Here is a 265982-nt window from a genome sequence, read left to right on the forward strand (position 1 = left end):
CTTACACAAGCTTCATCAGAATTACGACAGGGAAGAAATAATAAGCATTATTGTTTAATAAACACAATCTACAAGGCATAACCCAAGACAATCTGATTCTTAAGATGATCAATTGACTCCCCATTCTTTTACACATACAACACTAATCTAGGACAACCACGCGACGTTTCTTCAAATTTTCTGTAGTGAGAATCTTGTCCAAAGAAGCTGCCCAGACAAAGAAAGCTGCTTTTGAAGGAGCTTTCGTCTTCCATATGCTCTTCCACGGGAATATCGACAAACCGGAGTTCATGAGCTTATGGTAAAAAGAATTGAAAAAGAAAGTAAATTTCTTAGAATGATTCCAAAGCATCTTGTCTTCGGAATCCCCTGGAATTCTTGCGGAATATAATGCCGCAAAAACCTCTATAAAAGACTCCAATTCCCAATCATGAGCTGCCCTAATGAAATCAAAATTCCATTGAGGGGTGCCATTTGAAAAGACCAAAAGGTCGGCAATCGATGCCTCCTTTACTCTGGCAAGCGCAAAGATGACAGGGAAGGTATCACATAGACAGTGGTTGCCACACCATATATCAAGCCAAAAACGGACACGCAAACAATCGCCTACAACAAAATGTTCATAACCCCGGAAGGTCCCCCAAAGGCTTCTAATATTTTTCCACAAGCCCACTTCATGAGAACCTCGTACCTCATTCGAGCACCAGCCTCCCCAGGCTTCCCCAAATTGAAAATCTATAACGGACTTCCAAAGTGCCTCCCTTTCATTTTGATACCCCCACAACCACTTACACAAGAGAGCTTGATTGAATTTTATCAAGTGGCGAATCCCTAACGCTCCCCCCGAAATTGGGGTACAAATTGTAGACCAATTAATTAGGTGAAATTTGAACTCTTCCCTCAAGCCACTCTATAAGAAATCCCTTTGTATCTTCTTAGTACAGCCTCTTTCAAGCAGCCAATCTACACTCCACCCTTTCGACTTCATCGTTCCAAATCCTTTCAGATTTAAAAGAAGCATCCAACGGTAAGCCAAGATACTTCAAAGGAAGTGAAGATATCTTACAACCCAAGGTAGTAGCTAGAATCTCCACATCGGGGGCAGCCCCCACTGGCACTATTTCCGACTTAGCAAGGTTAATACTCAAACCTGACACAACAGCAAAGCAAAGGAGAAGCGCCCTCAAGTCTTAGACTTGTCCAAGGTGTGCACCACAAAAGATGAGCGTGTCATCAGCAAATAATAAGTGAGAAATGTGGAGATTGTCATTCCCTACCGAGAAACCATGGAGCAACCCACCATCCACCAGGCCCTCAATCATCTTGCTGAGCGCTTCCATGACAAAAAGGAAAAGAAAATGAGAAAGCGGATCTCCCTGTCTCAGGCCACGAGAGGAGTTAAAGAAGCCCACCAGAGAGCCATTAACCAAAATAGCGAAGCAAGCTGAAGAGATACAAAATTCTACCAATTTCTGCCATTTTCCCCCCAAAACCACTTCTTTCAAGTAAATAAAGGAGGAACTTCCAGCTTACATGATCGTAGGCTTTCTCCATGTCTAACATGCATAGCAGCCCAAGTTCTCTAGACTTCAATCGAACATCCAAGACTTCATTTGCGATAAGTACCTCGTCAAGAATTTGTCTACTTTTGACAAACGCATTTTGCGGTTTCGAAATAAATTTTTCCACCACCGAGCTTAGCCTATTTGCTAACACTTTGGATAGAATCTTGTACATCCCATTCACAGGACAAATGGGGCGATATGCTCTCACATCTGTAAACCCCACTTTTTTAGGAATAAGGGATAAAAATGTGGCATTGAGACTCTTTTCAAAACTAGCATTAGAATGAAATTCATGAAAGACTTGCATAATATCCTCATTGACCACCTCCCAACAAACTTGAATGAAACCCAAAGCAAAACCATCCGAACCGGGAGCCTTATCACTTGCCATACCTCTGATAACATTGCCCACTTCCTCTTCTGTAAAAGACCTTTCTAACCACCCTGCGCGCTGTTGGTCTATAGTGGAAAAAGACAAACCATCCACTCTCGGTCTCCAATTATGCTCTTCAGATAAGAGTTGTTGATACTATTGTTCAATGTGGTTGTTGATAACCATCTGATCCGAAGAAACTACCCCATCTACCATCAGTGTATCAATAGCATTGTTCCTCCTATGAAAGTTAGCCATCCTATGGAAGAATTTCGTGCAATTGTCTCATTCCTTAAGCTAGAGTACCCTTGATTTCTATCTCTAAGAAATCTCCTCCATCAAAGTAACCATTTCAAGATCAGCAATTACCTGGCTTTTACGAATTTTCTTAGGTTCAGAAAGGATTCTAGCCACCTCCTCACCTTCCAGACCCTGTAAGTCCTCAATAGGAGAGCGCTTCTACTGAAACACATTGCCAAAAACTTGATCATTCCACTGCTTCAGGTCCTGTTTCAGTGCTTTCAACGTTTTTCCCATAATGAAGCCTGGAGAGCCGTGAAAACTATAGGAAGTCCACCATTGTCTAATCCTATCTACAAAATCGTCAGTTTTAAGCCACATATACTCAAATTTGAAATACCTTCTACCTCTTTAGATGCCTCCACAATCTAAAATGATGGGAAAGTGATCGGAGCATAAACGGGGTAATCTTCGTTGAGCTACATCCAGGAAATGTGACTCCCAATCGGAGGTTAGCAAAAATTTATCGATCCTCGACCAAGAAGGAAAATCACGGTTATTGGACCAGGTAAACGTACCTCCTGATAGTGGAATATCCATGAGCTTCTATTCTGAAATGAAATCAGAAAAATCACTCATAGCAGGAGTGATGTGGGGAGCTCCCGACCTTTAACTTGGAAAGCATGAAGTGTTAAAGTCCCCCCCCCCCCCTCCCATGCAACTTGGGAGCTTCCACTAACTAATGACTCCTGTCAATTCTTCCCACAAAAATCCTCTCTCAGAATCAATATTTGGGCCGTAAACACCAGCGAAAGCCCATTTGAAGCCGTCTTCTAGACTAACAAAGGAGCATGCAACCAAGAAATCACCCACACACTCTTCCACCCTTTCCACCAACCTTGTATCAAACATAATGAGAACTCTCCCGGAAGCTCCTCTTGAAGGTAGATAAGACCACCCAACATGTTGCCCTCTCCACAAGCTTCAAACTACTTGTCTTGCGATAGCTTCCAACTTAGTCTCTTGTAAGCAAATAATGTCCCCTTTCTTTTTGCGAAGTAAATTTCTGACTTAGAGCCGCTTATTAGGATCATGCAGCCCCTCACATTCCATGATATTATTTTTGGTTTCATGGAACAACCGTTTTATCCCTCCCCTTACTACGCTCTCGAGTAGAGCTCTTCTCACCTCCATCCCCTTTCATTGCCCAATCTAGCATTCTGAGTTCTCTTTCCATTTTTTTTGCCGAAACCACAAAATGGTCGGACTTGGATTGGATATTCACAGCCTCTACAGCTGTAAGTAAAGCCATAAATTCAGCTTCAAAATCCCCATAAGAGATTTCTACCATATGCTTAATGTCCATTGCTCTCTGAATAACCCAATTAGACACATTGGCATGAAAAGAGAAGATTGGAGTAGGTTCAACCTCCCCCTCCCTGTTATCAGAAAACAAAATCAAAGTGCTAGCATCTTCTACCATTTCCAATCCCAAAGAAACTACCAACACCGGTAGAGAATTCGCCAATAAAGAGTCATGCGAAGGAACAGAGGGTACTGGCGACATAGTCTGTGCCACCACAAAAGGTGATGGCCCATCCAAGAACTCCTCGAGTTCCAACAAACCTTGCGCATGGCCATTGGCTACCTCGGGAGTTGCCGTCTCTTGGGATAACAAATTTGTGGCTGCTGTCACCACCAGAGTCATTCGAAAGCTCAAGAGGGTACCAACGAGGAAATCTGTGGTGACCCTTCCAAGAGTTCCCCGAGTTCTAACAGAGCTGGCGCAGGGCCATCGGCTACCTCGAGAGATGCCGTCGCTAGAGAAATCGAAACAGAGGCTGTCGTTACATGAGTTGCCGACATCAAGTGAACTGAAGGATTCTGCTTCAAAGCAGATTGCGATGAAGGAATAGCTTTACACATATTCAACGAGGTCACTGCCACCTACGACGACACAAACTCTGTTGCCCCAGAACTCTCCGATGGACCCACCGCCACCACCGGCGAGGTCACCGGCTTCGCCGTCAACCCCTGACCCACCACCAACGGTGGAAGTTGGGATGACGAAGGAGCTTCCCTGTAAGGAACCTTGCGTCTCCATGCTTCTGTTGAGCCCTAGGCCTGAGAGACGGACTGTATATCAACTTTCAATAACAAATATTGAAACATAGATATGTAAAATAATCAAAGCTTGAGAAAAGTATTTCATACATCTAATTTTTACAAAATGTTATATTAGAGAGAATAAGTAGATTTCATGAATAAGATATAGATGTTATATTTAAAAAATAATTACATGTCAACCAGCTCGCAATATGTAAGTGGAAGTTCCACGAAGTTTAAAAAAAATAGATTTCATAAAATTCCATTTTCATTTCACAACAACTATAATAGCAACAGAGATGTACCTTCCTCTTAGCTCCCATATGATGTCCTCAAAATTAGTCACATACCTCTCTTTTGCCACTAAATGTTTTTACTTTAACGGACATATTGGGTGAAGGTTACTGTAACATCCATTAAAGGAGAGGATTTGTCAGATTTGGTAGGGCCGACACAAATAGGATAAAAGAAAGCGTTATTGTCTATAATTAATAGTCATGCATATCTAAACAAAATACATAGTGAAACATTTTTTGAAACCCATTTTAAAAACACAGTGGAGTCTTCCCCATAAAAATTAGAAGTGATCTTCAAGCATAGAGTCAAAATTAGAGAATATTGAGATTACGATCCCACGCTTGCAAGAACGGACAAGTAGAACCTCGCAAACCATCTCATCTAACTAAATATCTAACGCTCTCTCACATCTGTGTATACCAATACATTATAATGACCCCCCACAGACACTCCAAGAAACTTGTTGGATTCAGAATATAGAACAAGAGAATTGGAACAAACAAATATTAAATACCACTCTATTTGCCGACTTCTAATTGGGACAAAGCTGGCGTGAACATAAATCCTAGAGCCATTGGGTCAAATGACTAACATCTAGCATAATATTTTATTTACCCTACCTACTCACATTCTTGATCAAAATTACAATAGAGAAAAAATAATAGACAAATTACTTAAACTAAAATAACCATGAGGCTGGACAGCATATTAACATTCAGTAACAAATATTGAAACATAGAAATATAAAATAAGTACAACTTGAGAAAACCATTTCATACGTAAAATTTTTATAAGATGTTATAATAGAGAGAATAAGTAGATTTCATATATAAGAAATAGATGTTATATTTAAAAAAAAAAATTGCGTGTCAACCACCTCACAAAATGTAAGTGGAAGTTCCACCGAGTTTAAGATAATAGATTCCATAAAATTCCACTTTCATTTCAGCAAGACCACAATTGTAATAGCAATAGAGATGTACCATCTTCTTAACTCCCATATGATGTCTCCAAATCTGTCACATACCTCCCTTTTGCCACTAAATGTTTTTACCTTAACGACATATTGAGTGACAGTTACTGTAACATTCATTAAATGAGAGGATTTGTGAGATTCGGTAAGGACAACACAAATAGGGTAAAAGAAAGCGTTATTCTCTATAACTAACAGTAATGCTTATCTTACCAAAACGCATAGTTAAACGTTTTTTGAAACACATTTTAAAAACAAGGTTGAATCTTCCCCATACAAATTAAAAGTGATATTCAAGCATAGAGTCAAAATTAAGGCATATTGAGATTACAATCCCACACTTGCAAAACGGACAAGTAAAACCGCGCAAATCATCTCACCTAACCAAATATCTAACGCCATCTCACATCTGTCTATGTCAACACATTATTATGACCCCAGCAGACACTCCAAAAAACTTGTTTGATAAAAAAATATAGAACTTGAGAATCGGAACAAACAAATCTTATGTACCAGTACCATATTGGTCGACTTCTAATTAGGATAAAACTGGGCGTGAACATCAATTTTAGAGCCATTGGGTCACATGACTGATATCAAGCATAATATTCTCTTTAGGCTACCTAATCACACATTCTTCATCAGAATTACGATATAAAAGACATAATAGGCATGATTATTTAAACTAAAATATCCATGATGATGGACAACATATTAATATTCAGTATCAAATATTGAAACATAGATATGTAAAATAAGCGAAGCTTGGGAAAACCATTACATACGTAAAATTTTTATATGATGTTATATTAGAGAGAATAAGTAGATTTCATATATAAGAAATAGATGTTATATTTAAAAAATAATTGCATGTCAACCACCTCGCAAAATGCAAGTGGAAGTTCCATAGAGTTTTAAAAAATAGATTTCTTAAAATTCCACTTTCATTTCAACAAGACAACAATTATAATAGTAACAGAGATGCACCCTCCTCTTAGCTCCCATATGATGTCATCAAATTTGTCACATACCTCTCTTTTGCCAATAAATATTCTTACTTTAACGGACATATAGAGTGAAGGTTACTGTAACATCCATTAAAGGAGAGGATTTGAGAGATTTGGTAGGGACAACACAAACAGGGTAAAAGAAAGTGCTATTCTCTATAACTATCACCCATGCTTATCTTACCATAACGCATAGTGAAACATTTTTTGAAACCCATTTTAAAAACACATTTGAAGTCTTCCCCATAAAAATTAAAAGTGATATTCAAGTGTTGAGTCAAAATTAGAGAATATTGAGATTACGATCCCACGCTTGCAAGAACGGACAAGTAAAATTTTTATTTACGCTACCTACTCACATTCTTCATCAGAATTACGATAGAGAAAAAATAATAGGCTTGATTATTTAAATTAACATAGCCATGAGGATAGACTGCATATTAACATTCAATAACAAATATTGAAACATAGAAATATAAAATAAGCGCAGCTTGAGAAAACCATTTCATCCGTAAAATTTTTATAACATGTTATATTAGAGAGAATAAGTAGATTTCATATATAAGAAATAGATGTTATATTAAAAAAATAATTGCATGTCAATCACCTTGCAAAATGTAAGTGGAAGTTCCATAGAGTTTAAAAAAATAGAATACATAAAATTTCACTTTCATTTCAGCAAGACCACAATTGTAATAAAAACAGAGATGAACCCTCCTCTTAACTCCCATATGATGTCTCCAAATCTGTCACATACCTCCCTTTTGCCACCAAATGTTTTTACTTTAACGGACATATTGGGTGAAAGTTACTGTAACATCCATTAAAGGAGAGGAATTGTCAGATTTGGTAGGGATGACACAAATAGGGTAAAAGAATGCGCTATTCTCTATAACTAATAGTCATGCTTATCTTACCAAACTGCATAGCGAAACATTATTTTAAACGCATTTTAAAAACACAGTGGAATCTTCACCAAACAAATTAAAAGTGATATTCAAGCATAGAGTCAAAATTAGGGCATATTGAGATTACGATCCCACGCTTGCAAGAACGGACAAGTAAAACCTCGCAAATCATCTCACCTAACCAAATATCTAACGCCCTCTCACATCTGTCTATGTCAATAGATTATTATGACCCCCACAGACACTCCAAGAAACTTGTTTGATCAAGAATATAGAACTTGAGAATCGGAACAAACAAATCTCATGTACCAATACCCAATTGGCCTACTTCTAATTGGGACAAAGCTGGGCGTGAACATCAATCCTAGAGCCATTGGGTCACATGACTGGCATCAAGCATAATATTCTATTTATGCTACCTAATCACACATTCTTCGTCAGAATTACGTTATAAAAGACAAAATAGGCATGATTATTTAAACTAAAATATCCATGAGGATGGACTGCATATTAACATTCAATACCAAATATTGAAACATAGATATGTGAAATAAGCGAAGCTTGAGAAAACCATTTCATACGTAAAATTTTTATAAGATATTATATTAGAGAGAATAAGTAGATTTCGTATATAAAAAATATATGTTAAATTTAAAAAATAATTACATGTCAACCACCTCGCAAAATGTAAGTGGAAGTTCCACGGATATGAAATTTTAATAAACAAATATATGTATGCATATAATATGGTTACAAAAAATTGAATCCTCTTTAACAAAAGTAAAGGCAATATGGGAACCAGGCCAATTACAAGAAGAAACCTTTATAAAAAGAGCTCAAGTCGCAACACATAAAAAATCCGAACACAAAGTCCTCGGCATAGTATCGTTATGCATCAACTAATCAAATACTGAACTTTCTAATGAGATGCAGGTCCAGCTTACTACAAGCAAAAGTACAAGAGCTTCAAAAATGAACTCATGGATGAAAGACATCTATTATAAATAAACAACAAGAAAAAACACGATATAAAATTAAAACAAAATAATCATGTAGTGAACTTTCTAATGGGATGGCGAATTGGTTCCAGCTTTACTAAAATAAGGGAAAAAAAAAACAAGTGATACTAGAACTTCTAGCAGACAACCAGGCTAAGAGAAAACAAATTAGAAGACAATAAAATCAACTAACTTGTTGAAACATGCGATACAATGGGACAAAGCTATGTGAAAATCAATCCTATAGCCATTGGATCACATGACTGACATCAAGCATAATATTCTATTTACACAACCTAATCACACATTCTTCATCAGAATTACGAAATAGAAGACATAATAGGCATATGATTATTTAAACTAAAATAGACATGAGGATGGACTGCATATATATATATATATATATATATTTTTTTTTTTTTTTTTATAGGTAATCAAATATATTGTATTCATAGAAACAGGCAAGGCCCACTTATACATGAAGTATATATGAAAAAAATGACTAGCTAGAGGTTACAATAGAAAGAAGAAGATCATGCACACGAGAACCGTTACAAACTATAGCCCCCACCCAAAAGAACAATGACTTAAAAAAGCAAGCTTTAAGCTCAACCAAAGTTCTCTCATGATCATCAAAACATCTAGCATTTCTCTCACTCCAAATACATCAACACATGCATATTGGTACCAATCTCCAAATTGCCGCTACTTGAGAATCTCCGTGAAGGCCTCTCCAACTTGCGAGAAAGTCCACCAATCTACAAGGCATAACCCAAAACAATCCGACTCTTAAGATGATCAACTGACTCCCCATTCTTTTACACATACAACACTAATCTAGGGCAACCACCCGACGTTTCCTCAAATTATCTGTAGTGATAATCTTGTCCAAAGAAGCTGCCTAGACAAAGAAAGCTGCTTTTGAAGGAGCTTTCGTCTTCCATTTTAAAAACACAATAGAATCTTCCTCATACAAATTAAAAGTGATATTCGAGCATAGAGTCAAAATTAGAGAATATTAAGATTACGATCTCACAGTTGCAAGAACGAACAAGTAAAACCTCTCAAATCATCTCATCTAACCAAATATCAAACGCCCTCTCACATCTGTCTATGTTGACACATTATTATGACTCACACAGGCGCTCCTAGAAACATGTTGGATCAAGAATATAGAACTTGAGAAAGCCATTTCACACGTAAAAGTTTAATAAGATGTTATAATAAGGTGTAAAAATTATATTAGAGATAATAAGTCATGAAGATAAATCTCACAAAAAATACTAAAAGCATCTTAAGATGCAACATAGAAGAAATCCTATACCAGAAGTAGACATAATTACCTCGACGACTTCTGCATTGCTCTCACACTATTTTGCCTCATAAACCGAGAATAGAGAGGGACAATAATTGTTAATGGCATTTTTCAAGTAAAAACTCCACCAACAAATACAGAGAACATAACTAACATGGACCCATGGATGATGACAACACGGAAATTAAAATTAGTTGACAAGCTAGATGAAGCCACTTTCCACAATTCTCAAAATTTTGTGATCAAAACCTCTAGCATCCCACATCATAACAAACTAATTGCATTTCAACCGCCTCGCAAATTGTACATGGAAGTTTCATGGAGTTTTATAAAATGGATTTCATAAATTTCCACTGTCATTTCAGCAAGACAACCATTGTAATGGTAATAGAGATGTGAGTAGCACCTTATTGGCTAACTTCTAACTGGGACCATTGGGCGAGAACAATCCTAGAGCCATTGCGTCATATGAGTAACATCTAGCATAATAAATTTTTACGCTATCTACTTACACAAGCTTCGTCAGCTTTCTTTTTCTGATCGGTGAATAAGAGACGAGCTTCATCAAAATTACCACAAGAGAAAAAATAATAAGCATTTTTGTTTAAACTAAAATGGGCATGAAGAAAGACTGCATATTAACTTCGAGCAGCAAATACTAATAAAACATAGATTTAAAAAAACACATGAACTTTGAAGAAACCACTACATATGTAAATGTTTAAGGAGAGGGTATATCAGAGATAATAAGTTGTATGAAAATTAATTGCAAAATAAATAAATATATATATACTCAAATAATACCCACAACACAATTTCCATTTTTGGGTTTTCTGTGGCATGCTTTTGATTTAATTATCATCACTACAGAAAACAAGTAATAAAACCTCATGCGTCTCTTAACTTCACAAACAGGACCAAAAAGAATTAATATATTGCAGAACTTTGATGCAAAATAAAACAATGCAATGAAGTTGGTGAACGGTAACTCAATGTTTTCTAAAACAAACTATGATCTTTTTTTTTTTTTTGTAGGAAAACGATTATGGTATATTAATAAGAAAAGGCTTAACCCAAGTACACGGGTATGACATCTTCATAAACATATATGTTTATGCATATAATATGTTTACAAAAAATTGAATCCTCTTTAAACAAAGTAAAGGCAATATGGGAACCAGGCCAATTACAAGAAGAAACCTTTATAACAAGAGCTCAAGTCGCAACACATAAAAAATCCGACCCCAAAGTCCTCGGCTTAGTATCCTTATGCATTAACTAATCAAATACCGAACTTTCTAATGCGATGCGGGTCCAGCTTACTACAAGCAAAAGTACAAGAGCTTCAAAAAAGAACTCACGGATGAAAGACATCTATAATAAATAAACAACTAACAAGAAGAAACGCGAAATAAAAATAAAACAACAAAATAATCATGGAGTGAACTTTCTAATGGGATGGGGAATCGGTTCCAGCCTTACTAAAATAAAAATAAAATATAAAAACGAGTGACACCAGAACTTCTAGCAGACAACCAAGGAAAAAGATAACGAAATAACATGACATTAAAATGAACTTACTAGTTGAAACGTGCGAAACAATTGTAAAAAAAAATCACAGCATAGCAGCACACACAAGCTACGGAAGCTAAATGCATGTAAAAGTTATAATATAATTAATCACAATTAGCACCTGATAATGAGCTTCAGCTAACATTGGATTTTTCAACTCTATCTAATGAAATAAGATCAAATATAAAGATCCTAATTGTTTGAATCAAAATGACTGAAAACCAATGGGATATTTACTTTTGAGTAACAAATATTAGTACTCATATTAGAAAAACAAGTGAACATGCAAAAACCATGAAATACATCAATGTTCGGTAAGGAGATATATTAGAGAGGATAAGTCATGACAATAAATTGTGCAATCAAATAGTCTACATAAACTAAAATGCTAGTGAAAATATCATTTTCATTTTATGCTTTTCCCAGGCATACCTGTGATTTTAATCCCGTCACTTCAGAAAACACCAAATAGAACATCAACTAATGTTTTCAACTTCTTTTTGAAAAAAAGAAGAAGAAGAAGAAGCTGGAATTATGCCACAAGCAGCACATATTTAACTCAAAAATGTCCTCTCCTCCAATGTCGATGTTAAGAGGTTACAATTCTCGCTTCAGGCCACAAAAGTTTATGCACTAGGACATTATGAAGGAGATCCTATGCGATACCCAATTATGATAAGCGATATGAATTACCCACACCTTCATACTTAAGCCACTTCGCTCTTGTCACATTTGCCACAGGCTTCTCACTTGCCACATAATTTCGTTTAATTTTAATCGAAAAATTTTATGAAGTTTACGGTAACTTCATCTTCTATATTGTAAATATGTTGTTGCAAATAATCCAGCCAAAGCAATAGGAATTAGACCTAAGACAATTCCAAATAGCAAAACTTCAATCCTTTCAATTTGTTTGAAAGGAGAAAGGGAGAGATAATATCTATTCATAAATATTATTTTGTATTGCACATGAATCTTCTTTTTTAATCCGTAAATAATAATTTTACTAAAAATCGGCAAAGCCAAGTACACAGTTGCACATGAACCTTAATGTCCAAGAATTTGAAATTGACACGGTAAGAAACAAACGATGGATTCAATAAGTTCTTGTCATCAACCATGTCAACTGAATAGAAACATTAAACTAAAAGCTCATAAAAAACGAGCTCTGGAGACAATCAGTGACAAATATGTCCACACAGCTATAGGGTAAAAGAAATGACTAATCTTTGTAATTCTACCCACACCTATCTTACCAAAATTGATGGTGCACTTTTTGTGAAAACCATTTTAAACGCTCAGTACAATCTTCCACACACAAATTAGAAGTGATAGGCAAATAAATTTTGGCAGAACATGGAAAATAAGTCTTTTCATACCCATCCATGTCAACACACTATGATCATCAACATAAAGACACTACCAGCAGTATGTTGGATCTCAAATATAAAACATGAGAAATCGAAACAAACAAACATGAGTACCACCGTATTGGCAACTTGTAATTGGACAAAGTTTTGGGAGAACAATCCTAGAGCCATTGAGTCGTATGACTAACATCTGACATTAGATTTTCCTACACTCTATAATTACGTAAACTTCATCAGACATTAGAGCCATTCCTACACTATTGTTTAATAAAAAATGGCCACAAAGATTGATTGGGTATCATGTGTGGGGGCGCACGATCAACGCGTAAAAAAAAAGATAGAGAAAAATGGAAAGAAACCCAACCAAAGCTGCACAATGGAGATTCAAGACCGAAAAAAAAAAAAGGATCCCGCGAGCTACCTGCCATGCAAGCACACCTGTTAAGGCAAAGGTCAAAACAGCAAACCAATCAAGGACAAGTCCCCTGAAATTAGGCCTTCCCCGATTACTTAAACAAATCTTCTAAACAACCAGTCACCACGATGAGATTTATGGCGATTACAAGAAAAGGCACTAGGGTCATATTAGCATAGAATGAGTTCAGATCCATACGCTGAATAGAGAACAGACTCGTCCTCCAGCAGAAGGCACAGACCTGAGCCGATCGCGCAAGACTCCTTAAAAGAGGAAGTACGGCTAGCCACCACAAACCAACGTGCATGCCACATCTGGGACCGTTACAAATCCCTGATAATTCATCCACAAGAATTGGGGTCAGCGAAAATCTCCTCAAAACTCAAAAACGAAATGATCGACATAATACGAGGGCTATAAAAAAGGGAAACGGACCTATTGATCGAGAGAGATCTGTGCCGGCAAAACGTGATCGAAGAGGGAGATTTAAAGGAGAGATTGCGAAGAGCCAAGGATGAAGAGAACACTGGACGAGGCAAGGTCACTGAACAGGGCATTGAATACAGGAAAGAGGGAAAAGCTAACTTATAAAGAAGCCGCGTGATTAGGCGCGGCCTACGCTCAATAAATATTTTTTTTATATTAGTTGCGTCATTATCTCGTGGAAAGTTTGACCAATCAGGAGTTTCTTTATTTTTCTTCTTCTTTTTACTTTTTTTTTCACACGTTGGGTGTTTTGTTGTTAAGAAATTCCACTCAACGTCTCCTAAATACGTGCTTTGTGTTTTTTTTTTTTAGTTTATAAAAATTATATTGATTTTTGTATTTAAATAATAATTAAAAGTAATATTCAAGCATAGTGTCAAAATTAGAGAATATTGAGATTACAATCCCACGCGTGCAAGAACGGACAAGTAAAACCTCGCAAATCATCTCATCTAACCAAATATCTAACGCCCTCTCACATCAGTTTATGTCAACACATTATTATGTCCCCCACAGACACTCCAAAAAACTTGTTGGATCAAGAATATAGAACAAGAGAATTGGAACAAACAAATATCAAATACCACCTTATTTGCCGACTTCTAAGTGGGACAAAGCTGGGCGTGAACATCAATCCTAGAGCCATTGGGTCACATGACTGACATCAAACATAATATTTTATTTATATTACCTAAACACACATTCTTCATTAGAATTACGTTAGAGAAAAAATAATAGGCATGATTATTTAAACTAAAATAGCCATGAGAATGGACTGTATATTAACATTCAGTAAGAAACATAGAGGCATAGATATGTAAAATAAGCGTAGCTTGAGAAAACCATTTCATACGTAAAACTTTTATAAGATGTTATATTAGAGAGAATAAGTAGATTTCATATATAAGAAATAGATGTTATATTAAAAAAAATAATTGCATGTCAACCACCTCGCAAAATTGGAAGTTCCACGGTGTTCAAAAAAATAGATTCCATAAAATTCCCTTTCATTTCAGCAAGACCACTAGCAGCACATATTTAACTCAAAAATGTCCTCTCCTCCAATGTCGATGTCAAGAGATTACAATTCTTGCTTCAAGCCTCAAAAGTTTATGCATTAGGACATTATGAAGGAGATCCTATGCGATACCCAATTATGAGAAGTGATATGAATTACCCACACCTTCATACTTACGCCACTTCGCTATCGTCGCATTTGCCACAGGCCTCTCACTTGCCACATAATTTCATTTAATTTTAATCGAAAAATTTTATGAAGTTTATGGTAACTTCATCTTCTATATTGTAAATATGTTGTTCCAAATAATCCAGCCAAAGCAATAGGAATTAGACCTAAGACAATTCCAAATAGCAAAACTTCAATCCTTTCAATTTGTTTGAAAGGAGAAAGGGAGAGATAATATCTATTCATAAATATTATTTTGTATTGCACATGAATCTTTTTTTTTAATCAGTATATAATAATTTTACTAAAATTAGGCGAAGCCAAGTACACAGTTGCACATGAATCTTAATGACCAAGAATTTGAAATTGACACGGTAAGAAACAAACGATGGAGTCAATAAGTTCTTGTCATCAACCATGTCAACTGAATAGAAACATTAAACTAAAAGCTCATACAAAATGAGCTCTGGAGACAATCAGTGACAAATGTGTCCACACAGCTATAGGGTAAAAGAAAAGGCTATTCTTTGTAATTCTACCAACACCTATCTTACCAAAATTGATGGTGCACTTTTTGTGAAAACCATTTTAAACGCTCAGTACAATCTTCCACACACAAATATAAAACATGAGAAATCGAAACAAACAAACATGAATACCACTGTATTGGCAACTTCTATTTGGGACAAAGTTTTGGGAGAACATTCCTAGAGCCATTGAGTCGTATGACTAACATCAGACGTTAGATTTTCCTACACCCTATAGTTACGTAAACTTCATCAGAATTATTATATGAGAAACAATAAAAAACACTATTGTTTAATAAAAAATGGCCACAAAGATTGATTGCATATCATGTGTGGGGGCGCACGATCAACGCGAATATAAAAGGATAGAGAAAAATGGAAAGAAACCCAACCAATGCTGCACAATGGAGATTCAAGACAAAATAAAAGGGATCCCGCGAGCGACCTGCCATGCAAGCACACCTGTTAAGGCAAACGTTAAAACAACAAACCAATCAAGGACAAGTCCCCTGAAATTAGGCCTTCCCCGATTACTTAAACAAATCTTCAAAACAGCCACAATGAGATTTATGGCAATTACAAGAAAAGGCACTAGGGTCATATTAGCATAGAATGAGTTCAGATCCATACGCTGAATAGGGAACAGACTCGTCCTCCAGCAGAAGGTACAGACCTGAGCCGATTGCGCAAGACTCCTTAAAAGAGGAAGGACGGCTAGCCACCACAAACCAACGTGCATTTCACATCTGGGACCGTTACGAATCCCTGATCATTCATCAACAAGAATTGGGGTCAGCGAAAATATCCTCAAAACTCAAAAACAAAACGATCGACATAATACGAGGGCTATAAAAAAGGGAAACGGACCTATTGATCGAGAGAGATCTGTGCCGGCAAAAAGTGATCAAAGAGGGAGATTTAAAGGAGAGATTGCGAAGAGCCAAGGATGAAGAGAACACTGGACGAGGCAAGGACACTGAAAGGGCATTGAATAAAGGATAGAGGGAAAAGCTAACTTTATAAAGAAGCCGCATGATTAGGCGCGGCCTACACACAATAAATATTTTTTTAATATTAGTTGCGTTGTTATCACGTGGAAAGTTTGACCAATCAAGAGTTTCTTTGATTTATTAAAAGACAAAAGAATTTATTGTGAACCATGAGTGCTTTATTTTTCTTTCTTTCTTTTTTCTTTTTTCACACATTGGGTGTTTTGTTGTTAGGAAATTCCACCAAACGTCTCCTAAATACGTGCTTTGTTTTTTTTTTATGTTTATAAAAATTATATTGATTTTTGTGTTTAAATAATAATTAAATAATGATTAAATAAAAATATTGAAATTGTAAAATTAAAAAGTATTTTATATTTAAATGATATTTTGAAATTAAATTAAGACACGATACTATAGAATTGACAGAACTATTAACGATTTTTTGTTATAGGTAACATAACTTTTAACAAATCACGACTAGTTGTCAACTACCCTAAGACATCTATACATGTGTTACACCATAAATATAATCCTTAAAACTTGTCGTAGTATTAACTTTGAATAACAAATATTGAAACATAGATAAGAAAAATAATCCAACCTTTAGAAAACCATGTCAAACGTAAAATTTTCATAACATGTCATATTAGAGAGAACAATTAGTTTCATAAAATAAAAATAAAATAAAATAAAAGGATGTTTTATTAAAAAAAAAATAATTGCATGTCAACCACCTCGCAAAATGTAAGTGGAAATTCCACGGAGTTTAAAAAAATAAATTTCATAAAGGAAAATTATTGGCATCAGCCTACTGTTTGGGATCATCCAAAACACACCATAGTAAAATGACCAAAAACACCCCCAACAAAACTCACTTCCCTCTCATTTCAAATTTCATTTTTACTTTCTCCTCACCACCCGTGTCGTCCAAGGCCTCCCGCCCCTCACTCATCCTAAAGCGTCGACTGTAGAGGTGGCGGCGACTGCCGAGGTGCCGTCGACTGTCGAGATGGCAACCGACGGTGCAGATTTGGCCGTGAGGGAGAGAGGGCATGTGAGGGAGAGAGAAACGGTCAGTGTGAGCTGGGGAAGGAGTGTATGGTCCAGCAGTGGACGTTCGGCGTGCTCATGGGCAGCGACACGCAGTTGTAGGTGGCGGAATGTGAGCCGCGACGTGAGTGCGTGGGGTTGGGCTACAGGCCTCGGGCTAGGGGAGGAGGACGGGCTCGATAGTGGTGGTCAGTGGCTGCGGTGGGAGGCCGAATCGGCGGCGGTGGCCGATCTAGGCTGCGACGGGGACACGGGTGAGAAGAGAGGAACGAGAATGAGATGGGGAAACTGGTGAGAAGAGAGAAACGGGTTTCCAGAGGGAAAAAAAATGGTTGAATCGTGATACGTGAGGTATGCTACAGATCAACCGTGAACAGGGGCTGATCCGTAGCATTACTCAGAGGTAAAATTCCACTGTCATTTCAGCAAGGTGACAATTGTAATAGCAATAGAGATATACCCTCATCTTAACTCCCATACGATGTCTTCAAATCTGTCTGATAACGTCCTCACCCCTCTGTTATGTCAACACATTATTATGACCCACACAAACACTCCAAGAAACTTGTTGGATCAAGAATATAGAACTTGAGATTTGGAACAAACAAATATTAAATACCACCCTATTTGCCGACTTCTAATTGGGCAAAGCTGGGCGTGAACATCAATCCTAGAGCCATTAGGTCACGTGACTAACATCTAGCATAATATTTTTTTACGCTATCTATTCACAGATGCTTCATCAGAATAAATAATAGGCATGATTTTTTAAACTAAGACGGCCATGAAGATGGACTGCATGCTAACTTTAACAAACATCAAAACATTGATAAGAAAAACATGGGAATCTTGAGAAAACAACTTCACACGTAAAAAGTTTCCTAAGATGTTATATGAGAGAGAATAGTCATGAAAATAAATCTCACAAAAAATACAAAATGTATCTTAAGATTTAACATAGAAGAAATTCTATACCAGAAGTAGACATAATTACCTCGACGACTTTCGCATTGCTCTCATAACATTTAGCCTCATAAGCTGTTACAATCCCACATCAATTAAGTTTGGGATTGGTTGATGGTTTATAAGCTCCTGGGTACCCTTCCCTTGTAAGTCGATTTTCAATGGTGAGTTCTACCTAGTAGATTCGTAACAAATGGTATCAGAGTCACCCCATGTATGCAGTCCATGTTGACATGGTTGCAATCGTGCAGCACAGGGGGTGATGTCAGCATGGCAGTGTTCGTCCGGGGCTAGAAAAGACCTAGCGCACAATAAGCCCGTGTTAGCTCCGGAACTGTCGTAGTTGTTACAAACTCACATCAACTAAGTATGAGATTGGTTGGTGGTTTATAAGCTCCTAGGCACATTTCTCTTGTAAGTCGGTTTTCAAGAGTGAATTCTACCTAGTGAGTTCATAACATAAACAAACATGCAACAGAGCGGGACAACAATTGTTCATGGCATTTGCCAAGTAAAAACTGAACCAACAATTACTGTGAACATAAATAGAGGACACATGGATGATGACAGCACGGCGATTAAAATTAGCTTACATAATAGATGAAGCCACTTTCCAAAATTCTCACAATTCTGCGGCCAAAAGCTCTAACAAGAGCACAAGCCTCAATATGGGAACTAGGCCAGTTACAAGAAGAAACCTTTATAAAAAGAGCACAAGTCGCAACACATAAAAAATCAAAAACCAAAGTCCTTGACTCGGGGTCGTTATGTTAAACCATCCGATGGAATCCTATACTGAGCATTGACAAGATGGGAATGCATCAACTGATCAAATACTGAACTTTCAAATGCGATACCGGTCCAACTTATTAAAAGCAAAAGTACAAGAGCTTCAAAAATAAACTCATGAATGAAGAAAGACTGCATATTAACTTCGAGTAACAAGTACTAAATCAGAGATTCAAAAAAAAAGAGTGAACTTTGAAGAAACCACTAAAAATGTAAATGTTTAATAAGAGGGGTATATCAGAGAGAATAAGTTGTTTGAAAGTTAGTTGCAAAATAAATAAATACATACTTAGATGATACCCAAAACACAATTTCCATTTCCATTTCCAGGGGCATGCTTTTTTATTTAATTATCATCACTACATAAAACACGTAAGAAAACCTCATGCATAGCTTAACTTCGCAAACAGGACCATAAAGAAAAAATATATTATATAACTTTAATGTAAAATAAAACAATAAAATGAAGTCGGTGAATGATGTTACTCTGAACTCAATGTTTTCTAAAATAAACTATGAAATTTTAATAAGCATATATATATATGTATGTATGTATGTATCTATGTATGCATGTAATATGTTTACAAAAAATTGAATCCTCTTGAAGTGAAGGCAATATGGGGACCAAACCAATTACAAGAACAAACCTTTATAACAAGAGCTCAAGTTGCAACACATAAAAAATCCAAGCCCAAAGTCCTCGGCTTAGGTCGTTACGCATCAACTGGTCAAATACTAAACTTTTTAATGCACTGTGGGTCCAGCTTACAAGCAGCAAAAGTATAAGAGCTTCAAAAATAACCTCATGGTTGAAAGAAACCTATAATAAATAAACAACTAACAAGAAGAAATGCTAAATAAAATTAACACGGCAAAATAATCGTGGAGTGTTTCCTTGTATCTATTGTCCCTACGTAGTTAGGGCATTCTTTGTACTACACATGGCTTTGCCTATTCTTTTATTAATACACTTTGATTACTTATAAAAAAAATAATCATGGAGTGAACTTTCTAATGGGATGGGGAATTGGTTCTAGCTATATTAAAATAGACAAAGCAACTGATACCAGAACATCTAGCAGACAACCAAGGAAAAAGATAATGAAATCAGATGACAACAAAATGAACTAACAAGTTGAAACGTGCGATACAATTTTGAAAAAATCACAAAATAGCAGCACACATGCTACGAGAGCTAAATGCACGTAAAAATTATAATATAGGTGAAATAATAACATCAATAATCACAATTAGCACCTGGTAAGCAGCCATGAGCTTCACCTAACATTGCATTTTTCAACTCTATCTAAGAACATAAGATTCAAATATAAAAAGCCTAATTGTTTAAACCAAAATGACTGAAAACCAATGGGATATTACCTTTTCAGTAACTAGTGAAAATGCAAAAACCATGAAATACATGAATGTCTAGTAAGGAGATATATTAGAGAAGATAATTCATGAAAATAAATTGTGCAATAAAATACTAAACTAAAATGCTAGTAAAAAGATCATTTTCATTTTATGTTTTTTCGAGGCATACTTGTGAGTCAATTCAGAAAACACCCAAAAAAACTTCACGTAATGTTTTAAGTTTCTTTTGGGAAAAAAAAAGATGCTGGAATTATGCTACTAGCAGCACACATATAACTCAAACATGTCCTCTCCACCAATGTGGTTGTTAAGAGCTGTCAACTTGGAAATTGATTTTCAAAAGAATTTCCATCTACTTACACAAGCTTCATCAGAATTACAACATCTAAGAAATGACAAGCATTACTGTTTAAACTAAAATAGCATGAAGATGGACTGCATATTAACTTTCAGTAACAAATATTGAAACATAGATAAGAAAAATAAGTAGAGAGAATAAGTAGATTTCATAAATAAGAAATAGATGTTATGTTAAAAAAATAATTGCGTGTCAACCACCTTGCAAAATGTACGTGGAAGTTCCACGGAGTTCAAAAAAATAGATTTCATAAAATTCCACTGTCATTTCAGCAAGGCAACAATTGTAATAGCAACAGAGATGTACCCTCCTCTTAGCTCCCATATGATGTCCCCAAATCTATCACATATCTCTCTTTTGCCACTAAATGTTTTTACTTTAACGGACATATTGGGTGAAGGTTATTGTAACATCCATTAAATGAGAGGATTTGTGAGATTTGGTAGGGACCACAGAAATAGGGTAAAAGAAAGGGCTATTCTCTATAACTAATAGTCATGCTTATATTACCAAAACGCATAGTGAAACACTTTTCGAAACCCATTTTAAAAACACAGTGGAATCTTCCCCATAAAAATTAAAAGCGATATTCAAGCAGAGAGTTAAAATTAGAGAATATTGTGATTACTATCCCATGCTTGCAAGAACGGGCAAGTAAAACCTACCAAATATCTAACGCCCTCTCACATCTGTCTATCTCAACACATTATTATCACCCCCAGACACTCCAAGAAACTTGTTGGATCAACAATATAGAACAAGAGAATTGGAACAAACAAATATTAAATACCACCCTATTTGCCGACTTCTAATTGGGACAAAGCTGGGCGTGAACATCAATCTTTCAACCATTGGGTCACATGACTGACATCTAGCATAATACTTTATTTACGCTACCGAATCACACATTCTTCATCAGAATTACGATAGAGAAAAAAAATAGGCAAAAATTAATAGGCATGATTATTTAAACTAAAATAGCCATGAGGATGGACTACCTACTAACTGTCAGTAACAAATATTTAAACATAGATATGTAAAATAAACGAAGCTTGAGAAAACCATTTCATACATAAAATTTTTACAAAAATGTTATATTAGAGAGAATAAGTAGATTTCATAACTAAGAAATAGATGTTATATTTAAAAAATAATCGCATGTCAACCACCTCGCAATATGTAGGTGGAAGTTCCACGGAATTTGAAAAAATAGATTTCATAAAATCTCACTTTCATTTCAGCAAGACAATAATTGTAATAGCAACATAGATGTACCTCCTCTTAGCTCCCATATGATGTCCCCAAATCTGTCACATACCTCTGTTTTGCCACAAAATGTTTTTACTTTAACGGACATATTGGGTGAAGGTTACTGTAACATCCATTAAAGGAGAAGATTTGTCAGGTTTGGTAGGGACGACACAAATAGGGTAAAAGACAGCACTATTCTCTATAACTATCAGTCATGCTTATCTTACCAAAACACATAGTGAAACATTTTTTGAAACCCATTTTAAAAACACAGTGGAGTCTTCCCCATAAAAATTAAAAGTAATATTCAAGCATAGAGTCAAAATTAGAGAATGTTGAGATTACGATCCCACACTTGCAAGAACGAACAAGTAAAACCTCGCAAATCATCTCATCTAACCAAATATCTAACGCCCTCTCACATATGTCTATGTCAACACATTATTATGACCCCCACAGACACTCCAAGAAACTTGTTGGATTAAGAATATAGAACAAAAGAATTGGAATAAACAAATATTAAATACCACCCTATTTGCTGACTTCTAATAGAGACAAAGCTGGCGTGAACATCAATCCTAGAGCCATTGGGTCAAATGACTGACATCTAGCATAATATTTTATTTACACTACCTAATCACACATTCTTCATCAGAATTACGATAGAGAAAAAATAATAGGCGTGATTATTTAAACTAAAATAGCCATGAGGATGGACTGCATATTAACATTCAGTAACAAATATTGAAAAATAGGTAAGTAAAATAAGCACACCTAGAGAAAACCATTTCGTACGTAAAACTTTTATATGTTATATTAGAGAGAATAAGTAGATTTCATATATAAGAAACAGATGTTATATTAAAAAAAAAAATTGCATGTGAACCACCTCGCAAAATGAAGTGGAAGTTCCACGGAGTTCAAAAAAATAGATTCCATAAAATTCCACTTTCATTTCAGCAAGGCCACAATTGTAATAGCAACAGAGATGTACCCTCCTCTTAACTACCATATGATGTCTCCAAGTCTGTCACATACCTCCCTTTTGCCACTAAATGTTTTTACTTTAGCAGACATATTGGGTGAAGGTTACTATAACATCCATTAATGGAGAGGATTTGTGAGATTTGGTAGGGACGACACAAATTGGGGAAAAGAAAACGCTATTCTCTATAACTAATAGTCATGCTTATCTTACAAAACTGCATAGTGAAACATTTTTTGAAACCCATTTTAAAAACACAGTGGAATCTTCCCCATACAAATTAAAAGTGATATTCAAGCATAGAGTCAAAATTAGGGCATATTGAGATTACGATCCCACGCTTGCAAGAACGGACAAGTAAAACCTCGCAAATCATCACATCTAACCAAATATCGAACGCCCTCTCACATCTGCCTATGTCAACACATTATTATGACCCCCACAGACACTCCAAGAAACTTGTTTGATCAAGAATATAGAACTTGAGAATCGGAACAAACAAATATTAAATACCACCCTATTGGCCGACTTCTAATTGGGACAAAGCTAGGCGTGAACATCAATCTTACAACCATTGGGTCACATGACTAACATCAAGCATAATATTCTATTTAAGCTACCTAATCACACATTCTTCATCTGAATTACGATATAGAAGACATAATAGGCATGATTATTTAAACTAAAATAGCCATCAGGATGGATTGCATATTAACATTCAGTAACAAATATTGAAACATAGATATGTAAAACAAGCGAAACTTGAGAAAACCATTTCATACATAATTTTTATAAGATATTATATTAGAGAGAATAAGTAGATTTCATATATAAGAAATAGATGTTATATTTAAAAAATAATTGCATGTCAACACCTCGCAAAATGTAAGTGGAAGTTCCACAGAGTTTAAGAAAATAGATTTCATAAGATTCCACTTTCATTGGTGGCAAGACAACAATTGTAATAGCAACATAGATGTACCCTCCTCTTAGCTCCCAAATGATGTCCTCAAATTTGTCACATACCTCTCTTTTGTCACTAAATGTTTTTACTTTAATGGACATATTGGGCGAAGGTAACTGTAACATCCATTAAAGGAGAGGACTTGTGAGATTTGGTAGGGACAACACAAATAGGGAAAAAGAAAGCATTATTCTCTATAACTATCAGTCATGCTTATCTTACCACAACACAGAGAAACATTTTTTGAAACCCATTTCAAAAACACTATATTGAGATTACGATCCCACGCTTGCAAGAACGGACAAGTAAAACCTCGCAAATCATCTAATCCAACCAAATATCTAACGCCCTCTCACATCTGTCTATGTCAACACATTATTATGACCCACACAGACACTCCAAGAAACTTGTTGGATTAAGAATATAGAACAAGAGAATTGGAACAAACAACTACTAAATACCACCCTATTTGCCTACTTCTAATTGGGACAAAGCTGGCGTGAACATCAATCCTAGAGCCATTGGGTCAAACGACTGACATCTAGAATAATATTTTATTTACGCTACCTAATCACACATTCTTCATTAGAATTACGATAGAGAAAAAATAATAGGCATGATTATTTAAACTAAAATAGCCATGAGGATGGACAGCATATTAAAATTCAGTAAGAAATATAGAAACAAAGATATGTAAAATAATCGCAGCTTGAGAAAACCATTTCATATGTAAAATTTTTATACGATGTTATATTAGAGAGAATAAATAGATTCCATATATAAGAAATACATGTTATATTAAAAAAAAAAATCCATATCAACCACCTCGCAAAATGTAAATGGAAGTTCCACGGAGTTCAAAAAAATAGATTCCATAAAATTCCACTTTCATTTCAGCAAGACCACAATTGTAATAGCAACAGAGATGTACCCTCCTCTTAACTCCCATATGATGTCTCCAAATTTGTCACATACCTCCCTTTTGCCACTAAATGTTTTTACTTTAACAGACATATTGGGTGAAGGTTACTGTAACATCCATTAAAGAAGAGGATTTGTGAGATTTGGTAGGGACAACACAAATAGGGTAAAAGAAAGAGCTATTCTCTATAACTAATAATCATGCTTATCTTACCAAACTGCATAGTGAAACATTTTTTTAAACCCATTCTAAAAACACAGTGGAATCTTCCCCATAGAAATTAAAAGTGATATTCAAACATAGAGTCAAAATTAGGGCATATTGAGATTACTATCTAACCAAATATCTAATGCCCTCTCACATCTGTCTATGTCAACACATTATTATGATCCCCACAAACACTCCAAGAAACTTGTTTGATCAAGAATATAGAACTTGAGAATTGGAACAAACAAATCTTATGTACCAATACCCTATTGGCCGACTTCTAATTGGGACAAAGCTGGGCGTGAACATCAATCCTAGAGCCATTGGGTCACATGACTGACATCAAGCATAATATTCTATTTACGCTACCTAATCACACATTCTTCATCAGAATTACGATATAGAAGACATAATAGGAATGATTATTTAAACTAAAATAGCCATTAGGATGGACTGCATATTAACATTCAGTAACAAATATTGAAACATAGATATGTAAAATAAGCGAAGCATGAGAAAACTATTTCATACGTAAAATTTTTATAAGATGTTATATTAGAGAGAATAAGTAGATTTCATATATAAGAAATAGATGTTATATTTAAAAAATAATTGCATGTCAACCACCTCGAAAAATGTAAGTGGAAGTTCTACGGAGTTTAAAAAAATAGATTTCATAAGATTCCACTTTCATTTCAGCAAGACGACAATTGTAATATTAACAGAGATGTACCCTCCTCTTAGCTCCCATATGATGTCCTCAAATTTGTCACATACCTCTCTTTTGCCACTAAATGTTTTTACTTTAACAGACATATTGGGTGAAGGTAACTGTAACATCCATTAAAGGAGAGGATTTGTGACATTTGGTAGGGACAACACAAATAGGGTAAAAGAAAGTACTATTCTCTATAACTAAAAGTCATGCTTATCTTACTGCAAAGCATAGTGAAACATTTTTTGAAACACATTTTAAAAACACAGCGGAGTCTTCCCCATAAAAATTAAAAGTGATATTCAAGCAGAGTCAAAATTAGAGAATATTGAGATTACGATCCCACGCTTGCAAGAACGGACAAGTAAAACCTCGCAAATCACCTCATCTAACCAAATATCTAATGCCCTCTCACATCTGTCTATATCAACACATTATTATGACCCCCACAGACGCTCCATGAAACTTGTTGGATCAAGAATATAGAACAAGAGAATTGGAACAAACAAATATTAAATACCACCCTATTTGCCGACTTCTAATTGGGACAAAGCTGGGCGTGAACATCAATCCTAGAGTCATTGGGTCACATGACTAACATCTGGTGTAATATTTTATTTATGCTACCTAATCACACATTCTTCATCAGCATTACGATAGAGAAAAAATAATAGGCATGATTATTTAAAGTAAAATAGCCATGAGAATGGACTGCATATTAACATTCAGTAACAAATATTGAAACATAGATATATAAAATAAGCGCAGCTAGAGAAAATCATTTCGTACGTAAAATTTTTATAAGATGTTATATTAGAGAGAATAAGTAGATTTCATATAAAAGAAAGAGATGTTATATTTAAAAAATAATTGCATGCCAACCACCTCGAAAAATGTAAGTTGAAGTTCCACAGAGTTCAAAAAAATAGATTTCGTAAAATTCCACTGTCATTTCAGCTAAACAACAATTGTAATAGCAACAGAGATGTACCCTCCTCTTATCTCCCATAATGTCCTCAAATATGTCACATACCTCTCTTTTGCCACTAAATGTTTTTACTTTGACGGACATATTGGGTGAAGGTAACTGTAACATCCATTAAAGGAGAGGATTTGTGAGATTTGGGAGGGACCACACAAATAGGGTAAAAGAAAGGGCTATTGTCTATAACTAAAAGTCATGCTTACCTTACCAAATCGCATAGTGAAACATTTTTCAAACCCATTTTAAAAATACAATAGAATCTTCCTCATACAAATTAAAAGTGATATTCGAGCATAGAGTCAAAATTAGAGAATATTGAGATTACGATCCCACAGTTGCAAGAACGGACAAGTAAAACCTCGCAAATCATCTCATCTAACCAAATATTAAACGCCCTCTCACATCTGTCTATGTCGACACATTATTATGACTCACACAGACGCTCCAAGAAACATGTTGGATCAAGAATATAGAACTTGAGAAAGCCACTTCACTCGTAATAGTTTAATAAGATGTTATAATAAGATGTAAAAATTATATTAGAGAGAATAAGTCACGAAGATAAATCTCACAAAAAATACTAAATGTATCTTAAGGTGCAACATAGAAGAAATCCTATACCAGAAGCAGACAAAATTACCTTGACGACTTTTGCATTGCTCTCACAAGATTTTGCCTCATAAACAGAGAATAGAGCGAGACAAAAATTGTTAATGGCATTTTTCAAGTAAAAACTCCACCAACAAATACAGTGAACATAACTAACGTGGACCCATGGATGATGACAACACGGAAATTAAAATTACCTGACAAGCTAAATGAAGCCACTTTCCACAATTCTCACAATTTTGTGATCAAAACCTCTAGCATCCCACATCATAACAAACTAATTGCATTTCAACCGCCTCACAAATTGTAAATGGAAGTTCCATGGAGTTTTAAAAAATGGATTTCATAAATTTCTACAATCATTTCAGCAAGACAACCATTGTAATAGTAATAGATATGTGAGTAGCACCTTCTTGGCTGACTTCTAACTGGGACCATTGGGCGAGAACAATCCTAGAGCCATTGCGTCATATGAGTAACATCTAGCATAATAATTTTTTAAGCTATCTAATTACACAAGCTTCGTTAGCTTTCTTTTTCTGATCGGTGAATAAGAGACAAGCTTCATCAAAATTACCACAAGAGAAAAAATAATAAGCATTTTTGTTTAAACTAATATGGGCATGAAGAAAGACTGCATATTAACTTCGAGCAGCAAATACTAATAAAACATAGATTTAAAAAAACACATGAACTCTGAAGAAACCACTACATATGAAAATTTTTAATAAGAGGGTATATCAGAGATAATAAGGTGCATGAAAATTAATTGCAAAATAAATATATATATATATTCAAATAATACCCACAACACAATTTCCATTCTTGGGTTTTTTGTGGCATGCTTTTTATTTAATTATCATCACTACAGAAAACAAGTAATAAAACCTCATGCGTCTCTTATGTTCACAAACAGGACCAAAAAGATTTAATATATTGCAGAACTTTGATGCAAAATAAAACAATGCAATGAAGTTGGCGAACGGTAACTCAATGTTTTCTAAAACAAACTATGATCTCTTTTTTTTTTAGGAAAGCAATTATAGTATATTAATAAGAAAAGGCTTAGCCCAAGTACACGGGTATGAAATTTTCATAAACATATATGTTTATGCATATAATATGTTTACAAAAAATTGAATCCTCTTTAAAAAAAGTAAAGGCAATATGGGAACCAAGCCAATTACAAGAAGAAACCTTTATAACAAGAGCTCAAGCCGCAACACATAAAAAATCTACAACCCCAAAGTCCTCGGCTTAGTATCCTTATGCATTAACTAATCAAATACCGAACTTTCTAATGCTATGCGGGTCCAGCTTACTACAAGCAAAAGTACAAGTGCTTAAAAATGAACTCACAGTTGAAAGACATCTATAATAAATAAACAAGTAACAAGAAGAAACGCGAAATAAAATTAAAACAACAAAATAATCATGAAGTGAACATTCTAATGGGATGGGGAATCGGTTCAAGCCTTACTAAAATAAAAATAAAAAATAAAAACGAGTGATACCAGAACTTCTACCTAGGGGTGAAAACCGACGTTGTCGGCGCGGTTTTTGGGCAAAACCGACGCCGACCTACGTCTGAAAAAACAAATGAGGCACCGACCGTAACCGGTCAATGGGGAGGAGGAAACCGATCGAGGCGGTTCTCGGTCGGCGTCGGTTCTCTGGCAGTTCTACTGAGAGATTAATGAGAGAGAGAGAGAGAGAGAGAGTTGCAGAGATTGGATTCGGGAGAAGAAGGGGCTGGGGAAGAAGACGACTCATCTCGAAACGACGCCATTCCACTTAAGTTTAAATGGAACGGCGTCGTTTCAGACTTATTTTTTTTTTTTACGTCCTTAATAAAACAACGTCGTTTGGTTTAATGCCAAACGGCGTCGTTTCCATTATCTGTTGTAATCCTTATTAACATAAACGACGTCGTTCCACTTAAACTTAAGTGGAACGGCATCGTTTCGATAAGGGTATATTAAAAAAAAAAAGATTTTATTACATTGGTCAGTTCAGCGGTCCGGTCCAGCTTCAAACCGAGACCGAACCGCTGAACGTCGGGTTCTTCAAAAAACCACCACACGCCGACCGGTTCTCCATCGGTTCCGGCCGGTTCCTGACGCGGCCGGTCAGTTCGCAACGGTGGCGGCTGGTGGCGTCGGTTTCTGTACAGCCCTACTTCTACCAGACAACCAAGGTAAAAGATAATGAAATAACATGACAATAAAATGAACTAACTAGTTGAAACGTGCGAAACAATTGTAAAAAAAAATCACAGCATAGCAGCACACACATGCTATGGAAGCTAAATGCATGTAAAAGTTATAATATAATTAATCACAATTAGCACCTGATAATGAGCTTCAGCTAACATTGGATTTTTTAACTCTATCTAACAAAATAAGAACAAATATAAAGATCCAAATTGTTTGAATCAAAATGACTGAAAACCAATGGGATATTTACTTTTGAGTAACAAATATTAGTACTCAGATTAGAAAAACAAGTGAACATGCAAAAACATGAAATACATGAATGTTTGGTAAGGAGATATATTAGAGAGGATAAGTCATGACAATAAATTGTGCAATAAAATAATCTATATAAACTAAAATGCTAGTGAAAATATCATTTTCATTTTATGCTTTTCCCAGGCATACTTGTGATTTTAATCCCGTCACTTCAGAAAACACTGAATAGAACATCAACTAATGTTTTAAGCTTCATTTTGAAAAATAGGCAAAGCCAATTGCACATGAATCTTAATGATCAAGAATTTGAAATTGACACGGTAAGAAACAAACGATTGGTTCAATAAGTTCTTGTTCTTGTCATCAACCATGTCAACTGAATAGAAACATTAAACTAAAAGTTCATACAAAATGAGCTCCAGAGACGATCAGTGACAAATGTGTCCACCCATGTCAACACACTATGATCATCGACATAAAGACACTACCAGCAATATGTTGGATCTCAAATATAAAAAATCGAAACAAACAAACATGAGTACCATCGTATTGGCAACTTCTAATTGGACAAAGTTTTGGGAGAACAATCCTAGAGCCATTGAGTCGTATGACTAGCATCTGACATTAGATTTTCCTACACTCTATAATTACGTAAACTTCATCAGAATTATTATATGAGAAACAATAAAAAACACTATTGTTTAATAAAAAAATGGCCACAAAGATTGATTGGGTATCATGTGTGGGGGCGCACGATCAACGCGTATAAAAAAAAGATTTGAGAAAAATGGAAAGAAACCCAACCAAAGCTGCACAGTGGAGATTCAAGACCAAAAAAAACAGGATCCCGCGAGCTACCTGCCATGCAAGCACACCTGTTAAGGCAAAGGTCAAAACAACAAACCAATCAAGGACAAGTCCCCTGAAATTAGGCCTTCCCCGATTACTTAAACAAATCTTCTAAACAACCAGTCACCACGATGAGATTTATGGCGATTACAAGAAAAGGCACTAGGGTCATATTGGCATAGAATGAGTTCAGATCCATACGCTGAATACTGTGAGTTCAGATCCATACGCTGAATAGTGAGCAGACTCGTCCTACAGCAGAAGGCACAGACCTGAGGCGATCGCGCAAGACTCCTTAAAAGAGGAAGGACGGCTAGCCACCACAAACCAACGTGCATTTCACATCTGGGACCGTTACGAATCCCTGATCATTCATCAACAAGAATTGGGGTCAGCGAAAATCTCCTCAAAACTCAAAAACGAAATGATCGACATAATACGAGGGCTATAAAAAAGGGAAACGGACCTATTGATCGAGAGAGATCTGTGCCGGCAAAACGTGATCGAAGAGGGAGAATTAAAGGAGAGATTGCGAAGAGCCAAGGATGAAGAGAGCACTGGACGAGGCAAGGACACTGAAGAGGGCATTGAATGAAGGAAAGAGGGAAAAGCCAACTTATAAAGGAGCCGCGTGATAAGGCGCGGCCTACGCACAATAAATATTTTTTTAATATTAGTTGCGTTGTTATCACGTGGAGAATTTGACCAGTCAGGAGATTCTTGATTTATTAAAAAACAAGAGAATTTATTGTGAACTGTAGTGCTTTATTTTTCTTCTTCTTTTTACTTTTTTTTTTTTTACACAGGTTGGGTGTTTTGTTGTTAGGAAATTCCACCCAACGTCTCCTAAATACGTGTTCTGTGTTTTTTTTTATGTTTATAAAAATTATATTGATTTTTGTGTTTAAATAATAATTAAATAAAAATATTAAAATTGTAAAATTAAGGAATATTTTATATATAAGTGATGTTTTGAAATTAAATTATAAGAAATTTTGGGAATTCTTATAGTGTCTAAACATTCCCTAAAATTTTGAGTTTCTCGCGCTTCTTTTAATTAATTTATCACATCTTCTCGAAGCAGTAAGTATATGTATTATCATAATTTATATTAGGACACGATACTATTATATATATATATATATATAAGTAAATATTATGACATTATACGAAGGAATTGACATAACTATTAACGATATTTTTTTTATAGGTAACATAACTGTTAACAAATCACAACAAGTTGTCAACTACCCTGAGACATCTATACATGTGTTATATCATAAATATAATCATTAAAACTTGTTGTAGTATTAAATACACGTGTTAGTACATACTATATTCTCTAAGATACAATTATTAACATTTACAAGTGCTCAAATAGTATTGAATATTAGTTATAGACTAATAATAAGACCATACTATATATTTATATGAGCATAATATAAAATAATTGCAAAGATATTATAAGTTTTATTTTTATAAAATAATAATGTCGGAATCAGAGGTTAGAGTCGATCAGGAAAAAAAAAAAAAACTCTACCTCCAACTCCGATGGTACGGAGTTGAAAAGTTGGATTTGTATATAACCCTACCCACTCTTGTAATCATTTTTTTGTATTGATAACAACCATAAGAAGAGAGAAGAATATTAAAAAAGACGGTATATAGCCAAATTATATTCAAACTATAATATTAATGAAATAAACATTAGCTCCTAATAAACAAGAGCTCAGCATTAGTGAAATAAACATTAGCTCCTAATAAATGTTTACGTTCGATCTCAATGATAAAGATTGCTTTCCCAACATTATTGATAGATTTTAAATACCCTCTGGTGGTGGAAAATGAGGCAAAGGAAAATAAATATGATTGATGGCCACATAAAGATTATATTTTAAAATCCCCTAAGGGGCCTCAAGTGATAAGGATTTTGATCTTGGAGGTATGTTACTTCCAAATTTAAGGTTTTAACATTGCAATAATCTATTTTGGAGTTGTTGAAGAAAATCTACATATCTTTTTTTCTCTCCATACTTGATTAGGAAAAAGTGAAATATTGATAGATAGGAACGAATGGTCCATATCAATGACAACTCATCGAAAGAACATTTGTATGCCAACGCATGAGCTTTACGCGTCGACGAATTTGGGGGGGTGGGTGGGGGCATTTAATAAAGATTTCATAAATCAAGAGGTAAGAGTCCAACTGTGCGATTAGGGGTGTGCAAAATTTCAAAAATTCCGATTTCGTCCGACTTCCGCTCCGACTCTGACTCCGACTTCGTCGGAGTCATCGAAATTCGGAGTAGCTCCGAATATCTATTCGGAGTTGGAGTCGGAGCTCCAAGAAGCTCCGATTCCGACTCCGAATTTTTTTTTTTACTGTACACTTGAGCTCGAGCGAGTTGTCAAGTGCAAGTCGAGCACACGTTGTATTGAACATTGGCTCGAGCGACATGTCGAGCGGAAATCGAGCGACATGTCGAGCGGAAGTCGAGCGAACCTCTCTGAAAGAGTTCTGCTCGAGCGACATGTCGAGTGAAAGTCGAGCGAACCTCTCTGAAAGAGTTCCGCTCGAGCGCACGTCGAGCTCCGGCCTTATGTCGGAGTCAGAGTCAGAGCTCCAATTTGGCTCCGACTCTTGTCGGAGTCGGAGGTCGAAAACGAGCGACGGAGTCGGAGCCCAGCCCTATGTGCAATGCGTGTAGTGGATGGAGGTTGAAAAACATGTCAGCATGTGAAAATAGTACACGACTTGGGTGGCAAACCACGCGCCTGTCTTTAGGCGGCTTTTCCACCTAGAGTTGGAAGAGCAGTGGTTGGAAAGAATGAGTAATACTACATACAGTTGTGCAGTACATAAGTGTTGTGTAGTCGCTTTGAAAAAGAGTGAGATTCACTATTAAAAAATTAAATTTTATTCATGTAAATCTCGTATTTATTCACTTTAAATAATTACACGACGCTTAAACACTCATAACTATAACTACGAGAATAGTGGTGAGGCATGCGTGGCGATGCAATGGCCGAAAGCCCAATAGACCAAACATTCACAATCTCGTTGAGATGAGAGGGAAAAAAAAATACAAAAAACAAACAAAAAATGGAAAACTAACTAGAAAAATCTATTGTGTAATAGAGAAGGATGAGAAACCTTGCTCCTCCCTCCTTTCCGGTGGAGAGATTAGGTGGGATTTTATAGAGAGGTTGGAGTGAAGTTTCGCACTAGTTGGAGAGACAAAATAAAAAAAATAAACGAGGAAGAGTCACTTGGTGAATTCCGATAAACGGAATACAAAAAAGAGCGACCCATTAAACTTATAAAGTCTTGCACATACGAAGTTTATGGAATCAACTAATTTTGAGATGAAATAACATTATTTTAGTAAACCTGTGTCACAGACAAGCTCTAGAGATTCAACTTCCTTTGCAATTATGTGTGTAAGCTCAAACACAAGAGGGTGGCATTGGCATACCCATCTGATTTGTGTAAGAGGGGAAGGGCAGCCGAGAAAGTTGGACAGCCGCTCAGACCTTCTCGAATAAGAATAAAATGGGAAAATCTATGGTCAACAATTTGAAGTGCAGCAAGTGAACTCCTAAAAAATCCATCTCATTTGAGTTAATTGATCCTGAATCACCATAAAGAATATCCAATAAATACAAAACACTTCAAAAAGTATGAACGAAATAAATAAAGAATTGGATATAATAGCATTAGGACTTACTATATATGTTTTCCATCATGGAATTGAGCATTTTTCGCTGCCTTGAAAGTTCCCAAAAATTCAGTACCCTTCTGAAACTCACGCTCCTGCCTTGACTTGTCCCACTTGTGCTCGGTAGCCAATATCTCAATTATGCGCGGCAATGCCCGGCCAGCTGCATCAGTGTCAAGGAAAGCAAGTCGGGATCTCCTGGCAATAAAATCAACGGCAGATTCACAATATTCATTCCGAGCACAGTACGCAACCTCAGCCTCAAGAAAAGGATATCCATGGGCCAGCCTCTTCCCCAAATTTTCATTCTAAAGACCAAAAGGAGAAAAATCACTACAAAAGTTAACCACCACAACATACATGAATTAGAGTCAAAGAAACGTCCAGCACATGACTAAACTATCTGTACTATGTTTAATTATATTAGCACAGCTGAAGTTCCTGACTAGGTATAATCTCGTGTATACTTCCTATGTATTTAGGTTATGCCTATTTCAATATAAATAAAAAATCTTCTTACTTATAAAAAAAATTATATTAGCACAGCTGAATTAAAATAACAAGGCACAACCAGTTTGTTTCTCTTCATAAGAGTTACAAGGCAATCGAGTATTCAATTAATTCAAGTACATAATGAGGCTAGTGTCAGAAAATTGATGAGCCCTTTTTCTCTAAGTATCACTTCAGGACTCCTAGAACACCTGCTAAATTTTATTTTAGCATATGCTCTTTTAGTCCCCATTACAATATTTCAATAAATGACCTCTTATTGATTTATGTGGATAACTAAGGTGAAGCCTCCAGAATCCCGATGACACAATGTCTATCACTATATAAAGCGAAGTGCCACAAAAGGCGATATCATGAATCAACCAACTGAAATCATTTGGCACCGTGTCTACATTGATGTCATGACCACACAGTGCCAGATGACACCGTGTCTATAGTGATATCGTGTCTATCACCATAGACAACGATTTAAGTTTCAAACAGGTTATCAATATGCTTCAAAACAAATCACTAAGCAATAGCACAGCTCTAGTGCCAGCATATGAAGAAGTATATGTATCATCATTGAAATAATATAAAACATTTAGATCTCGTTTGGTTATACAAATGAGATGATATGAGAGTTGAAAGTTAAATAAAATAGTGTTAGAATATAGTTTTTTAATATTATTTTTGTTTTGAAATTTGAAAAAGTTGAATTATTTTTTATATTTTATTTGAGAGTTTGATAAAGTTGTAATGATTAGATGATATGAGACAATTTGTGAAAACAAACGGCCTTAAACTTCATTTCAACTTTCCCTTCATTTAGATATATAAAGGTAACCCAAATTTTGTAAAACTACAAAATGTTTTGCTAGTTAACAAAACAGCTACACAATCCGCCAAGATTATTACAAAGTCGGCAAAATCAAATTAAAAAACATGAAAAGAAAGAAAGAATCCTGTTGATACTGCATGTCAATCACATGCTACCATATCACTCATAAACATACGTTTTAAAAATTACAGCACTGCAAATTATGTATGAGACCTAGCATGTCAATAACCATATATATGTAAACTCTAGTCACCAAGCAGTGTCAAACATCATTTGTCTATAAAACAAACAAGCAAGTGATATAGACGAAGGAAAAACCAAGGCGGGAATATTATTCCATTGCTGGGATATTGATGCATCCAGTTGGCCCAAACTTATAGAAAAACTAGGCCATGAAATCTGCAATGGGGTACGTCTGCCAGGTTTGGTAATCAGTCCATGTTTTGGGAACATAAAAATGTAATTAGTGTGGTCAACAAGTCTTATATAACAGAGGCCTCAATACGTTTGTATTTATGGAATACATTAATTTCTGCCTAGAACTTGTAAGGTAATTAAACATAAGTTAGGCTTGTATTCTCGGTAAATTATGAATGAAAATCTAAGAAGGAAGACTTCTTTGACTACAGAATCACATTGCTTTATCTAAATTAAACATAAGGTAATGAAGTCCTTCAATAAAAACTCTTGACAAATTAGTGTGAACAACAAAGTCTTCAGAATCACATTGCTTTATCTAAATTTGAGCAACACTATGCTACAAATCAAACTGAGCCCGAGGGAAAAATTAGCTCTTGAAGGTCATTAAAAGCAGTACTACATCCCATTAAACACTCTTTTCTTTAGTTTTAAATGCACTTGAGCATAAACAGTATACTGCAGGAAGTGCCAGAAGTCAAGCTGCCTGATAGCTAATACAAATTTTAATCCCCTTTGAAACGCTTATAAATTGAGGATAGAAAGAAGAGTAATGATATATACACAACACATTACACAACAATGTTATAAAATGAAGGTATTTTTGTAAAATGATGTTAATTTTATAAGGTGTTTTACAAAAAGCAATAGGATGAAGATTATAGCAGAACAAACTAACCTGAGCTATGGCAGCCACTCGTTCAGCTAAAGCTCCATAAGCATGAGTCAGATGCTTTGCTGCAGCAGTGTCCATTGCACCAGGAACAATTTTGCCACCATGAGTCTTCTTCATGCGTACATACTGTTGTGTAATAACTGTAAATGATGCAGGATCCCATCCATCTCCACCAATAAGCCGCAAGTTGTGAGTTAAACAATTACTGGTCGGGCTCAGCTTTCCAGATTTTATGGCTGCATTAACAGCATCTTCTGCCATGCTGAGAGTAATTATAGTAAGCACGATATGCAAAGAAGGTGGCAGATGACTCACAGGAATTGATTCCAAGGCCTAGATCACTTTGATTCACTTCAAAATTAAGTTCACTATAATAATTTTGAATAAACTAACCATAGCACACTGACAATTACATGCTGCAACCTTAATGTATTTTATAAACAGAGTTGAAAAAACATCCAAGAGGAACCACTTTATATGAGCTCATTCTGGCGAGCCAGAATGACACCCTCCAATAAATTTAAAGAAGAAATTTCAGCTCAGCCATAACAATCTTACCTACGGTAAGTAGTCCACTTCCCACCCGTAATTGTGACCAAACCAGGAAAATCTTCACAAACAACATGATCTCTGGAGATACTCTCAGTGTTCTTCGCAGATGGATCCATTGCCAATGGGCGTATACCACTCCATGCAGAAAGAACATCTTTTCGCCTTACCTGCACTTCCAAAGCATTAGTTTCATCACCACAAGCAAAAAGAAAGGGAAAGACATCCAGATGGATTCACTAATGCCTTCGAACGCTTGTAGATTTCCCGAAACATTGATAGGGATGGGCCTTGCTAGACATAGGAGTACTTACAGAAAAGGAGTAGAACAACAAACTGGCAATAAATCTTCAAATTTTTCATTTAATTATTACAATTTTTATAAATTTTAAAACAAAACACGAAAAAAATTACAAATTTTTTTCAAATTTCAAAACAAAAATAATATTAAAGAATTATATTCAAATAATTTTTTAACTTAATAATATTTTTATTCAATTTTTTCTCTTTCTTTTTTCAAAATCTAATAAAAATCTTAACTCAAATTATTTCATAATTATTTATAAATAATTTCACTATTATTTATAGATATTTTAAGATATTCTAAATATCCAAACGAAGCCTCAATCTCTAAAATTTCAGATATCTATTAACATGTCAAAAATAATAATACAGCTAGTTTGTTAGTATGATAATGTTAGCAAAATACCCAAACCACCATAAGCCCAGTAACTTAACAAAATCCTATTAGGAGCACAACCTAACAGAACAATGCCGACTACGTTACACACAAAATTTTAGTAATATGGATGTAGGCTGTTGAAAAAAAGACGAAATTTACAAGAGAAGAGTAAAAAAAAGAAAAAAAAAAGATTAACAAACTTCTATGCTAAGTGAAAGAAGTTCAGAATATAGACACAAAAAGAAGCTGACGCTGAAAATACAAACATACCTTAACATTAAGGTAATCACTGATTGCATCGAGTATAAATTGAATTTCATCCTCATGTGGTTCGGGCAGCAAAGTAATGGGAGTGTTGGAATCTGTGGTTCCAGCAATTGTTCGTCCCAACCATGGTAACATGAAAATAACACGTCCATCCTTAGTTTTAGGAACAATCAAACCCATTCCTTCAGGTGAATAGTAATCAGGTAGAACGACATGTACACCACTGCTAGGACAGATCATAGGTCGCACATCTTTATTGGCCATTTTCCGCAAGGAATCACAAAATGGCCCGGCCGCATTGACAATTACTTTTGCATATGAATCGAACTCTTTGCCTGGTACACTTTGAAGAGCAGTAAAGATCATGTAATTAACAAAATTTAGTGACCCTCTAGCTACAAGAAACTTAGTATGATCAGTTAAAACCAATGTGTGTGCGTGCGCATGGGTCAAAGCACACGCACTTGCATTTGTCAGTGCGCAGGAAAGAGGAAGATGGGAACACAGTATGAAAAACAATGGCTTCTGGTAGAAGAAAACAATAAAACATAGCAAACGAGAGAAAGTATTATGAACTCAGAGCTTAAATCGTTTTCAGCTTCCCCTCAAAGAAACGCATTTTTTTGTGGGGGTGGGTAGTGGTTAGTGATGTTGCCAAACATATCCAGCTGACACTTGCTTAAAGAAATTTCCTTCTGTACCTGATAAATTGTTTCGAATTCGTGCCCCAATTATCCGATCACCAACTTCATCATTCAAAAATGATATTACTTCTGCATGGTTAAGCACCGCTGCACCAGCTAATGCAGCAGTGCATGCCAATCCAACATTAAGTCGTGAGTCATTCATCTGGCCATCGTAATAAACCACTGTCCCCTTCAGGTTTCTATCTTTGCCCTTCCTTGCAAGTGTGGGGAAGAGCTCACTGGACTCTTGCGCAGAATAATATCTGGACAAATGTAATAGGCGTGGTCCTGCGACCAAATCATACATTTTCAAGCCCATCCAGTAGTATACTACCTCAAACCAGTCAAAGCATGGCGTCATGCATGGCAAAGCATGACATAGGTGTGGTGCATTCTCAATTATCTGTTTACGTTCCTCAAGCGCATGGAATACCAGCATCAGTTGCCCATAGTCGAGATTAAAGACAGCTTTCTCCAAGTAACGAACTCCTAAAATTTAGTAGAAAGGAATACAAATCAACGGTTAGCTCAAAAGATAACATACAACTATATGAGACAAAATTGCAAGCAAAGTACTGCTCAATGACACGATCAACATGCCACAACTGTCTACGATAAAACATTTGTTTCGTTGGCCCCCGTGAAAATAAATTAGTCATTGAAGAAATTAATAAAATTATTTCCCTCGCAAAACCTACCCGTTAAAGCAAACATAACCACCACACTCCACATGAAACGATCAGATTTTTTAATACAACCACACACCAGTGGCATATAAATTAATCGATAACGATAAAGCATGACTCAGAAAATAACAATTAATTTTAAAAGAAGAAGAAGAGCAAAATTTGAATGGCCTGACTTTTGATGACTTTCTAGTTTCTAATACTGTGACGTAGATAATCCTCTTGTATACTTGAATTTTGCCTATTCATTATTAATAATATTATCGTTTACTTTAAAAAGAAAGAGAGAAGAAGAGCAAGTGCAAAAAGAAACCCACTTCTTTCGCGAATAGTAATGCATATGCCGAACTCAAGATGCCAAGACCATTGCAATAAATTCCAACACTAAAAAATAGTTGCAAAGGAAATAATTCTCCAATCACGAAAAGAACTTAAAACAAGGAAATCCATATTTAACGCTGAAAACAGTTCACAAACCGAGCAAAACTTATCACTTCAACTTCTCCAGTTATAAGTACTATCATCGCAAATACCAAAAGGAACCTAGATCCTAAACGGAGAACAAACCAAACACTTCCGAATTAGTAACACATCTATAGATAGATAAGCCGGTACATATACATGGTGACACAAACGTAAATATAAAAAATAAATATACATGCACATACCTCCATGAATGAGCTTTGTGGACCTCGAGGAAGTGCCAGAAGAGAAATCCTCTCGTTCGACGAGTCCCACTCGGAGGCCTCTGGTGACGGCATCAAGAGCTACGCCGCATCCGGTGGCTCCTCCGCCGATCACGAGAACATCGAGTGGGTTGGCCGCGCTGGCGCCAATCAGGGCCGACTCCTGGACCGCTCTGGCCGGAACGAGAGCGTTCGGGTCGGTGATCTTCTGCCGTAGAGCCGCGAGCTGGGAGCCAGCGCCGCTGTCGTTGGCGGATAAAGTAGGCTGATAGAGGAAAAATGCTCCTCCGGATGCGGCGGCGATTGCCGCTGCACCAAGGCGGCAGCTCAATCGAGTGGTGGCGGTCATTTGCTGTGTTTTTGTATAGGGACGACGACGACGACGACGGGGATGGGGTATAGATTCGGTCACAGAGAGATTGCCTTGGGAGTCGGTTTATAGAATTTTCTCGTTCTCTCTGCCAAAATGCCGCTGCGGTGTCAATAGTTGCGGGTTGCGGCAGTATGAAAATGACAAGATCAATCCTGTTTTGTCGGAAGCATTTTATTTTTATTTTAAAAATTATATACGTCACATTACTGATCTGATCCATTTTTATCATCAATATAATAAATGCATCATGTTTTATATAGTAAAATAAAAATAAAATAATAATATGATATATAATTTTTTTCTTTTCTCCACGCCAATATAATAAATGCATCATATCACCCGTTTTTTCTTTTATCTTTTTTTAAATCACGAACTGCTTATTAAAGATGAAAATCGGTTTGGAGAATCCACGTCATGTCTAAAATTATAATTGCAAAAAGAAAAACCAAGCGAGTTTTCAAAGGAGAAATGTTAGCCACAAAATATTTCATCTTATCGTTTTAATTTTTTTAAATTTTTATATAAAATATAAAAAAATAATTTAATTTTTTTAAAATATAAAATAAAAATTATATTTTAATAATATTTTATTTAATTTTTAATAAAATATCTTATCTTATCTAAATTGAGTAGCCAAACAATACCTAAAATAATCATGATCTATAACATTCAATTACATTGACGTCATAAGACGCTAGAGAAGGGACACATGCTCCATAATTTTCATTGCAACTTTAGAAGAGTTGGATTGCTTGACTTTTGGGTAATTTCACTCACTTGCGAAATACAAGTTGAAGTTGTGCATGTGGATCCACCACGCACTTCCCACGACTAAATACTTAGCTGCATGGCTCTGCTCGTGACTCACCGCTCAAATATTTGAATACGATGTTGCCAACGTAACGTTCCTAGCTACTAACTTTATGTCGTGAAATCTGTGAATTAACAAAACAGGTTTAAATATTATATTTTTTATTATTTAAATATACTTATTGCAATGAAATCGCTTAAACTTTCTATTATTTAAATGTTCATAAAAGGAAAAAAGATTGGTCTTTTCAATAAACTTTAAGGGCTTATTTAGTAACATCGATAAATAGTTTTTAATACAATTTCTTAAAAAAATACTTATTTTTAAATATTAGAAATAATAAATAAATAAATAATGACAAAAGAGTTGCTTGAAAATACTCAATGATAATAAATTATAAGGAACTAAACAGATCATTACCCCGGCGTATTTGGGTTGTCGTTGCAGATTCCCAAGCCCACCCATCTGTAGTCAGTGAAAGGCCTAATAACAACCTAGTAATCCCTTTCCAGCATTCCAACCTCAGACCATGTTTTCAAAGCACAAGAAACAGTGTCCAGGCCCATTCTAAGGTTTCAACCTGTCGATCACCTTCCCCTTCCAGGCTCCACGGGCAGAAAAGCGAGATTCTCAGCTCGTACAGGGGGAAATTTCGCTCCAATGGCTCAAGTTCCGAACCTAGACAATGCTCCTCTCAATCTCACGTCCCTCAGGTATACAATACCTATTTTTCTTATTTTATTTTTCTCACCTTTTTTTTTTTTTTTTTAAATGTAGTCATCCGTTGATTTTTTTTTTTTTTTTTTTTTGGGATCATATTCAGGGAACAGTCCCAGAAGGAGCTCATAAATATCCTCAAGAATGTGAGTCGCCTCGCTTTATGATTTCTATGTTTGTTTACGGAGCAAACACATGAAAATAAAATAGCCATGGGAAGCCGTGGCTGCTTTCGGTTCAGTGGAATTTATTATTTATGTATTACCGGTCGTCAACCGTTGATATATATCAGATTTGAAATCTATATTTATTTTGTGTTTTCCTATTTCATTTGGAAAGTTATAGGGTTTGAATTTGGTTAATGATCTTAAATATTGATTTGCAATTATATATTTTCTTTCGCTGAGATTTACAGATTCGAGGGAAAAAGTGCTTGATAATCGATCCAAAGCTTGGAGGCTCTCTCTCATCGATCATCCAGACGTCACTTCTGAAGGCATTCCTCTTCAACCCTACTCAGTCTTTATGTGCTATCAGGCCCTGTTGGATAGAATTTGGATATGAGAAAATCTACGCACTCAGTTACTTCGATTTGTACCTGATCGGCATATTTATTTCTCTCTTCCGTTAATTCGAGACATTCTATTGTTTTGGGAAAAAGGTCCGCAAGAATATCATAGTCCGGCCAAAACAAGCGGAGCTCGCTCAATGAATAAGCTCCCCCCCCCCCCCCCCCCCCCAACCAAAAAAAAAAATAAAAACTAGTTAAAGTGTTGCAATTTGCTGCTATTTTGAGAGATTTCTGCTAATTGAAAACAGGAACATGGGTAGAATTGCGGCATCTTTCAGCGGAGCCAATTCAATCTGACTGCACCAAAGTGGTTTTCCTTGTCCGTTCTAAGATTGATTTGATGAAATTCATATGTTCAAATGTTCATAATGATATATCAAAAGGGCTCCAAAGGGAATACCATGTTTATTTTGTCCCTCGCCGTGCAGTTGTGTGCGAGAAGGTAAACATTTGTTGGTGGTTTATCTGTTTGCACAACCTAACACAACTTTAATGCGATTAATACCCATGCGTTTAGTTTAAGTATCTTTTTTGTTATGCAGGTCCTTGAGGATGAAAAGGTTCATCAGTTGATGACTATAGGAGAGTACCCACTGTACATAGTTCCATTTGATGAGGATGTCTTATCATTTGAGCTCGATCTTGCGTATAAAGTATGGAAAGAACTGCTTTGCATAATATCTGTGGATTAATGTTAATTATTTATCTTTGGGCGTTTGATGTCTTTTTTTTTTTTAATTAAACTTTGTCTCTGAATGTTAGGAAAGCCAAGTTGATGGCGATACAAGCTCGCTTTGGCATATCGCAAAAGCCATTCACAAGCTTGAGGTTGTTTGATTCTACAAATATAATTTAGTTGATTCATGTGAAGGATGAAGCCTTAGGGTAATATTGACCTATAAAGATATAATAGGTGTTTCAAATAAAAAGGACTAATATGATTATATATACTCTTATTTATAATCCTTGTATTTATCTTAAAGTTTTGCATTGATTAGTTTTCTTTCGGAGTGATACCAAATGTGAGGGCCAAAGGCAAAGCATCGGTGCGTGTTGCAGACATCCTAAACCGCATGCAAGCTGAGGAACCGGTTAACTCACCTGATGTAATTATGCATTACTTGAAACTCCTTTGGAAGCAAACTAGCCCTAAAAATCAAAATTTTATAGTTTTTTTTTTTTATAAGTAAAAATCAACATTTTATAGTGATGTGCACTTTGTCTCCTCCACTAATTTTTTTTAAATATATATTTCAGATGGTTGTGCCAGAGATAAATACACTCATCCTTTTAGATAGGGAGGTAATGTTCGGCTTCTCCTCCTCCTCCTCTCTCTCTCTCTCTCTCTCTCTCTCTCTCCCACTCCTCTCTCTCTCTCTCTCTCTCTCTCTCTCTCTCTCTCTCTCTCCCCCACACACACACACGTCAAATGACATCATGGTAGTTGAAAATGATAATGATAATGCATATTAACCTACTGGCCTTGGAGAATTAGCCCAGTATAGTTTGTCCTAAAATAAAGCAAGTGTAACCAGCATAACTGACCCCAAGTGAAAAGTAAGCCAAAAGATGATTAAACTCAACTTTACTTATTTTAGAAAGATAAACTACCTTCCTTGTATCACTAAACCGGCATGCATAGGCAATGCTCTTGTATATGTCCCGTATACTTGGGCCTTTGTCTATTGTTATGATCAATAAGATTTTGTTTACCAATCAAATAGAAGGATAAACTTGATACTAAAAGAAATACTGAGTTACTGTTAAGAATTTTCTCACTTCAGTCAAGCTATTACATTGCTGAATTGTAGATTTATGATGTCTACGTTGTCAGATCCATGTTGTTGTCTAAAGTTAGCTATTCTTTGGCTGCAGGTGGATATGGTCACTCCTATGTGTTCTCAATTGACATACGAGGGGCTGATTGATGAGGTTAGGTGATGCTGGGGTCCCATAGTTATCCAATGTATAATTGTTGTAGGATGATAGATCATGCCAGTGGAATTGAGTGATTGATACAAATGATGCTTTATTGTTCCCCTTGATTTACTTATAAAAAAAATGTTGCTCATGATTTTCCATTGTACATGTTTAGATAGCCTGGTGAAGTCAAAAAAAAGAAAGAAAAAGAAATTGTTTCTAGGGGAATTAGGGTTAATTATACTTATAAAAAAAGGGTTATGATTTTTCTTTACAAATGTGCAATTAGGAATTTAGCTGTGTTCTTAACATTATATCTTATTTCCGAACCTCTAATTTTGTGTGAGCATCAGATACTTTTATTTTTCTTAGTGCCAAAGCTAAATCATCAAAGCTCAATCTTCTGAGAGACATTATCTTTAATACTTTCCTCCGTTGGATTGCAATGAAATAGTTATAGATTTGTTTCTGGTTATATGGATTTTGTTATAAGCTCTCTCTAATAGGTTCACTGCAGTTTCTGCATATAAATAATGGGTCCGTGGAGCTTGATGCATTGATCATGGGTGTCCAACAAGAGGGAAAAAAGATAAAAGTACCACTCAATTCAAGGTAAAAAATATTGTCTCTGCTTGATGTATCTTGCTGCTCTATATTCTTTTTAAATTAGTGAAATAATATTTGCACACCAAGATTGATTTCCGTACAGATGGCAAAACATTAGTGCGGTGCTAACGGACTAATATTTATGTTACTTTTCATATTTTTAGAGTTTTTTTTAATTCCGTATTTTTAGTGTAATTCATGTTGGTGCAGGAATTGCCAGTTTTTTTTTTTTTTTTTAATAAGTAATAAAAGATTTTATTCCCAAGAACTAGGCATAAGCCCAAGTACACAGGACGTATAAAAAGGAAATTCCTTCCAAAAACGAAAGGAAAACTAAAACAGATTCTGGAAATTATTTTCCATTACAAAAGCTTTAGTCCACAAACTCAAAGTACTAAAGAAAAAATCCCTAAGTTCTCCCAATGAACGTTCTTTGTCTTCGAAGCATCTCCTATTCATTTCAAGCCATATGCACCACATGAGACAAGAAGGAATCATCTTCCAAACACAAGCCGCATTCTTGTAACCCGTCTACCCTACCAATAAACCCACCACGTCCTTGGGCAATATCCAAAGTAAACCAGTCCGATTAAAAAGCTCACTCCACAAGAACCTGGCCACTTCACAATGAAGAAAGAGGTGATTAACAGATTCCCCATCCCTCTTGCACATGACACACCAATCAGCAATGTTCATACCTCTCCTTCTAAGATTTTCAGTTGTCAACACTTTGCCCAAGGATACCACCCAAAGAAAAAGCAACCTTGGAAGGAACTTTCACTTTCCATATGTATTTCCAGGGAAATTCACAACTCCTGTGACTGGTTAATATTCTGTAAAAAGAGGACACTGAGAACTTAGAATTTCCTGCAGGAATCCACAGCATGCTGTTCTCCCTACCTAGCATCAACTTTGAACTGTAAAGCTCTTCTAGAAAAGCCTTAACATCATCCACTTCCCAGTCATTAACATCCCCAATAAAGATAATGTTCCACTGAATATTATTATCAATGCAACAGGAAGACTTTCCTACAGCTGCATTTTGATCCCTTGCAATTCTGAAAAGAGAGGGAAAGTCCAGCTTAAGTGAAGAATTCCACACACTACAAGTCATTCCACAGGAATTGCCAGTTGTCTCAAATGATTCATTAAATATATTATTTTCCTTGGTTTTTTTCATTCTCAACTTTACTTCTTCCTTATTGTCCTGTTCATTTACTCTGGGTTGTTTGAATTTTAGTGACAAGCTGTTTAAGGAGATAAGGGATCTCAACTTCGAAGTTGTTGTCCAGGTTGATTTATTTGAACCAGTTTACAATACTTCAGATTATTGCTTATATCTCTATTTCCAAATCCTTTTCTATTGTCAGTTGTCCCTCAATTATGATAGCTATTTTTTCTTGGAATTCTATTTTCTTAGTTGCCATCTGCAGTATGATTGCAGATTCTACGTCAGAAAGCAACATCCATGAAACAGGATTACACAGAGATGACAACAACTGTAAGTGAATGGTTTAACATCTAAACTTAATTAACATTTTCGCCTATGATTGTTGCCAGCTAGAACATTTTCATGAAACTGATGTCATTACTGGAATACATGTCCCCAATATTTTCAACCAAATCTTGACATTATACTGCACGTATATATTTCAATCCTCAAAACACAGATAGTATCTCAACGCTTCCCTTTCAAGCAGTCTAACTGTATTGAAGTGTTTTCTGATGGAATGCTTTGTTATTCACAGACGCAGACGGTTTCTGAATTAAAGGACTTTGTAAAAAAGCTAAACTCATTGCCAGAAATGACTGTAAGTATTTTCCCTTTTTTTTTTCAAAAAAAAATTGATACCTAGTAATGGCATTTCCAATTGATTTGATTTGCTGTAAATTATTGCATTAGAGACACATAAATCTTGCTCAGCATCTGTCGACATTCACATCAAAGCCATCATTTCTTGGGCAACTTGACATGGAACACACAATTGTTGAGGCAGAGAGCTATGACATGTGAGCTGAATTTATACTCTTTATCTCTAACTTTTGACAACCTAACATGTGTGTTGCTTTTATCTTTCACTTATCAAAAAAAGTGTTGGTTTTATCTTTTCATCTATGATATATGTGAATAGACTCGACTGCAAAAGCATGCTTGTTTGCTTTTATAGTTGGAGTGTAAGTGATTTACTCAAATTTCACTACTAAGAGTTTTTGTTCTGCTAATATCATGTTTAACTGATAAAAAAAATGTTCTTCTGATATCATGTTTGGTTTATTTAACAATTACCTTCTTGTTTGCTATCTCAGATAACACCTTTCTGTTCCTGACAGTTGTTTGAATTTCTTTTTTTGATAATTAATAAGAATTTTGTTATCACAAACAGGCATAGCCCAGGTACACAGGAAATATACATAGGAAATACCTACTACACTCTAGAAAACAGGAAAACAAAAACAGAAATAGATTCAGTACATTCTCATAATTCCTTTCAAAGATCTTAGCCCACAAACTCAAAGTAGGAAAGAAAAAGTTTTGAAGATCTTCAAAAGAGTGCTCCTTGTCTTCAAAACATCTCCCATTTCTTTCCAGCCAAAGACACCACATTAAACACAAAGGAATCATTCTCCATCTGGCAGCAACCTCTTTCCTCACCTCACAACCCTGCCAACATGCAAGAAGCTCCACAACTTCCTTAGGCATCACCCGAAATAAACCTATCCAACCAATAACCTCATACCACAAAGAGTTTGCCACCTCACAATGTAAAAACAGATGATTTACAAATTCTTCATCCTTCTTGCACATGAGACACCAATCGGCTATACACAAACCATATTTTTTAAGATTTTCCATAGTCAATACTTTCCCTAGAGCAACCACCCAACTGAAGAACGCCACCTTTGTAGGTACCTTCACGCTCCAAATGCTTTTCCATGGAAATACACAGTCAACATGACAATTAAGCACCTTATAATAAGAACTGATTGAAAACCTGAAATTTCCAGTATCGTCCCACATTAGCCTATCCTTTCTTCCCTGTATCACTTTTGAATTATAAATCCTTCCCAAAAAGTCTGATACAACATTAACTTTCCAATCATTTGGATTTCTAATAAAGTCAATATTCCATAAAATATTATCATTCGTACATTGAAGATAATATGCCACAACAACATTTTGATCCCTTGCCAGCCTGTAGAGAGATGGAAAATCTGATTTAAGAGTTGATTCCCCACACCAAATGCCATGCTAAAAGAAAATCCTCTTCCATTCCCCCACCTTAAATTTAATATGTTTAGAAAACTCCCCCCCAACCTTTCCCAATAAACTTCCATAAACTCACTCCATGCACTCCTCTAACTTCTTTAGAACACCAATCCCCCCACCCATTCTCATATTTTACTGCAACAACATTCTTCCCTAAAGCATCTCTCTCTTCATGATATCTCTAAAGCCATTTTCCAAGGAGTGCTTTATTAAACATTCTCAAATTTCTAACCCCCAATCCTCCACAAAAAACTGGTGGACAAACATTGTTCCAACTAACCAAATGAAACTTTTTTTCCTCTCCTTTTACTCCCCATAAGAAATTACGATAAATATTCTCAATTCTCTTAGCAACCCCAGCCAGCAAAGGGAAAAGTGAAAGAAAATAAGTGGGAAGATTAGATAAAGTATTCTTTATCAAAGTAATTCTTCCCGATTTAGACAAATATATATTTTTCCATCCAACCAACCTTTTCTCAATCTTCTCAATCACCCCATCCCAGATCAAAACAGATTTGTGAGAAGCACCCAATGGAAGACCAAGATACTTCATCGGCAATGAAGCAATCTTACACATCAAAATATTAGCCAAATCTGAAATATTGCCCACAACACCCACATGAACAATTTCATACTTGTTCAAGTTAATCTTTAGGTCCGAGACAACTTCAAAACATAACAACAATGCTCTCAAAGTTCGAATATGTTCTTGGTTGGGCTCGCTGAAAATCAACGTGTCATCGGCAAAAAGAAGATTAGATAATTTAATGCTATTCCTTTCCTTTTTTCCCACCTCAAAACCCGACAAGTGCCTTCCTTCGACCGCTACTTCCAACATTCTACTCAACACATCCATGACAAGGACAAAAAGAAAAGGAGATAGCGGATCTCCTTGTCTCAAACCACGTGAACTATTAAAGAACCCAACTGGAGTACCATTCACCGAAATGGAAAATCTCGACGTCGACATACACCATTTCTCCCCAAAGCCATATCTCCCAATCAAATACAAGAGAAAATCCCAACTAACATGGTCATATGCTTTTTACATGTCCAATTTAATCAAAATACCATATTCATTAGATTTAATTCTACTGTCCACATATTTGTTAGCAACTAAAACCAAGTCGAGGATTTGCCTCCCTCTTACAAAGGCATTTTGCTATTTCGAAATAATTTTTCCCAACACCACACTCATACGATTAGCTACCTTAGAGATTATCTTGTAAATCCCATTCACCAAACTTGTAGGCTGAATATCTTGCATCTCCACAGCTCCTACCTTTTTGGGAATAAGTGCTATAAAAGTAGCATTTAAACTTTTCTCAAATTTCATAAATGTATGAAATTCAAGAAAAACCTTCATAATATCATCCCGCACTATATCCCAACAAGATTGAAAGAAAGCCATAGAAAAACCATTCGGGCCCGGAGCCTTATCCCTTGCCATTCCTCTAACCACATCAAGAACTTCATCCTCATCAAAAGCCCTCTCCAACCCATCTGCACTTGCTTGTTCAATGGAGTAAAAAAGCAGTCCATCAAGCTTTGGCCTCCAAGCATATTCTTCACTGAACAGCTTCTCATAAAATTTGACAATGTGATCCTTAATGACTTCTTGATTTGAAATGATGTTATCGCCATCATGAAGAACCTCGATAACATTATTTTTTCGATGGAAATTCGCCATACGGTGAAAAAATCTCGTGCACTTGTCACCTTCTTTCAGCCAAAGAACCCGAGATTTTAATGCTTTAAGTTTACCAGCTAGTACAAAGCTCGGAGTACCAGAAAATGAGTATGAAGACCACCCTGACCTCACCCTATCCACAAAAACCTCTGCCTCCAACCACATATTTTCCAATTTAAAATACCGTAGCCCACTAAAAGTGCTCCCGCTCTCCAGCATAATAGGATAATGGTCAGAGCACATTCTGGATAACCTTTTCAACCTCAAATAAGGAAAACTAACCTCCCAAGAGGCTGAAACCAGAAATCTGTCCAGCCTAGACCAAGCCCTTCCATTGGACCATGTAAAATCCCCACCAACCATCGGTAAATCGATCAAACCAAGCTTAGAAATCAGATCAGAAAATTCATTCATAGCATGAGAGAAATAATTGTCCCCCACTCGCTCACTAGGGAACCGTATAATGTTGAAATCCCCTCCAAAACACCAAGGAACATCCCAACAATAATAAACACCTGCCATTTCATCCCATAAAAAGCTCCTACTATTATCCACGTTTGGACCATAAATCCCCGCAAAAGCCCATTCAGATCCGTCATCCCCACTTTTGAAATGGCAAGTAACCATAAACAGGCGCTTATGGATATCCCACTAATGGGAAGGCCTTGTGGAAGTTTGTCATTGTTGCACAGGTTGGGGAAGCATGGGGTGATTGGTGCTTGAATGAGGTATGCGGCTCACATGGGGTAGGTTTGTGGAAAAACATTAGGAAGGGTTGGGAGACTTTTAGGAGACATACACATATTGTGGTGGGCGATGGCTCTTCAGATTTTGGCATGACAAATGGTGTGGTGAACGTTGTCTCAAGACACCTTCCTTGCCATATTTGACGAGTAAAGGATGCAGCGATAGTGGACCTTTTGGCTTTTTCTAGTGGTTCCCTCAATGGAATGTGGACTTCATTAGGGCAGGCCAAGATTGGGAGTTGGAGGTTATTTCAGACTTCTATGCGGCACTGTATTCCGTATGTATGATCAAGGGCACTATGGATAGGATGTTTTGGAGCCCTTCCAAGAAAGATAAATTCACGGTCAGATCATTTCACAAAGTTTTATCGAACCCAGGTAGGCTCACATTCCCATGGGAAAGCATCTGGTAGACCAAAGCTCCTTCAAAAACAACTTTTTTTGTTTGGACAGCAGCTTTGGACAAAATCCTCACGACATATAATCTAAGGAGATGTTGATTAATGGTATTGTACTAGTGTTACATGTATAAGAAAGATGGTGAATCAGTTGATCATCTGTTTCTACATTGTGAGGTGGCCAGGACCATTTGAGCTGATTTTTTTACAGGACTTGGTTTATCATGGGTCATGCCCGGCAGATTGGTGGACTAGCATGCTGGAGAGGCCTTCGAGGGAATTCACAAGTTGCAGCAATATGGAAAATGGTCCCCATATGTATGTGTTGGTGTATTTGGCGGGAGCGAAATGATAGAAGCTTCAAAAACCAAGAGAGAACACTGGAGGAGCTGAAAGTCTTTTTCCTTAAAACATTGTTTTCCTTACTTTCTTCTTTCAGTTGTAAATTATAGCTAGGTACTTCTCATGTATACTCCTTGTGTACTTAAGCTTTGCCTATTATTATGAATAAAACTTCTTGATTACTGATAAAAAAAAAAGCAACCATAAACTCCCCCACATAATGATCTACCATCTCCACTAACCTCCTATCCCACATAACTATAATACCACCCGAAGCCTCTTTCGAAACTAATTCAATCCATCCCACACTTTGACAGTTCCATAAGTTGTTCACAATTGATTGATTAACCAGCTTCAACTTGGTTTCTTGGAAACAAATAACATCAGCTCTCCACTTTCGGGTCATATTCTTAACCCGAAGACGTTTTCTATTGTCGTTCAGCCCCCTCACATTCCAAGTGATGATTGTTGGTTTCATGGATGACTATAAACAACCCTCTCCTTGCCTTTATCTCTAAAGGCACTTCCACTCTTTGTATTATAATTAATAGAGGACGATAACCTTTTCAATTCCCTCTCCTTCTTTTGAGAGGATCTAGCCAAATAAGGTTGACCGGCCTCTATGACTATCAAGAGTGCTCTAAATTGTTCTTCATATTTGGCACGAGATTCCCACACAATCCTTGATTTCATCCACTTTCCTCATCACTCAATCGGATGAGGAATTGGGCCAATCAATTCCTGGAAGGATAGAACACAGTGGATTAGGGTCCATTTCATCTTCAGACTCCCTCTGCTCACCTGACTCACTTGCCTCTACCTCCTTCTCCCCTTCAAGAACCATCAACATCTCAGAATTAGACCTATGGGTGCAAGGGACCCCAGAAACAAAATACTCGATGGACCTAGTGACATCACTGTTTGATTCCACATCTCCCTCCACCACAACAACCCCCTCTGAAACCTTCTCAATGCCTCCAGAACATATCTCAGTAGGAGTCAATAACGACTGAGAAAAGAACCTCCCAAGCCAGAGATGAGAATCTCCCTTCTGAACATCAGGCTTGGAGGAAGGCAACAAATTCCCCTTCGCCGGAGTTGATCTCGCCACCTGAGTATCCTCAGAGAGATCGACTACCACCGTCGTCACTTTCTGTGAAGGAATCGCATCATCTTGAGCCGTCTAGGGTTTATTCTGAGACTCCTCAAAGTTCCGAATCTTAGATCTGAGCAAAAGAACAGTCGCCGTAGGATTAGCCCCAATTGGAGAGCCTCTCGAAGACTCGATTGTCGTCGTTGAGCCTACCTGTGACGACAATGTGACTATCGGGGCCACCGAGCCCTTGGGATTCTCTGACTGCGACGAAACAACCCTCTCCTTTGACGTGTCCTCCCTCTTCTCCGTCGCCGATGGGTCCTCTGCCTATGATGAGACCTCCGACACCATCTGGGGCACTATTGAAGGGTACCCACCTATCGATGGGCCTGCAAGAGTTGGGTCTCGTCTCCTCCAGACTGGGCCAGCCTGTTTCTTGGTGTTTAACAAGCTCATGGGATGTGGCCCATATCCTGGACCCAAGCCCAGGATTGCCTTTCTTTTGTCTCTTGTTGGGCCCCCTTTGACTCCTGTAACCAAACCCATTTCCTGGACCATTTGGCCCTTTGAAAGCTGCCTTTCTTTAATTAGGCCAGATTCCTCCACATTGAAGCCCATATCGACACCCCTTTCCTCCAAGCCCACTCCAACAGCTCTTTGCTCCTCTTCACACCGTATTAGAAAGTCCACTATGTCTTGAAGCATACATACCTACTCCTTCACGTCTAGTAGCGTGCTGTGTACGTTCCCCTCTGCCAGGCCGACAGTAGGCCTACCACCGCCACCCTCTTGCTGCACAGTTCCTATCCCTATGGTACGATGATCTCTGCCATACCCCTGTCCATTACCCAGACTTGCAGAGGCTCTTCTTGGGACTTCTCTAACACTGCTACCTCCACCCTTGTCACTGGGTTGCACTGGCTTCGAAGTTACCTCCAAAGCCTCCCTATAGGAACGGTGTTGCAGCTGAGGCACCACCACCATAGGTACTCTACCCCTGTTACAGTTTAGTCCTCTTCCTTTGTTTACAAAATCCCACAACGCCTCCATCATCCTTCTCCATCCCTTCACCTCCACCCCCTCTAGTACGATGATGAAACTGCGCCTACTACCACCACCGTATTCCACTATAGCCATGTATCGGCTGCGGATATTAGAGCACCTCTATGCTATGAAGCTGCAATTCCCTTCCCATACCGTGGTGTAGAAATCCTTTGTTGCACCCTCCAAACAATCCTACAGTGCTTTGGCAAGCCACTGCACCGTGGACAACCCCATTCTCACCTTATTCATCACCTTCCAACTTCTCTCAATAATGAGCAAGGAACCTCCTTCCCTTGAAAAAGAAAAAACCTTCGATTCTATCAGTAAGTGTTTAGTAGACCCCATTCTATTAACTAGCCAACTCACAACCCCATTCTCAACTTGGTTAGATTATACTCCTATCAGTGCAATGGATGCCTATTCCAAGGGCTGCCATCAGCTTCAGATATGAGAAAACACTATTACCATATTAAAAATTAACTCCGAAGGTATAAGGATGTTGTGGGAGGGGGCAGCTAAGAAGGTGAGGGGCGAACAAAACTGGTTCATGAATTTCTACTAGTGGAAACTTCTTTTCTACTTGAAAAATATAAATTGCTTGTCTTCTATGGAGTGCATTCTGAACTATCTAGCCACTCTGCTAGGCTACTTGTATCTCACTGCAAAATTCTATCAGGTGTAATTTTCCCTTTCCTCTCTTTAATTGACGATAATACCAGCTCTGAATTGGACTACTTGTATCACATGGAATAACTGAGATGGCACTTCTCTTGAGCAACTATATCGTTTATCTTGCTCTGTGCATTTCTTAATTATTCTGAAGATTTATTCTTTCCAGTCTCACATATGTATGGTTTATGGATTGGCAGTCCCCTAGATCCTAATCTAATGCATGAAATCAATGCAGATGCTTTGAGTATATTGAAGAAATGATCCATAAGCAGGAGCCTCTTGTCAATGTTCTACGTCTTCTCATCTTATTTTCTGTTACAAACTCTGGGTTGCCTAAGAAGCATTTTGACTACTTGAGGCAAGGACAGAATGTTTTATGTATTCCTTTTAATTCCTCGGGATCTACAATATAGCAAATGTTTCATTTTCATTTTTTTAACTCGGTCTAGGAGAGAATTACTCCACAGCTATGGATTTGAGCACATGGCCACGCTGAATAACTTAGAGAAAGCTGGATTGCTGAAAAAACAGGTATTACCATTTACCTTTGTAATCTAGCATTTTGTGTGCCAATGTTGGATTCATGGTAACATAATCTGATCCTTGCAGGAGACAAAAAGCAACTGGCTGACAATCAAACGCGCTCTGCAACTTGTGGTTGATGACACTGACACAGCAAAGTATATTTCTTCTTTGGTTCTGCTTCCTAAGTGAAAACTGTGATGATGGAATGTGGTTATGGCTGGTTTTTCTTTAGCGTGTTTTACGGGGCATATCGATCTCTCTCTATCTCTATCTCTCTTACATATTTTAATTTACTCTTACTGAATCTAGGTACATAAAAGGTTTTTGTAGTTTTCCTTTTTCTATTGTAACAGTGTTAATATTCTTGCTAACTCGTTTATTTCTTATGTAACAGTCCCAATGATATTGCCTATGTATTTTCTGGATATGCACCTCTTAGTATTCGTCTCATTCAGCATGCCGTTCGATCTGGATGGTGAGGTTGATTCTTTATTTGCAGTTTCTTAGAACTTATTGTCAGTTTTGATTTTCCTGGTCTTGAATAGTGTCGGTACTATATTCCTAAATTGTTGAGTTGACTTAAAAAGGAAAAAAAGACCCTAAAATGTTAATAAGTTTAGAAATTAAGCAAGCTCGATTTGATGTGGTACAGCCTCTGCCTTAAGGCCTGTAGCAGACAAGCTTTTCATGCTTTCGGCTGTGGAATAATCACAAGCCTCGTAGCTATGCTTTCGTCTGTGAGATCTAAGGCTGCGCTACCATTTCGCATGTCAGCTTAGTCTTTCAGTTTTGTGTCTGAGCTGAGTTTCCTTGTTAGGCAAAGGTTTAAGATGTTTGACATCTGACCTCATGGCACCGGAACATGGCCATAACATGGTCTCGATCCACTTCTTACTCTGCTTATTTTGGTGTCCATAGAACTGCATCTGGTCAAGAAACCATTACATCACTGACTACAATTGTGGGTCCATCCATGCATAAGTCAAGAAACCATTTCTTCAATGACGACAATTGTGGGTCCATCCATGGGAGAAGTCAAGAAACCATGCAAACAATGACTACAATTGTCTTGACTGGTCTTTAATTTTTTTTATGAATTTGCGTCTTATGGGCAACTTTATCTTTCTTGAAAGTGACCATTTGACCCTTCAGGCGTCCTATAGAAGACATTCTGAAGCTACTACCAGGACCACATTCTGAAACGAAAAGAGTAAATTTCTCCCAGTTTTATTGGCTAATTTATTTTTTCTTCAGTCGATCTCTCCAGCTTTTCTTTTCTTTTCTTTTCTTTTCTCCTTGAAATTTAAGTTATTCTGGTAAACCAACTATCTTACAGGGCAGATTCTCAAGCAGTCCATCATTTGACACGTTGCAGGGAGCTTCAGCCAATATAGACAGGTATGTTCCACTGGCCTGGCAGCTAGGATTATGCCTAACTGATATTCTTGTGATGGGTTGTTTTTTGGGTAGTGATGGATAGTCCTTTAATTGCGAGAAACCAATACAGATGCTGGAACACACTTCTGAGGGTGCGGTGTACAGGACCAGGGTTTACTCTGCAGGGGTGGGTCCGAAGGGCCCTGCCTTGGAGAGGTTCCCCGACATCAAAAAAAAAAAAAAAAAGAAGAAGAAATATTGGAAATTTAGGATCATAGGAGAATAAAATTCCTTAAGTCTATAGGTTGGCTCAAGTGGTAAGAATCGTCTTGGTGGTATGCTTCCTCCAGGTCTAAAGTTCGAACCTTTGAGTGCAAACTTCTAGGGGTCATTGCAGGGAATTTCTTCTTGAGTTACCCAAGGTGCACTTGTAGAAAACTCCTTGCTAATAGCCTATGTACCTCTGGGATTAGTCAGAACTTTGTTCTAGATACCTGGTACCAGTACAGAAATAAAAGAAATTACTTATCTGTTGATTGTTTCTTAGATGTATTTTTCCCTGATAAATAGTTTTAAAAGATCATTTTCATATAGCTGAAGCAGTTACTGCCAATTTTTTACTGCAAAAGTAATTTTCAAATGCATATAATGCCATCTCATTTCTTTATTGTGAGTCTGTGACATGTCAACATATTTCAGAGCTGCTGATGGTAGGCGCTCCCTAGTTCTTGTTGTCTTCATTGGAGGTGTAACATTTGCGGAGATATCTGCCCTCAGATTTCTCACTGCTCAGGTATGTAAAATTTAGTACATGTGGAATCCTCTAATTGCAGTTGATAATATTGGTTCATATAATTAATTCTACAATTCATACACTTTTTTCTCGCAAACTTCAAAATTGCATGACTGACCATCTTCACGAAACCTGTTGCAACGATGTTTATTTTTCTCCGTATTTGTAGGTTTCTCTAATGTTTGAGAGTGTCATTTGTTCTTGCAGGAGGGGATGGCATACGATATGATCATTGGGACGACCAAAATTGTCAGTGGCCATACCTTAGCTGAAACATTTGTGGAGAAATTGGGTTGAGGCGTAGAATTTTGTTTGTTTATTTGTTCTTTTTGTAAAGCTCTTGGGCTATGAGAGTGGAAATTTAGTGTTGTCGAATGATTTTCGGCCCATGTCGAGAGTTTGTTGTACTGATGATATATTTATTAGCTTATGCGATTAATTTTTACCGTCTTTCCTTACATAGTAACATATTAATCCTAGATAGAGCGGGCAAATGTTGCTCAATTTTTTTTTTTTTTTTGTAAAAAATTGAGATCTATTATTAAAAAATTAATTTTCTAATCATATAGATCTTGTATTTACTAACTTTTCTTCAAGAGATTACACAGCCCTAGCTAAGGGTGCAAATCGGTCGGTCCTATCCGGTTCGGAGATGGATTAAACATTTTTGGTTCATCATTTTCCCGAACTTGTAGCTATCGGTCCAGTCCGTTCGGTCCGATCTAATTATTTTTTTATTTTTTAAATTAATTAATAAAAAAATTATTTAAAATATTAAATTAAAATTAAGTGACTTATTAATATAGATTATGTAACTAACTAAATAAAAAAATATTTTATATGGTCAAGGATAATAAATTATATGAAAATTACATTATTAATTTATATAATTACTATATAATTAGTTAATTGATATTATATATTAGTTAATTGATAGATTAACAAGTGTTAATAATATATTTAAAATTTTATATTGTTAATGGTGATAAGTTAGATGAAAATTACATAATAAATTGTATACTTATTATATAAATAATATATATATAATATATTATTATTTTTTTTTTCATTCCATCCGATCTGGGGTGGAAAAGCTCTAGATTAGGACTGGACTAAAACTTTTCGATCTTTTAAAACATGGATCGAGATTGACTGGTCTCAATCTTGGTTGAATAAATATAGAGCTATTTTAGACCATCACCAAAAAAAAAAAAAATTTGACAGAAATATTCTTAATAAAAATATTTTTATGCAAAAAATCTATAAAAATAGTTTGAGGAGTGACTGTCAAAAATCATAGTTTAAAAGTGATTACGATGGTAGTTTGAGGAGGTTTTGTGCATATTTTCCCCTAATTTAAAATTATCTAAAAGAATTGAGTATAAGTGGGAAAATAGTTACCCATTTAACATTTTCAACTAACTGGATAATATTCATTTAGGTTGCATTTAGATATTGAACTGAGTTGAGTTGAGATAATAAAATATTATTATAATATTATTTTTTAATATTATTATTATTTTTAGATTTGAAAAAGTTAAATTATTTATTATATTTTGTATTGGGATTTGAAAAAGTTGTAATGATGAGTTGAGATGAGTTAAAGGTTCCAAACAAGCCTAAAGTGAAAAGTGAAAGATCCTTATTGTTGTTGTGAGTACATTGTAGTCACGATAATCCTTGCAAAAATTCACGTTTATAATTTTCACTGTAACAAACACAATAAAATCACATGATACTGCGACATTGACTTAGTTCGAAGTATACAAGAATATGAAACTCAAAATACATTCTTGATTACCATATACAAACAAAAATAAATTTTGATGAAGCAAGTTTGACAGCGTTAAGGGTGTACCTCGTTTTTCCAGTTTCTCTTACAAAACCCGAGTATGGTTTGAAAATTTTCTGAAAATGTTCATGTATGCTGCCCCTTGCAATGCTGGTTGGATTTTTAAAAGAAGTATTTTTGATGATCTGGGGGCGAACTGTCTGATAAACAACCAACCCATTTTTGACACCCGATACACGCCATCTTTGATGTTGATACATAGCCCGCAAACATATTTCTTTGTGCACAAAGACCCAGCCAGTCGATGAAATGATGATGTGTACATTTGTATACATTTTGGAAAAGTTTTCCTGCACAACCTTATGAAACATATCTAGGAACTATACTTTCTCCATGCCAACAACGCACCAAAAGACCACAAGAACACTTGGAATTTTATGCTTCGACAACCACTTCAACTTGATGGAGGAGTTCTAAAATATTTCCAGCTTTTCTCTTGGCCCTGTCAGTACCATTCTCTGACAGTTGCTTCAATGCCTCTTCTGCACCATGCTCCCTGGCTAGTTTCAACTGCTGCAAATCACCCGTGCATAGAGACCACAATACTGCTGCGGCATTCTCCCGATTGCGTGGGGAACCAGTTCTTATAAACTCCACCAAAACAGGGATTGGCTCACCTTGACCAATGGCTATCTTCCCTTCGAAATGGCTTGCAAGAATCGCAAGGATTGCTAGTGCTTCGTCGACCATCCCACTTCCAGCATCCTTCAGCAACCTCATCAGTGGGGCCACAATACCAGCCTTCACAGCTCTTGACTTGTTCCCCTGATAGATTGAAAGATTGAAAATAGCAGTGGCAGCATCCTTCTTCCCTCTTGGAGTCCCCTCACATAGCAACGTTATGAGAGCTGGGATAGCCCCTGCTGCTCCTATTTTGACCTTGTACTCATCTACTACAGATAAACTGAAAAGAGTTGCAGCTGCATTTTCCCTAGCTTCCATGCTTCCATTTTTTAACACCTCTACTATATCAGGAATGGCTCCTGCATTTACAATAGTTCCCTTGTTACTGTCATTGATGGAAAGGTTGAGAAGTGCTGTAACAGCATGCTCCTGTGTTCGGGGATCTGAAGAGGACACTAGGTCTGCAAGAAGTGGTATGGCTCCTGCTTCAGCAATACATACTCTATTATCTGCATTCCTCTTTGCAAGCAACCTGAACTCACCAGCAGCTGCTCTTTTCTGTTCTGGATTCCCAGTTGCCAGTTTTTCCAATAACTCATTGACAGCAGCACGATCACAGTCTGAAACTTTGCATCCGGATTTCTTGCTTTTACAATTTGCTTGCTTTTTTGGAAGCTCAACGCCATTACTCTCACACCATAAAGCAATCAGACTTTTCAAAACGTAGTTAGGAGTTAGGGCCGTGTGCAACAGTGTCTGCTGTGTCTTGGGACAGGTTTTATGTCCTGCATCAAGCCATTTCTGAATGCTGGACCTTTCATAAGTCTGCAAAAGAAACATAAAGACAAAAAAAGGACATTAATAATCGACATTGAAATAGATGAGTAGTTGTAAACTCAAACTGGGTATGCAGCTGCCAGGTAATACCTGTCCAGTAGCAACAATCACAGGATCTTTCATCAGCTCAAGAGATATTGGACATCTGAAATCATCTGGGATAACAGGAGATCTGTGCTTAATCAATCTCATTTCACCCTCAGAGGTGTCGACTTGTGGATTTGCCATCTGTACCCAGTCTTTTATCTTCTTAAACAATGATGACATTTCTTCAAAGCTGTCTCTTGGTTCTATATCACTCGAGATAACCAATTCATGGAATGCAAGTGACTCTTTCTTAACATCATTGATAGTCTTGAGATACAGCTTTTCAGAAAGTCTTTTGATTATTGCCGGGTCCAGGTCTTTTTCTTTCTGTGCTATGGCTAAATCCATGTCCAATTGAAAATCAAGGGAGTCCATTTTTCCTTTGGCTCTTTTGAATTGAGCATGTACTAGTTCAATCTGAAAGAAATCAAACATGTCCTACCTACTGTTAAAACTTTCCAAATCTGCTGTTCCATGGTTTGATACTAAATGTTACTTTCCTTAAGAAGTCAGGAATGATAAATATTTTGGATACCATTTAGTACAAGTACTTTCTCTCTCCCTTGAAACTTTAATTATAAGAGTAGGACGCTGTGGGACTATACACTGTTATTTAGCACAAGAATGTATGCATTTAATTCTCTCCAAGATAAGATGGGTTGTAAAAGTACCTGTTCGCGGACCTCCTCGGATATATTAAGGTTATCATAATGAATCTCGTTCAATGCTGCTTCAATTTGTTCCGTTACATGGTGGAACTTCTGTGCAATCTTTTCCCTTTGCAGAGCCTGTGACAAGCATGACATTGCGTACCTCAAATCAATGATTTAAACAGACGAATTCGTTTGAGAAACAAGAATATTAATGAGCTAGATCACAATAAATGACTAACAATGCCGATGCCATTCGTTTCAAGTACAGAGGCAACCATAGACACCATGCATTTTCATCGATACTTAGAACTTATTCGACATGTATGCTCTTAAAGCGCATACATGAACGCATTTTTCTCCAATAAGAAAAACATCGGATTTGCGAAATTAATCTCCCAACATGTACAATAAATTCATACATACATACATGTATGTATGTATATTGACAAAGAATTTGAATCTTGGATATGAAGATGATTCTTTTGAGGTTGCCGAATGGAAAAGCGAACTTAAATTTTCCCTTCTTATCTTAGCAAACGAAAACAAAGAGAAACACAATCGGTTCAGTATCCGTCCTTTCTCCTTCGCTTTCACCCGTTTTCTAAGTGGCCAAACGGAAAGAAATTAAGTGCTAGGGATACCTGATAGAGCTTGCTCCCTCCGTTCACCGAACGGAGAAGCTCTATAGCTGAATCCAGAGCCAGTCGCAGGAGTTCTAAGGCCTTGACCTCATCTTCGCGGAGCTCTTCCTCGCTGTCCCTCAATTCCTCGAAGAGAGGACTCAGGAGCTTGACTCTCCGAACCAGGTTCCCGTACATCTTCTTGCAGACGTTTCGGCACTCGGGCAACTCCGAGATCGCTTTAACAGATTCGGCGAGACGAGTCAGAACCGAGTCATCCGGATCCTCGGTCGGCCCCATGCCGGTCGGCCCGATCAAAGCCCGCAAATTGGGCAGGAAACTATAAGAAGGAAACGAGAGAAATAACTCCTAGAACTTGAGAATTAGATTGAATGTAGGAAGAGAATGGGATTTGGCTGATACAAAAAAAATAGAGAGACGGAGATCGAGATTGGTTGGGAAATGGTGGGGATTGGAAATTCAGAACCGCCTATAGATTTTGCAGAGGAAGATGGGGTGTTGCCTGTGAGATGAAGGGAGGGAGGAGAAATAAAAGGTCAAAGAGATATGTAATTGAAGTTAATAATATTTTTTAGAATAATGTAGTTAATAATATGATAGAAATTAAAGTTTGGAATAATGAGTGAGAGAGAGAGAGAGAGAGAATTGGTCATTCAAATCTTTGTTTAGCGTTGCCTTCCGACTGTTTTGGCCAGGTTGCCTGAGGGAATTATCTCATTGTGACAAAATTATCCTTTGCTTTCACGTGTCCATGTTTGTTTTTTTTTTTTTTTTATTTAAAATTTTGTTATATTAAATCATATTTATGTAGTAGGTTTCAAATTCTAGAACTCTATTTTAGAAATTAAAAATTATGTGAATCAAGTTACAAGTCTTTTAGCATAAATAAGTCATTTCTTAATGCTACCATTATGTATGTATTTTGTAATTTTTTTAATCAAATTCTCTATTTCTTTCTATAAATAAACAGCATTAGCATATACCAACCTTTCGGGACGAAGGGTATTTCCGACCTTAGGAGAAAACCAATCATGTGGACCAGGCAACTTTGCGCGTTATCATCAACGCGTTCATTTCCTTACGGTGCAGAATTGTCAATTGGACGGTCGGGATCCTTCCGAGAACCAACTCGAAAGCCTTTGGTCCCGCTCGATTTGCTCTGATATCGGATTGAAATATTCTCCATAGGTTGAGCTATTCCTGGTCGGATACTGATTTCAAATCAAAGATTCACATGCACCATTTAATACTAAATTTAATTAAGCTGCAGTTTGAATAATTTTTTAAAATTTTTATACAAAATATTATAAATAATTTAATTTTTTTAAATTTTAAAATAATAATAATATTAAAAAATAATATTTTATTCAACTTTCAATTTTCATATCAATTCATCTCATCTCAATTTAATATACGGCACCTAAATATTTTTTCAAACTTATTTTAAAATAAGAGTTATGTTATTTACAAATTTAGTTAGTAAGGATAAATTATTTATTAGGAGACTCGTTACATTCATAAAATATCAATATTTTTTTTTATTTTAATGTTCATAAATATATTTATATTCATAAAATAATATAAAATTTTATTTGTATCTTAAATTTTATTATTTTCGATCGACGTCATTTATAAGTGGCTACACCTTTCTAAAACAAAGAAAGAAAGAAATCCGCATATAAAATTATTTTAAATATTTTATTTCAACAAATACGGTAAGAAATAATAAAAGTTAAGATGAATAAAGTATTATTTTATAATCATGACTGATTTGGTTATACAAAATTAAATTATCTTATCTTATTTTATATAATTCTTATAATTTTTTTAAACTCTTACAAAAAATGTAATAAATAATTTATTTTTTAAAGTAAAATTAATATTAAAAAATTATATTATAATAATATTTTATTTTATTATTAACAAAATATTTTATCTAAAATACATAATCAAACGAGATACATACCTCTAAATTAGTACGAATGTTTAAAGAACTTGAGATACGATAAAGTGAATTTTTATTATTTTTCAAATGAAGTGAGTTTGATTTAATTAGTACTAGAAGTCATATACCGGTGCAGATGAAATTATAACAAGAATTTAGCATAGAATAATAATATATATATAAACCTTAAATACATAAATTTTTATAAAAAATTATATTTCATCGTAAAAAGTTTATTTATTTTTATAATTGGAGCCTCTTTCGCTGATATTCATCACACTTGCCGCCGGCCCGCCAGGCAACCGGGTCAGATGGGACAGATAGAAGCCATCAAGTTGCTGACACGTTAGGCTGGGTTTGGTCAACATCGTGTTTAAAATGGCGCCCACAGCACTTGACAAAACACAACGAGAATATTGACTTTGCCAAGTAGACAAAAGCAAATGGACGAAATTATAAGCCAAGGCTTTTATTCTACGTAAGTTTAATTGGTAGTCTCTTTGTCTGCTTTCTGCACTTACTTTAGTTGTTATTATCTTGTGATTTGCTTCGGCGCCATGGCATAATGGCATTGGCGGAAATAAGGCAGACTACTGGTTAACCCTGCATGCTTGAATTCGATCAGCTAGGCCCAAAATAATCCATGACACTCGATCTCATGGGTTTGAAATTTGAGCTCATGGGTTCATATTATATATATATATATATATGGAAATACTTTAGACAAAAATAAATTATATAAAAATAAATCTATAAACTGATGTGTCTTGATATAATACGTCAGATTGTAAAGTTACTTTTATTGTAAAGTAGATCTAACAGATCTTATAAAACTACATTAATTTATAAATTTATTTTTGTATAATTTTTTTGTGCATATAACACTTCTCATATATATATATATATATATAGTTCGTACTAATTATTTATGTATAATGGGACGTACTCTTGATTAATTATGTCATAATTAATTAATATCAAATTATATATATGGGGTAATTAACATCAAACATTTGTTTTCATTCTTCCGTTTTATTTATTTTCCCATAGGTTCCCTTCGAATGATTGTAAGTTCATTAATATTGTAGGACCGAACTGCCCATTAATGGGCTGGAATTCAAAGACTTTGAACAATGTCTGATTCCTGTACTGCACTTGCTAGGAAAGTTCAAATAACTACGTACATTTCATGAACGCGATACAAATTCAATGCGTCTTTAATGAACGTACAAGAAATATGGTGAGACGAATTTTAGACCTTCAATCCTAGCTACTACCCAAATAGTCCAAAAATAAGTTTAATTTCAAAGTCATTATGAGTTTTCTTTGAACCAAATTATAATTTGATCTTGTTTTCACGTAACACTTCGTACGTAGAAATATGTGCTTAATTTATTTGCATGGTTCACACTTCGCTGACTGCACACGTTGACCTTCAATCCTACTACCCAAATAGTCCAAACATAAGTTTTCGAAGTCATGAGTTTTCTTTTAATCTTAGTAATGCATGTTTGGGATTGCTATATATATAATTAAGCTCTTACCTTAATTAGGATTTTTAGTTGTAAAACTTATACTACGAAAAAGTTATTTATTAGTTGATACTTGTCTAAAACACTTTCAAATATGTGATATTTGTTAGGGGTGCTACCCGTCCCGTCATGCGGCGGTGGGGCGAACAGGGCCGGGGCAGCGGGATGCAGAATCCCGTTGCCCACCCTTAATATTTGTTTGGAAATAATATAAAAATATATATATTTTTTGAGATATAAATGATATAAAAGATCATTTTATTTTTTAAAAATTATCCATATATATTCTTAATAGAAGTTTGAATAAAATCATCAAAATGATGCTTTACTTAAAATGTAGCTTTAGTTTTTTTTTTAAAATTAAAAAATATTTTAATATGTAATAAATAAACAACTTAATTTTATTATTGAATAATTTTTTAAACGGTCAAAATTGTCTTCTCGCGTTGCGTTCTCCTTCCCCGAACTTGAGCCAAAAGTTCGGAAGTTCGGGGAATACAGTCATTTTCCTGTATTTATTCTTCCATGAAAGTGTGTGCAGTTTTATATACGAGACCATTTCTTTCTGTGAATTTGTTCCTCCTAAAGTGGCACAATGCAACAAACAGCATGGTTTGGAACAGATGAAAAATTATAAATTTAATAAAATATTATTAGAATATTATTTTTTAATATTATTATTATTTTAAAATTAAAAAAAATTAAATTATTTATTATATTTTAAATAAAAATTTAAAAAAATTATAATAATTAAATAAGATAAATTGAGACTTTAAATCGCCTTAAAGCTTGGTCTGGGCATTGACGAGATTCTACTAGATCGTAGGATTTGGATTCCATAATGTGTTTGCCGGAAGCTTTAATTTAAGATGGAATAAAGATAATCACAATAAAATTTAAGCGTAATGCTATATATAATCGTGGAGTGTATAAATATCATATAGTCATTTTGAAAAAAAATGAAGTCTACTATAAAAAAATTAATTTTTTTTATGTGAATATCGTATATATTTATTTTTTTAAAATAATTGTGTGACGTTCAAATATATTATACCTGCGCCAGTTTCTAAAACTTTCTTTTGCATAACAACCAATGCTTGAAGTTGGACGGAATAACTTGATTAAAACTTGATCATGCAAGGAATTAATGATTTATATCTAACGTTTGATCTCTTTCTTTTTTGTTTGTTCCTAATATTTTTAATTTAAACAATAATAAAAAAGAAACACAAACAAATAGCTAAAATCTCAGTTTGAATTGGCCTTTTAGTCCTCCTCAGGAAGTTCATAGGTAAGCGTCTGAAATGGTGAGTGTGGTTAGAACTTATTGATTAGTCGTTTTAAATCAATCAATCTAATGGTGACATTTTATTATTAGAAAATAATTTCAATTTTGCATAGTTGGTAGACAAAGATGAAACTGACCAGGATTATAAGTTTAGAAGGGTCAAATATTTTTAGGACAGAATAGATAATTCAATTTAAGTTTTTTTATGAACATGATCATCAACAAAGTGATACAATATATAAATAAAATGAGTAGAAAAGTATAAGAAAGAAATAAATAAATCTTGGAATTTCATTATTCCAATAATTCCAAGAGTTTTTTTATGTGTAGGCTTGTCACATGTTTTCTATTAATTTAAACTAATTTAAATTATAAGAATAAACTAATTTAAAACTGTTTTCTAAATAATATATAATAGTAAATTATATTAAAAGGTTTTTAAGTAGTATATGAATTACATATTGAAATGTGGAATTTTTCATTATCTATATTTCATTAAGATAATTATAAATTTTAAAAGAGAAAGCATATAATATCAAATTATAATTTTTTTTTTTCAAATTAAATACAATATGACAAAAAACTACTAAAGATCAAAAGCTAATTTAACGATGACAAAAAGGGTTTACTTAAAAAATTATGCACAATATATTAACTTCTGATAAGAGACTGATTATCTTATAAAACTTATATAAGCACAATTATCAAAAATTAAAAGGGAAAGACTTGCAACCAAAACATCGTCTAATATTTTTTTCTTTAATTATTGGGGGCCAGGGCGCCACTAGCTAGTTGTAGACTAATCCCCCCGACTTCGTTTCGTAGACTCTACGGCAAATTTATCATTTTCGTACGTTATAAAGGAAAAATTTAATTGTAAGAGATTTTATATATTAATATATATATTCATTCAATATGATTGGTTAGAAAGTAAATTTTATTAAAAATAATATTAATTTAAATTTAGAATATGAAGGTAATAATATTAATACGTAGATTGATATGCAATCTTGTTTATATATAACAAAATTCCATTATAAATTATATGCATCAGTTATTCTATCTCATCTCATATTTATAATTTTTTTTATAAGTTATGAGATTTTTTCATAAAATATGAAATATAATATAGTAAATAGTGGCTGATAAAAATAAAATTTTTTTCTATTAACTTGTAACATGCAAGGGGCCGAAAAATGATGTTTGGAGTCAGTCATGTTATATTTTCTTAGATCTCCTTTGATTATATAAATAAGACGAGGTAAAATGAAAAATTATAAATAGTAATAAAATAATTTGTGAATAATAATAAAATAATTAATTTAAGATATTTATAAAATTTTGAAAAATGTGAGAGAAAAAATTTAATAAAAAAAATTATAAAGTTAAAAATGTATTAGAATATAATTTTATTTTAAAATTTGAAAAAATAAATTATTTTTCGCGTTTTATTAAAAGGTTGAAAAAGATTATTATGATAATGTAATGATTTGATAAAAAATTAAAAAGTAAAAAAATATTTGTATTAGAATGATACGAATAAATGGGTTAAAAAAATTGTAAAACAAAACGAGGCCTAAACTTTATGAGTTGCGTACGCTTTCAGAGGAAACCATTGCGTTCTGTGATACACCACGTACAGATCGAGAGCAACCTTCAGATTTTTCTTCTTCCCAATATCTATGGGGAATCCCACCTTGCGCCCTTCAGTCTCTTGGTCTGTTTTTGGCATCCTTCCTGCCCTGTGCTTTTTTGTTTCCTCCGCCTATGCCATTAGCGGGAATGAGACGGACAGATTGGCCTTGCTTGAATTCAAGGCTAAGATAATCGATAAACCCGTCATGATTTTCAGTTCATGGAATGAAACCGTCCACTTCTGTCAATGGTATGGAGTTACTTGTGGTCGTCGACACCAAAGAGTCACACAGTCGCACCTAGCATTTCAGAAACTCGTGGGATCTGTATTGATAAGATTATGATAAATACAAGAGTTTGCACAGAATAATTTTACTTCAATATTTGAAAAATATTTACACACACATTACAATAGTTAATCACCAAATAAATACACATTTACAGAAACTGTTTTAAGTAAGAATCCTAGAATAAAGCTAGCTGTTACAGAGTATTAGGAAGGAATTAAATGTGCTGATACGAGCTTAATTCAAGGCTGAGAATCTGCCTCCTTGGTCTGATGCTTGATTGAAGGAATTTGCTTGATTTCCTTTATACGCCCCCGCAAGATTGAGCTGCCATCGGCCAAGCCAATCTTGTTCCTTAGAATTTCAGTTCGTTGCCGTGAAAGAGCTTTGGTAAGAAGATCAGCTAGCTGGTCCTAGGTGTTAATATGATGAACATCGAGAAGCCCCCGTTGAACCATATCTCGAACAAAATGAAGATCAATCTGAATGTGTTTCATGCGAGAGTGTTGGACAGGGTTAAAACTGAGATGGGTAGCTCCCAAGTTATCACAGAACAGCTTTGGTTGTCGTCTGAGTGGTAAGCCAAGTTCTTTGAATAATGAGATGAGCTAGGTAGTTTCAGAAGCCGCATTTGCAAGGGCTCGATACTCGGCTTCAGTGGATGATCGTGCTACTGCCCTTTGTTTTTTTGAACTCCAAGAGATGGGATTTTTACCAAGAAAGCTGATATAGGCAGAGGTTGAGGTCCGGTCATCATAGTTTCCTGCCCAATCCGCATCAGAATAAGTAGAGAGATCAAAACTGGAATTTTTCCTGATATGAATACCATGAAAAATAGTGTGCTTCAAATAGCGAAGAAGTCGCTTTGTAGCAGTCCAATGTGTCACCGTTGGTTTGTGCATAAACTGTGAAAGTTTATTGACTGAGAAGGAGATATCCGGGCGAGTGAGGGACAGGTACTGAAGTGCTCCAACAATACTCCTAAACTCGGTACTGTCAGTGGAAGATGTGCCATCAACTAGTTGGAGAGAAATGCTGGTCGACATAGGAGTAGACACATCTTTAGCTCCAGCCATGTTTGTTTTGGATAAGAGATCGCGGATGTACTTATGTTGAGACAAGAAAATACCAGATGTTGTTGGAATGACTTCCATTCCCAAGAAAAAATGTAACTCCCCCAAATCCTTTAAGGAGAAACGACCACCAAGTTGTTGAATTATCTCATCCACAAAATGTTTATCATTACCAGTGAGGACCAAATCATCCACATAAACTAATAAATAGCATATAATGGAATTCTTGTTGTAGATAAAAAGAGATGAGTCAGATCTAGAGTTTTGAAAACCAAGACCCAGAATGGCAGATTTAAGAGCTGAATACCAAGCTCTTGGAGCCTGTTTGAGGCCATAAATAACCTTCTTTAACCTGCACACATGATTTGGATGAGTAGCATCTTTAAATCCCGATGGTTGGACCATGTACACTGTCTCAGTTAACTCACCGTGCAGAAAAGCATTGTTTACATCTAATTGTCTCAAGGCCCACCCTTGCATCACAGCCACTGTCAAAACAGTTCTAATAGTAGCAGGTTTCACCACTAGACTAAAAGTTTCTTTGTAGTCTAGCTCCTCACGTTGGTTAAAACCTTTGGCAACAAGCCTCGCTTTAAAGCGATCAACCGTCCCATCTGAGTTTCGTTTGACACGAAAAACCCATTTACATCCCACGGGGTTACAGTTTGGGGGTGGGAAAACTAGTTCCCATGTACCATGCCGCATAAGGGCAGTGAGTTCATCTGACATGGCTTGTCTCCAGTGAGGTTCACGGAGTGCTTGTCCCACACAAGTAGGTTAAATACATGGTTGAAGAGGGTGCTTGGTGACAAAGTTGAACTGTTTAGGTTTGTGAATATTATTCATTGACCGAGTGGTCATTGTGTGGGTGCGGTTGGTATTTTCAGGATTTGAGGACAAGTGAGAGTCATCAGGAGCGGTGGTGATTTGTGTGACTTGAGTGGTGCGTGAATCGGAGGAAGAAGACACATGCTCATGTGAGGAAGAAAAATTAGGGCAATCATGGGAAAGAGAATCATCTCGAAAATTAGAGGAAGTGTGGAGAGATTGGTTACCTGTAGATGATGCGAAAATGGTGTCAATTCCCGTTGGTGCTGGCGGCGGTTCCGGCAGAGACGACACAAGAGTGGGTGACCCAGGTGTTGCGGACGAATGGGTTCGCATGAGAGACTCTGTTTCTGCCGAGCGAAAATGAGGATGAGTTTGATCCTCATCAAACACAACGTGGCGAGACAAGTAGAGTTTATGGGCTTTCGGGTCAAAGCATTTATATGCGTTCTGGGTTGAAGAATAGCCCAGGAAAAGACACGGTATAGCTTTGGGCTGGAGCTTGTTTGAGTTGTATGGCTTGGTGTAGGGATAACATAGACATCTGAATTTCTTGAGTTTGAGGTAGTTTGGTGGCTGATGAAACAGGGCCTCAAATGGAGATTTGTTATTTAAAATGGATGTGGGTTGGCGATTTATGAGGTAGGCTGCAGTGGAAAAAGCATGAGGCCAAAATGATAATGATAAAGAGGCATCAATTAAAAGAGTAAGACCCGTTTCGACCAAATGACGATGACGACGCTCGGAGACACCATTTTGTTGTGGTGTATGAGGGGCGGTAGTGTAATGACTTATGCCATGGATGGAAAAATAATTTTTTAAGGCAATAAATTCACCACCATTATCCGAATAAATACTTTTGATTTTTGATTGAAAACGATTTTCAACAAGATGTTTGAATTTTGGAAAAATAGCACTAACTTCAGATTTGGTTTTCATAGGATAGAACCAAATATATTTCGTGAAGTGATCAACAAAAATCAAGTAGTATCGTGATCCGTCAATACCGAGAGTATTTGAGGGACCCCAAACATCGGTGTAAATTAAATCAAGAGGTGCATGACTTTGAAGACTATTGGAGCGAAAAGGTTGTTTGTGCGCTTTATTGATAGAACAAGAGGTACAAAGACTAGAGCTATGCCCTTCTTGTATTATTGGAAGAGAAAAATTGGTAACAAGATGATGAACAATTTTTTGAGATGGATGTCCAAGATGCCTGTGCCACCCATCTATAGAGGTTCGTTCATGCACGTTTGCAACCATTTTCGATGAAGCTTTCACCATTGATTCCGGGAAGGTGTAGACACCATTTTCACATGCACCTTTGAGTAGAACCGCCCCCGTGATTTGATCCTTAACAAGGAAAAACAAAGGGTGAAACTCAACAAAAACATTATTTTGGTTGGTGAAATGATGCACGGAAATGAGATTTTTGCGGATATTAGGAACACAAAGAGTGTCTTTGAAATGAAAAATGCGATTAGGTGAGTGAAGAACCAGTGAACCAATGTGTGAAACATGCAAACCTGAACCGTCACCTATGACAACTTCATCAGTACCGTCATATTCATAGTGGACTGATAGATTTGCCAAGTCACCAGTAATATTGTGTGAAGCCCCTGAATCAAGTAGCCATTTGGTGTCCGTGGCAGGGGAAGTGGTGACATAGTTGGCAGTGGGTTCAGCACGTTGAAAACGGGGACAGCTTTTGGCCGTGTGACCCACTTCATCGCAAAGCTGGCATTTGGGTGTATACCTTCGATGGCCATTGGGCTTGAGATATTTTTTGTTTTCTTTTGAGCCGTTAGACGGGCGATAAGAGCCTGAGTTATAATCGGGTTTTGAGAAACCATTTTGACGGCCAGCCCCTTGTTTGGAAGAACTCTTGGAGCTGTGTGCACCAGATGAAGATCCGGAACGGCGGTTCGTGTAATTTGCCGAGGCTACCAAATGTTGAGTGGTGGCGTCGAGTCTGCGAAGATATGTGTCGTGTCCAACAAGTAGATCGTGAAGTTCCTCGAACGTGAGCGGCTTTTCCCGAGCCCGAATGGGTGCGGCGATTTCGCGAAAGTCACTTCCCAGTCCATTGAGGATGTACAAAGTGAGATCACCTTCAGAAATGGGATGATCAATCAGAGAGATTTCGTCGGCAAGAGCTTTTACGGTATGTAGGTATTCTTGAACCGAGTTATTTCCTTTCTTGATCATAATAAGCTCCTCTTTTAATTGCATTGCCCTAGTCCGGGATTTGCTTGCATACAGAGTGTGCAATTTGGTCCATGCTTGATGAGATGTTTTGGCAGCGGAAATAAAGGGAGTGATTGTGGTGGTAGTAGAAGCCAAGATAGCACTAAGAATAAGTTTATCTTGTCTTACCCAGTGAATTTTATGAAGGGTGGAGATGGAGGAATCAGTGATAGGAGGACATGGATTATCACCGGTGACATAATCAAGTAGATTATAGCCAATAAGTAGAGCTTCAAACTGGGCACGCCATTGAGGAAAAGTTGAGGGTGTGAGTTTTTCATTTATTTGTGCAGTAATATTGAGTGCGATGAGAGGAATATCGGTTGGGGATGGTGGGTTTGAGACTGGGTTGTGAGTATTTTCAGAGGTTGGGATCGAATTCTCGTGGGAGGGTGGCTCGGATGACACCATGATAAGATTATGAGAAATACAAGAGTTTGCACAGAATAATTTTACTTCAATATTTGAAAAATATTCACACACACATTACAATAGTTAATCACCAAATAAATATACATTTACAGAAACTGTTTTAAGTAAGAATCCTAGAATAAAGCTAGCTGTTACAGAGTATTAGGAAGGAATTAAATGTGCTGATACAAGCTTGATTCAAGGCTGAGAATCTGCCTCCTTGGTCTGATGCTTGATTGAAGGAATTTGCTTGATTTCCTTTATATGTATCACCTTTCATTGGAAATTTGAGCTTTCTAAGGTCTCTATATCTATCAGACAATAGTTCGAGTCATGAAATCCCTCCAGAACTAGGCCGTTTGCATAGATTGCGGTTCCTTGGTTTGTACAATAATTCGTTTGGTGGCAGAATTCCTACCAATATAGCCAGTTCATGTTCTAGTCTGGAAGTTCTTGATCTGGGTAAGAACCAACTGGTTGGCGAAATTCCTGTTGCGCTTAACTCCTTGAAAAAAGCTCCGAACATTTTCTGTAGAGTTCAACAAATTAACGGGAAGAATCCCTACATTTCTTGGGAACCTGTCATCACTTGAGGTACTTTCAGCAACATCCAATAAGCTGGGTGGGAGTATCCCTGATGTTCTGAATCTTGAAACCTTTTTTATTGGTGGAAATCAGCTTTCTGGTACCATCCCGCCTTCAATCTTCAATCTCTCTTCCATTAGAGAGTTTGACGTGGGATCTAATCAAATCCAAGGGAGTCTTCCGATGGATTTGGGCACAACTCTTTCTAATCTCCAACAATTTTCCATTGCATCTAACCAGTTTACTGGAACTATTCCTCCTTCAATAATATCCAATGCCTCAAGCATGGAAAGACTTCAGTTCACACTAAACAAACTTACCGGAAGTGTTCCTTCTTTGGAAAATCTGCGTAGGCTTCGAATTTTGAGCACTACCAAAAACCACCTGGGAAGCGGGGGAGCTGATGACCTGAATTTTCTTTGCTCGTTGACCAATGCCTCCAGCTTGGAGGTGTTGAATATAAATATCAACAATTTTGGTGGAATCTTACCGTAATGCATTGGTAACTTCTCATCTACTCTCAAAGTATTGTTCATGGATAACAATAATATGGTTGGAACGATTCCAGGTGGGATTGCAAATCTTGTCAACTTAGATAACCTCAAGATGTGGAATAATCAATTTGTCCGGTAGCATTCCTACCAGTATTGGAATGCTTCAGAGGCTAGTGGAATTGAATCTTTCTGAAAACAATCTCTCAGGCAACATCCCAGACTCCCTTGGAAATCTAACTATGTGATCTGGTCTACGATTGCAGGACAACAATCTTCAAGGAAGCATCCCTTCAAGTCTAGGCAAATGTCAGTTTTTGTCATTTTTAGATCTTTCTGATAACAATTTGAGCGGTACCATACCACCTCAAGTCATTGGTCTCTCAACCTTGTCAATTTATCTTGATTTGTCCCGAAATGATTTCACAGGGACCCTTCCCATGGAAGTTGGAAATTTGAATAATCTAGGTGAATTGTCTATCTCATACAACAGGTTATCTGGCGAAATTCCAAGGAGTCTTGGTAGATGTATTAAGCTGGAGTTTCTATCCATCCGAGGAAACTTCTTCCAAGGGGACGTTTTATCAACTTTCAGTTCCTTAAGAGGAATTCGAGCGTTAGATCTTTCTCTAAACAATTTTTCAGGAAAAATTCCAGAATTTTTTGTGGATCTCAACTCGTTGCAGCTTTTGAATTTATCTTACAAGAATTTTGAAGGTCTCGTGCCTATACATGGTGTTTTCAAGAACTCAAGTACAGCTTTAGTTGCAGGAAACACCCAATTGTGTGGGGGAATCCCCGAGATGCACTTGCCTAAATGCAACTTCCAAGAATCCGAGGAGACAAAGAAAACATCAACCCTGAAATTAATAATCATCATAGTTTGTGGGGTTTCAGGCGTAATTTCTGTGCTGTCTTTTGTATTTGTTTGTTGGTTAAGAAAGAAAAGAAAAGAACCGACGTCAAGTGCTTCAGAAAATTTTCTTTTGAATATGTCTTACCAAAGGCTTCTAAAAGCAACAAATGGTTTTCTTCTGCAAATTTGCTTGGTGTGGGTAGTTTTGGATCCGTGTATAAAGGAATCCTCGATGATGAGAGTGGAGATATAATTGCTGTCAAGGTGCTCAATCTTCTGCGCCATGGAGCTTCCAAGAGCTTTCTTGCTGAGTGTGAGGCCTTGAGAAACATCAGACATCGAAATCTTGTAAAGGTGCTTACAATCTGTTCAAGTGTAGGTTATCATGGCAATGATTTCAAGGCTCTAGTTTATGAGTTCATGGTCAATGGGAGTCTTGAGGATTGGTTGCATCCTACTTTGAAAGAAGACGAGGCATATCACGAACAAAGGATTCTGAATCTTTTACAGAGGTTGAATATTGCCATTGATGTCGCAAGCGCACTAGAATATCTCCATTATAATTGTGAAACACCAATTGTTCATTGTGACCTTAAGCCCAGTAATGTTCTTCTGGACAATGAAATGACTGGACACGTGGGTGACTTTGGGTTAGTAAGGTTCTCTCCTGAAACCACTTATCAGAACACTTCAACCAATCAGTCTAGCTCTATAGGCGTAAGAGGAACTATTGGTTACACTGCTCCAGGTGAAAAAAAATATATATATATATATTTTCTATCATTCTTTTTTATTATATTCCTTTGTCGGATAACTAGTTAGTCTAGTTTTATTCAATATTTTCTTCATAAATAGTTGGTGTCAGTCCAAGCTTGATTTTCTTTTTACTTTGTCCCTTTTCCCACTAGCTGAAGTTCTTTATAAATTCTTAGTATGCATTCCTTTGTTATCATTTTTTTTTTTTTTAATCACGATCACGTCAGGATTTATCATATGTCCAATTGCAGAGTATGGTACAGGAAACTGGGTGTCTACCTCCGGTGATGTGTACAGTTATGGCATCCTCCTACTAGAGATGTTCACTAATAAGAGACCGACGGATAACATGTTCCAAGGCAACTTGAGTCTTAATGGTTTTGTCAAGGCAGCTTTACCTCAACGAGTTGTGGAGATTGCGGATCCAATCCTTTTCCAGGAAACAGGAGAGCAGACATCGGACAATGCTCGTCATATCAGCAGTACAAGAAGAAACAAAATCAAGGAATGCTTGGTTTTGATATTTGGCATAGGAGTTGCCTGTTCTTCCGAACATCCAGAAGAACGGATGAACATCAGGGATGCTGTAACCAAACTCCATTTGGTCAGAAAAAGCTACCTGAAACTGGAACACATGGAGCCAACAGATCTAAAAATAGAACCTTAATGTCCGCAGGTAATATTAGTGACTTTCAACAGTTAGGTTAGTACAAGTCGACAATAAGCTCAAACCATTTTGCCCTTCGGTAGCGTGTTTAAGATGGTAGTCGAATGACATCCTCTCTTCATTTTGTTTACAGTAGTGTGGATTCTAATCTTAATTCAGGCAAAATAAACACGAGGAGTTATAACTTTGGGCTGCATTGTTGAGGGATCCCTTTCTCTTATGGCCTTGCCCAGTTCACTCTTTTGTGTTCAAGCTGTCTTGCATGGATAGTGTAATTCTGAGTTTTACAGCCCCAACTGAAATGACTTAGTTAGGAGCACAGAAAAATAAATCGCAAGGTATGTCTAGCACATATAGCCATATACACAAACTGATGAATATTACAGGCAGATAAAAGTGCTCCCACAACTTGACCTGCTCTTTTTTTTATTCAGTTTCAAATTTCTTCAATCACGAGAAGGTCGGGGTAATCGCTTCCCAATTTCCTGCCAAAAGAAAATGAACAAATGGTCAGTCTTCTAGTAGCATACAGTTTTAACACCATGGATTCTACAGACATGACTACACCAGGCCACATTAGGAGCCTTGGCAGATGCTCAAACAAATACGTCCACAAAATGTTTCACGTAAATCAACTTCTCTATAAAAATAAATGGCGACTGGTGAAATGATGTATCTTTGTCTTTCTATTAGGAAAAAAGTACAATGTATTTAGAATTACAAGAAAATAAACAAATACTAAAGTTGTATCTAGCGTAGCACAGACGAAAAACACCATTAAAACCTATCCACAATCTCATTTATGTTGTATCAACTTAACATCACTGACCACGGCTCCAAACAGATATTTCTTTCTTATTCAAGAAAAAACAGTTCTAGGCCGTCAATGTAAAAAATACCTCAAACAGCTGATTTATATTATCTGCAGTCTTTGCAGATGTCTCAATAAAAAACATTCCATTCTTCTCTGCATAGTCAATGCCTTCCTGCAAGACCCAAAAGGGGATTTTATACAACTGCAAAATAAATGTTAGTTTGCAAGTATACATAATGCTTGAAATGGAGAATGCACTCACCTGAACTGGTACTTCCCGCTTTTCCTGAAGATCGGCTTTGTTACCAACTAAGGCCATGACTATATCAGGGCTTCCATGTTTTTGTAGCTCCTGTAAAATATCACATTCTTCAATTGTTTCGAAAATCAAATTTCAACTGCAACCATAGGAACTAATTACCAACAAAATCTATGCATGCACATCTTTCTGGCCAGAGATGACAACCCGATTATACTGGAGTAAGCTATAGTTTTATTTCCCTTTTTTCACTACAGCTCTTGCAACTCCTAGAGAATCAGATAAGTCCAACATTTTCAATGGATTATCATCATCAGCAAGTCAATCTCTGCTGCCATTTAAAAGGCAAAGCCAAGCCATTACTTAACAATTTCACATATTTGAAGCCACTTGAGCCCTCAAAAGATAACAACACTTTCATCTTGAGACAGGTGAACCTAGGTTTTCAGTAGCATGCTGATGGGGGCTTTACAACATATTCTGAGAGTCATCTTTCACTGTTTTTTTTTTTTTTTTAATTATAAATAAATCATAGATTGAACTGCGAATAGGAAAAACTGGGTGCAATCAGTTAAAATATCACTGCAACCCTACAAGATAAATTAAAAATCAGAGGAAAAAAACTCTGAGCGTAATAAGATATTTATGATATAGGTGATTGGTGAACAATGAATATCCATATTCACCCAACCTCTATCAACAATAAATACTGACCCAGTTAGTCAGCCTAATTCCCAACTTGAAGTATTGCAACCATGACCAAGCAATCTCATTATGAAGAAATTTAAGTAATACATAGAGAGATGTCAAGATCGTATTCAGGCGGTTTGTGAAGCATCAAGGGGTTTTCCCACTAAGAAACTCCAATCGAAATTCATGCATTGCTGTGCACAGGCAACATTAGACAGATTTCATTTGCACAATAATTACTGTATGCATAACATGTAATTTCTCTGACCAGCCAGGGTCTCCACTTAACACACCCACAAACAAAACGTTATTTGTACTGGTACATTTAATTTCACAAAAGGTCACCATGTATGATTACTTCAACCAGATCCTTTTATTCTATAAGGTTTGCTATAAAGGATGTTAGGTGCTGAACATTAATGTCCCGTCGTGAAGGTCATTTCTCACCTTGTAAAAAGGTTATCATAATTTTATCCTTTTCACCATAAAATTTTGCAAGAAAAAAATAACTTATCATGAGTTGTAAATAATTAACAAAACATTATGATTAATCCTAAGTAATCCCTGAAAAGTCTACCTTAACCCAATATTGTGCTTTGGTGAATGACTCTGGGCTAGTTATATCATACACAATAACTGCAACTGCAGCACCTCGGTAGTAAAGTGGTGCCAATGCTGCATATCTGAACAAGACACAATCACAATCAATAATCTCCTGCTAAAATTGGTACGCAAGGGCAAGGGACAGATGGGGTAAATTTCCAACAGAAATAAGGGCAACATAAAATGAACTTTAGTTACAATATTCAGAATTTTAACTATTTTATACATTTAAGCATATCTGACTAACAGTACCTCTCCTGTCCAGCAGTGTCCCATATTTCAAACTTAACTGTTGTGGAGTCTTGCAAAGCTATTGTCTGTGATAAGAATGAAGCTCCAACGGTTACCTGAAATATTTAAACCAACAAATGTAAACGCATCAGAAATTAACTATATGGCTAGGAGGAAGGATAAACAGCCATACACGTTCACATAGAACATGGTAGGTTTCTAGTTTTATTTTTTTGATCAGTCAGGTTGACAAAAAATTACTTTAAAAAATGTTGGCTTGTATCATTAGTATAGTGGATAGCATACTCCTTACCTTGGATGTTGGGTCAAACTGACCGCGAACAAAGCGAAGAACAATACAGCTTTTACCAACACCAGAGTCGCCTAATAATACCAGCTGCACCAAACCACGTAATTGAAAGGTTAGTTACATTCATTTGTAAAAGGTTTAAAGACAAGATTGTTGGTGAGTTCACAAAGTCATTTAGGTTTCATCCAGCCCTTTCCCTTTCCCCAGAAATGAACAGATTGGAAGACAACAAGAACCCTCCCTTTGCAACTATGTCTGTGTACTACATTGTAAACCATCTAAGAATCATGACGCTGAAACATGCAACCAACAGCATATAGCCAAGTATTTACAAAATTTATGCAAATTTATAATAGAATTTTTGTTCTCACCCCAACTCATATAAACTTTCATACAAACTAATTGGGGTCAACTCCACACATCGTTTTTCAGCTAATTGGATCCAAACACATAAATATTTATGTACATAAATAGGTACATCCATCACAACGATGCTTCTGGGGAAGTTTAAAACCTGGACATAACCATCATCACTTCGAAAGGTAGAAAAGAGTGCTAAGCAAACCAATCCACGTTTCACCAACAAGACATATGCATCAGTTTATGTCCACAAATTAACGCATCAAGTCTGTTTCAAAGGACCTTTGTTAAATAAAATAAGTTTGAAAGATCCAAAATAAAACCTACGAAGATGCCCTCTTCATTCAATAGTTGGCTCAACCACACCAATTGCGAATTGTCAAGAACACAGTAACAGTATATATACAAATTGACAAAAATATTTAGAAGCGATGAGTTGACCAAAACAAGTCTTTAGAAGATTCGCCTCTAAAAAAAGTACCTTCACCCGAAGATTTTTTGGGTCCAGCACTCCGCCATTCTCAGAATTGGGGCCGGTCAACCGCCCGGGAGTCCTATCTACAAACATTAAGCCCCTCGAATCAATAAAACTCAACCAAAATCTCTCATAAGGGCCCCTAACAAGTCACTTAATGAAAATCGCCCTATCGAAAACCCATATTTCGGCACTCGCCTAGATTATAGCGCAGAAATTAAATAAATCAACCAAACTCCGATAAGAATTTACAAATTCGGCTACAATTTTTTTAAAATTAAAATAGGATTTCCGATTCAATCAATCTGAACCAGTGAAGTGAAAACCCTAGAAATACAGGGGACAGAATCAAATATCTGCATACGAGTATTACCTGGAAGAGAGGAAGAGCAACCCATGGCGAGCAGAAACTGTACGTTTAATGGGAATACTATATGCGTGCAATTAGGGTTAATGGCTGGAGAGGAGTACTAGATTTAGGTGAGAAAGAAGTACTCTATAGTAGGGGGAGAGATGGCTTATTGGTGGAATTAAAACTAAAAGATCGTTAATGGCTGCTAAACTCGCACGCCATTTTATACGTACCGTAGCATAAAAGGGAACAAAATAATTAAAATTGGTTAATTATTTTTTATTTTTTGGGTTATATCTTGGTTTGATAATTTCTAAAATCTAAATAAATCAGAAAAGAACTGATTAACGATTGGATAACATGTTCGCAATTAAAATATCATTCAGAATAATACCGCCCGACAGCTACGGAAAATTGAGTAATATAAAGCTGAATTGTGGTCGGAAATTGAAAGTAAGTCGGCCCAACTTTGCAAGAGCCCAAAAATCGCAGAATAACCGAGATCAAAACTATTCACGGAATCCAGCCCATATTTTTTGGGCAAGTAATCCAGACCATATTGCTGTCATATATATATATATGGAAAGCCTGTCTTTTATGTTAGATGCTAAGGAATTCATGATTAGGAGTCGTTAGCCGGGCCTTGTTCTCGGGCCATTGAGATATAATAAAGGCCCGTTTAGATACAAATGTGATATGAAATTATCTCACATTATTTTATCTCATTTAATTTTAATTAATAATCTCACTACTATTTATAAATATTGTCAACTCATTTCATCTCCCTATTTAAACAGGTCTATTTTTCTTTTATAAGTCTTGAACTTGTGCATCTACTCAATAGGATCTGTCAATTGAGAGGCTGATCCTAATCTGGAGGTTACGTTAATCATGGTGGAGACCTAGCTGTCACCTAGCTAGCTAGCTAATTGAGATCAGTTAAACCACGATGATCATATAACTAAGTGGCTGCTTAATTGTTAAACAAGCAAACGTAAATGCCATAATTTCTAATTTTGGGGGATATTACTTTGACCGGCGCCCCCCATCAAATTATTATTATTATTAATTAATTAATAATATATTGACGTGTGATCTGTCAGTTTAGCCCTAAACCTTAAACAAATAATATTGCAATATTTCGTGACCAAAAGCAATTTTAATCCTCTCAAGTTCATTCTTGACTTTTATTTTACGTCGACCTAACGGTAGTACTACTGATCACGAGTTGAAGTACTTCTAGCGACGACTTAATAAACAAGCATCCGTGTTTTGTCGTCGAAAAAACCAGCGTTTTTCTTGTAGTAGTGGACCGTGTCAATACATGATTAATATAAGGAAAAGCAGCTAGCTAGATATATATATATATATATAGGCTCAAATAATAATAATACATGCATATATATATATATATATATATATATGTTTGCTGGGTGATACTTGAAGCTCACTGATAAGACTAAACAACTTACCAGGGAACACACCCATCTGAAGTTTGGAGGTAATTGGGGTCCATTTTTGGGCAATATCATTAACTTTGAATTAAGCATTTTTGACAGCTTGTCTTCGATCCATACCTGTAAGCTGCTTCATCACATCACAATCTTTTCAAAACCCAATCTTTAAGCTGTAGATAACGACGTTGCTGGCCTGGATGGTACGTACGTAACCGGCTTCCATCAAACTCATCTACATCATAATATCACCGAATCTCTTGTCTACACGTTTGCATTTATATATAAATCTTCTTCCTCCCAATGTATACATATATGCTTTCTTTTTTGGGATGTTTCAACCAGCTAGCTTAGTGATTTTAGAAACTAAATTAATGAGAATAACATATATTTGCCAAAAAAAACACGTCTAACATTTTCAAATTAATGGATAGTACTGATCTAGCTAACATTGTCACAACGACTATATATATATATTTAGTAGTTTTGGATGCATTTTACCTAACTCGATCGATGTAGTGGTGGAGTTTCTGGTGATAATCTGATCACCAGCTATTACGCACTAATTTATACCATAGTGGTAGGATGCCTATCATATCATGATGCATAGAGGTAGAAGCTGGATGTCATATCCATGGGCAATTAATCATCTCTTACGCCTTTCGTGGTCTGTTTTGACCAAATATTGCTGAAATCTGGCGCATGCAAAAATTTTCGGGACCACTTTGAAATGGTTTGGCAAAACGATAAAGACTTTAATTTGTATGTACGTAAAATATTATATATATATATATATATATTTGATCATTTCTAAGAGTACTAAACATATATATATAGCTGCAATTCCATTGACTTCATGAGTCTTTAATTCGCTGGTTGATCTTTAAGGGTCAAATACTGCAAAAAATAAAAATTGTAAATTAATATAGTACTGTACGTTTCGTCTTACCATAATTAATATTTCTTAAATTCCGGCCGGTTCATCATTTGCTAACAAGTCAATTTCTGTCGTACGTAATTACCTGATGATCACGTAAATTATATTGGTTAATTGGTTTAAGTTTTAACACATCGGTCAGCCATATTCTAGCTGAAAACATTTATGGCCACAAAAAGAAAGTATAAGCATGCATGCAGTACTTTTTTTGCTACAAATGTAAGATTGCATTGGTTTTGAGTCATGGGTAGCAATAATATATATATATATATTTATATATATATATATATATATAAAGAATCAGTACTATTTTCAAACCAGGCATTAGAACTGGAAACAAAGACAACGACTGGACGAGGAGAAAGTACTGCATGTCGACTGGCATGCATGCATGGCCATTTTATTTTTTTGACTCGATCGAGCGAGCAGGAGGCCGGGCATGATGCTAAAACGTGGAGGGGATAGTTGGAGTTGTTGATTAGACTTATCCACTTTCCAGGGAACATCCGGCCTATATGTGAATTAGGTTGGAATTAAACAAATGGGTCCTAATTATTTTTAGATCTGATTATATTATTGTTTCCTGCACATTCTATAAGGGTAATTCTTATTTTTGGTACTTGTACAAATAGTTTGGTTGCTGCAGGATTTAGTCTTAAAAGAGTTATGTTACGTATAGTTATTTTTATATATTTATTATCTAATTTATTGGTGTGATTATTTAAAATAATTATTTTATATTAAAAAAATAATACAATCAACTACTTTAATAAAATGCGTAAAAAAATACATAAAAATAACTGCAGATAAAATTTTTGTTATAATATTGCTGAGGGCTTAATTACTATCAATCGTACATATCTCGGAGATAAATAACACAGTACTACTGGGAGAAAGAATATCAGTACGTTTAATTGATCACGTTTGTCTAATATTGGTAATACGTAACGTACGCATGCATGCAAATGTACGTACTGATGCATATGCATATGGGAAAGATAAATTAATTAGTCCTTATTTATTTATTTAAATTTTTAAAAATAATTATAAATAATTTTTTTTTTAAGCGATGCTATTCTGCCGCTTAAGTAACGTCACCGCTCCAAGTGACCATTGGATTAAATTGGTCTTATTATTATTTTTTTAATTTTTTATTCATATTTTTTATTATTTTAAAATATTTTTAAAAAAATATAAAAAAATCAATATATTAATAATCATTTTTTTAATTATTAGGTAAATATAAAAATTTTAAAAAAATAAAATATATAAAATATTAAAATGAGAGGATAAATTCAGTGGACAAAGTGTTTTTTTTTTCATCTTTTTTACGAACTAATTAAAGATCTTCTCACAATAATTCAGTCACAGTACTGGTGCATGTGGCTCTTTCTGAAATTAAAGAAGAACATAAAATTCCACTGCTATGACAGCTATATGTCATTCAGCACCCTGTCGCACGTGTCGAGCTTTGAAATTAATGGTCCCACGTCCAGGGAATTGGCCTTGACTTCTCGTGCTGCTCAAATGCCTCGATCACGTTTAAACGACGATGCGCCCACGTGAAGAGTGAAAAAGATGAATCAAAAGTATCTATCCTATCTTATCATTTTGTTGTTTTTTTCAAAAGTAAAATCTCAATCATCTGATACGAAAAAATAAAATCTAAAAAGTTATATCTTGAAGAATTTTTATTGAATAATAACGACTTGCTCGTAATAAGTTTTTTTTTTTTTTTTTTTTTTAAGAAAGCTTGCGATTAGTTTCAACTGCCTGAATATATATATATATATATATATATATATATATTTTTTTTTTTTTGGTATCTCTAGATAATCATGTAGGTAGGTGTAATATTGCTCCAAGGGACGAAGCCAAGATTTTTATAAAGATTAAAATATTACTTAAAAATTGGTATAAGTATATTATAGGAAGTTTTAAGTTTGGATGTAAAATAAAAAAATAAAATCATTTAACATGCCAATTAATTTCAATATTTTTTCAACAAATAAAAATTATTAATTATCACATTCGGCCTTCTCAATATATATAGACTAGCAAATAATTTATAAGAAAGTCTTTTGTTTTGAAACCTTATCTCAATAATATTAAAAGTTGAAAAAGTTCGTTCAATTTATTTTTATTTCAAAGCCTAGTCTTAGCTATATTTATGATTTAAAGTTTTGGCTTGTCTATATTGTTCAACTTAAGTTTCCAAAATAAAAGGTAAAAAAAATGACCCATGAAAAGTCATATTATGATATTCAAAACTAATTTTAACATACACACAACATAATAAATCAAATTAAAAAATTTGGGTTTTCATGATGTATCAATGAGCATATAAATGATTTATTGAGAATAAAGTATATTTGAGATAAACATAAAAAATCACATCTAATACTCTTTTATTTTTATTTTTACATAATTTTAAATGGGATTTATATTGAGTAGTTAAACTATATACACTTATTTCTTTCATTAATAAAATTTTTACTTGCCGATAAAAAAATAATAACTTTTATTAAGAATATAATAAAAATAATTAAATCTACATTTTCTCATAAGTTTAAACTTGCTGAACAAGTAGTAATTGCGCATGGTATTGGAGCAGAAATCTTGACTTTGAATCCTGACTCTACATTCTATCACATTTAATTAAATATTTGTATTAGAACCACTCACTGAGTAAGAGTTTGGCCCACAGATAAGCGTGAGTGTTAAGAATATAATACAAATAATTATATCTACTTCTACTTATTCCCAACCAGTATGTATAAACATTAATGAAAAAAAAAATTGCTAGATACTTGTGTGTGTATTATATATACGTGTGCGTCTATATTGCGCGCATGTGTATATATATATATATATATATATTTATATATATATTATAGTTTGCAGCCATTAAATTGTCTTTTTAACTACATGATCTCTAACATCTAATATATGAAATGAGCCAGGCCGGCCTGCTGGGAGTGTAGGTACGTAGGATCAACGAATTTCTTTCCCTATTTTTTTTTCTTGTTCATAAGAAAACAAATTAAATAAGAAATGATTATGACCATTATCGATCTGATCAGTTGATTAAAAAGTCATTTCAGTTGAGTCTGGTAGCTAGAGAACTGATGACACGTACATAAGTATCCTTTTCGTTAGTTTATCCTAATATGGGTAATGTATGGTCATCATGTGAAAGATTTGTGAAAACTTTTAATCAGGAAGTGACTCAGAAATTCAGAATATGAAAATGCTGTCCGCTGCGTGGCACAGAGAGAGAGAGAGAGAGAGAGAGAGAAGCGCACGAGGTGGCAATCCTATCAAAAGTGAGTGAGCTGTTAGTGGCCGTAGTCGCAGTTCCAAGGATTCTTGCTGTCGGCTTAGGTTTCTCTCTTCTCTATTTTCCATACAGCAGTGTTATTAATTCGAAGCCATGTCACGTCATCATCGGAGATGATAAAATTTAGGTGAACCAGGTTTCTCTTTTCTCGTACTTTGAGTAGTGGGACGCTTAATTACTGCTTAGTCGTTCCTGAGAAACGTACGCCGGATTCAACATTTTGGGTAATAAGGTGGCAACGATTCCAGCATTTTCAATAATTGAAGCGAGTTAATCCTAGAAGAACGCCATAAAATGCTGAATACAGTAGTGCGAGCCCAGCCAAGAGATCGTAGTGTTGAATACAGTACTACCAAAAAGAGAAGAAGAAAAATAAAATCGATGAAGAGTCAAAATCTGCTTGAATTTTCAACTATATTACAACCACTCAAACAAAACTCTCACATGAGTACAGGAAACAAGATTGATTCTTGGTTCATAACATACGGAACTCTCTGATAAATAAGAGGTTTGTTTCGAACAAGAAATCTCAAAACACCCTTAGATATGGCGTATGCTAGTTAAGATATATACATTTACATGATATATATATAATATATAGTTGAACCAAAAAATATTTAAGAGTCATAAGGGTCACCGCACTCGTGCCAGCAAACAAGCATGGTGATGCATCTCCGGAGTATATAGAACCTTGCTCTTTGCTCCTTCACCAGCAAACTGCATCTCCGGCCAAACGCCTTACATGGGTCTCTCAGGTGCTTGCTACAGAAGCTTGTTTCTTGATCTCGATTCATCACTTTTAATGTCTTCTTAATTCCTCTTCTTCTTCTTGATCTTATCTCTGCCTTGTGCTGATGATGCGCGCTAGCTAGCTGCTATATATCACCTAGGACTAATTATAATTCGTTATTGAACTGGAAAACGAAGAATACGAAGGGGATCATATGGATAGTAGTTTGCTATGGATGGGACTTGGGAGATCAGGGGATGTGTGGCTTTTATATATATATTAGTTGAGTCAAGTAATAGTTAAGGATCATATATCGATGGCCTATGTATCTTGAAAATACGATTTTATCCCTTTTATATATATATATCATACTACTCCTGGTATTTTCAAGACGAGGAGCATGAGGTAATTTGGAAAAAATCTATATGCTGCCCTGGCCCTCATTGCAACCACGGGTGCTCCAATAGCTTGTTCTTTATATTATTTTTATTAATATTTAAATTATATATTGTCTTTCAAGTAATTGAGATGGCAATTGGAGGATTGGGAGATTATGGCTGACAAGCAAGTCCTTAATTATTGTTATTAGTATCATAACTAAAGGACAAGTCTACAAGTTTCGTTAAGATTCGTTAAGATTTTCCTCCTGTTCTGCTTTTGTCTTTTGTTTTGGTTTTTAGAAAGAGAAATCCACGGGGATGACTGATATTATATGCATATTTTCGGCCATTAATTTAATAGTCAAATATTGATCTTAATTAAAGATGTACATTATATATATATAATTTTTCTGATAATACGACAATTTGATGTCTCATAATTAAGTGGTGTTATCATGAAGAGTAATGCTACGTATACTTATAATTTTTATTTATATTTTTATTTATAAGATTCATTTTATTAGTTTTGTTTTTAAATTTAAATTATTTTAAATTTTAAATTTCATAATTTCCAGCATATCAACAACTAATATATGGATAAGTAAATTTTTTATAAGTTTTTATTAAGTGCAAATAGCATTTTTCATATGAATACTAATATCTGACAATAATATTACAGTTCGAAGATAGAAACTACAGTTTCCCCGAATTAATAAAAACCAATTACATGAGTTCCGTGCGTGTTCTTCTTTTTTTCATTAATATGATCACTGACTCACGACTATTAATTTGTTATCAACATTCAACATTCATCTTTTATTAATTTTTAGTAATTTGTCATAATATATATAGAGTACTTCACATTAAACATATATTGGCTTAATTAACTTGTAATGTACGTACTAGATTATCTATCTATGTATATATTCATGATCATGGGCATGGAAGATACGTGGGAATTTCCGACTAGGGCATGTGAACCGGCTTCCAAGGCGAGTCTGATCTCGAATAGTGTGTCAATTTATGTTTGAATTCTAGCCAGCTTGGAGATCGAATAGTCTGTTCTGTCAGGATTTTGAACTTCAAAACCGAAATAATATTCCTTTTAAATGATGATCATCATCACGAATTAGAATAAATTTTCCTGAACCAATTCACAAAAGAATAATGCTAATTAGAATTCTATGTTGCTTGAGGAATACACGAGTTTGACCGTGGGAGGGCTTCCCAAAACATGCAGAAATCGGATGTGGAAGCTGGAACCTGATTCGCAAAGACGTAATTCTCACATAATGGTCGACATAAACTTTGAGCATTGTCGGTAGGTGAAGATTAGTGAGAAGAACATGATCTGGACCTGGCTACGTACGTTCGAAAATCGAAGCTTTATTTTGTAATTAGGAAAAATCTTCTAGTTTTATATATACTTCTATATAAAAGAATTTCAAGGAACACGTTAATTAATTGGCACCGTTATTCATGAGGATTTCTAGACCAGTATACGACCATGTCCAAGCCAGAAGCCCAATATTCGACATATGCAACGTGTCCAACCCTTTCAGAAGTTCCAAGTAAGGTGGCCTTTCTAGTTTCTTGTTTTCCACAAAGTACTAATTCGTCCCATATCGACAAAATACATTAATAAGTTGAGGTTTATTAAACCAACTTGCAACCGCAGAGAATGTGTTCGTAGAAAGGAGAGATGGTTGGCATCTCCCCTGACAGGGACGGGAACAGCCTTCGGGCTTACCTGTTACCATACATCCGGTTAAGGCTATCCACTCCAGTGGATCTTCTAACCCATTTTTTTTCCCTTTTTTACTTCATAATATTGGATTTTATATAATTTATCCCTCTTCTTTATTTTTGTCCAGGTAATTTGAAGCTGCTTGATCAAATTAAGTGTATGGATACTTGTTAATACTTTTACAAGCAAGATAAAACATTATTTTTCATAGAATGGATAAAATATACCTAGCCAGAAGAGCCCAAGGGGGAAGGTCCCCTCACTTGAAGACAAAGGATGAGATAGCAAAGGTGGACAAGGAGGAGATAATAAAAATGAGGGTGTCTAGAGAAAGTGACGAGAAAAAGAAATGAGAAAGTGGAGAGAAGACAGGATGTCAGACACACAAAAAAAAGACGGCCAATCTTCACCACTCTCTAGGAGCATGCAAAAAGAAGGAGATATAAAATGAAATAGCCAGATGATTTGAGGGGACTTCGATTTCTTCTTCAGCTTCTTCAACCTCTCGAAAGGGACTCCAGCGAGAACATATTCTTCAGCAAATATATACGAGATCTCTATTATATAGTGAGAAAGGAGAGGCGATGGGGGACTATAAATAAGCTTATTATAGTGGATATTCTCTCCCCAAAAATCCTTTGAACGTAGGTTTTATATCGAACCACGTAAATTTGTATATCAATCTCTGTTTTACATTTTCAGTATTTATTTTTCATTCACTGTCATAGACGTACGCATAGTCGTAATAGACCACGCTGGGGGCTTTAGACTACACCAATTGAGGCCCAAATCGTCATAGCAGGCCAAGAATGACTCTTTCTCATATTGTAAGATTTTTGGCATTAACATTTCGTTTAATTAACTCTCAATTGTTTTTAGCATCGACTTAAACATCTATTATTATGTGGCAGCAGAAAAAGATCCAATTAAAGTTAATAAGTTCGAAATATATAGTTAGTTTTCACACATATATATGATCTAGAGCTGACCATTATCGCTTGCATGCTTAAGAAGCTTGGCATGCAATTGTATGGCCGCCGCAACCATTGATATAGGTTAAAAAAAATGTTCTTCTAATCGAGTGGTTCACCAGATTCTCTTATACAGCAATTACATTGTTAGTCGACAGCTTATCATGATCATGTGTTTTGGATGCAAATGAAGAAAAATTAAGAACACCCAATTAACTTGTTTTCAAGGAACAAAATTCCCATTTTTAGCTGTGGTTAATATTTGGGCGAAGAAAGCAAATTTTGGGATAAGCATTTATATAATAAAAAAACTAAAGGAAAAGAAAATGATCCGATGGAGGATCTAATTCAAGAGAGATTGTATATTTCAAGTATCCATACAATTAATATATATAATTGAATTGAAATATAACCGCTTACTTGGACAATATTTATTATATATATAGATGCAGATGGAAGACTTGCATCCGGTCCCAATATTAATAATAGGATTACGTTCCACAACATATCTGTAAAACAAGATATATACGTACGTATTCATCACCATCTCAAAGCTACGTATATGATATACTCATAATCCAACTAATTTTTTTTTTTCCCCTCATGGTTTAGCCATGCGCTCGTCCGGCGAACACGCAGTATTCGAGCCAAGAGTGTGATAATTCACGTATCGGCTAGGTGCAGATGAGCGTCGAAATCCTTTTGGCAAGCAGCTATTAACATCCGCTTTTCGAAATTCACCATGAACTCTTTCGGGCTTCAGCGTCACATAATTAGGAGGATTTGAATCCAATGGCCTCGTAGCAGCTGCAACCGGCCAAGACATAGAATTCGACCCAATATTCATGATGAGGAGTAGTGGAGGATTGATAAGGAGGAAGAGAATGAGCAGAGCCATGAAGAGAGTACTAGACATGATTCTTGAGATATTGGCAGCTTGGTTGATTGTTGTAACGTAGATGAGGATGTCTTTTTAAGGTACTGGAAAATCAAGACTAGGAGGCAAGCTTTAAATAGTTTCATGAGGAGTAAAGGATGTTAGATATGATCACCAACGCATAGCTAGCAAAGCATGCATGCATGCTTGCTGGCCGGTCCTAGTACGTACTACTTGTGAAGTGAGCTGGCCAGGACGTTCACTTTTTTGACGACGGAAACGATCAGGATGCTCGTGCATTTCATTACTCTTATCTCCCAAGTAATTTCTTACGTCAACCATAGCATTTTTACAGTTTTTATAACGTCACTTCATAAATGTTTTGTTTATTATAAATTTTTAACAAGATAATAGAATATTACTAAATGATCGGGGCGGCGACAAAATGATCGACGGATTATATTCCGAGCGAATTCAATATAGAGAGTCGTGAATAACAAGATCCCAGTACTGCAATATATATATATATATATATATATATATATATATATATATATTACGTAAAAGGGTTATAGCTTTCCTAGACTTTGAGCAAACTTGTGTGTTATATATTGAGTGATCTGGTCCAATCCCAAACGGCAACAGTAGTTATTACTTATGATCAAGGAGACGGAGGAAGCCTTGAATTCATGTGATGGCGTTTAATCTGCCATATTGGGCTTGGAGTACTTGAGATATACAGAGCCAATTAGCAGGCTAGCTAGCTAGCTTTGAGTTTCCTTTTAAAATAATGAGCTAGCTAGGCAGCTTGTCATGTGATCTAAAGGGGTCATGTATGCGGTAAATTAATGATCCATTAGACTGCTGTTTTCGCAGGATTAATGCATGTAGAAATTATGATTTTTGCATGCATAGTCCAACCAAAATTGGTGAAACTGTCGTGGATGGGTTGCATCATAGTCGAACTTGAGAAAAGATTCATGAGTTGATGTATTCTACCAAGTTGTTCAGGTGGGGGTTAGTTTTTTTTTTTTTTTTGGGAATATTATGCATTTATATATCAAATCCATGCAGTACTCGAGCTGCTAGCTTAGTAATTTGCATGAGTACTAGATCATATTTCCACGGTTCGTGCAGGGGATCTATCACCGTGATGGGGCGCTGCTTTCTTATTATAACGATACATGCATATATTATACGTACAAAGGATATCGATCCAAGGCCACGTAGGCAAAAATTTGGAATTGATGGTGAATAAGCTAGCTAGCTGGAGTACTACTTGGGGAAGGATCATGATCATCATGACATGCATATAGTTATGAAAAAATAAAAAAAGAAAAAGAAAAATGCTATATATTACAAATTCATTTCATTTCCGACATCGCTCGATCCATTGTATTTAACTTGGCATGCATTATCTATATATTTTAAGAAAAAATAACATTTTTAATATCCATATACGCTTCTTTTGGATAGCTGCGCGACTCAAATCTGATAAAATGATCAACGATCCGTGTACAATTTTTAGAGACATGACTCGTGAGTAGATGATACGTATACCCGACGCAAATAATGGATGATATGCTGACGAGGAGGGGTCAACCCAATCACCTGACCCTAACCACATTACATATTACATGACTTGCAAGGGGATGATTGGGCCACGTGGGAGTAGTAGCTTACCTGTCTGGCCAACTTATTGCCAACCTTCACACATCATCTCCGGCCATCACATCCATGTAATTACTCGGTAAAGATTGGTTTAACATTCTGCCACCTGTAATTGTGAAGAAGTAATTAAAACTTGCATCTGATCAAGAAATCTTCATGAATCCAATCCAATCTTCTAACGGTTTAATTTGTCCTCAGCAACACGTATCCTTGTTCCTATATATGTTTCTTTACTAAAAAGTCTCTATCTTTTCAAATTCAAGAAATAATATTACAACTTTCGGCACGATTTAAAGTGACACATTTATTTTTTTGTATTACTAAGTTTTTGTTGCCACGTTTTAAAGCTAAGGGACACATCTCTCAGAATCTTTTGCCCTCTCCTTTTGAGTGTTGACTAACATTATTTTATTTATTTTCATGAGAAAATACTGAGATTTTATACAAGTTGTTAAACTTGGACCAATGTCCATTATCCTCTACTCGAGAGTCGGATTTCTTTAGATTTAGACTCGGTTTAGATGGTGAAAGTGTTTCGTCTCATCTTATTATTATAAATTTTTTAAATTTTTACATAAAATATAATAAATAATTCAACCTTTTCAAATTTTAAAACAATAATAATATTAAAAAAATAATATTCTAACAATTTTTTAATCATCTTTCAACTTTTATCTAAAACTATCTCATCTCGTCTCACTATCCAAACCACATCTTAAATCTTTTCCGATCTCAATCAATTATTTTAGGCAACTCAAAGACATGTGAACTCGGATCCTAAGGCCGGTTTGGATACAATAAGTGTTTAATTTCATCTTATCTCATCATTATAACTTTCTCAAATTTTTACACAAAATATAATAAACAATTCAACTTTTTTAAATCCTAAAACAATAATAATATTAAAAAATAATATTCTACAACATTTTATTCAATTTTCAATTTTCTTCTCAACTCATCTTATCTCAACTAATCACTATCCAAATGGCACCGTACCTAAGTTTCACCATCAGTAGGATCGATAAATATAATATATGGCAAGATGGATAATGATGAGTGTTAACGTCGTATTTCGCACGCCTTTGGGCTGGATTCCAGCAACTCAGGTCTTCAGACTTTCACCTGCATACTTAAACAAACACGAAAAATTGGGGGCCTTGGTGGTGGCTGTGGCGCCCCCAATCCCCCTTATATAAATACACAGGGATCGAGACGCCAGGATGGTGACAACACGGTCACACATCCCAACGAAGTGCCAGTGTGTGTACATGCAACAGTGTTCAAATAAAATAACGCAGCGGATAGTCAACTAAGTACCAGAATTTAATTACAATCAAACATCAGTAAAGATTTAAATAGCAGTTATACAGTCATCCATAAAATAATTTACAATAGTTTTAAAAGCTACAAACGAGTGATCCCAGATCACTCCTCAGGCGGAGCCGTCTCCTCAGGCTCGCCCTCCTCCTCCTCATCAGCATCAAAATCTGCGACACCACAAAATGGTCTCGCAAGTAAGTATAACCCAAACAACAACGTAATACAAAATGCATTAAATGCAACTAACATGCATGCACATGAAAACATGCATTTTTCCACAAAACATCATTTTTTCGAAAATGATAAATTTCCAACACACACCAAAATCTCATTTTGGTCCAAATTATCCGTAAAACATTTTCCCAGAAAATGATTTACCCAAAAATCAACTCGCACAATTTTTCCAGAAAATAGTGCATTAATACCAAATGCACCATGCATTATTTCCATATGCACCATGGTCTCCCCTATGGACCATCCGCACGTCCTGGCTTCGCAGCGGTGCTCAGTTCCGCGCCCAGCGCGTACATGGCCAAGCACCCACACTACGCAACGAGCGATGCCCAGTTCCGCGCCCAGCGCGTACGTGGTCAGACATCCTCTAGTCCCCGCCAGCAGAAGGACCACGGAGTCGGCACGAGACCATCTCGTCCGAACCCAGTGTCGCCCGGCGACAATCCAGGGGACGTTACTCAGTATATTCCGCTCCCGAGTAACCAGAGGAGCTCCACCGAGTTAATGCCCCATCTCGGCTTGGGGTCGTGATGCACATGCACCAAAAATATTAACACATAAAATCATAGCTTTTCAAAGCACATGAACATGAATGCAATACACGAAAACCCAGTTTTTCTTTTACAAACATGATCATGCATGAAATGATGAAATGCACATGTACCAACACAACATCCAAACCAACAAATACCAATCCAATAAAATCCAACCAAACAACTCCAATCACAAATCCATCCGACCCCCGAACTCCTCGGACTCAGTCCGGCATGTCAAAAAAAACACAGTGAAATGGGTTAGTGCAAAAATACATTTAAATTACGAAAATTCTTTGGAGAAATACTTACAGTGCAATATAATAATTTTCCGAGGATCACGAAGTTGAAAAAGACGACGTTTGAGCAACACCACAGTGTAAAATACACTGTGGCCGTGGGTCACAAATACCAACTTTTCAACGAGGACAAACGAAAACCCAAGATTGATAGGGTAGGGCCTAGGGAGGTCGGTGAAACTAGTGGTGGTGGTGGTTTGCCGTGGGTGGCGGCGCAAGGGGTGGTTTTAGGCCAAAAATGTGCAAATCGGAGATGGACTTGGTGGGGCTTCACCGGTGACGGATCGGAGCTGGGGTTGGGTCCAATGGGTTGCCAAGAGGCCGGGGATGAAGTGGTAGGAAGATGGTGGCCAATGGCGGTGCGACGGCGGCGCAATGGAGGAAAGTGTGCCGCGGCGTCGTGGGTTTCGTGGGCTTCGTGGAGGCTAACGGCGGCACGAACGGCGGTGATACTGGTGGGGTAGGACGGCCGGCGGCTGGGGAACGCAAAGGACCGGGCGGTGTCGACCACCGCCGACGGACGGCGGCGCTGGGAGTGGACGATGGAAACGGGCGGAGGAGAGGAGAGGAGAGAGAGAGATCGCGCAGGAGAGGAAAAAAATAAGGAGAAAAAGAAAAAAGAGGAAAAGAAAAGGAGAGGAAAGAAAAAGAGGGAAAAAGAAATGAGGTCCAATCCTCATAACTTGGGTCACAAAAATGATCCAACGGAAACGATTTTAAAACCACAAGTTAAATAAAATAATTTAAACGTAATGGTAAAGTCAAATTGAAATAATTAAATCCCACGGTAATTAATTTAAATATTAAAAGCAATTTAAATGCATAATAATAAATAAATATTAAGAAAGCATATAAAAATAATTTTCACCAAATAAAAATCATAGAAATAAACTCACTAAAAATCCAACCAATTTAAAATAAGAGAAATTATTTTAATTACATAAAAATAATTCCTTCAGTAAAAATACACTAAAATACGGGGTGTTACAGTGGCAGGAGAGTCTCTAATGTCAAAATCAGTATATTTCTTTTGTAGTTTGTGCATAAGTTTAGAGAGATCAGATAATTTCTTATACCTGTGGCTAGACTTTTATACTAGATTTCTGGTGGGGACAACTCATTCCTGACTTTGAGGGACCCATATCCATTCCACTGTTCATTTAGTCATGATCCATTAATGCAGCGTGACTTTTGGGTTAGTGTCATTAATGCGACGTGGAGTCCAGGGAGTGATACCATTAATGTAGCGTGGCCCCATGATTCACTTAACTCAGAAGCGTTCTATGTTAAACCTTTCTGTACTTGATGTCAGGAGGTCACGAGTTCTCCATATTCCCCGCTCACTTGCCTAGGCAGGTTCCCAGTAGTTCATTGTTGGGATGGTGTTAGGGTCACGAGTCTCATTTGCCCTACTGTTTACTTTCCCTACACGAAAGGTTGCTTCGTGGGGAGTTTTGCTCATGGGTCGAGTACTCTGCAAAAGTCCACTGACTCTTTTTAAGATGAGGGTCGTTGGGCTTAATTGGGCCTGGCCGGACTCTTTGACTTACTTCTCCAATGGCCTCTCGTGGGCTATCCGATAGGGGAAAGAACCCCTTACAATGATTTGTATGATAAAATATTTTTTACTGATACAATTGTTTCATCTCTTGTTTGAAATTCAAGATTCAGAGTGTGAGAGATAGACATAGGTATTCATAATATTTATTAAACTTTTAGTATTTTTTGGATAATTCATGATAAAAGTAATATTATAATATTTTTATTTTTATTTTTATTTTTATTTTTAACTCTAATTCCTAGAATTTGAATAAAAGATTTTAAAAAAGCCTAGATCCTACTGAGTGTTGAAAGCTGTAACCGAATTATATGTAGTACAATTAGATAGCATTGGGCCGGAGAAGTTGTTCCTGAAAACGATGAGAAGGAGCTGCTTTTTCGACATTCAAATGGACAAAGCCCGTCAAGAAAGCTAGTACAGACACCACACAACCTTAAATGCAAACAAAAAGACAGGGCCTCTAAGGTCCGTATGGTGATGTTACTCTAATCCGTATTACAAAGCCGGCAATCATCCAGCCCAACCCTTTATGGCCCGATATCTCAAATATTCTACCTCTCTTCCCCGGTCCATAAATCAATTACTTCAAACTGGCATTAGCGAAAGTCCAACTTCATTAAATTAAAAAATATATATTATAAGATTGTTATTACGTTGATATGATATTATATATCAACAAAAATTCTTTTTATTATTTACTATTCACTATCTTACACCTTATATCTTAAAACAAAAAATTATAAATATGAAGTGTGAAAGTGAATAGCGATTGATGTATAGAATTCCTCATATATCAATTATTAAGTTTTTTATTTTATAAAATAAAAGTTGATGTAATGCTAGGTATAGTCTTAGAATATATTAATTTGTGAACTTATTTTGAAAAAAAAATATGATCTATTATTAAAAAAATTTTTTTCTTCATTAGGATATCAAATTTACTCATTTTTTTTTTAAAGAAAATACGTAAAATTTATATACTCTAAAATTATAAATATTATTTCTGGGTAATGTTTATTTTCTCAAATAAACAGATAAATATAAGGCGCGCGGCAAACTTCAGTGCCACTAGAGGTGCTGACTAAAAGTCAAATAACATAATGTTTGAGCAAAAAAAGCTAATAAAGCCAAGTGTGTACTATTTATGATAAAAATGTTCAGAAAAAAAAAAGTCTTTACAAATGTAGTATGTATCTAAGAAAAAAGAGTCCGTCAAGACAAAAGATATGTTATTTTAAGGAGTATAATTACCAAATAGTATATCATTGAAATGATATCTTTTAATATAGTGATAGTTCTCATAAGGAGTGATGTTTAAGAAAGTGTCAACAACCTTTTGATTTAATCAAAAAGTTATGTCATTTCTTAAGATTGTGACATTTTGATTATCATTAGTTTACTAATAGTTATGCCCTTTGCTAATAAATTGTGTCACTTCTTAAGATTGTGACCATTGGTTAACTAATAGATGCGTCTTTTGCTAACCGGTGCATGAATGAATTCTTTCAATTTCCTTTATTCATCACTAACTTGTGAGACAAATACCTTCACGGGAGTATCACCATCTTGTCAAAATCTTACTTCTATTTGTTTTTTATTTCTCAACAAGATAAACATGAATCCACTACGCTGCATTCGGGATCCATCGTCGGACATCCACTAAAAAGTTGAAAACTTTTGATAGTCGCTTTAACAATGGGAATTAGAAACATAATCGATCCATGCACCAATTACCAAACCCCAACGTGTATCACAACTGTTCATGACACTTTCCTTTACGCCAAACATTGCATGAGACTCAACCAGACATGAACTGGGAAGCCAAGTACAATGATTGAATATTTAAAAGCCAAGCCCATCCCACTAAAGCAAACTACTTTGGTTGAAACGACCCACTTTAATCGATAAAAGAGTAAAGGAATTGGTTTTCCCACGAATTGAGAGATCAAGACTTGTTTGGTAAGTGGCATAAGATGAGAATTTTATGAATAGTAGTGATATATTTTGAGTTGAGTATTTTTTAAATTTTAGAAAATCATAAGAGAAAAAAAGTTAAATAAAAAATATTATAAAGTTAAAATATTGAAATGATATAGTCTTATAATATTATTTTTATTTAGAGATTTGAAAAAGTTAGAATTATTTTTTATTTTTTATTTGAAAGTTTGAAAAGATTGTAATGATTAGCTTGAAAATTTTGTATTTAAATTATGTTTGAGAATAATATGTGATGAAATGAAATGAGATCGTATAAGAATTTTGTGTCTCATCTAAGGCCAAACTATGTACTTATTTAGCTTGACCTTGTGAATAGTAGTGAGATGAGTTGAGATATCTCTCTTATTTAGGTTCCAATATTTTACGTAACGATGTGGCTTTAACCTTTCGTTTGTTTAGTCTGTATTTTTACTGTAAAATTGACTTTTTTTTATAGTAAAAATAGATTTAATATATCATATAAAGTTAACTTATTTTTATTTTTATTTTTAGAATTTGACATTTATTAAAATAATAAGACTATGCATACTTTTAATAACATTTATTAAAACGAATGACCGATTTTCTAATTACAATTAATTGAAATCATTATAAAAAATACAATGGTTTGCGACAAAAAAAAAAAGAGTGGGAATCAATAAAGCTCTTGCTCTTCGTTCATTATATGAAGTTCACATGTCAATGGCCCTAAAAAGAAAAGCATAAGCTCAACAAATGGGGTAGGTCAACATGGAACATATATTTATTTTTTCCTGTATTTAAAAAAACGATGGACCGACCACTTACGTACATCTAATATTCAAATCTCTTAATCTGTAATTGCTTATTTTACATAATATATATATATATATATATATATATATATATAGGAATCTCAACTAACGAATCTACCATCTCCACTAGTTCTGTTTCCTTCTTCTAGGAAACAGCATTCATGTGCTTTCTTAAACCATAAATTAAAGCTAAAGTATTTTCCTCCAATTTTTTAAGTGAAAGCAACAGAAGGAACCTCCCATGATGTTGCAACTTTTGTTCTGGGAAGTCCAAGGTAGTTAGTTCCTAGCATCAACAAACATGTACATGATCATCCATCATCTCTCTCTCTCTCTCTCTCTCTCTCTAAGTATGAGGTGCCAGGGTGGCAGTTAAAACGAGCCGACGAGGTATCGCAACAATATAAATATATTCAATGATGTTAACATGGGATTAAAAATAAAGTTTTGAGCGCCGATTAAGTATGTACTATAATCATGTTTCTAATGAGGTGGTTTTGATTTTGAAACAGTGGGCTGTTTTAAAGTAAAACCGCGGCATCAGAAGCAGGATTACCATTTTTTTAAAGAGTGATATTATGTTGCCGTTTGTATAATGAGTTGAGATAAGATAAGATGATTTTAAATGAGTTGAATAAAATATTATTAGAATATTATTTTTTTAATAATATTATTAGTTTGAGATTTGAAAAAATTGAATTATTTATTATATTTTATGTAAGAATTTAAAAAAATTATAATAATAAAATGAGTTGAGATCACTTCTCAATCCAAAAGAGACCTAAATATAGTTTTAGATAGCAGAAGTCATGCCTTTTTTTTTTTTTTTTAATATTACGGTCTCCTATTAAAAAAATAAATCTACCTACTTTTTTTTTTTAAAAATGCAGAATTTGCACGCTTTATAACTCGAATATGATTTCTCTTTTTTTAAAACTCAAGTCTAAAATTTAAAATCTATAATCTAAAATGAAAGAAACAAATTAGAGATAGATTCATAAACTTTCTATACTATTCAAAAGGATTTTTCTTCTTTTTTGCTTTCGAATTAGTTCGCTCTCTCCTCCTGACAGAAATGTACATCTGGGGCAACATAGGATATTATCTGAGATTTCTCTAACAAAACCGAGAAAAAGCACGATCGTAAAGAAGAGGAAAAGAAAAAGGTTTAAAATTGTGGAGGCTACAGGTAAAGAAATTAAAAGTGGTACTAGGTTGTTGGGCATGAGCAGGACATATGCATGAATGTGGTGGCAACCAAACAATTATTTAATTACTACAGCAATTTAATCCTCAAGTCTGGGCCCCCACCCCCACTAAAAGTCATGCTTTCCGGCGTTGGAAAGCTGGGGCTAGACGATCAAGAAGAACATCGTTTCCAAATCTTTACAGTATTGATGTTAGATATCATTTAGCGAATGAGGAATAACGTTGTTGATAACAATTCCATTATCTCTTTAAAGAAAGCAAAGGGGCAACTGAATTTCATATACCAATAAAATTTACAAGCATGGGAAACAAAGTCAAATTCTACAAAAATTATGAAATGACAAAATCTACCAAAAGGGCACATAAGCATATCCTTTGATGTAGAGGTTAGGGATACATTCTCCACTTCATCGGCGCTAAGCCGAAATTTAAATAGGGAAATCTTATAAATATGGGCGCAAAGAAATCACTCTACAAATCCACTAATTGCATAAGTATGCGCAACTCTTATCGCAACAAAAATGACAGAAAACTTGCAAAAAGTGAGCACAATCGAAGAAGGAGACTCACGACTTGTAATCTCGACAATTAAAGGTGAAGACCAAGCTTGGGAAATTAGGCCTATCATGGATGATATTGCTCGAATGCAGAAAAATAAAGTAGGCTGGAGCTTTTAAAAAATAGATTGATTTTAAAATCTATATGCGCACTAAGTGATACAATGGGCAGTAACCAATTTTGTTTTTGGTCGCATACCCATAGATAATCTACTTACTTGTACTTATATATAGACAATGGGAAGAACCCTCCTTCAAGTAGTCTGTAATATTTCAATTTTATCTATGATAAGCAAGCTTGATTAGAAAATATATATATATATATATATATATATATATATATATATATATATATATAGGTCAGCAGGAGCCACTTCATTAATTTGGGCAGTGAACTTCATTAATTAGGGCATCACTGCCCAATTAACGATTGATTGATGAACAACAATTGATCATGATATCACTCTTGGATTAGTTTTATTTTAGCTTCTTTTGAGTTTTCTTATTAATTAAGATCAAGGAATATATGCGAGTTAACCCATAAATTATGATCCATGTTCTCCTATCAACATGGATAGAGTTTTATTTTATCCCACTTTAATTAAACTATAGTACTTATTACCTGACGTAATATTATTTCTTAACTTTTTTTTTTTTTTTTAAAAGAGCCAATTTGATTATGAAAATTTAATAGAGTAAAAATAAGATGTGAGTGTAGTATGTAGTATTTCCAACGTTAATAATAAACCAATAGTATTTAAGTAAAGATTAAACATCCTTTTTTTTTTGTTAAAAAAAAGTAATTAGAAAAAAAAAATTGTTTACAATATTACAGCCAAATAATTATTTATTTACAAAACATTTATAACAATTTATAAAAAAATTTATAATTTAATTTTTTGGATTGAAATTTATAATTTAATTATGTGTATATATATATATATATATATGGACTGTCCATATACATAATTTCCACAAACTTGAAAAATAATGGGCATAGAGAGATACTGGATAATTAGTCGCAGTTACTCATCTTAGAAAAGGATGGCAAATTTGGGAGTAGAGATATGGTTTTAGGGCCCAATAGACTGAGAATGGTATGAAACAAAGTGAGCCATCCTTGCATGGACGTAGCATTGACGTTACCATCTCTCGATGTGATCACTTTCTCTTTCGAATCTTCCCTTTTTCTTCGAACGACAAAAGCTTTCAAAAATTAAATGCCAAATTTGGTTCTGTTGAAGATTAGTTAAAGGAGTTGAAAGAAAAGTAAGATTCTCCTACTATTATATTTTTTAATATTTCATGAATTATCACCCTTTTTTTTTTTAAACATAAAAAAATATTGGATAATTTATAATACGTTTGATTAAGAGATCATAAGCAATTAGACAAGTGGTGGTATAGTTTTGTTGAGGAAATTGATCACTCACAACAGCACTTTACTACTCAAGCACGATACTCCACTACTCAAGCTTGGACCACAGCAGAACAGAGCAAGGACAGTAAGGAGCACCCCAGCAGGACCACCAAGGCAGTTACGGATGAGCACAAAATACTGAACAACAAAGAATATTCTTGTAAAGGGACAGGTGTCTTAAATCCATAGGATAGATTGAGGAAATATTTGTCTATGTATATTGTTTGTAAATACACTCATAATCAAATGAGAAAACATACGCATACAATATTGAGGTTTCCTTTGGGGCTTTTGTCAAACAGTCTGTGTGCATGATTCTCCATAGTTTAATATGGTAATCAGAGCCACTTGACTCACGTCTTCGTCTTCCTCTTTTGTTTTCTTCTCACGTTTCTATGGTATATGAAAATAGTTAATCACTCACCCATATTCTCTATGGCTAATTCCGACTCTTCTAATGTCTCTTCCACCACCACGCAACCCACCACCATTAATCCCAATATTCTTAACTCAGCAAACCAATTTATCAACATAAAATTGTCTATAGATAATTACCTCTCGTGGAAGGCTCAAATGGTGCATTTCCTTAAAGGTTATCAACTCTTTCATCATGTGGAAGGCCCGTGTAATATGCCTCCCTCTGTTGTTAATGGAGTTGAAAATGCAGAATATGTCAAATGGGTGTTGACTGACCAGATCATACTCTCTGCGTTAAACTCTTCTCTGACTGAGCAAGTTCTAGCTCAGGTTTTGGATTGCTCCACTTCTCGTGAAGTCTGGTCTCTCCTTCATAGTCTGTTTGCAGCACAGTCTAGTGCTCATATTATGCAAACACAATATCATCTTGCAATGTTAAAAAAAGGTTCGGACTCTATCTCCTCCTATTTTCACAAAGCAAAAACATTAGCAGCCTCCATGGGCGCTGCTGGTCAGCCCCTTTCAGATTCTGAGTTCTCAGTGTATTTACTTGCTAGACTTGGCACTGATTATGACTCTCTAGTGACATCTCTGACCACACGAGCTGATCCTCTTTCTCCTCATCAGATATACAGCTACCTCCTTAATCATGAGTCACGTTTAGCTCACCAAACAACTACTCTTCTCAGTGCAAATCATCTCACAGCTCATGTTACCACTACTAAATCCTCTGCTCCATCTTCATCTACTAATTCTCCTTCACATCGTGGGAGGGGAGGTCATAATTTTCGTGGGAGACGTGGTCATGGTCGTGGTTTTTCATCCTTTTCTCAAGGACGTGGTCCCTTGTGCCAAGTCTGTCACAAACTAGGACACTCAGCTCTCAGCTGCTATTTTCGTTTTGATCATAGCTATCAAGCAGCTCCCCCCTCCTTCTCAGCAAATATAACCACAACTACCCCACCATCTGCTCATATTCATTCATGGTTTCAGACACTGCTGCTACATCACATTTTACACCAGATCTCACAAATCTGAATATGGATTCTATATCATATCAGGGCTCCGATCAAGTTAGCATTGGTGATGGCTCTACCATGCCCATTCAGCACATTGGATCCGCCAACCTTCATACTAGTTCTGGCAACTTCTTACTCTCTCAACATTTACATGTTCCCTCTCTTACTAAAAATTTATTTTTCATACGACAGTTTTGTGAAGATAACAATGTATATTTTGAATTTCATTCAACTTCTTTTCTTGTGAAGGATTCTCACACCAAGGTGGTTCTACTTCGGGGCATCGTTAAAGATGGCTTGTATGTCCTTGATGCAGACACCATGTCTTCTTCCATTCCTTTTCAAGCAAATATTGGTGAGCACACATCCATTGATCATTGGCATACTCGTCTTGGTCATCCTTCTTCTCGCATCACCAATCTCACACTTAGGCGTTTTCAACTTCCTGTCAATTCCAACAAAAAAATGCAGCCATGCTCGGTATGCTTCCAATCCAAGTCTCACTCTCTTCCTCACCCTTTGTCTTTTTCAAAGTCAAAGCAACCTTTTGATTTAATGTTTCTAGATGTATGGGGTCTGGCCCCAATGTTATCCTCAAATGGTTGTAAGTTTTATTTTGCTATCATAGATGACAATACCAAATATATGTGGTTGTTCCCCATTCAGTCCAAATCGGATGTGTCAGCTATTTTTCTTGCTTTTATGCAATTTGTTAACAATTATTTTTCAACTACAATCAAAGCTGTTCAATCTGATTTTGGAGGTGAATTTAGACCTCTTAAAAAAATTCTTTATAATCATGGAATTATACATCGCCTCACTTGCCTCTACTCTCATGCCCAGAATGAGACAATTGAGCGACGTCATAGGCACATAGTTGAAATGAGACTTTCTCTTTTAGCGCAAGTTTCAATGCCTTTTAAATATTGGTCCGAGGCTTTCCAAACCTCGGTTTATTTAATTAATCGGATGCCTACTCCATTTTTACAAAACAAGTCACCGTATCAAGTCTTATTTAATAAAATTCCGGATTATAAATTTTTTCGTGTCTTTGGGTCCGCATGTTGGCCCAACTTACGACCATTTAATAAACACAAAATGGATCTTCGATCCAAACTGTGTGTCTTTATGGGTTATAGTCCTGATCACAAGGGCTATTTCTGTCATGATCCATTCACTGGCCAGACCTATATTTCTAGGGATGTTTTATTCAATGAAAGCCATTTCCCTTTTGCAAATCAGTCAAGTTCGGGCTCCATGAAGGCTACGGACTCCCCAACATTTCATCTCCCAGCTATGTCATTTGTTCCTTCCGTTAGTCCAACGAACCCAACTAATCTACCTTCGGTTGTCCAACCCATACACACTACTCAATATGATTTACACACAACAGATCATGGCCCATCTCACTCCAGCCCAATAACCTCATTTAACCTGAGCCCTTCTCATTCTCCTCTATTGTCTAGGGCACACGAACCTTCTCCCTCACCTCATGAATCTTGCGATTCGGCACCGCCCACTGCTTCTGCAATTCTCGACGCCTCAACTGAGCCTCCAGTCATCATTGAGCCTCTTTCTCACTCACAGCATCCCATGATCACTCGGAGCAAGGTAGACATTCGTAAGTCTCTCCTTCGTATGGATGGCATGGTGCCGTGGCCTCCTAGAAATCAATCTATGTCTCTCACCACCTCTACACAAGCATCTGTTCTTGAGGAACCCACATCTTACACCGAAGCCATAAAATTTCTTGAGTGGCGTTTGGCTATGCAAACTGAATTTCATGCATTATTATATAACCATACGTGGGACTTGGTTCCTCCATCTGCCTCCTACAATGTCTTGGGTCCTAAATGGATACTCAAAACAAAGAGGAAGGCTGATGGAACTCTAGAAAGGAGAAAGGCTCGTCTAGTAGCCAAGGGTTTTCATCAACAACCTGGGGTTGACTATGCCGAGACCTTCTCTCCCGTGGTTAAACCCACTACAATTCGTATCATTTTTTCATTGGTTGTTTCATCAAATTGGTCTTTGCAACAATTGGACATACAAAACGCCTTTCTACATGGTGATCTCGAAGAAGCTGTATATATGCAACAACCCACTGGGTTTGTGCATCCTGAATATCCCTCATATGTGTGTAAGCTGAGAAAGGCCATTTATGGTCTTAAATAGGCTCCTAGAGCTTGGTTCTCAAAACTCAGCAACAAATTGTTTTCTTTGGGTTTCCAAGAGTCAAAATCTGATACATCATTGTTTGTGTATAGAAATAATTCTCATGTCATGTTTGTTCTTATTTATGTGGATGACATCATTGTTACAGGTTCAGATTCCAACTTAATTTCAGAATTCATTTCTGCTCTTGGTACTTCTTTTCCTGTCAAACACCTTGGTAAATTACATTACTTCCTAGGTATTGAAATCTGTCAAAACAATCAAGGTCTTTTTCTTAGTCAATCTAAATATATCTTGGATCTGTTACAAAGAACAAATATGCAAAATGCAAAACCCGTTTCAACTCCAATGTTTGTCACCACTAAACTTTCAGCCTTTGATAGTTCCTCATTTAAAGATCCTCTCACTTATAGGAGTGTAGTAGGAAGTCTTCAATATTTATCTTTTACTCGTCCGGACATATCCTTTGCTGTCAATAAAGTTTATCAATACATGCATAATCCAACAAATTCACATTGGCAAGCCGTCAAAAGGATACTTCGGTATCTTAGGCTCACTTCTCATCTTGGTTTATTTTTATCTAAAAATTCTCCTTGCAATATCTCTGCCTTCTTTGATGCTGATTGGGCAGGATGCTCAGATGATAGAAAATTCACTGGAGGATTTTGTGCGTTTCTTGGTTCTAATTTGGTGTCTTGGGGTTCCAAAAAAGCAGTCTACTATTGCTCGTTCTTCGACTGAGGTTGAATATAAAGCTGTTACTAATACCACTTGTGAAGTATTATGGATTCAATCACTTCTACGGAAACTAGGAATTTTTTTGAAAGATCCACCAAAACTGTGGTGTGACAATTTGGGAGCAACTTATTTAACTGTAAATCCAATTCTACATACTCGTACTAAACATGTAGAATTAGATTATCACTTTGTAAGGGATAGAGTTGCAGCCAAGAGCCTTACAGTCTCATTTCTGTCTAGCAAAGATCAGCTAGCATATATTTTAACCAAGCCTTTGTCTACTGCACGTTTTCAATTTCTGCGTTCAAGCCTCACTCTTCAGCCAGTGCCACTTGAAGCGCGGGGGGTTGTTGAGGAAATTGATCACTCACAGCAGCACTTCACTACACAAGCACGACACTCCACTACTCAAGCTTGGACCATAGCAGAACAGAGCAAGGACAACAAGGAGCACTGCAGCAGGACCACCAAGGCAGTTACGGATGAGCACAGAATACTGAGCAACAAAGAATATTCTTGTAAAGGGATAGGTGTCTTAAATCCATAGGATAAGTTGAGGAAATATTTGTCTATATATATATTGTTTGTAAATACACTCAGAATCAAATGAGATAACAGACGCATACAATATTGAGGTTTCCTTTGGGGCTTTTGTCAAACAGTCTGTGTGCATGATTCTCCATAGTTTAATAAGTTTTAACGAGTCAAATCTTAACTCGAGTGTAAATTATAACAGTAATTCTATATATAACCGTAATTCTACATATAAACGTCGCGTAATCGTTTTGAAAAAAAGTGGGGTCTACTATTAAAAAATTAATTTTTTTCATGTGGGACGTTCCATGTTTTATTTATTTATTTTCAAAGCGATTACGCGGCGGTTACACAATTCACGATTGCAAATATCTTTTCTCAAATTATAATATTGGATAATTTAATCTACCAACTAAATTAAAAACATAATGATAATTTGATGATCGATCATGATGTAAATATAACATCTCCTTAATTAAACATGTATTTGGATATATTTATTTGCAATAACTATCGATCATCTACTCCACACATTTTTTAAGATGTAAATATAACGTCTCTTTTTCATGGTGTAAAAGAAGATTGCGTGATTGTTCCTAGCAATCTTCTTTTTAAACCTTGCTCAGAGAAGGAAGCTGCTGAGCAATACTTGTAATGTATCACATGAGCAAATGCGAAGATTGCTCTAATAATTATTGATTGATGCGCCATTACAAGAAAAATGAGTATTTGTGATGGATTATTTACGATAAGAATGACTATTTGTGACGAAAATATACTCATTTTAATAGGTAATAGTCATCTTTGTATAAAATAATTGATTACAAATAAGTAATTTTCTTATAGTTACGAGGTTTTACATTACTGAGCATTTTTCTAAATGGATCGTAAAGTATATGATAAATTACCCGCCCTCAACGATTTTAGTTCATAGAAATTAATTGACTTTTAAATTAGCTTCTTTTGGTAATTAGTCAGTTTATGAACGCCCCTCGCTTGATTAGCTACTTCATGAGTGACCGGATATCATTAATGTCATTCACTTGATTAGCCAGTTGATCATGAGGCCCCTCACTTTACTCACTATGCTAGCTAGCTGCTGTTTTTTGTATCTTGCACTATATATGTCAAGACATGAACCTTATTTCACGGTCTTCATTTCTCCTCTCAATCATCCCTTGAATTGCATGCCTACTCTAATTTGGATTAGGCTGATCCCATTTACATATTAATGACGATCGAGCCACGACTACTACTTACTATTGTTTGATCTTACTCGTAGATATTCTTATAGATTTGCTCACCCCGCCGCTCGCCCAAATAACAGTACTACTGGTCAATTAGATCATACGGAGCGCACACATGATTAGATCATACGGAGCGCGCACAGTAGTATATACTATATATATATATATATATTTATATATATAGTCCCCCAAAGTTTAATTTGCATGTTGGGTTTGCTGAGGTGTGTGTCTGCATTATGCATGCCTGGCCTAGTACTGGATTTAGCATATATTTAAGACAGAATAATACTAACACAGGTTCTCTTCATGTAGGGAATGAGCTGGGATATCTCATATTATCTATATACAATTTGAATATTGATATATAGGTGTAATAGGTTACTAATTAACTAGTTTATATATGCATTATTAACTTTCTTAACTGTTAAATTATTATTTCTTTTTCCTAATAATGTAGTTTATGGTTGCAACAATAATGGCATTTATTGTGGTTTCATCACTTTTTTTGAGATACTTAATCACACATATACCTTAGCCACCCCCAATTACATAAACAAAAAAAGGTGATAATGCAACATTAAAAAGTGAGACTGATGCAATGCAATGCAATGCAAGTGTGATGCAATGCAAGTGCATGACCTTTCCTAGGCCGGTCATGCAATGCAAGGGCAGTAATATATGTAGTATGCATCCTTCGAAAGGCTTGATTGAGGAAGATGCTAAAAAAAATTAAAAATAATAATAATGCAGTTTTCATGAACAATTGTATGCAAGTCTGAAATCATCTTCCTTAGCATGCATGTGGTATATGCAAATATAATGTACCACATGATCTAATACAGATCATAATCATCTTGAATACCTATATATACTTCCATTTTAATACATTTTCTAATTAGATTAACAATATATATTACTATTAGGTAGCTAGCTAGCTAAAAAAAGGTTTTAGATAATTTCTGCTATTTGTTCGTGTGAGTTTTATGCCCAAAAAAATTATAACATGTAGAAGGCAGTGTATGTACTTCAATTGGCATTAGTGCTATTAATTCTGCCTTTATTTGTTCACATACACCATTTGTTATCATATTAAAGGCTTCATTTCAGACTTGCGTGCCTTCTTTTGTGCAGCTCATGTAGAAGGCAGTAGATGGAATACTTGATAACCCTGTTCCAGACAGCTGGATTGATCTTTGCCGCTCAATCACCAAGTCATCGCAAATCATCAACCATCGATGTGCGAAGTTGCGGATGAACTCCACCCACCATTATTTGTTTATACTTGTATCACCTAGATTGTGGATGTTTGATATGTACTTTAAAGCTTGTAAGAGACATTAGCTGCTCCCATTTGTAAGACTTTATTGCCTTCCATTAATATTGCACCATGATATGCCAGTTTATAGTAACCAGCTTAAAGGGTCTGATGTACTGATCATGTATTGGATGAAAACTTGAATTTTCATATATTAATATATGCTATTATGGATTAATGTACAATTTGGTAATATTATAAATGAGTTGGAGCAGGAAATTAGGTACCCAAAAAAAAAATTGTGCATTCTGTACGTGTAATGTTACACCAGTTTCAAAAGATTATTTGCGGCGATTTTATGTTCGCCGAGAAAAAATTTAGATTTATGTTTTGTGTATTTGCGGCGAATATATATAGACGCTAAAGCGCCGAAAGATTATTTGCGGCGATTTATTGTCGCCGCTAAAAAGATGCCTCAGTTGTTAATACTTATCTGCGGCGAATATACTTGGACGCTAAAACTAGGATTTTTTTGCGGCGCCTTAAACTCGCCGCTAAAGATCATTTACAGCCAAACAAATGTGCTGCAAATAATTTTTCGCAGCGATACGTGACCGAAATCCCAACGTTATTTGCGGCGTCATTAATAATATTAGCAGCGAAATAAATCGCTGCAAATAAAAATTTTTGGCGACCATTTTTGTGTTTCGCTGGCTATTATTTTAAAAGGCTCTACATTTGCAACGAAATGCCGGCGCAACATAAATCACTGCGAATAATTATTTGCAACGATTTCGGTGGTTATTTGCGGCGAATTTAAGCGCCGGAAAAGACCTTGTTTCTTGTAGTGATTAGATCATACGGATCATAGCATTCCATTTCTTCAGGTCAATTACTTTACGCAAGGAATCTATCATATTCAGTACTGGCATGCATGCACCTCTTAAGAACATGATGCATGAATGACGCCTAGTTCATCTGTCTTTAACATATAAACAAAACGACAAATTAATGAGCACACACAAGAAGCTACCGATTCCAAGCATTTAACCCTAACTTCCATATATACGATGAATCTTATATAATGATCAGTGAATAATAACGAGGTTAATGATAAAAAAAAATAATCTAAAAATATTTAACAAAATATTTAACAACAGTTACGTCACAACCCGATCGACACTAAGGGACCAAAAATATAAAACAGAACAAAAAAAAAAAAAAAAAGGCAGGATTTTGAAGGCATGCAACCTGTCACTGCTTTTTTAAGTCTTGACACTGACAGCAAATTGCTGTTCAGAACCAATGAGAAAGTTTCAAAACCAGAGTGACATTAATTAGCAGCTAGCCGACGATCATGGAAAATACCATAAAAAATTTCCATAAGGGGCTGAGATCATCTGTGAAATATTTAAGAAATTGTCCACAAATAAGTCTCTTTGGTTCTCTCAACTACTCATGCCCTTTTCCTTAGTTTTATATATAATAAATTCAAAAGTATTATTAAATTTTAAAAGTTAAAGGTCATTCATAAGTCGTGTAATGCTCATGCATGGTAATTACTTAATTCGACACACTGCATATTATATAAACCGCGTACTCATCAATCCTCCCTCATTGCTGGAGTAAACTAGTTTGTGAAGTTTTTCTTCGCTATATATATATATATATATATATATATATAAGAGATCGAGAATATGAAAATGCTAAAATATGGGTTTTTTTGGAAATCAAAGTGGGTACGTACATCGGTTATTCAAGGTAATCATAAGTACCTAAGTTATGTTTTTTATTTTGCTATTTTTAAGTATTGTACTTCAAATTCATGACTAGTATTAATAATAGTACAATTTTGATCAATTGGACTGGCCGGGATCTTACTAATTTTTTCTTTTTTTTACTTTATTTAGCCCATGATGATGAGGTGATCAAGATTTTGAAATTAACATGATTAATCATTCAACCATGGGCCCGAGTGCATGTTTGAACTGAATGAGAAATTAAATATATCATGCATGTGATCTTCGTCACCGAATAGCTAGCAAGCTAGGTTAAACGATCTGAATTAAAGCAGGAAATCGTGGCCGGTGCGCTGAAAACATAGTAATTGCTAGTGTATATATATAGCATTATTCAATCTGAGTTTAATTCAGAACCGTAAACTTTTTCTATTAGGTTTTTTGGGAGAGGGGGTTCGCTCATGTGATTATGGGAGTTCATGAATTACCCACAAGAAGTGACATGATCACCCTGCATCTATCGTCTGTCCAATCTGTTGCTCATTCGTGAACCTAAAATCTCAAACATTTATACCTATTATAGAGAAATCGATTGTTAAAATAGAACCCCCATTCTATTTTTAGAAATCATATTTGCAGTTATAAAGTATTCAAGCGCTACTCACTCATTAATTTTGAAAAAAATGAATAATTATGATATTCATATGAAAATAAATAAATTTTTAATAATGAATCTAACTCTTTTTTTAAAAAAAGTGTGTGGAGCTTGCATAACTCATAAGTGTATCTAACATTAATTTTATATTTTCCTCTCTCATTTTAATTAATGCTTTGACCTACCTAGAAATTGAATAATTTGAAAATTAGGCCTTGTTTGGATCATAATTAGATGAGAAATCTACGATTAGTTGTGAGATGGTTTGTGAAATAATTTGAGTTAAGATTTTTATTGTATTTTGAAAAATGAGAGATAAAAAATTGAATAAAATAATTATAAAATTAAAATATTGTTAATTTGTATTTTATATAGAAGTTTGAAAAAATTATAATGATTAAATAAAAAAGTAGGAAAGAGAAATTGAAAAATGCTTGCGTTTGAATAGTGTCTAGATGTTAAGATGAGACCAAATGCGTATCCATACGGAACCTAAGATATAGGGTTTTTTAATTGTAAGTTGGTGTACTTTGTGTTGATCATATAACATGATGATTTGATTTGTAAAATAGATTTAAAATTAACTCATTTTTTTTTTTATATAAATTAAACCATATCACGTCGGTAGAAGTAGAAGTTTGAAAATAGTTCGCAAGTGAACTGCATGCAATTGTAATTTACTGGTTGGGATGGGAGGCAAACTTCAGGCCTTGACAAAAAGCCATGCATGAAGAAGCAGCTGATTAATATGCATGGGATATATAGATAATAGATAGGACTTTGATACCTATAAAATATGGTTTTGGTTAAGATTACATATATAATTCCTAGTTCATGAAAATGTTAAATTTGCAGTACCCGGCCTCAAACTCATCGTGTATAGAATACAATAGCAATGTTCTAATTTATAACAAACCCTCATAAATCACAATATTATAATATTGGGCCAAAAAAACTAATTAGTAGATCATATATCCCTCCGGTGTAACATGCACTGATTAAGGCTCAAATTAAGAATTTCCCTTTAGAGTCTAGACGGCCGATCGACAAGGTTCAAAGATCAGTTGGATCGCGATTCACGATCGAAGGAGTACATGATTAATTCTCAATAAATTTTGCCATATATGTAATATATATACCAATGTCATCCTTCGATCATTTCTCATAATAATATTGGAGATAGCTAGCTGTTGTCGACACACTTGACAAACGAAAATCAATATATATAAATAAAACCAACTAATTCTTATGCCCCCAAATCATAGATATATTTCTATCTATGTCCAAAAAAAAATCTATGATCTCATCAAATGCTTCAGATTTACCACTTATAATAAGATGCCCTTAAATGGGACCAAAAGCATCAATTAAGGCTGCATGCCGTTAGTTGTTGGCCGAAAAATATGCTCCATTTTTTTCCCCAAACAATATAAAATCTTTTATGAATAATATCACAATTTCTAATTACTAATTCCATATGAGGACATCAATCCTAAAGCTTTTGTTTGGACTTAAGGTTGCGTTTGGGTGTTGAGGCGATCTCAAATGATCTGAGTTGATTTGTAAATAGAAGTATTTTGTAAGTCTCATTTAGATGTGTTTGAATGTATGAAGTATGTTGATATATATTTAACTTTTTATAGAAAGTTAAAAAAGTAGTGGATCCCATCAATGATTGGTTTGAAATAGATTGGGATGGATTTGACACCTAAACATAACATAAAACTAAAAAATAGAAAGGATAATATATAAATTAGGCCTTTACACACTAATTTTTTTTTAATGACTGTCTGGAGAAACCATCCCACAATAGAGTCCTTAGGACTCACCCATGGAACCTAAACTCTCATGAAGATTAGCATAGCGGTGGGTTAATGGCCTTCTCCCACTTAAATCCGTTAAGCCCTAATTAAAATCCTATACTTATATGTCTCACATTATAGTAGTATTTAGTCTTGTTTGGATTGAGAGAGCTCTCAACTTATTTCATATATTCATTACAATTTTTTCTAAACTTTCACACAAAATATAATAAATAATTTAATTTTTTTAATTTTTAAAATAAAAATAATATTAAAAAAATAATATTTTATTAATATTTTATTAAACTTTCAACTTTTATTTCATCTCAATTCACGTTGAAACTAAATATTTCGTTATTTATCGGTTGAAGTCACACCCTCCACCAGAAGTGACCTAACCCGCCTTGCGCCCATTGTAGCTAAATGGCACGTGATAAGTTCAATGCACCCTCCTGTCCGGTAAGAGTCCCACAAAATGACGTCGTTTTCTTTATTTCTTAGCGCCCTCAAAAATTGACGTCGTGCGTGTATATATACCGATCACCTCGATGGAACCCTCCCTCACCTACTCTTCTCTCTCTCTCTCTCTCTCTCTCTCTCTCTCTGTTCCTGGGTCTCATGAAACGCTACTAGATCTCGACCTGCCCGCTTCTTTTTCTTCCACCAGAACTATTCCCATACGCAGTTTTCATTTGAACGTTTGGATTTCTAGATCCCCATCCTCTTCTATCTGCTTTGCTAATTTATCTTCTTGATCCGTCTCATTCTCCCTTGCTTTTTTCTCAAGGATAGGTCATTTAGATGCAGGTTTTGTTTTCAGGATGCCCCCAGGAAATCCGACCCCCAAGCTCAAAACTCCATGAATTTCTAAAAGAAAAAATAATGGGAGTTGTTTTGTCTTTCCTTTTTGGAGGGTATCTCAGCCAACTATTCTGCCCGGCCGTACGGATTGGATTATTTAATTTATAAAAAGTACTAAGAAAACTTTACCTTCCGTTCATCCTTTCTGCGCAGTTTTCTTTTGGAACCGTATTTTTCTATTAGGGTTCCTTCGGCCACTCTGTACCTCTAGCTTCACCTATTTGTTCAGTGCCACATCAGCCCAAAGTTTGTGGAAGCCCACTGGTATATAACCTCGGAGTTGCTCCTGTTTCTTTCATGCTGTTTCCATTTTCTTATACTATTGTTTCTGCTTTCTCTCTTCTTCGACTTAAAGATTGGACTCTCTTTTTTTTGGGTGGGGAGGGAGGGGGGGAGGCTTGGAGCATTTTCCCACTATTTCTTTCACAGTTTCTTTCATTGACAGACTAGATTAATAGACAGTTTCCCAGTCGTTGTCTGCAGGCGCAGCATCCTCAAGATTCACATGCCATTAATGCACGGCGGAAGCAATTTGATTAAGTTAATTTCTTCCAGATGTTGGAGTTGAGAATCTTGATGATGCTGCATCGGCGGATAAATGACTACAAAATACCTTATCGAAGGATCTAGAGTCTGATGTTTCCAGAACGAGGGGAACTATTTTCAATTCTCAGACGTTTCTTTTCCTGATCATCATATAAAGTATTTTTTTAGTTAATACACGCTAGCTGGGGGTTTGTTTCTGTTCCCGTGCCATTTTTCCTTTACGACTTTGAGTATTTTTTTCATTCTTTATTGTTCATGATTTCCAGGATTCAAGGGATCGAGCTATATATTCATGACAGGGGTTATTTATTGAAGTGCAAGAGTTAAGAAAGGTGAGGGAAACTAACTACCATCTCATATGACGTCCTCTGTGGTTTCGAATTAGCATATATATGATATATGCACGTTTACCTTTTGTGCTATATTTTTTATAGGGATTCATAATTTAAATCCGAGTTTAGGGTTTTGTTAGTATTTACTGTCCTGAAAAGAGAAATCTTTCCCTCCCGTTAATAAACAAGTTATTTCTTTTGTGCCCTTGTGGGGGATTTGGAGTTTTGAAACTTGGAGCGTCCTCACTGCTTCGATCTTCACTTGTAAAAAAAAAAAAAAAACACCTGGAGGGTCTCTAGGAACTTGAATGAGAATCTTGGTCTGATCGATGATGTTCCTGGGCACTTCGATTGATAGTTCAGGTTTGGGTTTCTTAAGACTCTTGAAACGGCCATTCGTTGAGCCAAAACACACAAAAATACACACAACACCTGAAAGCCGTTTCCAAACTTGGTGGAGGAACCGTGAAAAGATCCTTAATAAATTATTCGTGTTCAGCAGACCTCTCTCTCTCTCTCTCTGTGGTAGTAATCTATGAAGGTTGTGGAAAGCCAGGAAAGGATCCTACATTTCAACAAAAGAAAAGAAAAGACCGTTTATTGAATATATACGGTCGAATTTTTCAAACACCTCCCGCCCCCCACTCGAAAATTAGTAACATAAATATGTTGGCCTTCTCTTATATATATATATATATATATATATATATATATATATATAGATATATATATTTATATATTTATATATATTTATATATATGAATCCATTAGTTAAAACTCGTCGTTGAAAATCGGCTTACAAGATAAGGGTGTTTAGGAGCTTATAAAACACCAACCAATCTCATACTTAGTAACCACCACGCTCCGCAGTCGACATCTACGACGGTCTTGACTGTGTGCTAAGTCTTTCCTAATCTCGGACGAACACTGCCATGCCGACATCTTCCCCGTGCCACACGATTGCAACCATGCCAATGTAGATTGCATACGTCAGATGACTCTGATACCATTTATTAGGAACCCACTAGATAAAACTCTCCCTTGAAAATCGGCTTACAAGGAAATGGTGCCTAGTGGCTTATAAACCACCAAACAATCTCATACTTAGCCAATGTGGGATCGTAATACCTTCATAATTCCCTATTGATCATTTAGAATATCTAACTTTTAAATTGTTCAGCGGATCCAGCTTGATATAGCTGCTCCTCATGTCCTGTTACATTGTTGTCCTTTTATTGCTGATCCTAATTTGGTTTCACCCCAGACGACCCATCTTTAGTACTATTGCTGATCTTCTGAATCAATCAACAGAGAAAGAAACGTAGATGATTGAACCCACCATGATATATATATATATATATATATATATATATATATATTTATATATATATATTTATATATATATGTTTAGCGGGTGGACGAAACCTTTCGTTTGCATCTGTTTTCTTCCTTTTCATATTTGAACATGCACTTAATTTTCATATCTTTGAATACATCAATTGCAGTGGCTTTTAAGATAGATTATATATGCATCTTGTTATTTAGTCTTACACATAGGAACTGATCAGGTTTGTGTCGATCGATATACATGAATTAAGGATGTGCAGCAATAAAGCATAATATAATGGGGCTTTAGTACTTGTTGAGACATATATGTTGCAGATTGTCCCACGTGAACATTAAACATGCACATGAGTAGATTTATAGTACAAATCAAACAACTAGCTTAAGTTTTTATCTGTATATATCTCAGAAAAATAGATTAGGAGGATCATACCGATTTAACTTGATCAGTAGTATATATATTGCTTATACATTGATTGCTTGATATTGTCTCATGTTATGTTGGAAAGCAATCTAGAGAAAAATAAATTTATTTTACCCTGATCGTATCACTCCCGCAGATTGAGGACTTGTTTTGAAAGATGATCATATAGCTTAGATACCTCAACTTTTAAGGTGAATTAGTACGTACGTACCTTATAATGGCAATGTTAAAAAGAAATCTCAAGCTAGGCATATATATTGAGTTCAATTTAATTTCAAAGCTTTGTACGATCTGAAAGGCCAATTTGGAAATGATAAAAATCCATCCTAGGTTGCACTGGTGAGAGTGATATGCAATATTTGAATTGGTTTGTAGAATTAGGTTGTGTTTGGACGTTGAGCTGGTTTCAACTGAACTTAGTTCTTTATGAATAGTGGTGGGTTGAGTAGTGGAGGGAGTTATGTGGAGTCCATTTAAACTGAGTTTAAAATGTGTTTAGATGTTAAGATGAGTTTAGTACTTTTTATGGAAAGTTAAAAAATGTTATGGGTCTCACGTATAAAGATGAGTTAAGTTGAAAAAGATTGTGGATATCATATGTAAGGAGATTTTGAGTTGATATGAGTTTAGTAATTTAATAATTAAGTATGTAGATATTAAATTCATCTTAAAATTAGATTAAATTCAGCTAAATCTTACAAATAAACACAGCCTTAATGGTACGGGGCGGGAGCCATGTACACTACTTTGATTTTCCTTGAAGTTATCTAGTTGGTGGCGCCATGTTTTGGAAGTGGCCGTACCCTAACCCAAGACCAGTACTGTAGAAGTAGGAGAACCGCTTAAATGAATTTTAAATTAGTTCTTTATAAGGCATGGAAGTGAAGAAGAATCTTAAGGCATGTCATGTGGGGCAGTTAGTGACAAAAGCTGTTATGTCATTTGACAGGTGAGAAAAAAGAAAAAAGGCAATGAATCATTCGATCCCTCCTCTCCGGAGGTCCACCGGCCAGTAGTACGTTCGTTTAGTGAGATAAAACAATAATAGCGAGGGAGTACAATGAGATCATAGCAAATCAATTTTACTACGAAGTTATTTGTATGCATGCGCACATAATTATTATATATGCTGGCCTGTTAGAATGTACGTAAGTACGTACATGCATCTTGGGTCTATCTAATTGATTGATTGATGTCTAACGTATATAATCAACTGCAACACTATGATCGATGGAATCAGAACCTTCAGGTGGTTAGGAGCGAGCGAGTTTCTTCCCAAAGTTTCTTTACATATGTGACGAACTGATCATGATATTGGGAACTCGACCGTACGTAATTAAGTAATTAGGATTGCTTAGATTTTGTTAAGGCGAACTCTTGGGCTAGGGTTTGCATGTGACATATATGCAGGCGGGATGGTCTAGTGTCCTTCTGATCTGCAAAATGTTTTCGATCGACCGGCTAGGGATTTGATTATAAGCTGGGAAGGCTGGAATATTTTCAAAACTCTTTATAAGTTAGCAGGCGCGCTGTTGAAGTGCTAGCTTGGAAATGGAAGAATGCCAGCCTTCGGCCATTAGGTCAGTGACAGCTAGCTATTAAAATATCTGGCCAGATGCCTCCATTTTTGTGACAGCTAGCTAGGTCAAATGATTTTAATTTGCTATACAGCTTGTAATTAAAATAATAATAAAAAAGAAATCATCGAGTCTCCTAATTATTCGGGGAAAGCCGGAAATTAACCTCGTAAAGGTATTATTTGAAGAAGTCCTCCATTAACTCGATCCTGACACTTTTTCCAGGCCTTATGATGATCACTGGGCTAACTCAAACTGTTTTTTGCATTAGTTGTCACAGGACAAATTAGAAATGAGTTGTCAACAATGATTCATTCAGTCGTCGGATTTCCAAATAAGAGAAGGTAAATTAATGGGTCCGGTACTACCTGGTAGTGACATATCATGTGGGGATACCAAAAAAATAGACAAATGTGGGGACAGAAATCTGATATATGCGCGCTCATGAGGATGATCAGGTAAACAGGTTAGGGTTGAGTACTTAGCGGGCGCGGTAGCACGCACGCACGCATGCATGCATGCATGCATATATGCATGTTGACATTCTGCATGCATGGTGCGAAAGAATTTATAATTGACCATCATATATCTATAAATTATAAATTGAAACATGCATGGTAAAGACCATCCATGGGATCATGTATGAGTACTGTTTATTATATGTTGGTACGAGATCGATAATAGTACTGCTGGTGATATATATATATATATATATATATATATATATATATATAGTATGTGGGGTAATAATTAATTGGGTAACAATCAAAGTATAGTTTCTTACAATAATGTCACGATCATTTAATATTTATAATGCTAGCTAGCTAGGGCGACGATAATGACATGGTGATCATAATAGTAGCGATATATGATAATGCATATATATATGGTAACTGGGAAACTAGTAATAATAGCATCATGAGGTGCATGGTGGCTGTAATTAATCTTGGCAGTATAGACAACTGCTCTTAATGATCGTTTCGTACATTTTACTAACAGAGACGTCCAGGGTGGCCGGTGGCCGTACATTTTCCTTTATTATAATTTGAAATTATGAAGAATATCATGCGTTAAGCTTACATGATACGTTATATTAACAGATTCGTTGTAACATTTTACCAACAGGGTCGTTGGTGGCCGGTATAAGTGTTAACAATAATCAGATTTTACAGAAGTAAACACGTAAGTTAATATGATTTCACATTATGCGTTATATCTATTTTACAATAAAAATAACTAATTTAATTACAATCTAAAGTATTATGTTAAGATGATCAATATGTATATTTATTTTTGTGAAATCTTTTTATAACTAAATCATTTATCTTTCTTTTATATATATCTTCTTATATATAAATGCATCTATCCAAGAGGAACAATAATTTTTTGTCTCACATTTTCTTCCATTTTTGCCATTCTTTTTTAGTTGTTTTCCCTTTTTATCCTTGCTTTTTTTTATATTCTACTTGTGCATTTACAGTTTTACCCCTATATTTTGTTTGTTTACCCTTCTTGTCCCTCAGTTTATATTTGTCTTATTCGTGCTTTTACGTTTTTGCCCCTAATCAGTTCAATGAACAGTGAATTCACACCGACACGTTGTGTTTAAATTTCTTCAACTTCAGGAAAAAAATCATACCCACAGAGATAAAAGCAACGCAACTAAAAAATAATAATTCAAATTTTTACAAATTTACATTCGGATTTAAAAATAAATAAAAATATGTTCAAATTTTTAAGGATTCATAAACGAATTCATACCCATATGATTGAACCGAGACAAATCTACTTAAATTTGCAACCATTCATAAAGAAAATTTCTAACAAAGAAGTAGACAGAGAGAGAGAGGGAGGAAACCAATGCAGATTCAAAGAAAATCCCTTCAAATTTGTATAAATTTACTAAATAAATCCTACCCATTTACACTAAAGGAAATAAAATGTGAAAGCAATATGCAATACGTGTAGATCTAGAGAAAGAACAAAATCTCCTCACACCATTAGAAAAGATTGTACTCGGATTTGTACAAAAAAAAAAAAACCAAATCTAATCAAATTTGTAAGGATTCAGAAACCAATTCATACGCATATGACGGCAACCAAAAAGATTTCTTTAGATTTCTAACAATTCACAAATATATTTTCTAAGAAACACAGAGAGATATAGAGAGAGATGAACGAGATGGAGAAGTGTTATTTGTTCTTCATGGACGACGACTGCATTTCTGTACACCAAATCACTCAGTTGGTGTGTGCTTCGAAGCGGTGGAGAGTGGCGGTTTTTCTTCGTGGAGAACTGTTACATGGCTGTGAACAAAAGGAAATGTAGACGCACTTCGAGGGTGAGCACCTCCAAGAAAGAAAAAAGAGAGAGTTGAGGAAAAATGAAATTCTGTTGTATTGATTTTGCATAAGGAAATGATTCCCCACTACAATGTAGCTTTATGCTTCTGTTTGTAACAAACTTTGCAAAATAAAGAAAGGGTCACTGTGCCAGGTACCCAGGCACATGACAAACATGCATAATGGACTATTTAACTTGACTACATAATATGGGCTGAGCCCTTACAAAGACTAAGACTGACTCTTTTATATTAAGACTCAACAATATGTAAAAAAAAGCCCCGCAAGCAATCACTTCTGTTTATTCTTTCATAGACATCACTGAGCCCACGAGCCCACGACCAATATCTCTTAACTTCGAACATCTTCAGATTAGGTCAACCCTTCGATACTTCCTACTTCTGCATCTCCTCCCGAACCCTAGCTTCCTCCTCCTCAAGCGGCGCCCTGGTAGCCCTTTTCAATGGTGGTAAAAGGGCATGTCACAAGAACAGACGAAGCATAAATGCAAGAGAAGACACTATGCTTGACTGATGGAGAGGCTGGCGATTCTTCTTTGTTTGAGCGGCCACAATTGCATCTAGCGACTGAGTGAGAGGGAGAGAAGTGGTAGCAGATGAGATGGGGAGAGGGAGAGAGTTCTGTGGGAAACTTCGTTCGGCACTGGAGTTTTGTGAGAGAGAGAGAGAGGAGAAGCGAAGAATGAATAAGTAGGGTTTCTTCTACAAACGGCGTCGCATAGGGTGCAGGGGTGGGCTTCTGCAAAATTGATGGGTAGTGGGGCTTTTGATGTTCAATTTTGGGCTTCCCATGTACAAAAAAAATCCTACTTTAAAATTGGCCCATATAAATAAATTATCATAAATATTACTAGGTGTTCATAAGATTTTTAACAAAAATACTGAATTTAAAAAAAAATAAACATTAATCTTGGGCGGCATGTTATTCTTTTTGCTTTTATATTATGTAATTATTTAATTTATTTGTTACATTTTAGTATTTGGCATTATATTGCTTTTGCTTATGACTATTTTTCATGTAATTAGTTACAAGTTTATAATTAAAAAGTGCTTCTGTTTTATTAATCTTTTAAAAAAATGTTTATGAAAAGATTAAATTGATGAGGTTTTTTTTCTAAAATTATGAATCAAACTGTCTTTCAAGTTATGCAGTGATGAAATTATTATTTATTAACATATATGTAAACAGTTTTAATACCAACTGTTCAACAAATTATGTAGATTAGCAGCCTCACGATATGTTGGTGCAACAACACTAATAATTGTTTTCAAATCTTTGAAATGATGTTAGTCCTCAAATAGAATTCAATAATATTTAAAAGTAATATTTTTCACATTCAAATAGAATTCAATAATATTTAAAAGTAATATTTTTCACATTTAAATAGATTTGTAGTAACGATTCGGTCTATAACACTTTTAATTTTTTCTTGAAGTCCAATTTTTCTGCTGTTGATATTTTCTCCGTAAAAGCCACATAGATATAATTTTATTACTGATATTATTGAGAAAGGTGTTGTTCAAAATTTGCCTTTAAAGCTTTTATTTAATAAATTATTACTATTATCCGTTTTTGTGGAGAATTTTTTTTTTTTTTTTTTTTTTTATAAAGTTTTTTTCCTTCCAATTGGGCGCTACGTAACAGGGCTATACGCGGGTTAGACTTTTGGCGAAAAAGGTCTTGCAAAGGGAATATTATTGGTTGGAACGAACATATACCATCAGACTCGGAGATGAATAGGCTGCTGATCACTGATCAGTACATGTAGGTGCCAGGGAGTACCGGACAACATCTGAGAATTCGAGGTGCTACTGCTCATGTATGAGTACTGATAGTAGTGTGCCCAAAGTTAATTTAATTTGGCCCCACAATAGGCACCAAAAAGCAAAAACAACCACATAAATTTTTACTTGATCATTAGCATATTAATTATATATATAGCACTAGCTAGCATATAATGTATGGAGTAATATTGTGTATAGTCGTGAAGTATATAATAAGAATTATACAATCATTTTAAAAAATAATAAGGTCTATTATTAAAAAATTATATATTTTTTACGTAAATCCCATATTTATTTTTTTTTTAAAAGATTGCGCGACGTTTACTCATTACACAACTGTAAATATTATTTCTCGTAACTACGTATAATCTTTCAATTAGGTCGAATATATACGAGAGAGTTTGCGTAGCTATAAACTAAAAAAGAAAAAATGATGTTCTATTTTAATATCAAACCTGTCTGTTAAAACGTGTATATTTATATTCTTCAAGTTATTCAACCCAAATTCTGCCAGTCTGCAGCATAGCATTTCATTCGATTCAGAATTATTTGGCAATCGATCGACTACGTACGTACAAATTGAAAATATATAGTCTGCCCAAATGTGGATCATGATCAAGTCATGAAAAGCTCTGAACGCCTTCATCACTACGATCTTTAAAATCCGAGTTCTGCTGTAAATGGCCGTGGTGATCTGTGGTTTCAACTTTCAAATTAACCTCTAGTACAAACAAAATTTCATCGATCGATGTGGTATGCATCTGTCATGTGTACATTATATAATATGTGTGTGTGTGTATATATATATATATATATATATATATATATATATATATTGTGTCGTACTGGTTCCCCGGCCGGCCCAGTATTCCCTTTAGATCACTCTTCTTATAACGATGCGCGCAACTGCTTGCACGAACTTCATCAGTACTAACTCTGGTTGTTTGAACTTGGTGGCATTAATTAATTAACTTGTACAATTTTCTTCAATATGCAGCATGCATGCTACCCTCATTTCCTCCAAAACCACTAAATTAATTACGTAGTACTGTGGGTTGTTGGTATCATGAATGTGCTCGCCAAAAAACATGCATGCTATAATTATTTATGGTTGTCCCCAAACCAAAATAAATGGTCGTAACAACAGTGTACTGTGATTGTTTGAGACCACAAATTAATGTGGTGAAAGACAGCTTGTGCAGATCAGGATAATCTTGATTAGTACTGCATGGCGAAGCTTATAAAAGAAGACGACCAAGACAAACATGATGATTTTGCTGTGTTGTTTGAGACGATAGGCAGTGTGATGACATTTTAATCCGTCCATTTTGTTTTTCTAAATTAAAAATTATAGAAGAGATAATTGGAGGTAGTTTTCCTAACTAGACGTGATTACAGTTGCATTCTATCTAAATAGTGAGAAGTCGGATTTTGAGACTGATGCCTTGTTCATCTCATGACCTCCTCAGAGCATTATCATTAGATTAACCATACTATTATTCAAATTTTGATTAATATATAACTTTTTCATTTTTAACTAATCATTCAAAATTTAAAGTCTACATTAGATTAGTCATCACACTCTCTATAATAATAAAATTTTATTATTTTTTATTATTTATATTTTTTTAATTAATTTATATTTTATTTTTATAATCTTCAATAACCTCCAACAATCATATTCATTTTCATTTTCACAATCTATAATATAATAATCTCATATGTATATAGATGATAAAATCTCATATGAATAAAAACCTCATATCTATAATATAATAATCTCAAAAAGTACTTTTAGACTTCTTATAGTTCTTTTCATATTTGAAAAGAATAATAGATTTACTGTAACTTATAGTTTGAATGAAAACAATTTAGCTAATTCAATGTGGAGTAAATATAGATGATATTTGTTAAATTTGAAGATAAAAAAATATTTTGCTAATTCAATACCAATGCTCTCACAAAGTTGAAAACTTTCGTGGAAAATCATGGCCCGCTCGTATATCAAAGCCCATGTCCAAGCTTACGATGAGCCCATTCTATGTAGGAGTTTGGGGGCCCAAGGGACATCTACAAGAGCAAAATTGGGCAATGTAAGGCCCAGTCTAATTGTCGGACACCTAGTAGACTTCACAAAATCACGGACCCCACTTTCGTCGATTCTTGAATTTTCAGAAGCCGCTGAACGTCCAGAAGCCAGCTCGTCTTCCAGTTCCGGGGTTCTACCCCCAAGTCCCAAATGAAGTTCAAAAGATTCCTCTCGATCCCAGTCTCTGCGGTGTTTCTGTTAGCGGGTTTTGTCTATTACATCACAGTGTTCGTTTTCGTCGAGGACTGGATCGGGTTGCGGAGCTCAGCTGGTTCTTTGAACGCAATGATGTTCACTCTTTTGTGCTTTCTCTGCCTTTTCTCTTTCTTTGCTTGTGTTCTCATTGACCCTGGTCAAATTCCGGCTTCTTATGTCCCTGATGTTGAAGAAAGTAGGCGATCAGATGAAGAACCCCATAAAAATGTGAGTCTTTCGTGCTTTAATATGTGAATTGTAATTTGAATTTAGGTTTTTTATCCTAGTTTGTTTTTTTAATGGGAAAAATGTGGAAAATATAGGAATTGTTTAGATTAATGATTTAATTAGTCGTGTTTCCTTTTGGAAGAATTTTGAGATGTCCTTCGTTGGCTTGGTTTCATTTCGTTGCAAGAGAATATGAGAAAGAGGAAATTATGATTCTGACTCTTATGCTCGGATACATGATTTCTGATAGGGTGCGCAACTGAGGCACTGTGACAGGTGTTCAACATACAAGCCTCCTAGGGCTCATCATTGTCGGGTCTGCAGAAGGTGTGTTTTGAGGATGGTAGGTTAGATTATATAATTTTTAGCAAGTGACATGATATTTCCATCTTTTGATTGATGACACTACAGTAAGGAAGGTGATGAAATGTAAGATCTAAGTTTCTTTTTCTTCTGAAATTGGTGCAGGATCATCACTGTCTTTGGATAAATAATTGCGTTGGCTATTGGAACTATAAGCCCTTTTTTATACTTGTCTTATATGCAACTATAGGTAGCATCTACTCTACGGTATGTTTTATCTAGTTTTTCCTTTCATTTGTTTTAATGTATTCATGTTTCCGTAAGCTATAACCAACTCTCTTGGCAATCTTAGTTTACAGTAATAATCTCTTCATTTCAAAAGGACTTCAGCGGAAGGGCTCCCCTCAAGGTTTTTTATGTGAGTATCTAAGTATCTACATCTGTTATGTTGAATGTGAAGTTTCATGTTTCAGGGTGATATCATAAATATATGAATCAGTCCGGAATTCTGGTGAAGCCTCTTTATGGGTTATCTGGCTCATAAATTAACCAATTGACGTGTTATATGTTGTTTGGTGTTAGAAAATCCCCCCCCCCCCCCAAAAAAAAAACCAAAAGAAAACTCGTACACCATTGAAAGAAGGAACAAAAAAAGAAAAGGAAAGAAATTTCAAAGGTGGCTGTAGATGCGAAGTAATGCCACGGATTAGGATATCAGCTTATCATTTTTCATGGATGCCTGTTATCCTTCAGCAGGTCTTGTGGCTGCTGTTATGAGTTGAGAATTTCAGGAGCCTGCTATTTAGTTGTTGACCCTTGCTTTAGTCATTAAGCTTTCAATTTATATAAAAAATGCTAAAAAAATTGTGAAAGCTATTGATAATTTAGGTTATTTGCGGAGCAGTGATGATTGCCTTGAGTGCAACGCTTGGAACTCTTTTGGTTTGGCATATCTACCTTATCATTCATAATATGACGACCATAGAGGTAGGTAAAGGTTGCTACTTTCCAAAGCTGGATATGTTAGCAATGTTTTTTGAGTAGTAATTAAGTCAGTATCTCATTGTTCATACTCTACCAGTATTACGAAGGAATACGGGCGTCATGGTTGGCACGTAAATCTGGTCAGAGCTATCAACATCCATTCAACCTTAGTGTTTACAGAAACATTACTTCGGTCTCTCTCTCTCTCACTCTCACTCCTTTTCTGTGCTCTGGGTGTTGGTTCTACATTTCACTTCTCATGACTTATATATCCACATTTCAATTATATCTGTAATCTGTCAATATGGTAACCTGTATATGCCTTTTGTTCAGGTCTTAGGACCAAACATGCTGAAATGGTGGTGCCCCACCGCTTTGGGCCATCTAAAAGATGGTCTTACCTTCCCTGTTTCCCGTGATGGTTCCTAAATTTGTTCGGCCTCCGCTCTGTTTGGAGTTTACTTCTCATGCCTGTTATTCAGTTTATAGAGGAATTAAGAGTTCCGTCATTTTTTCTCTTCTTAATGTGCAAAGAAGCCTGAAGCTGACTTGGAAGTGACTAATTTTTATTATGGATGCGAGCATAATACGAGGGTTCAATTATATACACCAGAAAGTTTGCACACACTTTGATGGTTAAGTCTGTTGTTGATGAAGTCTTAAGTTCATCGTTGTGCTCTCTTACCATGATGGAGTACTGCAAAGTGAACTTCTTGCAAAACATGATTGGATATGGATATTGTTAGGTTATAAATTTTTTATGGAACACGCATACACGAGATAACTTTATGTTGTTGCCATGGAGATGCTGTATATACTGTTGACAAGAGTTTCCTTTTTGCTTACCTTCCCTTTGTAAAATAAGTAATTCACTTTCATTACACGGATTATCTGCTGTCCACTACTGTTGAATTTTCATATTTAAGAAATGACAATTGCTTTGAAAGACTAGGGGAAAAGATCGGAGATCATCCTATCCAATCCAACACCATTAATGTTTAGAATGAGAAAGATAAATCAAGTGAATTTTATACTATTTATTATATAAGATTCAAGTGTTGTTTGGATAGTGAGTTGAGATTAAAGTTGAATAAAATATTGTTAGAATAAAATAGTGTGTCTATTTTTTTTCCAACTTTTGAGCCGAATTTCTTGAGTTATCATGCATGATGGATTCGATCCAATCCTATTATAATCAATTGTTATTCCGGGTCATGACGGCGTTTTTGGCATTATGTTTGAATGCAACAACTTTCAACTTTTTTTTTTTATTTTTTTTGGTGGTTTCGAAAGACCTGTTTTTTGCCTGTTTTATGGCTCATCCCAAATGGTAGAGAATGGAAATATCTTTTTCTAAATTGTGTAGATTAACCAACCTCTTTTGCTAAAGCTGCTTTCCCAGAAATACTGTTTTTTATGGATCATTGCTGGTGCTCTCAACTGTTTCATGATTATGCAACTATGATTTTGATATGAGGGCAACCAAGTCCCGAGTGTTTGGACTTTAGAGGGCACGACTTTGAACTGCATTAAAATTTTCCTAGAATAAATGAATGTGATTTACACGGGAAAAGCAATACGTAGGTTTGGCTGGATTCTTATGAGATTGTCTGGGTCCTTTATTTTACAATGTGATTGGCTATATATATTATCAATTTGCATAATGCCTTCTACTATTGTGTATCTATTCCAAATTGTATTTATATATATTATATATACATGTGTTTAGTGACTTACCCTTGGAAAAAAAAAAAAAAAAAAAAAAGATTTTCATTAAAATATTGTTGCCATTAATGCTATCTGGAAATCATTATCTCTATGTATATAATTAAAAATAGATATATTCAATCATCGAAACTATAATGCCTTTCATCCGCAAAGCTGGGCTAGTGCGGATGACGATTGCCATAAAGATATATATTGGGGAGACGTGGACAAGTGTTAATTTATTATCAACTAGTAGTTCTAAAGATCACGGATTGTATATATCGTGAAATTGTAATGATCATGATCATGACTTGTTAATGCTAAAACTCGCACAACAGATCAGATGGAACAAAATGTCATTCTTAGCCTGTTACGACGGTTTAGACCTTGATCAGTATAATTTGGAGCTCCTAGCGTATTCTGGTGAGACTATGTATACGTCTATAACAGTGAATAAAAAATAAATACTGAAAATATAAAATTTAGATAGATACATAGATTTATGTGGCTCAACATATTTCCTACATACAATAGAGATTAGAGCTCTATCATATACTTATTTATAGTCTCTATAATATGTTTATTTATAGTCTATCATGATCTCTTATACTCTTTATACAATGAAAATTAGAGCTCTATCTTTCTAGTAGAGATCTCGTCACTGGAACTCCTGTAATGTGAAGAAGCTAAAGAAGTGGTCGAAGTCCCCCTAAAATCTTCTGGTCATTTCCTTTTATATGCGCTCCTAAGGAGTGGTGAAGATTTGTCGTATTCTCTTGCATGTATAACATCTTCATTTTCTTTCCGTTTTCTTCTTTTTATTATCTACCTTCACTTCTTCCTGACACCTTCTCTTTTTTCTTATTCTCTCTTTGTCTCTCTTTTTACTCTCTTTCTTTATTTTCTAATAACAGAACTTTCTCCTTAAATTAGCCTGAATAGACTTATTTTACTGTATATATTTTATCCCTTCCATGACTTTAGATCGATCATTTGAGATATTGGACCTTATAAACCATATGCAGGATTTTTATTTCTTCGGCCAAATACGTCATCAAGTCAGGCTTTTAGCTCATTTGGGAACTGAATTCTTTCTTTTTCGTGTACGTGGTTCCACAAACTTTTGAGAGGTTTTAAATATATATATATATATATGAGTAATACTACTCTTATCAATAGTTCGTACCTTTGTTTTTACCACTGTGATTTTTTATTTATTTTTTATTATTTTTTTAACTTAATGATTAAGTAAATACTTTTTAATAATATTATAAATTTTATTATTTTTTAAAAAATAACTAAATGTGTAAAAAAATACATATATATATATATATATATGAGTAATACTACTCTTATCAATAGTTTGTACCTTTGTTTGTACCACTGTGATTTTTTATTTATTTTTTATTATTTTTTTAACTTAATGATTAAGTAAATACTTTTTAATAATATTATGAATTTTATTATTTTTTCAAAAATAATTAAATGTGTGAAAAAATACATGAAAAAAAATAAAATAAAAAATAAAAAATCTAAAAATTACTAACGGTAGCTCCTAGCAGTAGCTGGGAGTGATGGCTGTAGTACTAATATATATATATATATATATATATATATATATAATATTTGGTATTTATCTGCTATGCATTCTGCCTGCGTTTATATTAAATTAAAGAGTATTTGTTTATCATGCAACTTGGCAATTCAATAATCATACCATATTTAACACTTATTGATAATATCGATGTTTACAGTATTAATCATTAAGTATATATTATTCATCTCTTTCAAAAAAAAAAAGTATATATTATTGATCCTGACGTCTACCCCAAAAAAAAAAAAAAACAGATGTTTTGTGAGATTAAATTTATTCCACAAAATCGCATTGAGATGCGGCTATCATAGTGATTACTGATTATAACCTTTTAAAAACATGCGTGGCGTTCAGTAGACTATATATATATAAATGAATAATGCTATATAATACACTCTCATCTTATTTTAATTTTATTAAATAGTATGTGGCATATTTATCACCATTAGACGGTAAAAAAATATATAATAATGATAAATGTATCATATTATATTTAATAAAATGATAGTATAATATATAAATTTTTTCTATATAAATATGTCGTCTGAAACAATGTTCGAGCAAATATCGTAAGACTACTTTATTTACTAACTGGCCATCAAATTTTGGGGAATTAATGAAGGTCGGTAATTGATTATCTGAATGTGTAAAATGCATCATATACAAAACTTGACCAGATTCATCGGTACTAATTAAGAGTAGTGAGTACTGCCGCCAATACATATAATATGTTTGCTTTGCAGCCAGATTCATGTATTCGCACAACATGACGATCATATATACACATAGATCAGTCAGAAAGTACTCCATTAATAATATCACTTAATTGGGCTAATCTAGTGTTCTTTAATTGTACGTGTTCACACCTGCTCAATTACATATATCTTGCAGCATAAAAGCATGTTTAATTATGTGGGACATTAAGCAGACTCAATAATTATATTGATGATGGAGCATAATTCATACATGCTGGTGACGTGTGGATAAGTATAAGATTCTTTTTTTTTTCTTAAATTTTTTATAGCAAATTAGAATATGAGAAAGTCTACTTTACCTCCTTAATTTGACACCTCTATTTGACACCTAGTCAAACTTTATTTTTTTATTTTATTTTTTTTTACTTAATGGTTAAGGAAGTGATTTTAGTGTATTGGTATATTTTTTTTATTTTTTAAATATATTTAAATATGTTAAAAAAATGTGAAAAGAAAAAAGAAAAAAAAAATTTACGCTGGGCGGTATGCCCAGCGGTCAAAATGGGGCGACATAATAGCCGGCCCCTTAGAATATTCATAGATAAATTAGCGGTTACGAAATACAAGATTTAATAGAGTGAGAGTTCTTTATAGTCTTCACAAACCAACGTATTACAACAAGAAAAAGAAAAAGAGGGATTTGGAACTAAAAATATGGTTTCCACCCATTTTCAATAAGGAGAGACCGTTTGGTGACGGTTTTTATATAGTATAATAAACAGACTATAGAACTGCAACTAGAAGCTGCAGTAAAGGGTTGTGTGCTGCAACTTATTGGTCTGGATTGGCTGGAAGAAACTTTCACGTCCACTTTCACTTGATCCTTGATTAGGAAAAATAGAAACATAGCATAGCAACCGAAAATTCGGCCCTTATTTTCATATTTGTCATTCCTTAACTTAATTTTGAATTTACTTTCGTAAAAAAAAAATCTATATGAGGAAAAAGATCAATTTTTATTTGGATGGTGGCGGCGTGTGCAGGTCGCCACATTTGGAATGAAAAGAATAGTTGGATCTGAAAGATTCGATACTGTTGGTCTCGAAATTGCCATATAGAGAGCTCTCTAAGGCATGACAGCATGTGAGGCGTACGCGCCAGTGTTTCAAATTTCATACCGTACTGGCCGGTATAGTTGAAATTTTTATTTCGGCCTATGTTTTTTTTTTCATTTTTTCAAATTACAAGCTTATTTTTTAATCCCAATTCAGACTAGACTATTTATAATTTATATATATATGTATTTATATATAATTTATTTATATGTAGACTATTATTTTAGAATATAATTTTTATATATATATTTTTATATATAATTTATTTATATATGGACTATCTCGAAACGTTATTTCGAAACGTTATTTCAAAACGGTACTAATATTAAAATATTTTATTCTAATATCTTGACGAGTACAACATTCAATATGGTATTCAAAATATTGGTACGCACTACGCAATGCACATATGAGCCGACTTCTTCCACCATCTGGACGAGCGGCAAACTGGAGAGAGAACGTTATCCGCAATGTTGGCGAGTTTGATGGAGAGACATTATCAACTTTACAATTTTATGATAAAATTATTTTTCACATATAAAGGCATATATGCATTGCCTACACACACGTACGTATATATACATAGGTAGGACAGTCGTGGAAAGGATCCTCTCAACAATAATATATTTTGTTAATACTTCATAACTACAGCCGTGGGGCAAAGAGACGTACATGGACAGGCAGGACAGCTGGTTGGGGTATTGCTGATTGGATATGTGTTTAGTGACTTGTTCTTGAAAAAAAAAAAAAAAAAAAAAGAAGATTTTTATTAAAATATTGTTGCCATTAATCCTAGCTGGGAATCATTATCTCTATGCATATAATTAAAAATAGATATATTAAATCATCGAAACTATAATGCTTTTCATCCGCAAAGCTGGGCTAGTGCGGATGACGTTTGCCATAAATATATATATATATATATATATATATATATATATATATATCGGAGACGTGGACAAATGTCAATTAATTATCATCCCTTTTTTGTTTTTTCAGAAATTTCGCTGGTTCATTAATAAACTATTCTAAAGCACAGGATAAATGCAGTTTGGAGATTCCTCCAATTTAACTACACATTCAGTTAATAATAAAACATTTTTTTCTAACTTATGAGTAACTAAATTGTCCTCTCTGTGTGCATACCTAAAGTAACATGAATTGAATTTAGACATTAACATTTTAATGTATGAGATAATCATTCTAAAATAATTGTTCTGTTGATGCTTCTACTAAATTATCTTGACCATCAATTACGAGTCACCTTTTGTTATAACATTCGACATATCAGTTCAAGGTAAAAAATATTGCTTTAAGAGTAGTCATTGCTAACCGGCCAATATTCGAGCAATATCGTGTAAGACTACTTATTTACTAACCGGCCATCAAATTTTGTGGAATTAATGAAGCATGATAATTGATTATCTGAATGTTTAAAATGCATCATATACAAAAACTTGACTAGATTCATCGGTACTAATTAAGAGTAGTGAGTACAGCCAATACATATAATATGTTTGCAGCCATTGTTTTTAAAATAATCAAGGCACATGACATGTATAATATTCCAGTGGCCTAGACTCAATAATTATAAGGTGATTGACCATATACTCGATGGACCTCAAAAGCATCCAAATTTTTACATAAAATTAAAGATCACGTGAATATGGGTCGACTGACCTCATCATGTGTACGTACGTACATCATGTATAATTCGGACAACACGATCATAATATATACACGTAGATCAGTCAGAAAGACGTACTCCATTAATAATATCACTTAATTGGGCTCAGCTCGTGTTTTTTAATTGTACCTGTTCACACGGCCTGCCCAATAACATATATCTTAAGTTGCATATGTAGTGTTTCGAATTCCTATCTTTTTATTTGAAATAACACATCATTATCACCGAATCAATGCATATCTTTCAATACCATATATCTTGCCGCATAAAAACATGTTTAATTATGTGGGACATTAAGCAGAGTCGAGAATTATATAGATGATGGATCATAATTCATACATGCTGGTGACGTGTGGATAAGCACATGAGATTTTTTTTTTTCTTGGTTGGCGAGATTGATCAATGGAGAGACATTATCAACTTTACAATTTTATGATAAAATTATTTGTCACATATAAAGGCATATATGCATGGCCTACACACACGTACGTATGTATACATAGGTAGGACAGCCGTGGGGTAAAGATAGATCGATGGACAGCTGGTTGGGGGTCTGATTGGATATGTGTCTTCTTGTTCACTATAAATCAACTTAATTTAACGTGATTTGATTGGACAACTGTATGAACAATTCTATTTGATTAATCAGATATGGATTGAATATTAATAATTGCATCCCACATGTGATATTCAAATAGGAAATGATGGTATGGTAGGAGTATCGGCATATTAATTTCAGATATTCCAATCTCTGATTTCTGAAAGATAGAATATCGAAGATCAATCAAATATCATATATATGGCTGCCAATCAAATATCATATATATGGCTGCTATATTTTTCAAGAGTAATTTTACGTACAGTTATGAAATATATAAGTATCGTGTAGTCGTTTTAAAAAAAAGAGAGGTCTATTATTAAATTTTTTTTTTTAATGTAGATCTCATATTTATTAACGTTCATTTTTTTCAAAGTGATTATTCAACACTTGCACACTTACGATAGTAACTATTATTTCTTATTTTTCATATCAAGGATATGCATGGATAGAATTGATACACATTTAATTCGCACATGAAAACTCAAAAGATAACTAACTAGATCTAAATTGGGCATGAGCATGCACGATCTTATCCATGATGAGCTAAAAGCTTTGAAGCAGCACATGATGTGCACATGAACTTGTCACCGATCGGCTGGGTTTATTCTGTAAATTAAAAACTGTAATTATATATATATATATATATATATATACATATATATGCATGCTGCATTACTACTACTTGTAGGACCTGTATATGTAATTCATGCTGTCCACAGAAATACTCACATATGGACGAAAACATTGATGGAAATATATCCGTTTGGCTGACATGATCAGCTACCGATCATGAACGAAAATGCGGAGAATCGGACACGAATTCAATACATGCAACAAAGTGATCAATTATTACTCAATAATTGAGACCCAACAAAAAAGAAAAAAAAAAGAACAGTGAAAAAAAAGATTATAAGATTATGTATATATATATATATATTTCAATCTTATAATAAAGCTAGTATGGTATTATATAAATCTAGAATTAGACCAAGTCTTGATAATATTTTATATGTATGCAGTATTTTCATGGATCGTGACATTGATCTTATCATGTTGTAATTAAAATTGTGATAAGAAGATGCATCGTGTCATGTATTTTTAAGAGATTTAAGGTATTAAATTAGTGTTTAAAGTTTTTTAATTTTAAGGTTTAGATTTTTTTTAATGTCGTTTTAGGTGAAAAGAATGTAGAATACTTGATACATTATTACAAATTAGAAGATTAATGTTGGGACCAAATGGAGAGAGAGATGTTAATTACATTAAATCTTAAATAGATATGTGATACATAGAAAATCATAAAACATCATTAAGCAATAAAAGTAAAGTGATGCTACACTGCCACCCAGCAGTGACCGTTGAAATAATTTATTTATTTTTTCACATTTTTTTAACATCTTTAAATATTTTAAAAAATAAAATGAAAAATATTAATATATTAATAATCATTTTTTTAATCAATAAATAAATAAAATTAAATACATAAACCGTCAAAATAATGAAGCAAAATGAGAGGCAGTTCTAGCTAGCATTATTCATAAAAGTAAGAGAAACATTACTTTGTCTACCCATTGTGACCGTTCTATTTGACCGCTTGGTAAAATTTTTTATTTTATTTTATTTTACTTAATGATTAAAAAAGTGATTTTAAGTATATTGATATATTTTTTTATTTTTTAAAAATATTTAAATGTATTAAAAAATATATAAAAAAAAAATTATACTAAACCGTACGCCTAACAGTCAACATGAGGTAGCATAGTAGCGCATCCTAAAAGCTCCAATTGAATGATCTGTCACTGTTGTGTCCAATTACTAAGACCTAAACTGAAAAGGCAACTTTTTGTCATTGGACAGTCTCAACGACTGCAACTTTCCTTTCCTTTTTATCGCCGGTACTGCCGATTGGGTACAATTTAAACCGTTGAAAATTTGAATTCACTTACGAAATTAAAGACGGTTACGACCCTAAAATTATTTTCAATTTAATCACCTAATAATTAAGCTAGACTCTACTTTATATTATCTTTTGATAAATGCAACCATATTTAAAAAAAAAAGTAAAAAACATTTAATTCTCAACTATTGATATATTGAAAATTATAAAATTTAAAATTTAAAATTATATGATTTTATATAAATTTGATATTATAAAATCTTAAATTCAAATTTTGAATTCTCAACTATCTTTTATATGGTTTTGACAAATTTATCGAGCTAACCCAAGGGAACCATTATTCCAACGATTACAATGATTAATTATTTTTATAAGGTACTCGGGCTTTTGTATTAATCTTTTCATATTTCACTTTTATTAAAGAGAAAAAAGAAAAACTTTTAATTTTAATCTCAGATTTAATTATTTTTAATCATATTACCATATAAAAGATAGGACTAGTGCTATGATGAATAAAAAAAAGATGGTAATAAGTTTACTATTTCCTACCATTTATTTATTACTTATTTTATTTTTTTAATTTTATATTTTACTTTATTATTAAGGAAGTAATTATCAGTAAAGTTGTATATTTTTTTAATTAAAGAGAATAATGATAGTCCACCAACTTGTATACAATCTTTTCACAATTTAACTAATAAATAATAAAAAATAAAAATAAGGACAAAATAATATTATAAAAAAATTATTTTATACTTCTGAAATGTAATTTTTATTTATGAGTAATAAATTGATAGTAAATAAGTTGCTATTATTGTCCTTCTATTGTGCAAATTTGCAATGATAGTTCCACCGTATAAATATATAATTGTGTTGGACCGAAATTATAAAATAATATAAAAAAAGGTGGGGCGGGAGGGGTCACATGAGTGGATTAGATCCAACGGCTGACACGAATTCATGACGTGGAGAGATAGGGAGACAGAGAGTCCTAAGTTGGAAGTAGTTTCAGTGTTCGTCCCGTAGCGTATTAAAACCCGGCACATTCACAGAGGCTATAAAGGTTCAATCATCGAGCATTTTCACGTCCACGACCACGATTTGATAGAGAGAGCGCTGCGTACAAAGAGCAGAGCAGTCACCCTGAGAGTACGGGAGAAGATCACTTTCTTTTTTCTTTTTTCTTCCTCACGAGTTTCCTATGTTTTTTTTTTTTTCTAATATATGCATTCGTTTTAGTTTATTTTGTCCGATGAAATCAGCTTGTTACACTTCTTACTCCTAAACGGATCATTTTTGTTCTTGAAATTGTCTGGGCCTTCTTTCATAGTCGTTGAAAGGTTTTTTTAATGTGTATGAGTTTTGCAGAGTCAAAGATCTAAGACAGGACAGGAAGATGAAGAACTCGGTCTCGGATCACAGCTTCTACATTGATAGCGACGAAGAAGTGGATGCCGGGAAAGATTCTGACAAAGGTGAAGACAACAACGATGGAAATGTTTCGGATTCATCCGATTCTTCGGCCGAAAACCAGCAGCAGACCAAGCCAGGTTCTTATAACACCTCTTGGCCACAGAGTTACAGGTTTTACCTTCTCTCTAATGATATATCTATCTCTCTTCCTCTGTCTGTGTTCTCTTCCCGCTCCGTTCGACTTCACGATTTTTTTGATGATTTTATTTATTGCACTCCACATATAGTTTCTTACCCGTCTTCCACTGACTATGGCGATGGTATCGTTTTGCGTCTGGAATATTTTTTTCAATTGGAGAAATGAGGTCAAGTGGAATTTAATTAAAGAGTTTAGAGAACATAATTGATGAATTTGTACGACTTGGCTAGCTTTGAACATGTTGATTTTGTTTTGGAATAATATAGGTGTCATAGTGTGGGAAAATAGTTTTTCCTGGCTTAGCTGTACGATAATATGTCTTTGGCCTGCTTTTTTATTGTCGGAAAAAATGGCGGATTGTCTTAGTATGGGAGATTAGTTATATAATTCAATAGAAGGTCTCTGGACTAATATGGGTTGGCTTAAATAACCTGTCTAGTAAAGGAAAAGAAGCACTGTTGATGTGCTTTGAAGTTTGACGTGTTCACTGATCTTTCTGACCATGACTGTGGCCCAAAAATGCAAGAGTTGCATATGCTTGTAATAGAATGTTAATAGAATGTCTGGATGTGTCTCAAACACGACATCAATAAACATATTTCCATATGTCCTTGGTGATATATCCTCTTTCTGATTTCTGGATAATGTTATTGTGGTTGGTTTTGGTGACATATCTATTTTCTTGGACCTACAAATGGAACCTTCAGATCGATTAGTTTGTTTACTGTATTTAGATTTGTGATGAATTAGTCTCCTACCATAATTCTGGAATTGGCTCAGTCAGGCACCAAAAAACTCTATGTTATGATTGCATCTGCCTTCAAATAGGTTTTTTGATGATGGTTTCATCAAATTTTCCTGCTGCCTTGAAAAGTAATTTGCAGATTGGCTTGCACATAACTTGGGAGGTAGGAGATGTAAAATTGGCAATCGCAACAGGAATGTTATAATCCACATGAATGTTCACTGCATGAAATATTTAAGTGATGTAGTCCGCATGGATTTATCTGTTGATATATTAAAATGCCTTGCTTGGTTAGTTTCAAATACTCATTGCTGCTCGATCAATGTTTCAGGCAGTCTATTGACTTATATAGCAGTGTACCATCTCCAAGCATTGGGTTTCTGGGCACTCCCACATTGTCAAGATTAGGCAGTTCATTTCTTTCCTCATCATTAACAAGAAGATACACTCCTGAAACGTTGCCAACTGTGACAAAACCTTTGTTAGATGAGCAACAGCAGCAACAAAGACGTAGTTCGTATTCTCTGCTTCCGCCTATTCCATCACGGAGATCATCTATAAGAAAGGATGAGAAACCATCCAAGGTTTCACATGAGCTCCCAATTTCTCACCAATGCTCGTATGGGCAATCTGTGCTAAATGGTAAACAACCCCCCCCCCCCCCCCCCCCCCCCCCCCAAAAAAAAAAAAAAAGAAGGAATCAAGAACAAGCTCATTCTCTATTTTGTTAGTGACATGGTTAGTTTCACATAATGTCAGTGACTGTGTGCTTGGTGTGATTGCTTTTGTTGGACTGGATCTGTGGTAGAGATGAAGAGACATGCAGTGATGCAGACATGAGACATGTGCTTTAGTTCTGTTTTTTGTAATCTAGCACTCCTAAAAAATGCTCTTCAGTTATCAGCATATTCACTCTGCACTGAATTTCTAAGCATTTTCTAGAGGTTACCCACTTTTGAGGTTTTTCTCATCCCTTTGTATAAAAGTGCACCTCCATGGTTCGATGAGTTGACTGCATTTGCAATTTATTGAAATAATAAAATGTGTTCCTTTAAATGCTAACTGAGACTTCAGATGTGTTTTACATGAAAATCTACTATTATGTAGCACCATACTGATATGAATCAGTTGTTGGATTTTCAACATGTTCTCTTCACCCATATGATAACATTAACACCACATCAACTTAACTAGGCCATGGAGACTGGCTATGTGTGACTGTTGTAAGTTTGTAAATTATGCTTTTCGGTCATCCAATATGTTGTTGTTGCCAACTGCTATCTTAGAATTTCTACAACCACAGAGCACAATCCTAAGTTAAGTTTTCACGTTCGGGGACCATATATTTCTACCATGTGGTTTCAAATCTGGTTGTCTGTTCTCATTAAAAAAAAAAAAAAAAAACTTGATAGATTTGGCATCACTTGGTCATCTTCACTTTCTTTAATGGATGTATGTAAAGTTAGCTGCCTATAAGTACATCTTCCTATTATCACCTTTGTTACTTTATAGACATAATGTGATACTTTTTTTCTTATCTTATATATAGACAAGTCTTATTTAAGCTAATGTGAACTGCATGTTACTTTGAAGAATAAAATATTACTTGGATGTGCAGCATCTATAGAAAAACAAAAACCACCTTCAAACCTGACAGACAGAACTCTTGTCATCTATAAATATCATATATTCATATACAGATCTGCCTCCTTACCTTCGTCTGTAGCTAATTATTATCATTAGTTATGGACTTTCCTACAAAGAACCCTACATTTCATATGAATCATGATGCGATGGTTTAGTCCATGTTGTACATAGTCACATGAAGAGATCAACTATCTAACAAGACTATATACCAGTAAATGTACATTCTCATTGACTGTAAAACTTTTTTTTTTACATGTATGTGTAAAATTATATACGGTTGTCAACAATAGCGAATATATGTAACTTGTCAGTATTGGTAATTGAAAACAGTGTATTCATATGCATATCAAAGTTTTAGCCAGGCTTAATTAAAGGTTTCTGATGAATTCCAGTTATGCAGGTATAAATGTTCTATGCGGAGTTGGCATCCTTTCAACTCCTTATGCTGCCAAAGAAGGAGGATGGGTTGGACTCTCCATATTGTTTGTATTTTCAGTGCTTTCCTTTTATACCGGACTCCTCCTGCGCCACTGCTTGGATAGTGAGCCTGGGATTGAGACATACCCGGACATTGGCCAAGCTGCATTTGGTAATGCTGGCAGAATTGCCATCTCGGTATGTCTTGTTCATAATCTTTATCTTCTAAGGCGCAAAGGTTTAATGTAAGAGCCAGATATGAATTTGCTCTTTCTATTAGTATTTCATCTCTTGAGTATCAAATTGTTTCCAAAAGTATTGCAATGGTACTAATAAATTTCAAAAGGTTTCTATTTTCATATAATTGATACCTAATGTCTACTCCACTACTTGTATGTTGCTTTCTTTATATCTTGTCTTCTACTCATGTAAGTTTGTATAGTTTCATTTATGTGGAGATATCAGACTGTAAATAATAAATGATTAGAGCACCATGCACAAACTTTGACTGAATGCTAACGTCCTTTAACCTGTTTCTTTTTGTGGGTGCAGATAATCTTGTACATGGAACTATATGTAAGTACAGCTGCCTTGGCTGAGTGAGTTTCCTGTTGATGGACGTGTGTGTGCTGGATTCTTCTACCCATAGTTGTTTAGTAATGATGAAAGTGGAAACAATATACTAGATTCCGGTGGGACCACCAATATATACCTGAGCCCCATATCTAAACATTGTTGATTGGGCCCCATTTTGTCCTGGATCCATCATTTTGGAACTTTCTTGTCTGAGCCCCTTCTGTTTCTGACTAGTCTATCATCGACATGGCTAAAGACAAGATGCCAGTTGCTTATGTCTCATGATACATTATCACCTCGGTTCCCATTTGTCTGCATGCTCACATTATTGTGGCCGATAATATTGTAGGCTTAATAGAACTCACCATTACTGGATACAATATTAATTGCTACTACACGTGTATACAAAAATAAGCTTAATTTGATCATTCTCCCGCTAAGTTTGGGCCCATTTAGTTTTGGATTTGTGAGAAAGAAGTAGATGCAAATCATAATCCTGTCCTCATGCTAACATCATGGAACTTTAGTGCAAAGTGGAGGAGAATAATTATTTCAAACCACATGATTTTTAGCATAAACTAGATAAGGGATTTGAGGCTCACCATCGGAGGGTTCTATGCTGTAGGTACATGTTTCTAAAAATCATCTTGTTTGACCGTTGTTAACCCTTCAGTATGGAATAAGCTATTTAGTTATGGCATTGGAACCACTGGAGAAACTTCAAATACTTCACTAGTAGAACCATCCTCTTTCATGAGTAATCTCCTCTTGAATGATGTAATCTATTTTGCATCTCACCCAAGCTTGGCATTACTTCCATGTGAAATGGTGCTTGCTTTATGAAACTATAACCTTTTTTTGAGAAATAGCTAAATGTCCAGAAAGATGAAAATTACAGAGAAACGTGGATTTCTTTATCAGAGTCGAGGTCTAAAATGGCATAGCCAAGGGATTTTGTTGGATTGGATTATTGACTTCAAACTTCTGTTTTGAATTTTTATATTGTATTGAGCACTGAATCGATCTTACTGGCTACTCTTTTCAACGTTCACCCTTGGGTTGCATAATATCGGGTGTAATGCATATAGACCCGTTACAAATGTTACTGTATTAGCCTTTGTTGTAAGTCTTATACAATATAGAAGATGTTTTCCACTATGAGCAATGGAATTGCTGAAACGAACGTAAAAAGCTTGCATTATCTCAGCTCAGGACCAAGTGGAAAGAACTTTGGAAGTGTCATTTGATTTAAGATATACATTAATTTCCACTTCCTAGAAAATTTGAGTATTATAGTTACTCATGTGCTTCTATATCACTGACTGACACTGAGAGTTTCTCTCCATCCAGGCCTGTTGCATTGAATATATAATTTTGGAGAGTGACAACTTGTCTTCACTGTTTCCAAATGCACACCTAAGTTTGGGTGCAGTTGAGTTAAATTCGCACATTTTGTTTGCATTGCTGACAACCCTTGCTGTTCTTCCTACTGTTTGGCTTCGAGACCTCAGCGTTCTTAGTTATATATCTGGTAAGTAATTTTCACTTTTTTTTTTTTAAAAAAATTTTTAAGTAACAAATTTTATTACTTTTTTTTTATAAGTTAAAATTTTATTACTTTTTGTAACTCATATATAACTTTTTATTCTAACTTTTTTTGGCATTTGGTGAATCAAGTCATACTTATTTAGCTATATTTAGCCGTGTGGGTATTTTTTTCTTATTATTGCTAAACCCAATTGGTGATCCATGCCATGCTTTCTGCCACACAGCACTGTAATTGGGTACTGGGGGAACAAAAAAAACAGAGCCATTTTTTGCATTATAATGAATGGAACAGTAGAACAATCTTGAATGAGGTTATCTGCACTTGCAGGCTAGAGTTGTGAATTGTTTTGTTAGAATTTGTTTCTCTAGAAACCAAGACAGGTGATGAAAAATCTAAGATTAGATATGCAGAGAGTTGGTGGGTCACGAACAGGTCAAGGGTTAACTTGCATCAAAATTGTTCTATTGTTTGCCCTTTTTCCTCTTCAATTCATCGTTGTGCAATGCAATGCCAAAGATTACAGTATTCAAAATTCCAAATCCTTGATGGTCGTTGAGAAATTCTTATATCAGGCCTTCTCACCTTCCAGCTGGTGGAGTTATTGCATCAGTCTTGGTGGTCCTTTGCTTGTTTTGGGTTGGTCTGGTAGATGGAGTTGGCATTCAAAGCAAAGGAACTACACTGAACCTTGCAACTCTTCCTGTTGCAATTGGTCTCTATGGTTACTGCTTTTCAGGACATGCTGTTTTCCCAAACATCTACACTTCAATGGCAAGACCAGGCCAATTTCCTGCAGTCCTCTTAACATGGTAAACTCAAGATGCTCTATTATCCTATCACTAAGACTTGTTTTCTAATTTTATCAGGCAGCTAAAAAGGGAATTCTTATGCATTCTGGCACTTTCTACATTTGAATCCTGTTTAAAATTTCAAAATTATTTTAGTGGTCTTGTAAGACCTACAAGGCTACAGAGGATACTTTAGAGTGAACTTCAATATTAACAATCATTAAATAAGAAAACAATTCTCTTAGATAATCCTAGATGATACAATGGTGCATCCTGTTGCTATGCATTCACCAACCCATAACTGTATATATCCATGGTTCTATCCACTTCTGATTTGTTATCTCTGCAGTTTTTGCATTTGTACTTTGATGTATGCTGGGGTTGCTGTTTTGGGATACAAAATGTTTGGAGAATCAATACAGTCACAGTTCACTCTTAACATGCCCCAGGGTTTGGTTGCTACCAAGATTGCTGTCTGGACTACGGTATGTTCACTAGATTTGAGTTTCTTTGTTTCATATTGGCATACATACATCAGGCTTCGTCAGCTATTTTTTTTTAGCTGTTACAAATGTTGTCCTTTTCATGGGTTTTATTAAGTACATATAAACTAGGCTAACAGAATCTCATCCTAATTCATAGCTGCATTTTCTCACACGGGTATCAAAATCTAACAAATATTTCTCGTGCTGCTGTATCTCTTTGAGATTTATTCTTCAACTTAGGCAGTAGCCTGTTTAGTTCTGCCAACTGGAATGTTGCCTGGTTTTAAAGCAGTTGTTGAGTTCTATTTTGGTTGGCCAACCGTTTAGTTTAATATTATTTAGGTTTAAATCTATGACGGGAGGTCTCTGAGCCTACTGGAACTACACATTAACCAGGCTGGTTTTGGGCTCAATTGTATTTGCCCACTTTGGAATTTTAGTGTACATAGTAGTTTCAGCATGTTATGATTCTTAATCATTTAACATACAAACTAGTGGCTAAAATGATTTTTGTTGTTCTTTTGCAGGTAGTTAACCCTCTCACCAAATATCCTTTATGTGACATATAGCTAATGTACACAGTCTAGCATGTGTTTTTGTAGGTAAGTAGTATAGCATGTCTGGAATCAAAACTTTTCTTGGACAACAGAGGGACGTCCCTTCTCCGTTTGTCAACAGTCTGTTTGGAAATAGAGTTTTTAACAGGAAAATACTTAATTTAATAATCTTTTAATTTAGTGAAAAATTCGGAGGGAAGGGACATATTGGGGAAAGGTGAAAATTACTGCTGATTTCAAATTGGACATTCAAGATCTTTAGTTCAATGATGCTATATGCATTCAATTGACATTAATTTCATATCTTTAGGATTTGTTTGTATGTCCATCAAAAACTGTCTGTCCCATTATATTTTTATAGCATTTGAAGGTCCAGTCTATCATTCCAAGTAGGGCCGTGAAGGAACTGTGAAGAAATTGCTAAGATATGTTCCACCAAAACTGAACAGCACGATCCCATTTTGGCTGGCAATTCAAAGTTCCAAATTGGCCCTCTTTTATCTTCTTCAATTACTTTTCTCTTGAAATAAAAATGCCAAAATTTAATGTCATGCATCATAATTATCTTGTATATTTTAATACCTATAAAACTTAAGATAAAGAAAAATGTTTCTCCTTAATCAGAAACACATATGCGTTAACCATGTCTCCTGTTGTGATGTGTCTGGAGGAGTTGATACCATCAAACCACAGCAAGTCTCATATATATTCTGTATGCATTAGAACGACACTGGTGGCTTCTACCTTGGTTGTAGGTCTTGTCATCCCCTTCTTCGGTGAGTCTCTCTCTCGAAAGTTTTTTCTTTTGTTGATTTGTTTCCTTTCCAAGAAAACTGTCTCTCATCTTTCCTCCATCTGTGGCCAATTGTATGGGCCTGCAGAAATGAAGAAACAGGTAAATAATTACGCTATTAGCATACCGCATAATCGAGGATAGTCTTGAAGTGAAACTGTCATTAGAAAGCCAGATTGTCCCACCTATATGGTGGGGGCTTATTGTTGGATTATAGCAAGCATTGACATTATATTGCTAAATGTTCTTTATAATTGCAGACTGCTACATTATCATTGTATCGTTTTCTTTTTGCAGGTCTTGTAATGTCATTGATCGGATCTTTGCTCACGATGCTTGTAGTAAGTTTTCTTCTGCTCGTTTGTTCCTTATAGTAGCAGTGACATTGCATTTGGTGAAAGCAAATTTATAAAATCCTGAAGCAGCAAGCGTTCTTTCTTTTTTAATGTATACATCAAAACTGATTTCTGTTGCAGACCTTGATACTTCCTTGTGCTTGTTTCCTAAGCATATTGAGGAGGAAAGTAACCCGTTTTCAGGTATGGCCTCAACATATTCATTCTTACTATGATTTCTCGCGATTTACTTATATGTTGTTGTTGTTGTTCTTCAGGTAGCCCTGTGCATTATAATTATAACAGTAGGTGTTATATCATCTGCGATCGGAACATATTCCGCCCTTTCAAAAATTGTTGAAAGTTTGAGGCATTGAAGTTTTCGGGATAATTTCAACTGTGAGAAGACAGTTTGATTTATGTACTTTAAATTCGTCTTAGCCTATCCGTTCCCTAATCCCAATTTTGGATTTTGTATCGCATTTCTTCTTGGGTGTTTCTGTATTTCACGAGGATCACTTCTGATTACTGCTGAGAGATTATGTCGATTCACTATGATGACGTTTTTTGTTTGTTTGTTTGTTTTTAAATATATTTCTCTATTTAAGGTCCCTTTTGCTTTGCTTTGTAATTTGACAGCCTTATTAAGAGAGAAGTCGAGAGGTTGGTACTCGGTCATAGTTACCAAGATTTTAGGTGGTCTTGTCTTTTCAAAGACAAATAAACAAAGTCTTGTTTAGGTAGTGAGATAAGATGATTTTATTTTTTAATATTATTATTATTTTAAAATTTAAAAAAATTGAATTATTTATTATATTTTGTGTGAGAATTTAATAAAATTGTAATGATGAGATAAGACTGTTTGTATCCAAAAAAGGTCTTCAATACTCAATAAGCAAACATATTAACTTTGAATTTAAAAGTATATTTTACATTTTCAGATTATTTATATTTTTCATTGAGAAATGATATTTACAGTCGGTACGCAAACGTTAAAAAAAGTGAGTAAATATGAAACTCATTTGAAAATATTAATTTTTTAATAATGAACTACTTTCATTTTAAAAAAATGTGTGCGATAGTTGCACAATCTATAATTATATATAATATTACTCAATTAAATTATAAAGAGGTTTATAAAAAATTATTATACAATAGACGCTATTTGATATAATATTTTAGATATCTTTTAAATAATTTATAAGCTAATATACAACATCCCAAATTAAGTTAGTTTATAAATTAATTTCTTATTATATGAAATTTTTTAATAACCTAACGTGCTAATATTCTGTTATAAACTCAGATATTTACGATTTTAGATGAAATTAAAGGTAATTCTATAAATTTACAATTTATTTTCAATGATTAGATGTGATTAGTGATCACGATAAAATTTAGCAGCCGGTGAAATACGGTTGTGCCCCGAGACAAAAAGCGCAGAACCGATTGAATTGAGCCCTCCAACTCAACGTGGGTCCAGACAACAGCAGATATTTTACATTCCGGCGGCTACAAACGCAACGCCGTGAGGCTAATCGGCATCTGGGACCCGCCCTCCTCTTCGGTCTACCTTGCTACCTTTTCTTTTCTCAGAACTGTTTACCGTTCTTCCTCGCACGCCACAACGGAAGTTTTCTCACTCTTTAAAACACACTTTCTCTCCCTCTCTCTGATCCCGATATGTCCGAGGTTCTTTTGCGGTTCCATGTCAGTCCCAGATTCCTTAGAGCCCGGACCCCACGTGATTTCCTGCGACAACCACTTACGAATCTCGTAGTTTCGGGCTCCAGAACACTTTCTCTGCCCAGAAAACACCAGGTTTTTCCCGCGAAAATTGATGTGATTGGAGGGGAATCTTCTTGGAAGCTAAGCGCTTGGACTCGGGAGGGTTCTTTGCAGGAGCTAGATGATTCGCCCGTGTCCGTGGAGCTCCACCCCATATGCAGCGAGACCCAGTTTGATCGGGTTCTTGCGGAGGCCCAACAGCTCGAGGAATCGATCATCATTGTTTGGTATGGGTTAATGTTTTTATGCTAGAAATTTATGAGATTTCAGTGCCATCTGGGTGGTGTAGAAAACAGAAGGGAATGTGTCAAGTTTAATCTAGGGGGTTTTTTGTCGCATATAATGTGCGGATTGCTTGATACGTTAGATCTATTTACCATTTATCATAAAACTAACTTTATAATCTGACATAAAAGATCAAACTACGTTATTATATAAATTTCTTTTGAATAATTTCTTTGTGGCGGTAGCATTTCTCGCATGTTGTGAAAAGAAACATGAAGTTCGGATCTACTTTTAGGTTTGCTTGTCATTTTCTGGATACAAAAGATTGAAATGTTATTTTCTTTATTTTAAGCGGTTCCTAAGTAGCCAAACTGGCGATTGAGCTACAAATTTAAAATCTATTTTGTTAAAATTGTCAAGGTTTTTCATTTCTCTACTCATAAAAAAAAAAAGGGTTTTTCATTTCTGTCTGCGGGTTCGTTTTGAATGTCTTGTATGGTTATAATGGCTTACTTAAGATGTGGGGATTCATTTTGATGGCTCTACTTACGAAATAACTGATTCTTCGTATCGTAGATGTTTTTTTTTACACATTTATAAATATTGGCATTCGCGGAACCTAAATCTTCCTTTCCCTTTACACATGAATCAGTTCATTGACATGGTTTTAAAGTGAGTGCATATAAACTTGTAGGATGGCAAGCTGGTGCAGAAAATGTATATATTTGAAACCCAAACTGGAAAAGTTGGCCGCAGATTTCTACCCAAGGTTAGAATGACTTTTTCTTCTGATTAGTTAGCACAATTAAGTTGGTATGTTACAATGGGATAACCAAAAAGAAAAAGGGGGAAAATCTGGGTTTCAAATCCTCACATTTGTGGGATCTTAAAACTGAGAAGTCCAAAGCCACATGGAGTGTATGATAGTGACTGCATAATCGAGAATTGATTTGGTGCAGGATTCGGTTCTACCGTGTTGATGTCAATGCAGTTCCACACTCGCTTGTTTCTCGTGCTGGAGTCACTGTAAGTTACTCATAATGCTCCAATTTATTGGTTTCGAATTAGGTGCAAGGGCAAACTAAGTAAATTAAGCAATGTCTTGAGTAAAACTATCAGTGTTACTATATGGACTTGCACTCGTGTTAGTTAAGCATGAAGTTTGATTTATGGAATTTATATTTAAATAATTATGAACTGTACAAGTGTCAAGTGATTGCAGTTATTTTAGTTGGGCATGATGTTCGCTAGCTTTTCAGTTCTGTCGGCCCTAAAGTCTGCACCATCCAACTTCGAGGCATGCTACTATCTAATTCAATGAATGGCAGCTTGGATGAAATATAAATTGATGTAACTAGGAAATTTTCATATGCTTGGCACTTTCATCTTCATTTCTTCTCACTTTTTCTGTTTTCCTGTCCATCTAAATGGAGGCACTCACGAATTTTATCAATCCCATTGTTCTGTTAGCTTCAGCCATACATGTGTGCTGACTGTTGACTTGATTGTATCTTCTTTTCCATGCATGTGTATGTGGTGGGCTCCTAAATGTGTAGAAGATGCCTATTATACAGGTAAAAGTTCATTGCAAACGATTGTGTTTGAGGAACTTGGTATGCTCTTTCTTTTTTACTAATGAAGAATGATTATGTGACAGCTGTGGAAGGATAGCAAGAAACAAGCTGAGTTGATTGGTAGCCACAAAGCATATTTAGTTATCAATGAAGTCCGACAAATGATTGAAAATGAGGGTACCGTGTAAGAATTTTAGTACAGCAGGCAACCTTCTTTTTTCCTCATTTTCCATTTTATGGTTGCATGTAGATGGAATCAAATTTGTAGTTTTTTGTCATAAAATTTTCCGTCAATTTCTTTAGTAAAAAAAAATTATTCGTGTTTGCCAGTGCTTTGATCTAGGAAAAGCATATACAAAGAGGTGTTTTATGTCAGACAATATAGAATTACCATGTAACCTTCAAAATATAGCTGCTTGGACCATTATCGTTCTCTTGCATCAGCAGTTTAATTTTGCCCCTCTTTCCCTGAAGGATCCGAACAAAACCTACCAAAAAGAAAAAAAACACATTTAATTGTTTGTTATGGTCTTCTGTTTCAGCAGAGGATTTAACTGCAAGAAGTATTGATTTCTTCAACAGTGGAAAGACACTTGTCACGTGTATTACAACCAACCACTTAATGAAGCGGAACTGGCTGCAATCTAAGGATTTGGAACAAAACTATTGAACTGGCTCAATAAAAAGCATATGCATGTAACTGCAGCATTTCCTTCATACATTTGGATTCACAAACTGGTGGTTTCATTCATGTGAGAAACGAATAAACTAGTTGTCATAAACTGGTGGTTTCATAAAAAAACGCTAGTAGCCGGATACAATACAATATATTCTTTGATCTTGAGTCTTCGCCTGAACTTGAAGTGGCCAAGAATAATCCTATGCTGGGTCGGTGGCTCTTGGCATCATTGAAATGGCAGGGGAAGATGATTTGTGTCCCTTACTAAGCTTTTGTTTGTGGGCATCTCTTCAAAACAAGAACCCACAAGATGCCCCATTTCTTGTCTTGTCCCTGACCTTTTCCAAACTTTACGGATTGGGAGAGCCTCTTAGCATAGACCCCGAGCATCCAAAAAACTGGAGTTGGCAATATATTATTCGCAGTTGCTTTCACACTGATGCTAATGCCTATTTCAGGTTGTTAATGTCAACGGCAAGTTAATTCTATCTGATCAATTCCAGAACTTGTAAAGCTGCATTGTTTGGCCAGGGACATATGTAATTGTGTGGAAGGACACTAATCCTCTGTGTTTTCACTTTATATCCATTTTTAGTATAAAAATGAAAGATGATTGGGACACGGGGAGCAGACACAGGTTCACCTAGTACGAATCCCGTGTCTCCTCTTGTATTTGTATCATGTCATTCATTTCAAATGAAATAAAAAAGAGGATTTTAATCCTGCATGGAAAAGACAGCACAAAAGCTAAAAACTTCCGTGGTTCGACCAAACTGGCAACTTCGTTTGGGCAAACCATGTGATTTAAAGGGTAATGCTACTTAAGCAAACCGATTTAATTGTTTGGTAAGCAGCCTTCGAACTAATGGTTTCAAAGGCTGTTGGGATTTTTTGATTTTTTTTTTTTTTTTTTTTTTTTTTTAAATCACAAGTTAGCTGACGTCTGGTTCATACTTCTTTATCAACTAAGTATGAACCAATTAATTGTAACGATCAGTCAACTTATTATGAAAGAAGCCGAGGATTTTTCTCTCTTTTGCAAGATTTTTCTCTCTCTTTTGCAAGTATGTGTCTGGAGGGGGTATGAATCACTCATATATTGGTTAAGAAAATACTTTAGTTACAAATAAATTTTATAAAAATAAATCCGTAAATTGACGTGGTATGTTAGATTATAAAGTTATTTTCATTGTAAAGTAAATCTAAAGTATTACATGAAGTCATGTTAATTTGTAAACTTGTATTTATGAATTCTTTATAGCACTTATCGGTTAGTTAATGCAAGATAAAAGTTGTAGCTTATAAATAACTTATATTAAGTCATAGTCTGTTTTAAATTTTTATCACCAATGTAGGGACTTAAAATTATGAGATTCATACAAAGCAATCTTCGTAACATTCATATTTCTTTATATGATTTCCAATATTCATTTTATTCCATTTTTATTATTTTCATATTCCCCACCTTGTTACCCAATCAATATGGAGGAAAATATTTTTTCAAAAAAAATTACAAAATGAATATTGAAAAAAAAAAAAAAAAAAACCTATTTGCCCAATTTCCTATAGCAAACCTCACAAATCCTCTCCCTCTAATTCGCTCACACACAAACACCCGCTATTTCCAAAAGCACAAAGCCACAACAGAAATCGTCACCAAGTTTGCAGTACCGCCCATCACCGTCGATCGCCAAATCAGACGGCCCAAAATCATCTCAGGCCCACCAGATGACTCTCTCTTTTTCTCTCTGAAAAAGCTGACCGTTTTGAAGAATCGCAGGCCCACGCGATCACATTAATATACCAACATCTTCTCTCCTCCCCACTTGTTCTGAAAATTCTTCCGACAGATTATCCATTGTAAGCTCAGCTCCATTGCCTTCACAATTCATCTGCTTCATACAAAAAACAAATTAAAAATAAAAAGGAAAGAGACACGAGTTGATTTCGGGCGTCATTTCCATTTTCCACTCTCAAGTGCAACGATACATCACCGTTAGATTCTTTCTGGAGTTTTCACACAATTCAATTCAATTTACAAAATTTTCATTCCATGTGTGTATAAAAATTGTATAGATTGCACGTATATTTCCTCTGAATTGTGAGTTTTTATTGTTATGTTTTTTTTTTTCGATTTACTTTCAGGAGGATCGATTTTGGGTTTTTGCGTATTGATGTGAAGGTTCAGGTTAAGGTGCGGAATTCTTCTTCATCTTTCTCTTCTTTTTGTATTTTATTTTCTTTTTGGTTATTAAATGTTGATGATTAATTGTGCTATGTTTGTTTGCTGATAAAAAGGCTAGAAAATATAGAATTGTAGTCTTTATTTTGTGGGCTGTGGCAATTTGGGTTAATCAAAAAGCACGAAAGTAAAAAACTCAATTCTACGTAAAAGAAAAAAAAAAAGTTGGCTGATTGCTATGGAATTGTGGAAGCCGTAACTCAAAATCTAAGATTCTTAAAATTTGTTCGAGACTTTTTTAAGGATTAGAGTTAGAGTTAGATTTTTTCTTTTCAATTATTTTCCATCTTTAATTTTCAACTTACTGAATTCTGTCAATTCTAATTTTTTCCTTTTTTCTTTTGGGTAAATAAGAGTTTTTGGTAGTATGGATATAATATCAAGCCTTGATGATGGCCTGCAAGGACCTGATGGGAGTTTAGAAGATAGTTTGCAGAATGAGCTTGAATTGATTCTGCGTGAGCAGCGCAATCAACACATTATTGAGCGAGAAAGGGATCTAAATATATATAGGAGTGGCAGTGCTCCACCGACAGTTGAGGGATCGCTGAGTGCTGTTGGTGGTCTTTTTAGGAACCCTGATTTTAGAGAGGTTAATGGTAGTATTAGTGCTAAAAACGGGGGTTTGTCCGAGGATGAGATTCGCTTGCATCCGGCTTATCTTTCGTATTATTATTCTCATGAGACTATCAATCCAAGGCTACCCCCACCATTGATGTCAAAAGAGGATTGGCGTGTAGCACAAAGGTTTCAGGTTGGTGGGTCTTCATTTGGGGGGACTGGGAGCTGGAGCAAGAAGTTGGTGAATGATGATGATAATTCATCATTGTTTTCAATGCAGCCGAGACTCTCTGTGCAACAGGCAGAGAATGATTTAATGGAATTGAGGAATGCCAGTGGAAGGAATCTCTCGAGGCAGACTTCATCTCAGTGGCTTGATAGAGGCCCGAATGATTTGATTGGATTGTCAAGCAGTGGCCTCGGTGCAAGGAGGAAGAGTTTTGCAGACATTGTTCAGGTAATTGACAATAGTTTTATCTTTTGGGTTTATCTTCAGTCATGAACATTGTTTTCTGAGGAAAAATAAAGATTATGAACATTGTTTGCAAAGCGCTCTTGCTTGCCTGATAAAAGCAATTTGCTTGCATAGAGCATGTGTTGCAATAGCAGAGCATGTGTTGCAATAGCAAAATGATACGGGCATTTTGTTTCATTGACTACTGATTTTTTTTTTTGGGCAAGTAATAACTGAAATTAGTATATGCAGGAAGGACTTGATCGACCTACCTCCTTATCTGGCAACATGTCACATGCAGCAAGTCATAATGCTTTTGGTGATATTGTGGATATTAGAGGTAAAGGAATGGCCGATCCCCATCCAGTAGGATTACGTAATGGAGTGGGGTCCATGGAGGGCTTGCATTCTGGCTCTTCTCCCCTGCACCTGGTTGGGGTTCAGAATCACAGTACAGCAGTTTCTCATAATTATTCATCTTCTCTGGGTTCATCTCTGCCAAGGAGTGCAACCCCTGAACCACCGCACGTTGGAAGGGCTGCTGCTTCTAGTCTTCGTCCTGTTGGGAGCAGCAGAGTTTCCCAGATCAAGGAGAGGAATGCTGCTGGGGAGGCTCTCCAAAATGGTCACTACTCTGGTGTGACTGAACTTACCGATATTGTAGCTAATTTATCTGGCTTAAACCTGTCAAAAGCTAAACATGCACATGAAGATAGTCATTTGCAGTCTCTGCTTCAGCTTGGTCTTGATAATCAGCCTGATTTTTTGTACAACATGCCCAATGATCACAATCAGAGTCTGCAGAGAAAACTCACTGACAAGTCCAATGCTGAAAAGCTTTATTTGGCTGCCAACCGCATCGATTTAGCCAGGAAAAATGGGATTGTAAATAACCTCAATGCCTTCAAGATAAGTTCCAATGGGCAAGTTAACTTTCCCAAAAGAACTTCTTCTTCTGCCTGTCTTTATTCAAAAGTTAATTCTTCAGGGTTTACAAGTTCAGAGGGATCAAATTTTCATCACCAAGATCCAAATATCCCTACTATGGGCTTGGCTAGCCATGCCAGTGATGCTTATACTGTAAATGAAAAGTTGAATTCGTTCATTAACAACAATCTTGATTCAGGTCCATTTTCTTTTTGTTTCTTCATGAATTTTTTCATGCAACATTTTCTATCATCTCAAAACTTTCATTAGCTTAGCTAGCCTTGACAGTTTGATATTCTTATATCTCAGCTCTGACTGCTTCTGGAAATGAACAAATTCTGAATAGTCTGGGAAACCAGGTGTGGCCTGATATTCATTCCCCATCTGTAGACCCTCGTTCTATTCGGTACTTCCAAAGACCTTCTGATTATGCTACACGTGCTGTGGCTAGTCCAAGTGATGGTGCTCAGGGTAGCAATTATTTTATTAGTTCACATGGGGACTTGGAGGGAGTTCAGAAAGCGTACCTTGAGATGATTCTTGATCAAAATAAGCAAGAATGTGAACTGCCACATTCAGGCAAATCTGGTGGTTTTAGTCATGGGTGCTATGAGAATCCATTATATGGTTTTGGCATACCATATCCAGGTAATCCAATGGCGGATTCTGTACTTCCTTCTGTTGGATCGGGAAATCCAGTGTTTCAGAACGAGCGACTAACACAGTTTACTTCTATGATGAGAAGCTCAATGGGGGGATCAATTGGGTCATGGCAGTCAGATATTGGCAGTAATATGGAAGGAAGATTTGCATCAACATTATTAGATGAGTTCAAGAACAGCAAGACTAGGTCTTTTGAACTTTCAGACATTGTTGATCATGTAGTTGAATTCAGGTACGCACATAATGCTTTTTTAGGAGTTTATTCTACTCTTTAGCCCCAGAGAGGGTATTGAATTTGTTCTCACCTGCCTATATTGCAGTACTGATCAGTATGGAAGTCGCTTTATTCAGCAGAAATTAGAAACTGCCACAGTGGAAGAAAAGACCAAGATTTTTCCTGAGATAGTTCCTCATGCTCGTATCTTGATGACTGACGTCTTTGGGAATTATGTCATACAGAAAGTAGAAGCTTTGTTTCTTCAAAACTCTCAATAAGGCTATATTACACTTTTCAAAGTTCTTGATTAATTAATTATTGCTTGTTGGATTTGTAGTTTTTTGAGCATGGTACAGAAAGCCAAAGAAAGGAGTTAGCAAGCGAACTGACTGGCCATGTTTTGCCCCTGAGTCTCCAAATGTATGGGTGCAGGGTGATTCAGAAGGTGCTTTCATATACAAGCATCTAAATTTTCTCCCATATTCTCTCTCGAAGAGCAATATCCTTTCAGGATGTTCTTGCTTCACTTCTTTTATCTGCTTGAAGTTTCAGTACTTTGATATGAACTTATCTGATTTTTTTTTGTAAGCAAAGGTAAAACTTTGTTGATGGTAAGAGGCATAGCCCATGTACACAGGAAGTATACACAAAATACACCTAATAACCACTAAGCACTGGTGATGGATACGAGCACATTATGAAAACTGTCCCCGTTACATACAAACAATGATCGAAGCCCAGGAAAATAGAGTCTTGAAAAAGAATCTCTTCAACTCATCCAAGGAATGCTCCCAGTCTTCAAAGCAGCTGCAATTTCTCTCCATCCACAAACACCACGTAATGCAATGAAGAATCATTTTCCACGCAGCAGCAATGTGAACATTACCCCTAACAACTTTCCAACACTCAAGGATATCCATTACTCTTTCAGCCATAACCCATGCCACACCCGTCCCTATGAATTTATCTGTTTCTGTCTTGTTTAACATATTTTGTTGTGATTACCACCTCACATGATCTATTGCACTGCGTAAGTGACCTGTTTGATCCTTTTCGTAAGAATGCAAAATGAAAGAAAAATACATATCAAAGAGATGAAACCTTTGATTTTCTCTGTTTAACGCTTATATTTCTTTCATTTTTCTTTCATTTTACTTTCTAGGAAGTAAGGGCATAAATGGATATCATGGTTGTATATTAATGTGCTTATGCATGAAGAACTTTAATTTATGAGTGCTGAAAATAAAAGGGCTCTATCATCCTTGCTTTAAGAATTATTTGGCGTGGTCCGAAATGAAGCATGATGTATTTATGATTTAAGAGAAGCTTTTAATACTCTAAATTTGATGACAGGCCTTGGAGGTGGTTGGTGCGGATCAGCAGACTCAGATGGTGGCAGAGCTCGATTGTTCAGTCATTAAATGCGTTCGTGATCAGAATGGAAATCATGTTATTCAGAAGTGCATAGAGTGCGTCCCTCAAGATCGAATTCAGTTTATTATCTCGGCCTTTTATGGGCAAGTTGTGGCACTTTCCACCCATCCTTATGGCTGCCGTGTTATTCAGGTCAGAAAATTTTTAAGAGGAATGTTTACTTTTTTTGAAGGTGGTATATGACCTTTATTGACTTTATTTTTTTATGCTGACAGCGGGTCCTTGAACATTGTGATGATCCCAAAACTCAACAAATGATTATGGATGAAATCATGCAATCTGTATGTGTTCTGGCACAAGATCAATATGGAAACTATGTTATCCAGGTATCCAGTTTTTCCTCTGGTTCAATCATATTTGTGTTGATTAATAAAGGAAAAAACTTGATGGTTTGTCCATTCTCAGTCAGTATTTTGTCGACTTAATTCCCTTTTCATGGACGGAATTTTTTATTGCTTATTAGTGTGTACTATTTTTTTGCAAACATTGTGGATGTTGTCAACTTTCATCTTTGAAAAAAATGCATGAAAGCTAACAAAAACCAACATTGTCCCTACTACCTCAAAATCTTGCTAGTTCTAGTTGACCAGTTTATGGCATGTTTTTTGTTTTGTTTTTTTTTTTTTTTTTTAGAGTGAATTCCATAATTCGCTTACTCGACAAAAGCAAAACGACATGCCCTAACACTTGTACTTTAAGGAGTACACTTGACCATCCATGAAATTTTATCATTAGCATTATCATATTCAAGCAGTTTGATTCCCTGGAATTCTAAGTTTTCATTTAAAAAGTTCTCAATCAAACCTATCGAACTACTGCCTTGGGATTTTTTATGTGCTGACAATTATTTTAGTTTATTCTTGTTTTTCGATTACCCTGAAATATTTATACAATGCTGGCTTATGGACAGTACGAAACCAACGTTTTAATTCATCCTCTTTAAAGAGATAATGCTTAACTTTCATGTATTTCTTTGTATGTATATTTTGTTAACATTTGAATGCTTATCTGTTTTTTGCGGATCTGAGTAGTATGAATTGTTTTCTTGTTAGTGCTGTATTATGATATTACCAGTCATGGACCCATGAGATTTATAATTTTATTTTTGGTAGCACGTCCTTCAACATGGTAAACCGCACGAAAGGTCTGCTATTATTAGCAAGCTTGCGGGACAGATTGTAAAAATGAGTCAGCAGAAGTTTGCTTCTAATGTGGTGGAGAAGTGCTTAACTTTTGGCGGTCCTGAGGAGCGTCTACTGTTGGTGAATGAGATGCTTGGTTCCACTGATGAAAATGAACCCTTGCAGGTCTGTGTTCCTTTCCCGTCTCTAAAGTGGCCTGTAATTGTAGGAAGTTGTCACTGTCGTTAGTCTTTTTTTTCAATTAAGATATGAAGAAATTGATATTCAAGACATCTTTATTCTTGAGAGACACGTAATCACAACAGATTTACTTCTTACTTTCTTTATCTTCTCTATACGGTTTAGTAGAAAGCCAAAAAGTGCAAATTGCAAGTGAGTCCTGTTTGTTTCTGGGTGAATAAAAGGGTCCGATACAAGTTATGTTAATAATAATAATAATAATAAAGGGTCGTATAAAAAGTTTGTGTAAAAAATCGCAGGTAATGATGAAGGATCAATTTGGAAACTACGTTGTACAAAAGGTTCTTGAGACCTGTGATGACCGGAGTCTTGAGTTGATTCTTTCTCGCATCAAGGTTCATTTGAATACCTTAAAGAAGTATACATATGGTAAACATATAGTTTCTCGTGTTGAGAAGCTCATCACAACTGGAGGTGAGGAACCAGAACTTTTTCCTAGAGAAATTTCAGACCCTTTTTTTTTTTTTTTTTAACCACCTCATGATTTTAACCCCTTCATCTGCAGAAAGGCGCATCGGCTTGTCAGCATCATTCTCTTCTGGAGGCATCGCAATTTAACCTAGGCTTTCTTCTTTCGCCACAACAAATGACACTTTGTACAGCCAACATGGATGGTGATTTGATCAAGCTATCATCTGGAGTGCTACTCATTTTCGAGGAGACTATAATAGTTGTAAATAAACACAATGCGCAGGCCCACTGGAATAAGAATTTTTTTAGATAAACTGCAAAGACTCCATAGAGAGGCCAACTTAGGAAGTCAAGATCAACGACATGAATGAGGTTCAGTGTTTATAAAGCAAAAGTAACTGTAAATGGTAAATCGCAACGGTAGAGAGATTACTGAAAGTTGATATTAGGTTCGGCTTGTTGACATCGAGAACTTTTCTTGAGATATATATTTTTGCTTTCTTCCACCTGTCATGTTGCTTCTTGTGATCATAATTGATAGAAATTCTTCTCATCAGTCACTATTTACCACTCCACACTTTACACCTTATAAAAAACACTAACGAAAAATTATAGGTGTGAGAGTGTAAGATGTTTACGGTGACTGATCTGTAGAATTACTCGTGAAGCACTATAACTACGAGAAAATAAAAGAGAAGTGGAAGTTCCCCCAGTCCCCTTGAAGGGCACATACATCCATCACCTCAAACAAAATCTGTCACTAATTGGCCTGTAATTAAGCAACTAACGTTAAATTTATATGCGAGGGAAAAAATTCCTAAGAAAGAGCAATCTGCCATCTCTCTTTAATCTTCGTACGCAGCATCCAAATCTAAACCCAAGTTCAAATTCTCACGTTTGATAAACCGATTGCTGGATCTTCTATTCTTCAAAATCTGCTTCGAGTCCTGCATCAACCTGATATACTTCTTTCTCACACTCAATAGAGGATGCTTCTCTATAGCTGACGTTTCACTGTAAGCCTCCTTAAGAATAGCCGTACAAGTCTTGTTCCTTAAAGACAAATAAAACATATGGGGATGCCTCTCAAATGCTTTGTGAACTTTCTGTGGCAACCCAAAATATTTCTTAAGGCATAGAAGCTTCCTCCTTTCTGCTGAATGCTCAACAAAGAGACTAAGCAACTCATGAAGAAATGCCACCACCCGCTTCTCCGCTATATCACTATTCGGGTCCAAATGAGAATAATCCTCGTAAGGTGAAATATAAGGAAGCTTCTGAAACTCTTTCAACCAACCTTCAATCTTCCTCCTCAACCTCAAACCCTTTGAAGGGAAAAGTGGAAACTCGATTGCTTCCATTGGCTCCCCAAAATAAACCCCCCTCTTAATAGCATTTCTCTGGACCACGGACAATACCTTTTCCTCGCTCTCAACCGTCAAACACTTCAACCCGTCTTCCATCTCCACAAACCTAAAAGACCCATCACGATTCATTTCCAAGCACCTTAAAAAATCCTCAGGCAAGCCTAAATACCACTGCATTCCCTGGATAATCTTTAAAGGCAAAACTTTCCCGTTACTCATCAGAATCAACCTCTTCAACCTATCCTTAAAATCATCCCTGCATTCCTCAAAGACCCTTTTCTCCTCTTTATCGATTTCGATAGCTTCTGGGGTCAGCCTGAACCAAGGTAAGTTATATTGGGGACCCGTATACTCCTCGAAAATTGCTGGGTATTGCCTCAAGAAGCTCGCAACCTTCATGGGAACACCCAACTGTAGTCCCTTCTTGGAGACTTGAGATATTGGGATGCACCCATTAGGGTCTTCGGCTATGCAGTTCTTCAAGGAAACAATGGGCTTGAGTTGTATGGACCCGTGGATGTGCTCAATTGAGTCATAGTACGAGTCTTTCTTCCACTTCATGTACACATCTACATAGTGGGATTTCTGGGTACGAGTATAAGGAGGGTTTAGGGGCTGGTATAGGAAAAAAAAGTTCGGTTTTTTACAGGAAGAGATCAGCTTTCTAAGGGTTTTGGAGGTGGGGTTGGTGATGAACATGGAGAGGGATTAACAGGCTGCTCTATTTTTGTTGGGTTTAAATAGATAGGTGAGTACGGTGACTGGAGACGGTTGTGAGGATTAGGGTTTTCTTTTAAGAGAAACTGCAGGCTGCTCTGTGTTGCTTTGCCTGATTCCACCGGAATCTCTGACGAGTACCCAGGGATGAAGGAATATTAGGGATGGATGTGTATCAGAGCACTATGGCCTAGTCTAAATTTTGGCTAAAATTTTAAGTTTTGATATTAATTTTTGGAGAAATTTATATCTAAGAGTGTAAATTCAAACCGGAAAATCGGTCTGGACCTAATCGGTTTTGAACCGGTCCGGTTCGGGACCGGTTCTTAGAATGTAAAAATCGATCGGTTCTGGTCCGATTTCGATTTTAAGATTTTTCAGACTGGATTGGACCGGTTGATAAAAAATATATATAAAAAATAATATTTATATTATTGTATATATAAATTTTATACAAAATATTATATATATAAGTTTTATATATTATGTATAATTATAAATTTTTAGGTGAAATTTTATATATAATATATTTGAAATAATTTCTTATTATAATTTATAAATTATTACATAAAATGTTAATACTAAATCACTAAAAGTTTATAAATAATACTAATAGTCTAATATAGACTAATGATTATAGTTATACTCATAATTAATACTACAAGTTTTTACTAAAAGTTTATAACTAATACTAATATTAAATATATAGTTTATAACTAATTCTAATATATAACTTATAACTATATCAATAGTCTAATATTAATACTATTATATAATCTAATATATTAATAAAAAATTTTTATAATATTTTATATATACACTGCATATATTAATTAATAATTTAATTTTAATTTCATAATTTAATCTAACTAAAGATGATTAGAGAAGTTAATTTACTGTAACTAGTTTTAATGATTTGGCTAGCCAAAGTATGACCAATGCTCTTAGTAATTCAGAATTGAAGATGTGTAGAGGCATGATATGCATCATTAACCGTACGTTTCTCCGCTACCCACCAGTCATCTACTTTCATTTATGCATTTTATTGGCGTTTTATTAGTATTTATTCATAAGAATGAGAAAATCTGAAAACCAGAAAGTTGAATTACGATCGACGTTTTATTTATTTATCATATAGGGGAACATTCCACTATTATTTTAGAGGGTTTCAAGTTGAACCTCTACAGTTAGATATCATAGAGTGCATCACTCATTGGACCTCTACAGTTAATGCTTTTGCAGGTGTATGATCTTATTATTATTATTATTCTCTCTTGAAAACCTCAAGAGCATGTGCTCTCATATTTTAAGCACTATTTTCTGGACATTTATATTTCGAATTTAGACAATTTAATACTTGAATTAAACAAAAGTTTGGTTACGTCCTTTTATTGAGAGAACTCTGAATCATCAAGTCATGTAATTATGAGAGAGTAGCGAGGAAAAATAAATCTAAGGAATTGGATATCACCTAAAATGGTAATGAAAAATTACGATAATTAAACGGATGGAAAATCCACGTATAAACTAATTACGATACAAAAATGATTGATAATATATACATATCTATATATATATATACACACACACACACACACAAACTAGTAAAGGGGCCCTTCGACCGAAGGACCTTAAAATCAATAAAATATATATATATATATATATATATATATATATATATATATATAACGTAATATGTACAAAAGAATCGGACGCGCAGCACCAGCAGTCACCCAAAACGAAACCCACCTACTAAACACCATCACGAGCTGATTAGGCTTCCAAAATTCCACCATTTTTTCTTCTTCTTCATGGATGCAGGCAGATCTAGACACGAGACAAATTAGAATCATTAAAACTTTGCAAATGTTGATAATAAATATGATTGATCTAGTTTAATGCCATGGGTAATTTAAGATGTAGGACCTTATCTTGGCTCTGTTCTATCATTAATAATGTTTATAATCTCTGCAAACCTTTTTCAATAACTGTTTGCATAATCATTAGTTTGTTTTTATAATTTTATTAATAATTTTGGTCACAAATTCAGCCACCATTTCTCTTTACTTGGTCCCTAAATTCCAAGACGCCTCCATCAAATGCATCCGCAAATTAAGAATATAGCTAGGGAATGTGTTGTTCAGCATTCTCAAGACTCTGAAGTTCAGATTTTAGGGGCTAGGTAACTAGAGAAAACATATAGATAGAAATTCAATAAGGCATTGCTCCTTAACAATGAGTTGTCTATATTAAATAGAAGGCACTTGATACACGCTTGCACTCAATTCCCTTCCCTTTTCTGCCAGTTCCTCTAGCTCTAGCTCTCCTACAGTACTTGTATATTCCAGTATTTACCATCTTTATCTAGCAGTCTAATTTGAAAAAAAAATGCTTCCAACTCCATTTGCATGATGGTATAAAGGTGTCCCAAAATACGTTTGATTCAAAACTTAATCTTGCAGTATGTCCCGTCACGACAGTGGGTCAACTTGGAGCTGAACTAGTCGATTAGAGAATCCAAACCAAATCCAAACTGCACACCCCCCCCCCCCCCCCCCCCCCCCCCCCCCCCCCCCCCCCCCCCCCCCCCCCCCCCCCCCCCCCCCCCAGCGGCAGTTAAACATAATAGACCTTAACTGTTCTTTTGGTAATTTTTCCTTTACTCATTCCTCCAAAGGCAAGTGGGGCTTTGCAAGTGAAGACTAAGGATAGAATAAATCCAAATGCTGAATACAAAGCTTAAAGGTTTTCAATGAGTATGGAAACACTATTGAGAACAAGCAGCAAGAAAAAACATTTTAGGTTTCGGGTTTGATAGAAAAATCATTTCCAAGATCATCCTATGTACTTCAAGTGTCACCTTTTCATTTGTATTATATTCCAGCAGATGCATATCACGAAAAGTTAACTGTTTACCTCCTTCCGGATAAATTGAATTGTAATGCACCTCAGCCCAAAAGCTCAAGAAAATAACTGCACAAGCCAAAAATAACAAAGTATTTTATAAACATACTCTAACCAAACAAGCCAAAATACCACAGGGTTAAAGATAAGGGCATGAAAATTTATCCATTCAGATTATCATAGTTACTAAAAATGATTCCTACCTTACTGATTAGTTGTTTAAATGGTGAAATTTAACAAGTTTGGTACCCAGCTTAAAGAAGTTTGATGATCAAGCCAAACAAGGGGAAAAAATCATAATGGAGGTATAGAACGAGTAACAAAGTCAATCAGGCCATCACAAGATCTGTAAAAGTTTCATAAGGATCGAATGATATTTAAAAACCTCCTTGCATCCAAGAGAGTGATGGTCAGATGGTGAAGTTGATATTGATTGATACAACTTTTTAAATCCCCACTGTTTTAAAAGGTACATAAGGAGGGGGCGATTTAGATTATTATGACAGCATGATAATCTAAAACATTTCCACTGTTTTGATCTCCATTGGTTATAAAACATCACGCTCCATAACATTGATGAAAAGCTTTACAGTTACCTCGGTTGGACTTCTGGATATGTGGAAGGATCTCAATATAGCATGTGTCCTTAAATGAAGTTAGCACAAATATCTTGACACCATACTGCATAACATATAGTAAAACATTCATTATTCATCAACCGAATAGGTTTTAACACAAAAACTATTGATATCCATGTAGAGGCTAACAAATTCAAGAAGCAAAAAGCACACTAGAAGGAAAAATTAAAATAAATGAACTGACAAAGGATATCATAAATTGATTCAAATCTATAAAGTGTAGGCGATTAAGAAAAGAAGGTTAATGGTCAATATTAAACTCTTAGTATTGCTTTCAATATCAGAAAGGCAAAGCTAGCAGAAAGTAAAGGGAGAAACAGAAAAAGTCCAATAGTTCCTTATACCCAATCTGCAGCAGCTTGCAATGTCACATGGTCACCCCATTCACCACTCCTATTTCATAAACCCAAAAAAGAAGGCATACAAGCATGAGAAATATATTCATAAAGCTTTAGCAAATGAAATACCAAGAAAGCAGAGAATAGAACAATACTTGCTCATTTTCTTCAAATAGTCCTTGTAGGCCATGGGGACATAACCCTCATACATTCCCGGGTGAGACTTAAGCTGATGACATCAATACAGAAATTATCACGCTACTATAAAATTGAAGATTTGCATCACAAAATAAGAACATTTGAAGAAAGTTTGAAATGTTTTCAAACTTGCATCACAAAAAGAAGTGTCAAGTAGAGGAAATGTTTTCTCTCCGTACACTTATCCTCTGCTCGTTAGTTTGAACTGTGTTGATGTCTAGGGGAGATTGACTGAGTGATTTGTGAGTGCATGGATAGGAAGATGGTAGCTCCGAATGTTGTTAACATTGAATTTAAGTCTTTTGTGGTGGTGAGAGATGGTTCTGGGGTGCTTATCACTGAACGTGGTTGGAAGTTTGTAAAAAAACTACACTTGGGATCAATTGCAACAAGCTGATTCATCAAGGCACTGGACGACTGCTTGAAGTTAGGGAAAAGAGAGTTCTACACAGCTCATCGCGAAGGAGATAGGGGCTTTATAGCTCAAAGATGTTCCAATCCTCAAGGAGCATTCATGGCCTTGGTGGAATATAAACAGGAGGGTCGTCGGAATTGTATTTTTATTCCTGAGGATCGTGAGGGAGCGGGATGGAGGAGGTTGATGGAGGTTTTGAGGGAGGTTCTTATTCTAGCGTCGACGGCAGCGCTGCCTCAACACTCCAGCGGCAGCTTGGTAGCTTTACAGAAACCGAGCTTCCTGGACATTGCTCGAGGTATTGTTAGACTGGGCTCTAGCTCTGACATGCGTGGGAGGGATGGTGGTTTGGTTGGGGTGCAGAGGAGTGGGGAGGATGGTAGGGGACGTGCAGGCCTTGACAAGGAAAGTATCGTTCGTCTCTTGTCAGAAATGCAAGCTCAAATTTGTACTCTGCAGAGTAATATGGAGATAGTGAAATGCAGAGTTGAGGAGGGGGGGTGGAGGGAGTTGGGCTTGGGTTAGGCAGAAGGGCTTAGTTCTAAAGGGAAAGGGCTATCTGTTGATGGGCCCGTGAATGCCCAGCAGGCCCAACAGGCCTTCTGCGTGGCTCAACAGGCCCAGCCTGTCAAGCAACAGGCCGTGGGGACAACTTGGACACGTCGGCCTCCAAGAGCCGAAACTCCATCGTCGTTAGGTGGGTCTCAACACCCACCGTGGACAATGGATCAGGGGTCGCCGTTAGAGGTGGTGGGCCTTCCGTCGACATCTGGGGTGCCGGAATATACATCGGCAGCGTTCCAAGAAATAGATGAGAAAGGTGCGACGGAGGTCGCCGAGGCATTCAATATCATCGGGACCTGCATAGAAAGGTGCGGTGGAGGTCTCCGATGACCCTTCGACGTCATTGTAGTAGTTCCGTCCACTAGGGAGTGAAGTTTCAGGGAAGATGGCCGCGGATCCAGTATCGGGACTTGCACAGTTGGGTGCAACGGAGGTCGCCGATGTCCCTTCGACGTCGAGGAAGTTGGGATGCGCACAGACCATGCCGCCAATCATCGTCGAATGTACAGGCGTAGCTCAGGCAATGCCCTTGGCGTCGGAAGTGGCAGATGGGGTTCTAGAGGCAATGGAGGTCAAAAAAGATGGGCTTTTTGGGAAAATTTTGGAGGATGGGGAGGTGGATGAGGGGTGTAACACTCGGGAGTTGTGGGTGGTGGATATGGAAGAGGGGATTGATGGGGGTACTAGGTCATCATTAGTGGTGTTGAAGGAGGTTGACTCTATGGTTCAATCAGTGGATTAACTTATGGGCAGCGGCATTAAGGGTGATAAGGATGAGTTGGAAAGCCCCATCCCGTTACGCACTATTACTCCAAAGCCAGTGTACAATTTAACAGCCGACTGGCTGTTAAAAAAAGTAGAGGAAGTTCAAGAGTGTGTGGGAATATCGTTTGCTGGGTATGAAGAACAGTTTAAGGCCCTTGTGATTGCGGTGGAGGTAGGGAGACCTACAGTTCTGAAATCAACAGTGAAACGGGACCGGGAGTTGAAACGTCACAAATGCGCTATTAATTACGATAACAAGGAGGGAAGTGTGGGGAGGGAGAGGTTGAAGGGTAAGGGGACTTCGTTATTTAATGAAGCCTAAAATCCTTTCTTGGAATGTAAGGGGGATCAATGACGTGAATAAACGTCTCCGCATTAGATCCCTCCTTTGTAGTTGGAAGGTTGACATTGTCTGCCTTCAAGAGACTAAGTTGAGTGGTGTTGATAGATACATAATTCGTAGCTTGTGGCGTGGTGTTATTTAGCTTCATCGGGGGCTTCGGGAGGTGTGTTGGTGATGTGGGATAAGCGAGTGGTGGAGATGGTCGAGGATTGCATGGGGGTATTCTCAATGGCTGTATCTTTTAGGAACATTGAGGATGGGTGGATGTGGGCATTAGAGGGTGTGTATGGGCCCAATGTACATAGAGATAGAAGCTTTTTGTGGGAGGAGTTGGCGGGTCTTCATTCCTTATGGGATTTACCCTGGGTTTTTTGCGGAGATTTTAATATTATTCGGTTCCCTAGTGAGAGGGCAGGGGCCTCTACGTCGTCAGGGGCAATGGAAGCCTTTTCAGAGTTGATCTTTGATCTGAATCTTGTGGATCTTCCGCTGGTTGGGGGGGGCCTACACTTGGTCCAATAGCCGAGGGGGGTCCCGGCTGGACAGATTTCTAGTCTCCTCTTCTTAGGAGACGCAATTTCCGGACCTACGTCAGAAAAGGCTGCCACGTGTTTGCTCCGATCATTTCCCAATTTTGCTTGATTGTGGTGGTATTCGTGGGGGTAGACGTTCCTTCAAATTTGAGAATATGTGGTTGGAAGTTGAAGGATTTGCGGATAAGGTAAGGGCTTGGTGGGACAATTATTCTTTTGAGGGTACCCCTAGTTTCATAGTGGCGGGTAAACTTAAAGCCCTTCAGTATGATTTGAAGAAGTGGAACGAAGAAGAATTTAGACATACGAAAGTGCATAAAAATATCCTTTGGGATGAGTTGCAGGCTTTGGAGGAAGGGGTAGTTAATGTGGATTCTTTATTACGGAAGAAAGTGGTGGTAACCGAAATTGAGAAAGTTTTGTTGTTGGAAGAAATATCTTGGAGGCAAAAATCAAGGGCACTTTGGTTGAAGGAGGGGGATAAATGTACTAAGTTCTTTCACAAGGTAGCTAATTCACATAGGCAAAACAATGCTATTGAAGTCCTCCATTCCGGTTCAAATGTGTTACATTCTTCCGAAGAAATCCAAGACCACATAGTGCAGTATTATGAGGATCTCCTTGCTGAAAAAGAAGAATGGCGTCCCAAACTGGATGGTTTACTCTTTGCTCAGCTGGATTTGGATGTAGCAGGTTGGTTGGAGATGCCGTTTGATGAAGAGGAGGTGCATCTCGTGGTGAAAAGTATGTGCAGAGACAAAGCCCTAGGTCCGGATGGCTTCTCTATGGCTTTCTTTCAAGAGAGTTGGGACATAGTGAATGAGGAAGTGATGCAGATTTTTCAAGCTTTTCATACTAGTCAAAAGTTTGAGAAGTCACTAAACGCCACTTTCATTGCTTTCATTCCGAAAATAGTCGGTGCATATGAATTGAAAGACTTCCAGCCTATTAGTTTGGTAGGTGGGATATATAAAATCATATCAAAGGTGTTAGCTAATCGTATGAGTTGGTTATGGACAAACTCATTTCCAAACCTCAAAATGCATTTGTAAGGGGTCGGCAAATCCTAGATTCAGTGTTGATAGCAAATGAGTGCTTGGATAGTCGGTTGAAAGAGGGCATCCCGAGGGTTCTTTGCAAGCTCGACATGGAAAAAGCTTATAACCATGTGTGTTGGGATTTTCTCCTTTATATGCTTAGAAGATGTGGTTTCGGGGATAGATGGTGTGAATGGATTAAACATTGCGTCTCAACCGCTCGGTTCTCGGTCCTAGTCAATGGAAGACCTTGTGGTTTTTTTCAATCTTCCAGGGGTTTGAGACAAGGGGACCCCCTATCTCCTTTCCTTTTTGTTATTGTAATGGAGGCATTGAGTCGTATGGTCGAGGCCGCTGTAAGGGGGGGATTTCTTGCTGGTTTTTCAGTGGGCAGCAATAGTAATACCAGCTCCATTTCTCACTTACTTTTTGTAGATGATACGCTCATTTTTTGTGATGCTGTTAGTGGCCAAATTCAAGCCTTAAGGGCAGTTTTGTTGTGTTTCGAAGCTGTTTCAGGACTCAAGGTGAACTTGGAGAAGTCGGAGTTGGTTCCCGTGGGGGCGGTGAATAATATAGCCTCTTTAGCGGAGTTACTAGGTTGTAAAATTGCCTCTCTCCCTATGAAATATCTTGGACTCCCCTTGGGGGTGTCTTTCAAAGCAAAAAGTATTTGGGATGGAGTGGTAGAGAAGGTTGAGCAACGACTTTCAGGCCGGAAGCGGCTATATCTATCGAAAGGGTGGAGATTAACCCTTATCAAAAGCACTCTTTCCAACCTTCTCACTTACTATCTTTCTCTATTTCCATTACCGGTGGGTGTGGCAAACCGGATAGAAAAGTTATTTAGAGCTTTTTTGTGGGGTGGAATGGGGGAGAAATCCAAACTTCACCTTGTGAGTTGGCAAAGGGTGAGCTGTCCATTGGCGAATGGGGGTTAGGGGTGCGAAATTTGTGTGTATTTAACAAGGCACTCTTAGGGAAGTGGTTGTGGAGGTACCATATGGAAGGGAACTCGCTATGGAGAGAGGTTATTGATCATAAGTATGGTTATGTGTGTGGGGATGGTGCTCTAAGGAGGGTAGGGGGTCTTACGGAGTAAGCCTGTGGAAATTCATAAGGAAGGGGTGGAATACCTTTGAAAAACATCTTAAGTTTGAGGTGGGTGATGGAACACGTACCTGCTTTTGGTTTGATGTATGGAGTGGGGAGAGTCCTCTTTGCATGGCTTTCCCAGTTGTTTTTAACTTGGCTGGAAATCAGCAAGCTCCAGCTTCAGAAGTTCTATGTTGTGCCAATGGGATGGTCACTTGGAATGTCACTTTTACAAGAAATGCTCAGGACTGGGAACTAGAAGAGCTGGCAGATTTTTACAGTTACTTGTATTCAGCAAAGCTAGGGGTCAATGGGGGTGACCGTATGTTGTGGACTCACACGAGGAAAGAAAAGTTTACTGTTAAATCTTTCTACAAGGTTTTGACAGACCTACAACCAACTTTTTTTCCATGGAAGAGTATATGGAAGGTATTAGTGCCATCTAAAGTTGCTTTTTTTACTTGGACAGCTGCTCTTGGGAAGATCTTGACGGTTGACAATTTAAGAAAACGAGATATGATGATCATGGAGTGGTGCTACATATGTAAAAAGAGTGGGGAATCGGTAGATCACTTGCTCTTACAATATGAGGTGGCTGGGGAGCTTTGGGCTGGTATTCTTAGTAGAACTGGGCTAAGTTGGGCTATGCCCAAGAGTGCGGTGGACCTATTAGCATGCTGGAATAGATCTCATAGTAGTGTCCAACTAGCAGCCGTGTGGCGGATAATTCCTCTGTGCTTAATGTGGTGTTTATGGTTGGAAAGGAATGATAGGTGCTTTAATAACAAGGAGCGTGCAGTGGGGGAAATCTGGAACTTTTTTGTATTCTCTATTTTCCAGTGGTTTTCTGCTATTGTATTGAAGGGAGGGAATGTTCACGAGTTTTTATCTTCTTTCTAGCCTACTAGAATGTAATTAGGTGCCTCACTTAGTATATTTCCTGTGTACCTGGGCATCGCCTAATTTCATTCACATCAATAAAGATTATTACTTATAAAAAAAAAAAGAACATATTCAAATGCAACCAACCTGTTGAATGATCTGTTCTCTTACAAAAGCATGGTGCTCAGGAGAACGATACAGTTGATCAGATAAAGCACGAAACTGGAAAAATACAGAACAAAAAGATGTCTCTTAAGTTCATAATATTGGGAAATGCTCTCTTACGTATCAAAAAAAATAATAATATTGGGAAATGCATAACTGCAAGGTATTACAAGAAACAACAATAGCTAATAACAATACCAACTGTAGCTGACAAAGGAACCAAACGTATCTATCACACAAGGTTTTTTTTTTTTTTTTTTTTTCCTTTCTTTCTTTTTTCTGAACTGATAATATGCTCAAATTAGACATTTAAATAGCAGGATTACCCTCAATCCCAGAAGAAAACTCAAATAAAGGTTGGTTACCCTCATCGAATGCTTATTAACTATTAAATGCGCTTCTATATACACTAGTCCCAAATTACTTGGGACCCCTTTCCCACTTTGAAATTGAAGAAGTCTGAACCCTAACTATGCATTTTCATAAAAATAAGGCTGATTTCCTTTTACAATATATAGCCTTTTTAGGTTATGGACTCGGAAAGAGAATAAAAGATATGATCAGCAACTGACATAAAACATGCACTATAAAGTGTCCGATAAAAAACTAATTACCCAAAAAGAAAATCTGCAGAGGCATTTGATAAATTACACCACTTTATTGCTCTTTTTTCTTTTTTTTTTTTACTGTCCACAACATGGAAACTATCATTCACATTTGCAAGAATTAAGTACTTCAACAGAAAGGTAATGAGGAAAAAAAAAAAAAACTAACCTGACAGTTACCATCTCCTTGAACCTTAAGCTCAATCAGCTCATATAACTGCAGTCTGAAAAGACCAAATATCTTAACACCAGATGTCCAATAATTTCAACACCTTTCTACTTGTAGAAACTATCCAAAAAGGAATATAAGGCACTAAAGTTTCTATAACTGATAAAAATGTACTAATAACTTCTTGACAAACAAATTTCATTCAAAGGCAATTTCACAAGGGCCACCACATAACACTTGTGCATAGCCAAGCAGATGGGGTCAACACAAGAGAAGCATGGACGGAATGTAAGTTGGGGATTCCTTAAAAAAAATAAACAATTTATGCAAAAATAATTAACTAATGTATCCAAATATTAACTTTGTCAAATATTATTTTAACTGTGTGGACAAAACATAAGATCAACTTGATAATGTTTGTCAGATAACATGGGAAACCATAAATCAATATCAATAACACCCAAATCTTTAGGCTTTATATGAACAGCTGCTTACTAAGTTGAATTGAAAGGTGAATTCAAAGGTAGAACCAAGTGATTTAATGAAATCTTCACTCTAATTCTCCAGCCATCCCCTTTATCCCTCCTTTTTCTCCCTATACTAAATTACAACGCTGCCCAAATACCAAACAACATTGTAATTGCTTTCTTTTTTAAGCAATATAGTAATCACTTTCTCAACAAAGCTCGTCAAAATGAACTTCATAGTCCTGTCCTATCTTAATATCAAGAAACCATGTCCCACAAAACCACAAAAAAAATAAAAAACCAGTCACCCATATATCCATCAGAACAGAAATCTAACATGATAGCAGCTCAAGGATCATTCAAAGGTTTCTTTTGATCATTTACCAAGTAATGGCTGCTTCCATAGATTTCATATTTCCTTTTAGAAAAAAAAAAAATCTAAACAGAAAGTATTATATCTATGGAAACAGCCATTACTTGGTAAATGATTTAAAAAGAACCATTATAAATGTATAACCTCGAGCACTCAATAACCAAGCATACTAAGCATGGCAATAACAAGGGGCAAGGGCATAATACCTCTCTAGCAGCCTTTGGTGATCTGATATTTCTTCGTCAACAGAGGGTATTTTCTCATTTGTTTTAGGAACATGCTGAAAAACCAAATGAGGGAAAGCCTCAGTTGCAATCTTTCAATGCTAAAGGCCACCACAGCCGTGACATTAGGAAAGTATGTCTGCTGAAATGTATGCTATACTTGTTGCAAAGTTTTTTTTTTTTTTTTTTAAATGCGCAAATATGGACACAACTATAGCACATGGAAAGTATAAAGAAGAAAAACCCAGAAGGCATAACTAACATCTAAAATTTAAAAAATCAAATAACTCCCACAGAATTGAGTCGGAGAAACATCTTGTAGCCGCTGTCCAATCATTCATACCCCTCAAGCTTAAGTAGGAGAAACTTCAACTCTGGCAGGGGTAATTCATCCCCTTCAAAATTCCCTGCACTCCTCTCTCTCCAAGAACTTTTCAAATAAATTAATGACCAATTATGCTACTAACGAGATAATTTTCTTCATAAGAGATCTGAAAAGTTTATAGCCATTCTATGCCAGACAGCACCCCTAAAAAAAAGTAAGAAAATTCCTACAGCATCCCTAAAAGAGTAGAAAATGCTGCTCTTTCAATAAAAGCAGAACTGCCATTCTCCTGATGCTAGAATAATAAAATATATCCTAAATCATTTGTGGAATCTGCTTTACAATGGCATTGGCTTCAACATAGGTGAAACACAATATGCCATAACTTTCATATTTCCAAAAAAGATATTCTCTCTCATATTTTTTCAAAACGACATAACACTACACATAACATATACAAGGCAATTCCACTTTTAGGCCTCATTTGGGAAATGAGATGAGATGAGAAATCAGTGAATAGTAGTGAAATGGTTTGAGTTAAGATGTTTTACTGGGTTTTGGGAAAGAAGAGAGAAAAGATCGAATAAAAATATTATAAAGTTAAAATATTGTTAGAATATAATTTTTTAATATAATTTTTGTTTTGAAATTTGAAAAAATTGAATTATTTTTTGTGTTTTGTTTGGAAGTTTGGGAAAGTTGTAATGATAGGTAATTGTTAGATGAAAAAGCTGAAGATTTGAAATTGAAAAGTGTTTGTATTTGAGTGATGTTTGGGAAGGAAATAAGATGAGATGAGACGATATGAGATGGGTTCCCAAACGAGGCCTTAGTCTTTGAGCTCTTCAATTCTCCTCTAAGTTGTAATACATTGCAGAATCGGGGCCCAACAAATGAAAATGCACGTTACCAGCACAACAACTTCAGCTACTATAACTAAAACTTGAAAAAAAATATATTACTTACAGGAACAGGAACCATCTGATTAAATCTTTTGCCTACTTCACCATCCAGAGCAAACTCATCTGTTATGTCCAATGTATGCAACATGTCCTCGACATTTGATGATTGTTCTTGTGGGCTAGAGCATGAGCCAAAAATTTCAATTTCAGCCGCTACATCATTTTCAGTTGCCCTATGATCATCAGCCTTTTCTATTATGTTTATGCTGGGATCTGCATCCTCCATCTTTCTGCCAGGATTATCTGCTGCTTTCTTATCATGTTCATGCCCTGCATATTGTTGGCGATCTAGCATAATAAGAAAAACACGAAATCGTACCAAAAATGAAAATTAATCAGAATGGCAACGGCGAAGTTATCTTCACCCGAACTGTGATGTCTTTCTGAAGGACCAAGCCAATCCTGTGCAAGAACAGATGCTTGCAAATGCTCTTCCACAGCATTAGATAATCCAGAAACTTCAAAAGAATCGATTCGCGTAAATTCTTCTTGAAGAGCACGTGCTACAGCCTCATCATTCTCCACATTAGCATTCTCAGAAAAACCTTCTCTGACATACTCAACTTGACTCAAATCTTGGTCATATTGAGTAATGGCACTACAATAACCTCTATTTGTAAGTGTGCAAACATCTAGTTGATGGAGACCCCACCGAGTAACATCAGGATCTAGCTCATATGTTTTCATTTGCGCATATTAGACCCAAAAGGAGCTCTCGATCCTTGTAACTACCTCGCTTTATCTCTACACCCAAAACAATTCCAATAATTGGGTGAGACAATTAAATAAGCCATAATCACATTGCACCTAAAATACATATATGCATAACCCACTTAAGAGGCGCAAGAAAAAATCAACCAATAACATTTCCAAGGTCTTTTTTTTTTTTTCCCTTTTTAATCCTAAGTTCCACATGCACCAATTGAGTATTGAAATAATATCCTAACTCTTCACCATATTCTCGTAAGGAGATGCCAAAGAGATCATTGACAATAAGCACAAACAACTATCAATAAAATCTCCAAGTTCAATGCGAAAGTAATTTGTACACCTAATTACATAGCATACATTCGACCTAAAAGACACTGAGGGAGAAAGTCACAGATACGATAAATGTAGATTATCCATTCATTTTATCATTTTTTATAAGTAATTTTAAAATTTACCCATAAATATTTTTTTTAAAGATACTACTCGAAAATATAAATTAAAAACTTTTAAAGCCTAAAATATGCGGAATCCTTTCAATCATATAGATGAAGTTTTCTATTGCAACATAAAACTGATAGAGTTTTACAGTAATTCAAAACAAGGATCACAGACGTGCCTTAACTCCAAACTCAATAATTCCGAAAATAAATAAATAAAAATACGAGGACAAGGAACTCGTTCCATAGAAAAATTCAAACTTCACCCATGAATGACAAGAATCGCAAAACCCTAAACCAAAAAACTTCACCTTTCTCAAATTTCCCGATGTTAAAGTTCAAAAATACCCAAGAAAATCATAAAAAAGAAAAAGAAAATACATATCCCATAGAGAGAGAGGCAGAAAGAATGAATTCTGCATTGCGTAATTCTCAAAAGCACAGAAACGTACCTCTGAGAATCCAAGAATGGTTTGAGGACAGCCCAAGGGATGATTGTGAAAGCGAGCGATGCCAAGAATCTGGAGAGAGAGAGAGAGGAATGGAGGGGAGTGAATTGCACGCGTCAGCCGTAGGAGGTATAAATATCGAGCAGCTATGGATACGAATTCGTAACGGAAAGAATATATTAGTAATAGTGCCTGTCCTGTTTTTTCTTCAAAAGCGGCTTCTCATCCTTCGTTACGTAATGTATATTATAACTCGCCGTGGGAAATTGAAGCCGCCACATTCTGACGTGGCACGTACGAGGTTAAGATACCTCTAGGAGAAACGGACCTTGTTAATGACTCAGCTCTCAATCGACCCCACGTGCCGTTATGATGGTGTCCTTTCCTTTCGGTTTTTTTTTTTTTTTTTCTTCCTCTCTTTTGTCATGCTATAAGAAAATAGCACGCATTAAAAGAAGAAATAATTCGAAAACACTGATGGATGGATGGATGGATGATGGATATGGAATATGCATATTCTGAGAACTGATATAAAGTTTTTGGTATATAAAAAATAATAATAATAAGTTTCGAGGCCAATAATGAGCAAGTATAGAGCACCATCTATGTTTATACATGCACTCATGACTCGTCTATGTTTATTCAATCCAGTACTGCACAATACATAATGCACGGAGTAATTGTCAAAATCAGCTAAGCCTTGTGCCTGACTCACGTATCCACTCTCCTCGCGAAGGAGCTGGGTGGGATGGAGAGAGGGCCCAGCCCATTACAACTCCCCCCCTCTCTTCTTCCCCCCCCCAAAAATAAGGTATTACTTCTCAGGTCATTCATTTCTACCAAGCATGTTAAACATGACAACCTTAGGTCTCCATGTTCCACAATTCAAACAACTATTTTCTCCTGTAAGTGGATCCAAAAAGATTCTCTTTAAACGTTCTCTTTTGGATTCTATGGAGTCTTCTTCTGCAGCTAAACTCATGATGGGGTGTTCGGGGACTCCAATATCTGTTGTCTCCATAATTCTGTTCACCATCTCTAAGATTTCACTCATTTTGGGGCGTGATTTAGCCTGCCGCACCAGGCAGCGGTTGGCTACAGCAGCTAACTTTTGAGCAGACTTAAGCGAATACTTTCCTTCGAGTTTGGGGTCCAAAATCAGCTCAAATTTTTTCATATTAGACAGGTGTGGCCTGACCCAGTCCAACATTTTTTGCTCGTTCTTGGGGCGGTTCCGATCAAAAGGGCGCCTGCCAGTGATGAGTTCATAAAGGAAAACACCATAGCTCCAGACATCAATTTTTGATGTAAGATGCCCAGTTTGAATATATTCAGGAGCCGCATATCCAATTGTTCCTACAACCTATACGAAAATTAGGAAAGTCAGTTCCTCTATTTGTGCGAACTAGTATTAACATACATAGAATGCATGAGACCATAATGTACCCAACAAGAAGAAGAATAAGACACGCAAAAAAAAAAAAAAAAACACATAAATACAAAGTCAGAATCTAACACATTATACACAGATTATCTTGTTAAGTACATCTATTAAAATGATCAACAAAACAGAGGCTTTAAAAGTTAGAAAGAAGATAGATACTTTAGATGACAAAGGTCATTATCATTAGAAAAGTTAGAAGATAGTTTCCTCGAATTTGTATATAAGTTTAACCATAAAGAGCTACCTTCTTTTGATAAGTATAAACGAGACATCTTCCGAACATGGTATATATCCCTAATTAATGAAAATAACAGTAAGACACTAAGTGTGAGAAAAGCCAGTACAAGTGTAGTAGACATACCGCAGTTGAGACATGACTTAATCCATCTGAAGGCCCCAACCTGGCCAATCCAAAGTCCGATAACTTTGCATTCCATTGGTCATCCAAAAGAATATTTGAAGACTTGAAATCCCTAAAGATAATCTGCACCAACAAAAAAAGTTTATAGAACAGCAACAAATAAGACAATTTTTTATTTTTTGGGACTAGCAGCTTTGATGCTTAATAGATTATCTTAGAATTAAAAGGAAATAGTTCTACCAAAGCTTAGACTTAAGAGAATGCAAAAGACCTGAAAATCCATTCCTTCGTGGAGGTATGCTAATCCGCGAGCAGCATCCTGGGCTATTCTCATTCTTGTGGCCCACGAAAGAGGTGTCTGAAATCGGCTTGATAAGTGATCTTGCACACTCCTGTTGGGCATGTATTCGTATACCAGCAGCCTCTGGATCCCTCTTTCATCATCCTCAGAACAGTGGCCCAATAATTTAACAAGATTTGGATGTTGAACAACCCCTAAAACGTTTACTTCTGTCACCCACTCTCTATGGCCCTGTCAGCAAGATATGATAACACAAAATTGTACCTCTTAAGACGTTAAATATTTTGAAATGCTGCAAAGACAGACATATAACAGAGAAAACAATAATAAGACCATTTCCTTTTAGTTTTTCTTAATAAACTTCACCAATAAGAGGGTGAAGATAATTTTTTTTTTATAAGGGTGAAGATAATATATTACAAAAAACAGACCTGTAGTGTTTGTACCATAAAGCTAATACATTAGTATCAAAAGTTCATATCATTACCATGAAAAACATGCAAAATACATGTCTGAAAGTTTCAAATTTTCCTGCTGCAAACATTCTAACTGGGTTATTGCATAATCAAATACACTAGAAGCATATTTTCACTCGAGTACAGAAGAGGAAGAATAACCTAGAAGCATACACTAAAACTTGCCTGCAATCCTCTTCTACTTAGTTGCTTAACAGCGACATCTATCTTTTTATGAGGATCATCTGTGCTCCGGATAACACCCCTATATACACCACCAAACCCACCCTCTCCAATCATGACAGAGCGGCTGAAACTCTTTGTGGCCGTCTTCATCTCTGAGAACGTGAATTCTCTGAGATTACTTTGTCTTTGAGACATGATTGCAAATGACTTGACAGAGGATGCAGTGCTTAATTCTGAGACGTTCTGAGAATTGAATTCAGAACCAGATCTCCTCGTATCCTGGTCTGTGGACATGGATGTGGAGGTGGACCGAACAGAAATAGACTTTATCGTCCCTGGTTCATCATTTTTCTCTTTATTGGGGAAAGAAAAACACTTCATGGCCTCTCAAAACTGATTTCTTCGCTGCATATCCAACAACTGTGTCATGATGGGAAAAAAAAAAAGCTGATGCAAGTAAGTAGCCAAGGCACCATTTTATTAATAGACATAACTCCAAATTTGACTTGGATTCATAAGACCCATGAATGTTTATGAAATACAAAAGTGCACCTTAAATTTTCCTTTCACGTATTCAAATAGACAATTTTCATTTATTTTGCTTAAATATCCCCATAACTTCACCACAAAAATAGGTAAGTTAATTGTCTTCAACAAAAACATTATTAAAAAGCAAGAACCAAATCTGCCAACAACAGGGTCCAACTCTCTTCCCAACAAGCAGAGATAGTTATAGACTTGAGAAGTATTACAGCTATAGAGAGATTTCACAAAATTAAACTCACGAAACTGATGTGGCTTCATGATCTAATTTATAATAAAAATAATTTTAGAATTTGATGTATCACACCAAATCATGTCAGTTTGTAAGTATATTTTTGTAAAATCCCTTTGTGGCCAAAGCATTTCTCGACTTAAGAAGTGTGATACTTGGAATATATAGCTCATCACTTTTGAGTTTCCTACTGCCCTTCAAGAAATCCCCTTCACTCAGGGTTAGGGCTGAGCTCAGAAAAGTAATCGACCGTTTCTTTGCAATCTCCACCATTGTCAAGCAGCTAAATATATTCACATCGTCACCCTATGGTAACTTAACAACTTTCATTGCTACCCTACAACTTTCTCACTTGAATACTCAGAATCCCGGGAATGAATCCGGGGAATTCAATTATAAAACATCAGTTTCAGAAATTCAGCAGGCTAAAACACAGAAAACAAATGATAAATTGATAAGAAGAACAGGAAGACTTACCTCTCATACAATTCAAATAGATAGAAGTGAAGGAACAATTTTATAACAATCAAAGAACTTTATTCTAGGAGTTTCCGAGCCAAACTCAAAGACCGAGAAAGAGAGATGAGCGTATCCAGGGACACGACGAGCACTCCACGATCCACGGCAAGTCAATACTACGCAGCTGGAATTTAGCTCAACAACCAAAAACCCCATTAGACAAAAAAGAAAAAGAAAACAGACAAAAGAATAAATAAAAAGTATGGGAGCGTAGACCCAGCGAGTGGAGGGGTCAGGGGCGTGTGAATGAAATGAGTTTATGGTGTGAAAAGGAAAACCGAGCCAGAAGATGAATGGATTTCTTTCGGAGAACGGCATGGAGCGTGTGAATCGCGGAGACCGAGTCTCATTGAACATGGGAAAATGTTAAATATTTTAGAACTTGATCATTTCAATCGGGTCGTCCTCATAAACTGCAAACTGCAGTCGGAAGTTGAAAACCCAGGGGCACGGTTGTCCGATTCGGCAAGGGATGTGCTCCGTCATTTTGTCATGCCCAGAATGCATCCAACGGTGTCTAGTCTACGTGTGCTGGGATTACTCAATTATTTATTATTATTATTATCAGTGGAAAATTATATTCCCAATTTCCCACGTACAAAATCCACGATAAAATTTGTACTTTTTTTTATTTTGTTATTTAATAATTAAGAAATTTTTTAATAAATTTGTGATTTTATTCTTAAAAGATACTTAAAGAATTTAAACAAAATTTGAAAAAAAAATTGATAGTTCGGTGCCTGCCCTCGTGAGTGTAGCAGTGCCCTTATATAGTAGAATAATGATAGAATTACTACTCTATTACTATTCATCTACTATTATATAAGGTTTACTACTTATATACTATATAAGGGTAGCATCACCCTTATATAGTATAGTTGAGATTATGGTCTTTGCATTTTTTTTTTATTTTTTTTTGGGTCATGTTTGGGAATAAGGATGATCTCATTTCATAATTTTTTAAAACTTACACAAAATATTTTTTAATTTTTAATTTTTTTATCTAATCATTACCTAATCGTCAAAACTTTCTTAAACTTATAAACAAGACATAAAATATAATAAAACATTTTCAAATATATATTAAAACAATTTTTTGATTTATAATATTTTTATTCAATTTTTTGTATCACATTTTTCAAAATTTAATAAAATATTTTAACTCAAATATTTTTATTATTATTCATATAATTAGCATCTCTTCTCATTAGCCAATATACTTTTAAATAGTTTCAACTATTCAAAAATAGAGATAGTTAGATTTCATTATATTAAATATTATCCGTGAGTCTCAAATTACTATATTGTGTCTATATAAGTACTCTTATTTTCCTTTAAAAAGCCGTTTTTTTTATAAAAAAAAAAAGGTTCGAAATTATCATCAATACCACGTACAGAAATATAATTTAATGCTATCACCGGCTGGCCAATCTATCAAACTCTTGTGTTTGTCTTTTGCCATGTGTGCAAACATCGTTCGATTAGTAGTCAGCATCTCGTAATTTGCTTCAACGTTACTAAAATACAGTGGGTATCTGAGCAAGAGTTTGTCTTATCATTCTAATTATTCATGTATTTTATTTTATTTTTATTTAATAATTAAGAAAATAACTTGTAGTGTTTGTCTTATCATTTTAATTATTCATGTATTTTATTTTATTTTTATTTAATCATTAAGAAAATAACTTTTAAAGTATATTTTTTTATTTTTTAAATATATTAAAAAATAAAAATAAAAAATAAATTTATACTAGACGATACGCCAACAGTCATTACTGACAGGAGCCTACTCTTATATGGAAGCCTCAACTGTAGTGGTGATCTTACAACTTAATGATACTTACCTCATTTTTGGAATACTAGTAGCTAAACTAAGGGTTGGCTTGTTTTCAGAAATGAGATGAGATGAGATTAAAATTAAAAAGTAGAATAATATTTTTTAATATTATTTTTGTTTTGAGATTTGAAAAAGTTGAATTATTTATTTTATTTTGTATGAAAATTTAAAAAAATTATAATAATAAGATGATATGAAATAAAATGAGTTGAGATATTTTCTAAAAATAAACAAGGCCTAAAATAACCCTATACCTTATCAAAAGAATAAAAATAACAAGAATAGTACTGCCCGTTATTTTTTCGCCATTTTCTGGTAGGATATTAAATAATTAAAACTATTTTTTGTTTTTTATTTATGAACAAATTACTTGATACCACGTAAAAGAATGACTGGATAATGATAATAAAATAAATGATAAATAATTCCAATTCTAATTATACCACTTGCTATCTAGTATCTTCAGTAAAAATCGCATTCTGATAATAAAATATAAAAAAGGAAACTAAAATGATTAGATACTTAGTTACCGTTTTAGTAAGTTAAGTTGAGATAAAAATTTAAAATTAAATAAAATATTATTAATATATTATTTTTTAATATTATTATTATTTTAAGATTTAAAAAAATAAATTATTTATTATATTTTATATAAAAATTTAAAAAAATTATAATAATGAGATAATATGAGATAAAATAAAACAATTTCACCATACAAAAACGGGCTTAACCAATAATCCAAACAATATGTCCTAAGCTTAAGGTACTCCCGAACCAAAGACTCATATCTTACGAGCTCCGGAGTAGAGACGAAAGTAAAAGACATGCTCTCCATAATTTTAGTTTAATTTCCACCCTTTACGGGTTTTCTTATTACAAGACATTCATCTGCAAGCACGATCGCTTTTAAATACTCGAATATGTTTCTGGTCTCAACGATTCCAAAGACAACAATACCGAACTTGTCTGAAGGCCGGCAAAGCCAAGTCTTTAGAACGTGGTTTCCCTGCTTGGTCCCACCATGCTCCCTTCACTTCTCTCTCTCTCTCTCTCTCTCTCTCTCATTGCCACATTCCGCCGCTATACTTCCATCCACATTTTGACCTCTGAAACCCCCCCACGTAGATCCCCAGCCACGGATGAACAGACCAAGTTGCCCTGACCCCAGCTCAGCTCGTCCCTGGATCTCCACCCGCACCGATCACATTCTGCAGACTCCGCCTCCCTTTGATAATATCAGCAGTCCTTGTTTCATTACCCCCATCATCTTCCATTGCCCAAATGAGCTTCGAGAAGAAGTTCAAGACATTTACCTCGTGGACAACTCTCATTTTAGCCGTTATAATTCTGTGTTTGGTGCAGTTGGTCCCGTGCCAAGATGCGACTGGCGATACTAACCAATTTGACAACCCTGCAACTCTTGCGCTTATCACACAGGTTGTCTACGGTCAGCTTTCCAATCTGAGCGCTGTTATTCAGAAGGATGTCGGCAACCAGTCCAGCTTCTGCATTAAGGATTGGTCAGTGATTCTTTTTTGCTTTGCGCTATGCTCGGTTGCTCAGAAAATACGAGTCACGAAACTAAATCAGGATTTTGAATATATGTTTTTTTTAATTGGGGTTTGCAAAGTCAAACTCAAATTTAGTTGAATTAGCCGGGTTGATTTGAGTTATTGCCAATAACGATAATACAATGGTCTAATCACATAGTCGCAACCAAAGCTTAAGCTGCTAGAGAATGCAGTTTGCATATTGTTTTATTCTTGGCTACATAATCAACGATTCCCTTTAATTTTATTTATAAAATGTTAGAACGTCATATATAATCAGATATGTTTACACATGCTTTAGTCTTTCATTTTAACCGAGTGGGTTTTGAAGCTTACTTTGTTGGTTCAGGGATGCTGATTGGGGCCGAGCATTTGATTTCTCATCCAACTTGGACTTCTTGTCTTCTTGCATACAAAAGACTAATGGTACAACTACTAATCAACAAGTAGAAAGAAAAATAATAATGCCACTCTTTTGATTACTGAGAAAATGCAGGAAAAGCAGAGATCTTCCTTTTCATTTCGGAGAGAAATCAACAAAATATCAATCAATGCTCTAGAATTTTTGCGTTCTTCTGTTTAGCTTAAGTGTTGTATCTCCAACCAATTTAGGTGTTCATTTCTCAGCCCAAAACTGCACTGGTGTGAAACTCTGAAAGATTACTGATGTAGTGGTAGAAATCTCAGAGATACAAGACAACCACGCCTTGTTTGGTTGACTAGATGGAGGTAAATAGAATTTTAGGGTTTGGAATGATGCTAGATCTCACATTTTAAATTTCAGTATTGTATACCAAGTTCAACATAATTATCATATTACTCTAATGGTTCACACCATCTTCCATAGCTACTAGAGGTGTCAAAGAAGAAAATTTATGGTTCATGCTCATCCGATTTGTAATCAGAATAAATTTTTACGACCCTCAATTTATTAAGTAAGTTACTATTTGTGGCACTAGCGTGCTCCTCAGCCTGGTTCTGCTTTGGCGAGTTTATGGTTAAGCATAAAGGACCATGAGTGCAAGGAGGGCCTAGAAAATTCATCACCAAAAATCCGAGTAACACATGCAGTTTTTCCTTGCCAAATGTTATCAATCTACTGGTAAATACTTTTAGTTATAATTCCTATCTTCTCATACTTTTGTGGTGATTTTCATTGCTCACCAGGAGACATTACACGGCGCGTGTGTACAGCAGCAGAAATGAAATTTTACTTGAATAGTTTCTTCGAAGGTCCGGGAAGTGAAAATTACTTGAAACCTAATAAGAACTGTAATTTAACTTCATGGGTTTCTGGTTGTGAACCAGGATGGGCTTGTAGTGTTAATTCAAATCAGCAGGTTAATCTTAATGATGCAAAGGTCATCCCTGCAAGAACTCTGAACTGCCAGGCTTGTTGTGAGGGTTTCTTCTGTCCTCATGGTATTACATGCATGATACGTAAGTAATAGATAATCCTTTACATGTTTTCTTTCTGCTAAAATGGTTGTAGGTTATAATTGAGAAAAAAAGCTAATTTATCTTAAGAGGGCATCAACTACCTTGAAAAGCTAAGTATCCTTTCGGTATATTTGGGCTCCTGCCTACTCTTGATCAATAAAATCTTGTTTACTGATAAAAAAAAATTACCATGAAAAATTGGTGATTGGTAGTAATTGAATAGGAGATTGCATGTAAATTTCTGCCCTTAGGATGAACTTTCAATGGTCAACCAGTTCCCTTCTTTGAAGTGTAATATGTTCTTGAACTTGGTAAAAAGATGTTACTAATTTTTCTTCTGGTTGTTGCTATTGGATATCATGTTCTTGAAGCATGCCCGCTAGGTTCTTACTGTCCCCTTGCTAAGCTCAACAAAACCACTGGTGTTTGTGAACCGTAAGTTGATATTCGGCCCCTAGTATCACTTAATTTATAATTTTAATTGCCGTGCATGCATGCAAATCATACACATATATGTTTCTGCAGATATCTATACCAACTACCTCCTGGGCAACCAAACCATACTTGTGGAGGAGCAAATATTTGGGCTGATGTTGGTAGCAGCAGTGAGTTATTCTGTTCAGCAGGATCATTTTGTCCAACTACCACCAGAAGAATTACTTGCAGTAGTGGGTATAAAAAATTTCCCTTATTCTTGATTATGTAGCAACCTTATATAACTTTTTGCGGGTTGCAACCTTGTACCATTTGTTCCATCATGTTTCGACAAGATAGTACAGTAAACTTTTTGTTTTTTTTCTTAATCGTGCTAATACTCTTTTTTACAATAATATAGTTGCTTCTTGCTGCCTCTATACTTACCTATCTAATGCTATAAAATATTTTTAATGGAATGGCAGAAATTACTGCAGGATGGGTTCTACATCCGAGAAAAGTAAGTTCTCTATCTTCTGCTTTTTATTGCCCAAAATTATTTTAGTTTAATATAATATATGGTCATAAAGGCATACGTGTGTATGCATTAGTGCACATAGTGTTGTGGTCTCAGTAGTGTAGAGATGAATTTTAGTATTTGTTTATATGCTAATATTTTAGAATTTGTATATATGATAATATTTGATGATTATGTCTTTATTCCTGTATTCTTGAAGTTACTATTTTCTGTTCTGCTAGCTGCCAAGTCCATTTAACTCTTTACCAATTATCCTGCAGGCTGCTTCAAGTTGTCTTCATGCAATCCAAACTCTGCGAAACAAAACATGCAAGCATATGGAATTATGCTTTTGGTAGGTTGCCCACTTTACTTCTGAACTGAAAACTTGATAACCGATTTTGGACTCCATGGCTCAACATCATTGATTTTTCTTTCGACAAACTGTACTAATCTTAATGGGATATTCCCTGAAATATTTTAACAATATTTCTTGATACAGCTTTGCATTCTTTTGACTTCCTGTTTCATATACTCAACAAGAAGTGTGCTTTTAGTTCCTAGTGAAATCATGGTTAATATCGGCCATGAAAAATCATGTTAGTATAAACTGACGCCTTTCAATTACTTATGCAGGCTGCTTTAAGTACTCTACTACTCATCATTTACAACTGTTCTGACCAAGTTCTAACCACTAGGGAAAGGAGGCTGGCCAAATCCAGAGAAGCAGCAGCCAGAAGTGCAAGGGAGACAGCAACGGCACGCCAGAAGTGGAAAACAGCAAAAGATGCTGCTAAGAAGCATGCAAGTGGCTTGCAAGCTCATCTATCACGCACTTTTTCTCGTAAAAAAGATTTTACACATCCTGAGAAACTTAAGATTTTGGATCAAGTCAAATCAGATGATGATCCAATACAGCAACCAAGTACTTCAGACTCTGTTGCATTTCTGTCTTCAAGAGTGACATCAGTAGAGAAGAAAACGGAACCCAGTGACCTCTTGCGAATAATGCAAGAAATTGAAGATGACCCTGATGGCTGTCGAGGTTTCAATGTTGGAACAGGAGATAAGAATATGAACGTGCCTGTGCCAAAGGGAAAACAAACGCATACCCAAATTTTTAGGTATGCATATTCTCAACTTGAGAAAGAGAGAGCTCAGCAGAAAGAGAATGAGAAACTTACCTTCTCAGGAATAGTAAAACTAGCTACCAATACTGAAATTAGGAAAAGGCCTCTACTTGAGATTTCTTTCAAAAATCTGACTCTTACCTTGAAAGCAAAAAACAAGCACTTATTGAGGTGTGTTACCGGCGAAATAAAGCCTGGCCGCATTACTGCTGTCATGGGTCCATCTGGGGCTGGAAAAACAATATTTCTCTCTGCTGTGGCGGGAAAGGCAATTGGATGCAAAATGACTGGTTTAATTCTTATAAATGGAAAGAATGAGTCAATCCACTCATATAAGAAAATTGTTGGTTTTGTGCCACAAGATGACGTTGTGCATGGAAATTTGACAGTGGAAGAGAATCTCTGGTTCAGTGCAAAGTGCAGGTACATCTCATTTAGCTCCTTGCAGATTCCCACTGCATATTCATGTACTATTCATATTAACATCTTCACTTAAGAATATTTGGTACTAAAGTTATCATCGAACTGCCATTGATCAAAACAAAAGAGCAAAAGGCAACAATCTTTTTCTCTCAGTAATAAACTGTCTATAACTTTACACATAGTTGGGTGCCATTATGTTGGCTATATGCACCGTATATTTAGAACAGCCTCTTTGAGTGGAAAATCAAAGCCAATAGATTGGCAGTTGAGAATTCAGGGCAGTTTCTTTTCTTTACTTTCAGAAACTTTCTGACTTTGAGTTTCTACTAGTTGAATTTGTTTTAGCCAGTTTTATTGTGTTATTGCTAGGCTTTAGGAAATTCCTCCCAGAAGCATGACTCAGAAGACAGTAATGTGTTGTCTGATACTGTAGTCTAATTCCTTAAATTCCACAATTTCGATCAGCATTGAAACCCACATGTAGCAGGCTTAGTTTGATTCTGAGATCTCATTTTGATTGGATGACTGCCTTGGGCAGTGTACATTCTTCCTTCTTGGAGTTTTTTTATCTTTTAAACTTTATGTTGTAGGTTCTGGGGGACCTTCTATACTCCCTGTGTACTTGAATGGTACCCCCTCCTTTTTACTTTATTTCATTTGATGAGTTTATTTAACATGAAAGAGGAATAAATGCACAAACTATGGTATGCTGCATGCTTGGCCGTGTAATTGTCATCCTGTTACAATAACCACACGAGACTAAACCTGGAAGTCAACTTAAAAGTTGTTCTAAATGAAGACTGGAGAACGAATCACTCAATAGCCTCATGATTATTTGCTCAATCCCCTGTTTTTAAGCGAAGCTACCAAAAATGGCAGCGAATTTATTAAAGAAGTACAACCTCCTGCTCCACATCATGGTAATGATGTTTCTTTCAAAAGTGTTTTACATGTTTTGAAGATGAGAGTGGTCAATGGATGAGCTTAACTTTATTTTTCAATACTTTACTCCATTGGTCGATTGTAATTGATTTTAATGGCATGTATTTTCACGACTTCCTTGTATCACTAAACTAGCATGCATAGGCAACGCTCTTGTATATGTCCCATATACTCAGGCTTTTGTCTATTTCATGATCAATAAAATTTTTGTTTATCGATAAAAAAAAATGTTTTGAAGTAGCTTCTGAAGTCTATTCAAAGTTTACCTTCAATTATGGAGTTTCCTGTTGTAGCATGCCAATGACTTGAAGATTGTCTTTGCTTGTCTTACTCCTTTCTGTTGTGCACTCTTCTTAGCTATGTTCTGCACAATGATTTTCTGTCAAGCTTCCTGTATAAACTTTTGGCATTTTTTATGGACTTCTGATTGTCAAAGATTATCAACCGACTTGTCAAAACCGGACAAAGTTCTGGTTGTTGAAAGAGTTATTGAGTTCTTGGGGCTTCAGACAGTGCGGTCATCATTGGTTGGAACAGTGGAAAAACGAGGAATATCTGGAGGCCAGCGGAAGCGAGTAAATGTGGGATTGGAAATGGTAATGGAACCTTCACTTTTGATCTTAGATGAACCAACATCTGGTTTGGACAGTGCATCGTCTCTGCAACTTCTTAGAGCACTTCGACGTGAAGCTCTTGAAGGGGTAAACATCTGCATGGTGGTTCACCAACCAAGGTTAACTTCTCCAATCACAATTCTGCATTTTTTGGAAAATCTCTTTTCAATGTTTTGCACAATTATGTTAGAAGACCGAAAAGTAATCTTTGGTGGGTAAGGAGGGGCCTTTCAGTTATATTCTTATTCTTGACCTGTAGAAAAAAGAACTTTTTAGCACTAGTCTAGGACCAGATCTACGTCATAACTCATATAAAGTAATATACAGTGTAAGGAAGTTGCTTAGAAAATTACTTTACATGCTTATAAGAATTCTGCGCAGACTGAGCAGGCTAGATGAATTCTTTTAACTGGGATAATAAAATTATCTCGGAATTCATCTTAAATTCTATGGCATATTCTTCAGTGTAGTTGCTGGTGGGACTACTTCACTTTCTATTATTTATTAATCAGTGAAATTTCTGTTTCAGCTACGCCTTGTTCAAGATGTTTGATGATTTGATACTTCTAGCAAAAGGTGGTCTTACCGTCTATCATGGACCAGTGAAGAAAGTCGAAGAATATTTTGCTGGCCTTGGGATCAATATCCCAGAGCGTATGAATCCTCCAGATCACTTTATTGACATTTTGGAGGGTATAGTAGTGCCTGGAGGCAGCTCAAGAGTGAGTTATAAAGATCTTCCAGTCAGATGGATGCATCATAATGGGTACTCAATACCCCTTGATATGCAGCAGAATAACGCTGCACTTTCTAGGTCTTCTATGGATGTAATTCTAGCTAATGAAACAAATCCTTCTGGTGCTGGAATGGAGGATCATTCTTTTGCCAGAGAGATATGGCAAGGTATGAAAAGTAATGTGGTACTGCAGCGGGATAAATTGCACCTCAATTTTTTGAAGTCCAAGGACTTAACAAATCGAAGAACTCCTGGTGCATTCCAACAATACAAATACTTCCTTGGGAGGTAAATAGTTAATTACGTTGTCGGTACCTCCAAATATCACAATTTTAGATAATTGATTCACTGAAATCTGGAGCATGGTTGGCATTTTGAAGATCCGAAGTATTCCCATATGCTCTTTATCTGAACAATCATTTTGTCCTGTAAATATTATGAATTTCTGCTTGGTTCTTGAGAGTATGGGGAAAATAGAGGAAAATGTGATAAAAAAAAAAAAATGTTTAGAACTTTAAAACAATTGCAAACACTAATCTTCCTTTGACCTGTACTGAAAGCCAAATGAAGGGTAAAAGGTGGTCATGTGTGTCAAGTTTGCTGGCCTTTCCAGTGAGTCAATATTTTGGAGGAAATCCTTGTGTTTTTCTTGCATGTTTCACAGCACAAATTAAGTTACAGAGTATTCTTTAAAGATACAAGTCATTCTGTATTATCCCTTCATATTACTATGTTCTTTTTTCATACGATAGGACTGTTAAAGGTTACCCATCCACTGCTAATTCCATTTCAGCATCTTTTTTCGTCTCTGCACCCATGAAATTTCTTTCCCCCCATATTACTCTCTTTTCTTTTTCTTTTTGTGTGTGTGTGTGTGTGATATGATTGGAGTTCCCCATCCAGTGTTAGTTCATCTTCTGTGTCCATGACATTTCAGGGTTGGTAAGCAGCGACTACGGGAAGCTAGAATACTAGCAATGGATTATCTGATCTTATTACTTGCAGGAGCTTGCTTAGGATCACTTGTAAAAGTGAAAGATCAGTCATTTGGTGCAGATGCTTATACCTATACCATTATTGCAGTTTGTAAGTTCAGAAAATTCCTAGTTACCTGCTCGTAAGGCTGGTTTTAATTTTTATTTTATTATTTATGCATAAAAAAGCTTTATGACTGAGATACCTAACATTGGAGGTATTGTTACTCGTAAAAGCAACAAATTTCAATCTTCTTATATAACCTGAATTCCACAGCAACAATCATAACAATTGCCAAATTTGGAATTAATCAATCAGTCTTGTTAAGTCAAATGATACTACCAAACATCCATACACACGAAGGCACTTCCTTACTCGGATCTTTGTTACTTATTTCAGCACTTCTATGCAAAATTGCGGCTTTGAGATCGTTTTCTCTGGATAAATTACACTACTGGAGGGAGAGTGCTTCTGGGATCAGCAGCTTAGCTTATTTCCTCTCTAAGGATACGATTGACCATTTTAATACAGTAATCAAGCCCGCAGTATATCTCTCTATGTTCTATTTTTTCACAAATCCAAGATCTAGCTTTGCAGATAATTACATTGTTTTGTTCTGCCTAGTGTACTGTGTAACTGGTATAGCCCATTCATTGGCCATTGTTTTCGAACCTGGTACAGCCCAGCTGGTGAGACATTAAGAAATTATCAGCTTATCATTTTAATAGATTTTCTTCGTTTTATTTTTACTGAAATGGTACCGTGCCTTGCAGTGTTCTGTTCTTCTTCCAGTTGTTTTAACTCTCATTGCAACACAGCCGAAAGATAGTGAATTTATGAAGATTTTAGCTAATTTGTGCTACCCTAAGTGGGCTTTGGAAGCATTTGTCACTGCAAATGCCGAAAGGTAACGCAGTCAACACCCTTCTCTCTCTCTCTCTCTCTCTCTCTCTCTCTATATATATATATATATATATAATTTGTTTGATAAGCGATCGTGGGTTGTTTTATTTTTTATTTTTTTGCTGTTTTTAATTAGCCATAATGCTACTTGTCATGTTTGCACAACAGGTATTATGGAGTGTGGCTGATAACTCGTTGTGGTTCTCTTCTGAAAAGCGGCTATAACGTTCATGATTGGAATCTTTGTATAGCAATCCTCGTATCCATTGGTTTAGTTTGTCGTGTGATAGCATTTTTTTGTATGTTGATCTTCCAGAAGAAGTGATATCGGACTCATTACCACTTTTTCCCGTATTACTTGCACATATATGGCCAATGCATACTGCTTTGTGAGGATTGTATCACAAAATGAGACGAAGATTGGAAAATTCTGCCGTCTTATATTGGCCGAGGGAATCATATGAAAGGCTTTTGACAAAATAGTTCGAACCTTGAAGAATCCAAGTTGGCTCCATAATACGTTTAGCTTTTTTCATGGTCTTTTTAGGATAAATGTTTACTAGTGCTTTTGACTTCTAAACCTCCATATTCACCTTTCAAATGCCAGGAGTTACTTCGTTTAGGCATTTTCTGGGAATCCAAACGGAGGGATAAACGGAGATTGAGCTTCAAAAAAACCACTTGGTCAAGATGTATTACTCACTGAATAATACAAGTTGATTGAAAGAAGAGAATTATATATGTATCCAAGAACATATGAAAAGAAAAACGTTGTATGTATACACGTCTCGAAAGGTTTCGGCAGTAAGAAGAATTGTGGGACCCTTCAAAATTTAAAGTTTGGTTGGGGTACGACAGTTTCTAGCATCTCAAGCTAAAGATTTGTGGTATAAAAGGATAGCACCTCTTTGGAACTGACGTTGACACTTGACTAATGAACTTGCCAAGCTACACATTCGTATGTGATATATCCTCACCGCTTCAGTTAGACTGCTGGGGGAAAAAAAATTAAAAAATTTGATCTTTCAGTTCAAACTTAGTTCTCCCAATTTCCAGATAATAAAGTGGGATATTAGATTAGGAGGCTACCTGCCAAAAGAATAGAGAAGAAAGGTTACCTCGCCATCGCTTAATTGAGTAGATGGTCATTTCCAAATGATGTCTCCCAAAAATCGAAGAGCTGGAACTCCTCTGATCTCCACATCAACAAGTGGTGCCTGGATTAAGGTCAAGCTGGAGAGCTCTGAATCACCTCGAATCATATCGAGAGCACGCATCTGATCCTGAAATAATTTAAACACAAAAAAAAAGAGGAACAAATCAAACCACAAGACATTTTCTTTGTGTTAATGACAAATGTTCACAGTTTGGATTGTTCTAGCATTAAGAGTTATGCTCGTACTGAAATTGAGAGAATCTTGTCAACCAATGAGAGAGTCTGCTGATTAATACCTTTCTTTTCATAGCACAAAACTTGCAGTCTGAGACAGAAGGAGGAAGAATCTGGTTAACAATAAGACTCTTTACAGGAACATTTTCCTTCTTCAAGGAGGCATGCAACCTTGACGACTCACTAACCGCCATCACCTTGGAAAAATAAAAAAATAAACCAGCTAATCAGCTATCCTACAATTATGTCAATCACCACTGCTTTCACTCAAGGAAAGCAAAAAGAAAATGGAAGCAAAAATAGAGCAAATATACCATTTAGACAACAAAACAAACAATTAGTATGAAGGTACTTCGAAACATTTTTACCGTTGGGATTGTTACTATGACGAACTCAGTTGAATCTGTGTCGCGAAAAAGCTCACGCACTTTTATCATCCTCTCCCGCAGTCGCTCTAATTTGTCCGCCTGCATTTTGGTGAATATTAGAATATTTTTTCAAATCTGTATCAAAAGAGAGAACCACACTAATTCCTAGTGATGTCAGGCTTACTGCATCAGGCCGGGCTTCTTCTTGCCCAAAAACAGATTTGATGGCTGAGGTGGCTGATGCTATTTTCTGTCTAAGCTACCATGGCCAAAACAAATTAAAGAAAAATGTCAATGAAAATGGCACCATTAGAAGCACTGTATAGTAAGTATTATAAAGAACCAGTTTTAAATATAATTCTGAATTGGTAAAATGCTTGTATTAGAAGAATAACCATGATTTTACTAGCAATCAAAATCAATGCAATATGGTACGATAAAGTGATGCAAGCAGAATATAATTTAAAATATGCCTACCTACCAGTAAAAATGCATGGAAATTTACATATATAGGATTAGAAACTGCTTTATCAAATGTGTCAACCACATAAAATTTCAAAATGGGTGCTAGGAAGAACTTATAGGGGGAAACAATTACTTGCACACAGAGAGAGAGGGAGAGAGAGATTGGCCAATGATGTGCCGACATATAATTACTTCAAATGCATTCGGATACCATCCTTTTCCGGTTGGGTATGGCTTTCAACTATTTCCCAATCCAGAATATTAACTTGAATAATTCTTTGAGTCCTGGCCTGGTTTACCCCCACTATCAATTATGTAATGACCACTAAACAAACTTGAAGAACATGGTTTATGCACATAAATTCATCATCACATCGAAACTAAACATCATCTTCCAAGTTCCAATTGCTTAATCCAATAATTGACATTTGATTCCGTCCAAAGAATATTATAAACATCAAGATTCTCATAGTTAGCTTTTCATTGGTGGAGAATGCAATACACGCTTTTTCAACTTCAAATCCAGAATTTTAAGCGGAAAGAACTTTTCAGTCCGTTTTCCTTACAATCCATTCACATTCCTACCTTCAATATCTTGCCTATGGATGCATCCAGGAAGTCTGGCAAAGACAAAAGTCGCAAGGTATGACCCTGTAAAAGAAAACTCATCAAGTTCAGCGCATACTCTAAAAACTGGAAGTTCAATGCATAATCTAAAAACTTAAGTGACAGAAAATATTCTTCATGTACTCACCGTGGGTGCAGTATCAAACACAATACGAGTAAACATGCTATATTCTTGAGATTCAAGAAATTGGATCACCTGACAGATTTGTAGTTAGTAAGCAAGCAAGAAAACCACAAAAAAACATGTAATGAGCAAAACAGCAAGCAAAATAAGTATCGTATATAATACATACCTTGGATATTGCAATAGCTTCATCTAAACCAGGAGGAGGTGTGTCTAATAGCTCTCCTAGTTTTAACTCTCCTAACTTTGTCAATAAAAGGGGGAAAACATCAATCAAAGAGACTGGGGTACTGTTAACAAAGAAGTAAACATTTTTTTTTTTTTTTACAAGTAGGAAGTAAACATATTGCCAGATTTATAACTTCTTCTGCTTCTTTATTTCACTTGTTCCTTCTTCCTTTTTTATATGTTTATTCTAAGGATGGGTATATCCTAAACTGATTAGAGGAAGTATATGAAGGAAAAATAATTGACTTCTCCATGGCTCTAAACCCAATCTCGGTTGCACATAAGTGAACAGCTCTACTTATGTGCATGAGCGTGCAACCTACTACTTAGCCAGTTAACCGAGTACAGAGAAATAAACCATGGAACAACCACTAAACTCAATTCAGGTTAAACGAAATTCTCAAGTTATTTCTTTTTGGGATAAATAAATTCTCAACTTATTTCAAGCTGTGATAAAGGCTAAACTAAAGCGAACATTCATGATGTATTGTTTTGCTAGCTCTATTAGGGGGAGATAACTACTTGTCAAAAAAGGGGAAGATAACTACTGGCTTAGGTTACAATATTGAGAATTCAATAGAGAGCTTCACCTGTTCCGCAAGCATTCCAAGGCCCATACCATCCATAAAATCTTTTACCCCAGTTCCACCATTTTTCTTGGTAGCACTGCGGAATTCTTCTCTAGCCTTCTCAGGGTTTATCTGTAATAAAACTAATGAAATGTAACTTATTAAGTATATGAGACGAACCATCAACACATATACTATAAAAAGTGAGTTCTACAAATAAGGTAATCATACAGGGAGTTTTCTATATACCTCAAGAGCAAACAATGGAGCATCAGGTCCTTCAACTGGTACCAGTGTCCCTCCAGTCAAATCCTAGGTAAAATATCAGATGCATGCACACTCAAATTAGTTCAGTGCCACTTGGCTTGCAGATATTTGAATGCAGAACAATAAAAAAATCTTCTAAACCTGAGCAAAGGAATCACTCAAGGAATGTGCAGGATCAGTGGAAACCACAAGAGTGGGGTGCCCATTATTAGCAAATTTAACTGCAAGTGAGGCAGCACAACTCGTCTTCCCTACACCTCCCTTGCCACCTAGCATGTAATACTTCCTCTCGGTCCCAGAAACCATGTCATCAAACACGGCAACACCTTCAGCAGGAGTAGCGACTGATCTCACTGCCAAAAAGAGGGATACAATAGATACTCACTTCCGACACTCAATTTGTGTCTTTGGAAATTGCACAAATAGCATCAAATTCAGAACGTTATTCTTCCAAACTGCCAAGCCTCATAAGATGAAGCAAAACTCAACTCATCACATCTATTGCCTTCTAAATGAAAAATAATGAACTTCCAGCAATGAAAGGGAAATTTCTTGTGCATAAGTTTGTCCTTATACAGAAACCAAAAGGACGTTTTCTTTCAGTTTGTACAGAACTGTGAACTTAAATCATGATGTAACGTGATATGCTAGGTATAACGTGATATGCTGTTGATTAATCAAGGTAGAAACTCCAACAACTTTCATCCTGGTTTAAGAGAAAAAGAAGAAGGAAAACAGAGAGAGAGAGAGAGAGAGATCCAAATCAAGTCCTATATTTCTCTAATTATATATTACAAAAACAATAATTGTGCTCATTCCACTGAAGATCTAAAAATTGAGATTTTAGACACAAACCCAAATCCAGATCCATAAAAATAGAGATGAAACACAAACCCAAATACATCAAGAAAATTGCAATCCAACTCACATTCCATCACGACGTTCATTCAGGAGAATAATGACGGTAGACCAGTGCGGTGTCAACCAAAAAAAAAAAAAGGACAAAACCTCAACGAACACTGCGAACAATAGAAAGTTCGGTATTGGGGCTAATACGTTTTACTTTTTGGTGGATTTCTTCCCCATAAAGCAAACGGAGCCTTACCGTTTGTGTTCAACCTTTCCTTATGCCACAAACCAATAAGCACATTAAGACTATTTTACAACAAACTAAATAATTATCTTCTATCCTTTAATTTATTATTCATCTTCCCATTTACCATTAATTTCCACATTCTTCCTGTGTCTCCAATGTGCTTTATTCAGGTTTAACCATGCAAACCACCAATTACAACCAGATAAAATTGTGGCCCAAAATAAATAATTGAGTACCCACAAAAACAATCAAATTTCATAATTATGACCCATAAAAACTCAGACTTGATTATAATCCCAGTGAAAGTTCCTGTCTTGGGATTAATACGTGACACATACATGTCGAGCATCCTACAAGGACTTAAGAAAGAAAAAGATAAACTAAACCCACGAGATAAATCATAAGAACTGGTATTGAAAAAGATTACCCAAGAGTGATTTTGTGAGAGGTTTTCTAGAGGCGGAAAGTGAGAGGATGCTGAAACTTCTGGCGATGGATTGTGTTTTGAGGGTGTTGAGTGGGCAAGAGAGCAAACCCACCGTTGCCATGGAAGTTCTAGGGGCAAAACTGTGAACGGGAGGTAGAAAAGTGGAGGCAACACAACGACTAGCCATAACGTCTGCAACAAAACAAATTTACAATTCCTTAGCCCTTTAGGATTCAAGTAGAAAAGGAGAGCACTGGAGAAACTTCTCATGCCCGACCCGTAAACCCGTTACCAACTCGATTCTCCGGTGGGACCAGTACCCTGCTTAATACTACAACGGGGTGTAAAAAAAAAATTTGGAAAATCAATGAATAGGTGGATCGATCTGGCAGGTTCAGTCCAATTTTTAAGCGGTTCAACGTGGTACTGATTTTTAAGAATCGAAATTAATCTTAAATCAGTAAAATACCAGTTTTTATATTTAAAAAATTGGTATATATATTTATAAAATTTTGTATTAATTATATATATTATATGTTAAATTTTTAATTAATATAATATGAAATTATAACTTTATTATTGAAGTATATTAATCTTAAAACATAAAATTAATATAACTGTAATATAACATAAAATTAATTTTATAACTTTTAATATAACATATGAAATAACATATAAGTTTTAATCTTATAATATAAATTTAATATAACATAAAATTTTAATCTTAAACATAAACATTACTATTAAGTTATTAATATAAACTTACTTTTAATATATATAATATATTTATACTATAATATAAATAGATTAATAGTTTAGTATATGTAAACATCATATTATTACTAATATAAATAATACGTCAAACCAGAAAAAATCAAACCGGACCGAAATCAAAAAAATTGGAAGTTTCAGTTTCGGTAGTGAATTGGTCCGGTATCAATTCTTAAATTTTCAAAATGTATACCGATTCGGTTCTAAAAATGTACAAAACTGGATCTGTTACATCCCTAGTCTACAACAAATGAACAAACGCCGTCGTTCTAATTTACATATACATCATCGACAGTCGGTTAGTTCACAAGGCTGGCCTCTCAAGTCTCAAGTCTCAAAGTCTCAAGCTCCGACACCTTCCACGTCCAACAGCTCTTGTCATATTTGTCCCAAGTCAGGATGACTCGATTGGAAAAGTTTGTCACATTCATAGAAGAGTGGTGATATATGCTTTATTCAATGCTGTCCCATTTCAAATGGAAATTTATTTACAAATCTGTTTATTGATAAACCAAATACATTATCAATGGGAAAATTCACCACATTCATTATCATAAAAACATATTAATGTTCAGATGTTCTCAATAAGTAGTGTATTTATAACCGACTTTATAACTAGCATAAAATTCTTTCAACTTGTTGGCAACCAACCCTATAATCGGATGTGAAGGATGGCTCTTTTCTCATTGCATCTTCAAACCAGAATGCATTTCTCACGATGTTTCATGTTAGCAAGAAAGCAACGTGTTCATTAAGGATGCCTCATGTTGACAAAGCAAAATCAGACTAAGGTTCAGAGATGAAGTAAGACATAACACAGAAAACTTTTCTGATGTACTGCTGTATAATTCTTTCAAAGTTCCCTTCCAGCTAAATCTTCGAGTGTCAAATTCAGGGTATCAACAGAACCTTTCTTCACTTCCTCACCGCGAGCAGCCAAGTAATCTTCAATGCTTCCTGGTTCTCCGAACCATCCAAGATGATCTGCAATCAGGTGTAGATTATTACACCCGCCACACCGAGCCACCACTACTCCCTTCTCATATGATTCGCGACAAACTGTCTTGATGGATCTTGTTTCACAGACCTTGCAAGTAAAGATCATTGCAAGATCATGCCTTGACGATGTTTTCAAGTTTGAAGTGGCAGAATACTTAACAGTCGAACTGTCATTACTATGTATATTGGAGGGAACATTAGCTGAATCGCCATCAGGCTTCAAACTGTCAGCTTCATGATTTTCTGAATCCTTATTAACATGGCTGGTTGGATTTGTTTGAGTCTGAATCTCTCCTTTACAAACTTGGGAGCTGCTAAAGGATGCAGTTGCTGAAGGAAGAAGTTGCCAAAAAGGTTCTGCCATCAACAAGGGGAAATCCACACAAACAAACACAATTTAGACACCCAGCCTTTTTTTTTAAAAAGCAGGAAATACACAACTAAGAAAGTCACCAGCGCAATCATAGAGAAGAAAAACAATAACAATAAAATTTTCCGCTCTAAAGTCCAAACTGAATCAGGCGTCTGAGGTCTTATTCTCCCAGGTGTCTGAGTCCATCCATAAGACAGGATTGTTAAACATTGAAATGAAAAAGAGAACCAATAAACCTTGACCATTTGCTATACCTCTAGCTTTAGGACCTGTTTGGGAACACAACTACTTCATTAAACTCCATTCTCAATTCCTATACTCGCTCAAGAAAAAGTTTGCTTCTTGGAGAAAAATACTAATGATGAACAAAAACCACAGGAAACTTCCACTTCCTGCTCAGGATGAAAAATGCCCTTCAAGCTCACTCATCAAGGAATTAGTAGATAGGAAAAGACCAAAGTTTAATTCTTTTTTTTTTCCGTGTAGAATCCTCAATTTCGTTCTCAGTGGGCAAAGTTTTCACACTGAGAACGATTCTTAGCAGAACCCAACGGAACCTACGTCTTAGCTACATGTTCACAATATTTCAACTCAAAAAGAAAGTGCAAGGCTTCAAATGCATAGCTTATTTATTTCAATTTCCTCAGTTTTGGTCCATAAGCGGACATAGAACACGAGACTTTAACCTAACCAATAACAAGAACATAATCGCAGACTGTATAATCTTATAATTGAAAAAAAAAAAAAAAAAAACAAGACCCATGATTCCCAATGACCCAAAAAGAAGAAGAAAGTCATGGTCCCAGATACAATTTAAGCAGATAAAACACTCACGGTCATAACTGAACTATAGAGTGCATCATTTATAGGGTTTTCCAATGAAGGTAAAGACAGTGGCGCGCACCTTTGAGGGAAGCGGAGTGGGGCTGAGTCTGATTACGGACGAAGAGAGAGAGCAGCCTCTTCTGCAACATAGTCGCCGCCATGGTGGGTTACCGTCCAAGTTCGCAGGTTAGAGACGGATCCACATACGACCAACGTGAGGGATATAAACGAAATTACATCCTTGCGCATTTTTAAAACTGAAATTATTTACCAATTCATCCCAGTCTCCCTCCTCCTATTTTATGAAAAAACAAAAAAAAAAAAAAAAAATTGTAAGAAGGTACATCTTACAATTGAAGTTTCAGTTTATATTGATGATTTAAAAAAACAAAAATGCTATTTGCACTCGGGAGCGGTACACGCCACGTACCCGGGCCCTCCACGTAGATGCCAGAAGAAATGCTGCGTTTCAACTTGGATAATCCATTTCGTGCGAATGCTCCCTGTTTCAACTTGTGAAATCCCATCTTCCCCTTCGTGCGAATACTTCCCTTCGTCAAGTAGGCGACCTCTCTGCACACTGAATGAGAAATATCCCTTGCTTGAGCATTCTTGCCACCTTATCCCTCCGCACTCCCGTAAACCTTGGGCTATTCCTCATTGTCCGTTGGAAATAGGCCACGATGTCAAATTCCGGAAACTCCTCAAGCCCTTTCAAGTCTAAGAAATCGACCACGTGCGAAACCATTCTACCTAATTCGAAAATATTACAACCAATAATCGACGCCACCTCAGCAATCGATAACAATTTGTTATCTTTTATCATCACGACATAGGCGCAAGCGCCGATTAGAATAGGGAACCAATCGCCTTGGCCGAATTCGTTCTCAGTAATCGTGGCGATCATTGTTTTGACGTCGTTGGATTTGGAACTAGACAGACCTAAGCTAAACGTCATGCTTTCGATTAGGGTTTGGGCCGCGTCGACTTTCGTTTCCTTGTAATTGTGAAGGGTGCCTGTACCTGGTGTGCCGACGCGAACGAAGGTGCCTTGGGGGCCATTGAGGCCACCGAGTTGGGCATCGAAGTTATCGAACTCCTGGACGAGGCCGCAAGCAGAACATACCAGTCTCTTCGTGATGTCGTCGCGGATGAGGGACTTGCTGCGACAATTGGTCCAACCACATGAGCCACTGGGCATTGTGCATCCATATCTGATTGCTGCAAAAACCTGGGATCTACCCAAAATTCTTTGATCGGGGGTTCCTTTCTATGTTCGAAACCCTCCTGTGAAGAAGAAGTGTAAAACTTTAAAAACGCTGTATTCCAAGGCCAGAATAATTTACCCAAAAACCAACGTATACCCAAAAATCCGATATATTTCATTTCCCGCATTTTGTTTGTTTTGTTTTTTTAATATATCAGGTGATGTGGCATAATGCCACATCAGCTGATTCCCCTGCGTGTACCCATCCCGTGTGCTTGTAGAAGAACTGTTAAAAAAAATTATAGTATATGGTTAATTTTAAGCGAACATCTTCTGACTGGTTCGTCTAATAAACTCCAAACAACAGCTCTCTAAGAAGTTTGACCAAAATTAAATGATGGCTAAAATTTAGATAATCTGTATAAAATAAAAACCTCACATTGGATTGGGCATCTCTAAAACAATTTAGATTTCAGTTACATTACTTCACCAAATATAGCTAACTATAATTGTTTCATCAAATATTAAAATATTAATTTCTCACTCCAAGCAAACAAATTAAATTAATTAGAATATAATTAACATTTAACATTTAGAATATAATTACTATTAACATTTAATAATACTTTTTTTAATATTAATTTAATTAGAATATAATTATTATTAATTTAATACTTTTTTAATATTAATTTTAATTAGAATATAATTATTATTAACATTTAATTGGTAGAACTACAAAATGTGATAAAAATAAAAATAATTAATTAATTATTAAAATAATAATATTTTATTATTATATAGAGAGTAAATAGATAATCCAATGTGATGATTGAATTTAAATAAAATAAGTAGATGTAAATTCATGTAATATTAGCTAAAATTTAAAGATGCATTTAACCAATCTAATGAGAATCCTCTAATGAATGAAAAATAGGTTTTCCATTTTAGTTCCCATGTACCTACAGCTTAGATGAACAGTACGAAAGCCCACCCTCTTTATCTACGCGGAAGCCTTCTCCCGTCTCCCATCCTCTAGCACAAAAGCCCCTCTCTAGATCATCTCACACGAAAACCACCCCCTCTTCACCCCCCTCTCTGGACTAGACCAAAAATCTCGTGATCCTCCTCGCTTGTGACTCTCTTCACTCGAAACCGTCGAAGTCGCCGCTGACGTAACACTCGAAGCCGTGATACTCAAGTGTTATGGGAGCTCTGATCTTATTCTTAATTCTAGAATTATGAAAATAATACTTTATATGTGATATTAGTTTTCTATTGCTAAATCACGTATTTTACTTAAAATTATTTAAATGATAGTTAGTGGTGGCCAGTCCTTTATAGCATTTAATTGAGGTTGGTTTTGTACTTTGCTTCTTTTTTTTTTCTTTTTTTCTTTTTTTTCCTTCGTTGGGTTCTGATCTCTGTAAAAAAAAAAAAAAACATAAAGAAGTTTATCATGGGACGTGAAGTGGAAGGGATCGAAGAGCACTTTGCTTTCTTCCCCCGCTTGTGAAGGGACAAGGGCATCGCATCAATATAAGCATATATTTCCTTTGAAAACAAGTCCACGAACTTCAAGTCCACAATTGGAGGGGATTCCAAAAGATTAAAGATGTCAGCCAAATCAACATAATTTACATGAATTAGTGCAAATTACCCCATGGAAAATAAACAAATCAGTGAGAAGTCAATGCAAAAATCAAACCATGGGATGGCGAAGGAGACGGTGTGATCTCTGTCGATGACGACGTCTATTGTGGTGGGCGAAGGCTGTGATGGGTGACAAAGGTTTGTGGGGGAGAAAGAGCTTCGTGGGGGTGACAGAACTTGGTAGTGCAACGGTGTTTTCTAATTGTGGCAGCAACATATCAAATTTGGTGCGACAGTGGTATGGATTTGGTGTAGCGGTAGACTGGTTCAAAGAAAAATGAAGTTTGTATATTCAACTTCTCATGTTCTCAAATCGAGAAAATGACTTTCTTTGGTATAATTAGATGAGACCAATTTTAATGTGTCTAGTATAAAACTTCTTACATGTCTTATTTTAATTGGGGGCCGTTAAATGTTCAAGATCAGCCCAACAGGTCAGAAGTGAAATTGTAATTTAAATAGACGGAGATAGCTTTGGCACACAAGGTTGCCAATTAGAATACCAATACAAATCAATCTATTCAGACTGTTACAACAAGTGTGCACATGTATGTTGAGTCTATATATGTAAATATATTTAAATTGACTGAATATGTCGATTTTCTTTGTTGAGAAAAGTTTGGAGCCGGATGGATGTGAAAAATATTTTCTCACATGCCAATAACAAACAGACACGTAGGCGATCTATTTATCATTGAAATGCATCCGCATATATGAGAAAAGACACCAACTCTCCCTCTCATCTTCACGATCCCTTTCCCGCTTAACCCTCTCCTTTCTCTCCCTCCCATATGCACTCCTCCACCGCCAACGGAAGCCCAAAAAAAAAAAACCAGCCATCTCCTTTCTCTCCCTCTCCCTCCCCAACCTACACTTGACACCAACACGGACGGAAGCTCCAAAACATCGTCTTCAAAATTTGAAAGGCAAAAAAACTTTTTGTTTGGTCATACTTTGTGCGATTTCCTTCATTAGTCTTCGGTTTGGTCTTCTGTTGGGCTTCAGCGTGCAACTTTGATGAGCACAAACTAATAATTGAATTTGGGGATGCATCTGGGCACACAAAAATCAGAGCATCCAACTTGCTCTTTTTAGCACTTCAATTACTAGCCTAATGTGTGATACATAAACTTAAGAGTAGTCATCACTCTTTCAAGGACTCTTTTGATTGCATTAACTCACTACCTGATTTCATTTGTTTGACCAACTCAAACAGATTACAAGAAGTTACCATTGATTTCGTGAAGCATTTCCACCACTTTTTTCATTTTTTGGCCTCTTAGCTGATTTGTTGGTCTTTTATTGAGTTTTGGTGTGGAAGAGTGCAGATGGGCTCGAGAGTGCTTTGGCGTGGGTTTGTTGGCACGGAGCGTCGCAGATGAGAGGAAGAGAAAGGAGAGTGAAGATGGGAGGGAGAGTGGGCGTTTTTTCTCATACACGCGAGTGCATTTAAGTGATAAATAAATTGCCTACGTCTTTGTTTGTTATTGGCCGATGAGAAAATATTTTTCACACCTATCTGGTCCAAGCTTTTCTCCTCTTTATTTTCTAAGAAAATTGTCATAAGAGAGGAATATCAGAGAAAATAAAAAACAGAAGCACACGTGTTGAGATTGATGAAGGTTGTAGATCCTTACCAATTTCGTCAGTAGTCTATTGTCGACAACTTATTATGTAATTTCCTGGCGGTCATGCGTCGGTCCATTCCACTGTTTCTATACCAATGAATAATACCAAACTGAAAATAATGATTTTGGCTTCCTTCCATTATAGCACCGCCTTATTCAAATACGTTCCTTTGTCCTACTCCATCCATCATAACTCTTCGGAAAAACAATAAGAAAACGATAAGACGAGAGAGACCCTGTCTATTCTCTTCTTTATTTGATTCTTCTGATGTCAAGCTCGGCCCCACCTTCGGCTTTCACATCCCCTTTTTTCTCGGCACCATCTTTAATATCTTGCCGTATTTTCGTTGCCACCATCATTTAAGTTTTCTTCCGACTTCAACCATCTTTACTTTGGTCAAGATTTTAGGAGTGGCCTCCATCTCATATTATTTTAAGTAATATTTGATACAAATTTCAAATAGATAAATTTTATATAAATTTTTTATAAAATAATAAATCTTATTAATAAATAATAAATTTTTTACATTTTTTTAAAATAAAATCTACTTTTTTATAAAAATTTATATAAAATTTATCTATTTAAAACTTGTACAAATATTTCTCTTACATATAAAGAGAGCACGAAATAACGAACAATAAACAAAGAGCAGATAGTCATCATAGATTACATTCAGAACAGGTCGTCAAGAAAAGTAAAAATTTCGTATGTTATTCACAATCCATTTAAAATCGATTTGGATTGTGAAATGAGTTGAGATCTCACTATTATTTATTATTATTCATAAATTTCAATTTATAAATTTTATTACTATTTACAAACTATCTCGACCATTTTTATCTCACTACTATTTATAAATCTTAATGCCTGCTGACTTCTCTCAATCTCCTTTAATGGGTTTGAAAAAAATTAATCAAGAATAAAATTAGATACAATTATGAATTGTGCAAGTACCGTCTATTCTTTTTTTAAAAAAATAGAATTTACTATTTAAAAATTAAATTTTTTTTTTTATGTAAATCTTATATTTTATTACTTTTTTTTCAAAAAAAAAAAAAAAAATACTTGCACACCTATAATAATAAATGTCATTTCTCACCTTTAAAACTAAAGTACTCCCGGAGAATAAAAAAAAAAAAAAAAAAACTTACACAAGAAAGGAGGTGGGGGCAAAATTGGAATACAGTGGCAAAACGTCATCGGGGGGCCATCGAAACCGAGAATTCCGTGGGCAGGCCTATCCGCTTCGCCCACTGCTGAGACTCCATATAGAATTTGGATACCGTAACCGCAACCCGACCCATATCGGGCCTCTTGTCCGGATCCTCCTCTACGCACTCCAACGCCAGCCGCACCATCTTCTCCGCCGCCTCCACCGGGTACGAGTCCCTCAACCTCCTATCCACCCACCTCCTCACCTCCCCACCACCACCTCCGGCCACCGCCTCTCTCGCCGTGTCGATCACGCTCACCCTCCTATAAACACCCCCATCGCCATTGACACGAGAGCCCTCGTCCTCAAACCTATACTTGAGGGCCTCCTCTCCGGACAACAGCTCCAACACCACCACTCCAAACGCGTACACATCGCTCTTCTGGGTCGCAATTCCCGTTGACTGAAACTCCGGAGCCATGTACCCTCTCGTCCCCTCAAACTTAATTTCCCGACTATCCGACTTCTTCGATTTCGCAGAATCTGAGTTATTGTTTTCGGTGATTTCTCCGCACAAATCCGCGGTGCCGAAGTGGCAGATCTTCGCGTTCAGAGACTCTTCGGTTACGATAATGCTGGAGCTCTTGATGTGGTTGTGAACGAAGCTGGAGTTCAGCCCGGTGCAATGGTGGATGTAATCGAGGCCGTGCGCAAGGTCCGTGGCGACCTGCATGCGCGAGAGCCAGGAGGAGAGGACCGTGAAATTAGGGTTCTTAGGATTCCGGAGACAACCAGCGAGGTTCGCACCTTCAACGAATTCGTACACGAGGTAAACGTAATTCCCGGACAAAGACGCGCCAAGGAGCCTGATTATGCTGCTGTGGTGACTCCGACCGATCGTCAAGACACGGTCTCGTAGCTCAAGTAATTCGATAGGACGGCGGAGCTTGCGCTGGAAGACGATGGCGTCCTTGTCGCGAAGAGAGCAACGCCACGAGGCTGACGAGGAAGATGAGGAGAATCGCTTGGCGAGAAAGCTGTTGGTCGCGGCGCGGATTTCGGAGAACTGGTAGACGTGAGGGTTCTCCGGGAGAGAGTCCTTGAGGCTCGAGAGAGAGGCTCGGCTTGAGGCGGAAGACTTGGACCAGTAGTTATTGTAGCTGGAACCAGTGGTGTTGAAGTTGGTGTTGCAGGAGAAATTGTTGGAGGTGGGGTCTGGTGGGATCGAAGAGGCGGAAGACTTGAAGGATTTGCGAGATTTGGAATGCGCGTTCATCTGGGGTTCGATCACGTCTGTGCTTTTCTTCGTTTTGCACATTGGGCCAGGGTGAAAAAGGAGAGATTGATGGTCGGAGATGGGTAATTAAGCTGCAAGTACGCCGGGTAGCGGTGGCGTGGCCTAGCATAGCAGAGAATCGGATCCTGCCGTTGCTTTTGGGGGGTGGAATGCGCACGGCGACAGTCCGATCCTCGTCAATATTTTCTCATCCTTTCTCATCCGCCAGACGTTATATTATGTTATAATTTTCTCTCCCCTTCGGCCGTAGTCAAATGCACTAACAATCAAACCGCCTTTAAAAAATAATAATAATAAAAATAATAAAAGAAGCCTGATTAATAAGGGATATATATACGCCTGCTCGCCTTTCCCCTTCTCCCTTTTTTTCTTCCTGACACGGCTCTTCTTGCAGACCAGCGATAACCACAGTTACAGGTTCCCTCTCCCTCTCCCTCTCCCTCTTCCTCTTCATTTGTGGATGCATGCCTATGTGTAAATAGATGCTGAAAGACTTGCAAAAACATGTATGGTTTATGCATTTATGGAGTATTTCTACATGAATCTACGTATTATTACTGAGATTTGGAATTACCCGATTTATTTTTCAGAATATTAGAACTAAAAAAAAAATAATAAAAATAACAAAAGAAGCTGGCTCAAGGGATATATAATCCCATCTCCTATCTACTTCACTCTCTTTCTTCCTTCCATCGAGGCAGCTCTGCTTGCATACCTATGGGCATTTCTATGTACATGCCTATTTATTTGACAGACTTGCAAAAACATGTATGTTTTATATATTTATGTGAGTATTTCTACATCAATCTACATATCATTACTGAGATTTGGGATTATTTTGTTTGTTTTTCAGAAGATTAGAACATACGAAATGGAAATAGAAGAGCCTCTCTTAAAATTTGACCGTTAAATAGTATTTTTTTCCTTTATACTTTCTAGCACTACTGATTTTTTTTACAATCTACAGTGTATAAATTATCTAGAACTTAGAGGAATATTCGGCTTAATTATGTGCAAAGTATCTGGTTTCCTAACGTTTTTTTTTTTTTTTTTTACTTATCCCTTGTATTTTCATTTTATTGGATTTCTACTTCTTTGAACTCTTCATCTTACTTATTTTCTTCATATGTACAATTGTTTTGACCAACCAGCTTGATCTTTTAGGTCAAATAAGATTTCCATAACGATGTTGATTTCAAAGGCAAGTCCCATTGCCTCCTCTACCGTTTATGGCTATCACGATTACTTTTAATTTAGGGATATGTAATTGATTGCAAATTACAAGATAATTGATTATCAATCTCAACAGAATGAACCTACTAAATATGAGCTCTTTTGTCTTTGAGCATGTGGTGACTTGCAAGTAAATTGACACAACCTAAGATATGTAAAGTGTTTAGGCATACCGAGTATTAGTTATGAGAGCGAGGTGTATATATATATATATAGATAATTGATTATCAATCTCAACAGAATGAACCTACTAAATATGAGCTCTTTTGTCTTTGAGCATGTGGTGACTTGCAAGTAAATTGACACAACCTAAGATATGTAAAGTGTTTAGGCATACCGAGTCCTTCGTTATGAGAGCGAGGTGTAAATATATATATATATAGCACTCTTTATCACTGATTGGTTGTCCAAGTTTATGTTCTGCCGAGGAAGATAAAAGTTGATTTTGGCTCCCTCGAAGTTGTTTTTAGACGTAGTTGAAGAGATTATTAGATTTTTATTGCAACTAAGCTGCTTAACTGTTATATGTTGAAAAAAATTTGTTAATGCTACTCAACATTTATCTTCTCTGTACACAGTGAGAACAAATTGTCAACACATGGAGCAAACCAAGCTAATCAGGTCTAATCTAGGCCAGGTCCCCGTGCAGTTTCAACCTTTTGATAATAGAAGCGGACATCTTCGTATTGCTAAATCTGTCTCTATGCCATTTTCACATGTGGATAGAAGGCAGCCCAGAATGCGTTCCAGTCAAATGCAGCAATCTAGTTCAGTTGTATGTCATGTTGGTTTGGTATGTTTGCTTTGGCATATTTATAATTTGTATTTTATGTCTGTTTCTGCATTTTTTCATGCTATTGGATAGAATATAGCCTTTTTTGCATTGGATCTCCTCTTATAACCTTAAAAGTTAAAATTTGTTGTGGCAAGCCCAAGTATAGACCTTTCACGAACTGGATATGGTTGTTTCTTATTTTGTAAAATTTTTCTGCTCTGCTGATACACTGATGCATAGGAGTTCCATTACTTGGTATATATGCTACTGCATGTCTGTCTAGAGATCTGGTTATGCATGAATCTCTCATGTCTTGTTCATGCACTCTTCATTCTGCAGAATGCAAGGTGCTCTGCAGCAACTTCAGAGCAAACAAAAACCGTGACGCAGAAGGCTGCAACAATTTCTGGCATTCCTGGTAATGGCTATTGGCTATTTCTCAATATTTTTCACTTGCCAAACTACGTAGGAATTAGTTGGTGCATTGATGTCCCTAGCCAGACGACTGATGCTGCCTTTGCTCAGTTTCTTTCAAGAGGGTAACCTTATATAGCAATGGTCACGTGCATTTCAACTGTACTTTGTTTTAATAAGTTGGATTATATTGAAACTCAAAAGAAGATGCAAACAAGAACACTGGAAGTATACAAGCCACGCAATTTACTTGTACTTTGCACTGCTTCAACTTCAATTCCTAGACTTGTCTCCTTTTCCTTTTTTTATGATATAGTTTTGGCAATTATTGTTCCTACTTTCAGCTCGGTGGCTATGCAATATCCAGTAATATATACGTGTGTGCGTGTGCCCTCTCTCTGTTGTGCTTTTACTTCGTGGCATTTGTTGGACATGCTTATATTGCATTATCTAGTAAACCTTGCACTGGATTTTTTTTTTTTTTCTGGGAAACTTGGGTAGTTTAAGATGTCATAGACGGGGTGCACTAGACAATATGATTAATATGCAGGAGAATCTTCTAATTTCTGAGGGGAAGATAATCTTTTGAGGACTAACCACCATTGCATCTCGAGTTAAAATTTATTTGGGAGGTTAAATTTGTCTGCCTATGGATTGCCAGAAGAATGCTGCCAATCCAGCTTTTATGTTTTGTTGGGTTCTAGAATTGAATTAGAATTCTAATCCTATTTTTATTAAGAAACTCAGTTGGAGTTATTAAGAGAAATGCTGGTTTACTTTGTTTTAAAATTTAGAATTCCCTCTTGGGGATTTATTAGATCATTTCAAATAGCAGCATATAATGGTTTAATGCATTTCAGGCAAGGAGAAGGCAGCAAAACTTGATGATGGTGGATTTGGTTTCCCACCCCATCATGATGGTGGAGGCGGTGGCGGCGGAGGTGGAGGCGGAGACAGTTCTTCAGGTGGATGGATCCTTTTTGCAGTTCTTGGTGTCTTGGGCTTTTTAAAAGATAAAGAAATTGAGTGGCGTAATCAGAAGGATAAATGAAGATGAGTGAGATTTTTCACTAGTATAAACAAGGACATTTGGCTTACATTATTGGTATTAGAGATTTTTGTTCTAAATTTCTTTGACTAGATGACCAAAGTTTGATAATTAGAGAAGGCTTATCTTGAGCTATGATTCATTACCTTTTGGCTAGTAGTATTCTTTTGCATTGAACTTTATTTATTTGTTATGTTCTCTCTCCACGAGTCTGAGAATTTGAGAAATATGGGTGGCAACGAGTTTCGGTCGTAAATGCAAAACTTGAAAAAGCCCTCTCCTTTTGTGTCCGATCAATTCAACCATTTCTCAAAACATCACTTTGTATATCTCCACTCGATTGTGTGGGATAACATGTCTTCGGCTACTTTTGGTTTCGCGTATTTGACTGGTTTGGTAAAGTTCTTGGGAGAAATGGAGGAGTTGGTGTTCTTCTTCTTTACAGTTTCTAGCGAGTATGAGGAGTAGTAAAGCTATGGATGATAAATTCACATACACGTGCATCAAGGGCAGGCAGTCGGTGCTTAGGCGGTAGCGATTACTTTCTTGAATTCAACAGCCCCATTCTTCAAAATTTGCAAGAAAATTATTGCCTTTATTTATTTTTTTTTCAAAGTTTAGTTTATGTTGATTTCTTGGACGGGTCAATTGGAAAAGGTTAGTGAAGTTGGCGGCGAGGGCGTTCTCCGATGACATAACGACAAAAGGGGATAATCAACCCAAAACAGGTCGGAGTGACAACAGAGGCATTGCTGTCGTGATTCTTGATGCCCTCACTAGGTTTGCCTCCACTTACGTTCGTTTCATAATTTTCAGAAAAGAGTTTCGGTTTTGGTGTATGCAATATCGTCAAATTATAAGTGAAATTTGGCCAAGGACTTGAAATTGCATTCAAAGCAGCTTCGTCGAACCCTGCGATTCTACGAGGAAGAAAAGCTAGTTAGTTAGTCGAGATCATAGGAGAGGAGAGGTTTGTGTTGGTTTTAGTTCATTTGTCTTACTTTTGTGTTGATAAAAATACATTCAGCTGCTAGAAGTTGTATTGAGAAGTATAGCATCATACTCAAAAGAGTTAAAAAAAAGATTTTATATATATACATATTTTCATGTTTATTAGTCTTATTTGAAGTTTTACTCAAGTTGAAATTTGGTTGATTAAGAAAGTTCTTTCAAAGTAATTTATAAGGTTTAAGACCTCATGATACACATTGGCTTTTAAGTATAGTTTATTAATTCTATTTTCGCAAACAAGGAAAAAAATTGACCATAGGCTCGAGGCCCAGAATCACACTCTTCTTCTCTCTAGTTCTTTTTTTACTTTGTAAACCCTTTTGATCCTGCAACCAACCAGGCCTTGTTAACAAGCACTTTTCTATTGTTCTTGTTAATCTTTAAAATCCAGGTTCAATAAGCTCAGTCCTTGCCTCTGTCAAATCTCAACCCTGGCACCAGAAACTCTTTAAAAAAGCCTCTTATAATGTTCAAATTTGTGTCTGTGGTAAACAAACTGTACGTTTATTCAAACCAGTGCTAAACAAATTGGACTTCCAAGTAAATCCAGTTCTAAGTAGATGTAATTCAGGTTCAATCATCAGCAATGACTATGGATGGTTTGCAAAAGACCATCCATCCTAGAAAGGAAAATACCACCCATCCTGGAAAGTACTGGCAATTATAAAGGCTAAAAGAAAAGAAAAAGGGCAAAAAATGAGAGAAATAATTGAAACAGGGAACAGATAGAACGCCACAAATGTTAAACTCAACAAAACATAAGTTCAATATCAGGAAAAGGCAAGCGAAGCAGTGAAATTACTTGGATCAACCAGAAAATAAAGTACTCACAAACTACAGCCATCAGATAAAGCTCCCCTCAGTCATGCTATTATATCTTAACAAGCAAGGTTTTTTTTTTAATATAATAAAAGCAACGTTCTTTTTCAATTAATTAGCAGCATTTCCATAGGCTTGGAGTGCCTCACCAGTAAGCCTGCAAATCCTCCACTCCTCCAAGACCTTCGCACCCATTTCCTCATAGAACTTGATAGCCTTCACATTCCAGTCCAGAACCACCCACTCCACTCTCCCGTACCCCATCTTCACCGCCTGTGCTGCCACAGCCGAGAGCAGCATTTTCCCAAGTCCCTTACTTCTATAGCAATCCCTCACAAACAAGTCCTCTACATAGAACCCGGGTTTCCCCAGGAAAGTAGAGTAGTTGGGGAAAAACAAAACGAAGCCAGCAATCACAACGTCAAAGCCGTCGCTGTTGACGGATCGGAAGGTTTCCTTTTCTGGATCATCGATGGGAGGTCGAGGGTGAGCGTCCGTGTAATAGGAGAGAAGAGAGGATGTGAAGGAGGATGAAGGAGAGTGGGTAGGAATGGGTTCGGGGAGACCTCGAGGACAAAGATGGTGAAGGAGTGGAAGGGAGGGGAGGTAAAGAAGGTGGAGGAAAGAGAGACTTCGGTGGCGGAGAAGAGGTGGGTGAGGTTCTCGAAGACGGCCAACTGGTGGATGAGCTTGTGGATGTGGGGGACGTCAGATGGGTCAGCCAAGCGGACGCGGGCGAAGAGTGGGTGTCCCGTTGGGGTTGGGTTCGGCAGTGTTGTGGGCGCTGGGACTGGTGCAGGTGGAGGAGCGGCGGCAGCCATTGCGGCTTTCCTATTGATCGGTTGGCTTGTTTGGGAAATTTGTTTAGAGAAAGAGAAATGGGATTCTAATTTCTAGACTTGCACGCTCGCCTTGCCTTCTACTTTCTTACAAGCGATGGGTTTGCTCTGGTCAAATCATGAAAATATAGGTTGCAATTTTGAGTAATTTCATATCAATATTATAGAAAAGGATGCTTTTAAATTTGAGAAAAGATATTTAAAATCGTAAATTTTGTAACTATAAATTGTGTAATCGTAAATTGTATAATTGTGAATTATATATTGTCAAATCGTAAATTGTATAATTATTACGTAATTATTTTTAAAAAAATAAAGAAAATATAAAATTCACATAAAAAAAATTAATTTTTTAATAATAGATTCTATTCTTTTTTAAAACAATTATATTTATACACTTTACAGTTATACGTAATTAAATTTTAAATCCTTGAATCGGTGACTTTTGTCCATTTTTTCCCGAAATAATCTCATTATCGATACCCAACAACAAATAGACCGAGTCAAAGTATAATTCACGGATGTACTGTACAGACTCAATTTTTTTTTTTTATTTATTTATGATTTTATCATAAAATGTGATATTATTAAATATATAATTGTTTTAATGATAACAAATATGAATATCTTCATTCTACTTCCATTTTAATATGGGGTGCATTGATGGCAATGGTATTTATATATATATATATATATATATATTTATATTTATCACATCGATGAATATGCTATTCATTGAATATCAACTGTTAAAATTATAGTTATAATTTATAAAATAGAAATCTCATATAGACAATGTCACATCAATAAAGTAAAACATGCGTACAGAGTCTTGATAATTATTCATCCAACTAGACATATTAAACTGTAACACGTAGAAATCTCATGCTTTAAACAACAAAGGTACGAATCATTTGTTCTTTTATTGGTTATTTATCAAAAGCCTAAGGGATTCAATGCATTTGGAGTTCACACAGTCACGCATATCTTATAAGAACAAATTCCAAGGTTTTCAAATCCACTTTGATACAGACCAACCTTCGGCATGTGTGACTTGATCACTAATCGTTTGGTATTTGGTAATAGAAGTGAAAGGGGAACAACGAAAGCAAAAGCAAAGGGTTTTTTTTTTTTTTTTTGGGTAAAATAAAAAAGGAAGTAAAGTCCCGATTTTGGCTCATTGTCAAGATTTGAGCTGGCTCTAGAGCTGTTTGGTCAATTATCCTCAGAAACAAATAATGAAATCACACGACTCTTCTACTACTTTCTCCGACTATCCATTTCGAGCAACCAGAGAACATCAAAATCTATTCACTTTAAAAGAGAGAGAGAGAGAGAGAGAGAGAGAAGAAAAATAATCTAGACAAGGCACCAGAGAGTACCACAAAAGTGGCCAGCAAGGATTTGACCCAAAACATGTAGATGTAGCATCCATTTGGAGAGCTTCTTCTCCTGCTTGATGCGACTGCTGCATCTTATCACGAACAATTCAGAGAGATCAAAGTTCGAGGGCTTTCATCTATCAGTGCATTCAAATGATTAAAGAATGCCAAACTACAAAAAGATCACTCTATATCCCTAGCCCTACACCTAAACAGAATAATGTAAGATTATATACCATCCGCTGGGGCTCCCCACCCCCCACCCCTTGGGCCTCAGAAACCCACTTGCTCATTAACCAGATATTACAAAACCAGCCGGATCAGAAGGACATTCTCAGGCGGGTGAGTTCACATAATGCCCGGTTTTTCGTCTGTGCCGGCTGAAATCTGATACAAACCTGAAAGAGAGGCCACAGCCCTCAACCTTGCACTTGTAAGGGCGCTCACCGGTGTGCACCCTTATATGCTCAGTCCTAGCCCATGCCCACTTAAATGACATTAAGCAACCTTTCCATGGGCACTTGAGGGGCCTGTCATCGTCGTGAACACGTTGATGAAGCATTGCATACTTGTGGGAGCTGAACCTCTTCCCACAGCCTTCATGTGGACACCGATTGCGTTTGTGCAAGACAAGTTCTGCCTTCGTTTTGAAACTCATGCGGCAACCTTCAAGGTCACACCTGTGAGACCCCTTTGCATTCTTATTCCGAGGATGAGAAACATCCGAAGGTTTGCTCACCTTTCTTACTGGCTTTTCCTCCACCGTTTTACTCACGTCAATTCCACATCTATTTGTTGCATCCTTCTCAGCCCTTGGTCTCAACCCTTCACATGGACTCCTGATAAAAGCACTACAACTGAACTTGTTTTCTGTCAAACGTTCCACCTCTCTTTTTCTTTTTCCTCTGCATTCAGGTTTTGGCGTGGGGTCTAGAACAGTGGACTCGATGCTTTCCAGCTCTCCATCATCCTGTGGTGAACAAACTTCACCACAAAGTAGATTTTCTGCAGCACGGGACTCTCTTTGAATCATGGAATGTTTCTCAAGCGAGGCAGGACAAGGACGATTTGTAAGTATATCATGGCCAGAAACCTGTTTCACTTCATTATTCATGTTTTCCTCCATGAAGTTCCCCCTTTGAACTTCAAAGCTTTCTCCCCCTGACACAGTTACAGGCTCATTTTCCACTTGCATAATGAATCTAGAGACAGATTGCCCCACATCAATTCCTTTCATAACCTGTATTTCTTGCTGCATTTCAGTGTCTAAGGTGACATCATCATGCAAGTCTTCGTCAGAAGGGCTCCCTCTTGGACCTTCAGAACTTTGTTTCACCGGTATGCAAGGTTGACTAACTTCCATTGTTGAAACAGAACTTGAGACCATTTCCTCGTTTCTGTCTGGGGACAGGATTTCTCTTGATGCAGGAGTAAGCTCATTTGCTATTTGAACATAACTTGAAATTAGCTCGGCCTTATTATTTCCACTTTTAGTCTTCAGCTCTTGCGCCCCCATATATTCCAAAGACATGGCAATGCTAATGTCTTCGTCATCATGGTTCATTCTAGGACCCTCACAACTTGCTTGCACCGAGGCAAGAGTAGGGTGGGTTTCCACTGCAACAGTACAAGAAACGCCTTCCACTGGGGCAAGAGAATGCTGGTTTGTTGGTGCAACATTACCTGAAACAGGCCCGTCATTGTTAATTCTGATGGTGGCCTGGATCTCTTGCTGCTTCTCATTATCTAAACTCGCGCAAATATGAACCTTACTGTTGACACAAGAATCCTCCAGAGCTCCATTTTCTATATTTCTAACAACCAGATCAGCAACATGTAGACTTGCAGGGTTGGAAACACCTTCAGCTGAGACATTGCACTTCTCTTCAGAAATCAGATGACAAAACTCATTTGAGATGCTGCTTCTTTCCATACTTTGATTCTCTCCTTGCATTCCAAACTCTTCACCAGTTTCAATAGAAGGTGGACTATCACATTTTTCAACATCAGCGATCTTGTCCTCTCTGGTTTCATCAGCGGCCTTGGTTTTGTTTTGCATCTCAGAATTATCTCCCGTTGCTAAATTATAAGCTTTTCCATCCATGTCAGAATCATGCAGAGTGTGATTCTCACTTTGCACCTCAAAATTTCCAGCCACTGGTGTAGCAGCGCTAGGGGGATCTTCAATTCGTGAAGGAGCCAAGTTCAAGCTCATACCCCTGGTAGCTGTAAGCATCAGGGTTTCATCTTGCATTTCAGATATTCTAGTAGCAGTAGAGAAGACCAATCCTGCAGATTCACTTCCCGAACTTCCTTTGTTAGAAAGATCAACTTCAGAATCCTTTCCACTTTGCTTATCAAGATTTCCATACATAGCAGTTGAAACATCCTTTGACAGATCTTTTCCAAGGCATCCATGTACCGTACTTGCCCCCGTGGAAGCACCCAGTTTTAACTTAAGTTTCCTTCTCGAATATTGAATTAGTTTTTCTTCTTTTTTTATGAAGATGCCATCTGACCTTCCCCCCATCACTTCATCCTTCTTTAATTGAGCATCGTCACATGCTTTATTATGGGAAGGATGATTTAACTTTTTTGAACGTGATCTTCTGGACTGCCATTTGATGGTCAACAATTCTGAAGTGGGACTACCATCAGAGAACAATCCATCCAATGTCAGTGCATACTGAATTGGCATAGATGGAGACTTCTTTCTGACCTTAACACAGTACCGTAAATTGATACCCAGTTTTGACGTCCAGTCTTCCCCACATTCATCATGTTCTTCATCATCAATTGCAAGATCTATCAAGTTAAGATCTTTCTGGGATGCAATATCTAATGGAACCTCATTATAATTAAAAGGTCTACCAGTTTCCTCTGCAATCGCCATAGCATGTGCCTTAATCTTCTCATAGTCTACACATATCAAGAAAATTAAAGATAATTATTCCAATGATCTAGATGCTTTGACTAAGAATCTTGCCCAAACAAAGGGACTAAGAATCTGTTAAAATGATATCTGTCACAGCTTAAAGAGAGTGCATATCAACCTCCATCTGATTGTGTCCTGTTCGAATTTTAATTAATTTCAAATTCATCCAAAAGCCTAGTCTTTTCCTGAGAGAAATTTTTAAAAAATATAGAGAAGAATGATGAAATGAAAAGGGAAGAAGGGATTGCATGATTTAACTTTATAATTTGGGGCAGGTATGCAACTCTAATTTGCAGTATAAATCATGATGTGGGTTAAAGCCTATATACCTGAATGACAGATCACAAGCACCTTAGCTCCGCCTTTAGAGTGCAAGAGCTCCACAATCTGAATGGCGTGTTCCAGGCAGAAAATCCTTGGCCTCAGAAATTTACTAGAGGTGTTCCATTCCATATCAAACTTGGTTGATAATGGTATTCGCAGATCCATTGGCGGTAGGGATACATCAGGATCAGGAGGAAGATTCTCTGCAAAACAAAGCATAATTGATTCAGCAGCACTTGATGAGGCCAGGTTAGGTGGTAAAAAAAGATTAAATTTAGTGATTGCATTGCTTTGATGAGAAACTACTAGCAACACCCCTCGATTTTATGAAAGTCCCAAAGACATGCAAATTGAAGCCCATTATGTGGGAAAAGAGAGACTCTTACCGGACACTCAAATATTTTGCACATATCTGACCAACCTATAAAATGTGCTAAACTGGAGGGTAAGGATTTCAAATTTTCAAATGGCTTCAAATAGTATCATAGATTCCAGAACTTATTATTTCCTCTAACGTCTAACGTGCCATGTCTGCCAATAGATTGAAGTTAGCCTTCAACATATAATCCAGACTTAATTAAATGACATCGTACCTTTGACAGATTAAGATAAAGGATTAGAAATGATTGAGAACGAGATGAAGATTTTCAGGCAAGAAGTACATAGACCAAGTACCTGAAATAGAACTTTTAACAGACCGATCAAGTTCTGGAGAACGAGTAACCTCAGGTGCTGGGACACTGGGGCCTCCTTCAACCAAAAGATTATCTGCAGGAAGAAGCTCCATGGATGCCTTTTCAGATGGTTGCAGAACACACATAAATGGAAAACCAAGGATTCCACAAGCCACACATGCCAGTGTTCCAGAATCAACTTGAAAGTCACAAGATACATCATCACCATCCAGATATAAATCATTGAGAGTCTCCATATACAAGCTCATCTCATGAAGGAGATCATTCTGACAGCTATTTTTATTTTCAAAATGAACATGGGAAGAATTTTCTGTTGGTGGGGTAGAATCAGTAGCAGCTACACTAGGCAATTGAGAATCTCTACTTGGATATGGTAGTAAATCAGCATTCCATAAAACAGTATGGCAATTTGCTACTTTTCCAAGAAGATCAGATAGCAGAATGTTTTCAGTCAACATATCTTCTATAAAAGCCTTCTTCACTAATAATTCTCTTTCTTCTTTTTGGCGATCTCTCAGACGAGAACTCCGCACACCTGGTAGTAAGGATCTTGGCACTCTGGAATCAAAACAGTCCAGTAAAACAACATAAGAAACAAATAAAGATTCAGTGTCCACATGATATTTTTATTGACAAATTAAGTAAAGACATTAGATGTAAAAGCAGTATCTAATAGTGGCACAAAGTATGGAAAGTGAAACCAGGCAAGGATAGAAAATTCCTGTGTTAAGTTGGATGAAATCCTATACAAGTTCACTAAATTAATACTGAACATAAGCCGATTACTCCTCTGATGGTCTCCGAAATGGATACTGTATTTTTCAATTGTAAAATTAACTCATGAGACAGCTTCAAATGCTAATGTTTGCAATGGAATTCTGCCTACTTAGCTCTGGTTATTCATCTATGACATCAAGTGGTAACTAACAGGTTACTTATAAAAACACTATCATAGATGGAAAATCTCTTGCGGTTTTATCCAAACTTGCACTCACTCTAATGAACTAAATAAAATCAGCAGTTAATATCTATTTTGGCTTTCCCTTTCCAACATTACACATCCGCTGAATAAGCCATATGATAAATGAGAAGTAAAACAACTGTGCTCACAATTCAGTTTTCATACGATGTAATCCACTAGTTTGAGAACAAGAGGCGAAGACAAGCTGCTTTGGGCCCATCCAAGAAAGGGAGGTTCAATGTCTGTTTTTTCTATAATATCCTTCCCTCATAATAACAACCCCTAGCCTCCATGTCTGCTCTTTCTATAATATCCTTAGCCCTCATAATAGCAATCCCTTCCCTTGGAAGAGAATATGGAAGACTTGGGGCTCGTTTGTTTTTGCAAATGAGATAAGATAAGATGAGATAAGATGAGTTAAAATAAAAGTTAAAAAGTTGAATAAAGTATTATTAGAATATGTTTTTTAATATTATTTTTGTTTTGGGATTTGAAAAAGTTGAATTGTTTATTTTATTTTGTATTGGGAATTGGGAAAATTGTAATGATTAGATGAGATTAGATGAAATGTTTTTTGAAAACAAACGAGGCCTTAGGTATTCTAACCATGGACAATCTAAGGAAAAGACACATTGGTGTGATTGAGTGATGTTACCTTTGCAAGAGTTCAGTGGATGATATTTTACAGTTTTACTACATTGCCAGGTGGCTAGAGCTCTACAGTTTGGTTTGGCAGTCATGCCCAGAAGCATAGTGGACCATTTTAACTCATGGAGGAAAGGAGGAAGTCCACAAATCTCAGCAGTGCGGGAAATGGTTCATATCTCATATGGTGTATTTGGAGGAAATTGAATGATACAAATTTGGAGAATGATGATGGAGGAGCTGAAAATTTTCTTTTTCAACAATCTCCTCCTCTGGACAGCATCCTGATAGACTTTAATAGGCTTACTCTCCATAATTATCTTGTATCTTTTTCTATTTCTAGCTAGATGACTTGCTTGTATACACCCCATTGTACTAGGAATGAGCCTTCAGTGTTTTTAATGAAATGATTATTTATTTATTTTTATAAGTAATAAGAGATTTTATTAATGCAAGTAAACAGGCATAGCCCATAGCCCAAGTACACAAGAAGTATACAAGCGGAAACACCTAAATACAAGCCAGGAACTAGGAACTAATAAAGTCTAAAAGAAAAACATTTAAATTATCCCCATTCAATACAAGAACTTTATTTTTATTTTTTATAACAAATACTAATGAAATGATTATTAATGATAAAAAAACAAATCATATAATGTGCATTGAAGCACAACTCAACCCAAACTAGTCTCATTATAAAACCCAGGTGAAGTTAGTCAGCAGTACCAGGTCCCAGACCATGCTCAAAATTCGTGTAAATTTTTGTATAACTAGAAAGATAATAACCCCCCCCCCCCCCAAAAAAAAAAAAATAAATAAATAAATAAATTTACAAACATTTACATCATCATGAGCTCATTCATAACACGCTTTTGATAAGTAAGATTAACACGCATTCGTAACAAGTTTTAAAATACTAATACATACATGATATCCTGCACATTTATAAAATATATCTGTAAACATATTTCAAAGGTTGTAAATCGCAAAGGTCCATGGCAGGAAAATTGATGGTCATAGACACCCAGATATGGCCACAGAAGCACAGATATTTGGAAAGAGTCGGTTCTTATACCATAATCAAGGCAGAATACTTTCATTTCACTGTAATCAAAAAACTTTCATGATTTTTTACAAGTGCTGTTCCGGAAAATTATCTCACATAAACCTTCATAGAGCAAGTCTATGAAGCAACACAGACGGACATTTCAGTCACTAGTTTTGCTCAACAACTTAGGCTCGCTAGAGGATTTCAAGGAACTGTAGTAGGCTAACCTTGAGACAAAAGACATGGTCAACAGGTATAGCAGCTGCTGATGAGAGAGCATGGGAAGATAATTCATAGCAGCTCTGCGCACTGCAGCTTCCTTGGCTACTTTAAGCCATTGTGGGGTTCCAAAGTTAGCAGCTTCCCCACAATTAAAACCTAGTTTAAAAACAAAGAAAGAAAAAAGAATGCTACAACAATCAAATAAAAGAACCAAGATGAATGCACAATTTAAACAAAGAATCAAGTAAACTCTTCGTAAAAGCAGCATGCCAATATAAAGGCAAACTATGTGCGTTATTGTGATTATTGTGGAACATGCTTTGGGTGGGCAATGAATAAGAACTAGAGTTTCCATGAATTTTTTATTTCTTCCACTATTTTTCATCTTCAGTATATGTCTTGTTACTTTCTTCGGAGAACAAATAAATTCCAGAGGGGTCACCTCTGCCCGTTGTTCTCGTTTTATAATTTCCATTATTTTCTTTTATTCCTTTTGTTTTAAAAGTTTATAACACTAATAATACATCAGCTATTACAGAAATGGATTACCAATGTCTTGTAGTTTGTAGCACAAGATCATTTCTCACAAGTAACTTGGACACTTAAGAAGGTGCCCCATTAATTCTTTTGAACATCATTTATAAGCCAAATTGACCTTGCTCACAAAGAAAGTGAATCCTTTGCTTTTGCAAGAAACAAAATGAACGGTGATTGGTGAGTCAAGAATTCATTGATATTGTATAAACCAACATTCACTACAAGCATTTGCAGAACTTCCATTTTCTAAGTTTGCTTTTTCCTGGCCATATCCATCTTTTAACTTGTAGAGGTGACAAATCGTGTTAACGGGTCGTGTCAAGACATGTATATCATACTATATGGGACAACCCGAACACGACCCATTAAGCTTATCGTGTCAAAATTTTAAACCCTGACACGACCCATTAACATAACGGGTTGACCCGGTCAAACCCAACCCTTTTTGACCCGTTAGTGAATACTACGAAATAGGTTAACACGACACAACCCGACCCGTTTCAACCCGTTTATGTAAATGGGTTGAACAGACCCGAAATTAACTCGTTTGATCTGATTAAGTTTAGCATAATTTTATATAAATATTAAAATTACAATATCTATAAAAAATATAAAACTAACTACAAGTCCAAAATTAAAATCCCAACAATTTTACTTTTAGATATAAGGGTAAAATTGTAACTTTAACTTTCTTAACAGGTCACGATGGGTCAAAAAGGGTTGACCCGTTATCACCCGTTAAGCTCGTGTCTTAACGGGTCAACACGTTTTGACCCGAACCGTTAAGACTAAACTCAAACCCGCTATTATCGTGTCGTATTTGTGTTGGGTTAACGGTCGTGTTGGGTTAACGGGTCGTGTCACATATTGTCACCCCTACTTTTAAGTTTGAGTCTTATATTAATATGTAATTTCTCTGACAACCTTGGCCAGGTGTAATGCCTTCAACATAGTAAGAGCAGTATGTTCAGGAAGGAGCATATAAGTTCAAACCAATCATATTCGCAAAGCAATTACCATGGCTGAATCCCACATGGTAAGCACTTGGGAAAGTCACAACAAATTCGCCAGGGTTCTGTATTAACCTACAGAAAAAACCAGAACAAGATAAGTAGAACTCCAACAACAAAACTATCACAAACAACAATCCCAGCCTCAACAACACTTATCAAACCTATAGAATGATTAACAAGCAAATTATAATCCTCACAAATTTTGTGATGCTGACGGGCCAGAAAGGCCTCACTGAAATAGAAAGAAAGCAACCCACCTACAACAAGGAATGCCCGATGCAACTACTACCTCAGGTGATAGAAGAGTTGTCTTCTCACCCAATAATGTGAGAGCAGCTGAACATAAGAGAAACTGGACCCAAGTTATAAATATGCTATAGAAGTAATAACGCCAATTAATTTCAGACGGAAATGACCTATCCACATAAAAGAAAGTAGAGTGAAATGTAAGACTAAGAATTGTGCCTCAAGAGTAGTTCTTAAATCAGTCAAAAAAATTCAACTTTTGGACAGTAAATCGCAGACAAAATGGAACTGAATTGCAAATAAAAGTAATTTTTGAAACTGCCAGGAAACTAAATTTACTTGTGGGACCAACTTCTGATAACGGTTCACCATATTTTCCATCTTCAATTATTTATACAATCACCTTCACTATGAGTGGCAGGACAAATTTGGGCACACAACTTAATTTAGTTTCAGCTAGGTACATCTTCGTGATACATAGTTGAAATTCTATCATATGTTCCTTCTGTACTGATCCTAATTATTAATAACTATTAATAACTAAGAATGACCAATTAATAGTTAAGATCCCACTAGTTCACTCAATTCCCATGCCTGTGCAGTTTCTGTTTGGTGAACCTGCTTTACTTAGACTTTAGAGCATCACAGTTTTTACTCCCATAGCTGTCTCTTTCTGATTTTTCACATAATTCCCATTCAATCTGAGAATTATCAAGTACTAAACCATGGAAAAATGCACTGAATGAGTGAAAGAGCAAAAGGAAAAAACAATCATATTAGTATGCGCCAATTGTTATTTGATTATTTTAAAGTTTAACTTACTCAAAAAACTTATTTGGTCAGTGATAAGCTAAACCTGACAGCTAAATGCAACATTATCAACCACATAAACGATTATATTCAAAAGTAAAGCATGAACTAGAAATGTTTCCATATCTTAATAACAAAAGTAAGTTCTGTTTCTGCAGTGGCTCATTATTGTAAAGTCAACAAAGTCCACCCAAGTCAGTCACTTGTGCTTGCTGTCATATAGATGGCATACATGCAGAATTCAGGAATATCTCTCAAAATTAAAGTAGAATTTTTCAGCTTATTAAATTCTCACATTAAATAAGCATCTGTAAAAGATATCAAATACCTAAATGATCAATATTGCCACCATAAGCCTCGCGGCAAATGACTTCCTCAAAAGCAAATGCATCATCTCCAGGGACAGCGTACCAAGTCTTTGGCGAGCCAGTGTGAAGAAAATTCATGCTGTGAAGCTCATGATCTTCAACATGCCAAGCAAACCAGCTAAAAAGCATACCAATGTAGATCATGGGAGAAGTAACACCTGGAATATCGTCCGGCATGAAACGGGTAAGTGAGCCTGGTGAACGTGCAATGACTTGTAAGTTCCATGGACTGTTTGAGAGCTTCCAACCTGCAGTACCTTCCATCTCATTACTAGCATTTGAACTCTTACGCCCAGAACATCTTAAATTTCCATCCACTAACAATGTTGATGAAGAATTAGATGGCTTTGGTGCCTCCAAAGATGTATTTGGTTCATTTTGGGTAGAAGAACTTTTCATCTCATCATTAGAAGAATCCATTACGCCATCTATCACATTTTTATTGCAGTCAGAGCTCTCTTTACTCCTCTGGTAAAAATTCCTCTTCCTTCTCCTCCTATGAAAAAAGCGAACCTGGCCTTCCGGTTCTCCAAACCCAGACCCAGGAACGTCATTTGCATACTCCACGTATATAGCCTTCTCAGAAGCTGCCTTCCAAAACATTGCTTCTACAACTAACGGTGAAACCTCCTTAGTCATTCCCAATACGCTCCGTGCAAAAACCTTTGACTTAGACTCAAACTGTTCTAACGTATAAACCTCTCCGCTTTGCCATACTTGCTTATGAACCACTGATTGCGGACTTTGCACCGCCCACTTTGTTTTCTTCACACTCTGACCCAATTCTTGGTGCCTCGTAGTAAACACGGCCCGGACCTCGCCCTCACTATCACTATCCCCAGAACCAATTTTCAAAGAAGAACACAAACTTGAAGAATTTACATCAGAACCCAGTTCCGGGCACTTTAAAAGTGACTTATTTAAGTTACCAAACACGTATTTTTTTGAAGGTTTTGGCAATGGCGGGATAATCTTACAAATACCAAAAGCACTAGCTTTCTTCTCAATTTTCGATATATAGGCAATCGGGTCAGCAAACTCAGTGTCAGTTGGGCGAAACTCAGGCGCCAACGGCAACCCTTTTAGCCAATTGGGTATCTCAACATTACCCATTACAACCAAGATTGACAACCAATAACAATTGGATGGTATAAATGATATAGAGCACTCAATCACACACCATTGTCTTGTCTTCTTCGAATGATGGAGAAAAACACCAAAGAAAACATCAAAATGTCTCGAAAATTGAAACCCTAGATTGGGAATTTTTTGGTGAACTTGTAAAAGGGTTTGTTGTGATTCAATTCACATTAAACGTAGAAGAGTTGAGGGAAATAGCAGAAATGTAAGGGAAATTGAATAAAGAAATAAGCAACAAAACCTGAAACAGCGAGGGTACGTATATGTTTGACCTTCGAAAGCACGATAGAGAGAGGGGGGGGAGAGGGGATTGGGGGTATTGTCTAGGTTTTGAGCGACATTTTCCGCTCGGTGCAAGTTAGTATTCTCTGTAGACACACACCTAATTTACGCAGCAATGGTATAGCGCAATGCTAAGTTCAATCAGCTGTGTGGAGTGGACGATTTGTCGGTTTTTGTTTTTTGTAGGATTAGCGTGGGGTTTCGATTGAGGAAGCTGAGGTCATAGAGGGCGCAGGTTAGAATGAAGCGGCGCACTAGAAAGGGACGTTTAGGGTGTAATGTGTATAACAGGGTCATGTTATCCGGCAATGATCAAGATTCGGAAATTTTAATGGGATTCCAAAATTATTTTCCCAAAAAATCAATTGAAAATATTCAAAACTTATATTATTAGATCATTGGGTCTAACAGTTCTTATAAGATCGAAAAACTATTTAATAATGTCACGTTAGAATTATCCAAAGATAAATATCCAATGCAGCAGCAAGGCCGATACATTAATATCATGCATATATAGACTATAATATTATTAATTTATTTTCCTTTTAATTATTATTATTATTTTTATATATTTTCACGGAACTTGAAAAATAAGTGAAATTTGAAAAAATGATATTTAACCTCTAAATTAAGGGTTAATTAGGATCCCTTCCAAATCTTCTAATTAATGTTTTAGATGGGCACTTGCTCATTGCTATTCAATTAATGTAATACATGCTGATGATCTCCTTTGTCTGCTCATCATCAAAAAGACTCCAGCACACTAGTGAAACCGTCCTCACTCGCCTAGCTCCCTTCTCGCTCCCGCGCACTCCCTTAATTCACAAAGGCATATATAGCTAGCTCGGCTCCCGTACCAATCAAAATCATCTCCGGCATGCACGTCATCTTTCCCAGAATTATCACTCACAGTACTGTATCCCCCTCTTTCCACTCCGCTTAATTGACAATGCATGCATGCAATGGCACTAGGAACATCTCGGTTTGCAAATGCCACTTAATTTGTAAGCTAGCTCTATGCAGCAGTCTCGTGTTGCTAGCTATCGGCGGGCCTAAACTTAAAACACTGCATGCGCGTACGTGCATGCTAGAAAGATCGATCTTAATATATATTGCTATCAAAGCGATCGAGGTCCCCGATTAATATAAATTCTTCTAGCTTGGCAAACAATATATCGGCCATCTTTTAATAGCGAATAATAATCTTCGATCGAATCTATGCAGCCTCTTCAATTCTAACCATCATGCTAAGAAGAGATAATATAAAAAGAATGGATATGCATGTCTTGGAATAGTTAGCAAGTCTAAAACTAGCGGATTTGATCATCTTGAATGTCATGTGAGAGAGAGACCTACCATTACCAACTTCCGATCAAACAATATATCTCTCTACGCATCTCTGGTGCAGAGTGGGTAGGGAGACGAGTGATTAAAACAAATCCATGTTTACAAATTTTGTTGGCTGTTCGATCCATAGATCATCAATGGCCTACCTGGCCTATACAGGATGATCATGATTTCCTTCGTCATTGCTACTTACCATACGTCCTAATAAATTACAGAAATACGTGTGCGCTTGCTATATAGCTCATGGTATTGCATGCCTCCATGTTCAACAAACGAAACAAGCTAGCACACAGAAACTTAGCTATGAATAAATAAAATGCTAAATATATTAAAAATTTTATTATAAAAATCTTACAAATTAACTCCACCTGATTATATATTAGTAATAAATTCTCAACATATTCCTTATATTGACAAATATATTAGTAATATTAATATACATTAGTATATTAATTACTATATTATCACTAACATATAGTAATAGTATTATACCAATAATATTACTATATACTAATAGTATTAGTGTATTACTAATATTTATATATATTAATATATATATATAAGTATAAGATATTAGAGATTTAATATATATTAAAAACCGGAAAAATGGACCGAAAGTGATAAAATTGGAAGTATTGGTTTAAGAGGATAATCAATGCGGTATCGGTTCTTGAAGTTGAAAATACAAAATTAGTGTATATTGATTCGGTCTTAAAATTTATCCAAAATTAGACAAAACTGGATCGGTTACACAGTAGATAGAACGAAATAATATGAAATTAGATAAATTAATATATAAATTATTTCTAAACATCCCTTTAAGATTCATAGGTGTCAACTCTTTGACCACCGATCCTCTAAATGACTAGCGTGAGTGTATACACATATCATATGGTTATTAATTTAATTGAGATTCGCAACAACGAGACTTAGTCTAAAAAAAATTATTAGATATTATAAAAATAAATTTATAAATTTATATGATTTGATGTAGTATATTAGATTGTAAAACTATTTTTATTATAAAATAATCTAACGTATCATATAAAATCATGTCAGTTTATTAATTTATTTTTATGTGATCGCTTTATGAGTATGAATTCTTCTCTAAAAATACCGAACTCGTTTTTAATTTATTTGTTCATAAGTAGATGCTTAGTTTTTCATAGATACGGACGGTACCACACTCCTTCCTCTCACGGTCTCACCACATTTTAAGAAAAGAAGGCTCTGTTTTCATGACAATAAGCCAACTAACGTGTTTAAATTAACAAGAAACAACAAATTTTATTGTCCATGCATGTATTTCAGGGTAAAAGTCAGAATTTTTGTTATTTCTTTCCGCTTTATTTCTCTGATCGATTTGGACGGACAAAAAAGTGTATTTCTGTTGATAAAGTGTAAAAAGATTTTTGAGGATTGGTCCAATGTAGGAATGTATGGGGCAGGAAGGCAGGAACCATATCCACCAAAAACCAAGCCTAATAATGGGTACAATAACTAACCTTTACTGCTAGGAGGCCTTTTTTGTTTTTCATCCGGTCCGAAATTCGGAAATTTGGGTGAATTCAAGCGGTTTTTCGTTTGGATTGACCCGAGTAAGTAAGATGAAATCGGATCTAGTATAGACCCGTTCTGGAACCAATTACGTAACCAGATCTTTTTTTTTTTTTTTTTTAATTTTTTCAAGTTTTAAAACAAAAATTAGATTCTAAAGAGATTATCGAACTTATACTTTAATACATCATTTCATAATTATATTATTCTAATTACAAAATTTGGAGTTATTTTAAACTTTTTTTCTTTTTTGGATTCATATGCAAAAAAGAAAAAGATTGTTAGGCAATATTGTTCGATTAATTTTGGATTCCAGCAAGCTCTTTTGGCGTTAATTAGAGATGATAATTTCAAATAGTAGAGAACAAATTTAATTTATAGAGATTGTTCGATTAATATTGTTGAAGTACGTAGTTGATGTACTATCTAACTATATTAGATGATCGGTTTCAATTAATTAAAGGTCGAAAAAAAAGGATAAGATCATCATCCATGTTGGTGGAGAATACTGAACAATACGAACTTTATATATTTTAGATAAATTTATTTTGATCAAATTATTCTATTTTCAAATATATAGATACGACATACATACTCTCTTTTGATCCGAAAAATTCATCGTGCATAGAATGCAAGAGACAAGATCAACATTAATATAAAAATCATGCATGCTTGTTATATATGTACTACAATGATATTAATGGATGGAGAAGATCAACATTAATAAGATTTTGATATTATTGTGATGTATTATTATTTATTTTGTTCTTTGTAAATTGATGTTTTGAATTGTGATATAAATAACAATATAACATGTGGTATGCATGTATTGTGTGTGTTGATTTATTATTATTTATTTTTTATAAAAATATAAAAAACTAAAGGCCTAAAAAAAAATTATTGAATTGTTAAAAATATTTTAAAACAATATTTTTAAATTCTTAAAATATATTTTTAAGAAAATCTCAGTATTAAACATGATATCTGAATTTAAAAAATAAATACTATAAAAACATTTTTAAAAATTTTAAAAATATATTTAAAAGAAAAGTTAAAAAAAGTAATAAATCCGAATATCCAAGTTTCCATCTAGTTATGGCCTGTATTTTTTTCGAACTTATCCGGATAAATAACCGCCTGATTTTTAAAACCCCGATCCGGATTTCCAGCAGTTCTACACCCCTGTGACTTTTATCTGTGACAGAAGCCTTATTTATTGGACATTGCACGGCCGCGTCGGCGTCCACAGTATTGTAGACCCAACCTGGATAGGCAACAGTTTGAGCCGATAAATGTCGCACGCACTTCTGCAACTCTTGCTTTTTTGCCGCTCATCGCTCATGAATCATGATTGAGACAGCGAGCTTCGATGACCAAATGCATGTCAGCATGGATATGCCTACGCTTTGGTGGGCTTATGATCTGATCACAGTTTTGACTTAATACCCACCATTAATGACACTGTTGCTAAAACTACCTCTGCAATTCCTTGGTGTATTTTTTATGACTGCATATGATGTCAGTATTTATGCAAGTTTTAACATGTTTAGAGATAGTTTATTATTCTTTTGCATTTCGTACAACATCCTAAATTTACAGATCATCATTATGCTGGAAGTTGTTTTTATTATTACAGAACAAAGTTTAGATGTTTCTTATATTTGCCAGGTATTCATATGTAACTTTGATTAGTCATTTTGCAGATGTCCATGAGTGACATATGGTTTTCCTTGAATTGAGTCAAATGATCTCATAACCAGATGCCATGGAATGGGGCTCCGTGAACACTGCATTCAGAAAGTTAGCGAACACCTCTCTCTCACAAACACGCATACACAGACGTGCACACAAAGTATAGCAGGGGAACTAAAAGTAGTTTGATCTATAGTACATTTCCCAGAACCGAGCTCAGGTACAAACACAGATTGTATGAAAACCAATGAACAAAGCTCTACCAATGGGATACAGTTTTGCAGTACATATACCAGTTACATTGACAGTAAAAACAATTTTACTATAAAACAAAGGCGTAAACAAGAGAAACAAATTCAGGGTAATAAGTGGCATCTTAGTTAATAGGCAGAGGAGCACCATTCCACTCCTTCAGACAATCCAGCATAGGATCAATCAACTTCCCTGCGCACATTGCCGAGAATACCTTGTCTAATTCTTCACCTGGTGATCGGATTTTCTCACCAGTTAGCAAATCTGTTCCCAGCTCTTCTCTCACAAACTTGTATAATGGGTAGGACCTGCAGTTCCTAATCTGGTTTGGAATGGGCGCTTTTCCATTTTCAACTTCGATCCTCGCACTCTCTACTTCCTTGGGCAAAAGGGCCCTAAGCTCCTCCTCAAAGGCTCCGATCTTTTGGAAGATGGAAGTGTTCAAGTTCCTCTCTTTCTCGCCGTTGTTCAAGGCGTGCTCGACTAGGACTTGCCTTAGTTTCTGCATTAATGGATAGGTTGCGCTGCAGGGGTCGTCAGCGTAAGCAAAAACGTACTCTCGGTCGACAACTTTGAGCAAGTCCTTTTCACAGAATCTGGACGGGTGAAGCTCACCATTAGAGCCCATGGTAAGGACTCTCTTTGCCACTTGATTGACAGTGTTCTTGATGGTGTTCTTCAAGTTCTCCTCCAAATGCCTCAGATCAATGGCTTGGCATAACGCAACCAAGAAAGTAGATGACATGAGCTTCAATATGTCCACTGCCTCGGCAGTCTTTCTCGAGGAAATCAAACCCAGGGAGTTCACATCTTGGTTATGTTGCTCCGCACTTTGGACATGGTTGGTGACAGGATTGGCTAGGAACTGGAGTTCCGAGCAGTAAGATGCCATTGCAATTTCTGCGCCTTTGAACCCATAATCCAAGCTTGGATCGCGGCTTGCTGTGAGATTGGAAGGCAACCCGTTGTTGTAGAAGTCATTGACAAGCTCAGAAAATTGAGCAAAAATTAGTTTACCAATTGAAGCAATGGCTAGGCGCGTGTTATCCATAGAAACACCAATGGGGGTCCCTTGGAAATTCCCTCCATGCAGAGCCTTATTCCTCGAAACATCAATCAATGGGTTATCATTCACGGAGTTGATCTCTCGCTCAATCATTCTGGTTGACATTCTGATCACTTCAATTTGTGGTCCTAGCCATTGGGGAGAGGTTCGAAGGGCATAGCGGTCTTGTTTGGGTTTCTGGAGGGGGTCAATCTCATGCAACTTTTGAGCCGCTTTAACATAAGCACTTCCATCCAAAATGTGTTCCATTATAGCTGCTGCCTCTATCTGTCCAGGGTGGTGCTTCAATTTATGTGTCAAGTGGTCTGTGAACTCGGGTTTCCCTTGCATGACTTCTGCAAAAATTGCTGATAAGATTTCTGAAAGAACTGCGACTATGTTGGCCTCAAACAGAACCATGGAAGCTAAGCCAGATCCTACTGCAGTGCCATTCACAAGTGCCAGACCCTCTTTGGGTTGCAACTCAAAGAACCCGCCATCGATCCCGGCTAATTGAAAGGCCTTAGCGGCGTCCAGGGACTCTCCATTGGGTCCTACAGCCTTGGAGTTAGGCCTGCCTATCAAAAGACCGGCGATGTAAGACAGAGGAACCAGGTCGCCCGATGCACTGATTGTACCCCGGAGTGGTAAGCACGGGGTAACGTTATGGTTGATTAGCTTGGCTATGGCTTCCATCACCTCAAATCTGATGCCCGAGTAACCTTGGAGGAGGGTGTTGATCCTCACAAGCATCGCCGCCCTCGTCGCAGAGTGAGGTAATGTGTGGCAAGATTCAGTGCCATTGCCAAAGATTCCAGAGTTCAAGAATCTGGTACCACAAAGTTCCGTCGTAACATATTAGCAAAGATCTATTGGTAATTAAGAACATAATTATGATTCTCCACTATCTCATCTAATTAAATATTTCACAATAAATCAATAAAATAAGATAAGATTGAAAGCATAGATTAAGGATAAATAATGTTGTACTTTGCCAGAATTTTCTTGGAATGCACGTCAATATGTTCTCTTAAAATGATTCTGTTTAGATAGTAAAATGAAGTGACATGATTTTAAATAAAAATTAAATAAAATATTGTTAGAATATTATTTTAAGATTTAAAAAATTGAATTCTTTATTATATTTTTTATAAAAATTTATAAAAATTATAATAATAAGATGAGATTAGATAAAATCGTTTTTGTATCCCACACCATAATTCATGGTACTTGTCAACGCAGATAATTTTCCAACATAAAATAGAAAAACACTCGGATATATGAGAAAACTTCTTGTATAAGAGATGTGAGTGAGACATAAATAAATAAATTAAGAAATCCCACTTTCACAAATATGTTTGACTAGTTAGTTGGGTGGAGGATGACTTTTATAGCCAGAAATTAAATAATAATGATCGATGTTTCTGATGATCAATGAAAAGGGAATTCAATTAATGTGCCGATTTTCCAGTTTAGCCCCGGGTGGATCTAGCCACCAAAAACCTACAACAGCGGCCACTAAATTCTTTATACAATAAAGCTATATATATTATATAGGAGTTTGACTCTTTGCCCAGTCCAACCTCCCATACTTTTTTATTTTTTCCATCTTTGTTTCTTTCTATATCGAAATTGAAGTTAATTTCTGACCACAAAAGATAAATACGTACGAAAAGACAGAAAAATAAATATCAAATATTTAAAGTAGGATCTTTCACTTGAATATGTTTTAGGCCTCGTTTAATTTTTGAGATAGGGATGAGATTTTTTAAGATATATATAAATAATATTAAGATATATTGGGTATAGATAATATAAAATTGTGTTTGTTTATATAGATAAGATGAAATTAATTTAATTTTTTTTTAAGTATTTAAAGAAATTGCAATATTTTTTAATAGTTAAACCTTGAAAATTCAACCCTTTATATAGACCAAGTCATCGAAATAATCTCAAGTGTTACGTTTTCAATTTTTTTTTAATTAAAAAGGCTGTAATCTTGCTTTGGTGTGCTATCGTAACAATCTGGCCATAATATATGTGCCAGTACTTCCACGCCATCTCATATTATTGGAAGCACGATTGTGAATAAAAAAATAGCAAAAAATATATATAATAAATAAATAATAAAAGAAAAGAAACCAGGTTTAGTTTATTTTTAAAAAATTACTAAAAAAATGATATGATTTGTGTAATTATTTCAATTTGTAATTGTGATTTTTTATTTTTTTGTCATAATTATTATTGTGTATCGTTGTTCCTTATAAGTTAAAACATAGGACTATTTCGTAAGCTCCTAGCTCACACGATGTGACGCACTCGATGAATAATTGTCTACCAAATGAAGTCAAAGACTCAAAATTAACAGCTAATGGCATTTAAGCCTAATTTTAGTACTGTATTTTCATAATATCTCATTATTATTTATTATTTTATTATTATTTTTTACTTACTTTTTATTATTATTAATTACTATTTAATATTTTATCATTATTTTTTTATTTCTATTCATATAATACATGATAATACTCACTATCCAAATGTAATCTAAATATTGCAGCGATACATGTTTCTAAGTATATTTTTGGGCAATCAAATTAAATTGTATTTATAAGTATAGAGCCTAAGATTAACGAATATAGAAAGAAAATGAAAGAAGTTGAGCATGGGACTTTTCCACCTATATATAATATACGGTACGATTAATTCATGTATGTAAGAGGTAGATAATTAAGAAACCACCTACTTCCATTCATGAAAGCCTTGTGGCTGAACTATATAATATCCAAATTAACTAACATATATATATATATATAGATACAAGTTAGATTTAGAAAAATAATTAAAATTAATTACCTGATAAGCTCCTTCTGAAGGGCACCACCCTGCTTGGTCCTCCTATGAGAGGTTGCACCGAAACCGGTGGTGACACCATAGCTGTCGGTGCCGTTGTTGACGCTGTTCATGACCCAGTCGCTGCTGGCCTTGACGCCGGCTCGAGCTTCCTCGGAAAGCTCCACCTTGACCCCAGCGTCGTGGGTTGCAATAGCTGCTACCTGCGAAATGGTCAGGGTCTCCCCCCCTAGCCGGACCACCGGCTTCCGGTACTCCTCCACCATGCGCTTCACCTCATCAAGGTGACTGCCCGAAAGTGACTCCGCAGCCACGCCCCAGTTCAAAGGGTCGCTGTTTGTGCACAGGTTCGTCGCAGTACCGTTGCCATTGCACGCCATTGCTTCGATCTCGGATTGGGATTGGTTGGTGGGGGGAGAAAATGCAAAGGTAAAAACTTCTGATCAACTCGCTCTTAACTAAGATCTATCGGTGCATGTGAACCCAACAAGAAAGAGGAAAGAAAGGAAGGAGACAAAATGTGGGAGGAAATATTTCAGGTCGGAGAGAGTGAAAGTATTCCTCTGAGGGGATTTGGCCAAAACTGTGTTACGTATATATAGTGGGAATCGTCGGTTGTCACATTGAAGAGTGTTGGGTGGGTAAGCCGATGGGTTAGTTGAAGATTGCACTAGGCCGTCAGATTGTCCCGAATTCGGACGGGGAAGATGGAGACACGTGGTGAAGTTTCGGTCCACGACATAAACGAGGCCGGGTTTAACTCGTTGAGGAGAACAAGACGAGCGGGCGGGCGGGCGGGGTTGGTGAGTATGGGAGTAGGCATGTCCCTAAACAATAAGCAAAACGTCATTTCCTCAATTTCTCGTCCAACATGCAAGTTAAAATTCTTTTTATTCATTATTTACTATCTCTTATCTTATATTTTATGAAAAAATTATAAATATAAAATATAAAAGTAAATAGTGACTATGCATAAAATTCTTCATACGTTTATCAGCACACACGCACGTAGTCATGACCACTTAACGTATATTAATAATAATAATAATAATAATTATACTTACAGCTATGTACGTATGGATCATCACGTGGCACTTTTTCTGTAATTATTTTGTTTTTTTTTCTTTATAAAATATTCTTTCATTTTCTTAAATATTTGAGTAACATCATTATTTTAAAAAAAGAATAGATTTACGTGACTCTTTTATCATGATTAAATTTTTTTTTATTTTTTTAAAGATTAAAAATTGATAGATAATGCTACCTCATTGAATTATTATAGTGAGATAAAAATAAAATGAGAATTAAGGTGATATGTAGAATATTCTTTAAATTTTTTAACTATCATTTCAGCTTCCCAATCCGATTAAAATGAATGAATGAATATCAAACATAAAACTTAATTATTAATAGTAATAGTTCTGAAGGAGAAGTCAAATTACAAAATATAGTTTTGTATTCCCGATACAAAATGAGTGCAAAGCTTGATTTTATTTTATTTTCCCAAAAAACGCGATGATCCAAAACGTAATTTTTCTAGCTATTATATATATATATATATATATATAGATATATTTATTTATATTTATTCGAAGACAGGTATCATGGGACTTGTACACAAGTCACTAGAAACAGAACAGATTGACGAGTCGAATTGATACCCGTGTTGTAAGTGCCAAACCTTCACTATTGTTAATAGCATGTAACGCGACAAAGAGCAAAAAGCGAGATTCCTGAAAAATAAAAGTAAAATAGGGATACAGATAGTACTTTTACGAATGATTTAGATTTAGATATAAGTTGAGATGGTTTGTAAATAGTAGAATAAAAATTAAATTATTTATTTTATTTTGTATGAAAATTTAGACAAATTATTTTATGATTTAAAAAAAATTGAATTGTTTTTATATTTTATATAAAAATTTAAAAAAATTATAATAATGAAATGAGATGAGTTTTAAATACAAATGGAGCCTTAAGTCCAACGTTGTTCATGTGTTATAGCCCTAACACCTGCCCAATATATATGTTCTTCCAAATTAATGCTTCTCGATAATTTATGCTCGAGTTCCAGCAGCTTATAACTGTCAATGATACTTACCTTGTGAGGTTTGGAGTGAATAATAATATCGTTTTTGTGCATGGTTCGTTTATTACATTTTATCATATATTCTGAACATTAATATTAATATTGTAGATTGTCATGAGTCAAATACATCGCAGTACTTAACTATAAATTAGTCCAGTTTGAATTTAAACAAAATAAAACAAAAAACATTCCATATTATCGAGAAAAAATTGTTAATTAAACAAAAATAGTATATATTTTTATCTTCAATTTTGTCATTTTTAATAAGTAGTCGACATTATACATAATAAATCACTCTAAACATTTTCATTAATAAGTAGGACTAAAGATAGTAAATTTAAAATCGAGATTAACATTATTTAATACGAAATGGAGATTTGTCTATTTTATCAATAGTTTTTCTACAAATCAGTAACTATTCACATCATACATTTCACACCTATAGTTTTTTTATAGGGTATGAAATGATTTTTATTAGATATAAGGTGTGAGATGGTGAATAGTGACTGATGAAAAAAATTTTCTTTTATCAAATTATATATGCATATTGCATGGTAGCAATATGATTAATCCTGTTGAATAATTGAGGAATTTGACCGAGTACTTAAAAATCTAGTATAAACTTGTCTTTCATGTCATTATTTTTATTACATTCATACAAGTTGATTAGGAATTAAAAAGCATATCAGAAATGGGGAAAACAATGGGATAAAGAAAGCAATAAAAAAAAAATTTAATAAAAACATTGGGGTTGTTGAGCTTAGACAAGTCATGCCCACCACCAACCACCACTGCATTTCTTTGGGGTAGGTGACCCAACGAGATATAAACGAGATCTGACTACATATATACACGAATGCCTGCCCTCGAGATGGTCCAACTTCTCGTGATAGGTCAATAAATATAAAAAATCTATAACATTTTGGATAATGTATTTTTTGTTTTTTCAACATTTATTATTGTCGGTATTTTGTACGTGGAATAATACCCATCTCTAATTCCCAAAGGAGGAATTTCGGCTCCCACAGCGTAGATCTGGTACGTACTAATTATTATTTGATCAGAAATAAGGAAACAAAAAATTAATTACATTAAAACCTATTTATTATTTTCCATTTGAGAATTCATTAAACTCTCGTGGGAGAGAGGGGGACGGGTTGATCAACAAAGCCACCAACAAAAGAGTACTTTAAGATAAAATTTATTAAGATTGCGTTTGTATGTTGATCTGAGTTGAGTTGAGTTGAATTGATAAAATATTGTTAGAATATTAAATTTTAATAATATTATTATTTTAGAATTTGAAAAAAGTTGAATTGTTTATTATATTTTCTATTAGGATTTGAAAAAGTTGTAATTATGAGTTGAAGTGAATTGTGGTTCCAAACGAAGCCTAAATTTTTTTTTTAAAAAAAATAGAAGTTTAAGAGAAGAAAAATACTCTAGCCACAAATAAATTTATAAAATGATATGAGTTGATGCGGTATGTTAAATTGTAAAACTACTTCTATTGTAAAGTATATCTAATATATTACATTAAATTATGTTAATTTGAAAATTTATTTTTATAAAATTTTAATGTGGTTGTAACAGTTCTTTTAAGAGAAAGGAACTTTAGAAGTATGAAAATATCGAAGACGTGCGATTCAATATTGTCCAATGACTACCGAAAGCAAAATTCCACTATCATTGTAGTAATCGATTTTTCTTCCTGTGTTTGGTGTTGAATATTCTTCTTCACCCACCAAACTATATATATGTAAGAACAAGCCACTTTAAAAATTGATTTAGTCCTACAATTAAATCAATTTAGTTTAATTGTATTGATCTTTTCACCCACCAAAACATTTTTATATATATATATATATTTTTTTTTTTCTTGGGTATTATCCTTAATTAAAGTTAGAATATGTAGGTAGCCAATTAAAGAAACAATAACATACAATTTAGTTTAATATATATATATATATATATATATATATATATATATATATACACGCCTCATGATGAACTCTACCTACTATCACATACAATCATGTTTTTCTTCTGTATAATTTTAATTAATTTCCTGTGTTCGATCGGGTTGTTTTGGCACTTTCTTAATTTATCTGGATATATAGTCTTTGAAATTTGGAAGAATACATATATATATATCGAATAAGTTAATTATATCAAGAGAAAAGAACACAAGAGGTCGATCGAAGTTTGACCACCGGCCTGTAATGACGGTTTTGTATGTACATTAATTAGTCGTTTGGTCATGACGTACAGGTTCAAGATGTCAAAATTTGTCATCATTATTTTATCTTCATTAATTAATTAATCCTTGCAAGTTGGTATTTAACTATATATTATTCGCTAGCTAGCTTTTGTTCTGATCAATTATATTGGGACACGTACGTCAAAAAGCATTAAACTATATCTCCACTAATTAATGATCCATTTGATCTGATCATGACGCTAATTCTGATCTGGCCACAAAAATATATATCGACAACTTTTTCATATGAATGGGATATATATTGTTTTAATTGTTTTGGTCTTATAAATTTATCACTGTCGAAAATGCATATATATATCGGCGTAATTTACATTGTCTTTCAAATAGAATTTTTCTTCGTCCTAGTCAATGGCTTTTTTTTTTGGGAGCTTAAATACGGTAAAAAAATTCTTAGACTACATTTGAATGTTAAACTGAATTGAATTGATATGATAAAATATTGTTAGAATATTATTTTTTAATATTATTATTATTATTTTAAAATTTGAAAACGTTTAATTGTTTATTATAATTTATATTAAAATTTAAAAAAATTTATAATAATAAGTTGAGATAGATTTTAGAACCAAACGAAACTATCAGTGTATATATAATTATTAGTCGAAATAAATTAAGAGAAAGCAGCTGCATATATGCATGCATGCTAGTACTGGACCTTAAAAAATACTTGATGTTCGATTATCGGTGGTAACACATCATGATACGTTCAAGCACACATGCATGCACCTTAATTTATACAACCTTATTATATATGTAATTACAAAAAACGATAAGGGAAACTAATTGCAACGTCGGCGTATTAATTAGTTTGGGAGGTCCAAGTTTGGCGTTGACTTCATAGTAAAAGCATGCATATATAAGAATGTTGTGTATATATATATATATATTATATTAATGATCAGGGATCGACAGGTAGATCAATATATATATACTAGTAAAGGGCAAACACGTGCATTGCACGTGTGCCCAATTGTGAAAATATAAAAAATATTTTTAAAAATAACTTTTATGAAATCTAAAAATATGTAATAATAAAAAATAGGTTAATATATATAATTATAAAATGTAACAGTTTTGGTTATATTTTAAGATTCTCATTAAAGAAATATAAAATCTATTTCTAAAGTATAAAGAAATATAATCTAATTAATAATATATGCTTATTATTTAAAATTAAATTGACTAATATAATATCACACTATTTAGAATTAAAAATTTAAATAAATATATAACAAATATTTACTAATTTTGATTAATAATCACAATTTCACATACTTGCAAAATGCTTTAAACAAATAGATGCATAAGATATTATACAATACAGACAATAGCATTTATTTGTATGGATAGTAATAAAACATACCTAGAAATAGGAAGCAATAAAAGATCAGTATAAATAGAGTAGAACAACAACCAGAAGATTGAGCAACAGCAAGATAAGCATAGAGGTAGCAATTCTGTTGCAAAAAAATATATTATAAAAAATAACTTAATCATTTTAACAATATATTATTGTGTCTTAAATAAAGCTATATTAACATATTAAAGTGTAAGTTGGTCATAATTTTTTATTCAAATTTTAATAACAAATGTCATATTATGTAAACAAAATTGACTATATATTTACAATAAATTTTTCCCGATTGGAAATAAAATTTATAGAATATTGAAAGTGGTTTTTTTACAAATTTATTTTTATTAATAATTTTAATATAATTTATTACCAATTTAAAATTAAATCCTAATTCAATTTAATGTAGACAAATAAATTTGAACCTAAAACGGAACCATTTTGCACAAAAATAAAACCATACCTTGACAGCTTCTCATATCTCTCTCAAAAACTTTTCTCTCCCCAGTCATCTTCCTCCTCTCGTCTCTTAGGCCTCCTCTCCGCTCGAGATCTCCAACCGTCGCTCGCCATCCCAAGAACCGGAGATCCTCCCCTCCTCTCCCCGGAATACAAGTCTCTTTATACGGCTATAGATGCTATTTCTATTACCTCTCTTTCTCTCTTTATATCTCTATTATAGAAGATTGTTCTTTTTTTTTCTTTTTTTTTAATGTTTTGGTTGCTTTATTGGGGTTTTTTTGTTTTCTTTTTGTTTTCTACATACAGATCCGAGTAAATTTTTTTTTAATTTTTATTTCTCCATACATCTACAAATCTTTAGATCTGAGCCAACCTTCAAGTTTTTCTCATAATTTTTTTTCCTGTTAATTTCTTTGTTCCTACAGATCCGAGTCAATCTTTACTTTTTTTTGAAGCTGGGTTTTTTTTTTCCTGTATAGATCTGGATAGATATTCATGTTTCAAGAGATCGTGTTCATATCTCATAGTGTTCTTTTTTTTTCTTTACTTTTTCCATTCCCTGTAATGATTTTTCGCTTTTCTTTTCTTTGTTCTTTCATATTTTGCTTATTTTTTTTTTTCTTCCATCGTGCATTTGTAAATAAATGAACATATGTTTTTCATTTCCTACAGATTTGAGTTGGGGTGTATAATTTTTCTAAAGTGAATTTATTTGTTCATTGTTAATTTTTTTTGGCTTTCGTTTTTCTTGTTTGTTCTTTTTCGTATATCTTGCATGTGTAGGTAAATGAACACATGTTTATCATTTCCCACAGATATGAGGAGATGTATATTTTTTCTAAAATGGGTTTATTTTTTAACACATCTTCATATATCTGAAGAAATCGTGTTCAGATATGGTTCTTGTTTTGTCTTTGTTTTATTTGTTTTTTTTTTTTTTTTTGCTTAGATTTTAACAGATTCTCATATCTTTGAAAATATGTTCAAATTTAACTTTTTTTTTTTTTTGCATGTCGATATATTTTTATCTGTGTTTGTTTTTTTTATTTGTTTTTTCTTGTATTGTAAATTTGTATATACAAGAATAGATATAGTCCATTTCTATTGTTTTTTTTTTTTTTTGTGCAGACAAATTTATTACATTCTTTATTATCTGGAATAGAAATTCTAATATGTTTTAGGTCCAAGATGTAATATGTGGACATTTATTTCTTTGTGACATGTTGAAATTATGTAGAACATGCGCACCTTTTAAAGTTGTTTTTTTTTAGGGTCTTGTAAATCTGTGGGTGGGTTATTTATTATTACACTTGTCATTATCTGCAATATGGATTTTGAGATGTCTGAATAAATTAAAAATTTTCAGATCTGTGTAGAACAAACATTTCTTCAAACATCTCAGAACATATACATTTATTTATTAGACTTTTTGTTATCTGAAATCAAATTTTTGAGATGTGTAAATAAATCTGTGTTTTTTCAGAGTCATATAGAACGTAGATATGTTTCAGACTTATCTATGTACACTTGTACATAGATATGTTTCAGATCTATTTACACTTGTTATTACACTTGGATTATTTTTTTCACATGGTTTTTTTTTTTATATATATGCATGTGTATGTACTATTCCATATAAACTTAGCAAAGTTCGTATTTAAGTTTAAATATGGAAGCATAGAGAAGTCCGTATTCCATCAAAAGATGTAGACAAATATTTTTGTTAGGTGTATGTTTTTCTGTAAATGCACTTTTTTTTTTTTTTTGCAAGTGGTTTTATTTTGTTTGAGCAATATGTGTCCTATATAATCTGCGATGTTTATTTTTCTATAAATTTGAACAGATCTTCACATGTTTGATCTTGCCTTGTTTGTTTTTTCATCTATGTTTACATGTTTGATCTTGCTTTGTTTGTTTTTTCATCTATTGTGAATCTATATATTAATGAATAGATGTTAATTTCTGTTGGTTCCATTTGGTTAGAACATGTTTGTTCTTACGTAAGAGCATCTTTGTTAGTCATATTTTTTTCTATTTATTTCTTTGCACAACTCTAAATACTATGTGGATCTGTTCATTTATTTTTTCGAACTCTAAATTTTTCTCTAACACGTATATGTATGAATGTATGGAAAGTATTGGAGGCAATAAATTCAGAAATATCAAAGCCATAAATGTCTAACAATTCTATTAACAGAAGCATATTTAATTTAACATAAAAGCAAACAAAAACATACTTAATATATTCTGAAATTCACAGATGAAATGGTGGAGTGGACGAAATATAGAACTCAGAAAGCAGCAGTTAGATTTGTGATTTTATCAGATTGCAAATAGCAATAAAAAGTAAAACATCACAATTGTTTTTATACTGAAGCATAGGCGGTGAAAGCGATGTAAAAGAACAAAGCAAACAATCTGATAGGAAATGATGAAGCGGTGGGAAAATATAAAAAGGGAAAAATTTATAACAAGCGGCTAAATCAGTAGAGATAACCAAAATAAAGTAGGAGAAAAAAATTCTAAGACCATAAAGAAATGTAAAAAAAATTCAGAATCTGATAAAGACAACGAAAAAGCAAGCGGCAGAAGCGGTGCGAAACATGGTAAACATGATAGACGGATCTAGAATATGACAAACACGTAGAGAAAAGAAATGGAAAAATAGATCGAAAACAGGAGAACAAAAATTCGTCCAAAAAGAAGACGGTTAAAGCGGTAGATAAGACAAATAAAAAATGTAAAATAATATTAAAATGTTGTAATATGAATATTGTGAAGGCGGTGGAAAAGTAGAAACCCGTAGATAATGAAGGAGAATTCCATAAAGATGTGGAAAATGAGAGCAAAAAGAAAGTACGAAACCGTAAATTCATTAAACGAGAAAAAGACAGATCAAGGGATATAAAGGAAAAATAAATGTAAATGGAGGGGTAAAAAGGAAAAAAATAATAAACCAAGAGATCAAGAGATACAAAGGGAAAATAAATGTAAAAGGTGGGATAGAAAAGGAAAAATAATAAACCAAGAGCTGATGCGTATTGGCACTTATAGTAGGGAACAAAACACAAAAGAATGGGTAAAAATGGCAAAAAATTTAAAATAAAGGACACAACAGGAAGATCACCAAAAAAGCAGGGGTAATAAGGGTGAAAAAAATAAAAGAAAGGACATAGACGAGAACAAATATAAAAAGCAGGGATAAAAATGGAAAAAAATAAACCAAGAGATGGGACACAAAGGGAAAACAAATATAAAAGGAGGGGCAGAAATGGAAAAAATAATGAACCAAGAGCTGCCTGCTTATTGACGTTTATTATATATAAGATATATATACTAGTAAACGGCAAACATGTGCATTGCATGTGTGCCCAATTGCAAAAATATGAAAAATATTTTTAAAAATAAGAAATTCCTGTAAAAATATGTAATAATAAAAAATAGATCAATATATATAATTATGAAATGTAATAGTTTTGTCTATATTGTAAGATTTTTTCATTGATCATAAAAAATCACATATATTATGTGCAGAATATCCATGACTATAACATAGTAATTTCCACAAACACATTTACAGCTACACAATTTTCTATTACAAATCTGAAAGCGACTATTGGAGTTGATGCGCTATCATCATATGTTTCTAAATAAACTTGATATCTAAAAATAGTAAATAAATTATTATTTATTGATATTAACAATTAATATATTCTAATTATAATGTAAAAAATTTTAACTCCAGAATATGAGAAAAAATGTTTACCTTAATTGTGAAGTCTCTATTTTTTTCAACTATAACATAAAGCATTCTCATTTTTCCCACATTCAGTTGTTTTTACATGAAATAAGAACAAAAACATGAAAAATATGTAATATTCTAAAAATATTACATGAAAATTTTTTAGCTTCAGTTGCAAAAATTTTCATCTTTTTTTTTTCTTGTAAAAACTTGCTAGTTACAAAAACATGAAAAAACTGACTAGTTGTAAAAACATGAAAAATGTTCTAAAAATATAAATTTCTCTCTCTTTTTTTTTTTTTTTTTTTTTAAACTTCAAAAATACAAATTTCTTGTAAAAACATGTAATAAGAGAAAACGGAATAAAAAATATAGTTCTGAAATGTAATAAATGCTAGCATCCGAAAAATTTATATATATGATAGTGATCTTACTTGGCTACCTGCCAAGCCATAATGAATCAAAAAATAAGAATTTAAATCCATACAAATTCTCGAATTTAGCTATGAATAGATAAATTTTCATCTATATTTTAAGATGAAACTCACGGCATTCATGCTCGTTTTCTTCTACAAGCAAGTTTGTTTCCGTTGGGATAAACAACAACACTTTACATTTGCATGTTACTTTCACGTTTAAAATTCCTAAACCTGTTCTACGTCTACAACACTGAGCATGCATGTCCCAAAGTGTTCAGGAAACAAACACAATAGCAAACTTGCCACCGCCTATATGTTTCGGTAAAAACAACTCGTTCACGCCTCCTTCCTCATTCGATGTGTTCCCCACAACCCAATGGCCAGCAAGACCACCACATAAGTGTTCGCTTAGCCACGGCAAGGCAATCATCACCGCTTCCTTCCTCTTGCCTTCAAGGTATTGCCGTTGCTGCCGCTTCAACATAGCCACCATGCCAACCGCAGTAGTTCAGTTTCTCCACACTGTCCGAAACCCAGCCTAACGTCTCCACCCACACATGTACCCAAACAGTCATGTTTTCAGGTCTCAAGTTTAGCTAAATTCATGTCACAACCAAAAGAAAGTGCATCAAATATCTTGTTTATTTTTTGATCAAGTTTAGCTAAATTCGTGTCATAACCAGAAGAAAGTGTATCAAATGACTTGTTTATTTTTGGATTATAAACACGTGGGGAACCATACATCTGGAAGACCATCCGTGAAAGCAGACCTAATTGGAAAACGACCAAGATCAATAGACAAAACATGATCATGAGGCCTAAACCCGAACCCAATGCAACTTGAAGATCAGACCAAAACTTTATCTTTTTTTTTAAGGATGCTTATCTATAATTTTATTGAATAACCCTCACATGAGTTGAAGGAATATCGTAATAACACTTTCAGCCATATTGATGAAAACTCAAGTACAAGGTGCTATAAACAAAAACCAAAGTCATAAATTATAATTCTATATATACATAGTGACCATTGAACAAGAAAATTGTTATGCCAATGTAGTCAGATCTTGTCCCAATATTCCTTTATTGTCCATTGAACTCCTTATAAGATCAAACCAAACTCACAGTGCTAATGTCCATATACTGATAAGAGTAATCTTCATGACTTAAAAAAATGAATAGTTTTAGCTAAATTGAATTATTGTTGATTCAATCTGTACTGTACAACATGCAAGAATCAAGGTGGTCAAGCAGAGATTGCGGTGAAAATTGAATACCAGAGCTAGCCGATCCATCCAGTTTTTCATAGTGGTCTAAAACGTCTTCTGAAAATGTACATGTGCATGCTTTATTCAAAGCCTTGGCGTTCCCTTAAGGAGGAGGAAACTAAAGACTGATTGACCCCCGCACCACTGTAAGCCACCGGCCAGCCATGTCTCTTCTACCCCGTGCCGCCAAGCATGCAGGAAAAAAACCTGACCGCCGTAGCCTAGCCGTGAGCTCACGTTGAGCCGCCGCTGGCCATCACCGAGAGGCCTCTGTTTTAACTCCACAAAACAGAGTATCATTGGAGGGCACCGTGAGCCACAACTCAGTCAACCCAGTTGCTGCCCTTACCGGAGGCACCTTAGTGAGCCTCCACTGCTCAGACCCATCACCGTGAGTCTCACTCACCAACTCGAGTAGCCCCACCGTCAACCACCAAAACGGTACATGCGAAGCCTCTAAGCACGGCAACACCATGCTCATCACTCTTTTGTGGTGGTGTTAAATTGCTTCATGCAAAACATAATATAACAATTGGAAAACACGATATTCAGCCGTCACTCTCTCTTTATCTCTGTGTTCAGCTGTCGGATCAGCCACCTCCCACTCACCCTGCTCCTTTGCAACTCTCTACCTCACGATGAGCTTCCGTTGCACGGCCCTAGGTCTCTCTTTGTGGTGATGTTAGGTTGCTTAATGCAGAACATAGGATAACAATTGGAAAATAAATCTGATTTTATACTCAAAATAAGTCGGTTCAAGCGGCGATGAAAAAAATAACATTTGGAAAAGAATTTGGTAGAAGGATAAGAACTGGAAAAGAATACGGCAGAACCAAAATCCAGAACATATGAGAACTAAGGACAGAGTAGAAAAATGAATAGAAAACGGAGGCGGTGGGAAACGGGGGAAAAATAAATCTAGAATCTTATAAGATGAAAAAAAAAAAGGAATTCGAGGAGCCGGTGGAAAACGGGAGAAGAAAAATTCAGAATCTGATAAGATGAAAACACAGGAATTCGAGAAGAACAAAAGTAAAGATAAAAATGACAAAATTTGGTTCAAGCGGCGATAAAAAGAATAACCATCTCGAAAAGAATTTGGCAGAAAGATAAGAACTGTAAAAGAATACAGCAGAACCAAAATCCAGAACATAGAAGAACTGAGGATAGAGCAGAAAAATGAATAGAAAAGGGAGGTGGTGGGAAACGGAGGAAAAATAAATCTTGAATTTGATAATAATAAAAAAAACAAAAAACAAAGAAAGGAATTCGAGAAGGCGGTGGAAAACGGGAGAGAAAAATTTAGAATCTGATAAAATGAAAACACAGGAATCTAAGAAGAACAAAAGTAAGGACAAACCTGAAAAAATCGTAAATAGAGTAAGAATGTCAAGGGGGATAGAAATGGAAAAAAATACCAAATGAAGGACAAAAAATTGAAAATAAAAGATGGACGACACCTCCTTGCTTATTAACGCGATATATATATACACGTACGAGAATAACAATCATATGATATGCAATGTTGGCGGCCGGCTGGTTACAACGCATGCATGCATGCCAACCTAGCTAGCTAACTACTACTAGGGTGAAAACATTGCACTTTCACGAGGCCCTCGTCCACATTACATAATGCCTACCACCTCCAAACATGGGCGGCGCACGTACCTACTTATCACTAATCTAACCAGCAGTCCTCCTCAATTTTCACACACACACACATATATATATATATATATATATATAATATATGAAAAATGTCAGTAGGGTGTCTCAAAATTATAGATCAATTTTTTTAATTTTTTATTTAATGATTAAAAAATTGATTATTAATAAAATTATATATTTTTTTTCTTAATAATTAAGGATATTAAAAAATTGTTGAGAAAAAATAGACTAGCTTTACGCCTAGCGGTAACCACTGGGTAGCACTATCCATAATATATATAACGACCCTACCTTATTCTCTCTCTCTCTCTATTCAGACTTGACTCGTAAAAAAAAAAAAATTTCACCCATGACAATAGATACTTACTCGATTAGTAAACGACGCGTATACGAATAAACTGAACAAAGGCTCATTAAAATCTGTTCATTTAAGCTCGAATCCATTCGTTAGATTAACTCGATTAAAATTTATTTATACATTAATAACCGTGTGTGTATGTATATATATATATATATATATATATATATATATATTGGTTAATAACATAAACATAACAGCTTTTATAATTAAATATATAATGTGTAACTTAATTATTTGTACCTATATATTGAATATATACTTTATAGCTATTTCGTAATTTGTACAATAAGTAATGAGTAAAATCTCGTGATCGGATTCGAACTCAAATTTTTTGAATCAAACACAACTTGGCAATGTAAAGAACGGCTCAACTCGACTTGATTACAGCCGTGGTGGTCCATGCAATAAATTCTGGGGCCAGCTCCTCCAACAGCTTGTCAGGACGTCCACTTTGTACAGGTCACGATCATGATCATCGATCTCCAGCTGGGGCCTGGCCCCCCTTCTAATTCACTTGTTGCACCAGACAGTTTTAATACTATGTCGTGTTTAATTTCATCATTTCATTTATCAACGTAATCCCGTTTGAGAATATTTAGTTTCAAACCTTATTAATTAATTTAAGATATGAAAAATATTCTAATCACAAAAGAATTACACAAAAACAATATCATATATTGATGTGGTTTGATGTAATTCGTCAGATTATAAAATTATTTTTATTGTAAAGTTAATCTAATGAATCAGATAAAATCACATCAATTTATAAGATTATTTTTATATAATTCGTTTGTAGATGTAACAGTACTCTTTGGTCAAATAGTTAGCTGACTTTTTATTATACGGAACAAAAACAAATCCACAACGTGTAACGCAGATCACGTATAATTAAGAGGTAGCGGAAGCATCATTATATATAGTCATGCATGGATGCGATAAATCTAATTAATTAAACACGTTAACAAGGTTTTGACTGAATTTAGGGATGATGTATAGGACTCTGCTCAATCTCTCAACTGAAGCCCAACCCAAGCATAATTCAGTTGGGCTGGTGTTGTTATTATTATTAGTTTCATGGCTTGTTGGGCTGGTATTGTTATTGAATGCAAAAAATAATAAAATAATAATAAATAAATAAATAATAAATTGAAGTCTAAAGCTGTATTTGGTTGTTGTAGTGAACTCAACTCATTCTAAACTAATTATTGATAAAAAAATTTAAACTCATATCAACCTACTTCATAATATTAAAACATATATCTCAAACCTATTGACATTCGAACATATATCAATAGGACCTATACAATATTACTATTTATAGATTAATTTAAATCATTTGAAATTACCTCGGTAGAGTCTAAATACTCTCATTTCGAGAGTGCGAAGTCTAGGACATCGAGGTTTATTTGGATTTCTAAGGTGATTATGAGTTGAAGTTGTTGAAGTTTTAGACCTACTTTTCTCTAAAAGAAAATTTCTCGTTTGTTTTTAGAAAACTTCTCAACTCATCTCATCTAATCATTACATATTTTTTAAATTCTCATATAAAATAAAATAAACAATTTAACTTTTTCAAATTTTAAAATAAAAATAATATTAAAAATATATATTTTAATAATATTTTATTTTATTTTTAATTTTAATCTAATCTCATCTCATCTAAAAAAAAAAACTAGGCCTAAAAAGTGGGGAGGGAATGCTCAGTTAGTTATTTCATCGAGGCGACGAGGGCTATACCTTGCCCTCGCTGCCTGCCACTGGGCCTAATAAATTTGGGCCAAGATCTATTATACATTATTTTTTGGGCTGCCACGAATTTCCCACATGCATCGCCAAAGGCCTAACAGATCCACCAAGTTGATACTAAAACCGAATGCCACGACCCATGAGAAGGCCATCTCACAAGTGGACGTGAATTTTAATTCTGTTTAGGTAGAAGTTGGATTGCATATTACATTCTCTATCTCATATTCATTACATAATATTTATGCAATATTATCCATCCATTATTTTTTAATTTTAAAAATAAAAACACAGTCACATCAATACAATAAGATAAAAATGCAGTATATAATAATTTTTTCTTATATTAGAAAAAATTATCACATTACGAATAATACTATTTAAAAGATTTTATACTGCACACCATTCACATGGCATAATTTGATTTGTAAGATTCAAATTTTAAAATTTATTTTCAAAATCAAATCATTTAATATAGATAATACGTGGTGTAAATATATTCAAATATTACTATTCAAGTAGGTTGATATTATCTAGATTCTAGACCATTAAACTTTCACCAAATTTGAAAATTTCATATGAAATGTCAAATGATCTAGTTATGCATTGAACTCTTAAGAAACTAGACTATTCAAGTCTAAATACTTTTTTTCTTTTTTTTACTTTTATATATTTTTTTAATTGACTTGGTTTGAGTTAGGTGTGAAATGCTCGCTAGAAAAAACTAATAAATAAATAAATAAGAAACGTATATAATAGTTTCGTCATTGACAACGTTTACAAAGAAGAAACACGTACACGTAGATTTAGCCGTTCGTTGGACGACCGTTGAATTTCATATGCAAAAATCATCATTCATTAGTTAGCTTGAACGGAACAACTCGGGAGACAAAGACAGGGGAGATCTAACTCATAAGAATGACAGGTTTAATGAGAGAGAAGGAGATAAGGCAATTCGTTAATTACAAAACCAGTCGATAGAGAATATCGAAGTAATTAACACGTATAAGCAATTATTCTCACCTCGAATAATAAGATTAAAAAAACAGAGAGGTTATTAAACTCATAGAAATTTGTCTATATATGTTGGTACAGTCTGTGCTCTTCAGGCTTTATCTACGTTACGTGTCATTTCCATTTCCCACCGCAAGAAGCTCTTGTTTGAATTGAAAGACCTTCGAAACAACGTTACATCTTATTATTATTGTTATTTTTTTAAACTTTTACATAAAATATAATAGATAATTTAATTTTTTTAAATTTTAAAATAAAAATAATATTTTATTTAATTTTTAAATTTTATCTCATCTAATCTCATATTAACTTAGTATGTCTATCAATATACCTCTTACTTATATTTAAAGCGTGAAAGCAATTTTTTTTTTCAATATAAATATATTTGCGCTTGCTTTTGAAAACAATGGCAACTAGTCCTTGCTTCTATTCCAAGACTTTCCACCGAATTACGATTACTTTAGAAAGTGCAATTCGCAAATTCATCCAAAGGTGCCAAGTGGATCAAAATCTCAATGTCAAGACTAGTATCAAAATTAATAAATCGATTAAGACATTGCGATTAATTTTTTCCAATTTAAATTTCTTGTTCCTATCATATCCCATCCAATTACTTTGATACTTTTTATACTGATTTGATGTTATATTTTAATTTTACAAATGATTTGCTCGATTTTATTGTCGAGGAAAAGATCTTAGAAATAATCTAAAAATGTTATGGAAAAAATTGATGAAATTTGTATAGTGAGGTGAGAATTTTTTGTTTTAAATGTAAGTTTAAAATATTATTTTTTAATATTATTATTGTTTTGAGATTTGAAAAAATTTAATTGTTTATTATATTTTTATGAGAATTTGAAAATATTGTAATGATGAGATAAGATGAAATGAGATAAGAATTTTGTGTCTCATCTCACTTGCCAAACCTACAATCATCTCTATCTATAAAGAAGAGATTTTTTACAACGGTTGAATAGGGATTATGTCACTTAAAAAAGTTAAAGTCGAAAGAAATGTACGTAAAATGAGGTAGAATATAGGGGTGACAATATGTGAAACGACCCGTTAATCCAATACGAACACAATACGATAATAATAGGTTTGAGTTTAGTCTTAACGGGTTCGATGCAAAATGGATTGATTCATTAAGACACCCTTATTTAACAGGTTGATAACATGTCAACCTGTTTTGACCTGTTAAGAAAGTTAAAGTTATAATTATATCCTTATACCTAAAAGTAAAATTATTGAAATTTTAATTTCGATATTTTTATTGTTTGGATTGTAATTTTGGACTTATAGTTAGTTTTATATTTTTTATAGATATTATAATTTTAATATTTATATAAAATTATACTAAACTTAATCAGATCAAACGGATTAATTTCGAGTATGTTCAACTCATTTACATAAACGAATTGAAACGATCGGCTCGAGTCTATTTCGTAGTATTCACTAACGGATTGACATAACATAATCAATTATGTTAATAGGTCGTGTTAATGTTTAAAATTTTGAAACGTTAAGTTTAACATATTGTGTTCAAATTGATCCATATATTATAATATATATATCTTGATACGGCACCAGCCAACACGATTTGCTACCTAATAAATTATTCGACTAGGATGTTATGTGACGGACCACATATTCCAGCACTCTTTTCCAAAGCATTTAAAACAATGGCTTTCTAGTAATGTCAGCTGGGATACCGAACTTGGGAGAAAACAGCTCGCAGTTGTTTCTGAGTTGTTCAGAAAACGTCTATTTTTTGGCGGTTTTATTGGGATTTTATTTGTTACGTTTCCTTGTATAATCTTTATCCAGTTTTCTTGTTGCACATATTCTTTTTTTTTATCTCTCAAGAAACTCACGTACTTCATTCGTTCTTGATTTTTCTACCTACATCCTATCAGTCTCCGTAGTTCCTTGGATTTTCGGGAAATGGGGTTTCTCAGCACTTTCTTGGGAATTATTGGTTTCGGTCTTGGGATTCCTATTGGGCTCTTGGTGGGGTTCTTCCTCTTCATCTACTCTGAAGCCAAAGATGTGGAGGTAATATCTTTTACAGCTAAATGGTTTTTCCTATATAAAGAGTATAGCATTAAACCATGGTCTAAGAATCTGTTGCAAGTTTGCAATAACACTGGACAGAAATCTCCTTGCTTTTTTACTTTTTTTTCATGAAGTTTACTGAGCCCGGTTTCTCTGTTTTACATCTTTTTGGATCAATCTAATTGAAAATCTCTGGACTTATAAATTACCAAGCTTGTGTTAGTTGTTTGCTTTGTTTGAATACTATTTCGATGGATGATGGATATCTAAATTTCCAAAAATTACGAATGTAATTCTAATTTTATCTCCTCTCAAAATGAGTGTTGTCTTCCTGTTCATTCAGCTCATGTCGTGAAATAGTTCGGTGGGAACCTTATAAATTGGCGTCATTATTATTTCGGAACTTTTGTTGAGGGCATTGAATTATCAGGGTTATATATATGCGATGTTTTCATCTTATATTTTGTAATGATCGTTCGTTTCCTGGTTTCTTTAGTCTGTTGTTTTTCTGCAAAATAATTACACTGATCATATTTTGTTCAAACCTGACTGAGATCACCATTCATTTCATGGTTTTTTCTTGACTTTTTAGTCCTAGACTCCTATGTTAATATTCGTATAAAGCCTGGACTTTGTAGCTCCCTTGAAATTTATGCCGCTATGACATCATTTATATGGTTGGTTGCTAATGGTTGGCCAGAAATGTCAACTGGCTTTTGTTGACGTGAAGAGATCCTTATGAAAAGTATGTAAATTGGGCATGCCTCCATTGAGAGCAAAGTATGCGGTGCATCCAAAGATTGACATTTTGTGGAAGAGAGTTATGAATTTTAAACCCTGAATTCAATTCTTGATTGAAACTCTTATAAGACACGGAACTAGTAAAATCGAATAGCAAATACGTCAACATGACTATATGGGATGCTTTAATTTTTCACAATGAAGTGAATGGTTTCATTTCTCTTGAAGGCAAAAACATGTACTTTATATAATGTTGTTGCTGCAGAAATAGGAAAAACCGTATAAAAGTTAAGCTCAGAAATGAACCTGAGCATAAAATGGAGACAAATCCAATTTTGAATTACTAGAAACAAAATGAAGTCATTCAAAATTCTGTTCAACTAATGCAACGGTTTCTTTCGACGAGATGTCAAAAATGCCATCATAGAGTCATGTAAAGTAAAAGTGCTGAGTCCCTGTGTTTTTTTATCCATTTTTTATTTATTTAGAGTATGACTGTCTTCTCTGGAGAAGTTAGTCATGTAGTTCTAAGAATTGTTTCCCAAAAGTTTAATGTAATCTGGTGCTCTGTAGAGTAATAATAAGTTCCAAGTATGTTTACGGAAAAAAAAAAAAAGTTCAATTGAATATTTCCATAATGCTTCATTAATTCAAAATAGTTAATGTTGCAGGATCCAGTTACCAGGCCACTCTATGAGTTAGATTCAAGTGCTTTAGAAGATATTCTTCCTGAAATTCCATTCTGGGTGAAGAACCCTGATTATGATCGAGTTAGTATTGCCATACAGCCATCTTAGAACTCTTATTCCTCTTTCTGTGGTTGCTCTTAAAATTAATTAAATTTCATTAGCATGTTGATCATTTTCACAATTGTGCAGGTAGACTGGTTAAACAAATTTATCTCTGATATGTGGCCTTACCTTGATAAGGTAATATCCTATCTCATAACCTTTTTGGCTTTCTGTTAGAGTCTGCGACTGAGTGATTTTCGATGTCTAGGCAATTTGCAGTACGATTAGAACCACAGCACAACCTATATTTGCAGAGTACATTGGGAAATATCATATTAAAGCAATTGAGTTTAAGAATCTTAGTCTTGGAACTCTTCCTCCTGCAATATATGGTGAGTCTAATGCTATTGATTTATCTATCCAGTACATTTTATGCTATCTTTCAAGATTTTAAATTCATTAGTGTTGAGGAGTTTAGGTTGTGTTCTATCCATTATATTATTAAAATTGCTTCAAGAATCCTACATGCATCTTCCATGAACTATATTTGACTTAGAATGAGAATATCTCTCTATGGCTGGTTTTTGTTTAAATAAATTCATACACGTGGTGATGCCTATTAAATTGAAGCCACAATCATCAATGCTAGGGTTCATCTGGCATTTGAGATTTCTATGGAAAATTTTGTGGAAGAACTTTCATGCCTTTGATGATGACATATTTTGAACCAACAGAAGTTAGAGAAATGAAATTGAGTCGGGAAAAACTTCTACATGGTACCAAGTGAGAAGGCAAGCATAAAACATCATTTAATAATTGTTAAAAATAATTTAGGTGCGAATTATCCTTCACAATTTTTTTATATGTCTGTTGATTATTAGTACGTGCAACATACAACGTTAGGTTGCTCCCTATATATAAACTTCACATATTACATGAGGCTTTCATAAACTTTGGACAAACCAGATGACGTACAGGATTTTAATGTCAACTATCAACATTCACTAGGACGTAGCAAGCATTTAATGGTAGTGCACCACATTTAATAGCTCTTCAATTATTCATTTTGATTTATTTTATACTCCAGGTCTTAAAGTCTACGAGACTAATGAGAAGGAACTGGTCATGGAACCGGCAGTCAGATGGGCTGGCAATCCCAATATAGTTTTGGGATTGAAAGTATTGTCTCTAGAAATAACAGTTCAGGTCAGAAGAGGCTAAAGCCATGCTTCTTAACCAACACGTGTGTCTGTGTACCTTTCAGAAATTTGACTATGCTTCTTTCAGTTGGTGGATTTACAGATATTTACTTTACCACGGATAGCTTTGAAGCCTCTTGTGCCTACCTTTCCATGTTTTTCAAGCATTGTGTTATCTTTGATGGAGAAAGTAAGTAGGATCATTTTGCACATTAAATATATTTTTCCCTTGAATTTTCTTAATCTAAAGGTGAATGGATATTATTGCTTTTTAACTAAGGTGACTGATAAGAATCATTCGGGTGTGATAATTTTTCTTAATTATCTGCAGCCGCATTTAGATTTTGGAATAAATGTATTGGGAGGTGACGTTATGTCTATACCCGGCCTCTACAGATATGTTCAGGTGCTGCACTAGTAAGTCCTCTACTAGGCATTATTTTTTAGTGACTTTCTAAAATTGGATCTTAGGCAGATAACTTGTGCAAAATCAGGGTTGACTATGGATTAACCAACTTTTCAATGTGCTTGCAGGAGACTATTAAGAAACAAATTGCAAGACTCTACCTCTGGCCCCAAACACTTGAAATTCCTGTTCTTGATGCTTCAACGTGAGTTTATGTGGGATGACAGAGTATGCTTCATAAAATTAATCATTTCCGTTCCTAAATATTTGTTTGTTCAGAAAAAAATATGTTTTTGTGAAATTGAATTACGATGGTTGAGTTTCTCTACCACATATTTCATGCCTGGGTAGTTGACTCCATTGAGTATGAGCCTCAAGCTGTTTCTCTGTGTATGTTAAAATCTCATTTGGTGACCTGAATTTTTTAAGTGGACTTGGTGTAATTTCCTGTCAGTAAAGTTCATACAGAAGAAGTAGAAGTAATAATATTAATTTATCTTCTTTTTTTTATTTTGTCTTCCTATAGAGCGGCCATAAAAAAGCCTGTGGGGATTTTACATGTGAACGTTGTTCGAGCTCTTAAACTTTTGAAAAAGGACATCTTGGGGACGTCTGATCCTTATGTTAAGCTCAGCCTTAGTGGAGAGAGGCTCCCTGCAAAGAAAACCACCGTCAAGAAGAACAACTTGAATCCTGAGTGGAATGAGAAGTTCAAGCTTATTGTGAAGGAACCTGATACTCAAGTTCTTCAATTAGAAGTGTATGACTGGGACAAGGTTTTTTCCCTGCTCTCTGTGTTTAGTTGCTTAGAAAATAAAGGAAAGAGATCCAACTATGTTGAATACTTGTTGTCAGGTGCAGCAGCTTGGCTCAAGCCATAATAGAATCGAAACTAAAATCTAAACTTCAAATTTTTTTTTCTTCATTTATATAATGTGCAAATGAAGCCTTATGTGCGGCTCTGTCTTTTGCTAGATGTCAGGCATGTTTGACGTTTGAAGTTACTATTATGCCCTGATAGTTTGAATGGATGAGAAATAATGAATCCATTTTTTTTTAATTTAATATTTTAACAAAACCCGAATTCAAGGAAGAAAGAATCCAAATAATTACCATAAATCATGATGCAGTTTTGCTAAAGTGCACTTGAAGCTTGGATATATATTTCTATAGAAAGCATATGTGAAGCAGTCCATATAAAGGTCAGAACACAAGTACTCTTTCTGACAAATTAGAGAAGCATTCTTTAGAATAAAAAATCGAGATCACTATTTTTTAAAAGAAACTGCAACGAATACCTGGCCTTTATTTTGTTTTGTATTTATCTAGCATCTAGAAATACCATCCAAACGTGTCTAGTTGAGCCTTGCACTTGTGATGAGGATTAGTTCCAGGCTTCAAATATGTTATTATTTTCTTCTCCGCGTTCTTCACAGGTTGGTGGACATGACAGGCTGGGAATGCAGCTAGTTCCACTGAAACTGCTTACACCCTATGAGGCAAAAGAATTTAAGCTTGATTTGCTCAAGCACACAAACATTAGTAATCCTCAAAACCAGAAAAAGAGAGGGCAAATTCAGGTGGAGATGAATTTTGTTCCTTTTAGGGAAGACAGTGCTAAGTTTAGTGGGCCACTGAATGGATATGGAAGAAAGGAAAGCAGATTTAGTAGAGCCCCTGATGATGAGGTGGAGGCTGGAGCAGGTTTACTTTCGGTAACTGTCCAAGGAGCAGAGGATGTAGAGGGGGAGCGCCACAATAATCCTTATGCCTTGGTTCTCTTTAGAGGAGAACAAAAGAAAACAAAGGTGAAATTTTCTTTTAGCCAATGTTGCATGGATATCGACACAATTCATATTGCAAGTTGTATTTAGAAGCCTAGAATAATAAAATTCACGGCAAAACAGTCTGGTTTTTGTTATTGTAAAAGATCCCATATGTCATTGTACAAAGGGTTTTGTTTCTCCAGTCATATGAACCGTTACATTCTTTTTCAACTATGTTCAGTCTACCCTCCGAATCTCCGATTAACTAGCAGATCAATTTGATTTTGCATAGATGATAAAAAGGACTCGTGATCCTATTTGGGATGAAGAATTCCAGTTTATGCTCGAGGAGCCTCCTTTACACCAGAAGATTCATATCGAGGTGAAGAGCAAGCGAACGGGCATTAGTTTTCGATCAAAGGTATGACTACCACCTTGTTTCTAGTCTTTGTTGCATTAGTTTAGTTTGTTCTGCATACTTGTCAATGTCCAGACTTTAGTTTAAATTGTTGTCTATTATTTAGGAATCATTAGGACATGTGGAGATTAACCTTACTGATGTTGTCCACAACGGCCGAATCAATGAGAAATACCATCTGATCAACTCGAAGAATGGAGTGATACATGTTGAGATACGGTGGAAGACAGTTTGAGACACAGGAAAAGACAAGACAAGGGCATAGTATGTTTTCAAGTAATCTGTTCTTTCACAGTAGAGGATTATTACAAAGGAGTTGCAGCTTATAGGAGGAGGATTCAGAACAAGGCAGAATTTTGGAGTTTTTATTGGTTAAATGCTAAAACGCTGCCCGAGTTTTGAGCCGTTTTCATTTCAGCTTCGTCATTAAGTTATTAATTTCATTTTAGATCAAGATCCATACACACAAGTACTGGGGCCTAGGTGTTATTCTCTCTTACACTTGAGGTCTTATGTTCGGACAGAAATTTCTGAATTTTTTTTTTTTTTTTCCCACCATATTAGTTCATGCGCTTGATCAAAGCTATCATAATAATCTCCACCGCTAATTCATGTCTAAAAAGTTAACAAAAAGAATTCTAGCCAAGTGTTGCAATTGTTGCTTAATGACAAATTTCGGCCTCGTTTGTTTTCACAATTCTTCTCAACTCATCTCATCTAATCATTACAATTTTATTAAATTTCCACACAAAATGAAATAAATAATTCAACTTTTTCAAATTTTAAAACAAAAATAATATTAAAAAAATATTTTTTAATAATATATTTTTTTTAATTTTAATTTTAATTCATATCATTCAATCTCATTTTATTTGTAAAAATAAATGAGGTCTATCGTATCGGATATTAAGAAACATTTTTAATATTTTAAAATAAAAATAAAAAAGGAAAAAATGATTTTTTTTTTTTTTTTATAAGTGGGCTAAAATCATTAAAGAATAACTTGTAAAAAAAAGGGTTCAAATTATGGAAGAAACCACACAAAACTGAAGAATCTGTCTCTCAAAATCATAATTATGGAAGAGACTATTTGTGCAAACTTTTCCTTTCACGTGATAATTAAAAAGAAGGGTAAGAAAGTAAGAAAGAGAAATAGATGGCGACAATCGATGTCGGACATGATGTTAAACATATGACCCCACAAGATGAAGGGATTAGGTCTGACTTACCCATATTAATCAACAAAAAGTGATAGTTATCATTAAGAAAAAAAGTTACTACTGCATGGCTCCTTCTTTCCTCGTAGATGAAATGCAAAAGCACGTGAATATTTGGTACTTCTCAATGCCTGTTATTAGGGAATGAACTTGTTAATTAGCTCATGTGTAATTAATTTAACAAAGGTCATGTATAACATGACAGATTGACCCAACTTCACCTTTTAAATTGGGTTTCATGTTTACACTTGATTGATCAGGGTTTTAACTTTTAATTATACCGATAAATATCATTTAATTAGCTTTATTTAAAATGTTATAAATAGTATCGGAGTTAGTAAGCGTGGAACTTGAATAAAATTCTTATCTTTTATAATGATTTTGATATCTATATTATTTTATAGAGAGAACCTTATCACCGATCCATCTATTAATACCCAAATAACTACGATCCAATAACCTATTGCCACGTAGCCCCTCCATTTGACCTCTTATGTACCTGACTATAGTGGATAAAAAGATTTTCTTCACACCCGCTGTCATCCCCTTCCACTCTCCCTCTTCCAACAAAGCCTCCATTCCAAACCAAAACCAACCCAAACTAGTTACGATTTCTTCCACCAAAGCTGCGACGGGGCACAATATGAAAAACATGCAAATATGAAGCTAACTAGCAAATTCTTTTTTTTTTTTTTTTTTTTTAAACTGTAATTTACATTAAAAAATTACACGGTTATAAAAAAATTTACTTAGTGCATGTGCTTCAATGGATGTCATGATCGACACACCTAAACTAGGTTTTTTTGAATCTTTTTTACAAATACTTGCTGCCCAAAGCCTCTACTGTGTTATCAATACTTCTATGATGAGCTTAATATATCGACATATTGCCTAGATTACAAACAAAACTATAACAATTATAAAGTGCAAAAATCAAACCATTGAGTGGCCGACGGCTACTGTGGTGGGCGACGTCGAGTGCTTAGAAAAGACGTAGACATATTGTGGTGGGCGACGAAGCTTGGTGGTGGGGCAATGACTAGTGTGGTGGGCGACGGCAATGCTCTGCTTTGGCATGGACGAGTGAAGCTTTTTTCATCTTAGAGGGTTTAATCAGGTGAGGCCTTTTGCAGTCTATATTCCATGAAATTTCCTACGCGTCTAATTTTGATTTGGAGGCTATTAAATCCATAACTACATATGGATTGTTCCGAAGAGAAACTGTATTTTATAATAAGAAATATAACCTTCAACTATAGGATCAAGGTGTCGTCAAGTTCTTGGAGGACTTGAACCTATAATATCTTATCTGAATGACCCATAGCTTATATGACAATTTATTTCTTATTTAAAATTCTCAAATTTAAACATTTTTTTTCCAATTATAACCTTAGATTTTAGAAGGAGCTCAGTCACATCTTTTTCATTAGAAAAATTATATTCATTATCTCTACATACTATACATTATACATAAATTTTTAATTTTTAATTTTTTTCTCTTATCAAATATGTGGTGTATATATAATGAGTAAAATAAGTACTCAATTAATTTAAAAAGAATAAAACTAACAAATATTTTTTTAAAAAAAAATATAATATGTGAGAATGATGAGTAATAAATCTTTTTTATTATCAATAAGATATATTACAAAGGTACTGTTAAATTCATTAATTTATATATTAAATCTTGGTTTTGACTTGAAGTTATATCCATCAAGTGATAATCATTAATGCGAAGAAAGTTAAATTTTGTGGTCAAGCCCTTGTCTGTGTATATATATACATGGAAAAAGCCCGGAGTTGAGGGACGGTCACATCTACGAAAAAAAGGACAGGCAGATAGAGAAGATCCAGCCCAATCCAGGCGAATCAAATGACATCGTTCCCGGGATACGACTCCTCCAAAATTAATGTGGGTGGGTGTCAAAAGAATCCACTGCCACTAGAGACACGGCATTGCAATTTTCATCAAGTTCTCTCTTTCAACGAATACTAGCAGGCAAATCAATTTAATTTACAGTACATATATAGATATTATTCTCTTTGATCCAGAAGGTGAGAGGTACTTCCAGCATAGATAACGCATCTGTTTAGTCCGAATATTGTAAATAATAATTTATTAAAAAAAATAATCCTATTTGGCCATTTGAAACTTATCTCTCTCTTTGTACATGATGTTGCCACGTGATTTATTAAATAAATAAATAAGCACAAACATAAAAGTGGTAAAAGGATTGTGAGATTAATTAATTTCAATCTTTTATCTTTTTATATTTTTGAATGCTCTTTTTTCTTGATTATATATATATATATTATTTATTTATTAATAAACTATAGTGGTGTCACGTCAAGAGATCTATCTAAACTATATATATAATGGTTATAATGGAGATCATCCATGAATCTATAGTCAGATAAAGACGAAAGGAAAATGATTCCTTTATAGTTTATAACTCTACGTTAAATTGGGAGTAGTTATATATGTAAATTTTTTTTTAATGAAGAAGTATGATTCTATTGGTCCATTGTAAAATGACTTATAAAGTAAATAAATAAATAAATAAATAAAATTATAGATCATGTTTCGTTAATCAAAATAAAATATAAGGAGTGGGCTTTACAAAATCTAATATTACTCCTATATATATAAGAGCTTTCATAGGTGTAAACCCCACATGGACGTACGTAGAGTATATAGTACTGTCTATGTTCCTAACAGTATTCATATAAATTCATTAAACTCACAGGAGACATTGAAATATATATATATATATATATATATATATTTATATATTCGACGCAAACATGGCATGGCATGTGATATATATCAACATTAATATGCATATTGCATGGGACATGATGTTAGACATATCACGTACGCAGGACCCCACTAAAGGCATGGATTAGGCTTGACTACTTGTCGATGATGATCAATACATGTGGCACCATGATTAAGGAAAGCTACTGGCCGCTAGTTGGATATGCATGGTTAGATCAACTTATAACGACGTTTACTTTTTTTTTTTTTAAAGAAAAAAAAATATTTTGCAGGAATATTTAACATAGTAATTAAAAAATTGACTTCCAATAATAATGATGTCACTTTTGTTTTCCAGTACTATAATGTTCTAAAGATAATATCTTTTTTTTTTTTATGCAATAAAGATAATATCTTATACTATATATAATACCCCACCAAAGTAATTAAACTAATTAATTAAGCAACAACTTAATTCGATTCTCTAAACACAATAGCTAGAAACGAATCTTTTTTTTTTCTTCTCTTTTTTGAAACATGCATACATGAGCATTAGAAAAAGACAACCAATTATGTGTGGCGAACGATAAGATAATGTTTTGATGGTTCTGAAGCTCTCCGCTCCAACATTTCACAAGTATTAGTTTAATATATAACTTAGTGGCCGTACTATGTATTAATATCGAGTGCATGAGAGAGAGAGATCAGAATATTGATTAATGAGAAATGCTAATTTGGGACCCAAAAAGTTCACCGAATGGTTTTCGAATGATTAAAAAAATATTTTTTAGTGATGTTGTAAATTTTTTATTTTTTTAAAAAATGTTTATGATAATTAAAAAAATACATGAAAAAAAAGAAAAAAAGAAGAAAAAATTTACACTATTCGGTAAACTTTTTGGATCCCGAATTCAGGACGCGTAGCAGTACTCTTGATTAATAAATGGTGTATAGTGAGTTGTAAGTGCAAAACATCCCATACACCACCCCAAGTGGGGGGCACCATAAGAGGATAGGTTCCCTAATTCTTTTTTTTTAAGAAAAAAAGTCAGCTTTTTCGTTGACTTGCCCCATAAAGTTTGGCCAATTTAGAGGTAGTAAAGGGAATCCAATCCCCTGTCCACAAAGGTTTTTATGAGGATTCTTTGTTAATGGATATCCACTCATTGCATGCTAGGAAGAAGCTGCTGCGCGCCCTTATTACTACTCTCTCTCTCTCTCTTTCTCAAGTTGTGCGAGCTAGGCATGGCATGTGTTATCTCAAAAGGAGGTGTGAAATGAAATTAAAAGGAGTCAGTGCCTTGGTTCCTTATTGATGTTTTTTGTGGGGGAGAGGAATAACTTTTACCTTCTAAAAGATGGAGCATTTTTTTTCTCTCTTTTAAAAGGTCATCTTTTGAAGCTGAGTAAAGTGGGAATAGGGAGCTCCACTTTAGAGCTAGCCAGCTCGATGATCATCATCTAACTCTTTACAGTACTACTACTACTCGATCGTATGTATATCATGGGATGCGTAGATAGCTATATATTGCACTACTTTCAACTTGAGATAGATAGCTAGCAAAGCTGACGATCTGGTGCTATCGCATGATGAAATTACTACTGATTCCCAAATAATTCAGGGCAAGTCATGTCAATTTTTTTTATGCTTGTAGACTAGTACGTACCAAACATTTGAAAATGGACTCAAAATTCTTCCTCCACTCAACATCTCTCCAGTTTTTCAAGCTTAATTCCCTATTCCACTTATCTCGTATTCCCCTGTTCAGTATAGGTTTCATGATCTAGGAGTGGTGTATTTCTGTCATTAGAGATTAACAAAGTTCCATAGATGCCTGCCTATAGCATTCTAAAAATAATTGGGTAGCAACATTGGACCCAACTTCAACAGATTCTTGCTTTTATTGGTGACTTCAAATAGGAGTGGCAAATCATATCTTTAGATCGTGTTTCTGTCGTGTCAAGTCATAAACATTCAACTATATAAATCAATCCTAAATCAACCTATTTAGATAACGGATCGTGTCGTGTCACTCGTTTAATAATTAATTAGAAATATATTAACACGACACGACTTATTTAAACATTTTTATTTCTTGTAAATGGGTTGAACTAAAATGTATAATCCATTTGACCTGATTAACATAATTTAATATAAAACTTAAAATCTACATTTATTAATAACTACAATATCTTAATATATATATATATATTAATATTTTTCAAATTTTAACATATAATAAAACCAATATTACAAATTATACTATAACAAATAGGAATATAGGTCTAAAATTATAATAAAAAAATAAAAATAAAAATATAAGCATACTGAAAAATACTAATATTACAATATAACAATAATAAAATTTTAATTTTAAAATAAATTCTAAACATGTCAAAACGGGTTGATTTCATGTTAAGTAGGTTGACCCGTTATTGACTTATTTATAAATTATGTCTTAACGGATCAATCCGTTTTGACTCAAACCTGTTAATACTAAATTCAAACCTACTAATTTTATATGGTATTCGTATTGACTTTATAGATCATGTTATATATTTTCACCCTAACTTCAAACAGATTTTAATAAGTTTAGGGGCGCATGTGCTCCAGAGTCCTTTGTTGCCCATCAATTTTGTCCTCTTGTAAGACAAGGAAATACTACAGCTTTCTTGTTTTTCTTCTCATTTGTTGCGGTGGTACCTGTAAGCAGAGCATTACAAATCCAACCAATGCGCGCACAAATTGGGTACCAATGACATTATATAATCATATATAACGAAAGTAATACTTAGACCGATAACTTCTTGAAAAGTTCTCACGTTTCGCCCATAAAAAAAATAGAGTTCTTTAATGTTTTACGAGGTTATGAGTGCTAATAAGAATGACTTAGTATATCTTTAATGACAATATTCAAATTTTAAAATAAATTATAAACAGATCAAAACGGATTGATTTCATATTAAATAAGTTGACTCATTTATAAATTATATCATAACAGATCAACTTAATTTAATTTAAATTTATTAATTTTATATCGTGTTCATATTAAATTTATAAATAGTGTCATGTTACGCTCCTGACTTCAAATAGATTTTAATGGTCAAGTTTAGGGCGCATGTGCTCCATAATCCTTTGATCTTGCCCATCAATTTTGTCCTCTTGTAAGACATGGAAATACTACAGCTTTTTTGTTTTTCTTCTCATCTGTTCGGTCGTACCTGTCAGAAGAGCATTACAAATCCAACCAATGCGCGCACAAATTGGGTACAATGACATTTTATAATCATGTATTGAAACTTTGCAATTAAGCGACGAAAGTAATACTTGGACCGATAACTTCTTGAAAAGTTCTTACGTTTCGCCCATAAAAAAAAGAGTTATTTAATGTGTTGCGAGGCTATGAATGCTAATAAGAATGACTTGGTAGATCTTCAATGACAATATTCAAAGTTTGATATACGCATGGATGTTGCCATTTTAATAATATATATTATGTATATATGTGTATAATAATATATATATTATATAGATGAGTCGTGCTATACAGAAGTTCTATAATCTTGCACATTATTTAAAAATATATAATTTTATTATTTTACCTTCATATTTATAAAATCCTTATATTTCATTAAATATAAAAATAAAAAAATAAAATTATATATTTTTAAATAATATGTAAAAATATAAAGTTTATATTTAGAATTTTTGAATCTGAATGTATACATATGCATGTCGGTTTTAACAATTCAAACGGTCGTGCTGAAAATTTTTAAGAGTTGCAGCCAGGCTGGAGATTCGTCGACCAAGGCTGTGTTCACATCGAGAAGAATGAGAAAAGTTTTGATAAAAAAAAAAATATATCAAAATCCATCCTAGATAGATTTGCTTTTCTTATATATTTTTTATTTAATAATTATTAAAATATTTTTTAATGATATTATAATTTTTTAAAAAAAAAATATGTTTAAAAATATGAAATAAATAAATAAATAATTCAGAAAAAATTAAAAAATAAGAGCAATACTAACATGTTATCCTGACCGCTTGGTGTGCTGTCTAATATAAATTTATCTTTTTATTTTTTTAAATTTTTTATTCATATTTTTGTATCATTTTAAAATATTTTTAAAAAATATAATAATATATTAATAATTATTTTATTAATTATTAAATAAAAAAATTAAAATATATAAAATATCAAAAATGAGATGTTAAAGTAATATTTTTCAAAAAATAATCTAAGTTGTCGGCAGCCATTCTCGTGAAGCACGGCTCGAAAAGAATTGAA

General features: G+C 35.3%; 21 protein-coding genes, 3 long non-coding RNA genes, 1 other non-coding gene and 1 pseudogene across 47 annotated transcripts; 12 read left to right on the forward strand and 14 right to left on the reverse strand.

Annotated features, from left to right (window-relative positions):
- Positions 1-8181: 8181 nt before the first annotated feature.
- LOC121263750 lies at positions 8182-31437 on the reverse strand. 5 transcript variants are annotated; one of them, XR_005940337.1, is made up of 3 exons: positions 31289-31437; positions 31052-31186; positions 8182-8412 (listed from the first exon to the last, which is right to left on the reverse strand). It is a non-coding gene; the product is annotated as an uncharacterized LOC121263750 (long non-coding RNA). The 5 variants fall into 5 exon arrangements; XR_005940338.1 differs by lacking the exon at positions 8182-8412 and adding an exon at positions 28032-28064; XR_005940333.1 differs by lacking the exon at positions 8182-8412 and adding an exon at positions 28757-28823.
- Positions 31438-34164: 2727 nt separating this feature from the next.
- LOC121263768 (glycerol-3-phosphate dehydrogenase SDP6, mitochondrial-like) lies at positions 34165-41029 on the reverse strand. 2 transcript variants are annotated; one of them, XM_041166839.1, is made up of 7 exons: positions 40503-41029; positions 39164-39637; positions 38466-38797; positions 37523-37683; positions 36968-37226; positions 34551-34849; positions 34165-34454 (listed from the first exon to the last, which is right to left on the reverse strand). In XM_041166839.1, coding segments are annotated over exons 1-7 (1893 nt in total). In that variant the 5' UTR covers positions 40870-41029; the 3' UTR covers positions 34165-34453. The 2 variants fall into 2 exon arrangements, with proteins under 2 accessions (XP_041022773.1, XP_041022780.1); XM_041166846.1 differs by lacking the exon at positions 34165-34454 and having other exon boundaries at positions 34739-34874.
- Positions 41030-42248: 1219 nt separating this feature from the next.
- On the forward strand, positions 42249-57919 carry LOC121263782 (vacuolar protein-sorting-associated protein 33 homolog). Its single transcript, XM_041166859.1, is given in 23 exon segments — positions 42249-42417; positions 42528-42567; positions 42837-42917; positions 43241-43247; positions 43250-43434; positions 43535-43645; positions 43755-43820; positions 43991-44098; positions 44250-44294; positions 44868-44924; positions 45430-45524; positions 46759-46810; positions 46963-47019; positions 47267-47329; positions 47422-47528; positions 55010-55132; positions 55224-55305; positions 55384-55454; positions 55694-55774; positions 56452-56509; positions 56636-56697; positions 57376-57469; positions 57677-57919. Coding segments are annotated over 23 exon segments (1788 nt in total). The 5' UTR covers positions 42249-42364; the 3' UTR covers positions 57767-57919.
- LOC121263791 lies at positions 56704-57256 on the forward strand. The gene is made up of 2 exons (XR_005940346.1): positions 56704-56835; positions 56924-57256. It is a non-coding gene; the product is annotated as an uncharacterized LOC121263791 (long non-coding RNA).
- Positions 57920-59149: 1230 nt separating the features above from the next.
- Positions 59150-62711, reverse strand: LOC121263797 (U-box domain-containing protein 14). The gene is made up of 5 exons (XM_041166876.1): positions 62487-62711; positions 62164-62442; positions 61541-61657; positions 60873-61286; positions 59150-60770 (listed from the first exon to the last, which is right to left on the reverse strand). Exons 2-5 carry the CDS (start codon positions 62440-62442, stop codon positions 59697-59699), a joined length of 1884 nt encoding a protein of 627 aa, XP_041022810.1. The 5' UTR covers positions 62487-62711; the 3' UTR covers positions 59150-59696.
- Positions 62712-68610: 5899 nt separating this feature from the next.
- On the forward strand, positions 68611-77028 carry LOC121248225 (annotated as a pseudogene).
- Positions 77010-81083, reverse strand: LOC121263805 (ras-related protein RABF1). The gene is made up of 8 exons (XM_041166888.1): positions 80880-81083; positions 80513-80589; positions 79675-79758; positions 79383-79477; positions 79105-79210; positions 77841-77930; positions 77664-77750; positions 77010-77249 (listed from the first exon to the last, which is right to left on the reverse strand). The coding sequence occupies exons 1-8, from the start codon at positions 80902-80904 to the stop codon at positions 77211-77213; spliced, it is 603 nt and encodes a 200-aa protein (XP_041022822.1). The 5' UTR covers positions 80905-81083; the 3' UTR covers positions 77010-77210.
- An 8299-nt stretch (positions 81084-89382) lies between these two features.
- On the forward strand, positions 89383-89510 carry LOC121243499. The gene has a single exon (XR_005936156.1). It is a non-coding gene; the product is annotated as a U6atac minor spliceosomal RNA (small nuclear RNA).
- Positions 89511-115010: 25500 nt separating this feature from the next.
- Positions 115011-119305, forward strand: LOC121263814. The gene is made up of 3 exons (XR_005940351.1): positions 115011-115575; positions 115782-116189; positions 119198-119305. It is a non-coding gene; the product is annotated as an uncharacterized LOC121263814 (long non-coding RNA).
- Positions 119306-125817: 6512 nt separating this feature from the next.
- Positions 125818-128359, forward strand: LOC121263819 (probable protein S-acyltransferase 15). Of its 2 annotated transcripts, XM_041166911.1 has the most exons (7): positions 125820-126194; positions 126445-126537; positions 126663-126764; positions 126850-126915; positions 127386-127484; positions 127579-127674; positions 127815-128359. In XM_041166911.1, the coding sequence occupies exons 1-7, from the start codon at positions 125922-125924 to the stop codon at positions 127908-127910; spliced, it is 825 nt and encodes a 274-aa protein (XP_041022845.1). In that variant the 5' UTR covers positions 125820-125921; the 3' UTR covers positions 127911-128359. The 2 variants fall into 2 exon arrangements, with proteins under 2 accessions (XP_041022838.1, XP_041022845.1); XM_041166904.1 differs by having other exon boundaries at positions 125818-126194; positions 127579-128359.
- A 9456-nt stretch (positions 128360-137815) lies between these two features.
- Positions 137816-146837, forward strand: LOC121263840 (amino acid transporter AVT1C). 2 transcript variants are annotated; one of them, XM_041166926.1, is made up of 13 exons: positions 137816-137926; positions 138146-138361; positions 139466-139776; positions 141182-141396; positions 141751-141774; positions 143125-143305; positions 143913-144132; positions 144461-144596; positions 145124-145143; positions 145784-145929; positions 146244-146287; positions 146423-146485; positions 146560-146837. In XM_041166926.1, the coding sequence occupies exons 2-13, from the start codon at positions 138174-138176 to the stop codon at positions 146656-146658; spliced, it is 1647 nt and encodes a 548-aa protein (XP_041022860.1). In that variant the 5' UTR covers positions 137816-137926; positions 138146-138173; the 3' UTR covers positions 146659-146837. The 2 variants fall into 2 exon arrangements, with proteins under 2 accessions (XP_041022860.1, XP_041022852.1); XM_041166918.1 differs by lacking the exon at positions 137816-137926 and having other exon boundaries at positions 137937-138361.
- An 875-nt stretch (positions 146838-147712) lies between these two features.
- LOC121263854 (thioredoxin-like 3-2, chloroplastic) lies at positions 147713-150292 on the forward strand. Of its 4 annotated transcripts, XM_041166945.1 has the most exons (6): positions 147728-148296; positions 148989-149063; positions 149254-149320; positions 149851-149868; positions 149952-150102; positions 150164-150292. In XM_041166945.1, exons 1-5 carry the CDS (start codon positions 147965-147967, stop codon positions 150054-150056), a joined length of 597 nt encoding a protein of 198 aa, XP_041022879.1. In that variant the 5' UTR covers positions 147728-147964; the 3' UTR covers positions 150057-150102; positions 150164-150292. The 4 variants fall into 4 exon arrangements, with proteins under 4 accessions (XP_041022888.1, XP_041022893.1, XP_041022879.1 ...); XM_041166954.1 differs by having other exon boundaries at positions 147713-148296; positions 149854-149868; positions 149952-150292; XM_041166938.1 differs by having other exon boundaries at positions 149952-150292.
- Positions 150293-152229: 1937 nt separating this feature from the next.
- Positions 152230-159351, forward strand: LOC121263886 (pumilio homolog 4). Of its 3 annotated transcripts, none has more exons than XM_041166962.1 (12): positions 152230-152407; positions 152693-152741; positions 153144-153807; positions 154057-154930; positions 155041-155626; positions 155715-155856; positions 155949-156056; positions 156965-157177; positions 157261-157371; positions 158158-158352; positions 158667-158841; positions 158933-159351. In XM_041166962.1, exons 3-12 carry the CDS (start codon positions 153157-153159, stop codon positions 158983-158985), a joined length of 3108 nt encoding a protein of 1035 aa, XP_041022896.1. In that variant the 5' UTR covers positions 152230-152407; positions 152693-152741; positions 153144-153156; the 3' UTR covers positions 158986-159351. The 3 variants fall into 3 exon arrangements, with proteins under 3 accessions (XP_041022896.1, XP_041022897.1, XP_041022898.1); XM_041166963.1 differs by having other exon boundaries at positions 152401-152542; XM_041166964.1 differs by lacking the exon at positions 152230-152407 and adding an exon at positions 152462-152602.
- A 138-nt stretch (positions 159352-159489) lies between these two features.
- LOC121263922 (protein WHAT'S THIS FACTOR 9, mitochondrial) lies at positions 159490-160904 on the reverse strand. Its single transcript, XM_041166965.1, has one exon. It carries the CDS (start codon positions 160902-160904, stop codon positions 159684-159686), a length of 1221 nt encoding a protein of 406 aa, XP_041022899.1. The 3' UTR covers positions 159490-159683.
- A 1563-nt stretch (positions 160905-162467) lies between these two features.
- LOC121263938 (OVARIAN TUMOR DOMAIN-containing deubiquitinating enzyme 9) lies at positions 162468-175681 on the reverse strand. 2 transcript variants are annotated; one of them, XM_041166966.1, is made up of 12 exons: positions 175525-175681; positions 174290-174668; positions 173929-174194; positions 172620-172693; positions 171574-171628; positions 170782-170856; positions 164958-165031; positions 164809-164857; positions 164423-164507; positions 163839-163895; positions 162620-162749; positions 162468-162571 (listed from the first exon to the last, which is right to left on the reverse strand). In XM_041166966.1, the coding sequence occupies exons 2-11, from the start codon at positions 174609-174611 to the stop codon at positions 162685-162687; spliced, it is 1122 nt and encodes a 373-aa protein (XP_041022900.1). In that variant the 5' UTR covers positions 174612-174668; positions 175525-175681; the 3' UTR covers positions 162468-162571; positions 162620-162684. The 2 variants fall into 2 exon arrangements, with proteins under 2 accessions (XP_041022900.1, XP_041022901.1); XM_041166967.1 differs by lacking the exons at positions 162468-162571; positions 162620-162749; positions 163839-163895; positions 164423-164507 and adding an exon at positions 164533-164730 and having other exon boundaries at positions 164763-164857.
- Positions 175682-176047: 366 nt separating this feature from the next.
- Positions 176048-180059, reverse strand: LOC121263965 (serine/threonine-protein kinase PCRK1-like). Of its 2 annotated transcripts, none has more exons than XM_041166978.1 (5): positions 179145-180059; positions 178269-178673; positions 177598-177858; positions 177327-177449; positions 176048-176884 (listed from the first exon to the last, which is right to left on the reverse strand). In XM_041166978.1, exons 2-5 carry the CDS (start codon positions 178647-178649, stop codon positions 176348-176350), a joined length of 1302 nt encoding a protein of 433 aa, XP_041022912.1. In that variant the 5' UTR covers positions 178650-178673; positions 179145-180059; the 3' UTR covers positions 176048-176347. The 2 variants fall into 2 exon arrangements, with proteins under 2 accessions (XP_041022912.1, XP_041022903.1); XM_041166969.1 differs by having other exon boundaries at positions 179521-180058.
- A 2150-nt stretch (positions 180060-182209) lies between these two features.
- Positions 182210-191562, forward strand: LOC121263977 (ABC transporter G family member 24-like). Of its 3 annotated transcripts, none has more exons than XM_041166998.1 (14): positions 182210-182919; positions 183299-183375; positions 184117-184389; positions 184761-184824; positions 184915-185057; positions 185289-185323; positions 185602-185675; positions 186019-186873; positions 188252-188548; positions 188959-189453; positions 190103-190251; positions 190540-190829; positions 190914-191047; positions 191212-191562. In XM_041166998.1, exons 1-14 carry the CDS (start codon positions 182681-182683, stop codon positions 191366-191368), a joined length of 3282 nt encoding a protein of 1093 aa, XP_041022932.1. In that variant the 5' UTR covers positions 182210-182680; the 3' UTR covers positions 191369-191562. The 3 variants fall into 3 exon arrangements, with proteins under 3 accessions (XP_041022932.1, XP_041022925.1, XP_041022941.1); XM_041166991.1 differs by having other exon boundaries at positions 182213-182919; positions 184915-185061; positions 185957-186873; XM_041167007.1 differs by lacking the exon at positions 182210-182919 and having other exon boundaries at positions 183313-183375; positions 183577-184389; positions 184915-185061; positions 185957-186873.
- Positions 191563-191742: 180 nt separating this feature from the next.
- Positions 191743-196837, reverse strand: LOC121263997 (ATPase GET3B-like). 2 transcript variants are annotated; one of them, XM_041167014.1, is made up of 12 exons: positions 196605-196837; positions 195223-195434; positions 195064-195126; positions 194836-194946; positions 194187-194261; positions 194021-194089; positions 193852-193917; positions 192986-193060; positions 192802-192900; positions 192496-192630; positions 192162-192326; positions 191743-192033 (listed from the first exon to the last, which is right to left on the reverse strand). In XM_041167014.1, exons 1-11 carry the CDS (start codon positions 196789-196791, stop codon positions 192189-192191), a joined length of 1230 nt encoding a protein of 409 aa, XP_041022948.1. In that variant the 5' UTR covers positions 196792-196837; the 3' UTR covers positions 191743-192033; positions 192162-192188. The 2 variants fall into 2 exon arrangements, with proteins under 2 accessions (XP_041022948.1, XP_041022956.1); XM_041167022.1 differs by having other exon boundaries at positions 191743-192036; positions 196605-196836.
- Positions 196838-198142: 1305 nt separating this feature from the next.
- LOC121264010 lies at positions 198143-199799 on the reverse strand. Its single transcript, XM_041167035.1, has 2 exons — positions 199652-199799; positions 198143-198731 (listed from the first exon to the last, which is right to left on the reverse strand). Exons 1-2 carry the CDS (start codon positions 199731-199733, stop codon positions 198229-198231), a joined length of 585 nt encoding a protein of 194 aa, XP_041022969.1. The 5' UTR covers positions 199734-199799; the 3' UTR covers positions 198143-198228.
- Positions 199800-200079: 280 nt separating this feature from the next.
- Positions 200080-200773, reverse strand: LOC121248242 (plant-specific TFIIB-related protein PTF2-like). Its single transcript, XM_041146648.1, has one exon. It carries the CDS (start codon positions 200771-200773, stop codon positions 200129-200131), a length of 645 nt encoding a protein of 214 aa, XP_041002582.1. The 3' UTR covers positions 200080-200128.
- Positions 200774-205186: 4413 nt separating this feature from the next.
- LOC121264026 (lysM domain receptor-like kinase 3) lies at positions 205187-206529 on the reverse strand. The gene has a single exon (XM_041167058.1). It carries the CDS (start codon positions 206527-206529, stop codon positions 205255-205257), a length of 1275 nt encoding a protein of 424 aa, XP_041022992.1. The 3' UTR covers positions 205187-205254.
- Positions 206530-206800: 271 nt separating this feature from the next.
- Positions 206801-210109, forward strand: LOC121264038 (protein YELLOW LEAF 1, choloroplastic-like). Of its 5 annotated transcripts, XM_041167109.1 has the most exons (5): positions 206847-206925; positions 207673-207709; positions 208320-208534; positions 208856-208934; positions 209791-210109. In XM_041167109.1, the coding sequence occupies exons 3-5, from the start codon at positions 208340-208342 to the stop codon at positions 209979-209981; spliced, it is 465 nt and encodes a 154-aa protein (XP_041023043.1). In that variant the 5' UTR covers positions 206847-206925; positions 207673-207709; positions 208320-208339; the 3' UTR covers positions 209982-210109. The 5 variants fall into 5 exon arrangements, with proteins under 5 accessions (XP_041023037.1, XP_041023043.1, XP_041023023.1 ...); XM_041167103.1 differs by lacking the exon at positions 207673-207709 and having other exon boundaries at positions 206801-206925; XM_041167089.1 differs by lacking the exon at positions 207673-207709 and having other exon boundaries at positions 206871-207014.
- Positions 210110-211759: 1650 nt separating this feature from the next.
- Positions 211760-212832, reverse strand: LOC121264033 (probable acetyltransferase NATA1-like). Its single transcript, XM_041167071.1, is given in 3 exon segments — positions 211760-212287; positions 212290-212694; positions 212725-212832. Coding segments are annotated over 2 exon segments (708 nt in total). The 5' UTR covers positions 212630-212694; positions 212725-212832; the 3' UTR covers positions 211760-211919.
- Positions 212833-214002: 1170 nt separating this feature from the next.
- On the reverse strand, positions 214003-225379 carry LOC121264015 (probable lysine-specific demethylase ELF6). Its single transcript, XM_041167046.1, has 7 exons — positions 223794-225379; positions 222667-222745; positions 222414-222481; positions 220865-221015; positions 217964-218541; positions 217294-217491; positions 214003-216948 (listed from the first exon to the last, which is right to left on the reverse strand). The coding sequence occupies exons 1-7, from the start codon at positions 224944-224946 to the stop codon at positions 214364-214366; spliced, it is 4812 nt and encodes a 1603-aa protein (XP_041022980.1). The 5' UTR covers positions 224947-225379; the 3' UTR covers positions 214003-214363.
- A 4642-nt stretch (positions 225380-230021) lies between these two features.
- Positions 230022-234581, reverse strand: LOC121264069 (phenylalanine ammonia-lyase). Its single transcript, XM_041167117.1, has 2 exons — positions 234005-234581; positions 230022-231977 (listed from the first exon to the last, which is right to left on the reverse strand). The coding sequence occupies exons 1-2, from the start codon at positions 234379-234381 to the stop codon at positions 230228-230230; spliced, it is 2127 nt and encodes a 708-aa protein (XP_041023051.1). The 5' UTR covers positions 234382-234581; the 3' UTR covers positions 230022-230227.
- Positions 234582-252052: 17471 nt separating this feature from the next.
- LOC121264078 (synaptotagmin-3) lies at positions 252053-258406 on the forward strand. 2 transcript variants are annotated; one of them, XM_041167126.1, is made up of 13 exons: positions 252058-252196; positions 252292-252454; positions 253867-253965; positions 254074-254124; positions 254195-254318; positions 255014-255132; positions 255214-255315; positions 255457-255531; positions 255660-255736; positions 256058-256307; positions 256968-257339; positions 257590-257718; positions 257822-258406. In XM_041167126.1, exons 1-13 carry the CDS (start codon positions 252096-252098, stop codon positions 257948-257950), a joined length of 1791 nt encoding a protein of 596 aa, XP_041023060.1. In that variant the 5' UTR covers positions 252058-252095; the 3' UTR covers positions 257951-258406. The 2 variants fall into 2 exon arrangements, with proteins under 2 accessions (XP_041023069.1, XP_041023060.1); XM_041167135.1 differs by having other exon boundaries at positions 252053-252454.
- The last annotated feature ends 7576 nt before the right edge of the window (positions 258407-265982 follow it).

Source organism: Juglans microcarpa x Juglans regia, chromosome 1D (assembly GCF_004785595.1).
Source record: "Juglans microcarpa x Juglans regia isolate MS1-56 chromosome 1D, Jm3101_v1.0, whole genome shotgun sequence".
NCBI classification, from domain to species: Eukaryota; Viridiplantae; Streptophyta; class Magnoliopsida; order Fagales; family Juglandaceae; genus Juglans; species Juglans microcarpa x Juglans regia.

Coding starts and splice junctions, on each gene's coding strand:
- LOC121264015 (XM_041167046.1), bottom strand. CDS start 224,946: ATGGGTAATGTTGAGATACCCAATTGGCTAAAAGGGTTGCCGTTGGCG. Junction 222,746..223,793: donor TGGCAATATTGATCATTTAG/GTATTTGATATC, acceptor TCTTATGTTCAG/CTGCTCTCACATTATTGGGT. Junction 218,542..220,864: donor ACCATGTCTTTTGTCTCAAG/GTTAGCCTACTA, acceptor TTTTGATTCCAG/AGTGCCAAGATCCTTACTAC.
- LOC121264069 (XM_041167117.1), bottom strand. CDS start 234,381: ATGGCGTGCAATGGCAACGGTACTGCGACGAACCTGTGCACAAACAGC. Junction 231,978..234,004: donor CTTCAGAAGGAGCTTATCAG/GTAATTAATTTT, acceptor TTGTGGTACCAG/ATTCTTGAACTCTGGAATCT.
- LOC121263854 (XM_041166938.1), top strand. CDS start 147,965: ATGTCCGAGGTTCTTTTGCGGTTCCATGTCAGTCCCAGATTCCTTAGA. Junction 148,297..148,988: donor GAATCGATCATCATTGTTTG/GTATGGGTTAAT, acceptor ATAAACTTGTAG/GATGGCAAGCTGGTGCAGAA. Junction 149,064..149,253: donor GCCGCAGATTTCTACCCAAG/GTTAGAATGACT, acceptor GATTTGGTGCAG/GATTCGGTTCTACCGTGTTG.
- LOC121263965 (XM_041166978.1), bottom strand. CDS start 178,649: ATGAAGTGTTTTTCTTTCCCCAATAAAGAGAAAAATGATGAACCAGGG. Junction 177,859..178,268: donor TAAGTAGAAGAGGATTGCAG/GCAAGTTTTAGT, acceptor TCTTGCTGACAG/GGCCATAGAGAGTGGGTGAC. Junction 176,885..177,326: donor TAAGTCATGTCTCAACTGCG/GTATGTCTACTA, acceptor ATTTTCGTATAG/GTTGTAGGAACAATTGGATA.
- LOC121263886 (XM_041166962.1), top strand. CDS start 153,157: ATGGATATAATATCAAGCCTTGATGATGGCCTGCAAGGACCTGATGGG. Junction 155,627..155,714: donor GATCATGTAGTTGAATTCAG/GTACGCACATAA, acceptor CCTATATTGCAG/TACTGATCAGTATGGAAGTC. Junction 155,857..155,948: donor GGAATTATGTCATACAGAAA/GTAGAAGCTTTG, acceptor TTGGATTTGTAG/TTTTTTGAGCATGGTACAGA.
- LOC121264010 (XM_041167035.1), bottom strand. CDS start 199,733: ATGGCGGCGACTATGTTGCAGAAGAGGCTGCTCTCTCTCTTCGTCCGT. Junction 198,732..199,651: donor CCACTCCGCTTCCCTCAAAG/GTGCGCGCCACT, acceptor TGTTGATGGCAG/AACCTTTTTGGCAACTTCTT.
- LOC121263922 (XM_041166965.1), bottom strand. CDS start 160,904: ATGTTCATCACCAACCCCACCTCCAAAACCCTTAGAAAGCTGATCTCT.
- LOC121263797 (XM_041166876.1), bottom strand. CDS start 62,442: ATGGGGCCGACCGAGGATCCGGATGACTCGGTTCTGACTCGTCTCGCC. Junction 61,658..62,163: donor GAGGGAGCAAGCTCTATCAG/GTATCCCTAGCA, acceptor TGCTTGTCACAG/GCTCTGCAAAGGGAAAAGAT. Junction 61,287..61,540: donor CCGAGGAGGTCCGCGAACAG/GTACTTTTACAA, acceptor GATTTCTTTCAG/ATTGAACTAGTACATGCTCA.
- LOC121248242 (XM_041146648.1), bottom strand. CDS start 200,773: ATGCCCAGTGGCTCATGTGGTTGGACCAATTGTCGCAGCAAGTCCCTC.
- LOC121263997 (XM_041167014.1), bottom strand. CDS start 196,791: ATGGCTAGTCGTTGTGTTGCCTCCACTTTTCTACCTCCCGTTCACAGT. Junction 193,918..194,020: donor TGTTTGATACTGCACCCACG/GTGAGTACATGA, acceptor TTTCTTTTACAG/GGTCATACCTTGCGACTTTT. Junction 192,901..192,985: donor AAGAAGCCCGGCCTGATGCA/GTAAGCCTGACA, acceptor ACCAAAATGCAG/GCGGACAAATTAGAGCGACT.
- LOC121263977 (XM_041166991.1), top strand. CDS start 182,681: ATGAGCTTCGAGAAGAAGTTCAAGACATTTACCTCGTGGACAACTCTC. Junction 183,376..184,116: donor TTGCATACAAAAGACTAATG/GTACAACTACTA, acceptor ATTGCTCACCAG/GAGACATTACACGGCGCGTG. Junction 184,390..184,760: donor TGGTATTACATGCATGATAC/GTAAGTAATAGA, acceptor ATGTTCTTGAAG/CATGCCCGCTAGGTTCTTAC.
- LOC121264038 (XM_041167082.1), top strand. Junction 208,535..208,855: donor TTGTATGTCATGTTGGTTTG/GTATGTTTGCTT, acceptor TTCATTCTGCAG/AATGCAAGGTGCTCTGCAGC. Junction 208,935..209,790: donor AACAATTTCTGGCATTCCTG/GTAATGGCTATT, acceptor AATGCATTTCAG/GCAAGGAGAAGGCAGCAAAA.
- LOC121263938 (XM_041166966.1), bottom strand. CDS start 174,611: ATGAAAACATATGAGCTAGATCCTGATGTTACTCGGTGGGGTCTCCAT. Junction 165,032..170,781: donor GAGAACAGATCATTCAACAG/GTTGGTTGCATT, acceptor TGATGTCATCAG/CTTAAGTCTCACCCGGGAAT. Junction 164,508..164,808: donor TGCAAGCTGCTGCAGATTGG/GTATAAGGAACT, acceptor TATGTTATGCAG/TATGGTGTCAAGATATTTGT.
- LOC121264026 (XM_041167058.1), bottom strand. CDS start 206,529: ATGTGCAAAACGAAGAAAAGCACAGACGTGATCGAACCCCAGATGAAC.
- LOC121264078 (XM_041167126.1), top strand. CDS start 252,096: ATGTCAGCTGGGATACCGAACTTGGGAGAAAACAGCTCGCAGTTGTTT. Junction 254,319..255,013: donor TCTTCCTCCTGCAATATATG/GTGAGTCTAATG, acceptor TTTATACTCCAG/GTCTTAAAGTCTACGAGACT. Junction 255,532..255,659: donor GCCTCTACAGATATGTTCAG/GTGCTGCACTAG, acceptor ATGTGCTTGCAG/GAGACTATTAAGAAACAAAT.
- LOC121263805 (XM_041166888.1), bottom strand. CDS start 80,904: ATGGGTTGCTCTTCCTCTCTTCCAG. Junction 77,931..79,104: donor AAGCACAATATTGGGTTAAG/GTAGACTTTTCA, acceptor GATATTTTACAG/GAGCTACAAAAACATGGAAG. Junction 77,250..77,663: donor ATATAAATCAGCTGTTTGAG/GTATTTTTTACA, acceptor TTCTTTTGGCAG/GAAATTGGGAAGCGATTACC.
- LOC121263819 (XM_041166904.1), top strand. CDS start 125,922: ATGAAGTTCAAAAGATTCCTCTCGATCCCAGTCTCTGCGGTGTTTCTG. Junction 126,195..126,444: donor ATGAAGAACCCCATAAAAAT/GTGAGTCTTTCG, acceptor GATTTCTGATAG/GGTGCGCAACTGAGGCACTG. Junction 127,485..127,578: donor ATAATATGACGACCATAGAG/GTAGGTAAAGGT, acceptor ATACTCTACCAG/TATTACGAAGGAATACGGGC.
- LOC121263768 (XM_041166839.1), bottom strand. CDS start 40,869: ATGACCGCCACCACTCGATTGAGCTGCCGCCTTGGTGCAGCGGCAATC. Junction 38,798..39,163: donor AATTCGAAACAATTTATCAG/GTACAGAAGGAA, acceptor AAAGTGTACCAG/GCAAAGAGTTCGATTCATAT. Junction 37,684..38,465: donor GTGATTACCTTAATGTTAAG/GTATGTTTGTAT, acceptor TTGGAAGTGCAG/GTAAGGCGAAAAGATGTTCT.
- LOC121263840 (XM_041166926.1), top strand. CDS start 138,174: ATGAAGAACTCGGTCTCGGATCACAGCTTCTACATTGATAGCGACGAA. Junction 139,777..141,181: donor TGGGCAATCTGTGCTAAATG/GTAAACAACCCC, acceptor CCAGTTATGCAG/GTATAAATGTTCTATGCGGA. Junction 143,306..143,912: donor CGTTCTTAGTTATATATCTG/GTAAGTAATTTT, acceptor CTCACCTTCCAG/CTGGTGGAGTTATTGCATCA.